The following is a 285,386-nucleotide window of genomic DNA, read 5'->3' on the forward strand; positions in this document are numbered from 1 at the left end:
CGGGCGCTAGGAAACTTTTGGGGTGCCCGGTTCAGAAAGTTTATCGAAACTCAACGTGTCGCGATTTGTTGCAACTTGGATAAAATTTTATCCACGTCTAGGCGCTTGGAACCCTTCCAGGCGCCCTGATCAGGACTATAAATACAATCCTGATCTCAGAAATTAAATACAACACTTGTAAACGTCTATCTTTTGTTTAGCTTTGTATTCGAGTACTTTAACTGCTGTAAGAGGTTCTCTGCCTGAAGGAGATTTGATAGTGAACTTTACTCGCCTTGGATTAACAATCCTCTGATTGCAAACCAAGTAAACTATCTGCCTCTTCCTTCTTGTTTGTTATTTAGTTTCTTTTTATGCAAGTGTTTTTTAATAAAAGCTTATAAAGATCGAGAGAGGGTGTTCATTTTTTGTGCGGGCAATTCACCCTTTCTTGTCGGCCTCTAAGGGACCAACACTTAATCTTTTAATGAACTATCTACAATAATATCCACTCCATTTCTTGCTTTACTCATTTCAGTGCAGGGATGGCAATTTTCCCCACGGGTTTGGGGCCCCGCGGGGAAAACCCGAAATGGGGATGGGGATCCCCGATTTTTCGGGGATGGGGCGGGTTTTGGGGCGGGTATGGGAATACTATCCCCATCCCCGAACCTGCCCCGATTATTATTATTATTATTATTAATAAATAATAATATGATTTTTTAAAAAAATATTAATAATAGTGTTAATATTAATATTAAAATTTTTGAAAATATTATTAATAATAATATTATTGATATTGATATTAATATTAATATTATCATTAATAATTATTATTAAATAATAATAATAATAATAATATAAATTAAATTTAGAAATGGGGCGGGGATGGGGAATCCCCGAACCCGAAAAAATGAGAACGGGGCGGGGATGGGAATGGCAAACCCGCCCCCGCCCCGCCCCATTGCCATCCCTATTCCAGTGTACCATAACTTAAAACCCGAATTTTCTATCATTTTTGCTTTCTTGCCTACCCATTTTGTCTCTTGTATAGACAAAATACTAATTCTTCTTCTAATTATCGTATCTACCACCTTCATTGATTTAACAGTGAGGGTTCCTATGTTCTATGTTCCAAATTTTAGATTACTAATTTTTCTATCATATTTGTTCTTATCCAGCCTATGGTGTGAGAACTCTTGCCTATTTAACGCTACACTCAAGTTCTCATGGAGATGTAGCGGTTATTGCTGGCATGTTACAGTCAGACATTGTAACACGAACTCGCACATATTTAGCACTATACAAATTCTGGAGATGTAGCAATCCTTGCTAAGATGTTACAGTCTGCAACGTGTTCCTTCCGGAGAACAACGTAGCATTAGCGCAATATTTTAATGGATCTATTCATTGAATATTTTCCATAGTTTTAGTTGGCAACCTAATGTAATCCTCTGTAGGTCCAAAAGGGATTCAGATATCACCACAATGACAGGATATTGTCCACTTTAGACCTAAGCCCACATGGTTTTATTTTTGGGCTTTACTCAAAAGACCTCATACTAATGGAGATATCTTTCTCTTATAAATTTATGATCTTTTCCATGTGTTTTCAATGTGGAACTATGTTTGTAATCTTGTAATCCCAAAAATCCCTCCTCAAACAAAGGACCAAGGTCCTCCTCAAGAATCGTGTCACTATTGACCTGCTCAGGCCTCCCCTTGAGTATCGGGTCACTCTTGACATGCTCAAGGTCTCTCCTCAAGTATCAGGCCACTGACCTGCTCAGGGCCTCCCTTACTTCGTTTAAGGTTTTAACCACATGGTTCGATCTTGGATCATGGCTTTGGCTCGTGCTTCTTCCGACGGTTAGTCCGGTGAAAAGAGACCTCGTTCTGATACCAATTGTAGGTCTAAAAGGGATTCAAATATCTCCACAATGATATGATATTGTCCATTTTGGACCTAAGCCCTCGTGGTTTTATTTTTGGGCTCAACCCAAAAGGCCTCGTATCAATGGAAATATCTTTTTTTTATAAACTCATGATTTTTTTATGTGTTTTTAATGTGAAATTATGTTTGCAACCTTACAACTCCAACACCCTCTTCCTTTATCCAGACTTGGGATCGACCATGACCGGTCCGGACGGAGTTAACTTCATTTTAGGATAAATAGATAAATTTATCCTCTGGTAAATTTTAATAAATTTGTTTTTCAATGATTTCATTCTTTAGTTTTAGTAGAAGCATTCTTATACCTTGTTGTAGCGTATGCTTGTCAAAGCAAACTCATTAAATTGGTGCTCCATTGGCAGTTGAAACAATTATTTTCATTCCTTTTTCCGGAAGATACAGAGATTGGGCAGTTAGAGCACTGATCGAATTATATTAAGGATTATTTCATACTTCCCTTCAAAAATAGGTTTGCATCCAACCAATTGAAAAAGAACCTGAATTTGCACTTTGCAGAATTTTGCAAAAGAAGCCAATATACGATAGCACTTGGATATAAGAAATAGTTTGTGGAGGATATGTTAACCTTATACTGCGGCAATATTTTGTGATACTGGTGTAGATGTAATAGACTGTTATCTCTAGCATTAATGGGAGACTGCTCTGTCCCTGTTAATCTTTGAAAATTATCACATGATAAGAAAGGCTTGGGCCATATTTGAGAAAGTACTAGATAGTCGAATCTGGCAGCTTTCCTCCCTAATCATATCTATTGATAACTATTTTTGCTTGGTGTGCTAGAGTTGATTATGCAAAATGAAGTCTGCTGTTTTTCTGCTGTAGCTGAAGTTTCTTTTAAGTTGTAAGTGGACTGTTATGCATGTGATTCATTCACCAGGATATCTGTATGTTGTAACAAGTGTTATATCTGGCCCTTTTTTTTCATAGCACTTAAATTTATGAAACATTTTATTCTATTAATTTCCTCTCTTAACTGTGGTCAATTTTTGCATAATGTTTTGGTGAAGTTGGCATTCTGTTAAGCTGTATTTTACTTATTGTAGAGAATTTGCTGGTTACTAAAGACCTTGTGAAGATAGCAGATTTTGGCCTTGCTCGTGAAATCCTTTCTAAGCCACCATTCACAGGATATGTATCAACACGCTGGTGAGTATATTTCTGATTTGCATTTTACATCTGATCTTTTGATGCCTTTTTATTTGCTTATTCTGAATTGGATATGCCATGTTTCAGGTACCGAGCTCCAGAACTTTTGCTTCATTCTTCTGTTTATAATTCTGCAGTTGGTGAGTGAATTATTCCTGGAATTTAATAACCCTTGCAGTTAATATGAAATTGTTGATTGCTTCAAATTTCAGATATGTGGGCAATGGGAGCTATCATGGCTGAACTTTTCACCCTTCATCCGCTTTTTCCTGGCTCAAGGTACTTGTCAAAATCATAAGCATGTTCTTTGTGAAAAAAAATGGAATAACATCCATAAGTATTATTTTAGAAAATAGTGCTAAAATCCCTTTGTTGAACATAACAATTTGTGCATTGAAAAGTATGTTATTTTGGTTTTGACTAAAATTGTGTTACAGCATTTGCCACAAATCCTTTTATACTACTAAGCTTATTTGATTTACATTTTTCAGTGAGGCAGATCAGCTATGCAAGATTTGCAGTGCTATTGGATCTCCCAATAGTGACTCATGGTCTGAAGGGCTGCAATTTGCAGCAGCTATGAACTATCAGTTTCCGCAGGTGTGGTATATTGATTTGTGATATTTTTTTCTCTTCTCTGGATGCCTCTTTTTGATGATTTAGTTAACTAATTTTTCATCCTATGTTATTATCAAGGTTTAAAATCTCGACCTGTGCTAGGTTTTTGGTCCGAGACCAGAACGATACCATTTCGGTATCGTGCCGTGCCGATATGACTTCTGTATTTTTTTATTTATATATAGGTCTATGCTGCCGTGCTAACGGTGCGGTGCCGTGCTAACGGTGCAATCCACGTCAGCCGCGTGAAACAAAAAACGCCGTGTGAACCAAAAAATGCCACCTCGTGCTGCGAGCCCTAGCAGAACGGGAACACATCTCCTGCCGTGAGCCCTAGCAGAAGCGGCCACCTCCTGTCGCGAGTTGTCTCCTCTCCGGCGAGCCGTCGTCTCCTCCTTTCCGGCAAGCCGTCTCCTCTCCGGCGAGCCGTCGTCTCCTCCTCTCCGGCAAGCAGTCTCCTCTCCGGCGAGCCGTCATCTCCTCCTCTCCGGCAAGCCGTCTCCTTTCCGGCGAGCCGTCTCCTCCTCTCTAGCCGCAAGCTCTCCTTGCTGCGAACCGTCTCCTCTCCGTGAGCCGCAAGCTCTCCCTCTCTGAAACCTAGCTGTGAGCCGTCTCCTCTCCGCGAGCCACCTTCCTCTCCAGCCGTAAGCTCTCCCTCTCCGAAACCTGTCGCGAGCCATCTCCTCTCCGCGAGCCGCAAGCTCTCCCTCTCCGAAACTTGCTGCGAGCCATCTCTCTGCGAGCCGTCTCCTCTCCGCGAGTCGTCTCCAGCCGCAAGCTCTCCCTCTCCGCGAACCCTAGCAGAAGCGTCGGCGCCTCCCTCTCCGGATCCCAGAACCGAATCGCCTCTCTCGCCGAAGCTTAGACGCGAGATATCTCCGCCCACGCCACGATTAGCCGCCCACTCCAAACTGCACGGCTAGGTTTTTGCCTGGAAAATCCTTCTCCGGTAAAAGTTTCTATGTCGGTACTTTGTTTGCTCTATTCTGTGCTCATCGATATGAAAATTAAACTATATAGAACAGTGCTACATTTTTCTGTTCCAATATTGATAAATTCTTGTTTATATGAGAATGTGCTCTGGAAATTGAAATAATAAGAAATTTCTAAGTTGAAAGTCCTATAGAAACAATGTAAGGTGTATAACTTGAGATTCAAGTAATAGAAATCTGAACTACATTTAACTTATAGTTGTATTCTTGACATTCAATTCCATATTTAACTTAGCTGATGTTCTGTTAGGACAAGATATATGTGTGGCCAACATCAAAAAATAGCAATTGGTTTTCGCCTGGAAAATCCTTCTCCGGTAAAAGCTTGTGTGCCGGTACTTTGTTTGCTCTATTCCGTGTTCATCGATATGAAAATTAAACTATACATTATAATTTGACGAGTTACAAACACATTAATTGCTCCGGTAATTGGTGAGGATGGATGTATTATACGAGTCTTATAGGTCATGCTTAATGTATCTATATCATATCTATCACTTGATGCTATATCTATTTTATGGAGAGACATAGAAGAGGAGAATTGTCTCTGATAGTCTGATTGAATCAGATTCCTATTGAAACTTTCTATAAAAAAACACAATTTAACAATCAAACATACACTAGGAATTCAGATGACAACATTATATGCAGGACTTGTGGATACATTGATAATTTTGTGTTAATTCATTTACTTTCAGTATTCCTTCTATAGAATGTTGTATTTTTTTTAATCTAAGTAATGAAAATTTGATTATTAGGTTGTTATTTCATGACATCATCAAGTCATAGCAGCATCGACAATATGAGATTTCAAGCTGTAACAAACAATGGTTTGTGTTTCTAGATGAACCAAGAATTCTGGAAGACAGTATTACAAATGTGGGCAACATGGATGGCAAAAGTGGGTGACGCCCGATACTAGTTCATCTGACAATATTGAAAGTGAACACAATGCTTCTCATGGACATAATCCGGGAATAATCCATGTATCAAAATTTATTTGGATATCAATAACGGTGAACCTGATTCTCTTAGCTCTAATACTGATTGTGTTGTTAGTTCATCTGGTTAGTGTTAAGTAATGTTGGTTTTGTAATGTAATTGGTTAAATGTTTGTAATTATGGATGCAAATCATCAGTTTAAATTCCGTATTGTCGAAACTGGTATGGAAATCCAACAATTATATTGTTGTCTCTCTAATTAAGTTGCTTCAATTTTGTACTCGTGATCGACACTCAAAACCGGGGGTGGATCTTCTGGACCAGGAATTCCTGGTCCACCCCTGGACCACAAATGAGTACTAAAACTTATGGGGACTTTGATTGAATATCAACATTCATAGATAGTTATAATTTTAAATAAACTCAAACTCAATATTTTTTTATTTCATTATATTCTTGTAGGTAGTTGGACTCGGAATAGTTGGGACTCCAATCTTGTTATTGTCAATATGCCCTTTTCTTGATAGATTAAGAACAATCCATTGTGAGGATAAATTATGTAACTTGATAATTTATATGCCAGCTTTAAATCGGTCAGCTCAAAATAAAAAAATGATAAACGCAACTTGATAAGCCACTTCTGTAACTTTAAATTGGTCAACAAAACAAATCTTTATTTACATTTTGAGGCTAAATTTTGTAACTTGATAAGGATACAATCTTCAAAATTTTGCAAGTTGTTTGTCCAACCAATCAAGGCTTCTGGATCGATCCAGCGATCAATCTCCAGATCCTGGATCGATCACTGGATCCAGATGCGCTGGACTGATTCCCATTTTTCTTTGCTGATTTGTTTCAAATTAATTAATTATTGATTTTTTCTTTTGTTTTTCTGGGCAATCAAGGTCACGATATGATCATTATTCCAGAAATATAAAGCTCGTTCAGCAACTTGTCAGTCATGTTTGCTTTAGTTAGTTGATGTCTACTATAATGTGAGCATTGGGCACAATCTAGTCACTATAAGTGCTGATGCTAACAAGCAATTTTCAGAAGGGAATGTGCATATAACAGAGAAGCAAAAGCCAACAAACACACTGCTAGAAACTAAATTGGACAGCAACCTTGAATTTCATATTTACATCGTTTGCTGACATACAACACAATGGATACAAATTCCAACCATCCATCTGTAATAGGTCAATTGAGTCCAGAAACATATAAAATTTAAATCAGTATTTGGCATCAAAACACAATTCTTCGATTACAATATAATCAAAACTAAAAAAATTATTGGCTAATTCTAGTTGACTGAAAGCTTCTCTGATACTGGAGCAAAGGGAATACACCAAATCGAAACCAAAGCCAAGGCAAATCTTCTCTAACATTGGATTCACTGAAAGAAAACACATATCAAGTTAAATACAAACAACAAGAATAGAAATGTTTAACCTTAAACCGTAGGAAAAACATACCTTAGAAGGAGGGAGACCCTTTCCATTTCCATAACAAAAGCTTGTGTTTCTCTAATCACTGTTGATACATACAGCAAATGCACTAAACCAAATAACAAACACCTCAATACAAGAAATGCACTAAACCAATCAAACATACAAACAAAGGAAATAGATATACCAACCATAGATAATTACAACATCCTAGCGCATGTTATTAGAACCTGTAATAATAAAGATAATTTATTAATTTCATTTTCTCAATAAACAATAAATCACTATAATTTAACCAATTAAAACTTTGATAGTACCAGCTATAGATCCCAAATCCGGTTCATATGTGTCGTTAAGACTGATATGAGTATTATCTTCATTTGATCTGATAATTGACAAATTGTCATATATAAAAGATAATAAGATAAATTTGTAATTGCAAGAAAAAATATAATAAAAATAAAAAATTGAATCGACACATACCCTTGTTGCAAATTGGGACAGTTACGCTTATCATGTGACACACCTCGATGTCCACATCCACGACAAAACCTGGAATTTGATGTTGATTTTTTCTTTGATGATTTTAATCTCTTCTCACATCCCTTAATTCTTACTACAGAAGGATCAATAATACCAAAGGTCTCATCAATTGATTTCTTTTTTTTACTTCTATCATTGCACGTTGTACTGATGGACATCTCTTTCATTTTGTTGTACATACAATCGAATTGTTTATCCAAAAAGGTTGTCTTCTCATTACTCATAGATGCATCATCAACTAATACTGATGCTTTATAGGATAGCCTTGAGTGCCTCGACATCAAATACCTTTCTGAATCTGGATCATCAATGACATTTTGCTTCCTTAAAGCATATATTGCTCCAACTTTTGCATCTTGTGTCCATCGTTTTAGTATATACGTATCAGGCAAATGAAACACTTGGTTGATACGAAAAAAAGCTAACATATGTTTGCATGGAATGCCATCAAACTCAAATTTCATACAACTACACGATATGTAATCCCTTTGTTTGTCATGCGCGAGCACTCTTGATTTTGAGGAAGAAGAACTTTGAAATTTCATCACATGGTAAACTGCTGTGACAACTTCAGTAAATGTCTGTTGCACATAGTAACTATGACTCTCGGTCATTTCACTTTGAAACTCCAGCCATTTCTTTTTTGTGTACAGCTTAACCATTTGAGTTTCCATTGGCCAAGTTGTATTAATCTTGGGATGTTCATTCATATCAATATGATCCGCAACTAACTCATTGTGTCTTTGGTGTCTCAGTGCTCTATTAAAACGTGTGATAAAATCCATTAATGAGTTCTTATTTGAGATATATTTCTTGAAAAATGCATGTGAACCTTCAGATCTTTGGCTACTTGACATTCCTGCAGAAAATACATGACTAAAATATGCTGGGACCCATCTGTGTCGCAATTCATACATCAAGGACAACCAATCATTCTTCTCTAAGTTAGCATCCTTGATAGTCTCTTCCCATGTCTTCTCAAAATCATCAGGTGTTGTAGAATTTACAATGACGTTCTTTATGTTGTGATAATGGTTTAGAAAAGTCAAAGGGTCCAATTTATCTGGAAATTTGTTCAATATGTTCCACAAACAATATCAATGTACTGTTTGAGGGAAAACCTGTGCAATAGCTTTTGTCATAGTATGATCCTGATCAGTGATGATAATATTTGGTGCACCTTTAGGCATGACTTCTAAGAATTTTGTAAGCAACCAAACAAAAGACTCAGTTTTCTCATCACTAAGAAATCCGTAACCAAAAAGAATTATTTGATGATGATGATTAACTCCAACAAATGGTGCCAAAATCAAACCATATTTATTGGTGTTATATGTCGTATCAAATACAATTGCATCACCAAATACACTGTATGCCCTTCTTGATACATGATCAGCCCAAAAGTACCCTACTAAATTTGTTATCTGAATCAGTCTCGTAGGGAAAGAAAAATGCTGAATTCTTCTCTTGCTCAGATGTAAAAAATTCGATCAGTGTTTCAGCATCAATACCCTTTTGTTCATCCCTTAGATTTCTCTCAAAGTTTATAATATCAGTTTCTGTACAACCTACCCGTTCAGGGTCTCCATACTCTTATCTCTAATAAACGCATTTGTTGACAAGTTGGTATATTGGCCTCTGAAAACTGTTTTGTCAATGATTTTTTTGGCTGCCGAAACACTACGATGTGAGCGTAGCAAATGCACCTTTGATAGAGTCGAGAGCGGATGATTATGGGCTTCTATGAAGTTACAAACAACCCAATCCGGTCTCGTCTGTTTCTTGACAAATGCAATATTTGCCTTACAACCCGTTCTAACTGTGCCACGTGTTCTTTCCCTTGTCTGTTGATCAAGGTTTGGATGTTTATTGTGTCGCATTATATCTGTATGCCCTTCTTTAAAGTACACAATTTGTTTCTACGTCACTTCATTTGTTATTTTGTTTTTCCTGCTCGTGCTATTCCTTGAACTAAATCCGGCTTCCCATGCATATTGGTTATAGAACGAATATGCATCCTCTAGAGATGAGAATTCCATTCCAATTTTTGACTTTCGATCATCTGCAACTTGGGGAATGAATTCTTGATCATTAACTCTATTTTCTTCCATTTCTGGACGCCCTCGTATTATATTTGACAATAAATAAAAAAATAAAAGTTGTTACAATTAACAGAATAACAGTCTGAACAGAATAAAACAAAAGTGATTCTGATATAGATACATCATCAAGTCATAGACATAATATAGATACATTAGTAGATACCAATTGCTATTTTTTGATGTTGGGCACACATATATCTTGTCCTAACAGAACATCAGCTAAGTTAAATATGGAATTGAATGTCAAGAATACAACTATAAGTTAAATGTAGCATTGTTCAGGTTTCTATTATTTGAATCTCAAGTTATACACCTTGCATTGTTTCTATAGGACTTTCAACTTAGAATTTTCTTATTATTTCAATTCCAAAGTATATTCTCATATAAACAAGGTATATCAATATTGGAACAGAAAAATGTAGCGCTGTTCTGTATAGTTTAATTTTCATATCGATGAACACAAAATAGAGCAAACAAAGTACCGGCATAGAAACTTTTACCGGAGAAGGATTTTCCAGGTGAAAACCTAGCCGTGCAGTTTGGAGTGATCGACTGATCGTGGCGTGGGCAGAGATATCTCGCGTCTGAGCTTCGGCAAGAGAGGCGATTCGGTTCTGGGGTCCGGAGAGGGAGGCACCGTCGCTTCTGCTAGGGTTCACGGAGAGGGAGAGCTTGCGGTTGGAGACGGCTCGCGGAGAGGAAGGTGGCTCGCGGAGAGGAGACGGCTCACGGCGCGGCAGGGAGAGCTTGCGGCTGGAGAGGAAGGTGGCTCGCGAAGAGGAGACGGCTCACGGCTAGGTTTTAGAGAGGGAGAGCTTGCGGCTCACGGTAGGGGGAGCTTGCGGCTCGCCGGAGCGGAGGAGACGACGACTCGTTGGAGAGGAGGAGACGGCTCGCGGCAGGAGGTGGCCGCTTCTGCTAGGGCTCACGGCAGGAGATGTGTCCGCGTTCTGCTAAGGCTCGCGACAGGAGGTGGCGTTTTTTGGTTCGCACGACATTTTTTTTTCACACGGCTGACGAGGACTGCACTGCACCGTTAGCACCGCAGCATAGACCTTCTGTATTAGATAAATATATTTATTGTGTATAATTTAAAATAAGTTGTATATTGATTTTATATAAGTTCTCCATTATTGAACAACATAATATTATTAGAAAAAAATAATTAAACATAATTTTTTTTAAAAAAAAATTGATCTATTGATAACTCAAATTAAAATTGATATATCATAATATGTTACTTTACTAATACTAAATGAAGTGACGTGAGTCAAACTGAAGTATTGGTTCTCGTAACATTTTATTTAGATAAACTTTATAGTTTTCTAATATCCCGATTAAATAATCATAATTATATAAATAATTATATAAATTAATAAAAAGATGATATTTTATATATAATAATTATATAAATTAACTATTTATTCATTTAATTAATTGTTAATTTAAATAATATATATTTAAATAGAAAAAAAATTAGAATATCAAGTAAACATTAAAACAAAAAAAATAATACAAATAATAAAAAAATTATCAGAAAATAAATTTGATTTATTAGAATTTTTTAGAGTTTTCAAATAAAATTTAAAATAGTAAAAATAATTTCTGAATATCAATTAATAAAATTAATATATTTTTAAAAATTTTTAAATATTTTTTTATTTTTTTATTAGGATAATTTAATTAGGATTTATAAAAGTCTCTTTGAAATATTATACTTGAATTGAGAATTATTTGAATTAAATAATTCACAATTTTAATTTTGTAGAGTACGCTTCTAGCGACGCCAAAGGATGCCTTCGGCGGCCATCTTGCGATGCTTCAGGCACTACCGGAGGCGTCCTGCGACGCCTCTGATCCACTTCTGTTGCGCGATGTGCATGTGTAACACATGAATGACGCATGCGAAATTGGAGAGCATAATGTACTGGTTTTGCTCCCCATCAGAACGGTAAAAACTGTTCCTACCATCCAACATGGAATTATATTTCAATCAGTTATTATCAAGTTGCACATAGCAACATGACCTTACATACGAATTGCCTTTTATTTTGTTGCTTAAATGACCTTTTCGAAGAGTTGTCCCCCTCAAAGATGTTATACACGTGTCATAGAAAGCCTTGGCTTTCTCATATGCTTTAGGAGATTAAAGATGTTTTGACATTTCTTCTTCTCGTTGCCCCAGTTTGCTGGCGTCCCTGTTTCTGTCATTCATTCAGCTAGCAAGGAAGCGGTGGACCTTATCTCAGTACGTCAGGGAATGTGTTCATTTCCTTTTATTATTGTATGCTCAAGATATATGATCTTTTGATGCTCTGTTAGTTTTTAATTTTATTCACGTATATTTTGCAGACACTTTGTTCCTGGGACCCAAGAAAAAGACTCACAGCAGTAGAAGTTCTTCAGCATTCATTCTTCAAGGTAGTGAGTTGGATAGTGGCCTTGTGTTGTCCGATTTACTTCAAACACTATTAACTGACAGGATTTGTTATGCTCATCTTACTTGTCCATTTACAGCCTTGCTTTTGCATCCCGCCATCACCTCAGTTGAAATCAGAAGGGGTGCAGAAAACGCCTTCATCAGGTTCTCTCCCTCTCTCCCTCTCTTTACTTTTATAGTTTTTAATTCCACTGATTTGTAATTTTTTGTACTACTAAGCTGTAACGAAAAGCTCTTTGGTCTCAATAAGCGCTAGAGAGCATTCTGTTGGAGTTTTATCCAGTACTAGGTTCCCAAATAACTTGTCATCAGCTAATACAAATGGCTTTTCAAGGACAGGTGATTATTTGTCCAATTTGTTGTGTTGCTTGTTCTCGTTTTCTTTACTTTTATTCAATTCAAATGGCTGACCTAGTTTATCTTTTAAATGTATCAGACGCGCAAAGAAATCTGGAAACGAATCATCAGGTAATTAAATCTCTTTAATATGTCAATATTTGATTATATAGAAGTTCTGTTTTTCTTCTCCCTTTGTTATCGTATCCACATCGACAGGACTGGCAGAGAGAAAATATTTCTGATAGTGGTATTAAAACACATAAACATCAATCGAGTTTAAGAGACATCCAAGGTACCTCTATTATGATTAAGATGAAGTGATTTCTTCGATCCAGTTCTTACTCTTTATTTTGATACCAGGTTGATCCCGTCCGGAGGCTGAGTCGGACAGAGGCCGGTCGCGGTGGACTGGGCGTTGACAGCAAGTTGCGGGCGATGCAGGCTCCCCACGGGTGGCTGACGCCGCTACAGGACCCTGCGCACACTCAGACGATCTCCCTTTTCACGTTAGAGACCGAAACCCAGGGAAAAGTCCCCGGATCAGGCCCTCCGACGCTCAAGTCAGGTCCTTTTTCCCCAGAAAGAACAGAGAGAAACAGAAGGAAAAAAAAAAACAGTTGTGGAAAAAGGGTGACGAGAGAGTATGTGCGTGTACCTGCGTACGAGGGATTTCTCCCCTTTTATGCGTCCTCCTGCTGGAACCTGCCCCTCTGTCAGAAAACGTTAGACGCCCGGCTTTGTCCTCTAGTCCTGGACACCTGTCGCGCTGCTATTTGTTGTGAAAGCATCTTTCTGTTAGGAAACTCCGCCTTTGCACTCGGGTTTTGTCCTGTAATGAGGGACAGCTGGCAGGCTACTACTGGCTATGAGGGCATCTTTTCGTTTCAGGAACCTTCGCCTTCGCCCGCATCGTTGGTATGTAATGATTACCCCTGACGGACCGTTGAGATTCTCCGCTCCCGTATTACTTAGCTCCTCCGATCCATTGTGTCCCCGCACCAGCCTGCACCTGTGGTTCGTATTTCCAGGCCTCCAACTCGCAGACCTGCAGCCCTAACTATCTAGACATAGCTATGCTGATCTTCAACCTGCCTCCTGCGCTTTGTACTTCCTGACCCTCAACCGCAGGTCTGTAGCTCGGGCTACTTCTGATCAGCTCTGTCGCTTCCGACCCATTGGCCTATACTCCCAGTTCTTGGCCTCTGCTTAGCTCTGTCGATCCCGACTTGCATCCTGCGCTTTGTACTTCCTGGCCCTCAACCGCAGGTCTGTAGCTCGGGCTACTTCTGATCAGCTCTGTCGCTTCCGACCCATTAGCCTGTACTCCCAGTTCTTGGCCTCTTCTTAGCTCTACCGATCTCGACTTGCATCCTGCGCTTTGTACTTCCTAGTCCTCAACCGCAGGTTTGTAGCTCGGGCTGCTTCTGATCAGCTTTGCCTCTTCCGACCCATTGGCTATACTTCCAGTTCTTGGCCTCTGCTTGGCTCTGCCGATCCCGACTTGCATCCTGCGCTTTGTACTTCCTGGCCCTCAACCGTAGGTCTGTGGATCGAGCTGGCTCCACTCAGCTCTGCCGATCCTGACCGGCCTATGTGCTCTGTATTTCCGGGCCCTCTACTGCAGGTCCGTGGATCGAGCTGACTCCGCTCAGCTCTGCCGATCCTGACCCGCTTCTACCTATGCTGAGCCCTGACTGCCCTGTCAGCCTGCCTTTTTGACCGCCAAGTCGCCACGACTATTGACCGCCACCTCCTCGTGACCTTTGACCGCCACATAGCCTGGACTTTTCTAATCCTTTCCTCTTGGGCCCCTCCATCACTAACCGTATCACAAGCCTCCCCCACAAGTCTAGTCGAAGGAGGACGACAGTCTGACTGACTAGACCTCCGCACCTTTCTGTGACTTCGGCATATCTTTGTGATCTCAGCAGATCTCTGTGTATCTGCCTCAGCGTATCTCTATGATCTCAGCATATCTCTGCGCACCCTGCTTCCTGCGTCACGCATCAGCTTTTGTGTCGCGTTGCTTGGGATACCATGCTTTCTTCCTTACTTCACCAGTCGCTTGGGGTGTCGCGCCCATGCCTTTGCTTTGACTTGGCCATCCGCCTTCTTTATAAAGAGCCTCACGGTCACTTCTTCGCTCTATCCTTCTTCATTTCTGCTCCCCTACTATCTTTTGTTCACCCGCGCTTTAACTGCTTCTTTTCCCCCGAAATGCATTCCCCTTCCTTTGACGAAGTTGATCAATTACCTTCCCAAATGCGGATAGATCAGCTCACCTCACAACTTGCCGAAAAAGAACGCGAACTGGAGCGCCTGTCCAGGGACCGAGCTCGTCTGCTGGCTGCCTTGCATAACATGGACGCCCTGTATCGTCTTACAAAATCTCGCGTGCATGCAGAAAAGGCGATGAAAGACGAATACCAGTTTGATCTGCAACACCAAATTAGCCGCCAAGACCGTTTGCAACGAGAGCATGAGACAGAGTTATCTCTCCTTCGTGCGGCTCTTGAGGACAAACAAGACACGCTCGCCCGGCAACAAACAGTCATCGACTCCCTTCACGCGGAGCTGGCACGGGCCGTGAGCGCGCCTGAATCTCCCGACAGGTCTTCACGCGGGAGTGCTCGTTCCCCAGGACCAATTCCTTCCACGAGTCAAAGCTGGCCTGGGGAATAGTTGTCGCAGTGGCTCCTTTGTCAGGAGGCGTTTCTGCCTGTAGCCTTGGCTGTATCCCTCCCTTGCTGAACTGCGCTGCTACGCTTGTAGATCCGTCCCCTTTTGGCCCAGTTTCTCCTGCTCAATTTTCATCTAGCAAACACGTTTTTAGAAATAGGCCCTTGTGTAAGAGCCTAGAGTCGCTTCATGATTTCTTTTCATGCATGTATTTTGGATAATAAAGTCAATGTAGTGCTTAAAAATTGCAACTGTGATGAGCGTGTAAAACCTGATTTCGTAGTTAATATTGGCGCTGTAGGAGTAGGGTAGATGGTGCTCCGTATCCCTTGTCCTGCGTATTTGTTGCATATTTGAAATTCGCGCAAAGTAAAGTTAGATGTAGCTGACCTGATTATGGAAAATGCCCTGCTAAAGGTGAGGCACATCTCTCAGCAAGGTAGTTAGGCATGGGCACCGAGCTCGCTTATGATTTTCAAAGAGGGGCTGATTTTTGATTCCCGTATGGGGCCGACCTGAAAGGTCGTTGGTCGTGAGGACAGAGCTCACTTTTGATTCTCGCATGGGAGCCGACCTAAGAAGGTCGTTGGGCGTGAGGACAAGGCTCACTTATAACTCGCACTGGGGCGAGAGTCTGGGACTACCGACCTAAAAGGTCGTTGGGCGTGAGCACAGGGCTCACTTTTAATTCTCGCATGGGAGCCGACCTAAAAAGGTCGTTGGGCGTGAGGACAAGGCTCACTTATAACTCGCACTGGGGCGAGAGTCTGGGACTACCGACCTAAAAGGTCGTTGGGCGTGAGCACAGGGCTCACTTTTAATTCTCGCATGGGAGCCGACCTAAAAAGGTCGTTGGGCGTGAGAGCAGAGCTCACTTATAACTCGCACTGAGGCGAGAGTCTGGGACTACCGACCTAAAAGGTCGTTGGGCGTGAGCACAGGGCTCACTTTTAATTCTCGCATGGGAGCCGACCTAAAAGGTCGTTGGGCGTGAGAGCAGAGCTCACTTATAACTCGCACTCGGGCGAGAGTCTGGGACTACCGACCTAAAAGGTCGTTGGGCGTGAGCACAAGGCTCACTTTTAATTCTCGCATGGGAGCCGACCTAAAAGGTCGTTGGGCGTGAGAACAGAGCTCACTTATAACTCGCACTGAGGCGAGAGTCTGGGACTACCGACCTAAAAGGTCGTTGGGCGTGAGCACAGGGCTCACTTTTAATTCTCGCATGGGAGCCGACCTAAAAGGTCGTTGGGCGTGAGAGCAGAGCTCACTTATAACTCGCACTGAGGCGAGAGTCTGGGACTACCGACCTAAAAGGTCGTTGGGTGTGAGCACAGGGCTCACTTTTAATTCTCGCATGGGAGCCGACCTAAAAAGGTCGTTGGGCGTGAGAGCAGAGCTCACTTATAACTCGCACTGAGGCGAGAGTCTGGGTACTCCGGTCAGAGACCGGTGGCGATGGCGTTGGTCCGAGACCAGTAATGATATTCCGGTCCGAGACCGGTGGCGATGGCGCTGGTCCGAGACCAGTAATGATATTCCGGTCCGAGACCGGTGGCGATGGCGCTGGTCCGAGATATGCTGGACCTTCCTCGCCAGCAGCACAGATGTGATGCTCTCCTCGGCCTCCATCTGCCTCATCTAAATCGCCTTAATCACTTCTACCGGGCCGGGCGTTATTCGCCAGTTTTGCGCTCGTTCTGCCGCATCCCTCGTCTTCCTGCAAGCATATCATGCATAACATAGGATGTCGGCGGGAGAGAGGGAACATGAACCTTATTCGGCCCTGGGCGTGCAACGCTCTTCTAGCTTGTGGGAGCTTCGCGTGCCTTTGCATGCTGGTGTGGTTAACGAACCGGCTTGAGGGATGTCTCCACCGAGATGCTTGCCTAGCTATTCCGAGCAAGCAGCTCCCCTGGCTGCCAACCCCTGCCTTCCTAACTTCCGCTGATCAGCCCTGTTCCTTGCGCGACCCCTACTGAATTGCCTGGCCTTTGCAGCTCTGTAAAATCTCCCGCTTGACCTTATCGAGGGATGCCTCTTTTTTATAGCCACACCTTGTCATGATTACCCCGCCGCGTCTATCTTTAATAGGTTTATTCTTATGCTGACACTTGTCCGTTGCATTTATGGTCTACGCTTCCTGACGTCAGTTTCCATACCTTTTTTGCACGCCTCCGTGCTTACTTCCCTTTAGACGGCGCGGGGCGGGTTACCCAAAAAGATACTCGGCCCGATTCTCGATGCTTCTTAGGCGGCTTTATAAACCCTAAAGGTCATCTGCCGCTTTCTTTCCAACGCTTCGTTATCCTCCTCTCCTCCTTCGTGCTCATCCTTGTTAGTGCAACTTGCCCTCTTCCGGCCTGAGCCCGCGACCCTTCTGTCCTTCTGATTGTTCCTGGCCTGTGATCCTTCTCGCCTCCAACCTTCTTGCTTGCTTTTTCCTCGCGACGATGGATGGTAAGGATCTCCCCTGGTATTCATGCTATCTTTCGGATTTGGACCACCGTGACCTGTCGGTACTACAATCCCTTCTGCAATTGGATTCCTCATATGAGCTTCGACTCCCATCACCCAATGAATATCCTTCGTCTCCTCCTGAGGGCTGTATCACTGTCTTTAGAGATCAGATTATGGGCGGTCTTCGCTTTCCTTTGCACCCTTTTATCTCAGACTTGTGCCAATATTGCGGCATCGGCGTCTCCCAGTTTGCTCCCAATGTATTTCAAGCTATTTGTGGAACCGTCATCTTATGCCGTATCTATCGAATTTCCTTGACGCCTCACCTATTCCAGCACTTCTATTCTTTCCGGCGAGCCGAGGCGGGGATATTCAACGTTCAGGCCAAGCCGGGCTTTAAGTTCTTTGACGGCTTACCTTCTTCCAACAAGGGTTGGAGGTCCCGCTTTTTCTTTCTTAAATTGCCTTCCCCCTTAGCCGGGCCTTCTCAGTGGCGCCCCCTCCCGGCTTCGGCTTTTCCCCCACATGTTCATGAGTCTGCCTGCTTTGCAGCTGCGGACAAGTTGACCGGTGTTCTTGTTCGCTTGTCTGTGTTGATGCTGGAAGGCATCTTATACACCTTCGGTCTTAGTCCCGTCCCTGCAGAAATCGGAGCTCCCTTTGGTAAGTTGTCTATTCTTGCACGCCGCTCTTCGCTAACTGAGGTGCCTTTTCTTTTTTATTCTTGTAGCGGCCGCTATCCTCCGTTCCTTCGCTTGCCAAGAGACGCCCGCAGTTGCTGTTCTTGAAGCCCTGCATCAGGAGCTGACTCCAGGCCTACCTTCTGATCCAGCTGCTGCCCTCGGTCCTCAACTTCCAGCACCCCCGACTTCTGATGTTGTGATTGCCCCGCCGCTCTCAGTGCTACCTTCCTCCAGCGCTGCAGACCCAGCATTGTCCCACACCTCCGATCCACCTGTGACTGCTCCTTCGCTCACTGGACAGGCTCCTCCTCCCCGTTCCACTCTGCGGCTGCGGGTGACGTGCAGCAGCAAACGGACGGCCCCGATCACCGCCACTTCTCCTCCACCTTCACAGCGCCAACGCGTGGTGGTTCTTTCTTCCCCCTCCAAGTCTTCGGGCACAAGCTAGGCTCAGGAGCTAAGTTTGGGCCAGGAACAGGCCTATGACCTAGAGGTGGTAAGCCCGCCATCAGACCGACTTACTACGACGTCACCCCCGAGCGTGCTACCTGCCCCGCCTTCACCTTATGGTGGCCAACCCCCGGGTTCATTGACTCCTCCAGCCTCCTCCCCTCTGATGCCAACGAGCCCGGCCGTGCCTATTTCTGAACAACACTCCCCGGACTGGGCCTTTAGGGCCCTCTGGAGGCTTCCTTCGGCGACTGACCCGACGAACGTGCCGGCTGCCCCCTCATCCCCTTTTTTTGGCAGGGTCGACTTCCACGGGGCCTTAGCTAACTCCTGGCAATCGGCTCATCGGCAGTTCTGGTAAAGCGAATACCCTCTGGGAGAGCTCGATCAGGTTGCTTGTTCTCTGGTTGCGGTGAGTCCCTTCTTCCCCTCTTTCCTTTTTCCGCGCGTGCGTGTGTTTCCATAACCTCCTTTCCCCCTCCTATGGGCATTTGCAGACCTGCTCGGCGAGTCTGAGCGTAGTCCAACGAGCAGCCGAGCTAGAACGGGAGAATGCGGCACTCAAGGCACGTCTCCCGGAACTGGAACCCCCTTTATCTTCCACAGCTCCTTCCGAGCCCTCCCTGGAAGGCCTGGACTCCTGTCTGCATGCCGCCGGGGAATCAGCGGCCTCCGCCCGGGCCCTTTCTGACGTCGCGTTCAACAAACTGCAGGCATTGGAGGCGGCCTTAAAGGCGAGTGAGTCCTCCCTGGCCTCTGAAGTGGAACGCCGTCAAACGGCGACCTCGGAACTGAAAAACCGAGAGGCAGAGTTGCTTGCCCGGTCTAAGGAATTGGCTCTGCTGAAGCAAGGCCGGGATCTCCTACAAGCGGGGCTGGCTGAAGCCCAAACCGTGGCCAATGCTGCTGTGGGTCGGGAGACCACACTGCGAGCTCAGTGGGAAGCTTGCCAGACCCAGCTTCAATCCTTGCAGGCGGAGCTTTCGCGGGCCCAGGAGGCAGTGTCTCAGGGCCAAAATGACCTGGCTGCAGCTCACGCGGAGGCTACCCAGGACAAGGATGCCCTGGCAGAGTACCTGGCGGGAGAGCTCGGGCGGCTGAAGGCCTACCGCTTGGCCTATGTGCGTTCTTCCTTTTTCCTTCAGAAGTTGGGGCGGTGGATGGTCCTGCTGCTGAGTTACGGGGCTGCTGGCGGGGTGAGACAAGCTTTCGAGCAAGGTTATTTGCGCGCAGCGCCCCCCGCCACTTTCTTGGATACTGCTCGCCTGGCCCGGGAATTGCCGCAGGACACCTTCCCCTCCTTTGAGGCGGATGACGGGCTCTTCTTCCAGGCTGCTCCTCCTCCTGCTGCCGCTCCAACCCCCATAGAGGTGTCTCCCCAGGGTCTTCCTGCCGCCCTCCCCGAAGCTTCTGAAGCCCTTGCCACTCCTCCTGCTGAACCAGCCGACCCGGCTTCTCCTCGGTCGGCTCCTGATAACCTGTCTCCTCCTTCTCCGAATGTAGTGTAACTAGAACCATGTTATGTCGCTTGCCTTTTGATGCGTGGCTACCGACTCTTCTTTGGTGGTATTTGTGTAATCGTACTGACCTCGGTCTGCTTATCTCCTATTTCCCCTGCGATCCGACAACTGTGCCGCGTCCCCTCCGCGTGCTTGTAGCTTGTTTTCTGTGGCCAGTCGTTCGTTGATTTCGGCCGAGCTCCGATGATCAGCTTTCCCTTGTCTTCTTTCCTTCGCTACGTAGCTTCTCCCCCCATCGCTGCCCTTCTGCTGAGCCGACCTGGGCTAAAGGCTACCTCGCGTGTCCGTGCAGCTCGCTTATTTGACTTATCCGCCTTCTGGTGACCCCTCCGTACACTTTTGTCCTGTTTGGAACAACTTCCTAGGGAGGCGCTTCGTATATCGAGCCCTTGTCGTTCCCTTAATGCCCCCTGGTTATCTTCTCGAAGCTCATCACAGAGCGTTCCTCGTCTACTTCAAACCCTGCATCTACCGTCCGTTGCTGACTTACGAAAATGTCCTGCACCCACCATACCTATAAGTATCATCTGAGTCTTTCTTTCACCATCACAGTAGAGCACTCAAACGTCGCCGCCGCCGACTAATTTCCTCCGAGACCTTGCTGTGATCCGTCCCTTCTCCTTTGGCGTTCCCATGCGATTGTCCTCTCCACCTTCTAAGGTGTTATCCTCCTCTATGGCCTCTCCTTCCTGGGCCTCTCTGTTGGCGGAGCATTTCCCAGGCGTTTCGAACTTCGCCGAGTTAGATTGGGATGACCTACGGTACACTTATGAAATCCCTGTCAGCTTCCGCCCTATCATCCCCACTGTTGCAAACTTTTACTTTGATCCTCCGCCGGGTTCGTGTACTTTCTTCACTGAGCAATTTGTGTCTGGCCTTCGTCTACCTCCACATCCTTTCCTATCTGGAGTGTGCCGCTACTTCAACATCCCCTTAGGTCAGTTAACTCCCGACTCCATAAAGATTTTATGTGGCTTCGTGATACTCTGTGAGGTTTGCGAAGTTTCCTGGTCTGCTCCCCTCTTTCACTGCTTCTTCGCCCTCGCTCGACGTGCTGACGGTCTTTTTGACTTTCAAGCTCGCAGTCAAACTGCCTTTTTCTCCCGTCTTCCTCCTCCTCACGCCAACTGGAGGAAAAAATTCTTTTTTCTCCGGTTTCCCGAAGAGACAGGCTGGCCTATGCGTTGGCAACCTAAACTTCCTCCGCCCCCGGCGTTGGAAGAGTATCATATGGACCTCTCCTATGCTGTAGCGGCGACAAGAATGGAGCTTTGGAGCCTGGATCTGACGAGACTGCTATCTGAAGACATGCTTTCTTTTTTCCGTCTGAATCCTTCCTTCTCTGGGGCGCCGCGCTCATTAGGTAAATCCACGCTTGACTCTTCTCTCCTGCTTACGCTTGTTTTATCTGCAAAGATAACCTTCCATGTCGACGCCTACAGCGGAGGCCCTGTATCGTGCCTCAGAGGTTCTGCCCCTGCCCCTAGACGATCTGGAAATAATGCGACGTGGCCGAGTAATCTTGGAGAGGAGGCTACTCCCTTATCCCGGCCCCGTTTCCCCCGGGGCAGCAGTCCAACCCGTTTCCGACCCCACTGCGAATGAAGCTCCTCCTCCACAGGTCGCCCCGAGCGGGGATCGGGGTCACGCTCAGACTAGCCATCGAGCTAGGCGGGTCTTCCGAGGAGCCCCCCGGGCCTCTCGACGGGGTCGCGCAGCTCTTCGTCATGCGGGTCGAAACTTGTCTGGTCACGGCGTCGTGGGTGGCAATGCCACGACCTCCTCTCAGGGCTTACCGCGTTCTGACGACTCTGGCTCTGATGGTCAGCCCCAACTTCAAAGACGGCGCCGAAGACCAGGTCTGACCTTTCGCGGACTCGATGCTGTTCCCTTATCACTGCAGTGTCCCCTGCCATCATCCTGGCTGGTTATAATATCCTTTCCTCTTGTTATTGTTGTGTTATTTCCATGGCAGCCTCCCCCAACCCTTACAGGGGAAGACCCTCTGCATTTCGTTCTGCCCCGCTTCCTCAGGAGGAGGACAGCCCCGGTCAGCAACGTGGCACGGCACCAGGCGAACCCACTCCCGAGCCGCCTCCTGCTCCTCCCGGCTCGGACGCAGGCCCTTCTCAACCCGCCGGCCCTTCTCAACCTGCCTGCCATTGTTATAGGACCACTATCCCCTCTGAAGCAGCTCAGGCTCGACGACATGATGTCTCTACTAGCGTCTTAGCGATGAAAGGCTGCCTTGGCAGCTTGTGGGCAGAGAGCATGAATCAAATGGGTAGCTTGTCGCCCTTAGCTCAAATGGATAGGTTCTCGAAGTCTTGGGCTAAAGTAAGTACCTTGTTCCTTTTCCTGAATGCGAGTTTGTTTTAACTGAGGGTTGTTATTCGTGGTCCAGACTCACGCAGAGTCCCTGGTGTTGAACCAATCCTTCCACACCCTCCATCATGAAAGCAAAGACCTCCGGGACAAAGTCTCTGAACTAGAGCTACAACTGAATGATCCTGATCAAGCCAGCCACGCCTTGCGAGCTGAGATTCGAGCTCTAACCAGCCAGACTGAGCGGCAAAAAAGGTCTCTGACGCAGATCAGAGATGAGCTCCAAGCTGCGTGTGAAGAAAGAACTGCACAAGAGGCGGGACATCAGCAACAGCTTGCCCACCAGGTTGGGGAGATTCAATCCAGGGATACCCTGCTACGGGAGAAAGACAATAAGCTGGAGGTTCAGGCAGCTAAACTGACAGCCCAGGAAGCAGAGCTGCAGGCCTTGAGGGAGGAACTGTCTCAGTCTCGGGCGGCTCTGACGGGAGTGTCTACCGCCTTGTCAGCCTATCAAGAGGGAGAAGAAGCTCGTTGCCTGTGAAGCCGAATGTCATATCTGACTTCTCCCGAATTCCTATCCCAGGCTGGGGCACGCTTTGCTATGACCGTGCCATATACAACGGCTGGAGTTATCAGGCAACTGAACGCGCAGGGCTTCTTGAGCTCCATCCCCACAGCAGACTTCTTAAATCACAACCTACTCATTCAAGGCTTTCCGGATGAGATTTTTGCTCCTTTCAAATGATCTATACTAGCCACTTAAACTGGGAAATCGTTACATGTACATATGTCTTTTCGAGTTTTCACTTGACTATCCTACTGCCCCCACGCTTCTTGCCTGATCCGGCCTACGTTCACAGAGCCAGCCCCCTCAAACTCGATAGGGCCGTAGGTAGTTGGCACTCCAAGGTCGATCCAACTTCCTTCCTTGAGCGTCTTGTAAATAATAGGCTCCCGATGCCAATCTCTTGACAACCTTGTACGGTCCATCCCATTGAGGAGCCAGCTTCGTCACTTCCCCTAAGGGCTTTATCTGCTTCCAGACCAGGTCACCTTTTCCGAAGAACCGAGGGATCACCTTCCTATTATAGTTCTGCCTCATCCTCTGTCTGTAGGCTTCCAACCTGGCAGTTGTTTGCTCACGAATTTCGCTGATGAAATCTAGTTCAGCCAGCCGCCGCTCGGTGTTCTCCCCGTCGTACATCATCCTTCTTACAGAAGGTATCCTGACCTCCAAAGGAACCACTGCTTCATTACCATAGACCAAATGGAAGGGTGTCAGACCAGTGCTCTCTCGCGGCGTCGTACGGTAGACCCACAAAATGCCTGGGAGCTCGTCCACCCAGCTGCCTCCCACGTGATCCAGCTTGACTTTCAGCCCGCGTACTATCTCCCGATTGACTACCTCGGTCTGACCATTACTTTGAGGATGAGCCACTGAGGTGAAGGCCTGAGTTATGCCGAACCCCCTGCACCAATTCTGTATCCTGTGCCCCTGAAATTGTCTACCATTATCTGACACCAACTTATGGGGTAAGCCAAATCTGCAAAAGATATTCTTCCATAGGAACTGGATCACCGCGTCTTCAGTGATTCTGGCTAAGGCTTTTGCTTCTACCCATTTGGAGAAGTAGTCTACTGCTACTAAAAAGAAGCGCCTCTACCCGGTAGCCATCGGGAAAGGCCCCACGATATCCATACCCCATTGGTCAAAAGGGCAGGATACTGTAGAAGTTCTCAGCAGCTTTGTAGGTCTGTGCGTCAGGCTCTGGTACTTCTGGCATGATAGACAAGTATTCACCAACCTCTGTGCGTCTTTCTGCAAGGTAGGCCAGAAATAACCAGCCAACAATACCTTCCGAGCCAGCGTTCTTCCCCCAGCGTGATTTCCACAGCACCCTGAATGTATATCTCGCAAGGCCTGGTCCGCTTCCTCCATATTTAGGCACTTGAGTAGAGGTCGGGAGAAAGACCTTTTGTACAGCTGATCCCCAATCATTGCATAAGAGTGGGCCTGCCTCCTGATCATACGCGCTTCCTCAGGGCTAGTGGGCATGGCTCCCTGCTGGAGAAAGCTCATTACGGGCGCTCTCCAATCAATTACTTCTCCCGCGTTATTCTGTAAATCTATCTGGGCCACAAGGAAGGTCTGCGCTATAGATCGGTCGAGCATCCAAGTACTCAGGGAACTAGCCATTTTAGCCAACTCATCCGCTCTTTCATTTTCAGCTCTAGGAATCTTCGTGACCGTGACTTCCTTGAATTCTCCCTTCATCTTTTCATAAGCCTCCTTATAAACTTGCATCCTCTCGCTATTCACCCCAAATTGCCCAGTTGTCTGCTGAGTCACCAGCTGGGAATCGGAATATATGATGACTCGGCTTGCTCCCACATGCCGAGCTGCTTGCAGGCCTGTTAGCAGAGCTTCATATTCTGCCTCATTGTTGGTAGCTCTGAAATTTAACCGCACGACCAACTGCATGATATCTCCCTGTGGGGATATGAGTAGTGCTCCCACACCACTCCCCCGATGGGTAGCCGACCCGTCCACGTAGATCTTCCAGACCTCTTCTGAGTCCGCTGGGTATGCTTCTGTCAGGAAATCTGCCAGAGCCTGTGCTTTGATTGCGGTTCGAGGCTGATATTGTATGTTATATTCCCCTAGCTCAGTTGCCCACTTGATAAGCCGACCCGCCACTTCTACCTTGGTGAGAGCTCGGCCCATTGTACTGTTTGTCAAGACGGTGATGGGGTGCGCCAAGAAATACGGCCGGAGACGCCGAGCCATTAGAACAAGTCCATAGACCAACTTTTCCAGGGCCGTATATCGAGATTCAGCCCCCTTCAATAAATGACTGAAAAAATACACTGGCCGTTGTACATTGTCCTGCTCTTTAACCAGCACAGCCCCCACGGCCTCAGGGGTAGCTGACAAGTAGACCCAAAGAGGCTCTCCCACAACAGGCTTAAACAGTGATGGCAAAGACTCCAGGTACCGCTTCAGCTCTTCAAAGGCCTGTGTGCATTCTTCCGTCCACTGAAACTTGACCGCTTTCCTGAGCACTTTGAAGAAGGGCGCCGCTCTATCTGCAGATTTGGAGATAAATCGGGACAGGGCTGTTATCCTGCCGACCAGCTTCTGCGTCTCCTTCAGATTTTGAGGGATCTGCATGTTCCGAAGTGCTTGCACCTTCTCAGGGTTGGCCTCTATCCCTCGTTCAGTCACCAGATAGCCTAGAAACTTCCCTCCTTTGGCCCCGAATAGACATTTCAAGGGGTTCAGCTTCACCCCATATTGCCTCAGAGTCCCACAGGTTTCTTCTACATCTTTTATCAGACTGGACGCCAGAGGGGACTTGATCAGGATGTCATCAACATAAACCTCTACGTTCCGCCCGATCTGAGCCCGAAAGACTTTGTCCATCATCCTTTGGTAGGTAGCCCCAGCGTTCCTGAGTCCGAATGGCATGACGGTATAGCAGAAAGTACCGTCAGCCGTTATGAAACTGACCTTCTCCTGGTCTTCCTGGGCTAAGGGTATTTGATGATATCCCTGATAAGCGTCCATCATGCATATCCTTTCACAACCAGCCGTTGAGTCCACCACCTGATCAATACGTGGGAGAGGATAACAGTCCTTGGGAGTGGCTTTGTTGAGGTCACGAAAGTCTATGCACACCCTCCACTTGTTGTTTGGCTTCTTCACCAACACGACGTTAGAGAGCCAAGACGGGAATTGCACCTCTCGGACGTGTCCAGCCTTCAGGAGCTGCTCTACTTCAGCTCGGATAATTTTATTCTGCTCGGCAGGGAAGTTTCTCTTCTTCTGCTTGACTGGCTTAGCCTCGGGTATAACATGCAATTTGTGCTCGGCTACTTCTGGCCTGACCCCGGGCAACTCCTCTGGCGACCAAGCAAAGACGTCTCGGTTGCGACTCAGACACTGTATCAGCTCCGCTTTAAGCTCCGGAGGTAAGTCACTGGCGATGCGAGTGATGCTCTCCGATCTGTCTGGGTGTAGCTGGACCTCCTCCCAAGAAATCGGTTCTTCAGTAATAGGTAGTGGTTCCTCTTGGATAGCATGTACTCCCCCATCTTGCGTCCTCCGGCTTTTGCGCGCCTCTACTCGGACCATGTCTATGTAGCAGCTACGAGCCGCTTTCTGCTCCCCCTTGACCTCCCCGACCTGCTCGCCGACCGGGAACTTGATCTTCTGGTGAAAGGTGGAAACGGCAGCCCGGAACTCATGCAGGGCTGGCCTTCCCAGGATAACGTTGTAGGAGGAAAGCGAATCCACCACAATGAAAGTGCTCCTCCGCGTGCGCACCAATGGCTCAGTGCCCATGGAAATGGCCAGCTTGATCTGACCCATGAGTTTGACTTCATTACCTGTAAATCCGTACAAGGAAGTGGTTACAGGCTGGAGCTCAGCGGCGTCGATCTGCATCTCCTCAAACGCAGCCCTGAATAAAATGTTGACCGAGCTCCCGGTATCCACAAAGACCCGAGCCACTCGGTTATTAGCAATAACTGCCTTGATTATTAGGGCGTCATCGTGGGGCAACTCTAAACCCTCCAAGTCTTGGGGCCCGAAGCTGAGGACAGGGCCGGATGCCTGCTCGTAGCTGCATCCCACGGCCCCCACATATAGTCGCCGCCTATGTGCTTTACGAGCCCGGCCTGAGTCCTCGTCAGTGGGCCATCCTGAGATCATACCAATCTCTCGTACAGCCGCGTTGCCCCGATTATCAAGTTCTCCGGCATCTCTTTGGTCTTCGCTGGGACCAGCTTGGCTAGATGGGCCAGCTAGGTCGGGCCGGGCCTGCCGAGCACGTCCAGCTGCAGCTCGTTCTTCCTCCATTCTCTGTATTTGGGGCGCCAGCGCCGGGGGAGGCAAGCCTTGCTCCGCAGCTCGCTTGGAATCCCGGGCGAATTGGAAGCAATTGCTGAGATCGTGCGTCCTGGACCGATGATATGTACAATATGGTGCTCCCTTGGGTCCAGGCCTGGGCGCTTGTATGGCGGCGACTCGCGGAGCTGGTCTGGCTCCCTGAGCGGGCTGGGGGGCAGGCCTGGGTTGAATGCGCTGGAAGGGCTGGGGTGGCTGGGGTGCTCTTCTTTCAGGTCGGTTGCCTGGTGCCATCGTCTTCTCGGCTTTCCGCCTGGCGGCCTGCGCTTCTTCCACTTTGATGTAGCACGAAGCTTTCTCCACCATATCGTCAAAACTCCGAGCGGGGTTTTTGATGAGATCTCTGAAGAATTCCCCTTCTCGCAATCCGTGGGAGAAGGCGCTCATCAGTATCTCAGAGGTGGCAGAGGGGACGTCGTTGGCTACCTGACTGAATCGATTGATGTAGCTTCGCAGGGGCTCAGTTGACTCCTGCTTGAGAGCAAAAAGACAGTGGTCGGTTTTCTGGTACTTACGACTGCTGGCGAAACGGCGCAGGAAGGCCGTTTTGAAGTCCCTGAAGCGGCTGATGGATTCTGGGGGCAATCCATCGAACCACTTTTGCGCCGATCCAGACAGAGTGTGCAGGAAGACTCGACATTTGACGGCATCGCTATATTGATACAATATAGCCGCGTTCTTGAACTTTCTCAGATGCTCTTCTGGATCCTTGCTCACATCATATTCTCCAATGTTTGGGGCTCGGTAATCCCTCGGCAGGCTTTCTTTCAAGATCTGGGCAGAGAAAGGTACCTTATCGTCAGGATCTTCGAGCAGATCTTCAACCAGGAGCACGGCCTTCCCCTTTCCTGAATCCCGGGGCGGGTGTAGAGAGCTTTCCGCCACTGAGGCTGGCGGCTCCTCCTTTTTTGGACTACGCCCGCGAGGTCCGGCCCGATGATAATCGCGACGGGGCTCTCGGAATGAAGCACGTGGAAGTTCTTCCGGCTGCTTCCTCTTTGAGCTCCTGTCGGAAGCGGGAGCTAGTTCTTTGGATGCCTCAGGGGCTAGGCGGGGTCGTGAAACTGTGCCTTGTCTTTCGGTGGCGGCTTGCTTCCTAACCTCCTTGAAAAGCTCGTACTCTCCCGCAGTCATAGTCACGTTGATCTTCCGACTAGAGCTTCGACCGGAGTCCTCCATCTTCACGCTCCGGAACAGGCTGTTCTGTTCCCACAGACGGCGCCAAATTTGATCCCGTCCGGAGGCTGAGTCGGACAGAGGCCGGTCGCGGTGGACTGGGCGTTGACAGCAAGTTGCGGGCGATGCAGGCTCCCCACGGGTGGCTGACGCCGCTACAGGACCCTGCGCACACTCAGACGATCTCCCTTTTCACGTTAGAGACCAAAACCCAGGGAAAAAGTCCCCGGATCAGGTCCTCCGACGCTCAAGTCAGGTCCTTTTTCCCCAGAAAGAACAGAGAGAAACAGAAGGAAAAAAAAAACAGTTGTGGAAAAAGGGTGACGAGAGAGTATGTGCGCGTACCTGCGTACGAGGAATTTCTCCCCTTTTATGCGTCCTCCTGCTGGAACCTGCCCCTCTGTCAGAAAACGTTAGACGCCCGGCTTTGTCCTCTAGTCCTGGACACCTGTCGTGCTGCTATTTGTTGTGAAAGCATCTTTCTGTTAGGAAACTCCGCCTTCGCACTCGGGTTTTGTCCTGTAATGAGGGACAGCTGGCAGACTACTACTGGCTATGAGGGCATCTTTTCGTTTCAGGAACCTTCGCCTTCGCCCGCATCGTTGGTATGTAATGATTACCCCTGACGGACCGTTGAGATTCTCCGCTCCCGTATTACTTAGCTCCTCCGATCCATTGTGTCCCCGCACCAGCCTGCACCTGTGGTTCGTATTTCCAGGCCTCCAACTCGCAGACCTGCAGCCCTAACTGTCTAGACATAGCTATGCTGATCTTCAACCTGCCTCCTGCGCTTTGTACTTCCTGACCCTCAACCGCAGGTCTGTAGCTCGGGCTACTTCTGATCAGCTCTGTCGCTTCCGACCCATTGGCCTATACTCCCAGTTCTTGGCCTCTGCTTAGCTCTGCCGATCCCGACTTGCATCCTGCGCTTTGTACTTCCTGGCCCTCAACCGCAGGTCTGTAGCTCGGGCTACTTCTGATCAGCTCTGTCGCTTCCGACCCATTAGCCTGTACTCCCAGTTCTTGGCCTCTTCTTAGCTCTGCCGATCTCGACTTGCATCCTGCGCTTTGTACTTCCTAGTCCTCAACCGCAGGTTTGTAGCTCGGGCTGCTTCTGATCAGCTTTGCCTCTTCCGACCCATTGGCCTATACTTCCAGTTCTTGGCCTCTGCTTGGCTCTGCCGATCCCGACTTGCATCCTGCGCTTTGTACTTCCTGGCCCTCAACCGCAGGTCTGTGGATCGAGCTGGCTCCACTCAGCTCTGCCGATCCTGACCGGCCTATGTGCTCTGTATTTCCGGGCCCTCTACTGCAGGTCCGTGGATCGAGCTGACTCCGCTCAGCTCTGTCGATCCTGACCCGCTTCTACCTATGCTGAGCCCTGACTGCCCTGTCAGCCTGCCTTTTTGACCGCCAAGTCGCCACGACTATTGACCGCCACCTCCTCGTGACCTTTGACCGCCACATAGCCTGGACTTTTCTAATCCTTTCCTCTTGGGCCCCTCCATCACTAACCGTATCACAGGTGTTGCCGATAGAGATGCCAAAAGGACTTCAAGTGTAGTAGAGAAATTGGCTGACTTGAAATTGAACTGGAACGATGGCAAGCAGCCACACCTGAAACCCTGTCCGGTGAGGCAGTCGCTGCGGAAGGATGCAGTCTGGCACAGGCATGCTGGTGTTTTAGGCCAACCGAAGGAGATTCCTCTCGCACCAACTTACTATGTTAGAAAAATTGCTGGCTGAAGCCTGTATATCAATATTTATTTATCTTCCAGGCATCAGATGCTTGTCAATCATACCAAGTGTTGTATTTGCTTATGTTTCGCAATAGATTGGAAATACAAGAGGCTAGCCGTCTGCTGGCCGACGATATAATACAGTTACTTGAGGATGAGCAGATGGCCTACTAAAAATTATGATTTTCATCCCTTATGTTTGGGATGGTAACACATTTTTGCCTTGTGCATTTGTTGTTTTTGGTGCTTTTGGTCCTTTTCATAGGTAGCAACTAGTGTGTAGTGGCCAAAATCAATCCATGTGAACACCATGTATACAAGAGTAGGTCGAAATGTTTAATTTAATTGAAATAATCTTGATTTATTAGCCATAATTATGAATTTTTGAAAAAAAAAAATCTCTTATCTAAATTATTAAATAGAAGAAATTGTAGTTAGTTTTACGGATAAAAGGAAGAATTAATAATTAATATAACTGTCCTGTAGGATAACTCTAGTTTAAGGATTTAGTCCAGATTTAGAATAACTCTAGTTTAAGGATTTAGTCCAGATTTAGAATAACTCTAGTTTAAGGATTTAGTCAAGATTTAGAAATTTATATGTATTAAAATTGACAAATTTAAATTTTAATATATATATATATATATAGATTTAGAATAACTCTAGTTTAAGGATTTAGTCAAGATTTAGAAATTTATATGTATTAAAATTGACAAATTTAAATTTTAATATATATATATATATATATATATATATATATATATATATATATATATATATATATAATTTATATGACTACTAGACATAAATTTGTATAACGTTTATTACATATAAAATTTTTTGCTAGAGATTTAATTAAGATATACCCATGATAGTCATATAGGGAGTTTTGGGAAGAAAAAATATTAAAGATCCTCTTAACTCTCTTAAATCGCTAGCCCTAGAACTTTTACCCTCACCAATTCCCGCTAGTCATTAAGCTCCAAACAAAGGAGAGGAGGGAGGGGTTTGGTAGCAAAGGTTTAAGGAATGTTTTATACTTTGTTATGTTTTAATTTGTTTCCTTAAATTCATGGATGTTTAGATACCCTTGAAGTTTGGTTTTAATGGTGTTAGGAGGCCTTGAAATTTTCATATTTTGATAGTTCATATCATGTGATTCATGCATGTTCTCTACCTTATACATACATTAGATAGATCTGGTAACTTGGTGGAATGCAGTTCATATGGAAGTTATTATCCTCACTGTGGTTAGGGGTTGTTAAACATATTCTTGCTCTACAATCATAATCATGTTTTTTTTTCTACTTAAAAGTTAGTAAATTTCTTATGTTCAAAATAGTTTGTAAAATTTGTAGATTTCGGATTATATAGGAATTATTTTCCTCACTGTTTTTAGAGGTTAATAATTATATTTTTACTTTACAATCATGCTTAGGTTCTTCCACTTGTTTCCAATTAAAAGTTAGTAATTATGTATTGATATCGTTACAATACAAATTAGTTTCGGGCTAGGGTTAGGTGGCTATGAAACCAACCGTGTTTTGATTCCTTGGCAGGTTAAATTAGTCACTGATGTTTTTAGGAGTAAAATACTATGACATCAACCTCATTTTTAGATACTTTTGCATGATAAAATAGCTACTGATTTTTTAGAAATTTAATGTTATGACATCAACCTCATTTTTAGATACTTTTGCATGATAAAATAGCTACTGATTTTTTAGAAATTTAATGTTATGACATCAACCTCATTTTTAGATACTTTTGCATGATAAAATAGCTACTGATTTTTTAGAAATTTAATGCTATGACATCAACAATGTGGGGGGTAGTTGTAAATATCCCGTGGTAGTTTTGATGTGATCAACCAAGTCAAAGTTAGGTCATGTTGTCTTTTGATACCTTGTGTCTAAGTGTGCAGGAATCTAGAAGCATAGGAAGTCGAGCAAAAGACGCAGCTAGCGAAAAGGACGGCACGGGAGAGAGTCGAAGGGCTCAGTACATCTGAGAGACGAAGTGCTGCGAAAGAGTATGAAGCGCGGTGTTTCTATATGACGAGAAGCCGGAACGGAAGATTGCTCGAGAAAGCTGAAAAATGGATTCGGATGAGCCCTATTTCGGATGGCCGAAATTACCCAAGCGACCGGAGCTGGAGCGAAAGACTCGGACGAAAAGTTAACCAGAAGTTGACTGTGGTCCAGGCGCTCGGAGATATTTCAAGCACCCGGAGCTATTCCGATTGTGATATCTGACATTGATACTGAAGTTGGAACACCTACAATGGAGAACAAAAAGTTGAAAGATATAAAGCCAATCATTTTTCTAATTACATCTCAACCGACTATCCTTGGAGTTAGAGGCGGGTTAGGAACCAGCCAAGAACTAATCAACTTAGATGATATTGTAGAGACTTTGAAGCATAAAGTTATTAGTGTGAGAGATCGTTTGCAGGAGTCTTCAGTGCTTCAAAGTTATTAGTGTGAGAGATCGTTTGCGGGAGTCCTTCAGTGATCAAGGTATTGAGCATCCTGATATGAACATATGTATGAATGTGATTAGAGAGAATGCGAACAATCATTTGAATTGTATTGAAGATGGGACAACTACTAGCTTTAGACAGTTGTTTGAGTTTTTTGATATATCTGTTCTTGCATTGGGTGCCTCCGTTCAAGCTGGATATCAACAGAGTGTGTATGAGAAGTTTGGTCTTCCAATTCCAACCTTTTTAGGTGGCACACAATCATCTACAAACACTTCAAATCCACACAAGGATAATGTTGCTGGAAAGATCCCTAACAAAAAATAAAACAAAAGTCGATAAGGCTTAATTAGACTTTGATGTAAAACTCCTATTTTGGATGGATTCTTGTGTTTGACATTTTCTGTAGTTTCAATCCGTCTACTAATTTGATTTTGGGTTGAATGGTTTCTTTTTTGAAGAACTTGTAAGTGCATAAGTTTTTTATGTTTCTTACTAAGCGTTGTAGGTTTTGTGGGGGTGGTGAAAATGTTCATCCTGTTTGGAAACAACTTAAGTGAAGGAATTGAATTGAATTCCATTAGGAATTGAATTTTGGCAGGAATTGAATTCAATTCCTATGTTTGGAATGGATTAGTGAATAATAGAAGTGAATTTAATTCCTTAATTTGAAATCTATTTGAATTGAATTTTATTCTTATACATTTACCATTTTATCCTCATAACTAACCATTTAATAATCAAGTTAAGTATTAGAGAATAGGAAGAAGGTGGCCAACAACAGTATGAAGGTGGCGCACGGGAGAAACGGTGCAAGGAGAAGTTTTTGGCGCAAGGAGAAACGGCGCACGGGAGAAAGTCAGGAGAAAACAAGAGAGTCAGCAGATGGAAAAAAGGATTTTAAGTTAAAAGGGCAATTAAGTAATTTTAGTTGTTCATGGTAATTCCCTATCCAAATCTGACCATTTGAGGTCTGATTTACTGTTCACGTTTTGAATGGAATTGGAATTGAATTTCATATCAAATCCATCTCAAAAATTCATTCCAAATTATGGAATTGAATTCCAATTATCATAGAAATTCAATTTCATAGGATTCCAAACAGGATGTTAAAGTTTTGTGGAGTGCTGAAATTATTGTAGGTTGTGGAAGTGCTGAAATTATTCTTTTGATATTGAATTGAATTAAACAATGCTTGTTAATTTCAGTTTCATTCCAAATTGTGTCAAACACCAAATCGATTAGTAAGTTTTTGACAAAATGCCCAACACAAAAGGCCAACATTGGCTTCATTACATACAAATAAAAGAATATCTAAAGAGTAAGTGTTTGAGAAAATGGCCAACATTGGTTTCATTTTACACATATAAGTAAGAAATACAATGCCTCTCAAGTGTTTGAGAAAATGCCCAAGACAAAATGTCCAACATTGGCTTCATATTATATATATATATATATATATATATATATATATAATTGATAATTCCAGTTAATCTTATTGACTATCTCTAGGAGTGATCGGTCTGATCCCACAAAAAATTTTCACCGACTACTAAAATAAATCGGAAAGTGCACACGATGACCAATCCAGAAGGCAACATAATTTTGGTTACGCCCTCCCCCTCCAAATTTGGAAGAATGATTCTTACAAATACGTCGTAATTGGAGTTCAAACTATGAATATCTGAATGGCAATCTGAATGTCCTATCGCGACACCATAACCTCGAGGACTGACTTCATTACATATAAGATATAGAAGACTACGTAAAGAGTGCTAAATACCACTTCAAGTGTTTGACAATACATCATACCCAACACAAAATGTTACACATACGCAGATACTACTGCACTCCATCAAACTCGCATAGCTAAATCAACAATAACGACATAATCATCAACATTGGACGAGCATAGCTTCTTCAAGTTAGTAAATTTATTAAAACAATCAAAACTAACATCGCAATTATCCATCCCAATCGCCTTTGCTTGACTTTAAGCCTCTCGTTTTCTTTTTCCATTTCATTAATTCTTCGCAGTAATCCAAGAATGATGGTCTTCAACCTCTTACCCATTTCAGGGTCAAGCCAAGCAAAAAATTTGCATGTATCAAAGCCCCCTATACAAAAGGATTTCTTTGTTACAATTCAAATTTCTAAAAAAAGAATAAAAATTTAACAGTACCAAGATAATCACTCGCCGGACGTCTAGGGCATGATAAGAACATTCTTCCAAGTAATTTCTTTCCAACTAGTTTGCACCTTGGCTACACTTCTGCATTCGCACGTTGAGTTTAGCTTGACATATTTCGTTTATTACATGTAATTCTGATTCAGAAGTGGAGGAGCTCTCCGTTGCCTCTTTTAACTTTCGAAATATTATTTCAAAAAATATATTTTTTAAATTTTACAAAAATACCTCAACTTACCTGTCTACTGGTTGCTACCGAGTACCGATGAAAAGGACCAAAAGCACCAAAAATAACAAAGGCGCAGGTCAAAAGTGCCAAACGCGAAAGAAATAGGACCAAAATGTTACCACCCTAAATATAAGGGACCAAAATCACAATGTTTCCGATAATTGGAGGTTTGCTTGTATATGCGTACATATGTGGTCAGAGGAGCCTAAGCTCACCTCCAACGACAATTAAAACATGCACTACCCAAAGGACAAATCGGAAGTGCATACTGTTCCCCGCGCGTGGGAGGATGAGCTCTAGTTTATACGTTTGACAGTGACTCTCGACTCTTCCACAGGAATAGAGGCTAGCCGTCTGCTGGCCGACGACATTATTCAGTTCGTTGAGGATGAGTAGATGGCGGAGTGGAGCCATGTGCACAGCAGGGTGACAGGGCAGTTATTTCAGGTTGATCAGATACTCCAGATCTTGACAGGTTTGGTTGAGTGGTTGGTGCTCGAGTTTATATGTTTGATAATGATTTTTTTTTTTTTTTAGGGTGACACGTACACATACATCTACATATGCATATGGTCTCCGTATCTTAATTAGATAGCTACTAGGATCATGGCGATGCATAAGTTGCTCTCGGCTTGAGCCAACCTAACTGCTGTAGGGCAGCGGCAACGCCGCCTATCGCCAGTGAGTCTTTTTTTTTTGTGAGGGTGGCACATGATCTTCAGATAGCTACTAGGATCATGGCGATGCATAAGTTGCTCTCCGCTTGAGCCACCCTAACTGCTGTAGGGCAACGGCAACGCCGCCTATGGCCAGTGAGTCTTTTTTTTTTTTTGTGAGGGTGGCACATGATCTTCAGATAGCTACTAGGATCATGGCGATGCATAAGTTGCTCTCCGCTTGAGCCACCCTAACTGCTGTAGGGCAGCGGCAACGCCGCCTATCGCCAGTGAGTCTTTTTTTTTTTTTGTGAGGGTGGCACATGATCTTCAGATAGCTACTAGGATCATGGCGATGCATAAGTTGCTCTCCGCTTGAGCCACCCTAACTGCTGTAGGGCAGCGGCAACGCCGCCTATGGCCAGTGAGTCTTTTTTTTTTTGTGAGGGTGACACATGATCTTCAGATAGCTACTAGGATCATGGCGATGCATAAGTTGCTCTTCGCTTGAGCCACCCTAACTGCTGTAGGGCAGCGACAACGCCACCTATCGCCAGTGAGTCTTTTTTCGTGAGGGTGGCACATGATCATGGCAATGCGGAAGTTACTCTCGGCTTGAGCCAACTGAACCGCTGTAGGCCCATAGCAGTGCCGGCGAGAATCGGACTTGGAGTTGGAGGCGAATCTGATGATCCGAGACGAGACGGTGATGCAATTTCATAGCAATCTCCAAGCAACGAGCACAATAGAGCCGCTTCTTTTTTTTCCACCTCTCTCACTCACGTGCGCTCAATATCTCTCTCTTTTCTTACACCACTTGTGTATCCCCAAAGTTATGATACTACGGTAGGACATATTTGTAGAAAATTTTCCTTCAAATAGGGACGTAATCAAAAGATGTTGGACTTTTAAAGTGACCACCGATTAACCCTACCCTAGTGACTGATGGAAAACTTCTATAGAACCGGCCTAAAATGGCGAGCTCTACCTATTTGACTTCTACGTCCGCATCACCAGATAAAAGCAAAAGGGGGAGGGATCCCGACGACGAAGTCTACCTTGATAACTTCCACTCGCACAAACATTATCTTAGCAAGGTACAACCCTAAGATTTCTTCTTCTCTTTTCAATCAGTGTCTCGTTTTCAAGAATTTAGCTTCCGCCTCTCCCTATGTAGAAATTTTGGAGAAAAAGTACCTATCGAGTACGACTCGATCAATAGATCCGTGGACACCTAGATCCTCTAGACCACAACCTTGGATCGCTCTTGGACTTGCGGACCAGAGGATGGTTCGCTGTATGAGAACCCTTGATTTGGATAAACCCTACTTTTAAGTAGGTGAGGTCTATCGAAATCAAGGGCCTAAATAATGGACCATCCATGGAGGATCCGTGCTCGATTCTATGAATCAGCAGCACTTTGCTGGCTAGAGGATCCGTGCCTCAGTGCAGATGCGGACGCAGCCTCATTGTCCCACGGCGGCGTACGAGTTGTCATTCAGCAGCAAGCAAGAGAATGCAGAGTAGGAAGAGGACGAAGACCTACCTTTCGCGTGTGTAAAAGGTCTGGATCATGAGGCAGGTTATCAAAGCACAGACAATGGAGCAGAATTCATCGAGGATTACACAGCGTCAGAACTATTTACGGATTCCAAGCATGTTCAAAAGCACGATCAATTCCGAAACTAATTGCAGTAGATCCAACAAATGCATAAATCATTTGATTCGACAAATTCCAGAACATAAAATCAACTGATAGAGCGTGCAAAAATCCATATTCGATCACCGTCGAACGAGTTCAGCACAAGAACAAGGAACAAGATACTCTACTAAAGCAATGACGAGAATCGTCGATCAGGTGAGAAAGAAACCTAATGTTTCAGAAAGGCGACCGGAAAGATAGAGCGTCCTCAAAATCCTAACTTTGTGCGGCGCCAGTGCCTGCGCTTGGCGTTATACCTAGAAACGGGATTTCAAAAAAGAGAAGAAAATTGAGGAAACTGTCGATCAAAACAAAGAGAGAGGAGAAGGAAAGGCAGGAACCTGATGGTGTTGTCCGTCCTCAAGCGGATCCAGTGGGGGATGGGGCGATTCTGGCGCATCTTCTTCGCCAGCTTCTGTTTGATCTTGAACGTCTTGTGCGACGGCTGCAAGAAACGAAAATGAAGCGAGGATTAGAGACTGGAGGAAATGAAGGATGTCGCCGTGACCTAACAGAAGGCGAGAAGATTACCATCTTTCCACCACCGCAAGTCCCTGTGCTCGATGAATCCGGTGCCCCTGGAAACCCTAGGCAGGAACCGCGTTATACGTAGTAGATCGGGAATACCGGGCATTAACTAGACCGAAGCTTTATTGGGCTTTAACTGGGCCCATTACGCGTAAGATCACCTGTCTATAAAAGCTCTACATGCTTTCCCCATGAGCCTCGTCCGCCAAAACCCTGGGACGGAGCAGCGCCAGAGCCAGGAGGCCAGAGGGCAGAAGATATGGCCGTCGGGTTCGGCTCTCCGACCTCAAGTTCGCATTTTTTTTTCCATTTACGGTGATTTCATCTGCCTTATTTGCTTGCTTACTCTTTCACCGATCATGTCTGCAGGAAGAACAAACGCATTTCCAAAGGAAAGAAGGGAGGCAAGAAAAAAACGTATGTTTAGATCCGTAGCTTACCTGCTTGTTCAGTTTTGACGGATTTGGCTTCCGATTTTAGTGACACACGATGTGTGTTGTGGTTTAACTTTTGCAGGGTGGATCCCTTCACGAAGAAGGATTGGTACGACATCAAGGCCCCATCGGTCTTCTCCGTCAGAAATGTCGGGAAGACGCTTGTGTCAAGGACACAAGGAACTAAGGTCCGTTTGTTGCCTGGGTAGTTGTTTGAATAGTTCTTCCAATTGGACCAGCTTCTATCCTGGTTTCGCTCTTGTTGCCATCTAAATATTCATTGGCTTTTATCATTTTAATTATTTGGTACGCTGACCAAAATTTGGTGCTGAATTTCTTCTTCTTTACTCCAGAAAGAATGCCTCAAGTGTAAGGTTTTGTTCAAAGGTTAAACTTAGTAAATCATGTTGTAGAAAAAGAAAATTCTAGTGATATAGAAGGTCGTGTTTGCTTGTTCATTTCCTAGCTGAATATGAGGATTGAGTTTTAGCATCTATAGGACCATTGTGAGAATGGAGCAATTCTTTTAGTCATAGCCATATTAATAGATATGAAATGCCGAAAAGCTTAACCTTTTGTGGCCTAGATTATAGAAATTTAACATTCTAATGATAATGGTACTTATTTTACCCTGTAACAGAACCAATTCTGGAAGTGTTTGAAACATATAAAATATTCTTTTTTTTTGCTTGGTGTAGATCTCTGCTTTTTGTTCATTATTCCAAGCAAGAACTTGGATTGCATATCTCCAGACGTGGTAGTCAGCTCTGTTTTGTTTATCACTCCTGCTATTCACTCTTCTAGTTGATATCCAAACTATCCAAATTATATTATACAGCTAAGTGAACTAGAAGCATGGAAAGTTTGGTCAGCTTTGTTTTGTTTGCCTTTCCTGCTATTCTATCTTCTAGTTTCTAGCAAAAATAGCTGCATTGTATTATAGAGTGGAAAATGAACTAGAAAATATGGAGATGGATATTAGAGAGTCTAGAAATATAAGTAATTATGTAGATTTCCCAGCAAGTGATCTTGTAGATTGTCATGGAAATAACTGATATTGAGAAAGACAAGTTCTGCATGTACATCAAATTTAATTGAATTTTTGATTGACGGACACTGAATTTAGTGTTTATAAGTGCTTAATTTGGTTACCTAGGGATGGTAGGGGCTGTTACTATTTGAAATCTGGCGGTTGTACTCTTGAGCTAAAATTTGTATATGGACTTGTATGATCAACTCCGGAGTCGTAATATATCTACTTTGTGGCGAATAAATGCATGGCATTTGCATATGCACCATTCTTGACATGTCTTGTATGCAATGCATTTTACTATCCAAAGATTCTAGTTTTAGTAGCTAGCTTTAATAGTATTTTTCTTTGATGATTTAGATTGCATCAGAGGGACTCAAACACAGAGTATTTGAAGTTTCATTAGCTGACCTTCAAAATGATGAGGACCAAGCATACCGGAAGATCCGGCTTCGTGCTGAGGATGTTCAAGGCAAAAATGTTCTAACAAACTTTTGGGTACGTCTCATGTATCTTTGATTGACTGGATCCTATTTTCTTTGTGGTTACACGTTTTTCTTCTTTCAGGGCATGAATTTCACTACAGACAAGCTCAGATCCTTAGTAAGGAAGTGGCAAACTCTTATAGAGGCACATGTTGATGTGAAGACCACCGATAATTATACACTGCGTCTGTTTTGTATTGCCTTCACCAAGAGACGTCCGAACCAGGTCAAGCGCACTTGCTATGCGCAATCCAGCCAGATTAGACAGGTGATTTACTGAACGATGCCCCTCCTTGATGGCTGATTATAAGACAACGTAGGATTATCATTTGAAGTGTTTATGCAGATACGGCGCAAGATGACTGAAATTATGGTGAATCAGGCTTCATCGTGTGATCTGAAGGATCTAGTCCAAAAGTTCATACCTGAAGTGATTGGGAAGGAAATTGAGAAAGCGACAACGAGCATATTCCCATTGCAAAATGTGTTCATTCGCAAAGTGAAAATCTTAAAGGCCCCTAAGTTTGATTTGGGAAAGCTCATGGAGGTACATCTTTCTCTTTGGTTTACTTACTTTGGATGTCTTAAGTTAAAGGCTCGTCAGTCTTGCAGGTTCATGGAGACTACAAAGAGGATGTTGGAGTAAAGTTAGATCGACCCGCGGAGGATGTTCCGATGGAAGGAGAATCTGAAGCCATCGCCGCCTAAATAGTTGTTATTTTGACCTGTTCGATAGCCTACAAATATGATATTTTTTTGATCAGAAGTTTCGAACATTTCAAATATGCTGATCTGTTGTCTAGTAATTGTTTTGAACTATTTTGTTTGTTTATATGTTTATGCCCATTGTCTTGTTGGTCTTTATATTTCTTGTTTGTCTTCCAACATTTCTTGTCATCATTAGTGTTAACTAAAATGTGATGTAATTCATTATTATTATATGCTTGTGCTATTATTAATTAATATTATTATTATTATTATTATTATGTAATTTAGGTATTTCTATTTGAATTGATTAATTTTGAAGATGATTGATTGGGTATTACGGAAGTTTTCTATGGCTATCAAGATAAATCAGTAAATCAGAAAATGTTGATGGAGGATTGAAGAAGAATTAATTCGGGCAAATCATAATAGCCTGGTTGAGATGGGTTTGGATGAGTTTTTAACACTTAATTACATTTAAGGTTGAATGTTAAAATAAGGATATGTTATAAAAAGGTTAATAATATGAAGGTTCTATTTTAACTAAATTTGATTTTAAAAAGAGATGTGTTTTTCCATCCTAAGGCGGTCTCCCTCTGGGTCCCACTTACTTTTTTTTACTCTTATATCCCTTCCTATTCTCTTCCATCTTTTATTGTATTTTGTTTTACTTTATTGATTTTTATTTTTTTTATCAATGTTATTCTTTTCAATAATTTTTTATTATATATCTATAATTTTTTATTTGTAAATTTTCGCATCCTACACACTTCCTTGCCAGCCCCTTTATTATTTATCTTTATATCATTTTTCTTATTTCATTTTTTTTATTTTTTATATTAATTATTTTCTTGGCAAAAATATTATACTGTTTTTTATATTTGTAATATGAGATCAGATCCTCTATTCTTAATTTTTCATCCCCATGTCTTACTCGTCATCTCCAACTCATTATCGGTGGCTTTTGGTTGTCACTTCAACCATAACTATACCCTAGGGGAAAGGTGAACCCAAGGGATCACCATCGGCGTGATCGGCGTTGAAATTTGGCCGAATTTGAGAAGGGACTCAGATCGACGGTGAAGAAAAATTTATTCAAATCCGACCGAATTTCGACGTCGATTGTGTCGATGACGACTTCACTGCGTTCACCTTCCTCTATGATATAGTTTTAATCGAGACGACGATCGGAAGCCATCGGCAATGGGCTAGGGCGACGAATGGGATACGAGGACTGGGTAATTTTTTATTTTTTTAATAGTAGATTTTAGAGGTTATTATTTGTAAAAAATTTAAAAGTAAAATATGGATAAAAAAATTGATGAAAAAATAATAAATAAAATTTTTTTAAAAAAATAAAACTAAAGAAGTAAATAAAATTGAAAAAATAAAATAACTTGTTTATTGTTTAAAAAGAGGGTAAAAAGGTCATTTAAAGGAGATAGAGAGGGGGTGCGCTGTGAGAGGGTGGGAAAAGCCATTATCTTTTAAAAAATATGTAGTTGGTTTTGTGTTCTTTAAAATAATATATTTTATAGCTATTATAACCTGCTATCTGATTTATAGAAATCATAAAATTTATTTTGGCATTAAATAATTATTCTTTTGATTAAAATTATTTTGGCATCATTACACTTTAAACAAGATATTATTGATCGTTCAAATATAAATAACAATAATGATGTACAAGTAAAAGATCATAAATGATCATAAAACTCGAGGAAAAAAGTTCTTTGATGTATTGTAAAAATAAGAAATGTAACTTCAAATATTGTAGGCGAAAATTTACTTTCGTCTAAATTATTATTTCAATTTTTGTGATCAATACATTCTAGTTATATTCTCTTGCTATGCCTAAGGAATGAAGACTAAACCTTTACTCCATAAATATTAACATAAAGCTTTTGATTATAATATTGAAGAAGATTTGCAATACAAAGTACAACTTTATACCCACTAAAAAATTGATTTTCAAAATATTCAAGGATTCGAAACTTGATCCTCTTGGTCGATCGTATAAGTATTTTATGCATCATCCTTTTAAGTGTTTTTACATTAATATCATATTTTTAATAATAATAATAATAATATTAATATGCTTATCCCGGGCTTCTTATATGATCAGATCCCATAATTATTTGTGAAGAGATAAATCAGAAAATTAAATAGGACATCATATGAGAGAGTATGTCTCCCAATTTCGTCACAAATCGACTCTCACTTGATTTGATAAGTTTATCTCATGTGCTCTACTCAACCAAGCCCTAGGGTTAATAATGTAGGTACTCACTTGTAACAAAAGGCGATTACGTTCACCCTATGTGCTCGTCACAATCCGTCCTTAGGTTAGGTGAATGGTGGTAAATCATAGTGTTAACTTATAGCTGACCGCCAAGTGATTAAGGGGTGGATTGAGTTTTTCCCTGAGGGTATGTGCCCGTCGAGAATTGATCTCTATCCATTATAATAAATCTACTATCCTCTAATCAACTAGACACCCCATTAAGACAATAATGTAGGCACTCAAGCCTCTTAAATATGGTGTAATGATAAAATAGTTACGGGAATAAATAAGAGAATAAAGTTATGCTTCAAAATATTAGCCTGCACATTTGGAAGGGACTCTCAATTATCAAAAGTTAATCAGGGCACCTAGGAGGGGCTCCGGATGCCTAGATCTGTGACGGTTGTCTAGGAGTGTGCACCGAATGAGTGTGCAAGCTAACAAATCTCTCTCTCTATATATATATACACTGCGGACCTTCCGCTGTGAACTTGTCTGGATCTAAATCTGGATGTCTAGAATTGATCTAGGCGCCTCAAATGAAATACATAGTTCTTTTTGTTTTTTTTTTAGTTCTGGATTTAAGTTAATTAGATTTTACCTTTAAGGTTTAAGTGTTAGAGTTATAATTTGCAAGGTAAAAAAAAATTTAGGTGCTTATGAGGTATAATATATGTATTTAAGATTTAAGATTTAAGGAATTTTTTAGTTTTTTTTAAAAATGAATTGAGGTGTCTCGATCAATTCTAGGCATCTCAACTGAAAAAAATAAAAATAAATCAAGGTGTCAAGATCAATTCTAGGTGCCTCGATCAAGCTATCGTGGACCGTTCTACAACGAGCAGTCCGCAAGGTAACAATTTTTATTATTATTTTTCTACTATAACAATGACAAACGTTAGATCTGTATTATAGAACCGTAGATGCTATAATATGATCATGATTTGTTTAATCTCATTGTAGTAACTCCAAGTTTGTAGCTACTACGACATTAAGTCTATGGTGTAATAGTTACAGACTCGTAGCTGCTACAATATTATTATAATTTTGTTTAATCACGTTATAGCAGCTACAAATTCGTAGCTATTATAACATTAAATGTGTTGTAGCAACTACGAAACCATAGCTACTATAATATGGTCGTAATTTGTTCAATTATGATAGCTACTACGGTTGTAGAATTAATAACGTTAAGTCTATGTTGTAGAATTAACGTTGTAGCAACTACGAACTCGTAGTTACTACAATGTGATTGAACAAATCACAACCATATTATGGCAACTACGGTTTCTTAGTTGTTGCTACAGTACATATTTAACGTTCATCATTGATAAGTAGTTTTTTTAAAAAAATTGCTACAATTAAAATCACAAATAGTTGTGTCTGTGTGTATATATATATATATATATATATAAGAGAAGGTGAATTGCCTGTGAGGAGAAAACAAAACCTCCTCCCGTTCTTTTGACTTGTATTAGTAGTACAATTCTAATTAAGCAACAACAATAAACGAAATAATAATTTAAAAGGAAAATAAGTAAGAGACTACGATTTTTACTTGATTACAACCTTGGTGGTTGTTAATCTAAGGCAGTTATAAAGCTATACTAAAAATGTCTCATTTGATGAAGGCGGAGAAGCCTCTTACACTCTTTGAAAAGTTCAGAAAGTTGTTAGGAAGTTAATACAAAAAGTTATTATCGAATTCCTAACTCCAGAAATACCTTGTTATGTTTTTAGCCCCTGCACAAAATTAAACAAAAATACCTTCCTCAACTTATAATTTAAACAAACACTTGCATAAAAAAGAATAATGAAACCAAAAAGATAGAGGCACAAAAGTTTTTACTTGGTTACAACCGGAGAGGTTGTTAATCCAAGGAAGTGGAGCGCCCTAATATCTCCTTCAGATGGAGAAGCCTCTTTACAGCAGTGAAAGCACAGAAAATAAGAAGTTAAACAAAAACTGAGATGTGTACAAGTGTTGTCGCAAGAATGCTTGTTATGTTTAGCTTCTTGGACCAAGGTTGTATTTATAGCCTTAGTCGGGGCGTCTGGAAGGGTTCCAGGCGCCTAGAGGGGGATAAAATTTTATTCCCTTCACAACGGATCGCGGTCAAATGCCATCCGGATAAAACTCCGTTCTGGATGCCCGGACAAGAAAGCCAACCATGTTGGCGTTTTCCAATCTAGGCCTTCTACTTCAGTTCCGCTTACTTCGGTCCGGGTCTTCCACTCCGACTCCGCTCGCTTAGGTGATTTCAGCCATCCAGAATAGGGCTCACCCGAACCCAACTTCTGATCTTCTCCTTGAGCAAGCTTCCGCTTCGGCTTCTTGTCTCTCGGAAACGCCGCTCACCTCCTTCTCGTTCGCCCGTGTACTTTTCCGCAGCACCTCATCCCTCAGACACACCGAGCCCGTTGGCTCTCTTCCGTGCCGTCCTTCTCTCTAGCTGCATCTTTTGATCGACATCCTATGCTTCTAAGTTCCTGCACACTTAGACACAGGATTAAACACAACAGGACCTAACTTAACTTATATGATCACATCAAAACTACCTTGGGATACCAACAATCTCTCACTTTTTGATGTGAGCAACCCAAGTTAAGTTAGGGTAAACTAACATAAAGTAAAAATAATAAATTTGCAATTAAAGTGCAAAAATTTAAAAATATTAAACTACTAAACTACCTCCCCCTAGACTTAATCTTCCCTTCTCCCCCTTTGATCACATAAAAAATGGGGTACCAAAAAAATCTAAGGGTTAATTTTGTTTCTTAAAAAAAAATAGGAAAGTTTTTTGGTTAAAAAAATGGTTTTCAATATTTTGAGAAATTTATCAAGTATTTTGAAAATTTTGAAAATAATTTTGATAACACAAACAAAATGCAATAATTTTAGAAAAAATTCCAAGTAAAAAATATTTTTGATATTACCAAAAGAAATATTAATAATTTCCTAAGTTCCCAAAAACTAATTTTGTATAAATAATTTTGGTAAAGAAAAAAACTAAGTGTCTTTAAAAAAATTCTAAGTTAAAAAACATTGAGTAACTATTTAAAGCATTATTTGAATTATCATTAAATACTTTATCAGTTAGTCAATTAAATATTTTATTTCATTAATTGACTTCCAAGCTATGACAAGACACTAGGCCTTCTGGGTTATTGGAGCATTAACCACTTTCTAGACAATACTCTTAAAGAAATTCAAACGTTTAATTTTCTCGCTGAAAGCACTAAGTCTAATTAAAGTTCAAGTTAGACAATACTTTGGAACTCAATATAGGTTCCAGCTAACTGGATTAATTAAGATTGTTTTAGGAACATATTTCTTTAAAAATTTTCTAATTTGTCCCTTATGAAATCTAAGATGTCAGCTTAGTTTATTATAATTTTGAGTTCGAACATTCAAGCATGCATGATTTTTTAAGTTATTTTATTTTATTTTGTAAATTGTCATTTCTAATTTAATTTTATCAAATTTTCCTAATGGACAAGATTTTGCCAGAATTAATTTTAACTCTTTAATTTCTTTTTCTAGCTTGCTACAATTCTTTGATAAATATTTTATAAACTTAAACGACTTATCAAGAGGAAAAGATCGTATCTGACTTATCTTGTCGATCTCGTTATCCGTAGCTCCCCTTGAAATGCTGCTTTCTTCTGATGTCGCTCCCGCTTTATCGATGCTCTCGATACTCATTTCGGACGAGCTTGCATCGTTTTTGTCATCTTGATAGCTTGCCGTTAACGCGAGTTCGGAGAAAGCGTCAATCTCTGATTCGGACGACGTTTCGTCCCACGTCGTCTTCAGGTTTTTGTGTTTGTTCGTTTGGACAGGCTTTTTGTTCTTGCCTTTGTCCTTTAATTTAGGGCAGTTGTCTTTAACGTGCCTTTCTTCATTGTAGTGGTAGCATCTGATTTTTCTTCTCTTTCTACCCTACAAATGGTTAGTTTTTCTATAATTAAATAACTTTTAAAATTGATTTACCATTATCGCCATTTCCTCATCATCGAAAGAAAATTCTGACTCTTGTTCATCCATCTTCGCCTTGAGGGCAATATTGTGCTTTGACTCCTTCTTTAAATCTACACATCTTGATTCATAGACTTCAAACGTTGAAAATAACTCTTCTAAGGTAACAAATTCTAAGTCCTTAGAAATATAGTAGACATCTACTAATGATGCCCATTTCGTATCTCTAGGGAAAGCATTTAAAGCGTACCTTAGCAAATCTCGGTTGCTTACATTTTCTCCGAGATTCAAAAGTCCGGTGATGAGCTCCTTAATCCTCGAGTGGAGGTGTGCAATGGATTCGTCTTCTTCGAATCGAAGGTTGGTGAGCTGGTTGCGAAATAAGTCCCTTCTCGCAAGCTTGTCTTCGGACATCCCTTCGTGTAGCTCAAGAAACTTCTCCCAAAGCTCCTTTGTTGAGTTGTAGGCGCCGATCCGTTTGACTTCTTGTGGCGGCAGGACACTCAGCAGATAAAACTCTGCTTTGTCGTTTGCCACATAGTTGGTCTGCTCCTTCTTCGTCCACTAGTATTCTTGCTTATCTTCGAGTGCTACAAAATCGAACTTCATTATTAAAAGCAATTTAAAATCGATTTTAAAGAATGCATGCATTCTCTTTTTCTAACTCGCGAACTCCCCCTCGAACTTCGGTAAGTATATACTCGGTCCGACCATCGATTCAGTGCTTCGATCGGTGGTTAGTCCTCCTAAAACATCCTTGCTCTGATACCATCTGTTAGGACCCTTGGCGACCGACTAGAGGGGGTGAATAGCTCCTGCACAAAATCAAACAAAAATACCTTCCTCAACTTATAACTTAAACAAACACTTGCATAAAAAAGAATAATGAAACTAAAAAGACAGAGGTACAGAAGTTTTTACTTGGTTACAACTGGGGAGATTTTTAATCTAAGAAAGTGGAGTGCACTAATATATCCTTCAAGCGGAGAACCCTCTTTACAACAGTGAAAGCACAGAAAATAAGAAGCTAAACAAAAATTGTGATGTGTACAAGTGTTGTTGCAAGAATGCTTGTTATGTTTAACTTCTTGGACCAAGCCTGTATTTATAGCCTTGGTCGGGGTACCTAGAAGGGTTCCAGGCACCTGGAGGAGGATAAAATTTTTTCTCCTTCGCAACGGATCGCGGTCATATGCGATCCGGATAAAACTCCGTTCTAGGCGCCCGAACCAAAAAAGTCAACCATGTTGACTTTTTCTAGTCTGGGCCTTCTGCTCCAGTTTCGCTTGCTTCGGTCTGGGTCGTCCGCTCCGGCTCCGCTTGCTTGGGTGATTTCGGCCATCCGGAATAAGGCTCACCCGAACCAAACTTCCGGCTTTCTCCTCGAGCAAGCTTCTGCTCTGGCTTCTCATCCCTCGGAAACGCCGCGCGCCTCCTTCTCGTCCGCCCGCATACTCTTCCGCAACACCTTGTCCCTCAGACACACTGAGCCCGTCGGCTCTCTCCCGTGCCATCCTTCTCGCTAGCTGCGTCTTTTGCTCGATATCTTGTGCTCCTAAGTTTCTGCACACTTAGACACAAGATTAAACACAACAGGACCTAAGTTAACTTGTTTGATCACATCAAAACAACCTTAGAGTACCAACAAAAGGATCCTCCAGCAAGGCAAGCAAAGATAATATTTTATCTTTGCCAACGGTCGCTTTTGCCCAGTCTAAGGCGCCTTCAAGTAGTTGAAGGCGCCTTCTATAAAGGCTCGAAGGCTCCTTCAACTACTTGAAGGCGCATTCCTCCCAAAAGGCACGAGGGGCACCTTCAATACTATTGAAGGTGCCTTCAGCAGCTGCTACCGAGTTCCAAACTTCTCCTTTGGCTCTCCTGCTGCTCCACTCATTTGGGTGATTTTGACTATCCGGAATAGGGCTCATCCGAACCCATTTTCTGACCTTCTCCTCAAACAGGTTTCCTCCCTGGCTTCTCGTCCCTTGAATGTCGTGCACGTCATTCTCATCCACCGGTGTACTCTTCCGTAACACTTCGCCCCTCAAACGCACCGAGCCACACGGCTCTCTTCCGTACCGTCTTTCTCGCTAGCTACATCTTCTTCTCGACTTCGTGTTCCTAAGCTCCCGCACACATAGACACAAGGATAAAATACAATAGAACCTAACTAAACCTGATTGACCACATCAAAACTATCCCGGGGTTCTAACAATCTCCCTCTTATTTATGTATATCAATCTAAGTTCAAGTTAGGGTAAAAAAATGCAATAACATAAGTAAATTGAAAATAACATTTACAATATAATGAATTAAAGAATTTACTAAAAAAACTTATTTATACAAATATCCAAACTCCCCCTGAACATATACTAATTTCTTCCCCTTTGATCACATAAAAATAAAGTGAGAAAGGTAAAGTTAGATAGGGAATTTAAAACTTTTCTAAGGGTTAAGGAAAATTTTTCTTAAGGTTCAACATAATTTAAATTTTCCAAAAAATAAAGTTTCAAGATATTTCAGATTTAGAAATTAAGTTTTCAATAAATAATTGATAGAAAATTCATTATTTATCAAACATTTACAAAAATATATTTTTGAGTATTGAAAAAAAAATTCTGAAAATAGGAGTTGAATATATATAAGGTAAATATAAAATTTTACACAAATGAGCTAACTTAAGCAGAAAATAAAAAAACTTTAATTTAAAAACTATCTTTTTAATAAAAAAATTATAACAGTTAACTATTTAGCAGTTAGTCTATTAAACATTAATTTTAATAATTGACTTCGAGCCTGTGGCGAGGTAGTAGGTCTTCTTAGATATTGGAACAACAATCACTTCTAGACAAAGCCTTTTAAAGAAATTAAACATTTAATTTTCTTTCTGCAATTGTAACTTTAAAATAAAATAATTTATTCTAAGCAGAATTTGGGAACCCAATATAGGTTTCTTCCAACTAGATTGATTAAGTATCTTTCAGGAACATATTTTGGTGATAACTTTCTAATTTAACCCTTATGATATCTAAAATACCAATTTAGACTTTTATAATTTTTTCAGACATTTTGATTAAGACATGTAGAATTTTTAAATTTGGTTCTTTAATTTTTTTTATTTTCTTCCTTTAACTTATCATACATTTTTAAAGGGCAGATTTTTACTAAGATTATTTTTAATTCAACATTTTCTCTTTCTAATTTTACTAAATCCTTGAAAAGTATTTTAATAAATTGAAATGACCTTTTAGGAGTTAAGGCACATACCTTACTTACCTCGTGTTCTGATATTTTCTTTTCATTGCAGTTTCTTCTAATGATCCTCCCCCTTCATCGATGATTATCTCTGAGTTGCTTTCATCTTCTCCATGATGGTCGGCCAATAGGGCTAGTTCGGCGTAGGCCTCAATCTCAGATTCAGAGGATGACGATTCATCCCATGTTGCTTTTAAATTCTTGAGTTTCTCTCTTGTTGGTTTTTTGCCCTTGTCTTTTTCAGTTTATGGTAGTTGTCCTTGATGTGCCCTTCTTCTTGGCAATTGTAGCACCAAATCTTCCTTTTACTTCTTAAGTCCTTTTTCATCTACGACTTGAATTAGCTAGATCTAATAAATCTATTAAATTTCCTTACCAATAATGATGCTTCATCTGCGTCGATGGATGCTTTGGAGTCTGAGTCTGGTCCACTTTTCTAGGCTTGTAGTGTTAGATTCTGACTTGGTCCCTTTCTTTGTCCTGCACGTCGAGATTTGTGTAATTCGAAAGTGGAAAAGAGGCTTTCTAATGTACTTACCTCAAGCTCTTTAGAGATATAGTAGGAGTCTATTATAAATGTCCATTTTGGTGTTTTCGAGAACTCATTTAAAGCATACCTTTACGCGTCCCGATTAGTTACCGTTTCTCCGAGATTTGTTAATTTGGTGATTAGCTCTCGTCTTGTGAGTTTGGTTACGGAAGTACCTTCATGTAGTTCTAAGAACTTCTCCCAAAGTTCCTTTGCTGAATTATAGACACCGATTCTGTTAACTTCTTACAAAGGTAAGCACGCTCAGTATATGGAATTCGGCTCGTTCATTTGCCACAAAATCTGCTTGCTCCTTCTTAGTCCATTGATACTCCTCTTTATATTTCGGTGCTACAAATCTATATTTTAATATTAACAATAAATCAAAATCGATTTTAAAAAATACCTCCATTTTTCTTTTTCATATTGTGAATCTCCCTCAAACTTCGGCGGGTAGATGCTCAGTTCGACCATCATTTCGGTGCTTCAGTCGAGAGTTAGTCCTTCTGAGGCGTTCTAGCTCCGATACCACTTGTTGGCGCAGCGGGGCCGGTAAGAGGGGTGAATTGTCTATAAGAAGAAAACAAAACTCCTTTCCGTTTTTTTGACTTGTATTAGTAGCACAATTCTAATTAAGCAACAACAATAGACGAAATAACAACTTAAAAGGAAAAGAAGTAAGAAATTATATTTTTTATTTGGTTATAACCTAGGTGGTTGTTAATCCAAAGCGGTTGCAAAACTCTACTGAAAATATCTCCTTTGATGAAGGCGGAGAAGCCTCTTACACTCTTTGAAAAGCTCAGAAAGTTACTAGGAACTTAATACAAAAGTTATTATCTAATTCCTAGCTCCAGGAGTTTTTTTATAACCCCTAGAAAATCTTATCTGAAGCTAGAAGACGCCCCCAACAAGGTGGAAGGCACCTCCAACGAGGCAAGCGAAGATAATATTTTATCTTCACCAATGGTTGCTTTTGCCTAGTCTAAGGCGCTTTCAAGTAGTTGAAGGCGCCTTCCTCCCGAAAGGTGTCAGGGCGCCTTCAATACCATTAAAGGCACGTTTAGCAGCTACTACCGAGCTCTAAACTTCTCCTTTGGCTCTCTTGCTGCTCTGCTCGCTTAAGTGATTTCGATCATCCGGAATAGGGCTCACCTGAACCTATTTTCCGACATTCTCCTCGAGCAGACTTCCTCCCCTGGTTCTCCTTTCTCGAACGTCGTGCACGCCCGTCGGTGTACTCTTCCAGAGCACCTCGTCCCTCGGACGCACCGAGCCCGTCGGCTCTCTCCCGTGCCATCTTTCTCGCTAGCTGCGTCTTCCGCTCAGCTTCTTGTATATATATATACAATGCTGCTCTCCTATGGAACAGTTCATGCGGAATGCCGCGGAACGCTGATCTGGCGTCGCCACATCACATGCGGAAGAAGCAAAAAAAATAAAAAAAAAATTAAAGCACAGAACCCACGAATCTCTGCACTCTGCCCTCTCTCTCTCTCGACGCACAGATCACACCCCCAGCGAACTAGGGTTAGCAGTCGTTCCTCCCTCTCTCGCAACGCGCCCCTCTCATCGCAAGCCCTCCTCTCCTTCCTTCAAGCCCTCCTCTCCTCTTGCTGCGACGCGACGCGACCCTCTCCTCCCCGCAAGCCCTCCTCTCCTCTTGCCGCGACGCAGTGCTCTCCTCCCCCAAAAGCCCTCTCGCCGCGACGCGACGCGGGCCTCCTCTCCTCCCGCCGCGACGCCTTGGTCTCTTCTCCCGCGACGCCCTCCTCTCCTCCCCGCAAGCTCTCTCGCCGTGACGCGCTACATCCTGTCAGGTTAAACAAATTTTCTCCAGTGAAAACAAATTGCCCACATAACTGCTCATGTTTTCATTTTGCAAATTTGCATTTTTTTTTTGGAGTGCAATGTATCTTATTTTATATTGTTTGTGCTGTTAAAATTACTTATTTGTGTTTCAATTTTGTTTCTGTTTCTCCAATAAAATTTGCTTCTTTATTATTATTATTTTTTACGGGAAATATTTCATGTCCCTTAAAATTTGTGTTTCAAATTTGTTCGATGTTCTTGAATTGTGAGAGAACTAATATGTAGATTTGTTTGTAAATGTTTCTTGGGACCTAATTTGATCAAATTAGGTTGAATATCTCTGGCCTATATAACTTTATGATCACTGGAATAGGTTTTACACGATGGACAAGTAATGTTAAGTGTCACATTCTTGGATTGAATTGAGGCATTTTATGCACGTTTGTGGGTATTGTTAGTTTTTTTCGTCAAAAATTACATGCTTTAATCGATTTTATGTCTTTTTCTCATATTGCTGCTATTTAGGCATTGATTGCAAGAAAAATCATGGAAGTCGGCTCTTCATCATCATCATCGTTCACTCGACGACGTACGAACGACGAGCAATGTGGAGCTCCTCATATATTGTGTTATTATGGGTTACAAGCTATACTCCAAACATCATGGGCGGAATCTAATCCAGGAAGGCGATTTTTTTCATGTCCAAAATATAGAGTAAGTTTTCGTTATATTAATATGGTGTTGTAAGTTTTTAAATTATTGAGTTTTGATTAAGTTGATTTGAAATTCAGCAAAGGGGATGTGACTTTTTCTTATGGCACGACCCAGAATCGTCAAAGAGAAGTAAGACAATTATTAATGAGTTGAAGAGGAATAACAAGAAATTAATGTTGGATATTAGTGAATTGAAGAAATGTACTAGTTGCGAGGGTACAGCTGAATACAATGATGTTCTGGACGATGGGAACAACAATCATGTAATTATGCGGATGAGTGATGAAATACATTCATTGAATAGGAAATTTAGAGTTTCTATGGTTGTAGTTGTATGTTCTTGGATTGTGATGATAGCGATATGGTTGATGTAACTTATGTTTTGATGTAACTTGACATTGTAATGTAACTCTAAGTGGCGTAACTTGTTTTCTGATGTAGCTTGTTTTGTTGTGTGTTTACAACTTTAAGATGGCCCTATTACCGTCAAAATAGAGAGAAGAAATACCATGCTATATATGGTTATACATTTAGCAGTTTTTTTTAAAATATAAATATTTAATATTCTAGAAATTTTATACGAATGTCTCTGACATTATTATTATCTAACTGTTATATTCTTTGTTTTATAGGTTGCAGATTTAAATAGCCTTGTGAATGCATACGCTGTGATACATTTTATTTCTCCAACACTCCCTATCATTTCTCACTTGTGTCATAGATAATTTTATGCCTATTCTCAAGATGTATTGAAGGCACTAGTTGTTCATGCACTTTGTACACATCAAAATTCTATATGAACTCAGCTTTCAGAGGACTTAAATTACATCCTAAATACAGTAAGGTCTTCATGTACAGTTTTTCCCATTCATTAGTCATTCCAATAGCCACGATGATCAAACTCATCTACATCTACATGTATGAGAAGGAAATACTTGGTTCTAAAAATCCGATTGGAAGTGTTAGAATCATCTGGGCCCCGAGAGCTCAATAGCTTCGATGATGATAGAAGAGGCTTCATTAGCACCATCAGACCTTTTGGAGGAGCTGCAAGACCTACAGCAAGTTACTTCCCCATGAGTTTCTTCAGTTTGTTCTGCTGGCCCAGAAATAGATTCAAGTATTTTAACAACTTTGGACATCTTCAGCCGAAGGGCAGGATTCGAAGAAGTGCAGAGCAGAATAACCTCCACAGCAGTTTCAAGCTGAGCAGAATTAAAAGCATCATTGAGATCTTTGTCAACCAATTCAGGGTCTCTCTTCTCTTCATGTAAAGTCTTGATCTGCATTAGACATTGGTTCACGAATTAATAGATAAACATCACCAGACAGGTAGCAGAATAGCTACTAGGATAGCAAAATGAGATAATGTGAACAAATGAGGTAGGATAAAACAATTGTAAGAATACACTCACCCAGTCGTGAATCATTCTTTTCTGGGCATTACCATTTCCATTACCTTTTGGTCTATGATTAATTCCAATAGAAAGATGATCAATTTCTGTGAACAGTAGAAGTGCAATAAGTGAACAATGCAGGGCCCCCACATTCTTCGAACGGTGATATTAATACAATAAATCATACAAATTTCTGTAAACAATAGGAGAGAAATAAGTGAACAATGCAACTCAATAAATCATACAACACTGCAAAATCAATACAAAATGATATTAGTGATGATCCTGTGAGACCAACTTGAGCCACCTTAAGCTTTTATAAAATGATACTAATATATCACCACTGCATTCAAATTTTAATAGCCTACAACACTTAATTCTTATCAAGAACATCAGTATAATATTACTAAACATATACCACTCCATTCTAAATTTCACAAAAGGATAATAATATTGATCTTGTGAGACCAAAAAAATTCATATTAACTCCTGTTGTTTCTCCACTTGCACTGCTTGCAAGAATTTCATTTTCAACTTGCACTGCTATATCCAAGAACTTCATTTTCAGCTTGCAAGAAGCATCCTGACAATTCAAAATACAATATACAAGCATGTCATGAACCAATATCTCATAATTCAAAATATAATATGCAAGCATCCTGACATCGACAGGCTTGAACTTTAGAATTCAAAATCACAACCTGCTTCTTGTAGAGACAGTAGGGACATACACAGTATGCAAGCATCCTAACATCCTAGCGCATGTTGTCTGAACCTGCAACAATAAAGCCAATTTATTAATTTAATTTTCTCAATAAACCATTATAATTTAACAAATTATAACTTTGATAGTACCAGCTATAGATCCCAAATCTGGTTCATATGTGTCGTCAACACTGTTAAAATTATTATCTTCAGTTGATCTGCTAATTAATACATTGTCATATTTACAAAATATAATAAAATAAATTTGTGTTTGCAAGTAAACTTATAATGAAAATGTAGAATGACGCATACGTTTGTTGTAAATTTGGATAATTACGCTTGTCATGTGACACTCCTCGATGTCCGCATCCACGACAAAGCCTGAAATTTGAGGCTGATTTCTCTTTTGATGATTTCAATCTTTTTCCACATCCCATAGTTCTTACTGTAGAAGGATCGCTAATACCAAGGTCCTCATCAATGAATTTCTTTTTTTTACTTCTATCATTGCATGTTGTACTAATGGACATCTCTTTCATTTTGTTGTAGATACAATCGAATTGTTCTTCCAAGAAGGTTGCCCTCTCATTACTCATAGATGCATCATCAACTAATACTGAAGCTGTATAGGACAATCTTGAGTGCCTCGACATCAAATACCTTTCTGAATCTGGATCATCAATGACATTTTGCTCCCCTAATGCATATATTGCTCCAACTTTTGCATCTCGTGTCCATCGTTTGAGTATATACGTATCAGGCAAAAGAAACACTTGGTTAATACGAAAAAAAACTAACATATGTCTGCACGGAATGCCCTCAAACTCAAATTTTGTGCAGCTACACGATATGTAGTCCCTTTGTTTGTCATGCGTTAGCACTCTTGATTTTGAGGAAGAAGGACTTTGAAATGTCATCACATGGTAAACGACTGAGGCAACTCTTGTAAATGTCTGTTGCACATAATAACTATGACTCTCGGTCATTTCACTTTAAAACTCCAGCCATTTCTTTTTTGTGTACAGCTTAACCATTTGAGTTTCCATTGGCCAGGTTGTCTTAACTTTGGGATGCGCATTCATATCAACATGGTCCACAACTAACTCATTATATCTTTGGTGTCTCAGTGCTCTATTAAAACGGGTGATAAAATCCATTAATGAGTTTTTATTTGAGACATATTTCTTGAAAAATGCATGTGAACCTTCAGATTTTTGACTACTTGACATTCCTGCAGAAAATACATGACTAAAATATGTTGGCACCCATCTGTTTCGCAATTCATACATCAAGGACAACCAATCATTTGTCTCTAAGTTAGCACACTTGATAGTCTCTTCCCATGACTTCTCAAAATCATTAGGTGTTGTAGAATTTACAATGACACTCTTTATGCTGTGATAGTGGTTTCGAAAAGTCAAAGTGTCTAATTTATCTGGAAATTTGTTTAATATGTGTCATAAACAATATCGATATATTGTTTGAGGGAAAACTTGTGCAATGACTTTTGTCATAGCAGGATCCTGATCAGTGGTGATAATAATTAGTGCGCCTTTAGGCATGACTTCTAGGAACTTTGTAAGCAACCAAACAAAAGACTCAGTTTTCTCATCATTTAGAAACCCACAACCAAAAAGAATTGTCTGATGATGATGATTAACTCCTACAAATGGTGTAAAAATCAAGCCATATTTGTTGGTATTATATGTCGTATCAAATACAACTGCATCACCAAATACACTATATGCCCTTCTTGATACATGATCAGCCCAAAAACACCTACTAAATCTATTATCTGAATCAGTCTCATAATCAAAGAAAAAAGCAGAATTCTTCTCTTGCTCAGATATAAATAACTCAATCAATGTTTCGGCATCAATACCCTTTTGTTCATCCCTTAGATTCCTTTCAAAGTTTCTAATATCTTTTTCTGTACAACCAACCCCCTCAGAGCCTCCATACTTTATCTCCAATAATGGCATTTGTTGACAAGTTGGTACATTAGCCTCTAAAAATTGTTTTGCCAATGTTTTCTTTGCTGCCGAAACATTACGATGCGAGCGTAACAAATGCACCTTTGATGGAGTCGAGAGTGGATGATTATGAGTTTCTATGAAGTTACTGACAACCCAATTAGGTCCCATATGTTTCTTGACAAGCGCAATATTTGCCTTACAACCTGTTCTAACTGCACCACGTGCTCTTTCCCTTGTTAGTTGATCAGCGTTTACATGCTTATTGTTCCGCATTATATCTGTATGTCCTTCTTTAAAGCATACAATTTGTTTCCACGTCACTTCATTTGTCATCTTGTTTTTCCTGCTCGTGTTATTCCTTAAACTAAATCCCGTTTCTCGTGCATATTGGTTATAGAACGAATATGCATCCTCTAGTGATATGAATTCCATTCCAATTTTTGACTTTCTATCATCTGAAACTTGGGGAATGAATTCCTGATCATCAACTCTATTTTCCTCCATATCTGGCCACCCTCGCATTATATTTGACAATAGATAAATAAATAAACAAATAAATAAATACTACAATTTTCTAAAACAAAATAACAGTAACAATCAATCTTTCACATATACACAAACAATCAATGAGCAGGACACATTGCCCTCTAAAAAAAATGTAGATTTTGGAAATGAAAAACATCAATGAGCTAAGACTGATGTATCAAATATTTGTTAAAATTTACAAAGCTATAACAGATACTAAATAAATTTTATCAAGCTTATCGTCTAAAGGAGCAGTTATATTCCAACTTCTGGGAAATCTTCAGCCACTGTTGATTTTATGTTTGTATCTCCAATAATCGCATTTGTTGACAAGTTGGTACATTAACCTCTGAAAATTGTTTTGCCAATGTTTTCTTTGCTACTAAAACATTACGATGTGAGCGTAACAAATGCACCTTTGATGGAGTCGAGAGTGGATGATTATGAGTTTCTATGAAATTACTGACAACCCAATTATGTCCCATATGTTTCTTGACAAGCGCAATATTTGCCTTGCAACCCGTTCTAACTGCACCACGTGCTCTTTCCCTTGTTAGCTGATCAGCATTTACATGCTTATTGTTCCGCATTATATCTGTATGTCCTTCTTTGAAGCATACAATTTATTTCCACGTCACTTCATTTGTCATCTTGTTTTTCCTGCTCGTGTTATTCCTTGAATTAAATCCTGCTTTTCGTGCATATTGGTTATAGAACGAATATGCATCCTCTAGTGATACGAATTCCATTCCAATTTTTGGCTTTCTATCATCTGAAACTTGGGGAATAATTCCTGATCATCAACTCTATTTTCCTCCATTTCTGGGCACCCTCGCATTATATTTGATAATATATAAATAAATAAATAAATACTACAATTTTCTAAAACAAAATAACAGTAACAATCAATCTTTCACAGATACACAAACAATCAATGAGCAGGACACATTGCCCTCTAAAAAAAATACAGATTTCGGAAATGAAAAACATCAATGAGCTAAGACTGATGTATCAAATATTTGTTGAAATTTACAAAGCTATAGCAGATACTAAATAAATTTTATCAAGCTTACCGTCTAAAGGAGCAGTTATATTCCAACTTCTGGGAAATCTTCAGCCATTGTTGATTTTATGTTTGTAGCTATTGCAAAATAAAAAACATCAATAAGCAGTTTTGTGGGCAAGACATCACTAGAGAAAATTGTTTAACCTGACAGGATGTAGCGCGTCGTGGAGAGAGGGCTTGCGGGGAGGAGAGGAGGGCGTCACGGGAGAGGAGACCAGGGCGTCGCGACAGGAGGAGGAGAGGAGGGCCACGTCGTGTCGCGACGAGAAGGCTTGCGGGGAGGAGAGCACTACGTCGCGACGAGAGGAGAGGAGGGCTTGCGGGGAGGAGAGGGTCGCGTCGCGTCGCGACAAGAGGAGAGGAGGGCCGCGTCGCGTCGCGGCAAGTGGAGAGGAGGGCTTGCCGCGAGAGGGGCGCGTTGCGAGAGAGGGAGAAGCGGCTGCTAACCCTAGTTCGCTGGGTCGTGATCTGTGCGTCGAGAGAGAGGGGGGGCAGAATTTGTGGGTTATATGCTTTTTGTTTTATTATTTTTTTTGCTTCTTCGTGCGCTACGAGAGAGAGAGAGTGCAGAGATTTGTGGGTTCTGTGCTTTAATTTTTATTTTTTTTTTTGCTTCTTCCGCATGTGATGTGGCGATGCCAAATCAGCGTTCCGCAGCATTCCGCATGAACCGTTCCGCAGGAGAGCAGCATTGTGTATATATATTAAAATTTCTATTAAATTCATGAAAAATGCCTATAAATTAGCTTCCCATCTGGGCCACAGGAGTTATGATGAACGGCCCTCCCGTGTCTCGTATCCATCGATGGGATGGCGGAGATCTCGAAATCGACGGTGAGCTCTCTCCAAACCTCGCTTCGGTCTCTCCGCCATTTTCTTCTTAAGACGCTGCGCTCTCCCTCTTCGATCTTCGCTGCCAAATCCACACTCTCTCTCTCTCTTGGTCGATCCAACTTGCTGAAACGGTTCTGTCGATAGGGTTCTGCTCTTGCAAGCCGCATCTGATTGGTAGGGCAAGAGTAGCACTGATCGATGGCGTCCATCCCCGTCCCGTGCCCCAAGTGCAATGCGGTCACCTTGAATGGCGCTGGGACCTATCGCCCTCGGTCAAAGATGAACTTTTTGGATCTGAGATCTTCGTGGGTTCCTTCATCTCAGGTGATCTATTTATCTTTTTTTTTTCCCCCTTATATTCTGCCAGGTCACGAAGAAAGTCAGCATTCTGAAAAGTTCAGGATTTGAAGCTTTTTTGGTGCGAATTCCTGCTGTTGATGGAATAGACTGGTCAAAATTTAAAATTCCCAATCATTGTTTACTATCTTGATGAGTGAAGAATAACTACTGACTAATTTGGGAAATAGCATAGCTATCATAAGGTGGAATTTTGATTAGTCTCATTCAGACTGAGAATGGAAAACATAGAGCATTATGTCCTACGTGTGCAATCTAAAGGTAAGAATGCTTCATCAAGCCACAGTTCTATTCGGTACCAGATTTCATCTCATTCTGATTTGGAAATCCTGTGTCATTCTTATATATTTTTTGGAATTCAGTTGTGGTTTCAGAAGAACTCTTGGTTGGGCTTTGTTTGTTATGTTATGTAAATTTGTAAGCTGGCTTTTCAAAATTTTGAATTTTTATGCAGAACCTTGGTCGTAGACATTTTCCCATTCTACGTGCCCAATCTCCAGAGGTACCTGTTTGTATTCTAGTAGTTACCAAGTGAAAGTTGAAAAACAAAACCTTATTTTGTTTTATGAACATATTGTTTCCAAGGTTGCCTTGAAGGATCGATCAAATTCTTCCCCTTTCGTAGCAACAGAGTCAGAAACTTTACCAGTGAAGAATAAAGATGTTGATATAGTGGATAAATCAACTGAACAAGAACCCATACCAGAGTCAACTATATCTGCATTCATGAGTGAAGTTTCAAGTCTTATTGAGTAAGATTGTTCAACTTATTTTAAGTTTTATGTAAATTTGGTATGAATGTCAACAAGGCACATCATACCATGATGACTCTACTGCCGATGCTAACAAAAAAGGTTTCCCCCCCTCTTTTGTTTAGTGCTTAAATTTAATCGGTTGGATCCTCACTCAGCTTATATTGGTACCTGAATTTTAAACAAATAAAATCTAATGGAAGATTCACTTATCCAACAAGTTATTGTGAAGATAATTATCTTGTGATCGTGTTAGCATTATTCCAAAGTTTAAGCCATTATGAAAGTTAGTGCCCACCAGTATACTGTTGTATCCCATAACAGTCAGGCCAGCTCAAGTGTAAGCCGTGATCAAATATCACAAGGAAACAGCATAACAGGCTCAATAGATTAAAATATATACCGTAAATAAATAGCAGAATACGAGGATATGATTTGGTTGGGCTGCCATTACCCCAAAACTGAGCTGTCATGAAAGGAGTTGATTTAAATATTTATGATATCACAATCTATGACTATATTCTAATATCTCTTATTCCTGTACATTTTCAAATAAGGAAAGCTTTGTTGTCCTTGATATTTTTCACTTCTATTGCTTCGAATTATTTGCACATAGCTAGGATCACAACCAGAGACCTGTACTTCATAAAAAAAATTCTAGTTCTTAGGTCAATCCATTCTGCAAGAACTGTTTTTTTTTGTTTGTTTCTGACATTTTAAGATAGAGCATGTGAGAATCATATCATTATATTGACAGAGTTTATCCTTATTCCAAACAGGCTTGTGGATTCAAAAGACATAACAGAATTGCATCTAAAGAATGGAGATTGCGAGTTCACTATAAAGAAAAAAAGTGCCTTTCCCCAATCATCAGTGGCTGCTGCTCCTACTCTGATACCATATCCTCAAACTATGCTTCCACCTCAATTTGCTGTATCTCATGATCCTCCTGCTCCAGCAAATCCTGTTGTAGCAGCTCCTGCACCTGCACTGCCTCCTCCATCAACTGCTGGAAGCAAGTCATCAATTCCACCTCTTAAATGCCCAATGGCAGGGACATTTTATCGATGCCCAGCTCCAGGGGAGCCTCCATTTGTCAAGGTAAACTTTGTTATCCTGCGCTGTGATTTATGTTTCATTTAAATATTGAAAGCCTTTCATTTAGAGCCTGATTTTGCAATACCCATTTTTGATGTGGTCTTCTAGCCTGTTTTAATGACTGAATCTATCACACAGGTTGGCGACAAAGTTCAGAAAGGACAAGTTGTTTGCATCATTGAGGCTATGAAACTGATGAATGATATTGAGGTAACCCCTTTCCACAACTTCTATGATTAGCCTTTTTACTATTTTTTATGAATGATATTGTGTTCTCTTTTGTATTATTCTATTGTTTGCATATTGAATAATTGATTGAAATGGATGTTACAGGAACCTTAATCAGTTTTATGTTGCTAAACAAATAGATTCATGTGGGATCAGAGTTTGATGAAGTACCCTTCATCAAAGGAGTTATATCTTAATTGATATGCAGTATGCTACTGAGTACTGAATATGCTGATATGCAAATGCAATCCCTTTTACGAGATTATTTCTTTAATTATACTTAAAATACAACTAATATAGTTGTTAATTGAGTCATTTGGTCCTACCAAATATTTTAATATAACTGAAGTTTACCGCACATAAAAAAATAGACAAATCATATAGTGCCCTTGTATTTTTTATACTAAAACATTACTTAATGTTTTGTTTTATGCTTGTCATATTATTTACTCAAGGTATGTCTTCCTTTTTCAATAATTTGATGGTTTATGTTTGACTTAAATTAAACATAAGTTAGATCAATAATCTTCTTTTCATTTAGCCTACGTATACTAAGATATGATGTTTGGTTGAACTAATGAACTAGTTTCTTTTTGTCAAAATATAATGAACTAGATTAATCTTGATTGAAGCACTATAGTTTGAATGCATGTATTGGTACTTGTGTTGCCGTGACATATTGCACACGTATCACATTGCACCCTTTTATAGGAAAACATTGATCACTAAACATTATTATGACCTTTCTCTCCCATAAGGAAATTATGTGAAGATAATCCAGGGTAATTATTGAAGGAGAAGTAGGTTTGAAGTAATAGTTCTGCTGGATTTCTCAAATTAATAAAAAATTCTCTTATCTCTCCCTCTCTCTATCTCTCTCTCTCTTTTAAGTTTTATCGTGTAAAGGAAATTTTGTTGTCCCCTTGGGATGGTTTAGTGGCTAGCGCATAAGGTGTTGTCACCATGAGGTTTGGGGTTCGAATCTCGGCATAGTCAAGGTAAATGTCTCCCTTATGTGTTAGTCACTATTCTAAAGACTAGTAGTTGTCCGTGATTTACCTTCTCCGTGTTGGCCCTGGGACGAGTTGGCGGAAGCGTTGGAGGCGAACGTTTTCGTCTTTTGCCACTGTGTAAAGGAAATTTTGTTCAAGGATTTTTTTTTTTTGATCAAATGTTTCAAGGTTTTTGAGATTTCTTGTGGGGTAATACCAAGGTTTGAGGTATTGGGCTTCCAAGTTGCTATGTGCATCTTTGTTATTTACATCTTTGCATCTTAATCAAAGTGAGGTTAGGCCCTACTTTACATGTTGCAATACCAAGAATCTATTATTTAGTCAAAGAACGACTTTAGATGAGTCAAGTCATGGCTTTGGTCTTGTAATGTCAAAAGAGCGCCTTTGGCATGCCTAGTTAAACTTGAAAGTGGTATAATTTAAATGTATGGGTGGCAAAAGATTAAAGGAAGCATTTCGAGGTAATCACAAATTTGTTCTCATATTTTCCTAAACACCAAAGCAACATCTGTGTGTCCCAAAAACAGATTACTACATCTTTTTTAGTATTCCATTTTTTGACTTCCTTTAGCAGTTTAATAAGTCTTGAAAATTTCAAATATCAAGTAAACCAAACAAGAGAAACATCTAAAGTTTAGTTTACTTGATCAGTGTTTTTCAAATTGGTTCGAGCTAGTTTAACCACTTCAACTTGAGATCTATTCCATGGAAACATGGTGTATATACTTGACCAACATTTCTCACAGTTTTTGAACCCAATGCACGAAAAGCTAATAAATTGTTAAAAAATAGGAGTGAAAGCTTGAGGGCTGAGAGAGTAATTTATGCAGTGCTCACAGTTATGTAATCTACATCACCTTTTTCGCCATTGTGCAGGCTGATAAATCAGGTACTGTAGTGGAGATACTTGCTGAAGATGGCAAGCCCGTTAGCGTTGACATGGTAGTCCATCTTTTTAACTTATTTCCGAAACCTTAGTAACGTTTTTTACCCCTCTGACTAAAATTCTTATATTTTGTTTTTGTTTCTTCCTGCAGCCTTTACTAGTCATTCAACCCTGACAGGTCAGTTTCTAGATGCAGGGCAAGTTTCAATATTGGGTGATAATGAATCCATCAATCTGCTGATACTCATTCTTAGTGTTGTCTTCTTTAAAATAACCTATCATGTGGTTGCTGCGTTTTACAAGGTTTAAGAAAATAAAAAAGAAATCATTTTTGTTGAGGAAAAAAAAAGAGACGGGCTATGTTGCATGTACCATGATTGATGAACTTCTGTAAGCAAATCTGTGCGCCATTATCCATTGTGTTCTTTCTCCATGTAACTTGCATTATCAGTAAAGTAACAGAATGGTCCTATCTTTTTACAAGATCAATATATATACATCATCTTTCATCTTATTTCCAAAAAAAGAGAACCTTTAAAACTTGTGTGTGCTAGGGATCTATTTGTAAGGGTTCTGTGTAAATAAAGAACAAGGTCAACCTCATTAGAGGGTGATGCGGATGTGGTTTATGGCACAAGAGCGATTAGAGAAGGTGGGAAGGGCATTTTCGTCTTCTGGCAGGAGAAGGGTTTGAGTGCTTATAATGAACTGTTCATTGATCGAGAGAGGGAGGAGGTTGGGGGGTTCTGCCACCGCACACAGGAAGAAGTTTCCTTCCTCAACCTCTCCGGGGCCATCGTCGGCCGCCACCATTGCTCTTCTTCCTCTCCTCCTTCCTCGCCGGCAAGCCACCACGAACGGAGCGCCGCCCTCTCAACGACCAGTAGTCAAACCTCCTTATCTCCTCGTCCTCGCTCCATCACGGGCTTCTCGCCGGCGTTGATGCCGGCCGCCAGCCTCCGCCTCCTCTCCTCTCCCTCCGACCGCAAGCACCTCCTCTTCTCCCTGCTTGCGCACGCTGCCACGAGCTCTCTCGCCTTCGCCACTTCGTTCTTCGCCGGCCCTCGCCACGGCTCCTCTTCTCCTCCTCATGGTGCCACCACCGGACGGGCACGACGCCGTCTCCCGAGACTATCGCCTCCGCCTCCTGCGGCCTTCACCTCCTCCTGCGGTCGTCGCCGCCTCCTTTCCTAACCTCTGCCACCTTCTCCCGCAGCCGCTGCCTCCACCTTCGGCAGGCACTATTGCCTCCATCAGGAGCCAACCGCTGTTGCTGCCTCTAGCAGGTGCTGCCGCCCCCGGCGGCCATCACCGCTGCCTCACGCCGCCTCCGGCGGCTACGAATGCCACTGCCGACGCCCCTAGCGGGCATCGACACTTCTTCCAGCTGCCACCGGAGCTTCCCATCGCTGCCGCCGACGCCTACAGCGGGTGTCGCCTCCAGCGATAGCCGCTGCCATAGCTCCTTCCGGCACCCACCGCAGCCTATAGTGGTCGCGAGTGCCGCTGCCGACGCCTCCGGACAGCCTCCGCCGTCGCCATCCGGACAACCGTCGTTCGAGCGCTCATGTATCATACTATTTGTCTATTCTGGCCTGCGAGTCGATATGGTGTCCGGCCTTCGAGCCGATATGGTGTCCGGCCTTCGAGCCGCTATGGTATTTCGGCCTGTGAGCCAATAAAGTGTCCGACCTTCATGCCACTGTTGTATTCCGACCGCCGTCCGAGTGCTCAGTTGGATCGTGCGTCGTCTTGCGGATCCATATCGCGTTCGAGCTCGAGCTTCCAGCGCCAGCTACTCACCTGGTGGACCTTTATCTACTCATTAGAGCCACGACAACCCGATCAGCACCGCAATCAGTTCACCCATCCATCCGAGGGCGCCCCGACCGGGGCCAGGGTACGTCCCTGTATTCATATCTCATTTACGTCATTATTCTACTATTCGTTTATTCGACTGCTTATGCATTATTGGGATCCACCTCGAACACCGAGGTACCAGAGACCGGGGCAACTTGGTCGATGGCTGCAGGTACGGTTGGCCGGAGGATTTCTGACGACTCGGTCAACACGGGAGACAGCTCATCAGCGGGGTCATGGTGATGCAGTCAACCTTCCAGATACGTCATTTCGGCAGGTCCGTCTTCTCAGCTTCTCGACAGGATCAAATTGACGTCGTCTGTGGGAACACACCTGGTCGGGAACGTGGAGATGGACGACGCCGAAACTTTCTGTCATCCTCATGACCTCGGTAGATTCCGAAGAATATATATCATATTCTCCTCACTCCACGGGTATTCGGGAGTCGAGGAACTGCGTCAGATCCTCAGCTGGTCGGCAGGTCAGTTTTTCTATTATATTCTTTCAGATTATTTGATCTGCCAGAGTTCCTCGATCGAGGAACCCCGTGCCGATCGGCCGGGCGTATATTATCCGAGCCACGGGCTCAATTCCGAAGACCCCGTGACGATCGGCCGGGCGTATATTATTCGAGCCACGGGCTCGATGCCGAAGACCATGTGCCGATCGGCCGGGCGTATATTATCCGAGCCACGGGCTCGATGTCGAAGACCCCGTACCGATCGGTCGGGCACATATTTTCCGAGCCACGGGCTCGATGCCGAAGACCCCGTGCCGATCGGCCGGGCGTATATTATCCGAGTCACGGGCTCGATGCCGAAGACCCCGTGTCGATTGGCCGGGCACATATTTTCCGAGCCACGGGCTCGATGCCAAGACCCCGTGCCGATCGGCCGGGCGTATATTATCCGAGCTACGAGCTCGATGTCTAAGACCCCGTGCCGATCGGCCGGGTGTATATTATCCAAGCCACGGGCTCGATGCCGAAGACCCCGTGTTGATCGGCTGGGTACATATTTTCCGAGCCACAGACTCAATGCCGAAGACCCCGTGCCGATCGGCCGGGCACATATTTTCCGAGCCACGGGCTCGATGCCGAAGACCCCGTGCCGATCGGGCGGGCGTATATTATCCGAGCCACGGGCTTGATGCCGAAGACCCCGTGCCGATCGGCCGGGCGTATATTATCCGAGCCATGGGCTCGATGCCGAAGACCTCGTGTCGATCGGCCGGGCTTGACTTATGTTAGAAGGCGGTTGAGCGGCGACCTGAAACCCTCGCGTCATCGGCGGTCGAGCGGCGACCTTAAAACCTCGCGTCATCGGCGGTCGAGCGGTGACCTTAAACCCTCGCGTCATCGGCGGTCAAGCGGCGACCTTAAACCCTTGCGTCATCGGCGGTCGAGCGGCGACCTTAAACTCTCGCATCATCGGCGGTCGAGCGGCGACCTTAAAACCTCTAACCCTCGCGTCATCGGCAGTCGAGCGGCGACCTTAAACTCGCGTCTTCAACGACCGGCTTATCAGAGCATCGGATATTCTATCTCCCCCATCTGGGGTCAAGCAGTCTTCACAAGCATCTACCTCCCCCATCAGGGGTCGAGCAGTCTTCACGAGCATCTACCTCCCCCATCAGGGGTTGAGCAGTCATCACGAGCATCTACCTCCCCCATCAAAGGTCGAGCAGTCTTCACAAGCATCTATCTCCCACGTTCGGGGTCGAGTCATCGTCGGTGGTCACGAACAAGAGTATCTCCACCGGTTTCGAATCAGGATATCTCATAGGCCCTGCACTCGTTCGGCTCACGACTTCCGTTTTGGTTTCGCGTGCGATGCACCAGCGCGGCTCACGACTTTCGCTTCCACGCGCCCTTGACTCACGGATACACCTCAGTTCAGTTCACGTGCGATGCGCCCGTTCGGCTCACGACTTTCATCCCCGTTCGTACTCGATTTCACTGGCTATGTTCCCGTCCAATTTTCAGGCTCCACGCTCGCCCGGTGTTGCTTTGCCTCTCGCTCGGTCTCCCGATCACATTTTATGGCCCTCCGACCAATATTTTTTGGTCGCCCTGTTGGCGCTTGCCACTCATCCGTCATTTTTCCTGGCACTCATCGTTCGCGACTCGCTTACTCGTCGTCACGGTTGTGCGCTCGATATCCCATGTGGCGCTCGGTCGTCTATCATTTTACTGGTCATTCGGCGTTGCGTTCTGTCGCCCTCTCGGCATAGTGTCAGCTTTCGACTTGACATTATTTCTCGCAATTCGATCGACATCGTTACCATCTCTCGCGCGACGCTCTCTCGATTACTCAGTTCGCATCGGCATCTGCTTGATCCCGTGCTCGGCTTGATCATCCGTCTTTCTATCTGATCAGCATTATCTCCGTTCCTTGGATCGTATTATTTCCCATCGCTTGCTCGATGCTACTTGAGTCACTTAGGCGGCATCGCCACCACTACTCGCTTGGCGTGATAAGACGAGCCCAGTGATTTCGCGTTCGGTAGCGATTCTGTTTAGGCTTGGTCCAGTCAGTCGGACTTGCGCCTCTTTCGACTAGACTTGAAGGGGAGGCTTGTGATGTGGATGTGGTTTATGGCACAAGAGCGATTAGAGAAGATGGGAAGGGCATTTTCGTCTTCTGGCAGGAGAAGAGGAAGAAGTTTCCTTCCTCAGCCTCTCCGACGCCTCGCCGGGGCCAACGTCGGCCGCCACCATTGCTTTTCTTCCTCTCCTCCTTCCTCGTCGGCAGGCCACCACGAATGGAGCGCCGCCCTCTCGATGGCCAGCAGCCGAACCTCCTCATCTCCTCGTCCTCGTCTCCCTCACGGGCTTCTCGCCAACGCTGACGCCAGCCTCCGCCTCCTCTCCTCTCCCTTCGGCCGCAAGCACATCCTTTTCTCCCTGCTTGTGCGCGCTGCCTCGAGCTCTCTTGCCTTCGCCACTTCGGTCTTCGCCGGCCCTCGCCATGGCTCCTCTTCTCCTCCTCATGGTGCCACCACCGGACGGGCACAACGCCGTCTCCCGAGACTATCACCTCCGCCTCCTGCGGCCTTCATCTCCTCCTGCGGTCGTCGCCGCCTCCTTTCCTAGCCGCTGCCACCTTCTCCCGCAGCCGCTACCTCCACCTTCGGCAGACGCTATTGCCTTCATCAGGAGTCAGCTGCTGCCGCTACCTCCGGCGGGTGCTACCGCCCCCGGCGGCCATCACCGCTGCCTCACGCCGCCTCCGGCGACTACGAATGTCACTGCCGACGCCCCTAGCGGGCATAGACACTTCTTCCAGCTGCCACCGGAGCTTCCCATCGCTGCCGCCGACGCCTACAGCGGGTATCGCCTCCAGCGATAGCCGCTGCCATCGCTCCTTCCGGCACCCACCGCAGCCTATAGTGGCTGCGAGTGCCGCTGTCGACGCCTCCGGACAGCCTCCTCCGCCGCCCTCCGGACAACCGCCGTTCGAGCGCTCAGGTATCGTACTATTTGTCTATTCCGGCCTGCGAGCCGATATGGTGTCCGGCCTTCGAGCCGCTATGGTATTTCGGCCTGTGAGCCAATAAAGTGTCCGACCTTCATGCCACTGTTGTATTCCGACCGCCGTCCGAGTGCTCAGTTGGATCGTGCGTCGTCTTGCGGATCCATATCGCGTTCGAGCTCGAGCTTCCAGCGCCAGCTACTCACCTGGTGGACCTTTATCTACTCATCAGAGCCACGACAACCCGATCAGCACCGCAATCAGTTCACCCATCCATCCGAGGGCGCCCCGACCGGGGCCAGGGTACGTCCCTGTATTCATATCTCATTTACGTCATTATTCTACTATTCGTTTATTCGACTGCTTATGCATTATTGGGATCCACCTCGAACACCGAGGTACCAGAGACCGGGGCAACTTGGTCGATGGCTGTAGGTACGGTTGGCCGGAGGATTTCTGATGACTCGGTCAACACGGGTGACAGCTCATCAGTCGGGTCATGATGATACAGTCAACCTTCCAGATACGTTGTTTCGATAAATCCGTGTTCTTAGCTTCTCGACTGGGTTAGAGGGAATTCCAATTGCAGCAGTGTTCATCAGCCTCCACCTCAGCTCTCCAATGAACCCATCGGTCTCCACAGATATGTTGTAGTGGTAAAGCACTTGAGAGTAGTAGTAAGAGGATCAAATTTTTTTTTTTAATGGGGTGAATATTTTGAAATTTAATTTATTAGTGTGCATGAGTTATGAAACACTGTCTACTTTTAAGATTTATCGAATGAAGCTTGGACATGTGGATTATAAAAAATAAAAAAGAGAGTTATAGGCGAGTTTTCACCAAACTCTTCTTCAGCTTTTGAAAGCTTGTTTTGTAGTAATCGTACCAAACAAGTGTTGGTTCTATGTGGTGTTAAAAATACCTTTAGGATTTTTAATATTTATTATAATAGATGGCTCCTTTATAATTTTTTTTAATTTTTATTTTATCATTCAACTATTTACTTTTGATAAATGTATTTTTTCCTCAATATAATTTCTAGTACAAAAACAGAAACATTATTCAAATGTTCATTTTATTTTATTATTGAAACATATTTTTATTAATATCCAAATGATTCTGGTGACAGTAATATTAATATTAATAATTTTATTAAATAAAAATTTTAAAGGATACTTTTGAAAGAGCTGTTAAATGGAGAAAAAAAACAGTAATTCTTTTTCTCTCTAAAAAGTAACATTGGCACGTTCACCAACCCATGTCTGCCATTTCTTCCTCGTGCTTGGTGATTTCTCAGCTCTGGCTACTTCATGTCCCTGCTTTTTCACTCACAAGTGCCCTAGTCCCAGCAGCTTTGTTCTTCGTTTTGCTGTAAGTTCAATTCATTTGTTTGTTGTTGTAGTGTTGCTGCTTACTTTAACCTACTGTTCCTAAGTAGAAATGTGGAACGGTCCCGGTGAAGTCGATGACAATATCCTTTTATGTGATGGTCTGTTCGATTGCTTAATTTACTTTTCTTCAGTTGATTGTGAGGCTGGCCGTGTGGAGGGTGGGGGTCGTACGATCTTTTGTAAAAAAAAAAGAAAAAAAAAAGAAAAAAAGAAAGATTTAGATTGATGAGGCAATACATGTTTCTGGTTTAATTATTTTCATCATCTGAACAGCACAAATTCTGTAAATGTCAGAGTTCATTTATGAGCAAGAGACCTACACTCTTTTTTTGTGCCCAGACTCTGTATTAAAAGCATTCAAAGTTTCTCTGCTGTCTTCTCTCCTCAAGCCAACCTCCATTCATGGCCACTGCTTTGCTGCTGCTGCTGCTGCTCATGCTTGCTGTGCCCATGCTTGATGTTTCAGGTATGACTGCTAGGTTTGCTCTTGTAGTTCTTGCTCAATTTTCAGATTGCAGTTGTTACAGGCATGATGCATTAGCTTCTTGTTGATCAATTTGGGCAGATGCTGGATGGTGTGTTTGTCGGTCTGATGTGAGCTCAACTGCACTGCAAAAGACACTGGACTATGCTTGTGGAGCTGGGGCTGACTGCAACCCTGTTCTGAAAGTTGGGGCATGCTACAACCCTAACACAGTGCTTGCCCACTGCTCGTATGCTGCCAACAGCTACTACCAAAGAAATGGACAGGCACAAACAGCTTGTGACTTCTCAGGAACAGCCATGCTGACCTCCTCAGATCCAGGTAAGGAGCCCTTCTGCATATTATCAGATCAGTGAAGCCATAGAAGAACATGATAGATACTCATCTGTGGTTGTGTTATTGCAGGTTCCAATGGCTGTGTCTATCCTGCAACTCCTAGGTAACCATTTATTGTTAAAAATTTCTACAATGGTTAAAAATCATTTTGTCGTTGTGAATTCATCTTCCTTTGGATTGTTTTATATCTATAGCTAGTCACTGCAATCTATGATGTTCTTGAACACTGTCAAATTTTAACAAAGGTCAAAATTTTATTAGTTTCTTATGCACACTCAGAGACTATTTGAGATTCAAATTTGGATCCTCTTATTTGTTCCTTTACCAAAATATGAACTTAATGGATGGTGAAGAATGGAAGGAACATGTATTAAGTGTATAATAGATATTTTAATTTTAGACAATTCATTCTTTCGAGAAAATGATCTTACTAAGAGATGAATTATGTGGATGTTTTTCATAGTGATTTAATACAATGCTATTGTGCTTTAATCCTAATCTCATGGGCAATTTTAGTTGGATTTTCATTTACATTTTCATAATTTAAGTAACCATGTTCTTCTCTCTTTCATTTCTTGCACCAGTGCTGCAGGAACCTCAAGCACACCGAGAAGCAACTCTCCACCGAATTCGGCGACCCCTAGCACCTTCAGCCCGACAACAACCAACACAACAAATGGAGTTCTTGGGGGAATAGGCCCTACAGAAACAAACAGCGGAATCGATACTAGCCATGGGAGTTCTCTTCAAAAGGGAGGGAGATGGTCTCTCTTAACTCTTATTCCGATCATGGTTTCCCTGACGATATGATCGTGAAGCTACTACACTAATTGTACCATGTGATGCCATCTTTGGTTGGTGATCCTAAATGGAATATCACTCACTAGCAAAGTGCCTGTGAGAATTCCTTGCGTTTGGTAGGAAGGCTGTCTCTTTTGTTCATGGACCCTTTGTGTTTACTTCGCTTTGTTTCTGTTTGTCCATACATTTCTAGAGTTTAAGGCTGCCTTTTGTTTGTTTTCCCTGGTTTTTTTGTATCATTATTCTTTCAATTTGCGATCTCCTTGATCACTAACAATCTCTAAGTCATCTCGAGTGCATCCCTCTAACTCGCACACTTAATGTAACCAAATCAAATACACACCTAAGTCACATTGTTAAGCCATCAAAATAATATAGTTTAGCTCAACTAGAGGAAGTACATTGCCAACGTGTACTTCTCCAATTCTTTGCACAAAATCTTATTAAGTGTGTTGCCCTACGGAACCAAGACAACTACTAAAGCTTTCGTTATTCTTAGGATCGAGGTTAAGATTCATCTTAGGCAATCAAATAAGGTATTAAGCAAACTAAATAATGGCCTTAAGTTTGTATAGTAGCTGCATGATGTGTGAGTCGAGTGTCATAGAGTGGCTCCTACTGAATGACTATAGCTAGATCTGATCATGGTTCGGAATCGATGGTTCAACGGTTCTAAACAGGTTGACCTTTAACGTTAACCGCTCAAGACGGTTACGGTTCACGGTTCGGAATCGCCGGTTCACGATTCGCCACGGTTCAAGATTATTATGTTAAAAAATTATAAATTATAAATTAAACATTACAAATTACAAATTACAAATTAAAATTTATTGGAAAAAGGGCTTGCACTTATTTAAGTTGTCTACGTATCCCTTTAGGGGAATCAAAGCCCACGTAATTCTTTTACATTTTTATCCTTTTACATTTTCACTTACTTCCATTTCCTGTTCCTGTTGTATTTGTTCCTTCAGTATCAAAATCTTTAACTTCGTCATCTGAAAGTTGCATTCCTTGGATTCTTTTCTCCGCTTTGGTCCAATCGTCCAATAATGCTTGGGCTTCCAATGAGTCGGGAGATAAAGTTGATCGTCGTTCATCTAATATGTTGCCGCCGGCACTGAACGTCTGCTCCACAACAACAGTTGACATTGGACAAGCTAATATTTCTTTGGTGATCACGGAGAGAACAAGAAAGCTTTGAGCCTTCTGTGACCACCACTTTAAGATATCGAAATTTTCGTTATCTGCTTCATTAAAATCAAAAGAAGTCGTAAAATAATTCTCAAGTTCCTGTGTGGAACTTGAGGATCCTCATGGACGTTTTGTCCGTTCTTTTAATAAGAGTTGTACTTTTGTAAGTTTTAAATTACTACTAGTAGTTTGTTGTATTTCAGAAATATTAATTTGTGTTCCATATTTTGCATGATATTGATTATAAATATCATATAAATAAATTCTAACATTATATATAATATTAACTGGATCAGGAGAAGAAAAATCTTTAATTGGAATTAAAGCGTCATAATATAAAGTTAACATTTCTTGTAAAACTTCTAATTTAAATCTAGGATCTAAAGTGAATGCAATTAAATAAATTTCAGGAATTAAATAAAAATATTTTTCCCATTTAATTTTTATATCTAAGATGCAAGGAGATAAAGATTCATTTTCATTTAAAACTAATACTATATTAGAAAAAATTTCTAAAACTAATTGAGCAGTGGGGTAATAAACACCGAAAAGTTATTCGGTTGCTTCATTAAATACTTTTAAAATTTCACAAATACTACTATAAATATTCCATTGTTATGAAAATAAATATATATTAGTATTAGTATTTTGTGCAAAAAATGAACATAATAATTCTTTATATTGAAATGAATCTTGTAATTGTTGGATCGTGAGGAATCGATAGAGGTGAATATCGATAACAAAAAAATTATCGAGTAAAGTATGCAGCGGAAACGTAAAAACAATGCTAACACGGGTCTTTTTACTTGGTTCGGAGCCTGTGTTGACTCCTACTCCAAGGCCTGCACACAAGGGTGCTTTCGATAGGCAATTCACTAGCAGTTCGAAAGTTATTACAAACTAAGTACAAAGAAATGTCAATGAAAAATTAAAGCAATACCGACGAAGTAAGAGACCAAAAGAGAAATGGCGTGTTTGTCGGAGCTTCGTAGCGCCGCAGGAGCACAGGAGAGCGAATTCTTAGTTGTTATGGAGCTTCAGCCTTGACCTTCCTTATATAGGAGGTTCGAGGGCGCCTGGAACCTTCAGGGCGCCCCAGTATGACATAGTTGACCCAACCAGGAGCCTCCGTGTGGTGTTGACGCGAAAGGGATAAAATTTTACCTCCGAGCGTTCGGGTACCTCCCGGGCGCCCGGATACCTCTCGGGCGCTCGGACCCACGTTTTCCAAGAGACACCTTCCTGCAAGAAACACGTTAGTCCGAGGTAATTATACCTTGCAAAACATATTATTAGCACAATTCATTGTTTAACAGAAATGAGTATAACATAGATTCCGTCTTTCCGAGACCGGAATCTAGTCACGATCTCAACTTAGATTTCCAAAATGGATCTAAATTGGATCGACGCCTACGTTCCCTTCCCGGGAACGCGTCCTCACAACCACTCCCCTCCAGTGACTTACCTTTACTTACCTGTCAGACGTCCGATTAGCTCTTCGACCCGTCTAGACTTCTCACCAGCTATCCGGTCAACCCGTCGACCTAGCTGGACTTCGTGCCAAACGTCCTGCCAACCCGTCGACCCGTTTGGACTTCATGCCAGCTATCCGGTCGACCTGTTGACCTAGCTGGGCTTCGTGCCAGACATCCGGTCAGCCCATCGACCTATCTGGGCTTCTCCTGCACACTCGGTCAGAGTGTTAGATTAACAAAAAAACTAACTTAACCTGTTTTGTCATTCATCAAAACCTGGGTCAGACCGTTAGTGCTAACCGTACCAACAATCTCTCCCTTTTTGATGGAATGACAACTTGGTTAAGTTAGTGTAAAATGCAAGTTAAAACAAGCATTAACAGGTTTTTAAGTTAGTTTTCATTTTTAATTTGTTTTAGCTAACTTAACCACCTAACCCCCCACCCCCCTTTAACATTCATCAAATGTAAATATGGATCATATTGGGACCAAATATGTAGCTAGAGGGGGGGGGGGGGTGAATAGCTCGGCGCGATCTCGTGCTTGTCGTTGCTTGCTTCTTGCGATGATGTGCAGCGGAAAATACAAGAACACAAATACAACAACGCTAACTCAAGGATTTACTTGATATCCACCTCACAAAAGGTGACTAGTCCAAGGATCCACACACTCATGCACCCTCCACTAATAAAACACTCCTTTATGGTAACTACCGAAGGCGGAGAAGCCCTACAATACTCTCAATACAACAAGAAAGCAAGGGAAGACAAATACAAGAAATATCTTACAAGATATGCAATGAAAACCCTAACTCTAGCTTCTTCTTCTTGTTGTAGTCACGCCTCTTGACTTGGATGTCTCTCCAAGATCCTTCAAGAACTGGCGGTGAGAGTGGAAGAACGCTATGGACAATCTGCTGTGATCGCCTGTATGGTGGAATCGAAGAAGTACCGAAGGAATCGCACGCCAACGACTAAATCCTGCGCCAACGGTCGAATCTCAATCGATTGGATTACTCCCAATCGATCGGGGAGGCTTTGGATCGATCGACCGATCGATCCAGAGCGCCTCTATGCTCCTGGGAATCACCTGGATCAATCGGCTGATCGATCAAAGGCTTATCGCGTGAAAACGTACCTCCCAATCGATCGCCCGATCGATTGGGAGGCTTTCTGTTCACACGACACTTCTCCCCAATCGATCCACTGATCGATTGGGAGGAGGCTTGTCGCGGGGACTCACCCAATTGATCAGCCGATCGATTGGGCATGAGTCAATCGATCGGTTGATCGATCCAGCTCCTGTTTTTGCCCAAAAATAAGTCCAAAGTCCCCGACACCAACATCCGGTCAACCATGACCTGTTGGTACATCAAGCTTAGCATCCGGTCACCCTTGACCAGCTATGACTCTCTCACCAAGTGTTCGGTCAATCTCTTTGACCCACTTAGACTTTTCTCCTCGTGCCAAGTGTCTGGTCATCCTTGACCCACTTGGACTTATCTCCACCAGGTGTCTGATCAACCTTGATCCACCTGAATTTCTCATGCCAAGTATCCGGTCAATCCCTTTGACCTACTTGGGCTTCCCAACACCAGATGTCTGATCAAACTTGATCCATCTGGATTTCCTGTGCCTAGCTTCACTCACCAGGACTTCCCTTCTGCCTAGCTTCACTCACTAGGACTTTCACCTAGCTTCACTCACTAGGACTTTCACCTAGCTTCACTCACCAGGATTTCTCTTATGCCTAGCTTCACTCACTAGGTCTTTCACCTGGCTTCACTCACCAGGATTTTCTTCTGTCTAGCTTCACTCACTAGGTATTTCACCTGGTTTCACTCACCAGGATTTTCAGCTGCTCGACTTCACTCACCGGGACTTTTACCTAGCTTCACTCACTAGGATTTCCCATCTGCCTGGCTTCACTCACCAGGACTTTCCTTCTGCATAGCTTCACTCACTAGGACTTTCCAGTCAAGTATCCAATCAATCTTGACCTACTTGACTCTCCTTCACAATCTCCCCACATGAATCAATCGCACCTGCAATCTTCATGTGTTGTCTACATGTATTGTCAAACATCGAAACTCAAACATCAAGACTCGAGCTTGACCCAATTCAAGCTCAGTCAACCAGGTCAACTTTGACCTAGGGAATATTGCACCAATAATTTTCTCCTTTTTGATATTTGACAATACCTCTTTTAAGTTAGGCTAATCTCATAGCCTAAACCTCCTTCATGCCAATAAGAATGTAGGTTCCCTTCATTCTTCTCCTTTTCTAGAGGGCAGACTCCCTCTTAGGTAATGAAGGCCTAACTTAAATCCTACATTCTCCCTCTATTGGCACACATCAAAAACAGACTCTCCCCCTGAAGAGTTACCCAACATTGTTCATAACTTCACTCATTGTTCACAACACAATAACGAAGGTCTCATACCCTTCATTAATCTTAACGCTCATCCTTGAGCATATACCACTTGGTATATTCACACACGATTCAAATGAAGGTCACATACCCTTCATTGGTCATCAAATGTTCATTCATGAGCATACACCACTTGAATAATGAAGATATCCACTCTCCATTACATTCAAATGTCGAACCTTGAGCATTTTCGCGAAAGAAGGTTAACCTCCTTCCAATGTGTATGAAAAATATATTTTCATATCCTTAAAGAGTAACTCCCCCTAAAGACATGCACATAACTTCTGTCATTGCACCAACAATGACTTGGAATCCTTAAACCTTTAGGAAATCCAAATTTAGAAGTTTTGAGGTTCAAAAATTCAATAGTGAAACCAAACCTCAACCTAAATATCTACTTAGTCTCTCTTAACCAATCCGTCCTTGTTTTCATCATGAAAACTCCCCCGAAATGTATACAATTATATTTTGAGGGGTTAGGAATGGTTATCTAGACTAAAGGTGGTTCAAAATGCTGAAATCAGGCTTGCCCATCCAAAATCAGCATTTCCAATCGATTGGAGTTGGGTTCTAATCGATTCAACCATGTTGAATCGATCCACTGATCGATTCAGACTGCGTGGATCGATCGGCTAATCGATCCAGCGAGCTTCTGCTCGCGGGAAAACTTCTCTCAATCGATCGCCGGATCGATTGAGGCACTCCAATCGATCGGGTGATCGATTGGAGCTCTGAAAAATTGAAAATTTATTTCAGTGAATTTCAGAAACTCCCCTAAAATTCTACAAAAATCGAAAAATCATGAAAATTCATGTAGACATTCTTTAGGGTATATACTATCAAGGAAAAATAATTTTCTATGAAAATACTTTCCATTTTCCAAGATTGACACAAACTTGAAAACTTATAAAAACTTTAGTGTTTTCTTTCAAGTTTGTGCTCAATTATTCAATGATGATTACTATCAAAAGATAGTCTTCACCAAGGTTTTCCAAAAGTATTTTAAAGTCATTTTCAAAGACAATATCCAACCATATTCCTTGGACTCAATGCACATGACTTGTACATTAGCTTTCCCAATGATTGGAAAACACATAACTATGTGGTTGAATGAACCTAAAACTCATAAAAATGCACTAAATCAACATCTTAAGTTTTGTTTATCATCCTAACATCTCACTTGTATTTAATGTGTACGAAACCACATACAAGTTGTTAGAGTGTATACTGAAAGCCTAAGCTTTTGTAAACATTTATTTTGAATAAAGAATCACATTTGGTCAAATTATCTACATTTATTTGTAGTTGTTCAATTAATTTATATTGTAGATAACATAGTATATGGTGTCACATACAGAAGATGATGTTATCAGTACCTTATAAATTATAAACAGCAGCTCACGGCCAAAATGGAAAGGAACAAATCATTGGAAGGTCGTAGTGTAATTAGGAATTAGTTTATATTAACTATATAATTACACTAGTACACTTAGAGTGTATTGAGTAGGACCATTTGAGGTCGTTTCTCTTATACTTACTTTATAAAGAAACAAAGACCTCAGTTATTATGGAAGTGTGTGCTCTTAATCCTAATATAATAACAAGCACATATATTTGATATTTATTTCTTTAATTTATCAATGGGTGATATTTAGTTCGATAAATCAATAACCCCGATAAATTGGGAAACGATATCACTTATAGTGTGTGTTGTTGATTATAGAAGGAAACTGTGTCCTAGTAATTTAGGTTGATAATGTCCCCAAGATGAGCTCATAAGGATTGTCATGTTAAACCCTGCAGGTGGACTTAGTCCGACATGACAATAAGGTTGAGTGGTACTATTCTTGGAATAAGATATTAATTAAATGAGTTGTCAGTAACTCACTTAATTAGTGGACATTCGACATCTTAAACACAGGGAGACTAACACACTCATAATAAGAAGGAGCCCAAAAATGTAATTTGGGATTGGTGCGATAGTTCAATAATAGTTCTCTAGTGGAATGAATTATTATTGATAAAATTAAGTTGTGTGTTCGGGGCGAACACGGGATGCTTAATTTTATCGGGAGACCAAAACCAATTCCTCCTCTCGGTCCCTATCGTAGCCTCTTATTTATAGAGTACTATACCCACCTATACCCACCTTCATACCCATGATAAGGGGGCCGGCCAAGCTAGCTTGTGGATCAAGCTAGGGCCGGCCAAGCCTTGATTCATGGGTGGCCGGCCCTAGCTTGAACCCAAGCTTAGGTGGCCGGGCCCCATTAAATTAAAAGGAATTTTAATTTTAAATATTTCTTATGTGAAAGATATAATTTATTGGAGAGATTAAAAATTAAAATATCTCTTTTAAAATGATCTACAAAAGATTAAAGAAAGAGATTAGATCTCTTTCCTTATTTGTAGATTGGAAAAATATTTTATTTTTCTTCTTTATAAATTATTCACATGTAGAATAATTAAAATTATAGAAATTTATTTTTATCAACCATGAAGGGATTTTAGAAGGAAATTTTATTTTTTAAAAAATTTCCGAAGACAAATAAGGAATTTTAATTGTTGATTGAAATTGCTTTGTTTGGTCTTGTTGATGTGGTCGGCCAAGACATGGAGTTTTAAGAAATTTTGTTTAATTTTTCTTAATTAATTCATGTCAAGGAAAGTTAAGGAAATTTTATTGTAATTAAATTTCCTTATTTACCAAAGCTAAGGAATATAAAAGAGGGGGTTGGGGTGTCTTCATGAGACACAACTTCTATTATTCTCTCCCTCTTTTCCTTGGTGTTGTGGCCGGCCATCCTCTCTCCTTCTCTTCCTCTTTGTGGTGGCCGAAACTCTTCCATTGCTTGGAGCTTTTGTGGTGGCCGGATACTACTTGGAGAAGAAGAAGAAGAAGAAGGAGAGAAAGCTTGCATCCCTAGGAGCTTGGTTGGTGGAAAAAGTTTTTCATCCTTGGATTTTTGGTGCTTGGCCGAAACTTGAAGGAAGAAGAAGAAGGTGCTAGGTGGTTCTCATCTTGGAAGATCGTTGTCCACACAACGTCCGAGGTTAGAAGAGGAATACGGTAGAAGATCAAGAGGTCTTTCTAAAAGGTATAACTAGTATTTTTCCTTTCCGCATCATACTAGTTATTTTTGGAAATAATACCAAATACAAGAGGCATACGATTCTAGTATTTCGAATTTGTTTTCGATGTTGTGTTCTTTTGTTTTTTTTCTTTTCCTTGTGATTTGATTGTTCTTTTCGGTTGACCTAAAGTTATTTAAGGAAATTAAATATTAACTTTCCTTAAAAGGCTTTGTCTAGTCAGTGGTGGTTGTTCCCATATCCAAGAAGGTCATGTGCCTCACCACGTCAGTACTGGGAGCCAATTTTGAAAACTAATATTTAATGAAATTAATAACCTAGGTGATTTGGATCGAACGTGTTAAGTTCCGCAGGAGATCCGAGTCTAAACCTAAAAGAACAAATAGATTAAACTTTGGATCAAACGTGTTAAGTTCCGCAGGCGATCCAAGTTTAATTTAAAAGAACATATGGTAGCTAGGTAAAGGTTCAGACTTTTGTACAAAATTTTTGTACAGTGGAACCATTAGGTTTACCGAGTAGCAACCAACACAAGTCACCTTGTAGTTCTTAGTGAGATGCAAACTTTGGTTTTGCTCTAATCTAGGGATCATGCATATCTATCTAGGCATTTTGAGGTTAGGAACATCCACCAAGGATGTTACTTGTTAATGAATGTCATTTGTCCTTAGTTTGCAAAGAAATAAAAACAATGCATGATGTGTTATGACATACATCAAAAATAAATAATTTTCAAAAGAAAATTTCCTATGAGTACATGATGTATGTATGACATGATATGGTATTTTTGTGTTTTTCATAATAAAACATGAATGCAAAATATGATATCATGGCATATGATGGGAAAACAATGCATGGTAAATTAGCATAAATGAAATACCTAGATTATCTATCTAAGTATCCTTAATCCTTAGCTAAATTAAAATTTAAAAACCTAGATTGTCCATTGCTTCCCAAGAAAATGCCAAAACTCAAATTTGACATTTCTTTTGCTCTTATAAATTTTGTGTCAATTTAAATTATATCCAAATACTCAAATTATAGCACATTTTACTCTTTTCAAGAGTAAACATATAATCTTTTTCATTTTCAAAGGTTAATAATAACCTCGAAAATGCTCTTAGAGTGTCAACTTCATTAATATTGGGCTAACTACCCTTTCAATTAGAGTTGACACTCTCTAACCCATCTAAGGGGTAGAGAAAATGCTCCTAGGAACACAACACCTATTGGTGCTCCTTGGATGCTCTAGGTATTCACTAGGAATAGCCTCCCTAGATACCTTCCTAGTGACCTTGTTAGGCTTCTTAGAAGCCTTGGTCACCTTTTCTAGGTCAACTCTAGGAATTGCCTCCCTTGTGACCCTCTTAGTGACTTTCTTGGACTTCTTAGAAGTCTTAGTCACGTTTGTTGCAAAAATACTCTTAGGGATAACCTCCCTAGTATTTTTTTACTTGACCATTTGGCCTAGGGTTGGTTCCATAATTATATGGGACCATATGGTAAGAAGGCACATCCTTTTTGGTTTTAGGTTTGTATCCCAAACCCCTATGGCCCTTGGATGACCCTTGTTGTGTTAAACCTAGGTTTTGCTCATTTTGCCCTTTTAGGATATTTTCCATCCTTTTTAGGGTATTTTCTTATTTATCAAGTCTTGACCTCAAAACTTGATTTTCCATCATTAAGTCCTTAGTTTTTGGGTTTTCATTAAATCCATGAGCATTTTTATTTTTAGACCTATAAATAAAACTCTTAGTTTTCTTGCCTAGATTTTCATCTACCTTCCTAACCCTAGGTGTGATAGTTTTAGCATGTAGAGCCATATGTTTTTCTTTAATGCTATCATGCTCCCTATTCTTATGGTAAATAACATTAAAATGGTATAAATTAGAACTAGCATGCTTTCTACCATTATTTAAAGAGTTAGATTCAATAAATGATACCTTTCGTTTTACCTTAGAGGCTCTCCCTTGACTCATGCTTCCTCCTTGAGCCTTGACCGCTTTCTTCCCCTTAGGACATTGACTTCTATAATGTCCTTTTTGGTTGCACAAGAAGCACACAATGTGCTCCTTGTTTTTCCTTGTTGTGGGAGCGGTCTCCTTAGGCTTCTCCTTACCCTTAGGTGCCACTTGGCCCTTCTTCTTGGCCAATTTAGGGCATTTGCGCTTGTAATGCCCATGTTCCGTACACTCAAAACATATAATATGATTTTCAATTTTAATTGAAACATTTATTTATGTGTAGGGATGACATCTTCTCCTTTTGATCCGGAGGTAGAAGCTACCTCTTCCTCTTCTTCTCTTGACCCGGATGTGGAGACTTCTCCTTCTTCTTGATCCGGTGTCAAAAAAGATCGCTCCCCCTCAATCCTAGAGGTGGAGGCTTTATCATCTTCATCTTGTACATGGAACAAAGAGTATTCTCCCTCTTTGCCCTTTTCATTGCATTCCTTTGAAGATGAGGCTTCTTGGACTTCTTCTTCTTCGGAAGTTGAGCACCTCTCAACTTCGGAATTCTCCTCCTCTTGGTCTTGCTCCATTGAGTCGCCCTCTTTGGATTTTTCTTGGATTGGTACAGTGGAGGGTTCTTCATGAAGCTTGGTCAACTTGCTCCATAACTCTTTGGCATCCTCAAATTCTCCAATTTGAGCCAATATATTACTTGGCAACAAATTGACCAAAAGCTTGGTCACTTTATCATTTGTCTCGCTCCTTTGAACTTGCTCTTGACTCCATTTTCTCTTCTTGAGGATCTTGCCCTTTGAACTTGTTGGAGCTTTGAAGCCTTCCATTAGAGCAAACCATTGCTCTATCTCCACAATCAAGAAATTTTCGATCCTTGATCTCCAAAGATCGAAGCTCATCATTGTAAATGGTGGAGGCACCCTCGTGTCGAATCCGAGTCCATCTCGGAATTCCATCTTGAAGTTGAGCTTCTTGAATTTTTTGACTTTGATGAATTTGCTTCAACTTCTTCACCCTCTAGCTTTGTTGTCCCTTCCGGTGATGATTCCGGTGAAGAGCGGCCTCGCTCTGATACCACTTATTGGGACCAAATATGTAGCTAGAGGGGGGTGAATAGCTCAACACGATCTCGTGCTCGTCGTTGCTTGCTTCTTGCGATGATGTGCAGCGGAAAATACAAGAACACAAATACAACAACGCTAACTCGAGGATTTACTTGGTATCCACCTCACAAGAGGTGACTAGTCCAAGGATCCACACACTCACGCACCCTCCACTAATAAAACACTCCTTTATGGTAACTACCGAAGGCGGAGAAGCCCTACAATACTCTCAATACAACAAGAAAGCAAGGGAAGACAAATACAAGAAATATCTTACAAGATATGCAATGAAAACCCTAACCCTAGCTTCTTCTTCTTGTTGTAGTCACGCCTCTTGACTTGGATGTCTCTCCAAGATCCTTCAAGAACTGGCAGTGAGAGTGGAAGAACGCTATGGACAATCTGCTGTGATCGCCTGTATGGTGGAATCGAAGAAGTACCGAAGGAATCGCACGCCAACGGCTAAATCCTGCGCCAACGGTCGAATCTCAATCGATTGGATTGCTCCCAATCTATCGAGGAGGCTTTGGATCGATCGACCGATCGATCCAGAGCGCCTCTGTGCTCCTGGGAATCACCTGGATCAATCGGCTGATGGATACAAGGCTTATCGCGTGAAAACGCACCTCCCAATCGATCGCCCGATCGATTGGAGGCTCTCAATCGATCACCCAATCGATCAGCCGATCAATTGGGCATGAGCCAATCGATTGGCTGATCGATCCAGCTCCTGTTTTTGCCCAAAAACAAGTCCAAAGTCCCTGACACCAACATCCGATCAACCATGACCTATTGGTACATCAAGCCTAGCATCTGGTCACCCTTGACCAGCTATGACTCTCTAACCAAGTGTCCGGTCAATCCCTTTGACCCACTTAGACTTTTCTCCTCATGCCAAGTGTCTGGTCATCCTTGACCCACTTGGACTTATCTCCACCAGGTGTCTGATCAACCTTGATCCACCTGAATTTCCCATGTCAAGTATCCAGTCAATCCCTTTGACCTACTTGGGCTTCCCAACACCAGATGTCTGATCAAACTTGATCCATCTGGATTTCATGTGCCTGGCTTCACTCACCAGGACTTCCCTTCTGCCTAGCTTCACTCACTAGGACTTTCACCTGGCTTCACTCACCAGGATTTCCCTTCTGCCTAGTTTCACTCACTAGGTCTTTCACCTGGCTTCACTCACCATGATTTTCTTCTGCCTAGCTTCACTCACTAGGTCTTTCACCTGGTTTCACTCACCAGGATTTTTAGCTGCCCGACTTCACTCACATGGACTTTTACCTAGCTTCACTCACTAGGATTTCCCATCTGCCTGGTTTCACTCATCAGGACTTTCCTTTTGCCTAGCTTCACTCACTAGAACTTTCCAGTCAAGTATCCAGTTAACCTTGACCTATTTGACTCTCCTTCACAATCTCCCCACATGAATCAATCGCACCTGCAATCTCCATGTGTTGTCTACATGTATTGTCAAATATCGAAACTCAAACATCAAGACTCGAGCTTGACCCAATTCAAGCTCAGTCAACCAGGTCAACTTTGACCTAGGGAATATTGCACCAACAGATCAAATAAACATAAATGTAAAAATTTTACAAAAAGGATGCAAACACAAATCAGATTAACTCAGAGGAGTTTAATTAAATATTTTATTCTAAAAGTATCTCTTAACCTTTTCAAAAATAGCTAAGTTAAAAAAATGTTAAAAATGGTTAAGTTAAAAAGATAATTTAGTAAATTTAATTTTCAACGCAAAATTTAACTAAGGTAGATTCAATTTTCAAGTTTAATTTTTAAAACCAAAAAAAACTTTTAAGATTAAAAGAAAACGAGCTATGTTTTGTAAAAGTTAGTTTTAAAAAATATTTTTAATTAATTTATCCCCCTGAACCTGATATACAAAATCTGTCTAACCAGTTAGTTACTTATTGACTATTCAGATGATAGCAGCTTTCACTTGGTTAGTCAAGTTAAGTCTAAGTATCAGTTAGTGTTTGACTATACTGAATGACTTAATTTGATTTATATATGTTTGGTATTTAACACTCAGACTTATGTCGATGCACTGAAATAAGCATCTTAAGTCCAGGCAATTAGCCTATGCATCTCACCCCTTTCTATGTTTGTCAAGCACAAGCAAGGTAGACCTAGGGTGTTGGTGAGATGCTCAAATGCTAGCCTTAGGGGAACATGATTTCTAGGAAATTTTTCTAGTCTAAGGCTAAAACTATTTTTGAAATTCTAAAAATAGGAAATTTTGAAAATATACACGTATTTTATCTTAGAATTTGAAAGTAAACCTTTTTTGAAAACAATTTTAAAATTCCTAATCTATTAGACACATCCCTAATTTTCTACGTAGATTGCTAAATTCACTTTCAGGGAGGGGTTTAGTAAATATGTCAGTTAAATTAGAATTTGACTCAATGTACTTGAGTTCAATGTCTCCTTTAGTGACATGATCCCTGATAAAGTGATGCCTAATTTCAATGTGTTTGGTTCTTGAATGATGCACTAGATTTTTTGTTAAATTAATTGAACTAATATTGTCAATTAATACTTTTACATTTGTAAGGTTTAAGTTAAAATCTTTTAAAGTGTGCATCATCCATAATAATTGTGCAACACATTCTCCTATGGCTATATATTCAGACTCAGTTGTAGATAGCGCAACACAGTGTTGCTTTCTACTAAACCAGCTAACAAGTGATGGACCTAGAAGTTGACAACCACCACTTAGGCTCTTACGGTCTAATTTGCACCCAGCATAATCTGAGTCAGAATACCCTATTAATTCAAAATTATTAGTTCTAGGATACCAAATACCTACATTTATTGTTCCTTTAAGGTATCTAAAGATTCTTATAACTTGAGTTAAATGTGATTCCTTAGCGCAGGTTTGGTATCTAGGACACATACTGACTGCAAATAAAATATCGGGTCGACTTGCAGTCAAGTACAATAGGCTACCTATGACACTCCTATAATATTTTAGGTCAACCGATTTTCCATTTGGGTCATTATCTAGTATTGTATTCACAGCCATAGGCGTTTTTATTTCTTTAGTGTTTTCCATTCCGAATTTTTTAAGTAATTCTTTAGTGTATTTTTGTTGATAAATATAGTTTCCTTCATTTGTTTGTTTGATTTGTAATCCTAAGAAATAAGTTAGTTTTCCTACTAAACTCATTTCAAATTCTTGTTCCATTAGACTTGTGAATTCATCTAAAAATTCTGAGTTTGTTGATCCAAAGATAATATCATCTACATAGATTTGAGCTATAAAAATATCCTTATGTATTAACTTAACGAATAGGGTTGGGTCAATTTGACCTTGGTTGAAACCTTTAGAAATTAGGTAAGAAGTTAGTCTTTCATACCATGCCCTAGGGGCTTGCTTAAGTCCATATAGAGCCTTCTTTAATTTAAAGACATAATCAAGGTGTTCTAGATTTTCAAACCCAGGTGGTTGTCCTACATAAACTACTTCTTTTATTAGTCCATTTAAGAAGACTGACTTAACGTCCATTTGGTACAGTCTAATGGGTTGCATAACTAAGTAGCATTCTAATGGACTCTAGTCTAGCCACTGGGGCATACGTTTCATCATAATCTAATCCTTCTACTTGACTGAACCCTTTGGCAACCAGTCTGACTTTATTTCTTGTAATTTCCCCAGTTTCACTTAATTTATTTCTAAATACTCATTTTGTTTCTATTATCTTTTTATTTTCGGGTGGTGGTACTAAATCTCAAACTTCATTTCTTTCAAATTGAGCTAGTTCTTCTTGCATAGCAATTACCAGTCTGGGTCAAGTAACGATTCAGCCACTGTTTTAGGTTCAATTTTAGAGATTAATGAAATTTGACTTAGGTTTCTGAAGGATGACCTAGTCTGAACCCTTAGGTCTGGGTCACCAATTATTTGGCTAGTTGGATGATTTGGGTTGACTCTAATAGTTCTAGGAGGTTGACTCTCTTGAGGTTCTTCTTCCTCTTCGTGATTTAGAGATTGATTGGTTCCTTCAGGATTGGTATTTTCTTGAACAAATTCAATTGGTTGAAGTTAGGTTTGTTCTTGGTTTTGTTTGGATTCTTCAAATTTTACATTAGTAGTTTCTTCAATTCTTAAGGTAACCTTATTATAAACTCTATAGCCTCTAATGTTTAGGGAGTATCCTACAAAAATTCCATTTTCTACTTTAGATGTGAATTTTCCTAAGTGTTCTCTTGTATTTAAAATGAAGGCTGGGCACCTAAATACTTTAAAGTACTTTATATTGGGTTGTTTATTATAGTAGATTTCAAAGCAAGTTGTATTATGTGTTTTGTTTAATGTTGTTCTATTTTGTACGTAGCAGGCTGTACTGACAGCTTCTGCCCAAAAGTACTTAGGTAGGTTGTATTCGTTCAGCATTGTTCTAGATGCTTCAAGCATAGTTCTATTTTTCCTTTCTACAATTCCATTTTGTTGGGAAGTTTTGGGGCACGAGAACTCGTGATGATAGCCGTTTTTTAGACAAAATTTATTAAAGTTATGATTTTTAAATTCTCCCCCATTATCACTTCTAATTCTTTTGATTTTAAGATCTTTTTCATTTTCAACTTGTTTACAAAAGTTTGTAAATATTTCAAAAGTTTCATCTTTATTTTTTAAGAATTTGACCCAAGTGAACCTAGAGTATTCATCTATTATGACTAGACAGTATAGACCTCCATTTATTGATTTGACTCCATGGGAGTCAAATAGATCTAGGCGTAGAAGTTCTAATATTGAGTTGATTTGTGATTGATTAGTTGATTTGTGAGTAGATTTTGTCTGTTTACTTTGTTAACAAGCATTACATATGGTTGAGTCTAAGTTAGGTAACTTTGGTAAGCCTCTAACTAATCCATTTAATTTTCTTATATTTCTAAAATTTGTGTGTGACATTCTTCTATGTCATAACCAAGTTTCTTCTTTTTGTGTTAAATAACACTTAACTGAAGAAGTGGTTAAGTTAATTGCATAGATGTTGTCTTTTTTAAAGCCTTTTAGACTTATAGTAGGATTATCTAAATGTTTGATTAAGCATTCTGTAGATAAGAATTTAACCTTATACCTAGTGTCACATAATTGGCTTATACTTAGGAGATTATATTTAAAATTTTCAATAAGTAAGACATTTGTAATAATAAAATCTATTTTTAATTCAATATTACCTATACCAATTACATTGAGTTTGCCATTGTTTCCAAAGGCAACTGTTCCTAGACTCTTGTAAGTAAGTTGGGTGAACTTGGTGTGATCTTCAGTCATATGCTTGGAGCAACCACTATCCAAAATCCACCTGATTTCCTACAATGAGTAGGAATTAATGTTAGTCTACTTGTATTCTTTTAAGATTATTTTCAAGGTTGGTCACTTTATGTGAAAATTTGAGTTAATTTTCAAACAAACAGAATTAAAGTTTAATTTTAAGATAAATTTTTAAGTTAAAAGTTTTTAAGTTTAATTTTAAAATTTTTAAGTTAAAATAAGTTTAAAAAAATTAGATTTAATTTTAAAATAAATTTTTAAGAAAAAAATTTTAAGTTTAATTTTTAAAATAACTTTTTAATTTAAAAAAATTTAAGTTTAATTTTTGAAATAAATTTTTAAGTTAGGTTTAATTTTAAAATGAATTAAAAATTAAATGAATTTTTAAGTTTAATTTTTAATTTGTTTAATTTTTAAAATTAAGTTTAATTTTTAAAATACATTTTTAAGTTGAATTTTTAAAATATATTTTTTAAGTTGAATTTTTAAAATTAAGTTTAATTTTTAAAATAAATTTTTAAGTTTAATTTTTAAAATATTTTTTTTTTTAATTTTTAAAATTAAGTTTAATTTTTTAAATATATTTTTAAGTTTAATTTTTAAAATATATATATTTTTTTTAAGTTTAATTTTTAAAATACATTTTTAAGTTTAATTTTTAAAATATTGTTTTTAAGTTTAATTTTTAAAATATATTTTTTTTAGTTTAATTTTTAAAATTAAGTTTAATTTTTAAAATACATTTTTAAGTTTAATTTTTAAAATATATTTTTTTTGTTTAATTTTTAAAATATTTTTTAAACAAATTTAATTTTAATTTTAATTTAATTTTAATTTTAATTTAATTTTAATTTTAATTTAATTTTAATTTTAATTTTAATTTAATTTAAATTTTAATTTAATTTTAATTCCTTAGTCATCTCACCCGATCTATGTTTTCAATCAGAGAATCCTATAATTTTGTGAGATGAATTAGGTTTAATTTTAGGGTTTGGTTTTAACTCGATACTCATTGTTTAACAAAATGAGTATAACTTAGATTCCGTCTTTCCGAGACCGGAATCTAGTCACGATCTCAACTTAGATTTCCGAAATGGATCTAAGTTGGATCGACACTTAAGTTCTCTTCCTGGGAACGCGTCCTCACAGCCACTCCCCTCCAATGACTTACCTTTACTTACCTACCAGACGTCCGGTCAGCCCTTCGACCCGTCTAGACTTCTCGCCATCTATCCGGTCAACCCGTCGACTTAGCTGGACTCATGTCAAACGTCCGGTCAGCCCGTCGACCCGTTTGGACTTCTTGTCAGCTATTCGGTCGACCCGTTGACCTAGCTGAGCTTCGTGCTAGACATCCGGTCAACCCATCGACCTGTCTGGGCTTCTCCTGCACACTCGGTCAAAGTGTTAGATTAACAACAAAACTAACTTAACATGTTTTGTCATTCATCAAAACCTAGGTTAGACAGTTAGTGCTAACCGCACCAACAGTAATAATTGGTATGTTGAATTCCAACGTGTTGGTACATCACGTGGAAATTTTTTAGGTCTCATTCCATTAATTTTACAAAACCTGCCTCATTGTTTTATTATAGATGGATGAGACCATAAATAAGAAATTCTAATTCTAATTTGTTTAATATAACTTTCTAAAATTTTTAAACCATTTTTACCACATAAATTTAAAACATGACATACATAACGAATATGAAAAAATAAACCTCCAATAATAGGTTGACAAACAAATTTTAGATCATCTATACAAGCCGTATTGGAACTAGCATTATCTAATGATATTGAAAATATTTTATGAGTTAAGCCATATTCTTCTAAAATTAAACATAATAATTGTGTGATGTTATGAGCATTATGTGATTCATCAAAAACTCTATAAGCTAACAATCTTTTTTGGAGGTTCCAAGAGTTATTGAACCAATGACAAGTCACACCCATATACGAATGTGTTTGCCAATGATCACTCCAAATATCAGAACATAAAGAAACTTTATTATCTAATTTATTAAATTCATCAATTAAATTCTTTTTTCCTTGTTTTATTAATTTTTTAATTGTACGAGTAAGTGTAATTCTAGGAACACGTATAGCACATGGACTAAGAGATTCTTTACAAAAATCTTCAAATGTGTATTGAGATCCAAAACTAAAAGAAAGATGTTCTACGGAAACAAATTTAACTAATGATTCTCTTAATTTATTATCCGAATATAAAAATAAATCGAAATCGATACTACCGCTAGTTAATGAAAATCTTGATAATTGTGTTTGAGAACGGTCGAGTCCATATTCCGTCGGGTGCTTCGTTTCTACATGTCGTTTCAACGACCCATAGCCACCGCCGGCTTGGAATTTGTAGGAATCATTACAGTGCTTACATTTTGCACGCATTTCTCCCGACAGAAGAGTGACCTTCTCAAAATGTTTAGTAAAAATAGAAGACTTTAGATCAGGAAGTTCCCGAACCTTAGAAGTAATTGCATCGGTACTTCCTTGTGTTTCGGGTGTCGGATTCGGAAGATGCTCGATCTCATCATCGATGGATTGAATGTTGGGGTCCTCCTCCCGCGGATTCATTATTTGCTTTCCCTTTCGAGCTCGAGATGATGCACCTCCGCGGCCTCCTTCCAATGTAATTGAAAATTGGAAACGAAAGCGTGTAGAGAATACAAAATTGAGATTAAGAGTAAGAGTAGAGAAGATGTGTGTGAAAATGATGAAATGAGCTCTCTATTTATAGAGTTTTGATAGTAACGGAAACTAAATCATAGCCATTGATCAAAAAACGATCAAATGATCCTAACCATTGAAAAAAATAACCCAAAAAACACCCCCAACGGCTATAAACCGTCGGTTAACGGGCGGTTCAAGCTGTTACAAAAAAAAATGTTGCGGCTGAACCACCGGTTAACCGTCGATTCGTCGATTTTGCAGCAACTGAACCGGAACCTGCCCGGCAAGTTGCCGGGCTGGTTCTGGTTCGACCCGGCGAACCGGGTCAACCAACCTATTGACCCGGTTACGGGCTCGGGCCGGGTATGGGCCAGACCCAGCCCGGGGTCGGGTCTAAGTAGAGAGGATGTGTGTGAAAATGATGAAATGAGCTCTCTATTTATAGAGTTTTGATAGTAACGGACAATAAATCATAGTCATTGATCAAAAAACGGTCAAATGATCTTAACCGTTGAAAAAAATAATCCAAAAAAATACCCCCAACGGCTAGGAACCGCCGGCTATGAACCGCCGGTTAACCGGCAGTTCAAGCCGTTACAAAAAAAAAATGTTGCAGTTGAACCGGCGGGTTGAACCGCCTGTAAACCGGCGGTTCGCCGGTATTGCAGCAACTGAACTGGAACCAGCCCGGCAAGTTGCCGGGCCGGTTCCGGTTCGACCCGGCGAACCGGGTCAACGGGCAACTGGCCCGTTGACCCGGTTACGGGCCCGGGCTGGGTCCGGGCAAGACCCGGCCCGGAGTCGGGTCTAACTATAGCCCATGTGCGAGATAGTTGAACCTTTATAGATTGATGTACGTTAGAGGATTCGTTGGGAGTTATCAGGCAAAACCCTCCGATGCTTAAATTAAACACGGGAGGTAAGTAGATCAAATCACATAGAATAACATACCTATGTAATTATCTTATATAGGGAAAGTAGTTTGTGCATCTCTTTCCTTTCACCAAAGGACATACCCCTTTACAACTAATGTTACTATAACCGCTGCATCAAATTGACCTTCGTGACCCTCACATACTCAAGCTCGAACTCAAGCCTTTGGCTTGGAGGTGCTTGGTAGTTCGACAATTCAGCACTTGAATGTTTGGGTAGTCGACACTCGAGCTTGACAGCTTGGGCTTCTAGGTGCTTGGGAGTTCGGCATTCGAGTGTTTGGGCAGTTGACACTTGAGCTCGACAGCTCGGGCTTAAAGTGACGCCGCATGATGATGATGTGAGCTACTCAGGATTAGGCCATATATAAGTGCATCCTGCTCACCTGGGACCGATTGGATACCGACACTATCAGAAACCATACGATATGCTCATGCTCCAATGTTCGGGATGACAATGGCTCAATAGCCCCTCAAGCTAAGGTCATTGACGGTGTCTGATCCTATTTGAATGTGATGGAGATGACGCGCTGAGCAGGTAACTCTGCTATTGATCGGAAGATAACTTTGCTAGGGAGAAATAATGATGCTTGACACTCCTTTCGGCTCCTTTCTGTGCACATTCGAAAGAACAAATAAAACATTAGGGTAAAAATCAGGAAGGAGGTCCTTGGCATAGGCCCTCCGTCGCTTAAGTTAGTCCGATGGCTGAGCGAAAAGTGAAGAAAATGAATAGTAGATGCGAGTGATTAAGTGTAGTAAAGCGTAATATAGCGTATTCGAGCGCATCTCAGAGAACCCCTTCTTATATCACCTCTCATAACATCCGCAATAATGAGACGACAAGGAATATTCGGTGCCAGAAGATGTCAGATAATGGAAGATGTACAGTTTTCCTCTGAGGAATCTTTCATTATACGTGTATGAACAATCTTTTGTAACCTTTGCAATAATGATAGAAACTAAGTAGTCACTCTCATAAGAAGGTTCTGTTCCATGTATGTGTCAGATATCATAATATTCCCTGATGAATAGTTGTTATTCTCTGATGAGTTATTGTGATTCTCTGATAATATTATCTCTTGGAGATAATCCGACCGGACCCATATCCAGCTATATGTAATAGGAGACTAATAAGAATGGGGAACTAAGTCCCTCCAGTCCAACCAGTTATTAGGTCGACTGAGCTATATGCTGAGTTGTATTGAAGTAGTGAGAAATGAGTTGTCCTCTAAGTCCAAATGACACTGAGTCCGACAGGCTGTATACTGAGAGTGTTTTTGCTGGAAAGTGGGGAACTCGACCCTAGGTTCGTCTGACAGTTTAGACCAAGCAGCTATATGTAACAAGACTTGCCCCGAACCATTATGTTGGGATCTAGAAGTCTGACCAGATCTCATCCTAGCCGACTGTATGCTAGGAAATTATATTTGTTGTGTGTTGAGAAGATACTTTTGGAGGATGGGGAGCTAAGCCTTGTGTGCCCGGCCGACATTAGTGTAGGTCGCTTGGCGGCCGGCTAGAAGAGGGTAAATAGCCTTGCAAAAATAACACGAACCTTTTTCGAATGTTATAACTTAATTAAACTAATACTTGTATAAATTAAATAAGAAACTAGAAAGAAGAGGCACAACAAAGTTTATTTGATTACAACTGGGGAGGTTGTTAATCCAAGGAAGTTGAAGCTCACTATCAAAGTGTTGGTACCCCGTGATAGTTTTGATATGATCAACCAAGTTAAGTTAGGTCATGTGTATTTGATCCTTGTGCCTAAGTATGCAGGAGCTTAGGAACATAAGAAGTTGAGCGGAAGACGCAGCTAGCGAGAAGGATAGCACGGGAAGAGAGTCGACGAGCTCGGTGCATCCGAGGGATAAGGTGCTGCGGAAGAGTACACCGGTAGATGAAAAGGACGCGCGCGACGGTCCGATAGACGAGAAGTCAGGGAGGAAGACTGCTCGAGGAGAAAACCGGAAAATAGGTTCGGGTGAGCCCTATTTCAGTTGGCTAAAATCATCCCAGCAAGCGGAGAACGGAAGAGCCAAAGGAGAAGACTTGGAGCTCAGTAGTAGCTGCTGAAGGTGCCTTTAAGTGGATTGAAGGCACCCTCGAGCCTTTTTGGTAGAAGGCGCCTTCAATAGCTATTGAAGACGCCTTCAACACTTCATAGAAAGCACCTTCAATCACTTGAAGACGCCTTCAACTGTGCAAAAATTGTCATTGGCGAAGGATAAAGTTTTATCCTTTCTTGCCTTGCTGGATGCGCCTTCCAGCTTGTTGGAGGCACATTCCAGCCCCGGATAAGATTTTCAGGGGCTATAAAAAGACCCCTGGACGTAGGAATTAAGCATCAACTCTTGTATTCATTTCTTAGCAACTGTCTGAGTATTCAACGAGTGTAAAAGACTTCTCCGCCTTCATCGAAGGAGACTTTTAAGAGCTTTTCATTTGTCTTAGATTAACAACCACCTAGGTTATAACCAAGTAAATCTTATGTCTCTTCTCTCATTTTGTAGTTGTTTAATTTAATTTTTATAATTATACTGTTGCTACTAATCTGAGTTGAAAGAACGAGAAAGATATTTTGTTTTACATGCAATTCATCTCCTATTGTCGGCCCCGCTGAGCCAATACAAAGTCTCCTTTAGGTGGAGAAGCCTCTTACAGCTGTTAAAATACTCAAAATACAAAGCTAGACAAAGAAAATTATTTACAAGTGTTCTATCTAAGCTTTTGGTACCAAGGCTGTATTCATAGCTCTGGTCAGGGTGCCTGGAGGGGGATAAAATTTTATCCTCGTCACAACGGATCACGTTTGACGTGATCTAGATAATTTTCATAGTCCGAGCGCCCGTACCAAAGTTAACCTTATGTTAACTTGTTTGGTCTGAGTTATTGCTCCGGGTCCGCTTACTTGGGTCCGGGTCTTCCGCTCCAACTTCGGCTCTGCTTGCTTGGGTGATTTCGGTCATCCGGAATAGGGCTCACCCGAGCCTATTTTCCTGCCTTTGAGCAGTCTTCCGCTCTGGCTTCTCGTTCCTCGAAAAATGTCGCGCGCCTCCTTCTCGTCCGCCAGCGTACTCTTCTGCAGCATCTCGTCCCTCGGATGCACCGAACCCGTCGACTCTCTCTCATGTCGTCCTTCTCACTAGCTGCGTCTTTCGCTCGACTTCCTATGCTCCTAAGTTCCTGCACACTTAGACACAGGTGTTAAAAATCAACATGACCTAACTTGACTTAGTTGATCACATCAAAACTACCATTGGGTACTAACAATCTCTCCCATTTTGATGTGAACAACCAAGTTAAGTTAGGGTAAACAAACATAAATAAATAATATCAAGGTAAAAAATTTGTAACTCAATAATGTGCAAAAAATCAAATTTACTCTCCTCCTAGACTTAATCTTTCCTTCTTCCCTTTTGATCACATTAAATATGGTACTTTTAAAATGACTTTGAAAAATCTAAACTTAAGTCTAAGGAAAAAATCAGAAAAATTTTCATAAAAAGTTGAATTTTAAATAGATTTTTAAAAGTTTTGTATTTCGATAACTAATTTATAGAAAATTTTCTAATAGATGATTTAGATTAAGTCTAAAAAAATAAATTTGCTAAAATAACTCTAACAAATATGATTTCTGTTAAATAAATTTTAACGATCAGAATTTTTTAATAAAAATTTTGATAAACTATTTAAAGCATAAGTTAAATTGATTAAATGCTTCACAGTTAGTTAATTAAATATTTTATTTTAGTAATTGGCTTCTAGGTTGTGGTTGGTACTAGGTCTTCTTGTATATTGAAATACCAACCACTTTCTAGACAAAGCCTTTTAAAAAAATTAAATATTTAACTTTCTCTTGAAAGCACAAAAAAAATTAACTTAAGCATTTTTTGGAACCCAATATAAGTTCCTTCCTACTGTGTTAATTAGAAATTTTCGAGAAATATATTTTCTAGATAATTTTCTAATTTTCCTCTTGTAATATCTAAATTGTCAATTTAATCCTTTATAGTTCCTGAAAGTTGAAGCAAACAAATTTAAACATGCAGAATTTTTTAAGTTTTCTATTTGATCTTTTAAATTTGCATTCTCAATTTTCACATGTAGAATTTTTTAAGTTTTATCTTTGATCCTTTAAATTTGCATTCTCAATTTTAATTTTTCATTTCCTGTTTTAATCTTGTCGAGATCTTCTAATCGACAAGATATAGCTAGGGTTGATTTTAACTCTTCATTTTTTTTCTAATTTACAGTAATTTTTTATAATAGTTTTATAAACTGAAATGATTTGTCAAAAGGAAGAGATCATACCTGACTTACCTTGTCGATCCCATAATCTGAAGCTCCCCCTGAAGTGTCACTTTCTTCTGATGTCGCTCCCCCTTCATCGATGCTCTCGATGCTCATTTTGGACAAACTTGCTTCGTCTTCGTCTTCTTGGTGACTTGCCACTAGTGCAAGTCTGACGATCGCTTCGTTCTTTGATTTGGACGATGTTTCGTCCCATGTCGCCTTTAGAGTTTTATACTTATTCTGAGTTGCCTTCTTGTTCTTTTCCTTGTCCTTGTCATTGTTCTTCAATTTTGGGCAGTTATCTTTCACATGCTCTTCTTCATTGTAGTGGTAGCACTTTCCATTTCTTTTCCTTTTTGTAACCCGCACTTGATTAAATTTATTAGATTTAAATAATTTTTTATATCTACTTACCATGAATGTCATTTCATCGTCCTCGAGAGAAGATTTAGAATCTCGTTCGTCCATCTTTGCCTTTAAGGCAATATTGTGCTTTGACTCCTTCAAATTTGCACATCTCGTTTCATGAAATTCAAAAGTTGAAAATATTTCTTCTAAAGTACTTGATTCTGGATCCTTAGATATATAATAAGCATCTACTAATGATGCTCATTTAGTAGTTCTAGGAAATGTGTTAAGCTCATACCTTAGCGAATTTTGATTGCTTACCTTTTCTCCGAGATTCGTGAGTCCAGTGATGAGTTCCTTGATTCTTGAGTGGAGGTGTGGGACGTAGGAATGGCAATGGAGCGGGGCGGGGGCAGGTTTGCCATTTGCATCCCCGCCCCGTTCTCATTTTTTCGGGTTCGGGGATTCCCCAAACCCGAACCCACGGGGATCAAATCCCCATTCCCGCCCCCATCTCCGCTTCATTCCCAAATTTAATTTATATTATTATTATTATTTAATAATTATTATTAATGATAATATTAATATTAATATCAATATTAATCATATTATTATTAATAATATTTTCAAAAAATTTAATATTAATATATACACTATTATTAATACTTTTTTAAAAAAATCATATTATTATTTATTAATATTAATAATAATAATATTCAGGACGGGTTCGGGGATGGGGATAGTATTCCCATCCCCGAAAAATCGGAGATCCCCATCCCCATTTCGAGTTTTCCCCACGGGGTCCCAAACCCGCGGGGAAAATTGTCATCCCTAGTGGGACGGCTTCACCTTCTTCTAATCGGAGGTTGCTAATCTGGTTCTGGAGCAAGTCCCGTCTCGCTAGTTTTGCCTCTGAAGTCCCTTCATGTAGTTCCAGAAATTTCTCCCAAAGCTCCTTGGTTGACTCGTAGGCTCCGATACGGTTGACTTCTTGAGGTGGTAAAACACTAAGCAGATGAAACTCTACTTTGCTGTTTGCCACGAAGTCGGCTTGCTCCTTCTTCGTCCACTAATATTCTTCTTTGTCTTTCGGGTCTACAAAATCATAATTCATAATTATTAATAATTCAAAATCTGTTTTAAAAAATATCTCCGTCTTTTTCTTCCAGCTCACGAATTCCCCCTCGAACTTTGGTCGTCCAGTCATCTCGTGTGCTTCGTTCAGTGGTTAGTTCTCTTGAAGCGAACCTGCTCTGATACCAATTGTACGACCCTTGGCAGCCGACTAGAGGAGGGTGAATAACCCTGCAAAAATAACACGAACCTTTCTCGAACGTTATAGCTTAATTAAACTAACATTTGCATAAATTAAATAAGAAACTAGAAAGAAGAGGCACAACGAGGTTTACTTGGTTACAACCGGGGAGGTTCTTAATCCAAGGAAGTTGAAGCTTACTATCAAAATCTCTTTTAGGCGGAGAAACCTCTTACAACAGTTAAGTACTCAAAATGCAAACCTATATAAAGGAAATTATTTACAAGTGTTCTATCTAAACTTCTGGGACCAGCGCTATATTTATAGCCCTGGTCGGGGCGCCTGGAAGGGTTCCAAGTACCTGGAGGGAGATAAAAGTTTATCCCCATCGCAACGAATTACGTTTGACGCGATCTAGATAATTTTCATGGTCCGAGCGCCTGGACTTAGTTCAGGTGACCGGACCAAAGTTAACCTTATGTTAACTTGTTTGGTCCGGGTTCTTGCTCCAGCTCTGCTCATTTGGGTTCGGGTCTTCCGCTCCGGCTCCGGCTCCGCTTGCTTGGATGATTTCGACCATCCGGAATAAGGCTCACCCGAGTCCATTTTTCGGCCTTCGAGTAGTCTTCCGCTCCGCCTTCTTGTTCCTTGAAAAACACCGTGCACCTCCTACTCGTCGGCCAGCGTACTCTTCTGCAACATCTCGTCCCTCGGACGTACCGAGCCCGTCGGCTCTCTCCCGTGTCGTCATTCTCGCTTGTTGCGTCTTTCGCTTGACTTCCTGTGCTCCTAAGTTCTGCACACTTTGACATAGAAGTTAAATACCAATAGGACTTAACCTGACTTGGTTGATCATATCAAAACTATCTTGGGATACTAATAATTAGGTCGTTTAGATTTATCTTGTATATTTTAACATCAAGTGGAACGATAAATCCTCTCTGTCCATTTGAGCTTTTGGGCCAATCGATCGTATATAGAAAGACTTGTATCCAAAGAACGGAAAAGTGACTCCTTAAATCCGATCAATTACTAGGCCGTGCGATTTTATTCTGAAAGTCATGATGCTGAGTAGGGAGTTGAAGAATATCTCATTCAAAAAAAATATATATATATATATATATATATATATATATATATATATATATATATATATATATATATATATTTTGATATTATTTCACAATCATCTCACTTTAACTTTTGAGTAACGTGGGATCCACTTGTAACATACGTATCAGTGTCTATTGCTAAAACTAACAACGAGGAGTTCTTCACATTTGTTGCATGGTCAATGCGATACGATGTCTTCGTTTATAACTGAACAATGACAAAGTTAGCCACGACTAAGTCAACCAATTCCATCTAATTGTTGCACATATTTTTTTGTTCTTCCATTTCATTCTTTTTCTTGTTTTTTACCTCATAATTTCCTCCGATCTAGCAAAATGGACGGATGATCAAAAATAGAAGACCTCTAGAAATGCTATGAGAAGTTGAAGCCGTTGGTGGTGGGAGACCAAGCAACGAGCTATCACCTCCATTCCCCCCACCCAACGCCCCCATTTGCCTCTGCACAGCTCCGGCGACCAAAAACAGGAGGTCCTCTTCCTCCTCCTCTTCACCTTCTTCTTTTGATCTTCAAAATCTGATGATTTGGAATTGAATTATAGCAAATTATATAGCAAGGTTGATGGAGATGGTTTTGATTTCTTCTTCTTCTTCTTGTTTCAATGTTGTTTGTTGTGGATTGATGTGCAGGCTGCAGTCGCCGTCGACCGGCTGTCGCAGGGAGGGAGCGCCAAGGTCGCCGCAGTTGAAACAACTTGCGAAATGGCTTCGTCCCTTGCGACTGCTCCGGCCGAAGAAGATGATAACAGCGGCAGCGACGACTCTTCTCCTTCCTTCGATGCGCCGGCGCCGGCGTTGTTGTCGTTGGATCCACCGGAAGCTTCGCCGTCACCTGAAGGATCCTCGCCTCCCGAGGATGGGGATGGGGATGCGGACGCCGATGACACCCCGAATAGTGCTCCGCCGCCTAAAGCAAATAGCTCCAAGAGCAAGCCGTCGCCGTCCTCCAAGACGCCGACGGCGACGGGGGGATCTTCCTCGGGGAAATCGTCCCCCGAGTCCAAAGGCGGCGGCAGCGGCGGCGGCGGCGGCGGATTCTCTCCCCCGTCCGTCCCTTCTGCGTCCGGCAACCGGACGTCCCGGGACGGGGGAAGCCAATCTAAGTCGCTGCCGTCTCCGTCCGGTGACTCGGAAGCGTCGCCGTCGAGCGGCAGCTCCGACGTCCATCTTCCCCTCGTGCTCGGGGTCGCCGGCGGCGTCGTGCTGTTCCTGGTCCTGATGATCGTGTCGCTCGTGCTCTGCTCCAGGAAGAAGAAGAAACCCGTGCAGTACTACGATAAAGGTGCATGCTTTAATCAATCGCACGAATCTTTGTCAATTCCTTTAAAATCTAGAAATCTATCGATCCAATTGCGGCGCGCAGGCGGGTACTACAACGCCGGTTCGCTGCCGCGGTGGCAAAACGGAGGCGAGTACGGCGGTAGCAACAGGCCGCCGCAGCCAGGAGCCGGTTGGCGATCACCTCAGCCGGCGGGGACCATGCCGATCAGCGAGGACATAAGCGGGCCCTACTCGGGCGGCTTCCACGGCCCGCCTCTGCCGCCGCCGTCGCCCGGGATGATGCCGATGGTCTTCAACCAGAGCAGCTTCACCTACGACGAGCTCGCGGCGGCCACCAACGGCTTCTCCCGGGACAACCTCCTCGGTCAGGGCGGCTTCGGCTACGTCTACAAGGGCGTGCTCCCCAACCGGAAGGAGGTGGCGGTGAAGCAGCTCAAGGCCGGCAGCGGCCAGGGCGAGCGCGAGTTCCAGGCGGAGGTCGAGATCATCAGCCGCGTCCACCACCGCCACTTGGTCTCTCTCGTCGGCTACTGCATCGCCGGCCCCCAGCGCCTTCTGGTCTACGAGTTCGTCGCCAACAACACCCTCGAGCACCATCTCCACGGTACTAACTAACTAACTAACCCAAACTCATGAACAATGATCTTAAATACTCCGTTAATATATGGCACGCAGGCAAAGGTCTTCCGACGATGGAGTGGCAGAACAGGCTGAAGATCGCCATTGGATCCGCCAAGGGCCTCGCCTATCTACACGAAGACTGTAAACTCCAACTCTCACCTCTTCTAATTGGATTAGTAAAAAATTAAATATTATTATGGCACAGGCCATCCTCGAATCATCCATCGCGACATCAAGACCGCCAACATCCTCCTCGACAATAAGTTCGAAGCCATGGTAAACTCCCCGGGGCGGCGGCCAGCTGTCGCTGTGTACTTTCTCCTCCCAAATCTCCGGCGAGATTAATAACGAAAAACGCATGCATGATTTTGATTTCCAGGTGGCCGATTTTGGATTGGCGAAGCTGTCGTCGGACACCAACACCCATGTTTCGACTCGAGTGATGGGGACTTTCGGGTGAAGATCATCGATCAATTAGCTCGATCGATCAGTTTAATTTGCGTGTAATTGATTGAATGATCGGTTTGTTTGTGATGCAGTTACTTAGCGCCGGAGTACGCGTCGAGTGGGAAGCTGACGGAAAAGTCCGACGTGTTCTCCTTCGGCGTCATGCTCCTCGAGCTGGTCACGGGCCGAAGGCCGGTGGACAACTTCTCCGACATGGACGAGAGCCTCGTGGATTGGGTCCGTATTTTTTGTTTCTGATAAATTAATATGCAAAATAAATTATTTTTGGTTTTAATCTTTTAGCTTTTTGACAAGTATAGTAATAGTAAATAATTAGAGATGTTTTTGTAAATTACCCTGAACAGGCAAGGCCGGTTCTTGGGCGAGCGCTGGCCGACGGCAACTTCGACGAGCTCGCGGACCCCAGACTGGAGGACAAGTACAACGCCAACGAGATGGCGCGCATGGCCGCCTGCGCCGCCGCCAGCGTTCGACACTCTGCCAGAAGGCGTCCAAAAATGAGCCAAGTACGTTCAATTATAAATATCGCAGACTATTCAATTAACCATTCGTTCATTATATTCATCCATGAATTGCAACAGATTGTGCGAGCATTGGAGGGAGACGTATCGCTGGACGACTTGAACGAGGGGGTGAAGCCCGGGCAAAGCTCCATGTTCAGTGGGTCGGGTTCGGACATGGACTCCAATTCGTACTCGACCAACATAAGGCGGTTCAGGGAGATCGCGCTCGGGGGCAATGACGGCTACAGTAATGACTACAACAGTACGGGCATGACGAGCGAGTACGGCGCGAACCTCTCGGAGTCGAGCAGCTCGGGAGAAATGGCTTACGGCGAAGGCCGGAGAAAGAAGCCTTCTCCGTACGGAGTGTGAGAAATAGATGGAATCGTAATGAAGTGTCGGATTGAAAACAAAAAAACTAAAAAAAAAAAACTTTTGACTTAATTTGTTTTTCAATGTGATCGATCGGTTCTATTATTTTTTTTTTAATTAAGTGGAATAAATAATTTGCTAATGCAACTACAAATTATATTCTAGGATTAATTTAGACACATTGGATGAAAAAAAAAAACAGAGGCAAAAATAACAAAAGGCTCTGATTTTTACAAATGCTCCCCACTTTTCTTTTTAAGAGTTGGATCCTCTGTTCTGTAATTATGGATTTGTTGTAATTATAGATTGAATCTATATTATAATAAGTATCTATAAATGTACACAATTAAACGGCGGAAAAGATTCCTTTGATATGGATCAAATCACATTACCTTTGTTAGTAGCAACATCGCCGCACCATACGCCAAAAAGAGGAATCGCATCCTGTACGGCGCAGGGGAATCGCCGGCGCCGGTGGGATAGCATTCCTCCGCGGTCTGCTGCGCCGTCTCCGCCGACGTGCACGACCCCTCTGGTTGCACCAGCCCTATCGACGATGACGATGCGCTCCCCTGCTACCGCCAAGTGTCAATCGATCGATTCAGCTGCTTTGTTCGTAAAATTAAGCTGCTCAACGGGCATACTCACCGGCGATGAGGTGGCGGTGGAGCCTGACTTTGCTAGTCCGGCGTCGTAGTTGCTGGTCCCGTCGGCGCGGTAGAGCCCGAACGACCGCTCCGACGTCGGCCCGCCCTTGAGGTTCTCGTCGTAGAGGGCGAAGATGTAGGTCTCCACCGGCCGCCCGGGCATCCGCGGCGTCCCCGCCATGGACCTCAGGTGCGCCACCAGGTTGCCGTTAAAGGCCATGGCGTTCTCCACCGTCGTCCCTGCCTCCTCCGGGTCGCCCTTGTACGGCCACCCGGTCTCCGCCACCACGATCTCCACCTCCGGGAAGCCCAGCCCATCCAACGCCGCCCGGACCGCGTCCACCTGCGCGTCGAACATGTTGCTGTACGTCATCCCGGAGGCCGGGTCGACCCTGCCGGCGTTAGGCTGGAAAAGGCAGAAGGCCAGCGTTTCCGGCCGCGGGTCGCTCCGGTACGCGAAGAACGGGTAGGGGTTCACCATGAAGGGCGACCCGGCTTCCCGGAGAAATCCGACCATCCCGGCGAGCTCGCCGGCCAGGTCGGCGTGGAAGGCCCCGGCGGACGGGGGGTCCGACTGCGCCATCACGGCCATGGAGTGCACGGTAGTGACCTTGATACCGGCGGCGGCGGGGGCCGCGGCGAGGGCGGCACGGAGGTTCTGCATGGCGGGAAGGATGTTTCCTGCAAGCGAGGGGTCGCCGGAGTTAAGAGCCTCGTTGCCGACGGAGACGGCGGAGATGGAAGAAGCGGGAACGAAGGGGAGCACGTTGGAAGCGGCCCAGGAGGCGGCGGCGGCGGGGTCGGACGCGAGGGAGGGGACGTCGGAATTGGGGACCCCGAGGACAAGGGAGATGCCGGTGCCGGCGAGGGACTGGATGATAGCATGGTCGGCGCCGTAGAGGCGCAGCTTGGAGATGGTGGTCGACTGCAGGAGGCTCGCCGTCGTCGACGCCGGAGGGAGGTTGTCGGCCACCTCACCGTAGTTCACCCCGACGAATGATTGAGACTCTACAAATCAAATCAAACTCACTCAGAGAAGACAAATTAAACGAAGGAAGAAAAAACAGGAAATTTCAAGTTTAAGGATCGACTCGAAGGGCAGATGAAAGCTTGGAAGAGGACAAGAATGGAGATCAATTGAGACTTCTCCATGGGCAACAAGCTAAGGGAGTTTCAGAAGGTAAGGTAGAAGAGAAGGTTTATACATTTATATACATTGATTCCTCTTTTCCTAGCCTTTCCTTCTGCTATCCATCCTCCCAAGTAAACAAACTCTTAGGCAGCAATGGGAGCTAAGGGAATCAAGTTTGTATCCCGTTGGTGTATGGTTCTGTAGCCGAAAAGTCCAGGGGGCGATCCTTGGGATGTCACTGTCTGGGATTAACGTCTCCGTCATGCCCTTTACACCTGTATACCTATATTTATCTTCCTCCATATCCGTGGGACCAGCTCAAGAGGGACCGTTGATGCGGTTCCATATATTTTTTTTTTAATCTCGTTGGTTAGGCTTTGCAATAACACGGTTCCTTGGTCTGGTCATAAACGAACTAGATTTGCAAAGGGATTCCGGTCGCAAGAGGAAGTGAAGATTGCCCTCTCCAATTAGTTACAAAGGAGTTTCGGCGCAATGACAAAGCGAATTCGGGACCTCACTCGAACCCAATGGTTAGCGACTCAATGGCTCGGCCGGACGAGTTAATTGAGTTCACTCGAGGATTCAATTTCATTGGTGTGAATGGTGTGAAGGTCATCAGTTTCATTTTCCAGCCAATTAATTTGAAAGGGATGGTAGGAGGAGACGGGAAATAATTGCACAGGAAAATTATTCACGCATTAATTGAAAGATCAGCTAGCTTGAAGAAGGCAGAATCACAAACAGAAGAGTGGACGTGTGAGACACTGAGTGAATGAATGATTGCATTTGGCAAAGTGTCCTACAAGAACTGGCCAACTAGAGACTCGTATCATTAAGCAACGTGATGAAAAGTGGATGTCTCAACCATTACAACTAAAAAAAATTGAAATGCCGAAATGAGAGGGAAAATAAGAAATCTCTAATAAGAGTAGAATTTGATTGGATAATAATAATAATAATAATAATAATAATAATAATAATTGATCCGGTCCGAGAATCGAGTCGACCGACACTGGGGAGATGGCGCTCACGTTGATTGCATGTAGACTGAAGATGACGTGGGCCTCCGACGAGCTACGCCTGCAACCACAAGTCGTTAGTACCGAGCCGGAGAGGGGTTCCCTAGCGATGGCCCTCCAACGCTCAACTCAGTCACCAGTGGCAAGCGAAAGTAGAGAAGAGAAAAGAGCAGCAACGTAACCTCGCTACAGTAGTTAACCTACCTTCGATGAAGCTCTGGGCTCCTTATATAGGCCCCCGGGAGCGCGCGTGCACACTTGTCGAGGCATGCACGCTTCTCAAAGCTTACCGTGAAAGGACGTGTCAGTAAAGCATCTCTGACACCATACTTTAACAACCTGAGCATATCTCTGACGGGACAGCGGAAACTTCTACCGTACGATCCTCCGCCTGACCATGCCACCGAGTGTGTCATCTGCCAGTAGCGCGAGTTCCCAGAAGGATATCACCAGCTGCTCCTTTTATACGTTACTAGGCCGAGCGGGGGAGCCGCTCGACCAGTCTGTCGTCCGGCTGATATCACGACCGGGCCGAGCGGGATGTAATTTGATCCTGTCCGAGAGTCGAGTCAACGGACGCTGGGGAGATGGCGCTCGCGTTGACTAGATGTAGACTGAAAATGACGTGGGTGTCCGATGAGCTACGCCTACAACCACAAGTCGTTAGTGTCGAGCCGGGGAGGGGTTCCTCGGCGATGGCCCTCCGACGCTCAAATCAGTCAATGGCGGCAAGCGCTAGTAGAGAAGAGAAAAGAGCAGCAGCGTAACTGTGGCTACAATAGTGAACCTACCTCCGATGAAGTTCTGGGGCTCCTTATATAGGACCCCTCGGGAGCGCGCGTGCACACTTATCGAGGCACACACGCTTCTCAAAGCTTACCGTGAAAGGACGTGTCAGTAAAGCATCCCTGACACCATAACTTAACAGCCCAAGCATATCTCTGACAAGACAGCGGAAGCTTCTACCGTACGATCCTTCACCTGACCATGCCACCGAGCGCGCCGTCTGCTAGTAGCGCGAGTTCCCAGAAGGATATCACCAGCTGCTCCTTTTGTCCGTTACTAGGCCGAGCGGGGGAGTCGCTCGGCCAGTCTGTCGTCCGGTTGATATCGCGATGGGCTGAGCGGGATGTCCGCTCGGCCAATGGTCTACTATCTTGGCTCCGTCCTGTTGAGCGAGGTAGACATGCCTACTTGGTCGGGGATGTGTCCGCTGTTCGGCTGAGCAGGACGGCCGCTCGGACTCCGTTCCTCCATGCTTGAGCCTTTTGAGCGTCGGAAACTCGGTATTTGGCCGAGCTGTCGTAGTGTCGGGGCGGGTATCCCCCGCACCGATCCGGCAGATGGGTCACCCAATGGGACGAACTCCTAGGGCGCTGACCACCTTGACCTTCTGTCGGGCTGGCCCCACCTTACCACCGGATCACGTGCCTCCTCCTCAAGTCTAGTCGAAGGAGACTGTAAGTCCGACTGACTGGACAAGTAGTCTGGTGACCGATTGTCCGATCGGCCCATGGGCTGGTTGCGTCTCGATCGGTCCACGTAGGGTTGATCTCCTAGGTCGTTCAACACTCTGAGAACTTGGGCAATTTCTCTTTCGACATCTTCGGGTGGGCGCGACCCGTGCGGTCCATGCTGACGTCACTCGAATCTCCTCAGAATTCGTACAAATCACCCCCATTAAGGCCGAGCACGTGCTCGCGCTAAATAATGGCGCCCATTAAATGTTGCCCTGGGAGGGCGCCACGTGTCGTTGTCGCAGCCGCCGCACGTCCGAGGTGACAGCTGCAGATGTGACGTTTGGCGATTTGAATTCAACGGCTGGATGTGCGCTCCGATTCCCGTGCCCTAGATCGGACGGCTCCGGTCGGCCAAGCCTAACCTTATAAGGTCGCGCTTCGACCTTCCCGCTGACCATGAGATCGTTCTAGCCTCATCGTCCGATTGGCCCCATAACACGCCGGCCGGCACTGTGTGTTTTTTCTGAGACCAATTTGTGGCCGGTCTTCAATTCCCCATACATCCCTTCATCACCGAAGTTTGCAACTATTTTCGAGTCCCCTTAGCACAGCTCGTCCCCAATTCCTTTCACCTCCTGTGCGGTGTAGTGGTCTTATTTAAGGTGCACAGTATCCCTTTAACTCCTCAAGCCTTCCACTTCTTCTATTATCCTAAGTAGTCCGAACTAGGCACCTACCTCTTCTAGTCTCGGATCGGCCTGGTCTTTTTTGACAAAATACCCACCTCAAACAAACACTGGAAAGATTATTTTTTCTGCATGCGATTCCCGAACGACGGAGCTTCCGGACCAATGGCAGGTCGGGCTCCCACCTCAACCAGATCTGAAGAAGTACAAGACCCGACCGGAATACCTCCATGCAGCTAACATGCTGACCGCCCTGAAGTTCAACATCCACAAATTGCTGCCGAAGGACGTTATGTACATGTTCGGGCTGAGTCCGACCCGAACGAAACTCCTGAGCAGCTTAGGTAAGAGATTTCTCGACCTTTTCCTCTTGAATCTAACTGATTCTTTCCTTCTTTTGCAGGCGACACCATGATGCGCTCCCTAGCAGCCGGTATCATAAAGGTCAAGCAAGCTGAGATCGAAGCAGTTGTAGCAAAGGAGATGGAAAGGCTCGGCTTGACCCCGGTCGACTCACAGGAAGGTACACTGGAGGAGACCCCAACTGTGGGCGAGGGGACCGCCGAACGAATGCCTAGTGTAGAAAGGGCGGCTGACCCGCGCCCGATCTCAGAAGTGCCACCTACCGTCCATACTGAGGGCTCGGGTTCTTCGGGTGATGAGGTGACGCTTAATCTTCGTAAGAGACGTCGAACGGGTACACCCTCCCGCTCCGCCACTTTGAACGTGCAAGCTTCCGAGCGAGGAGGCACTCCATCTCCAACCGCTCCCGAAACAGTTGAAGTCATTTCCTCCGACCGTACTCCTTCCTTGGACGATCTCCCGCCGGATCCCATTGTCGCCCAGGCGCTCACGACTTTACCTCAGCTCGGCAGCGCATCACGTGGTCCGCAGTTCTCCTCGTCCCGCCTGCACAAACCTCTGGCCCTGCGGCTTCTTCTTAATCGGCGCCGAGCGGGCGGCGGTCCATCACCGTCATTCTGCACTTGCCTACTGATGATTTGCTCGCGCCGAGCGACCAGCCTCATACCCTCGAGCATCAGGTCTACTTTCGCGGGCGACTCACCAAGGTTTGGGAGAAGGCCAGAGGGTGTGTCGCGACGATGCCTCCTAAGCTGCTCACCAACAGCCACATGTAAATGGCCACCAACTTAAGTTTTTTATCTATTCATGATTTACCTTCGTTCGGCACTAACACTGTTCCGTTCGGATGCAGTATTGGGTGGAGAGTGTGGCGGTGTGCAACCGCCTGCCTTGGTGGAGGAGGAGTTGAAGAAGCTCAAGATCTTTGGGGGAGCCTCTTCCTCCCAACGGTCATCCGCTGCCCAGTTGCAGGCCGATTTGGAGAAGACCACTAAGCTCTTGGAGGCTGAGCGGAAGAAATCGGCCGATCAGGCCATCATGCCGGGTCGGCTCGAGACTCAGGTGAAAACCTACGACCACAAGATCGAGCTGGCCACCAACAGGAAGAACCGAGCCATAGCTAACCAGGAGCTAAAGAACCAGGAGGCTCGGAATGTGGCCGAGAAGCTCAAGAAGGCGGAGGATTTTCTGGCCTTCGAGCGGGACAGTCGTTTGACTAGGGAGGTTGAGCTTCAAGGTTAGGTAAAGCGCCTTGAAGAGACTCTGGAGGTCTCCCGCGCAGCCCTGAAGACTTACCAAGACGCCGAGCTGAGCCGCTTCGCGGCCATGAAGCATGGATACCTCCGCTCGGACCAGTTCCTTGTGAAGGCATCCACATGGATCGTTTGAACTGACCATCGACGTAACGATCACCCAGCTGAAGGCAAATGGCCATCTCCCTGAAGCCTTGCCTACCAATGTTGTCAACCGCGTCCAGCTCCTCGACTCCATACCTGACGAAGCTTTTGACTATATTGAGTGAGCGACGAGTTTGTAGAGAGAAATTTTGCAAGTCTTGAATGTATCCCTGTCGCTCGGCGGTGCCCTTTTTGTTAATGCAATGCATGCTTGCTTGTAGTACTTCCTTTTGTCATGTTTGCCCCGTCTTCCCGCTCGGGGGTAGTCATTAGGTATGTAATCCTGAATGGACAATCCTTCCGTTAGTTTGAGCCTCCGTTCGCCTACGGGAACCTAGCAGGTTTTTACCTTCGGGGTTTAAGTCGCCGCTCGACCGTCGGTGGAGACCTGGGTTTAACATCGCCGCTCGACGATCTTCTAAGGTAGGAGTTAAGGTCGCCGCTCGACCGTTGGTGGAGACCTGGGTTTAACGTCGCCGCTCGACAGTCTTCAAGGCAGGAGATTAAGGTCACCGTTCGATCGTTGGTGGAGACCTGGGTTTAACATCGTCGCTCGACGATCTTCAAGGCAGGAGTTTAAGGTCGTCACTCGACCGTCAATGGAGACCTGAGTTTAACGTCGTTGCTCGACGATCTTCTAAGGTAGGAGTTTAAAGTCGTCACTCGATCGTCGGTGGAGACTTGGGTTTAACGTCGTCGCTCAATAGTCTTCTAAGGCAGGAGTTTAAGGTCGCCGCTTGACCGTCGATGGAGACCTTGGTTTAACGTCGCCGCTCAACAGTTTGATGAAGACTCGTCATTCAGCAATAATTTGGCAAACCTTTCACTTTTGATTTCAATCCTGCAGTCAAAGGGCACAGAAAAATGAAAAGTACATGACATTAACTACATCAGCGCACCTTTCATCCAACTTGGTACGGTTGGAGATGATTAGCGCTCCACGGACGTTCTAGTCGCCGTCCGTCCTCGTCCTCTAGGTAGTAGTCTCCTGAGCGGAGCTTTTCCACGACCTTGAAGGGTCCGGCCCAGGGAGCCTCCAGTTTGGTGACATCGCCGACCGGCTTCACCTTCTTCCATACGAGGTCCCCGACCTGGAACGACCTCGGGGGATCACCCTCCTATTGTAATTTTGCCACATTCGTTGCCTGTAGGCTATCAACCGAACAACTATTTTAGCACACGCCTCGTCCACTAGGTCCAGCTCCAATAGCCTCCGCTCGGCATTGTCTTCGCCGTAGTTCTGTATCCGGTCGGACTCGACTCCGATCTCGACGGGGACGACCGCTTCGCCTCCATACACCAAGTGGAATGGGATTACTCCCATACCTTCCTTAGGGATCGTGTGGACTGCCCATAGCACACCGGGAGCTCGTCCACCCAGCTTCCTCCGACGTGGTCGAGCCGAACCCGCAAGATCCGCAAGATCTCCCGATTGACAACTTCAGTCTGTCCGTTGCTCTGTGGGTATGCTACGGAGGTGAAGGCCTGCTGAATGTCATACCCCTCGCACCATTCTTTGAGTTTCTATCCGGCGAACTGCCTACCATTGTCTGAGACGAGTCGACGCGGAATCCCGAACCGGTAGATGATGTGCTGCCAAATAAACTTCTGGACCATTTGCTCGGTTATTCTCGCCAACGGCTCTGCTTCGACCCATTTGGAGAAATAATCCACTGCGACAAGCAAGAACTTCCGTTGACCTGTCACCATGGGGAAAGGCCCCACGATGTCCATACTCCATTAGTCGAACGGGCATGATACCGTGGAAGCCTTCATTTCTTCAGTAGGTCGGTGCGAAAGGTTATGGTACTTCTGCCAGGACAGGCAGGTGACCATTGTCCGAGCGGCGTTTGCCTGTAAGGTCGGCCAGAAATATCCACCCAACAAGACCTTCCTCGCCAGCGACCGACCGCCCAGATGTCCTCCACAGGAGTCTTAGTGTACTTCTTGCAGTATGTAGTCGGGGTCTTCCGATTCAACACACTTAAGCAGCGGCCTAGAAAAAACCTTCTTGTAGAGTTGGTCCCCGACCAATGTGAACCGACCGGCTCTTTTCTTGAGTAGTCGGGTCTCCTCCCGATCAGATGTGTAGCTCCCGATCGCAAAAACTCTATCAATGTCGTCCTTAATCGCCTGGGAATGTGAGTCCCTCTATCCGATCGATATGTGACACCAAAGACACCTGCTCGATCGGTTGTGTGATAACAATGGGTGACAGTGAGCTGGCTATTTTGGCCAGCTCGTCCGCCACCTGGTTCTCCGTTAGAGGAATCTTTTGTATGATGACCTCTCGGAAATTGGCCTTCAGCTTTTCGAAGGCCTCCGCGTAGAGCTTGAGCCAAGTGTTACTTATCTCGAATGTCCCGATAAGTTGCTGAGCGGCTAATTGGGAATCCGAGTGAATTAAAACAGTGACGGCTCTAACGTGCGGGGCGGCTTGCAGACTTGCTATGAGTGCTTCGTATTCGGCCTCGTTGTTGGTCGCCCGATAATCTAGCCGAACGGACAGATGCATCCGCGCTTCCAAGGGGGAGATCAGTAGTATACCAATCCCGCTTCCTTGCCGAGTGGGTGATCCGTCCACATATATCTTCCAAGTGGCTTCCGGCTCGGGATTCTGTACTTCAATGGCGAAGTCCGCCAAGGACTGCGCCTTAATGGTCGTTCGGGGCTGATACTGGATGTCAAATTCACTGAGCTCCGTTGTCCACTTGATCAGCCGGTCGGACGCCTATGGGTTAAGGAGGACTCTTCCTAGAGGACTATTAGTCATCACAATAATTGTGTGCGCCAGGAAGTATGGTCAGAGTCTCCAAGCGGCGAGTACTAATGTGAAAGCGAGCTTCTCAAGACTAGTGTAGAGGGATTCAGCATCCTTTAAAATATGACTCAGGAAATACACTGGTTGTTCTTCGTCGTTCTGCCGAACCAACGTCGGGCCGATAGCATGCTCGGTCGAGGACAGATAGATTCGGAGCGGCTTGCCGGCAATTGGCTTAGCCAGTACAGGCAGCGAGTTCAGATACGCCTTAAGTTCCCTGAAGGCCCGGTCACACTCTTCGTCCCATTAGAATTTGGTGGCTCGGCGTAATATCTTGAAGAAGGGTAGGCTCCGGTCAGATGGCTTGGAGATGAACCGAGATAATGTTGTTATCCGACCGGTGAGACGCTGAGCTTCCTTTAAATTTCTTGGAGGCGACATATCTTGCAGTGCCTTTACTTTGCTGGGGTTCGCCTCAATGCCCCGCTTGGTGACTATGTAGCCCAAGAAACGTCCGCTCCTTGCGCCGAACAGACACTTGTTCAGATTTAGCTTGATTCCGTACGTTCTAAGTGTCTGGCAGGTCTCCATGATATCTGCACAGAGGTCAGCCGCTCGGAGGGATTTGATCAATATGTCATCGACGTATACCTCCATATTGCGACCATTTGCCGCCGGAACACCTTGTTCATCAGCCTCTGGTAGGTGGCTCTGGTGTTCTTCAGTCTGAACGGCATCATGTTGTAACAGTAGGTTCCATCAACCATAATAAAACTAACCTTCTCCTGATCCCCCTTGGCGAGCGGCACTTGGTGGTACCCCTGATATGCGTCCAGCATGCATATCTGCTCGCATCCGGCAGTGGAATCTACTAACTGATCGATCCGGGGCAAGGGATAGAAGTCTTTCGGGCATGCTTTGTTCAAGTCCCGGAAGTCAATGCAGACTCACCATTTGTTGCTTGGCTTGGAGACGAGCACCATGTTCACGAGCCAGCTCGGGAACTGAACCTCCCGTATGTGGCTGGCCTCCAGGAGCTTCTCGACTTCCACCCGGATGATCAGATTCTGCTCAGCACTGAAGTCTCTTTTTCTCTGCTTTACCGGCCTAGCGTCCGGTCGGACGTGGAGTTCATGTTGCACGACGCTCAGAGAGATGTCGGGCAGCTCGTGCGTTGACCATGCAAAAACGTCATGGTTCTACTGGAGGCAGTTGATCAATTCGGCTTTTTGCTCGGCCCCCAGGTCAGACGCTATAATGGTCGTCGCCTCTGCTCGGCCAGGATGTATCTACACTTCTTCCTTTTTCCTCATAAACCAGACTAGGAGGGTTTTCGGTTATGGCGTATACCTCTAGCCAGGCCGTCTTCCTAGCAGACTTGGCTTCTGTCTTGACCATCTCCATGTAGCAGCGTCGAGCAGTCAGCTGATCCCCTTTGACTTCCCCGACCTGGTATTCGACTGAGAACTTGATCTTCTGGCAGTAGATTGACACTACCACTCAAAACACATTGAGGGTCGATCGACCCAGAATGACGTTGTAGGTGGAGGAAGCATCTACTACGATGAAGTTGGTAGTCCGCGTCCTCCGGAGTGGCTCCTCTCCAAGTGATATGGCCAACCTTATTTGGCCGATCGGCTAACCTCATTGCCGATGAACCCATACAAAGGGGTCGTCATCGGCAGCAACTCATCATGGTCAATCTGGAGCTGATCGAACATCTTCTTGAAAATGATGTTGATCAAGCTCCCTGTGTCAATGAATATGCGGTGAATAGTATAGTTGGCAATTACCGCTCAGATAATGAGGGCGTCTTCGTGTGACACTTTAATCCCCTCGAGATCCCTGGGGTCGAAGCTGATCTCGTGTCCGCTCGCCCTCTCTTGATTGCAGCCTACGGCGTGGATCTCTAGCTTCCGAGCTTATGATTTTCGGGCTCGATTGGAGTCTCCGCTGGTTGGTCCACCAGCTATGATGTTGATCTCCCCCCGGGCGGCATTGCTTCTGTTCTCTTCCTCCCGAGCGAATGGTCTGCCTCGTTTGTGTGAGGCTCGGAGATAATCATCACTCCTTAGCTGATGATGATGCTGACGCTCGGGTGATCGCCTGGTCTCCTCTCGTCGTTCGGTGCTTTGACGCCTATGTCGCCGGTCGAGGGAAGGCAATCGGTGGCGATGACTTCTAGGGGTCGTTTGAGCGACCGAGGGGAATCCGCAACAATCGCGGGTATTGTGGGTTACAGACTGATGGAAAGCACAGAACATAGGAGTTCATACCTTTCCCTTTGGCTTTGGCTGCTCGGAGGCCACATGCTGGACGGCGTGTGGCCTTGATTCCTGATGTGGTTGTGCTCCTTCGGCTCGGGGCCCTCTTGGCGGCTGGTGGCTGGTCGGCGGCCTTCGCTCAACCGGCGCCGATGGTTCTGATGGCGCTTCCTTCCTTCTGGCCGCCTGAGCTTCCTCCACTTTTATGTATTCGTTGGCCTTCTTCAACATATGATCGTAGTCTCGGGGTGGCTTCCTGACGAGTGATCAGAAGAAGTCCCCGTCCATGAGCCCTTGCTTGAACGCGTTCATCATGGTCTCGGACGAGACCGAGGGAATATCCATCGCTACCTGGTTGAAGCGCTGGATGTATGCTCGGAGAGTCTCTCTTGGCCCTTGCTTCATGGAGAACAGACTGACATTTGTCTTCTGATAGTGCCTGCTGCTAGCGAAATAGTGGAGAAAAATCGTTCGGAAGTCCTTAAAACTCTGGATCGACCCGTCCAGCAACCTCCGAAACCAGCGTTGTGCCGAGCCGGATAATGTAGTGAGGAAGAATCGACATTTGACTCCATCTGTGTATTGATGAAGAGCAGCGGCGTTGTCAAACTTACCAAGATGGTCGTCCGGGTCAGTTGATCCGTTGTACTCTCCGATCGCCAGAGGAGCGTAGTGCCTCGGTAGCGAATCTTGCAATATCGCCTCGGAGAATTGGTGGTTGACACGCTCGGGAGACAAATTAGCTTTCGGCGCTTTGCCTTTCCTCACGTCCCGAACAGGCGCGTCATCTGACGAAGAACCTCACTCTTGGTTGGCTTACACGATCTCGAAGGGCGTCTGGAACAAAGCCCGGTGGAATGGTATCAGGGCGGGCGAAGCCTCCCCTTGCGTGTCGATCGGCCCTTTATTCTGTCCCCAGATGGACAGCTCTTCCGACCGATCTTCCTGGGCCGCTCGGCCTCCCGAGGCTGATGTCGCTTGTTGCGCCAGCCGATCGGCCAACGCTCTTTGCTGCTGCTGCTCGACTATTTTTACCGCTCGTGCTTGTATGAGCGTGTCGAGCTCCTCTTGAGTGAGCATCACGGTGTGAAGTCATCCAGTTTCTTCCATCTTCTCGGCTCGGATGCAGGAGCGTTCCCACAGACGACGCCAAATTTGATCCTGTCCGAGAGTCGAGTCGCCGGACGCTGGGGAGATGACGCTTACGTTGACTGGATGTAGACTGAAGATGACATGGGCCTCCGACGAGCTACGCCTGCAACCACAAGTCGTTAGTGCCGAGTCAGGGAGGGGTTCCCCGGCGATGGCCCTCCGACATTCAAGTCAATCACCGGCGGCAAGCGAAAGTAGAGAAGAGAAAAGAGCAGCAGCATAATTGTGGTTACAGTAGTGAACCTACCTCCGATGAAGCTCTAGGACTCCTTATATAGGACCCCCGGGAGCGTGTGTGCACACTTATCGAGGCGTGCACGCTTCTCAAAGCTTATCGTAAAAGGACGTGTCAGTAAAGCGTCCCTAACACCATACCTTAACAGCCCGAGCATATCTCTGACAGGACAACGGAAGCTTCTACCGTACGATCCTCTGCCTGACCATACCGCCGAGCGCGCCGTCTACCAGTAGCGCGAGTTCCCAGAAGGATATCACCAACTGTTCCTTTTGTTCGTTACTAGGCCGAGCGGGGAGTCGCTCGGCCAGTCTGTCATCCGACTGATATCGCGACCGGGCCGAGCGAGATGTCCACTCGACCAATGGTCTGCTATCTTGGCTCCGTCCTGTTGAGCGAGGGGCCATGCCTACTTGGTCAGGGATGTGTCCGCAATTCGATCGAGCGGGACAGTCGCTCAAACTCCGTTCCTCCATACTTGAGTCTTTTGAGCGTCGAAAACTCAGTATCTGGCCGAACTGTCGTAGTGTCGGGTCGAATATCCCCCGCGCCGATCTGGCAAATGGGTCACCCGATAGGACAAACTCCTATGATGTTGACCATCTTGATCTTCTGTCGAACGAACCCTACCTTACCACTAGATCAATAATAATAATAATAATAATAACTAAGCCATATGAACATAGGACTAGTCATGCTAGGTCTCTCATTTTAATCTAGAAATGAAATCTCAATTTGATTATAAACCACAACAAATAACAATTAAGTCTTATCTCACCAAATAAAAATTATATGGTAAGTTTTATCTTATTCATCAAGACAATGCCTGAACCCAATCAGGCACTTTCATATGGGTAGGAATCGCCAACTTTACAATCACAAATAACATCTGACGATGTCTTTCATTTTAACTATTATACTCTTATTATATATAAGACATCTTTCAATTCTTCCCTACTTTGATACCTCCATCCTTTTATACTATATACATAACTTATTGTCCTCGTAATCATTAAAATTTTACATTTCATAAACAAATAAATTAAAAGTTACACCTTGAATGTATGGCCTACATATCCCTAAAGTCTGAGATAAATAAAATAATGAACTACTACACATTCCTACAATTGAAATCCAATTTCTTGTCAGATTGTGACCTGCACGGGGGAGTCAGGTTCCCCATCAACATAACATAACTCGAGAGCACCGGTGATCGGTGGTGGTGGCGGCGGCGCAAGCCATGCATATGCTGTGAATAATTGCTCGTGGATTTTCGGCATCCTCCCACACTGCTCATCGTCTCTATCCATGTCAATGAAGTCCTGCAATTGCCAGACTTATGAAAAATGATCAAGTAGAGGACTTGCTACTACTGAAGCTACTGAAACAAACCTGAGCAGAGAGATCTCTGAATATGGGATAGAAGTGTTTCTTGCAGTATTCACTGAAAAGAAGTGTGATGATCAGAAGTGGAATAGTGAACGCTGAAGCCATCTGGGATGCTTTTATTCCAAAAACTCCAAGTGCTATGATCTGTGTAAGCACCAAAGAGAACACTGTAGTGTTGTGCACAATGGGCCACATCCGCCCGCCGGAATCATAACTTGTGCTGTAAACGTTTAGAATCTGCATGTTTGAAGGTGAAGAAGCAGTGTGGTACATTACTAGATAGACGTAGGATTGTTTGGTATGCATAAAGCTAAGAACTTACCTGGTTGCGATACACCAGATAACCGAGAAAAAAGTAAACCAGTAAGAATGGTAATATAAGAGGTGCCAATATCGAACATGTGAAGCCGAGTAAACCGAACAAGAGGACTTTTGGAACTTCAGTGTGATATGGAAATGAGGGTACTAAACTTGGATCATCCTTGCATCTGAATATATACTTCCGGGTCAGATGATATAATAGTGAGTAACTTTGCAGTACTTCAGATGATAAACTTGTCCAACCTAATGCAAGGACATAAGTCATGAAGAAGGTTGCCTGGGAATGTGGAAGGATAAAACATCAGCCTTATTTTATCCTTTGATTTAATTCTTAAGATAAATAATTCAAATGTCATTTTATCCTTTGATTTAATTCATAAGATAAAAGCTGGATACAAGATCTACCTGCCTTGGCACATCTTTAGCAAGATGAGCTGGAATATCTTTCGGTCTAGTAATGAGACTCAGCTGGGTGATGAGAGATCCAGATAAAACATTCACAAAAAATATGTTCCATATAGTGAAGTACAATACTTTGCACAATGCACTTTTCTTTCTGACGCTGCGTGAAACAGGCCCTTCCAAGGTAGAAAACAGCATCATCGTTGGGGGTACAGTATATAGGAAAAGCTGCAAAATGACACTGGGGAGGTAACCTGACACGAACTGGATTACAAAGGCCCTGCATATTTGCAGCAAATTCCAGTTTCATTTTGAGGAAAACAAAAAAAAAACTAACTCGGATGATGCGTTCTAACTGTTAAGATTACACGAAAAGAAGATGCCTGAAGTTACACAATGAAGTGACACAGATTTTCAGAAACAAGGCTACTCAAGGAAGCACAGCAATCCATTAACTAAAAGAAAGTACTGCAAATTCTCTTGAAAAATCACATAAGACACAAATATCACGGCAATATTAAGAGGCAAAATTTAGGGTCATATATTGAGCGCATACTCATCCCATTTGGTCCTCTGTGATTCTATCCCATGTACAATAAATTACCAGGGAATGCATCTTTAGAAACTTTTGATGACTAAGTATGGAAAGACAACTCCAAAGTCATATCGATAGATAGGTAGGTAGGTAGATAGATATAAATTCATAGATATGAATGAGTTATGTTTATTGACAAAGTTAAGAATGCTGCTAAATTGGGAAAGCTATTGAATTGGTAAAAGAAAGCAACAATTTGTAGTTCTTTAACAGAAAAAATAAAAAATGAAAGTGAAATTATCAGAAAATTGACAATCTAACCTTCTCAATGAGAGAAATCAGTCGTCCAATGATTCCAAGGTATCTACTTACTATTCACTAAGATCAGGATCTGGACATGCATCCTTACTACATGCTTCAACACATGTGCAGAGTAGGCGAACAAGGGGTTTCTAGTAAAAAAAGGATGCCTACATGTATAAGGTGGCAAGATACCAAAAGAATGTTAAACAATAAACCTAAGTTTCTGACCATTTCTTCTGTATTTGCTTCAATACAAACGTTTTAAAAATCTTGACAGTGAACTAGTGCTAATGGAATTGACGAAGCATTAAGACTAGAAAAATGAACAATTAGATAGATTCCTAAATACAAACTTTAACGGCTGAATGTTTGGTCGATCTTATAGTGAATGCATCTTCTAGAAAATTTGGGAATTGTGAAAGATATCAACAAATAGAGTTTAAGTAATCACCTAGTTTGAAATAGGGTGGAAAAAGGAGTACTTACTTGTTAGGTATACCTTTTAGAAATGATAGCATGTGTCGCATCTGCTCTAGTTGAGTTAGACCTTGTACAAAAGTCACTGGGATAAGAAACAAAAACATGAAGACAATGCTAGCCAAAAGAGTTGCTATTCTTCGAACCCAAAGCTGCCGATATGGTATCCATAAGTTTCGCCAATAAACATCATTTGGTTCAGGAGCAAGGTCTGTTACCCATAACATGGGATTTGAAGTCTGCAGAACCTTTGAAGCAACAATTGCTGCATAACGAGTCTTGAAAAAGACAAACGCAGATGAGCATTCCTGATAAAAAACCAATAGTTAACCCAACTTCAGTATAGATAGCATGTTATTCTTCTAATATGTATTGGGATCACAATCAACCAAAATGATATAGATTGTCCTATTCGAGATGATTTGGCAGAGACTAAAGCCTAGTATCTCAAGAAGTGAAGTTAAATTTACATGGACATTGAGAGAAAATATTATTGGAGAATTACCTTTTGGTGGCTACTTATATCTATGCAGTGCAAGTCAGTCCTCCTTTCATAAAAATTATCAGGGTAAAAGCGAAACGAATTGGACACTCCTCCACAAAGACCACATCTACAGAGGCCAGATCTGCAAGTATTATCCAGAGCAGTGACTTCAAAGCAGAAAATCTTTTTGTAAACCATCTTCACATTAGACTGCAACAGAGATTTCATGGAATAAAAAAGTTTGCTTTAAACTCACTGCTTTAACTACTCATAATAAACAAGAGTTTCTATAGAAGAGAGAAAAAAAAAAAAGAAGGTTTGACTAGGTCCTTAACCAAGTGAAAATGGATTAAAAAGGAACATAGTAATACCAATCAAGAATTAAGTTAACTAAGATGATCAAGTCTGAGTTTAGCATGAATTCCTTTGCTGAAGCTTATTGAGATCTTCTATAGAGAATTTTGTACTTTATCTCATAGTTAAATTAGTGCAAACAAATATAGTGGAGTCTGGTTTATGTCAATCAATAATTGTTTTACGATAAATATTGTGAAAGATAGATCTTCTAGACAGAAATAGATTTTTCTTTCTTTTTTATCTATATAACCCTTATGTATATGTTCTATGTTAGAATGTTAGGAAACTATCAAACCAGGAAACCAATTCAATAAATAACATGGAGATCTTGGAATCAGTCAATTTCTGCTAGCAACAAAAAAATGAAATTATTAGATTTTAGGAATATTGGTCTTGGATATACAAGATGGAAGTCTAATATAAGTGCTCACGCTGAAATGTCAACAAAAAAAAGGAATGAATTTGTATTTATCATAAAATAGACCACCAAGTTGATGATATATATACCAGAGCCTGGTGGCAAACCCCTAACTAACAAGATGATAAATTGGAGCTGGCAAACATATGCTTCTTATTTCAGTTTTCTGGTACACTTTCAAACATATGCTTCTTACTTCAGTTTTCTGGTACATTTTCATATCATGATCACCCTCCAGTGTTCTGTATATGATTTAAATTTGGACTGACTGTGCATCTTCTAAAATAACAGTAATGGTTCGTGTTTAGGTGACTGCGCAGGACATAACTGTTTGTATGAGGTGATGATAATCAGCAACAGTCAGGAGAAGGTAAGTGGAAGAAGATAATCCAGAACCAAAAGATAATGTGAGAGCATGATTGCTGAGAAAACTAACCAAAACACTAATCTTAAACCATGTAAAAAATAAAAGTTTCCAATCCTCCCTAAATTCCTCTCTCAACGGTGATGGAGAAAATCAGCAAAACCTCAACTCAAGTACTCACAAAACACCAAAATCTCTACCCAAAAGGACAAACCTTACACTCTATAAGCTCTATGGTTGTAATGCATCACCCAAAGGCATCGTTAATGTTCTGCAATACTTCTTGAGGTGAAATCGGTTATCACAACTCGTACTAGATAAAACTCTAACTATAACCCAAAATAGAGTTAATGACATTTTGGTCCATGCTGGGTAACATGTAATGGACTTGCATTACTACAGACCTTCTATCATATTGGATCTGCCTCACATGAACTTCCCTCAAAACTGTTAGAAATTAGTCTTTGTAACCAACATAATTAAGTAGGGACAAGGATGATCTATATCACAAGTAAATTGTCACTAAACTGATTGCAATGAGAATTAATGTCTAATTATAATCTACAAAAGTGATGGAGGAAACCACAATTAAACTAAGGTTTTGGTCAGAATTGATTATAGTAGAACGAAGGCTCGTAACTTCAGCACCCGTGAACTTGCATTAGCGTGGGGGTTTTAGATTGGATGAGAAACTTCAGGTGCAAGAGGAACTTGTATTGATATCTATCAAGCATAACAAATCTTCGTTTATCTAATATCAGAATCATCTAATGTGAATATCCAAACAGTTAACATCTACTAATGGGTTTCTCCTTCGTCATTTTAATCTAAGAAATGTGAATATTCACCTACCGCAAAATCTACGGATAATCAAAACATGATGTGAAAGCATGCATTTATAATTACATGATATTTGTGGCCCAGTGATTGGCATAAAATTAAATATAACAGTTTGCCAAACTAACAGTCTAGCATTATCCCATTGATGATGAGAGTAAGCAAAAGCTGGCCCAGAAGAGTTATCATCTCATGCTAATGCTGAAACTAGACAAGCCAGTTGGAACCAAAATAGCATACCATGAAAAATGAGTATATTGAAAAGCATATTCTGACTAGTTAAACCCATCAGATTGGTGATGAAATATAACTGAGTGGATCTAGATAGTAGGGAATAAAAGTTCAAAAAAAAGGCAGAATGAAGCAAACCAAAAAAAAAAAAAGCTACTGTTTAGTACTGAGTGATGAAATGTAGCCATTCAGATTTAGCGATATCATAAATGCATAAAATAAATTTGAACAATACAAGAAGCCATTATTCTACACATTCCAGAGAGGAAAATGTTCCACATATCAGAATTATAGTCACATGCTCATCATTCCTGAGCTGAAAATGCTCAATAATGACCAAATAGGTAAATGAAAAACAAACTATAAATATTCCAAAATACTATATCATTGTACAAGGAATAAAGATTTTCAATACAATGGTACAGAAAAAAGAAAAAACAAAGCTACATAGTACATTCATTATGAATCCGTTACATTCAAGCCACATGCCAATGTACATGTAACCAAGTATAACATCTCAACTGAACATTAAAAACATCTGAAAAAAATAGTGAATAAAGAGTAAATATACTTACAAAAAAATTCTGCAGTTTTCCCCTTCGACAAATTATTTGATGTCCTAAGTAACTTGAACCATGATAGTGTAGGAAGAAGTTTCTAATAGTATCACCCAAAGGTTCCCCTATTGACTTTGGAATACCACGAACAAGGACTGTAAAATGACTAGGCTTTGGAGGTGATCCAATGATATAATCTAGTTTCATTTTTGAAATACTTTTATACTCCTAAAAATGACAACAAAAACTAAGTCAATAACTAGGTTACAATAACTTAATCTGAGAAAACAACACCCAAAAGATTCTTACGAAGTAAAGAAGACTACAAGCTGAACAGGTTATAACATATAAAGCGGCACAGTGGACCCAAAGCCTGCAAAATTTCAAGATGCAGAAACCTTGGTTAAAGTTGAACGGTCAATGATGTAAAAGCAGACAATTTTATCTCAAACTTTCAATTTCACCTAGTAAATTAATTCATTTTTGTGAATAGTCAGTTGAAATATACTTACAGACAAGTAAGAATTGACTAAAGAAGTAATAAGATAATATTCACAGATCACAAGCGACAACATTGACTGATAAATTTTGACTTCCACGTCCATTGATATACCATGGATAAATTTTGAAAGCATGTATTTTTTGTGCCAACATTGACTGATAAGGTTTTTTTCTCATCATTCAAAAGTTAATTATTTGTGTCCATAACCTCAGGATAAAGTATTGACAAATTGTAAGCAATGTAATTCATGTGAGAAAAACACTGTACAATTTATATTCTAGAGACGGTATTTAAGACCAATTTAAAAAAAAACAATGTTTTAGCATTCTTGAAAAAAGTAGTATGTGTTCAGTTATACCAAAGATCATTGGGCATGTCTAAAGGTCAATAAAAGACGTGTGAAGGGATAAAATACTGGCAGTGCTTACCAGCGGGATCCTTCTTTGACATTTGCAATTGTAAATACTTCTAATGATTCTGCAGATATTCGTGTGTGCTGCATTTCTTGGCCAAAATAATTAATGGGAAGCACTCCAAAGACACAAACAAAAGCAGCAATGGAGAAGATACGCAAGCTGTAGAGTAATATATAGAGAGAGAGAACAGGAAGTACAACTTCAGAATTTCAGTATAAAAATGACAAAAAGAATAAATTTCTGATTGAAGTGAAATGGAGATATGATACTCATCATGGCACAATACATGGATAGCATTATATGTTGGTGGTGGTATCATGATAAGAAAAATAAAATAAAATAAATCATTATCATGTTTGCAAGATAAACTTAGTGTTATTAAAAAACATCTAGTGAATTGAAGAAACTTTTTGAGTTTATTTACAGAAAGATCTATGAACTCTGAAATATTTAATCATTTTTTTTTTTTTGATGAAACTGAAATACTTATCTGATGAACTACTTGACAAAATTTTAAGTTATATGCATTTGTTTTCAAATTTGTATGTTTTTATCCAAAACAAAACAAAACAAGTGGCAAACGCTCTCACCTGATAAGAAAGCCGTGCTCAAGTAGTTGCCAAGTCATAAGAAAAAAGATGCTAGAGAGAAGAAGTAAAATGATTTGCTGGAGAGCATTAAACTAAAAGACCAACTGCAGTACCTCTTTATATCAGAAACCTGCACTTCTAGAAGTTATCTGTATTTCTTGTATCCATGAAGCTCAAGATTTTTTGATGTTTCAATTTTTCTTAAGACCAATTTGTGAAACTTATTACTGTTATTCTGATAATCGAACTGTTTTTTTTATATCTCACAAAGAGTTTAAAGTCCGAACCCATGTGTTTGATATGCTTCTTAAGTGTGCAAACTCAAATGCCTTCATGGATCTAGAGGACCAGAGATGGGTCGGGAGACCGAACTGACAAAAAGTCTAGATAGGTCAAAAGGACCGGATATCTGGCAAGAGGATTCAGTGGGTCAGTGTAGACCAGAAATCTAGTCAAGGAAAGACCTGGTGGATCACGGATCGGATGTTAAGCATGAATGTCTAACATATGATAAGTGGGGTAAGCTCCTGGAGTGAGTGCAGTGAGCTCGGGTTCAAGCAATGGCAAACCTTAGGTGTTGATCCAATTAAAGAAATCAAGAGATTTCTAAGTTGAGATCAAAACAGTCCTAACTGTTTTTTTCATGCATATATCTATTCTAACCTTGTTTTGAGGGTAAATGCTATATTTGTTCTGACCTTGTTTTGCAAGAAAAAATACTCTAACATTGTTTTACAGTTGTTCTGTTGACGGAAAGTAAGGTTCAGTTGACGGATCAATGTTTAGTCCACGGATCAAGCTCATCCAACGGATCATATCAAAGCATACAAGGAAGGCAAGGTTCAGTCGACAGATAAGGTGGTTCAATCGATGGAACATCTTGATTTACGGGATCTGATAGACTGAATCACAGCAAACAAGGAAGGGGAGAGGTTCCTTCGACGGATCAGGTGGATCAGTCAACGGAACAACTTGATTTCCGGGATCAAACGGATTGGATTGCAACACACAAGGAAAGATTAGAGATCCATCGATCGATAGATCGTTCCATCAACTGAAAGGATCAGTCGACGGAACAGCTTATCCGTCGACTGAACGAGGGCTATAAAAGAAGAGCTCAGGATTCGAGCTGGAAATGACTTTGTTGTTCAAGTAATTTTTAATAGTGCTTCATTCCATCGTTACACGTGCAAGCTCTGCTCCTATGACGCTGGAAATCTCACTGACAACCTACACCTCTTGTTACTCAATAGTTGTCGGTATAATTGTATTTAAATTTCATTATAGTTGTACTTGTACTTTCATTCATATAGTGAATTGACGAAAGCGATTGAGGATCACGAGCCTTGGAATAGGAGTCGCTACAGGCTCCAAACCAAGTAAAAAATTGACTTGTCTTTCGTCTGTTTTTCTTATTTATATCCGCTGCGTACTCTGTTTTTAACTAAAGAAAATAAAGATTTTAAAAGCGATGAGATTCGCTCCCCCTATCTCGTCCTCAACAATCCTTCAATTACACTTAATAAAAATTATGTATAAGAAGTTATCCTTCATTTTTCTTCAGAAAACTATTCTTTAAGTAAATTCTTAATTAACTTTAGACATCATATGAGGCACATATAATAAGAATTAATTCGACTTAAGTTCACCCAATGCCCCTATCATAGCTATAGGACTAAGGATTTAGAATTTATAGAATCTTAGTATTAGATCTATAATGACGAGGTGTCAAGATCATAGCCTCATGCACAACTAGGTTAAAATTGGGTTTTAGGGAAAACCTGAATGATTCAGGGTATTAAACAACCTGAAGGGAACTATATTGATAATTTATACCCACCCATCCACCCACCTACCCACCCCCCAAAAAAGTAAGTTTTGAGCTTCCATAAGTTAGTTACCAATACATTGTCCATGAGGGAGTTCATTTCTCATGGCACAAGCATTTTGGACCTTTCTGGTTCCACCTATGATAAAAATTTTGGCTTGGATCGTTCTCATAGGCAAACTTCACAACAAGTTCATGTTTTGCCAAATACCATCCATGACAAAAGCTAGCAAATTTTATGGATCATTCTCTAATCCATTCACATCTTCTTTTTGCAATAAAATATAATCTTGGTAATACAAGTGAACACTTCAAAATTAGGAACAATTTAGAAATTTCAATTTTATTTTAAAGTATATATTGAAATATAAGAGTTGCTAAAAGTTTTCTTATAATTTTAGAGATAGTTAGACCCTTTAAAAGTTAGTTAAAATTTTAGTGATAAAATGCATTTCTTAGGACACTACGATATGTTCATTTTGATAATATTATTATTCCTTCTTGTTTGAGTTGAGTTTTGAGCGGCACAATTTGTTAGGTCTGCATCAACATGACACTGGACTAAATATCAATGTTGAACGAGGAGGTTCTTTATGGTATATTTTCATGAGTTTTAGATAAGAATCATATTTGAATCAAGAAGGCACTCATCTTGGATCGACTTGGTCCCTAAGAAGCATATGATTGCTAACTCATTTTAGGAGAAAAGCAACCTAACATATATAAGATTTTTCATTCCACATGCAGGAAAAAAAATCCCAAAACGTACAGGATTATCTACTATGTAAAGCAATGTTCAAAATCTCATGTTATACTTGTTAGCACAAGAGAAACTTCTTGTTTTGTCCGCTAATTGGTACATGAGATCCTCAATACAACCAAGCAATGGCAACTCACAAGAAGCTTCTCCTTTGCATCACAATCATTTTGCATTGGCTCATCCTCTACGCTAGAAGTCGCAATGCAAGAATCTCCACACCTGACCCTCCTCCATGTTGAAACCCTAGTTTCCTCCTCTAGTATCTGCTTGTGTGTCATGACTCGTGTTTCCAAGAACTATGTTTCTCCACTACAAATAAGCTTTCTCATCTCCTATCCCTCCTCTTTCTCTTCATTCAACTAATGTTCTTCCTCCACTCCTTCCCCATCTTCTCATTAGGTACACCTCCGAAACCACCGACACTTGGAGCCAACAGCATGTGTTGAATCAACCAAGGACTGAAACCCATCTCAATATTTCAATCCTTGATGTAAAATAATAATTTGGTATAATCACCAAAAAAAAATTAGAAAGTGCAGTTAGAATCACCTGAAAACAAAAATTCTAAGGAATACCACAGCATCCAGGCCACCGACAGAGAGGATTTCTTCTTCTGTTAGTCCCCAAGCTTTCATTATCCAGCTAGGAGATGGCACAAATCTTTCCAAATTGAAAGCATCCAGATAATTATTATTTCGCTGTGTGAGCTGCCGGCCAAAGTACACATAGAGAAAACTAGGTTGTTTTCTCAAGATTGAATATAGTGACAGGTAAAGTGTACAAAGACCAATGTTTATGCCTGCAGATGTCAGGAGGGCAGAGAGATTCATCTCTGCCTTGTGATCATGACAGCATCAAAGAATTGCCCAACACCGTAGTAGCTTCTAGATAAACCTATATCATCCTGTAAAAAGACATTGATCCTGTCAACCAATTATCTTGTCAACATAATTTTGATGGAAAATAATTGTCAGCGAGCACAGGAATAAGACAATTCAACATCTTCCTTCAAACTAGAGTGGTTTCATGAGCTACGGATTTATCTAATGGGATAGGAGCTTAATCATGTAAGCATAAATATACGACACCAAATTGAAAATTGATTCATCTGGCTTATCCTATTAAATTTGAAAAGCATATAAAAGAAAAACGGTCCAACAACTCAAACTACACATTTGGCAGAACTAGATCACCAATCATAACAAACAAAATCATATTTTTTTAGCAAAAAAAAAATAATAAAATCAAAATTTTCAAAGTTTCAAGTAATAGATCTTTTTTCGAAAAAGAAAAGCAACGCCTGTTCTGGTTACTAACCAGCGCTAGAATTAGACGCTATCTTATCCGGCAAAGCCTCCATATCTACCGTGGAATTAGAACAAATGATGAGTAGATGAGCCCCCAAACAAGGACCGATCACACAATGCTCGCTCAGGACAAACCTTTTCTTCTCCAATGAGAGCGCGCTTAGGTCTCGATCGGCACCAGAACAACAACCCTAAACACACATCAAGGTGCGAGAAGCGAGAGAAACAGGCGCATCGACGCCGATTCGCGAGGCAGAGATGCGAAAGGCGAGAGAGGAAACGGGAAGAATGGAAGAAAGGGGGGCGACGCGAAGGGAAAACGAGCCGTGGGGCGAGAAGGGAACGAGAAGACGCCACTTGAGTTGGCGCTCTCTCTCGCGCATATGAAACGATGCAAAAATAACGAGTGGTCGTTTCGCTCTACCAATTTAATTACATTGGTGGCCCACATTAATCCCGCCCAATAATCCTTATGCCTAATTGTTTTAAATTTTGATCCTTTTAATTATTTTTTATTTTTATTATTAAAATATCTGTTTCAATTAAGTGCTTACTTCAATTTTTATACATTTAAAGGGGAGATCATTCATATAATTTCATATGTTATAAATAGGGTGGAGTTTTATTTTAATAATTAATAAAAATAAGGGTTAAAATTAAAGGGACATCCCAAATTAGGTAAATCAGATCCTTTAAAAAAAATAAATTAAAAGAACGTTTCATTTTTTTTTAATAGAATACTTTTCCTTTCAAAGTTACTGGAACTGATCATTTTCAAAAGTCGAAGAGATAGATAATGAAAACGTGTTGCACCTGTTGACCTTCGGTAGATTTCGTTTCTGTTTGCAACACAATTACACAAGTAGTGTCAATGTTAAGCCAGGGAAAGAGTCTCTGACGATGGATACTGGGAACATGGTACTCCTGTTAACCTTCGGTGGACTTCGCTCCCGCCTGTAACACAAGTAGCGTCAGTGCCGAGCCTAGAAAGGAGTCCCTGGCGATAGCCTTCCGACGCTCAAGTCAGTCTCCGGCGAATCAAAAAGAAGCAAGAAACGAGAATTGTAGCGCAATAGTAGAAATCGCGTGAAAAAAGCATATCTCCTTCGGTAGACTTCGCTCCCGCTTGCAACACAATTACACAAGCAGTGTCAATGCCAAGCCAGGGAAAGAGTCCCTGACGATGATGTTGGGGACATGGTACTCCTGTTAACCTTCGGTGGACTTCGCTCCCGCCTGCAACACAAGTAGCGTCAGTGCCGAGCCTGGGAAGGAGTCTCTGGCGATAGCCCTCCGACGCTCAAGTCAGTCTCCGGCGAATCAAAAAGAAGCAAGAAACGAGAATTGTAGCGCAATAGTAGAAATCGCGTGAAAAAAGCATATCTTCGTGGATGCTGCGACCCCCTTTATATAGAGCTCCGGAGCATGCGTGCACGCTTGCCAAGACGAGCACACATCTCAAAGCTTCCCTTGGAAAGACGTGTCAGTAAAGTCTCTCTGACACGGTACCTTAACTGGCAGAACATATCTCTAAAGTGACAGTGGAAGCTTCCGCCGTACGATCTTCTGTCTAACCATGCCGTCTGTCAGCGGCACTAGCTCCCAAAAGGATGTCAAAAGATATCATGCTATGTCTGCTGCTTGGCCGAGTGGAATGGTCGCTCGACCGAAATTCTGCTGTCCCTGTGCTGTCTATTGTCCCGCCGAGCGCGATAGCCACTCGGTTGAAAGTCTACTATCGCGCCGAGCAAGATAGTCGCTCGGTTGAAAGTCCGATATCCAAGTGTCATCCGTTGTCGCTCTGAGCGGGATAGTCGCTCGGCTGGAAACCCACTGTCCATATGCTCGATTGATGGGTCGAGCGGGATAGCCGCTTGGTGGGTAGGTCATCGTCTGCCTGCTCAGCTGGTGTTGAGTCTGCTACTAGTCCAAGCGGAGAAGCCACTCAGATCGGCTTCTACGCGCCCTTTGAGCGTCAGGTTGACTACTCCCTGTCCTAAAGATCGTGGATCAGTGCTTCATCCTCGATCGACATATGACTCGTCCAATCGACCTACATCATCCACCAATTGATTCTCTTGATATTGACTTCCATCGTGACAGTAGGATGAAGCCCTTCATCATCACCGTATTAGGAACAATTACAACTAACTGTTAGTATCTATAACAACAGATCAATTTAAAATGATGTTGGTGACATTTAAATAATTTTAATAAAGTTGGTAAAATATATTTTGATATAATAGTGTTTATGGTTTAGAAGAATTTAAGATTTAAGTGTTTAATCATTTCTATAATTGTTTCAAAGTGATTTTGATAATTTAAAATAATTTTGATTGTTTTAAATAATTTTGATAAGTTGATAGGGAGTATTCTAATATAATGATATTTAGGATTTAAAATTTTAAAATTAAGTGTTGATTATAACTTTATACTGTGTAATAGTTAATTAGTATTTTTTATAACTACTTTAAAATAATTTCAATCAATTTTAAAATTAAGTGTTAATTAGTCATTTTACATTTTATATCTATTAGAAGTACTCAAGAGTCAAGACCCATCCATGCAATTATCAATGGTCTTCGGTGCAGGACAAGAGAATGGACCATGATTGATCCATTTGGATGGAACTATCTGTAAGGATAGGAAAGGAAATATGATCGGTAATTTATCTAAAGATAGGGATGATAATGAGGTATGGCGGGATGATTTATTATTCTCATCTCTGTCCTTATCTTTAAATTTAATTATTATTATTATTATTAATATTTTCAAAATTTTCAATATTAATATTAGCATTATTATTAATATTTTTTTAAAAAATATTATTATTATTTATTAATATTAATAATAATATTCAGGGCGGGTTCAGGGATGGGGATAGTATTCCCATACCCGCCCCTAAACCCACCCCATCCTTGGAAAAATCAGGGATCCCCATCCCCTTTTCGGATTTTCCCCGTGGGGCCCCGAACTCATGGGAAAAATTGTCATCCCTATCCAAAGGCGTACTTAGGTTTTTGAATTTATCAAAAGGTGCATACTACTTTAGTATTTACCAAATGACGCACCTTTTTACAGTGGTCTTCCTATTCTACCCTCATGATAAATTTAACTGATTTTCTTTTTTTATTATTGCTCTCTTTTCTCTTTCATACTATCCATACAACATATCTTCTCTTTCCTGTCCTCTTTTTTATCTTTTTTGTTTCTTTATTTTTCAATTTTTTTCTCAAACCTATTATAGGAGATCAGACCCATGTTGGGCATGATATATCTCCATATCAGGCCCAATGTGGGCCTAATATGAGGAAATATCAGGCCTAATAACAGGAAAAAAAAAAGGAAAAAAAAGAGATATTTAAGTTTTTCAAAACATCTGGTCCACCACTAGAAATGTCGAAAATAACAATGGAGAGCATATTTAGACTTTTTGCAATTTTAGAAATCCATAGGAACTAAAATGGGCTAAATATCTCATTTTTTTTCTTATTGGCTTGATATCTCCCCATATCAGGTCCAATATGGGTATGATATCTCCCTATATCAGGTCTAATGTGAGTTTGATATGGGGAGATATCATGTCTAACAACAAAAAAAAAAAAGAGAAAGAGATATTTAGGTTTTTCAAAACATTTGGTCCACCGCTAGGAATGCTAAAAATAACAATGGAGAGGATATTTGGACTCCTTGCAATTTTAGAAATCCACAAGACTTAAAATGGTTGCAATCTGAGGTCTTTAAATCAATCAATGAGTTTCGGTCAAAATTCACTGATGGACCTAGAGAGCTCCAATTGCACCCATTTCAGTTCCTGTGAATTTCTGATATTTCAAGGAGTTCAAATATGTTATATATTATTTATTCCAACTTCTTAAAGATGTTAAAATATAATAAAAAAAAATTAGCAAAGTAATCCTCATACGTTTTAGGTTTTTTAAAATATCTGGTCCACCACTAGGAATGCTGAAAATAACAATGGAGAGTATATTTGGATTCCTTGCAATTTTAGAAATCCACAAGACCTGAAATGACTGCAATATGAGGTCTCTAAGTCGATCAATGGACTTTGATCAAAATTCACTGATGGATCTAGAGAGTTCGACTAGAGGTTTTGAAAAACCTAAATCCTCTTTTTTTCTTTTTTTTTTCTTTTTTTATTGGGCCTGATATGAGAGATATTAGGCCTAACAACATAAAAAAGAAAAAAAAAAGAGATTTAAGTTTTTCAAAACCCCCTGGTCTACCACTAGGAATGTCGAAAATAACAATGGAGAACATATTTAGACTCTTTACAATTTTAGAAATCCACATGACATGAAATGGTTGCAATCTGAGGTTTTTAGGTCAATCAGTGAGTTTCGATCAAAATCCACTGATGGATCGAGAAAGCTCCGATTACACCCATTTCAGTTCCTGTAGATTTATGATATTTCAAGCAGTTCAAATATGCTATCTATTATTTATTCCAATTTCTAAAAGATGTTAAAATATAATAAGAAAGAATCAACAAAATAATCCCCATACGTTTTAGATTTTTCAAAACCTCTGGTCCACCACTAGGAATGTCGAAAATAGTAATGGAGAGCATATTTGAACTTCTTGCAACATCAGAAATCTACAAGAACTGAAATGAGTGTAATTGGAGCTCTCTAGGTCCATTAGTGGGTTTTGACCGAAACCCATTGATGGACCTAGAGACCTCATATTGCAATAATTTCAGGTCCTATGGATTTCTAAAATTGTAAGGAGTCCAAATATGTTCTTCATTGTTATTTTCGGCATTCCTATAGGTATACCAGATGTTTTGAAAAACTTAAATATCTCTAAAAGAAAGAGAGATTTAAGTTTTTCAAAACCTTTTGTCCACCATTAGAAATACCAAAAATAACAATGGAGAGCATATTTGAACTCCTTACAAATTTAGAAATCCACAGGACCTGAAATGACTGCAATCTGAGGTATCTAGGTCGATTAGTGAGTTTCAGTCAAAATTCACTTATGGGCCTAGAGAACTCCGATTGCACCCATTTCAGTTCCTGTGGATTTCTGATGTTGCAAGGAGTTCAAATATGCTATCTATTATTTATTTTAACTTCTAAAAGATGTTAAACTATAATAAAAAAGAATCAGCAAAACAATCTCCGTACGTTGAGCCTGATATGATTCATATCAGGTTCACGCATGAGGATTTTTGTCAATTTATCATTATTACAATTTTACACCTCCGTGGAAGCTGAAATAAATAATGGATTAATTTCTGTTGATTTATGAGGTTGTAAAGAATTCAAATACGTCATCTATTTATTACTTCGACTTCTCCAAATGTATTATAATATTATCAAAAAAATTAACTAAACTCTAAACGTTGTGGACCTGATATGATTTATATATCAGGCCAATGTTATGCATGCACTCATGGAAAAAAAAAAGAAAGGAAAGAGAAGAATAGAGAGAAAAAATTAGATTAGTTGTATGCATAAGAGAAATTAATATATAAAAGAGTGAAAAACGACCGTGAAAAAAAAAATCAAATTTGTGAGAAAAATGAAACAGAAAATGTACTTAAAAAAATACATTCTTTAATAAATACTAAAATAATATACACTTTTAGTAAATTTAGATCTTACATCCGGTTGGTAAATTGTCAAAATATGATGATTTAGGTAATTGGAGATGCTTCATTATTGTAAAAAAAGCATTCTTTTAAAGATTTTAATAAATTAATAATATATCAACAACGGTTAATGAAGGGAATCGCGGCTCTCGATATTATTCATTTCGCACGAGGTTCGTATATATTTTATGCATCTCCAACATCACGAGCGCATATTTTAAGCTCTGCGAATTCCGTAGCCATTCGTTTATATTCTACAGCGCCCCTTTATATTCTGGAGCAAAAGCTGCAGAGGTTAACAAAGCGGCCACACTCGACCAAATGATGCCTTCGCTCCGATCGCCGTCTCTAAACCTAATTCATCTTCTCCGGCCATGTCTCCTCCTCTGCTCGCTTTCCTCTCTCTCTGCCTCCGTCGTCACCCACCTCCCTGGCTACGAGGGAACTCTTCCCTTTCATTTGGAGACGGGGTATGCGAACGCCTTCCAGGATTAAGCTTCATATACGCCTTTTGACTACTGCGTACGTTCTCCTAAAGCGACGATCTCTTTGCTTACGTAGCTATGTCTCAGTGGACGAACAAAGGGGAGCGGAGCTGTTCTACTATTTCGTAAGGTCGGAGGGAGAGCCGGAGGACGATCCCCTCCTTCTTTGGCTTTCAGGTGGCCCCGGATGCTCTTCCTTCTCTGCTTTAGCCTTTGAAGTAGGTAAGTCTCTAACTCCTTTTGTGACAAAGAGTTCATCTAGTTGACGGGATCATCATTTTTTTTTATATATCATTATTATGGTTTTTGGTATAGGCATTAAATCAACGATGGAAATAATTATCCTTCTCTGCCATTTTGAACGATCATGCATATCAGTACTAATGTTCTTAGAAAGTTGACTGCATCTCATCGCAAAGCCATGTAATAGAATCTGTATCTTGTTTGATGAAAATAATATGAACGAGGGCAATCTCATCCAACACAAAAATGGCAAACACACACCCCACATCTATTGAATTTCTATGATATAAGAGAAAAAGTATAAAGATACCTACTTAAGTTTAGAGACATTATGTATAACAAAGTCCTCTCTCCATTAACTCCTCGCTTAGCAGTGATTGAGAAATATCAGCAAAACATCTCCTAACTCTCCAGATTTCAAAGGCTTACTATGAGAAGAAATTACTCAATTTATTTTCGTCCACAATAGCCACTGCATATGTCTGTCAGTGTCATCCCAACTCTAGGACACAAACTGAGTTAAAGAATCATAACCTTGAAAAATCCGGTTGAAACACACTGTTTACTTCATTGTTAGAGTGGTTTTTGAGTTTGTGTGGATATAGATATGAATACTTTTGTCTCATTTTTACTCATCATGAGTTGGAACAAAAAAACATTGGTAATCAGCCTTTCCAAATCTTCTACATTTTCTGCATCTGCACATGAGAGCATCTACCCCTTTTGGTCATTGAGTTTTTTTCCCCCTTTTAAAGGGCAAATCTTCTTTTGTCCTAGTGATCAAATACTATAATGCAATGGGTGATTCAGAAAAGAATCAGTTGATTAACTGCATTAGAGGTCAATAAAAGTACATTTTTATATAACATTGGACCCAAGGTCTTAGTTATTTGGAAATTAATTCAATTAGTTCCTTCCTTCCTAGCTATGAACTCCTTTAATATTTAGTTGGTTGCCACTTGTTCAAAATCTTTGTTTTTTTTTCCTGAGAGAACAAAAGGCAACTTGCCCACTGAAGATATTAGATAGAATGAACATCTATTTCTTAGAAAACAAATTGATTAAAAACAATATGGCTTTGTCCAATCAGCCAATAGTGATGGCATCTTAGGTAATTATTGGATGACATTACAAGAATTCTTGTCTCCCATGTCAAATAATTGGGAATTTCATCAAAGCCAAATTTGGCACAAGTAAATACCCTTTGTAGCTCAAGACATTATTGTCTGTGCGCATGAACCAAGGAATTCTCCTATGAAAGAAAGGGAAGCTAGGGAGGGAGTTATTAGTTGCTAACCTACAAAGTCAAACATACAAATGTTTATTTGTCACTCTCAAAATATGTTGGATTGCAGAGTGTTTTCTCCAATGAAACTTCAATGACCCTGGAAGCCAACCTATTCCACACTATATGATCAAATATCAATAATGAGCTTTGGAAGAATGAAGGTTCCATTGGCTAAGCATATATTGTTGAACCCCCACAAATCATCTTCAAGAAGAAGTTGTACACTCAATACTACTTGCAAGCTTGCAGTGCAATCTCTGAAAAGTTGCACACCCAAAGATTTGGAAGCATGATCCAAGTCTTTCTTTCTTTTTTTTTGTTAATCAATTTCAATCTTTATATGTTTCTTCTGAGCAAAAAGGGAAAAAAGGGGAAACAGTGTTCTATGTACATATGCTTGGAACATTTACAACTAAGGAATATGATGGAAATCTACAGGTTATCTTTGTAGGTCCGGTAACATTTACAACTAAGGAATATGATGGAAATTTGCCTAAACTAGAACAACGTACATATGCTTGGACCAAAGTGAGATGTTGACCTCCCATCACTTTCCACATGATTTGTTCTTCCACACCTTATATCTCACTAAAACTTATTTGGTTGCAGATTGCAAATATCATTTTTGTAGATTCCCCTGTTGGGACTGGTTTTTCCTTCATCAAAAACCCTGTTGCTTATGATGTGGGGGAGAGGACTTCTATAGCATATCTCTATGATTTCCTTATAAAGGTAGGACATTCCTACGGAGATGAATAAGAAAATTTACACCTGTTTCTTAAGTTTTGATGCACTCTTTTATGTAGTGGTTGATCGACCACCCCCAATTTTTCTCTTGTCCTCTATACATTGTTGGAGAATCACATGCGGGGAAGATTGCTCCAGCTGTTGCTCAATTAATAGCCGAAGGTGAGTTTATTTCATTTCAAATGACACAAAAAAAATCCCATGAATTTTTTTTCATGCGCTAGCATTTATGTAATGACATTTTTTTCAATTGACTCTATGTTTGACCTTATTATGGAGTCACTAAGCCGTAAAACAGATTATACTTCACTATGAGACAAATCTATTTCCATATTGACAAATAACACTTTATTTTTCAATGTCACCTGGAAAAAAATCGTTGGTAGCACTGAGCCACCTCCAATATCCACCCTAAGAACATCACCATTAACTATTTTAGGAATTGCCTAAATGCCCCTTATTTTCTATTATAAGGTGATGAAAAAGATAGTAATTACTTCTTACCCAACCTTTGCTTCACATTTTGCTCATTCGATCTCCCTCCCTGTTGTCGTTGGTTATTATTGCTTTAAAAATTGATTGAACATGATACAAGTGATAGCAAGCACAAATTCTTGGTACGATGTAGGCAAAGGCTTTAACTGGATTGGGATGCTCATCGCTTAGGTTGACATGATGCTCCATCAGTTGTTCATTGAGTAACCTGGCCTTAAATAAGTCGTCTATGCCAAGCTTCAGACACGAATCATGCTCCACGAGTTGTGCTTGGCTCAACCTAAAATCATTCCATATTGGGCTCGCTAGATGATTTCATGCTTGACCAAAAGGCCATACTGTGCACTCTTGTGTGGGTGGTCAATTATGACCCACTAAGCTATATTTTCCCATACAATTTCATATGAAATTGTATATACCTTCTATACCTTAAATACTTTTAAGAAATTTTAGATATTACTAAATTACTTTTACCATGCTATAAATATTTGCTTTGACATTTTTTAGAATTTTGTATTTATTTAACATTTTTGTAAATATTTTTTATTATTAAATTCTCAACCGACAAGCTTGCCCTAGCACAACCATGCCCGAGTTCATACAAGTCTTGGGGTAGCATTCTTTGGGTTATGCCAGATAGGGCAATCCATTGAACAACCCATTGACATCTCTAGCAGTAAGGAGGGAAAGAAAAAAGACAAGTGGTGGAGAGGAGAAAGTAAAGGAGTATGTGGTGGGTAGGAGCAAGAAAGGAATACACAAAGAAAGGAGAGGGAATTCTCATGCGTTGATATGAAAATTGACCTTACCACATACGAGTATGCTTTGATTTTCACTTTAACTTACATATGGCCTTTTGCTTCATTTTTGCCCCCAAATACTGGATGCCACTCATGTTTTCAATCAACATGGGACATACATTTGCCTACGATGAGAGCAAATTGGCCAAAATATTGTGTGTATCTGAGTTATTTTCTCCTAAAGTAACTAAGAAAAAGAAACTTGTGATCGTGTGCCAAACAAATCATGGATGCACATGGTTTATTTCAGGTATATAATAAATTGAGGATCTTTTAATTGAATTGATGGGATAATTGAAAAAGAAAGAAAGAAAAGAAAACCCATCAAAGTCATGAGTCAAATTGGCTTTTTATGAATTTTAACAGTCAAACTGATAGCAAATGCAATTTGAAAGCATGCCCTTTAGCTATACAGTCATTACTTGAACTTTTACTTCTCTCTGTGAGATCTCCAAATTTATGATGTCAATATGCTACTTGTATTTAATTAGGTATTAGTTCTGGGAAACAACCACTTCTCAATCTCAAGGTATGTCAATAAGGAAGAAATCAAGTCTTTATCAAGAAGAAAAAACAAAGTAACAAGGTTCCTGATCAGGTGTTTCCTCATCATATATTAGCTATGAATTAGTACGTTTTGAGTTTCGTTGAATTTGTTTCCAAAATATAAATATTTTTCACTTACAACCATTTAATAGTTAGGTTTGTAGACATTTTTTAACATGCTTTAGATAGTCAACATGAAGAAACATCCAAAAAAAATTTAACAATGCATCTATCTACAAGATTGAGATTCTAATACAAAACAATATCAATTTTCCATGGGAAATGAAAAGGCAAATCTCATGATTGCCAAACTATAGCGTTGCCTTTTGAGAGTATAAACATAAATTCATAAATTGGTCCTTTTCCAGAATACTTAAACCGTTGTGATTATGGTAACCAAAGTAAATACTATCATAGTAGCCTAGATGTTGATCTTGCAATTAAAAGAATAAAATTGATATTGGGTCAGCATTTAGTCTTTTCTTTTCGTAGGGCTACCTTCTTGGCAATCCATTCACTGGGGAAAGTATTGACATAAATTCTCGTGTACCATTTGCTCATGGAATGGGGATCATATCTGATGAGTTCTACAAGGTATAGATTCTCAAGTTTAAAGTTCCAATGTCCAATGTAAATCTTATACATATATATAGTCTATACATGTAAATCTTCCTTGGATTCTTGCCAAGAAATAATCATAACTATATCTGTTACTTGCAGATGTTACAAAAAAATTGCCAAGGCCAAGACCACAGATATCCTACAACTGCGGGGTGTGCTACCAATATAAAAACTTTTGAAGAGGTTTATTTATCAGCTTATTTGTTATGACCTGATCCACTCATAATTTGCAAACAAAGACCTGATGTATCTCTTTGGTCATAGATTTGCACTGAGATTAGTATGTTCTATATATCGGATCCTCTCTGTGGTGATGATTCCCCAACACAACTTTCAGTAGGCAAGAATACAAGATCATTGCTGGAGGAGCATATGGGTTTACTTAACCCACCATCTCCTCCTGATTTTATATGTAGAGTAAGAGATTCTCTCTCTAGTCTCTATTAATCCCTAATTCTGTAAAAGAAAATTGCTTATTGATCCATTAATCATTATGTTCAGAACCTTAAATACATTTGTTTATTCTTCTCAAGAAGTGATTATAGAATTAGCCATGTCTTCTATTCAGGGTTATGCTTATTATCTCTCATACTTTTGGGCGAACAACAATCTAACACAAGAGGCACTACATGTCAAGAAGGTAACACTCCTATTTCCATAACTTATCACTTTCTTTTTTTGTTGGCTGCAAACTAATTATAATCAAGGAAATGTTCTCTCTGTTGCAGGGAACCGTGGCAGAATGGTTCAGGTGCAACCATTATCTCAGATATAACTTGTTCAAATATGACCTCCCAAGTAGCTTGCAGTATCACCTTAATCTTACTCGTGCAGGTTATCGAGCTTTGGTTTTCAGGTGAATCTGCAACTTATTATCATTTTTAGCGTCTACCATTGATCACCACTATAATCTATCATGGATCTGTAACTTTCCATTTTCTAACTACTTTAACAGTGGGGATCATGACATGTATGTGCCATTTCTTGGCACTTATGCATGGATAAAATCTCTCAGTTATCCTGTTGTGGAAGAATGGAGATCATGGCATGTTGGAGGACAAGTTGTTGGGTGAGCTTTCTCTATTACTTTCACATTGATATATAATATGTTTATCTTAATTATTTTTTTCTCTCCACAGGTACACAAAATCATATTCCAACAATTTGACATTTGCAACTATTAAGGTATTATTTAATCCACCCACATGAATAGAATAGGAAAAACATGCAAGAATATGATCAATGTTGTGGAGTTTATTGTTTTTGGCAGGGTGCTGGGCATGAAGCTTGCTCATACAAGCCTAAGGAGTGTTTTGCCATGTTCCAGAGGTGGATTTCTGACCAGTCTCTATGACGATGAGGAAGAGGTAGCTTATATTGTCAATTTGAATATTGATGTGTAAAATTAATTTCATGAAAATAAAATGTTGAGATATATTGGTATTTAAAAGATATTGTAGGGAAAGATATTTTAAGTCAATTTGTAATTTTATAATTGAGTCTCCTATTGTTGTATATGGTGGAAAAGATGCTTACAATATATTCTATGACATTAATAAAAGGAAATCAAATAACTTCGATTTGCAGCAATATAAGTCAATTTATTTGGACCTTGGGTTCACTTCATTTTGTATAGTACTATTCTCAAACACCACTTATCTATGGTGCAAAGATAAGAGGTAGATAAGTGGTGGGACAAACTCTCTAAGACAATGAGTGTTAAAATCTCACTTATGGCACATTACATATTGAAAACTTGTGACGTTGGATTATCCGTCAGGATCTATTTGTGCTTTTTGATTTATCCTAGAGGCTGGTGGAAAATTTTAGTGGCGCTAGATTGGGCTGGACTAGGCCGGTCACTTTTAGGATTAGTCGGATCATACAAGCGGGATACTTGGATTACTAAAAAAAATTGTATTGTAAGATTTTGGGTATTAAATCGTGCCACCTGACATGACCAATAGATTTCATTGTGATGGAACACCAACACAAACGAGTTGTCAACACACTTACTATCACGGCTTGAAGGCTTCTATCATATATAGGGATAGTCTCCTTGCTCATAACTACACTGGCCACTGCATTATAACCACAGAATGACACTGATACGGATATATCCCAAGAGTATAGTAGTAATTAGGAGGGGGAGGAAGGATATTTTGGTCTTCTCACTGGTTAGGGCTTTAAGGGGGGAAATGAGGCATTGCAGCATGGGGGGTTGGTTGGGGTTTTGAGGCCGCTGCCAACAGGAAGGAAGAGGAGGTCTTTCTTCCTCCCTCGCACGCTCCTCGCCAGCGCCGACGCTTGCCGTCGGCCATCACCTCTTCTCCTCTACCTCCTTTCTCCGTTCTTCTTCGGGCCGACGCCGCCAAGGAGCACCGTCGCCAACTCCTGCAAACCGACGTCACCTCTCGCGCCGACGTCGCCTTCGCCACCAGATCAGCACGTTGCCGCCTCCGGCGTCCCCTACAGTGATAGCCTCTTCACTCACGGACGGGGACGTTGCTGCCGCCTTCCTCCTTCGTGCCGCAGTCACGCACTCCCTCGGCCACGAGTGACCGTGGCCGGATCGGGCCGTCGCTGTCCTCCATTCCTCGTTGCACACTCACTACCTCCTATGGGCTTGGCAGCAACCACTAGGGCCACTCTGCGGCTTTCGGCGAGCTGACCCTGGTCGTCGCCGAGGCTGCCGGTATACTCGGCACAAATCCGACACAGTCACTCACGCCGCCTCGCTTCTCTCTCCCCTGTGAAGGTCGTCACTGTAGGGACCCGCATCACCTCACTGCCCCACGCCAGTTGTCGCAAACCCCACGGTCAGATCTGATCACTCTATATTCTCGCCTTCCAATCTGTCAGTCTGATTTTTTGGCTCGCGATCCGCCTAGCAGTCTACCTTCGATGTTGACTGGGCCCATGAGCCCTCACAGTCATTGTGTTCTGACTTGACTTGTGTAATGTTTTATGTCCCGGCCTTTGTGTCGTTTTGTATTCCGGCCTACGTGTCGAGGTTATATCCCAGCTTGCGTGCTGATGCCATAGCCTGGCCTGCGTACCGATGGCGTATCCTGGCCTGTGTGCCGATGTCGTTCCCGGCTTGAGTGCCGATGTCATAGCCCGGTCTACGTACCGAGGTCGCATCCGGCTCCGTGCCGCGTCCGGCTCCGCGTCGTCAGATCCAACTCTCCATACTGATCGGAGTCGTCCACTCTTTCATGTCCCGACAACTCGAGCGTCCCAGCTCCGCGTCCCATTCGAGAGCGTCCTGGGCCAGAGTACGTTTTCCGTACTCGCCCCTCATTTATTTCATTATTATATTATTAGTCTATTATTTATATATTTGTTGGATCTGCCTCGAGCCTCGGGGTACCAGGGACCAGGGCAACCCGACCGCTGGCTGCAAGTAGCGTTGACCAGAGGACTTTTGAAGACTTGGTCAACCTAGAAGCCATCTCAGCACGCTCCCCTCCAGGACATCGCGACTCGGTCAACATTCCATCCACCTCATCCGGCGGTCCATCTGACTCAGATTCCGGATTATCAGACACCATTAAGGGTGCATAAGGCTATAATAATTATAAATGTTGAATAAGTTATTAGATAAATGTTGACTCATGATGATGGCATAATTAGACTTATGCTGAATGACTTGGATTCCTACTAACAAATGAGAAAACTACAATCAATCAGTCAAGATATTAACATGATCTTAGGAGTATTCAAGTTGTACAAATCTGTAGCTTTTAGGAAAGTTAGTTAATTATAATTAGCTCTTTCCTTTTTTAATTCCTTTGTATATCTTTAAATACTAGGCATGTAAACAGATTTGAAACAAAATAAAAAGATACAAAATCTTTTTGGTATTAGAGCTACTTCTCGTTTGTTTTAAAACCCTAGTAGTTGATTTCTTTTCTTTCTTTCACCATGTCTGAAGTTCTCGATTTCTCTCCTATTGTGACTTCTAAAACCACTGAAACGAAGAATTCTCATGTTGAGTTTCATCATGTTCAAATACACAATCTAACTCAATGAAGGTAATTTTTTGAGGTGGTCTCAATTAGTTAGGATGTACACCTGAGGGAGGGGAACGATCGGATATCTCACTGGTGAAACCAAAGCACTGTAAAAACAGGTCTAGCTTTTGCAACGTGGGATGCAGAGAATTCCATGATAATGACTTGGTTGATCAATTCTATGGAGGAAGACATTAGTGCCAAGTACACGTGTTACCCCACTACCAAATAGCTTTGGGATAATATTTGTTAGATATATTCTTATCAAGGCAACCAATCACAAATTTATGAGTTGCAGTTGCGCCTTGGAGAGATTTAGCAAGGGGGAGATAGTATAATAAGATAATTCAATACCCTAAAAGGCCTATGGCAGTACTTAGATCTGTTTATTGATGTGAATGGAAAAGTACTGAAGAGTACATTCATCATTGAAAGATGGTGGAGAATAGCAAGGTTTATAAATTTTTGTCTGGATTGAATGTTGAATTTGAAGAAGGGGTAGAATAATTGGCAAACCCCTTCTATACATTGGAGAGGTATTTTCTGAAGTATGAGGAAAGTCGTCGGAATGTCATGCTGGGCAAAAAGGGGATTGGTGGATCCCTTGGAACACGACATTAACTGTTGCTGATGCTAACGCTCCTCGGTCAACCTCGAGTTTGGTGTAATTATTGTAATAAACCACGCCATACTCGAGATACTTGCGGGAAATTTCATAGGAAATTAGCAAATTTGAAGGACAACAAACCTAGTGACAAAAACAACTCTGGGATTCCATTAGCAAATGAAACTGAGGTCAATTTCTTCACCAAAGAGCAGATGGATCAACTCTTCAAGCTGCTTAAATCTAATCTGACATCTGATATTCCTAGTGGTTCTCTTGCACAATCAGGTAATACTTCCAATGTCTTATCTAGCACCTTCAATTCCACACCTTGGATCATTGACTCAGGTGCATCAGATCATATGACAAATTTGTCTTATTTATTTGAATCTTATTTTCCTTGCTCTCGCTATAGAAAAGTTAGAATTGCATATAGGAGTTTTTCACCTATTGTAGGGACCGGTTTAGTCAAATTTCAGAAAAAATTGAATTGAATTTCATCCTTCATGTTCCTAAACTTTCTTGCAATATTTTATTTGTTAGTAAGTTATCGAAAGATTCTAATTGTCGTGTCGTATTCTTTAACTCCCACCTTCTGGGATGATGATGGGTAGTGCTAGGATGTTAGGAGGCCTCTACTATTTCGATGACAACTCTTCTTGCAATAAACAAAAAAAATGTGGAACCGCCACATCAGCGACCTTCTAGAAAAACTAAGGTAAGATAAATTTTTTATAGTGACTGGCTCATCGCTGAGCGGCCCTATACCCCAGAAATCCCCGAAGGGACTTTTTTGGGGAGACACAGTTCCACTTTGCTGCTAAGAGGACTCGAACACGGTACCTCAAATATTGCATTTTTATTTGTTGCTAAGAGGGCTCGAACTCGACATCTCAAGCAACACGGTATCAACGTGTTAGCCAGTAGCCACTAGGACAAAGCAACATCAATATAAAAATTGTTCGGGTAAACTTTTTATAGTGACCGGCCCCACCACCTTAATGGCTCCATATTAGAAAACCCCTTAAGGGATTTTTTGGAGGCACAGTACCACTGTGTTAATAAGAGGTCCCACTGTCGAGACAATACCTCAGTCAACAGACCCCTCCAAGGGGGATTTATTTGTTGCTAAGGGAACTCGAACCCGGAACCCCAAGCAACACATGCCTCCATGCTTACCACTTGGGATAAGTCACTTCGACAGATGTTTCATGGTTCAAGTAGTAGTTCTAATTTTACCTCTGTGAAAAAATTATGCTTTGACATCATAGACTAGGACATCCTAGTTTTCTGTATTTAAAATATTTGTTTCCTAATTTATTTAAGAAGTTGGATTGCAATTCCTTTAATTGTGATGTTTGTCATTTATCAAAAAGTCATCGAGTTTCATATAAGTCAAGGCCTCATCGTGCATCAAAACCATTTTTGTTTGATTCACAATGATGTTTAGGGTCCCTCAAAAATTGCTACTTTAACTAGAAAAAAAATGGTTTGTCACTTTTATTGACGATCATACTCGACTTTGTTGAATTTATTTGATGAGTGAAAAATCCGAAGTTGCAAAATTATTCAAAGATTTCAACACTATAGTTGAAAATCAGTTTCAAACTAAAATAAACATTCTTCAAATTGATAATGGTACTGAATACTTTAGCGAATGCTTGGGGACCTTTTAAAAGGGAAAGACATTGAACACCAATCCACTTATCGTATTACTCCTCAACAAAATGAATTAGCTAAAAGAAACAACCGACATTTACTTGAAGTTGCTTGAGCAATGATGTTTTCTATGCATGTTCCAAAGTATTTATGGGGGGATGCAGGTCTAACAGCAAGTTATCTGATTAATAGGATGCCAACACGTATCTTAAATTATATAACACCAAAAATATTTTTCCTGAAAATAGAATCATTTATGATTTTCCATTAAAGGTATTTGGTTGTTCTGTTTTTGTACATATACCAAATCACTTGCGTTCAAAGCTTGATCCTAGGGCTGAAAAGTGCATTTTTCTTAGCTATGCTCCTAATAAAAAAAGATACAAATGTTTGAATCCAAAGTCAAAAAAAAGTTTTAGTTATTATGGATCTTATTTTTTTTTGGGGAAAAAGAATCCTTCTTTAAACAAAATGATCTTCCGGGGAGATAGAAAAAAGTGTAGATCAATTCTGACACACATTTGTATCTATGCGGAATGTATTCTTTCTAGAATTCAACCAAAATTCTGAAATAAACCAAGAGACGAGTTTTAACTAATGAAAATAAAGAAAACCTTAATTTATTGGTGCCAAGTGTTGATGATTTACAGACGAGGAGAAATACTACCAAAGATTCTTAATCCTTTGCTTGAATTTTGTGTTTTTAGACGGAAACGTTTTTGTCAAAATGGTGAGGATTATACAACTATTCCTATGCAAGTTCAATCTTCACCTCCGGAGTTGGGTCAATTGGACACTCAATTTTATAGGTAATTCTCCTGTTCCAGCAACCTTCTTGGTGACAATAATATGTCTATTGCCATTAGGAAAGGTGTTTAAACTTGTACTAATCATCTTATTGCCAAATATTTGTCGTATCATAAGCTTTCCAACAATTATAGGGCCTTTGTCTCAAATATTACTCACATGTTTGTGCTAAGAAACATCCAAGAAGCTTTAGATCACCCAGATTGGAAGTTAGTAGTTCTAGAAGAGATGAATGCCCTTTAGAGAAATGACACTTGGGAGGTTGTTGACTTACCGGTTGGAAAGAAAATAGTGGGCTACCAATGCGTGCTTACAATTAAGTGCAAAGCTCATGGTAGTGTAGAAAGGTACAAAGCTAGACTCGTAGCTAATGGATTTACACAGACACATGGAATCGACTATCAGAAAACTTTTACACCAGTTGCAAAAATAAATTCAATCTGTGTTCTTATCTTTCTGGCAGTACATTTTGATTGGCCTTTACACCAATTAGATGTGAAGAATGCCTTCCTAAATGGAGACTTAGAAGAAGTGTTCATGGAGCTGCCATCGGGATTCAAGGAAAAATATGGCAGAAATAAAGTATGTTGCTTAAAGCAATCTCTTTATGGACTTAAACAGTCACCAAGAACTTGGTTTGAGCGATTTAGGAAGACTCTTAAAAAAGTCAGGGATACTATATAAGTGAAGCGGGTCACATCATGTTTTTCATACGCTCTAAAGGATTATCATCTTGATTGTCTACGTGGATGGCATAATCTTAATTGGAGATGATCATGTTGAACTTATAAAAGTTGAAAGAAGTGTTTGCTAATGAATTCGAGATCAAGGAACTAGGAGTATTAAAATACTTCCTTGGTATGGAGTTCGCACAATCCAAAGAGGGTATATTTGTTACACAAAGGAAATATGTTCTAGACCTTTTCAAGGAAACAGGTCTACTCGGTTGCAGGGCAACTAAGACACCCCTGGAGTCTAATATGAAGCTCCAACCAGCCAAACCTGCACAAGTTTGTAGAAGAGATGAATACCAACGGCTAGTTAGGAGGCTTTTCTACCTTTCACATACTCACCCTGATATAGCTTTTGCAGTTACCATTGTAAGTTTATACACTCTCCAGGTCCAACACACTTTGATGCAACTTACAAAATCTTGAGGTATTTGAGGGGAACTACATGAAAAGGTTTATTGTTTAGAAAACATAGATATCTTCAAGTCAAAGCTTACATCGATGCAGATTGGGCTGGAAGTGTCAGTGATAGAAGATCAACTTTTGGCTATTGTACATTTGTTGGGGGTAGTTTGGTTACATGACGTAGCAAGAAGCAACTTGTGGTCGCTAGAAGTAGTGTCGAGGCTAAGTTTTGAGCTCTTGCTATTGGTGTTTGTTAGACAAATGGATCAAGTGATTATTGGAAGAATTGAGTGTCTCATATTCATTGCCTATGATGAACTTGTAGGAGGGGAAAAAGACAAATCCATCGCGCGGGATGGCGAATTTCTCGTCTCCAAAGTGGTCGACTTTGGCGATGTGCCTCGTGGGCAGTGGAATAGCTCCGTGTAGCCCGCGAGTCTGACATGAACAGAGGCGTTGAGGGTGGAAATTAGAGATGAGCGGATGGATGTGGCGGAAGAAGAGGCCACGAGGCCCCTTGTTGTAGTAGGCAGCGCCGAGGAAGGCCACGTCGTAGCCGAAGAGGTTGATCGGGGTGATTGTGCCACAGATGATGGACTAGGAGAAGGCCATGAGGAGCTGGTCCTTGATGACTCCGACAACGTTCATGGTGAGCGCAGTGGTCTTCACGACTAACAAGAAGACGATGAGGTTGAAGGTGAAAGTGCAGACGGAGTTGGTGCCGGAGATGAGAAAATTGAGGTGGAAGTCAGTCTGACCACGGAGGAGGGGCAACTCAATCAAAGACCAAGGAAGGAGGATGAAGGCAAAACAGTAAGGGTTCACAACGTGAAAAGATTGTATAAAGCAAGTATACTATGACAATAAAGCAGCTGTCTCCATTGCCCACAATCTAGTTCTTCATGACAGAACGGAGTATGTTGAGATTGATAAGCACTTCATCAAGAAAAAACTGGATAATGATATGTTTTGTATGCCCTACATTCCAACTACTGAACAGGTTGCATATATACTCACTAAAGGATTGCCATCAAAACAGTTCGAGTATTTGAATAGCAATCTGAGTGCGGAAGATATCTTCAAACTAGGTTGAGAGAGAGTGTTGGGAAGTGTTGAAAATAAAATCAATTAGTCAAGATATTTACATGATCTTAGGAATATTCAAGTTGTACAAATCTATAGCTTTTAGGAAAGTTAATTAATTGTAATTAGCTATTTACTTTTTTAGTTCCTTTGTATATCTTTAAATACAGGGCATGTAAACTGATTTAAAACAGAATAAAAAGATACAACAATCTTTTAAAATGCATAAAAGCAACAATCAGCACAATAGGGTAAAATAAAATGAATGTTCACTAACAAAATTATTTCTAATATTGCCACTATCTCTGAGGATCTTGTAAACCTCGAAGATCAACTTGGGTCTGGTGATCTAGAGGTCAAAGGAAAGGAGAGAGTGAGCGCAGAAGTGTTGTCAAATAAGAAAAAATATGCATGATATCATATCATAAAAGCAATATTTTTTTTGGCATCGTGACATCATTATTCATCCCTCATTATTCTTCTTGATTCCCTTTTTTTAAATAATTTCATCACTCCTATATTTCTTCTTTTCACAATATAAAAATCAACACAATTTATAAACAGGATGAACGATCCATAATTCATCTATTAAAAGATGTGTCATATATAAAGGTGAACAACCCGCAGCCCACCTAATACAAGAAAGCATCATATACAAATATAAAATAGAGAAAAAAAACTCACAATCCATCCATTGATACACAATCCACTCACAACAAAGTACATGACATGTGGGGAAAATAACAGAGAAAGAGAAAGCATTTGAGGATATTCTCCCTTGCTCGAATATTGCATGTGAGGAAAGGGATTGGCCGAAGTTGCTAGCTATAGGTGACTGACAGATGATTAAAGTTATAGATTAGGTTTATTTGAGTTCTTGATACCATCAGCTGCATTCGATGTAGTATGCAGGGGTCAGGTATTGGAGGTTGTAGCGAAGTGAAGTAGCATACAGACCAATCGGATAAGAAATACTAGCTAGGTGCTAGCCATCATCAGGGAGGAAAGAAATCAATCAGAGGGAAGTAGCTGTTAATGGAGTTGTGATCATCTTTGCTTTCATTGCTAATCTTGGAGAAGAGTGATATTGCAATTAGTCACGCTTGGGAGGCCAATGAGGAAGTGAGGCGACCTCAATTATGTTGGTTGTGGCAGGTCTTGATGGGGACAAAGTGAATCCCCATCCTAGGGATCTCTAAGTGGCCAATGCATGTGTCTCCCAAAAAGCATGTGGAAGAAATAAAGAAATGTCAAAATATGGAGAAGAAGCTATTTTCTTGTGGCGAACATATACTATTGCATGTTGAAACAGCTGTGGAGAGGCATGATACTTCTATCATGCATAACACTTCCTCCTTTGTTTTTGAATCATCTCCTTATATATTAATTCCCTAATATCTAACCACACAAAATATTTGTCAATCAAACATTCAAAGCCCAAGTTAAAAGGAGAATTGAATAATACCTTTGGCATGATTTGAGCTGCGCCAATGTCTCATTAAAATTTAGCAAAGTGATGAAATAAGATTTGACCGAAGAAATGATGATAAAAAAAACACAACCAAAGAGAGCAAAACACTACAATAGCACAGTATGGTTTAGTCTACAGTTTAACCAACTTAACCACCACAAGAGTGGCATGATTAGAGTTACGGCAATGTCTTGTAAAATTAGTAGGGAATTAGCAACTAATGACTTTAGCCTAACAGTTTCAACACTAAAACTAGCAGGGTTGACCATTCTGCCTTCTCTATTTCCTCCCAGATATTGAGACATCAGCTTCTTGCTCCATCACCTTTGGCACTGCTCGGAAGATACTAACCTTGAACACTAAGTTCACATTATCAATGAGCTCAAAATGACACACATCATCCACTTCTAACTCATTGCCCTCTGCAAATTTCTTCCATCCTCCTCCAAACCTGACTGAATTGGTATGCCAGAGATAGTTTAACTTCCAGATATCATCATTCTCTGCCAGCAACACTACATTTCTATCACATTGAGGGAGATTTTCAGCCGCAAATTTAATTGGAAGCAGCTGAATGTTTTCATGAAGGTTAACTGTTAGTAGGAGAAACAAAGAACGATTAAGTTATTCATGAGTTGAAGATATCAATATCAACTCACCAGAAAGAAGTTTTTGTAAACATTTGTGTGCCTCATCACTGCTATGAAAGCTGGATTTGTTGGTTTGAGACGCTTGGCCAAACTTAGAGCTTTTTCTTTCTCTTTAGCAGTTGCTGGCCTCCGGTTTGAATAATCAGACATTGAATATGGTCTTTTCTTGCTTAGCCCTGCAACACAGATTTTCTGCTGCTCAAGATTCATAGGCTCTGCTGCTGCTTCTTCTGCATCATCACTTCTGTACTTGACTAGGTGGAGGAAACAAAGCAGGTGAAAAATGTAGCAAGTATAACAAACCGTTATTTTTCCTGTAAAACTTACTTGAACTTTCCATCTGATGATTTGTTGGAGCAGTTCTCCTGTTTCTCTCAAGCATTTTCTTGATGGATGTTGCAAGCATTGGTTTATGGCTCGAGGAATTTGGAACATCTCTAATGTAATGTGTTCTAGAGGAGCTGCCTTCAGTATCTTCATTAGAGATTAGTTCTACCTCTGCAGATTCATCCTTTCTGCCTCTTTGAGTTCTTGGAGAATAGTTGTGTCTAATAAAGTAAGCACTATCCTTCTCACAGCCACTCTCATCAAAAATCAACACTCTGAATGTTGCCTCACCAGTGAAATGGAAGACTAGACAATCACCATTTTCTAGTGAATGGTCATTTACGAATTTGTTCCAGCCATCTGTGAGAAATGCATCAAGATTATTTCTCATCAATTTGACGTTCCATGTATGATCACTTGGTGCTACTAGTTTGATCACTTGTTCCTTGTCCTTCAATTGTTTGAAGTGCACCACAAACTTCCTCGGAATCTTCTGAAAAGTTCAAGTGTAGTGTTATAAGTTTATAGAACTAAAGAATATCAAAACTGAGAATGAATACTCGTATGTCCTAAATACTGTAACTCGTGACTCATTTTAACAGCAGGGTAGCAACTTGTTAAACAGTACATGCAATTGAATTAGCATTTACGAGACTACACCAATGAATATAATCAGTGTGATATTATAGATTACTTTTAAATAAAATTAAATTAGTAATATGTTTTAAATTCTTGTACTTCATTTGCTGTTTTCACATATTATGCATAATTAAATACTGTTTTAGTTATCTCTTTTTATAATCAATTATTCTTGCATCATTATGATACCGCGTGCTCTTGTACAGATACACCATGAGCATTGTTTAGCATCTTAATAGCAGTCCTTGAACCGACAAGAGAGCTGTGCTTATGAAATTATTGCATCATCCGAGCGAACATTGTTAGTCATGGGAAGACAATTCATTTGGCGCATGGAAATTCGAAGGTAAGAAAATAAGTCAAAAGTTACTTATAATTTAAACTTCTACACAAGTTCTTTCAGTCTAATTAATCACAATAAATTAATTTCCCAAAGATCATCTTCCATATTTTGCTTATGAGAAGTAGGAAAAGTTAATTCAATTTTTCTTTAATGATTGCATCTATCAAGAGTTAGGCTGTGTAATGCATGAATCAGTCTTTCTGGCTTGCAACTCAGTATTTTTTTTTCCGTATATAGAAGAAATTCTCTTTGGGGCTCATCTCTGTAATCAGCTTATTGTTTCCTATTTGTCTACTTTAATTGATCTAAATGCTAAAGAAAACAGTTTGGATTAGAATATGAAGTATATTTGGAAGAGTGCAGAAATTGTTTTCATGCTTTTTTTTCTTTCTTCCAACAAAATGTCAAACTGCATGAGTCGAATAAAAATCCATAAAGTCAGGCTGTTTGATTCTTATAAAACTAATCAGTCGCCTTCATGGTAGCTCCAATGGAAAACTTATCTAATATTGATTCAGTGATGTGCAGGTTAAAAGATCTGTGTGTTCTTGATCTGATCTAGCTAGAAAATGTAAATATATGAACCTTTTCTTTTTCTTCTTGAACTAGAACATGAACATGAACATCTACAGTGAGAAATGAAACATGAATGCTATGTACTATAATAAAACAGTAAAATCACTGAACATTGAGAGGGTAAGGGGGAAAAACAGTTTTACAATTACTCACAAGGCTGTTTGAGAAATCATCACGCAGAATCTGTAAAAAACTTTTTCTCGTGTCCTCCAGGCATTCCCAGTAGAGGTACTCCTCTAACATTCTACAGTTTTGACATCCTGTCGCCATGTTTCTCCAGGAATCAAGATGAGGGCTGCAACTGCAACTATCTTCACCTCACGACTTTCTTCACCAGGTACGAAGAAAATGCAGTGAGCAATGTTGTTCACCTCACTTCTTCACATTTCTTATTTCTTGTTTCTCTAAAAAACTGGGCAGTTGATGCTTTGACAGGAAACAGTGATCGGAAATAGCCATGGTCCTGGATGTCATTATCTGGTTTCGCTATCTCAGGAAAGGGATTTCAAATTCTCACCAACTCTGCTGCATAAAGCTATTTATTCAACGTCACGTTGCAGAAAATCAGAAACGGAGCTGAGTTATCAGCCTGCATGTTCTGCTCCTACCAAACCTCCTTCCTTCCTGTGAAATAAAGGAATCCCCCTTTTATGATTCGCTGACAACACGGTGAGATTTGGTTAATTATCTATAATCTATTAATTGCTTTGGTTTATAGCAATAATTAATCTTCAAATTTTAACTCAAAGTGTATTGGTTGATAGCTCTAATTTGCAATAGCTGTGAAAACCATGCAAGAAAGTGTGTTATCCCATGCAACATCTGAGAAGATCGTACGGTTATCATGTGAATTTTAAGGCCTTCATTTATCTCATTTAAAATTTAAAAAGATTATACAAATAATATAATAATAAAATATTTGAATGCCTATACTTGATTAATCTTATTTTTATTCATTTAATAGTAAAACATATAAATTAGATAAAAAATATTAGTATTTATTAAATTTATTAGGCCGCAAAGTAAACACACTCAGCAATCTCCAAGATGATCTGGCTCAGCTCCTCCGGCGACGACAGCATCGGCATGTGGTCAGCCTCCATCACCTTCACCTCCTCCACCGGGAAATTCTAGATCATCCACCGCTGGGAGAATTCCGGCAGCGCCTCGTCCTTCCCGCACACACGACGAACACCTTCGCCAACGAGCCGTAGCCCTGACTCGGAGAGCGGCGACGTCGACGACAAATCCTTCACGAACAGGGAAGAAGGCCTCGCCAGAGCCACGGCCAGAGTCGAGTCCTCCATCAAAATCTGATCTTGTTAGGAATATTTATGCATTCACGCTAACGATTTAGAATCTCTAAGCAAGCAGAGACTGACCTCCGGCGAACAACGGCTGTAAAGGACGGACATGAACTTGGGGCCGAATAGCAGCGACAGAGGACCCTTTTCCTCGTCCCCAGATCGCGTGTCCAACCAGAATGGCATGGTTGGATCATCCAGTTTAAGCTTCACAGGATCAGAGCAGAATTTAATCGACCGTATGGAGTAAAGCAGAGTGCGATGTGCGCGTAAAGGTGTCACCTTGCAGTAGACGTAAGAGGGGGGATGAAGAGTGTCCGGCAGAAGGGCTGTGACGAAGACGCCGGCGGCGACCTTGTCGGGGAATTTGTCCGTGGTGAGGGCGACGTTGAGGCCCCCGAGGCTGTGGTCGACGAGGAGGACGCGCGTAGGGAACGAGGCGAGGACGTCGACCAGCGGCTGGTTGTAGTCGGCGAAGCGGCGCTCGTCGACTCCGGAGGCGGCGAGGTCCAGCGCGGTAACGCGGTGTCCGGCAGAGCGGAGGCGGGTGGTGACCCTGTGCCACGACCAGGCGCCGTGGCAAGTTCCGTGAACCAGGACGATGTGGCGGCTGCTGTGGTCGGAGGCTGCGTCGGCCATGTCTGCGGCTTGAATTGCTTTCGGTCGCCATGGCTCCGCTGCTGATGGTTGATTTATAGAAAAATAATTATTAAATGACATTAATAATAATGCCTTTGGAGAAAAAACGATAATTTACCAATACGTGGAATATAAAAATTATCTAACATACTCATGTATTTAACAAAAAACATAGTAAAATGATATAGAATTTTCATTTTACTCCTCTTCCTCTTCCGACTCATCATTTTATAAGCATCCAAATTATCATTCCGAATCATTTTGATTTAAAAATAATACTGATAGTTCGAATGATGACGGAGTCAACATTTTTCTCCCCCTCTCTCAGTTTGTGCATGTCTCACCGCTCTTCGTAACTCTCTAATTACAGTTCTATTTTAGTGGTGAAATCGTCCCCCCATTGAAACCCATGTAAGTGTCTTCGTGGGTCTCTCAAGCGGCATCAAGCATTTTCGATGAAAATCCACATTGGTTACGACTTTATACTGAAGGATTTTAGGGTTTCCGACAATAATCTTCTTTTATAATGGCACAAGGAAGTGTGTCAAGTGTATCATCCTCTACTATTCAATTTTCTGCAAAGGTAATATCTTAGAAACTCTCTAATTTTGAAAAGCTCTAGTATGGTTAGTAATTTTAAATTTTTTAAAATATATGGTTCAGTTGATGTTGGGCAGAAACTGTATTGAAACAGTATCTTAGGTCACATTAAAAGTTCTTTTCAAGCATCCACAAAAAATGGAATTCATCAATGATCTATTATTTTACATGATCGACACATAGCGATTATCAAATAGTCACACTTTAGTATTTTCTTGAACATACAAGATATGCAATATGTCCGTGGTATATTGGCCAATATATTTCAAAATTGAGATTCAACTTCTCAAACCTTTAGATTCTCAAGTACAACTTATAATTATGAATTTTAATCACGAAGTAGTTGTATAGTAAAATAAAATCTTTGAAAAGGTTAATATTTTAATCAGTTAATGGCCCTAGTAGTGGGGGTATCATGACAAACGAGGGTCTGATATGATTTCATATTAGGCCCAACATGAACCTAATACGATCTCATATCAGGCCTAACGTGGGCTGATATAATCCCATATTATGTCTAACGTGGGCCTGATATGTGATCATATCAGGCCCAACGTAGGTCTAATACTTATTTATCTATTTGTAAAAGTCAACTAATCCTTCAAGTTTTCAGGTGTACTGGTTGTCTTCATAAGAAGAGAGGTTTCTTTGTTAATTGGTATTGTAGACCAAATGTGCTTCGGTTCCAATCAATTCAATTAAAGCATCGAGTGACCTCTTTCTAACTTACTTCTGAAATAAAAAAGAAGTTACTAGATCAAGAATTGAGGAGTTGCTTAAATTTTATATTAATCATATTGAAGAAGATGATATTTTATTATTTTACAAATTCTACATTACATATATATTTGTTTGTCTTATTTTCTTCTAGTACATATAAGGTCCATTTATGTCTTATAGATATAATAGATGATTTTGCGAATCTTGTTATATTCAATTAGGTTGAAGTCATCCATGAATTTATAGCTCCACAATTACTAAAGATTGGGGATATATTTTTATCAACTCAGACAATACATTCCAACACCAACCTCCCTTACCTAAAGGGCTTTGTTAGGTTTTTAGTAATGAGTTTATTTTTTATGTTAAATTTGACAATATTTTGCAGGCATGTATGAATATCTAGCACTTTTGATGATGAATCAGGTATGATTTTTAAAGCATGTTTCAATCTAAAAATCATACAAAATTGAAGCAGCACTAATAAATAAGTGGAGGAATATGTTGGTGCGGGAAGCATCTGATGATCGAATTTGGGGTTTGATTACGTCAAAGGGTCCAAAGTTAAGTTGTCTTGTTATCTGATAAGTTTGAATGAGATTGCAGGAAAAGTCCTAAGTGTGCTTAGGCAAAAGTCCTAGTTGCGGTTAAACAAGTGGAAAACCCTAGGGGGCGATAACCCTAGGTCCTAGGGGGTGGTAACCCTAGGCGGAAAGTCTTAGAGGGTCGAAGGCTTCGGGCAAAAATCCTAAAGTTGGAGACTCTAGGTTGAAATTCTGGTGTCGTGAACCAGATGGAAGTCTGGACGGGTCGTGGAGCGGACGTCCAGCATGAAGACTGGAAGACTCGGACGCTGAGCAAAAGTCAAATCGGTCTAGAGGACCGATCTGGCAAAAGGTAAACTCTCCTGAGTGGAGTAGGTGAGGATGCGTTCCCCGAAGAGGGAACAGTAGACATCGGTTCGACCTAGGGTTTCCGTAGGAAATCTAAAGTTAGAACCGGACAGTCCGGTGACTGTCAAATACTTGTATTTATCTTATTTTATTGTGCTAACTTTGTTTTATAGAGTATACTTTGTTTGTGGACTAATATGCCTTGCAGGAAGGGAGTTACACAAAAAAAGCCTCGGATGAACAGTACCCAAGGCGCCCTCTATGGAGCTTGGAGGCGCCTCGGGTGTCTTGGATAAAAGCCTCGCAGCAAGGAGCGAAGGCGCCTTCCAAAGAGATGGGAGACACCTCAAACGCTAGATGGAGAGCGCCCTCTGTTGAGATCTATACTATAAGCCCAGCTTTTGTATGAACATCTGTTTTGAAATATTTTGAAATGAGAATTATTTTGGTCAAATGTTTACATTTTATATTTATATATATGTCAATGTAGTTGTCCATTTAATTTATATTGTAGATAACATGATGTGTGATGTCACACAGAAGATCATGTTATCGGTTCCTTATAAATTATAAATAGTAGCTCACAACCAAGATGGATTGGGACAAACTATTGGAACAGTTGTAGTGTAATTTGGTATTAGTCTGTCTTGACTATAAAATTATAATAGTACACTATGTGTGTATTGAGCAGGACCATTTGAGGTTGTTCGATTTGTACTGACTACATAAAAGAACAGAACCCCTGTTATTATGGATGTGTACTCTCTTAATCCCTATATAATAACAAGCATGTATACTTAGTATTTATTTCTTTAACTTATCAATGGGTGAGATTTATTCGTTAAATCAATACGCCCGATGAGTTGGGAAATACTACTATTTATAAAAGACTCTAAGTCTATGATGTTAGGATCCTTTGGATGGCTAGAGAGGGGGGTGTGAATAGCCGACCCCAAATTGCTCGCGTTTCTTCCTACGATTAGGGTTAGCGCAGCGGAAATAAGCAATAGAAACGACAACGGAGAATAGCAAACCTCAAACTCGTCGATGTAACGAGGTTCGGAGATGAAACTCCTACTCCTCGGCGTGTCCGTAAGGTGGACGAAGCCTATCAATCCGTCGGTGGATGAGTCCCCGGAAAACCGGCTAATGTAACACTCCTTCTGGGTGGAGAAACCTCGCCACAATGTTTTGTAAAAGCAATACAAGAGTAGAAAGCAGCAAGAAGCAAAATACAATACAAATGTATAAAACACTTTCGCTTACTTGCCTTCTCTTCGACTGGATGAAGCAGCAGCTTCACAAGACGCCTACAACAGCAGGAACCAGCCGATGAAGCTCACACGAAGCTTCAAGCAGAAGCGAGCTCAGCAAAGCTCAAATCACAGCAGTGAAGAAGAAGAAGCAGAAGCTTCGGACAAGAAGAAGAGCAATCGAGAGAGTCCACTGTAGAAGCCCTCAACCCTTTTATATAGCCTGAACTTGCAACTGCACCTGCAAAGCAGACAGCGAAGAAGACGGAGATACCCGTTGAATCTCAACGGATATATCTGGACCGATCAGGCTCCACCCTGATCGGTCCGAGGCCTCCCTGATCGGTCTTGGGGACCGATCAGGACCTATGCTGATCGGTCCCAGACCGATCAGCACTCTTCTCCCAACTCTCTGATCGTCTCCTGATCGGTCTGTGGACCGATCAGGGTGCATGTGGATCGATCTGTGAGACCGATCAGGGTGCATGTGGATCGGTCCACAGACCGATCCCCTCCTTTTCTCTTTGCCTTCTGTTCGCTTTCTGATCGGTAACATACAGTAGCATACTGTTTGGTTACTGATCGGTCACCAGACCGATCAGATAACCCAGTGTATCACTGGATCGATCCACTGATCGATCCAGCTCTTGGTTTTTGCCCAAACCAAGTCCCACGCCTTCCAAATCAATATCCGGTCAACCTTGACCTATTGGTATCTCATGCTTAGCATCTGGTCACTCCCTTGACCTGCTAAGACTCCCTACCAAGTGTCCGGTCAATCCCTTTGACCCACTTGGACTTTTCTCTTCGTGTCAAGTATCCGGTCACTCCCTTGACCTACTTGACCTTCTCAACACCAGATGTCCGATCACCCTTGATCCATCTGGATTTTCCCTTGCCCGGCTTCACTCACCAGGACTTTCACCTAGCTTCACTCACTAGGGTTTTCACCTGGCTTCACTCACCAGGATTTCCAATATGCCCGGCTTCACTCACCAGGACTTTCCAACTGCCTGGCTTCACTCACCAGGACTTTCACCTAGCTTCACTCACTAGGGTTTTCACAACTGTCTGTCTTCACTCACCAGGACTTTCCCACTGCCTGGCTTCACTCACCAGGACTTCCAACATCCGATCCAGAGAACGAGCTACCGAGCCCTCTCTGACCACAGTTCGGAGAACGAGCTACCGAGCCCTCTCCGACTTCCATCCGATCAAGAGAACGAGCTCCCGAGCCCTCTCTGACCACAGTCCGGAGAACGAGCTACCGAGCCCTCTCCGACTTCCCATGTGCCAAGCTTCCATACTTGGACTTCTCCGTGCCAAGCTCCCTGCTTGGACTTTTCACCATGCCAAACTCCCTGCTTGGACTTTTCCCATGCCAAGCTCCCTGCTTGGACTTTTCCCGTGCCAAGCTCTCTGCTTGGACTTTTCCGAGTCAGGTCAACTCACCTCGGGTCAACCAGGTCAACCTTGACCACGGGTTGCACCCACAATCTCCTAAGCTTGTATCCTTGTAAAACATCAAGATACAACTTTTCTGTTCACGTCAAACATTGTCAAACATAACTCGTCAAACATCAAAACACAACTCGAGTCAAGTCAACTCGAGTCTGGTCAACCAGGTCAACCTTGACCTAAGGTTGCACCAACAATCTCCCCCTTTTTGATGTTTGACAAAACCCATAATCAAACCCATAATCAAGTTAGGTTAACTCGATAACCTAACTTAGGTTTTCCAATGTTCTTCCCTGAACATTCTCTATTCTCCTCAAACCTACACTCTCCCCCTTTTTGACACACATCAAAAAGAGTGAATCAAGGTCAAGAGTTTCTTTCTAATGAAGGTCCCATACTTTTCATTGAAACCCTTAATTTCCCCCTTGATACTAAGGTCAACAATTAACTTAGTGATAATCCCATATCACTCAAGTCTTTAGGAGTAAAAACTCCCCCTAAAAGTCAACTCCCCCTTGACTAATAGGTAAAATTCCCCCTAAAGGTCAACTCCCCCTTGACCATTGCACCAACAATGTCTTGGAGAGTTTCAAACCTTCAAAATACCAACTCCCGAGCTGAAATTTCAGACAACCAGTCGAAATTCAGCAGGTTGGCACGCCCTGATCGGTCACCAGACCGATCAGGCTCCCTCTGGATCGGTCCAGTGACCGATCCACACAGACCTGGACCGATCAGGGAACCTCCTGATCGGTCCACGACCTCTGATTTCCGATTTCTGATTTCTTCTCCCGAAATTCAGAAACCTTTAGAAAATCACAGAAAATTTTAAAAATTATAAAATTTTGAGGATACACTCCTCATAACATATACTATCATGGAAAAATAGTTTTCTATGAAAATAAGTTCCATTTTCAAATCTTGATACAAAGTTCAAAAATCTTTGAAATAGCTCAAAGTTAACTCATCTTTATATCACTTTGCTCAATGATGAATGCTATCACTAGAAAAGTTTCATCAAGGTTTTTCAAATCAATTTTGAAATGATTTTAAACCATTTAATTTAGGACCACAATCTTTGGGCTAAATGTACATGACTTGTACATAAGCTTTCCCTATGATCCACAATTTTGAATTAGGCTCATTTAGGTACAAGAACTATGCACCTTGTTCCTAACTCATCATCCTAATATCTCACACACATCTAAGGTGTATCAAACACATCCAAGTCAATTTTAATGTGAGATATGAGTTTAGGTTATCTTAGGCTAAGGTCTCATGCATTTTCTAAACATCAATTTGATCTCCATATCAAATTGTGTTTCTAACCTTAAATCAATTTCATTGATTATAAATGCAAGAAATGATGACATGGTATAAAATGATATCATACATAATAACATGTGTCAATGTCATGATGTCATGGCATAAAGTATGAAACTTAAATAAAGCATGCCATATAAATAACCTAAGCATTATCATGACATTTCAAATGATCATAGATTAAATATGATGTCATGACATGACATATGGCAAACAATATATGGCAAATAACATGTCAAGGTATAGAAAATACCTAATTCTAGCCTTAGTTGCCATTTTTGATAATTTTGATCATTTTACCATAAATTCTATATTCCTAAGTGTAATAGACCTAAAATCATATCCTCAAGACTTTTAGATCACTATGTGCCAACTAGATTGACTCTAGAAAATTCCTCAAATGTGGTTGGCACATCCTAATCACCTTAAGAATAATTTTTAATTTCATTTTCAAGGCTTGATTACACCTTGAAAATTCCTAAAGTGCCACCTTTTGCCATGATTAGGTTAACTACCTATTCAAGTAAGGTTGGCACACCCTAACTCATCTAGCGTGATGAAATCACGCTCCTAGGAACCCAATACCTATTGGAGCTCATTGGGTTCACTAAATATTCACTAGGGATGACTTCCCTAGCAACCCTCCTAATGACCCTCCTAGGCTTTAAAGCCTTGGTCATTTGGGACTCATCAAGATCAACTCTAGGGGTGACTCCCCTTGTGACCTTGGTGATGGTTTTTCTAGCCCTAGGTTTTGTTCCATAATCGAATGGAACATCATGGTAAGTGGGCTTGACCACTTGGGACTTAGGTTTGTGACCCAAACCTTTCTTGTCCTTGGACTTGGGTTTTTGACCCTTAGACCCTAGAGTTGACTTCTCTAAATTTTTAAGGGTGCTTTCTAAAGTGTCAAGTCTTGACCTCAAGACTTGATTCTCCTTTTCTAATACCTCAAGTTTTAATTTGTCATTGTTCTTTGAGGTACTCCTAGGCATATGTCTAGTAGTTTTGGAATTCCTATCTAGGTTTCCCTTAACCTTAGATGAGTTAATCCTAGGGTTGACATTTCTAGAGTTGTCCTTATTCAAGCTAACATGTTTAGCACCTAAGCACATATATTGATTCCTATAATTAACATGCTTATCATTATTAGCAATTGCAATAAAACTACTAGCATGTGTCTTATTAGAATTGCAATAATGAGCCTTAAAGGTTACCTTAGGGTTTGCCTTAGCTCCCCCTATCGATGTGCTTGGTTTCTTGTCCTTGTGAGGTTGCCTCCCCCTCGGACATTGGCTCCTATAGTGTCCCCTTCGCTTGCATTGGAAGCACACCACGTGCTCCTTGCCCTTGCGTGTTGGGACTTCGGCTTCCTTGACCTTTGGCGCCGGTAGAGTCTTTATAACCCTCTTTGGACATTTACTCTTGTAATGTCCAAATTCCCTACACTCAAAGCACATTATGTGTAATTTACTAGAAACTAAATGGCTTGAGTTACTTAGAGTTGAGGATGGATGAACGCTCTCTCCTTCATCCCTTCCGGAGGTAGAAGCTTCTTCTTCTTGCTCCGAACTTGAAGAAGAACTCTCCTCCTCTTCTTCTTTAGATGTTGAGTGTCCCTCAACTTCTAAATCCATTCCTCCATGAAGTGAGCTACTTGGCTCACTTGACTCCTCTTCATGACTTGAAGTGGAGTTCTCCTCATAGAACTTTGCCAAGTTGTTCCACAACTCCTTGGCATCGTTATATCCACCTATCCTACACAAAATATCATTAGGTAAAGAAAATTCAAAAATTTTCAATACCTCATCGTTGACTAGGGATTGGTGGACTTGTTCCTTGGTCCACTCCTTCTTCTCTAGGGTTTCTCCTTTCTTGTCCATCGGAGGCTTGAAACCTAATTGAACACAACTCCAATTTTCAATGTTAATCATAAGAAAGTACTTCATTCTTACCTTCCAAAACGCAAAGTCGTCGCGATCGTAGAAAGGTGGAATTGTGACGTCTTCTCCAAATAACTCCATTCTCTAGCTCGTGCTCCCCTGGGTGTTGATCCAACGAAGAGCGACCTCGCTCTGATACCACTTGTTAGGATCCTTTGGATGGCTAGAGAGGGGGGAATGTGAATAGCCGACCCCAAATTGCTCGCGTTTCTTCCTACGATTAGGGTTAGCGCAGCGAAAATAAACAATAGAAACTACAACGGAGAATAGCAAACCTCAAACTCGTCGATGTAACGAGGTTCGGAGATGAAACTCCTACTCCTCGGCGTGTCCGTAAGGTGGACGAAGCCTATCAATCCGTCGGTGGATGAGTCACCAGAAAACCGGCTAATGTAACACTCCTTCTGGGTGGAGAAACCTCGCCACAATGTTTTGCAAAATCAATACAGGAGTAGAAAGCAGCAAGAAGCAAAATACAATACAAATGTATAAAACACTTTCGCTTACTTGCCTTCTCTTCGACTGGATGAAGCAGCAGCTTCACAAGACGCCTACAACAGCAGGAACCAGCCGATGAAGCTCACACGAAGCTTCAAGCAGAAGCGAGCTCAACAAAGCTCAAATCACAGCAGTGAAGAAGAAGAAGCAGAAGCTTCGGACAAGAAGAAGAGCAATCGAGAGAGTCCACTGTAGAAGCCCTCAGCCCTTTTATATAGCCTGAACCTGCAACTGCACCTGCAAAGCAAACAGCGAAGAAGACGGAGATACCCGTTGAATCTCAACGGATATATCTGGACCGATCAGGCTCCACCCTGATCGGTCCGAGGCCTCCCTGATCGGTCTTGGGGACCGATCAGGACCTATGCTGATCGGTCCCAGACCGATCAGCACTCTTCTCCCAACTCTCTGATCGTCTCCTGATCGGTCTGTGGACCGATCAGGGTGCATGTGGATCGGTCTGTGAGACCGATCAGGGTGCATGTGGATCGGTCCACAGACCGATCCCCTCCTTTTCTCTTTGCCTTCTGTTCGCTTTCTGATCGGTAACATACAGTAGCATACTGTTTGGTTACTGATCGGTCACCAGACCGATCAGATAACCCAGTGTATCACTGGATCGATCCACTGATCGATCCAGCTCTTGGTTTTTGCCCAAACTAAGTCCCACGCCTTCCAAATCAATATCCGGTCAACCTTGACCTATTGGTATCTCATGCTTAGCATCTGGTCACTCCCTTGACCTGCTAAGACTCCCTACCAAGTGTCCGGTCAATCCCTTTGACCCACTTGGACTTTTCTCTTCGTGTCAAGTATCCGGTCACTCCCTTGACCTACTTGACCTTCTCAACACCAGATGTCCGATCACCCTTGATCCATCTGGATTTTCCCTTGCCCGGCTTCACTCACCAGGACTTTCACCTAGCTTCACTCACTAGGGTTTTCACCTGGCTTCACTCACTAAGATTTCCAATATGCCCGGCTTCACTCACCAGGACTTTCCAACTGCCTGGCTTCACTCACCAGGACTTTCACCTAGCTTCACTCACTAGGGTTTTCACAACTGCCTGGCTTCACTCACCAGGACTTTCCCACTGCCTGACTTCACTCACCAGAACTTCCAACATCCGATCCAGAGAACGAGCTACCGAGCCATCTCCAACTTTCATCCGGTCAAGAGAACGAGCTCCCGAGCCCTCTCTGACCACAGTCCGGAGAACGAGCTACCAAGCCCTCTCCGACTTCCCATGTGCCAAGCTTCCATACTTGGACTTCTCCGTGCCAAGCTCCCTGCTTGGACTTTTCACCATGCCAAACTCCCTGCTTGGACTTTTCCTATGCCAAGCTCCCTGCTTGGACTTTTCCCGTGCCAAGCTCCCTGCTTGGACTTTTCCGAGTCAGGTCAACTCACCTCGGGTCAACCAGGTCAACCTTGACCACGGGTTGCACCCACAATCTCCCAAGCTTGTATCCTTGTAAAACATCAAGATACAACTTTTCTGTTCACGTCAAACATTGTCAAACATAACTCGTCAAACATCAAAACACAACTCGAGTCAAGTCAACTCGAGTCTGGTCAACCAGGTCAACCTTGACCTAAGGTTGCACCAACATATGAGTGGGTATGTCTTCGCTCTAGTAGGTGCAGCTATTTCCTGGAAATCTTCTAAGCAAACTGTAATAACCAGATCCTCGATGGAATCTGAGTTTGTAGCTCTTGATAAATGTGGTGAAGAGGCTAAATGCTACGACAATTCTTAGAAGATATTCCACGATGGTCGAAACCTGTGCCGACAATTTGTATACATTGCGATAGTCAATCAGCAATCGGTCGAGCACAGAGTCATCTGTATAATGGTAAGTCTAGACATATACGTCGTAGACATAATACCATTAGACAACTGCTCTCAACTGGAGTTATCACTGTTGACTATGTGAAGTCAAAAGATAACCTAGCGAATCCGCTAACCAAGGGGTTAAATCGAGAGTTAGTTGCAAGCTCATCATGAGGAATGAGTTTAATGTCGTTGTCAGCGATCAGTGCAGAGGACACCCAACCTATGCTGACTGGAGATCCCAAGAACTATGTTCAGAGGGACAACTAATCTGTACTGACTAAACACACTGTGGGGAATAACCCAATAAAATAGTGATTACACCAGGGTAAGCCGATGGGCTTTTAATGATCAAGAAGAGTAAATGACAACTCTTGAGGGATCACCTATGTGAGAAAGATGTGAGGCCGTTTCGAAGAGAATTGGAGGTACAATTCTTAGAGCTTCTCACAGAACCAGGCGTGTTCATGGCCAAGAACGAACATACTCATGAGAACTGAGTTGTATCAGGGAGAGTCTTGGATGAGATTTGTCACTGCTTACACAGACGGCAGTATAGTTCAAGGACATCGTGTCTACTATTAGCCAGTAAGCAACCAAATCTTCACAAAGGTTCAAAGGGTAAAACCTACTTATCTTATATTTGACTCAACAGTTGAATGCTATCACTTACCCAATCTCCATTCATGTGGGGGATTGTTGAATAAGTGAATGGAGAATAAATAGAAGAGGAAAGAGACTCCATTGTGAATGAGATTTTAGTTCCACATTAAAAGTTTCAAGGTATTTTTGTTGATTTATATTAATTCACATACATTGAGGATGTGAACAAATACATGGGGAGATGCTCTCTCTCATACGTGGGTGCGCAGGGGGATGCAAATTCAGGGCCCGGATTGCACTGAACCAAGTTGACTCGTGTGCGAGCGCGACCTGCGCACACGAATGCCGGACCGGTCGATACAAAATTTGCCCAAGTGGAACAACCAACATTTTGCCACGTAGATCTTTTGCTGCTGAGAAACGGATGCATTAAATTCGAAATTAATGCAGAATAAAATCGATCAAGTAATAATGAGTAAAACGGTGGTCGTTTCACTGCTCGGCTAATAATGACCATTAAGATCATTAACTCTGGCCATTGATCCGAACTCCTATATAAGGAGGCTCTGATCATAGGCAGAGAACACACAGCAAGCAAAGCAAAAACTCTCCATTTTTCTTCCTCCTCCTCTGTCGTGCATCTTCTGCTCGGCGAAGTGCTCGTGGTAGCATTCGGGTACCACTCAGCTAGCCGTGACCACCAGTGCTTGGTCGGATTCACGGTCGACCGTTGTATCTTGGGAAATAGACGACCCTTGTAAGCCTCGAAGCACAACCGGAGGTGGGTGAATTTGTTTCAAGAAAACTGTGACTCACAGACCTCTGTCAGCTCGTCCGATCGGTCTTTTTGTCAGACTAGCAGACTTCTTTGCCCGCTCGGGATCTTCACCCGACTTATCAGCTCGCTCGGTCAGCCAGTCTCTTTGACAGCCCAACCTGTCTGCTTCACTCGATCTGTCTGCTCGACCCGACCAACCTCTCTGACAGCCCGACCTGTCTGCTTCGATTGGCCTGTCTGTCGACCGATCTGTTTGCTCGACCCGACCGACCTCTCTGACAGCCCGACCTGTCTGCTTCGGCCGGTCTATCTGCTCGACCTGACCGACCTCTCTGACAGCCCGACCTATTTGCCGCCCGATCTGTCTACTCGACTCGAACGGCCTCTCTTGCTCGGCCTGTCTACCTCATCCAATCGACCTCTTTTGTTAGGCCTGTCTACCTCGTTCGACCGGCCTCTTTGCTTGGACGCTCTACTCACTCAATCATTATGAGGTTGACACTTGGATAAAAATCAACCCCTGCTAACAACCTAAGATCATCTGCTCAGACCAGCTCAACTGTAAGTTGAATTTAAATTCTGTATAATTTTAAATTCAATTAAATCTCTTAAAAATCTTCGATAATAAATTATTTGTATTCCAACAATAGGTAAGTGGCCAAGATGCAGCACATGCTATTAAACCAGAAATCAGTACAAATACAATCAAATGCAGAAGCCATTGACAAATCAACTAGGAAATTGGAAACTTGGGCTCCACACTCGTAACGGATAGGCAAAGGAGTTGAATAAAATTTAGGAGCACATAATTCAGAAAAGGAAGTATACCAAGATGGTAAAATGAGTCCAGGCAGACGATTTTTTCAAACCGCCGTAGGTCAACCCTTCTTATGTATACATCAATCAGCCTGATCTACGTTGGTTGATGAAGAAGCACGAGAGAAGTTTCTTAATCCCAATCTTAACTTTTCAAGGTTGATACCATTCTCCACATGAATGCTTGTTACTCCCATTTTTGAGACCTGGAAAAATGGGAAGATAAATCAAGGCAAATAATATACCTGTTTCACTTGAGCTTAAGTTTAGAATCTACTTGGCGATAAATCAAGGCAAATAATATCATCAAAAAACTAGCAAAAAAAAAAAAAAAAAGGGGTGATGCATGCAGAAACAGAATAATGAAACGGAATAGTGAAATGCAACATAAATCGTGCATAAGAGTAGGTATACTTTAAACTAAACTTAAGCTAAGTTATATATCATATTTTTTATCTAACAACTTTGAGAGCAAGCGGATCGCAGGAAACATCAACAAACGAAATAGCATTAAACAACTTTGAGAGTAACAGGAAGCTGCAAGGTGAAAACAAAATTTGTTATACATAGACAGATAGTAAGTCAATCAAACTTAACATGATTTCAACAGAGCGAATATTCGAAAACAAAATTGTTAATATTTAGAGCGAATATTACCCATATATTTTATGTTCTTAATATTATACAAATATATGGATAATATTCTTATTATTATCCAAATACCTTTGGACTTCAATACAAATATTTAATTTAATAAATGATTGCAAAATTATAAATATTCAGGCCAAATATTATTCAAATAAAATATTATTAATATCAAACTATCCGGGTAATTAATATTATCTAAATATTTTAATATTTGATTCCGAATTAATGATATTTTCTCTGTCAGTTTACATGTTGAGTTTGTACTTAAATCCTGTCAAGCTTTTGAATACATTAATAAATCAAGTTTAATTATTAATACAATCGTGCGGTACACTTATTTTCTCAACAAAATATTTTTTTAATCATTCCAATTTTCTTCCCTCCATTTTCTCTCCAAGTAAAACTTCCATTAGGGTCCAAGTTTTCTCGAATACAAATGAATGGCATACATTATCTTGCAACTGAACTTAATAAAATATTATTAGAGGTTATGAACATCACAAGAATACAAGTAATGCTATACTTAAAATTGGGGATAATTTTGCGGATGCTTCGTCTTAGCTAGGTTAGATATCCAAAATATTTTTGCTGGAAATCAAGCCTACATGGAATATATCAGATGAAACTAGTAAACTACATGAGTTGATAAAAAAATTATCTTGTATAGTTATATAGATTTTCTGACACCCTCACTATTTCTTATTAGAACTTCACATGCAAAACAGGAGAAAAGTCAAATGAAATTACCGCTTCAATATTTCTGTACTCGTCATCAAAGAAAAGCATTGATTTCAATGATATTCCAGTTCTTCTTTGAATCCTCTGAAAATGCTCAGTCTTGTGAGTCCAGCTAGAGAATATTTCCTGAAACAGAAATAGATACATTCTGGTCTGTTAGCATAAAATTTCTACTATTAAATAGTCTTCTTACTATCCTAAAGTTCATTGTTCCTTTATTATTGAATATAATTATACTAACTTGCTGACATAAATTTGAAGAAAGATTAATCTTCCTTTACAAATCTGAATAGTTAGCATTTGAATCCAGTGAATACCCAGGTATCAAAGCTTTAAAAGTCACATGCATATATATAACCAAAGAACACAACTTGATCATGATGATGATATCAATATAGGCTATTTGATGCATAGAGCATATGCATACATGGGGTTGACAATTGACATGTAGCTGGCGGATAACCTTTCTCAAACAGTGTTAGGCAGTTTTAAAAAACTCAGTATCTTCCACCTAAAACCCAAATGAGCTAACAAATCAAGGCAAAATACAACAACAATTGGATGTATGGTGAGAATTGCTACATGAATCACACATGCTATGCATTTCCCTCACTTCAAATATATTATAACTGGTGGAATTCCAACACAATGATAGAAAAAACAAATAACAAATGAATTGACTAAAATATTAATGTCACTAGTGGCAATCTATCTACTAATATAATGTTTTCTGCAACCACGAGATCAACTCGGACAAATAAAAAAGTATACACTTAAAATTGAACTCATATGAGCTAGATCATTGTCTATTTATACTTATGTACAAAATATAGTTTTGACATGTAGATCATGAATTAATTTTTGATGGCTAACCTGAGCAACAAACATGGATTGGATGCCCAACTTTTGGAGGAATGTTTTAGCTATATCAGTAGTCGGAGATCGAGAAGCAATTGCCACATCAATGCCTTTATCCTTGAGTGCATATAAGATACCCTTAGCATGTGGATAAAGAGATGGCATTTCATTTTTGGAGCGGCATTCACTGGAAATTAATCAAAAAATGAACATGAGATTGATTTCATTTGAATCCCAATCACAGTAGATAGAACATATAAAATGCTGTTGATCTTATTCAGACCAGTCCAACCTCAATTTTGGATTGCCTATTTGCTAAATCCACTAACAGTGTTGCAAGCACACTTTCCCTTAAAGGCATTTGGTTTGAGCAAAGATTATTATGTAGAAAAATACTAGTCAGAAGAAATTCCAAGTGATTAAATGGATATGCAGACTGGCTTATCATACATGATTAACATATTACTAGGTCATCTGTTTGACAAATTTTGTATAATATCTTTTCTTTGGGCTTCTTTCCATTATCTGGAGTATTTCTCATTAAAGCCAGGTAACCAACACAGTGTTGCATTATCAAAGAAGAGTCCCTAATGATGACAGATTTTAGATAACACAGACACTAACATACAGTAAAGACTGGATGCATCACAGCTTAGGAAATCTCTATATGCACGGTAGAGAAGGGAATATTATAACAAAGACTGGATGAAGTTATATGGTTAACTGAAGTGTCACAATTCTTGTCCCTTAAGTCTTAACAAAAAGCATCATTTCTAGACACCATTCAGAACATTGCTTGATGCAAACAACATAACATACAAATTTAATAATTTCCCGAAAAGGAAATTATAAGATTTTCTGTAAGAAATAAATTTGAAGGTTTTCTTATCATAAGAGATAGCATGGACCTAACCAAATGAATTGGATACAGAAGAATCCACATGCTTGAGCATGCTCTAAAGTGCTAGCATTAGACTAAATAAACAAGGAGGGATAATGTTCTCCTAGTTTGGTCCATGCCAGGCAAGAGATGGAATGAAGCCAAGATTCCATGGATGACCTCAACCCAACACATGCACAGTCCTAGTGCCTAAGACAGCCCTAATGGGCCAGAAAAATACTATAAAATTAAAATATAAGCTTAGAAAAAAATTTAAAAAGTAATTAATCTAAAAAAAGTTACATGATTTAAAAATAAAAAAGTAAAAAAATTACATATGAACATGAACACAAAGATTGGCAAATGGTGCTTCAATCTTCATGCTTGAGCACTGTCAAGAAAAGATGTTACTGCTATGGAACCCCATCATATATAATTTGATGTCGTGGGGAATGACTAATATCCAATTTAATAGAAATAGATAATGCAATAAAAGGCTTAGTGCTGCCTAGTGAACACTTGATAGTCGCTAAAAGGGCATGTCAACAAACTCTGGTCAACAAACTCGGTCAACAACATATACTACCCTCATAGAGTCACTATCTAGATAGCATAATAGACCATATCAATGCAACTCCAAGGGAAGAGGTAAGAAAGCATGTCTTTGATCAAGGACTTGGTTCGATTGTACAATGAATGTTGATATTTGAGGATCACGAAACCATGGTGTAAAACATAACTTGCAATATAACCTTAGCTTTAGGCTCCACCTACCATGATCCTTCATTGTCATGGCATTGTAGGCAACATACTCATGCCCTCGCCATTGATGTTGACTTAACTTAGATCTCCAACAATATGGTAAAATATGAGAGAATAAGGAAACAATAATTGACATTAAAGATGTAGAATATATAGATTAGAGAATGAGAAAAACACTCTAGAATTGAGATATGAACAATGAGGAATGATAAATCAAATATAAATTTGGTCAAATAATGGGGAGGAAAAGGAACTATTTGTATGAAAATTTTAATTATTTTTCAATGTTCTCTTTTTCCTTTTTCTTTTTTGAATTATTCTAATTATTTTATTGATAAAAAGACTAAGATACTGCCATGATTTTATTAAAAAGTAGGGACATTATAAGATATTTGAGGCAAAAGAGCACTTTAGGAATGGGCTTGGGTCATTCTGAGCACACAGGTTGAACTCGTCCCGAGCCAAGGTATGTGCCTGACCCGATCCAAAATTGAGCCAAGTTGAGCCCGCGTGTCAAGCTGGCCCATGTCCTTGACCTTGTCAGGCCTAACCTGGCTCGGCATCGAGCAATGCCAAGCCTAACACATTGACTGGCGAGCTACCACCCATCAGTTGAACCCGCTTCTGTCTGCAAGTTGTCAACCTCTGAACAAATCTCATCTCCATCAGAATTTCCTGACGAACCCTAAGGAACTTCTAGATCACTCTCTTTGCCGCACGCCCAATATAGCAAAGTGTCTGCTCAAACTTGCCAGGAACTCACAAACCGCCTCTCTAACTTCATCAAAGATCAGGCCGCTGCAGCGTCAAATCGCCACAAAAACGACTCTTCACTCTCTCAAAAACAACTTCTAAAATTTACACATTATTTTGAGAAATCAAAGATAATTACGAACGATAGCATAAAGAACCAGGAGATGAACAACCAACGATTGCAATCGCGCATGTGGAAGAAACAGATTAAACGGACCAGAAGCACATCAAGAAGGTCGGGATTGCGGAAACAACCAATCGGGTAGGGATGCAGACTCACTTACCAATAGAAAGGCCAGAGGGTGTAATCGAGATCGAAGACGACCAGTTTGGGGAACGCTTGGAAGAGGCCGAGGGTTCGAAGAGCCTCCTCCTTCGCCCGCTGTTCTCCCATGGTTTCTTCTGCTCGACTTCCAAAGAGAGAGAATGAGAGATGCTCCCCAATTCAATTTATTGGTCGCTGGTGGCCAGGAGATCAAACCATCTTTTTCCTTCTTTTTAATCAGGCAAAACTTATTAAATGCCATTTTAAAAATATTTTGTTTTGACCAGAGCACAATTTATAAAGGGGTGTATTCAATTCAGACTTTTAATAATTTTTATTGAGGGTATTTTTTTAATGATAAATTTTTGTAAAGTTAAATTTTTATTAATTTTTATAATATTGTACGGAGTTATAAAAGGAATTATTTGGAATTCAATAACTTGTTTTTACAAGGCTTTTATAGATATTTATAAAAAATTTATAGATTTTATAATTTAATAATATCTTATAAATTATTATCGAACACTTTCATTAAATATGGAAATTCGAATCGTCCCTATATCTCATTGTCTATCGGACGGGTCAGATTACGTCTTAAGGATGTTTTACACATCACGAAGATACCGCACATATAAAGCAATCTATAAAATTTCATTATACACATCTTAAAAGCAATCACTATCATGAACCTATTCTAACAAGAATGATAAAATTTCATTATTTGATTCAACTAGAAATTCATTAGAACGACACTACTTCCGAATAAAAGATAGAGGAATCAAAAGAAAGTAGGAAACAAGATGGACTAATTGCACAAAAACGAAGCAAGATTGAACTTTTCCTCCACATACTTTCTGTTTTTCCTTTTCACTCTCCATTGCTTGTAACTTGAAAGTAAGAAAATATCACCGAGATAACACCACACGATGTGAAGAAAAACCGGGTATCTCATATCACACACCAAAAATTTATCCAATTTACGAAAAAGGAAAACACTAAAAAAGATCAATTTTTACCATTATACATACAAAATACGCCCATAAACAAAAGACGCACATACAAATCGACGATCACACAATAATCAAGGTAGTTGATGCTCAGACGAGAGTAGATGCTTCCAGCAGCAGATTCAAAAAAATACAAATCATCACAATTTCTACCTAATGAACCAAAACAATAAAGTCAAATGATGTAATCCCAATAAATGTTCACTTGTCTGCGAGAAAGATTGAAGAAGAGCCGAGGAAACGAAAAGAGAACACTTGATTAGCAGATGGAACTTGGATTCAATGGCGGAGGAGGTCGATCTATGAGCAAAAAAGAGATAGAACCGCGGAGGAAGGGAAAAGAGAGGCGACGACAGTTGAAAAGAGAGAGACATGTTGGATTAAAAGCCCATAGAACTCTCAAGGATAAATAGATAACTTTTTCTTTTCTTTTTTAAAGTTTACTAAGGATTTAAAGTTTGTACCTAAAGAATTTTAAAAGAATCCATGAAAATCCATAAAAATTTGGATATCAAAATATTTTTAAAAGTCAAGTTTAAGTACCGTACCATATGACTTTTAAAAATTTTATAAAAATCTAATTTGGATACCATTAAATTTTTATGAAGCTTATAAAAGTATAGATTCACCTATACTTTTAAAATTCACCCTCAAGTTATTGTGAAAAACTCTCTCATGCTGATCTGGGCGTGATGTAAATCCTTACACCTTAAGAACTCATCCTCCATCTACTTACTACTTTAGTTACCGTGAAATATCTCGCTCACGCTGATCTTGGGATGAACTGATGGGAGGGCGAGTAAATCACCCTTTTACCACTTAAATTGATTCAATCATGGGATCTAATCTTCACCCGAAATGACTTAAATGCCATGGAGGATCTATGGTGTAGAAACAATGCTCTTAACAAGACAAAACAAACCTTCAGGACAGATTCATCTGCATCCAAAGCTCTTATTTTTTTAATTTTTTGACAATCTAAAAATAGAACTCTTCAAACCGACTAAGTCAAAGTGACCGATTTAGTCCTGAGAAAATTTCTCACTGACCACTAAGACAAATCCATAAGCACAAATGACTCATCGCTCCACAAACAATATTCTAAGATTGTCTTCCGACTAAAGAAAATTAATCCACAGTACATCCAAGTACTTAAAGATAGACCCGTTACTTTAATGACCCCTTAGTACCAACCTCACGAATATAAAAAAAAAAGATATACATATAGATATACAAATGTTAGATGTATGATGAAATAAACCCCAAATCGTCGTTCGTGAGAATCAATCACATGCATCCAAGCACTCAAGACTGCCTTTCTAACTGTTTATTTGGATTCAATTCCCCTACTTTCGGCTTCTAGTTAGAAAGCTAATGATTCTCTACACTTGAGAGATTGCATCTAACATAATTATCAGAACATCTCAACAACAACAACAAATTCTCACACTTGCAAGATCATTCTTCACACAGATCAGTACCACCATGACCATGCCTTACAAAAGCCTTAGAAAATATGGCATTTCGCCCTCAAATCATACAGCACAAGCGATTCAACTTTTCCTCATTTCTAGAACTTCTACCACTCTTGATACACAAAGAATACAGACATAAAAGAGGGGGGAAAAAGGAATCTCAATCAAGCAACATCAATCAACAATGTTGAAACATCAGCTGGACTCTTCATTAAGGGGGGGCCTGGTTTCCTGGCATGCACTACATCCACAGCAACAGTTTAGTGCCTTTCTGACGACATCAATATATGAACGCTGCTTTTTTCACTTTGACAAGTGTAAACTTCTACGGGAAGGTAAATTGATCACGCAGCAACCACTGGATCCTGCAGTTGAAACGGAAAGGAAGGCGACAGTGAAGATAATGGTAGCAAAACAATAAAATTAAATCAGCAGAGTATAGTTTTCTTGTGCAACTGCATTTTTGTGTTATTAAAGAAAGGCACGAAATACTAGTCTTAGGATTCGTAAGGGTCGACACTACTAAAAGAAAATGATGGATCAAATCAGGCATGCATTTTCTCATGCCTGATCGAACAGACGATATCCTTAAGATGTTTGATCAAACCTGTGAGAACCATAGTAACCTTATCCTTTTATTTCTATGAGTAAAAGACATTGCAATGAAAATACTGAATCAAAGAGGCAAATTTACAGGTTAATCCAGATAATTTGCTACAAAGTTACTTCCGATATAAATTTCAGCTATCAATTAACGAACCAACAGTGTGTTGATGTCTAATAACGAATCCAACAAGTTTGTTAGGTAGTTAACCTCCTTCAAGGTTATTTATGGCTAGAGGACACAAGAAACCAGCAGTTTTTGATAGATTGGGCAAAAGTGATTCTAGAGTAACATCAGGAAACCATTAGAGTAGAATTATTAAAAGGCTTCAAAATTGATACCACAAGGTGCTAGAGACATCGGTTTGAAGTAATGAGGACATATTGGGAAACAATAATTCTCATCTCCCCTAATGAAATCACCTAACAAATAATAAGGTTCCTCTCTAAACCAATGTAATGAAATTATATTTAGAAATAGTTTAAAGTAGCCCACCCGACAACAACGTCTTCTATTAACAATTTTAACTATCAGCATATCAGCTATAGCAAGACTATGTGAGTGATTTCAGGTTTTGATGTTCAAAAGTAGTTCAAATTAATAGTTATAAAGTTTAAACTTTCAATATGAAACAAGTAGGATCCACAACCTTTGCTGTTAAATTTGAAACTGCCAATTGAAACTTTTCCTTGGTTCTAGCGCCTGCAATATGACCAGCCTTTGCTACCTTTCCAAAAGCACCATTTAACCAAGACGTTCCAGCAGATACGTATCTGGACTCTCAAGCAAAATACATCAGCAATTGAATGAAAGTTTAAGACCCACTTGCTACTATATCCATGAGAATTAAGAACACTTAAACAATACTAAAAAATAGAAGCAATGCACATGGCATTCAACATAAAGTTATGCCTAATTTCAAAAATTTGAATGGAACTATCTTCTGAAGATGGTTCTCTACCCTATATAATATACTAAAAACATCACCAAAATAAGACTTGAATTAGTATTGCTAGTACCAGACAAGATGCTCAACACTAAAGTATGGATTAAATTTGCCAACATTTTGGATATTGAATAACAGGATTGAAACATTAGTCAATGTTATTATTAGAAGATGATTAGGGAGACCAGAATTCGTGTAATAACAAATGATTTATTTAATTTTCACACTACTGATGTTATAGCATTGGAGTGCCAAATAGTTGGGACTGACACGGTTTGATGATGAATACCAGAAAATAGTAACAAACTGGATAATGAAACAGCTAAGGTAAATGAAGAATGGAAAGTAATCAAGGTTCTAAAAGCAAAGTATGTAAATAGCATGCAAATAATCACCTAATGCATATATACATTAGATAGGCAACAGGCCTAAGCATAGATGCAAATGGAAATAGTTATATTAAAGAAATATATAATTTAAATAGTTGTCAAGCACGCAATCAATAAAAAGAATCATCCGAAGAAGTTTTAGATAATAGAACATTAATAAGTTTTAAGCTTCTAGCAATTGCCAACAATTTGTTAATGACTATGAAAAAAAATTATAGAATTCAAGAGCAATTGAAAATAAAATATTGTGTGATTGTGGACAATGTAAATTTCCAAACCCATGAAAAAAACCATTAAAGTTATCTGTTCAATCTAGTTTGCACTGAATTTTTCATGTTCTCACTCATATATGCAATAGAACTGACTGATTCTGAAAGAAAGGATTCAAAAAGTTTAGAAAGGAAAGACCAATTAAATGAAAAGGTCACAAAAAATTATGTTATTTTGCAAGGATAATTCAACTAAACCCTTTCTCCAATCGTAAAGAAGTAGCATGATGCTATAATTGCAGGAGAACAAATAGGAATATGCCTTCTACCAGAAAGTAGAAAATATAATCACTTGTTCCACTAGACCATAAATATCTCTCAATAATTCTTTTAAAAAAATTTTTGTCAAAGAAGAATCTATTTTCTCTTCCTTTTGTTGTAATCTTTAGTTTATAAGAAAGTGCAGCAAAAACTGATGCTGCAAATAACACAACTACCTGTTGGTCTTCACTGCAGTGCCAGTGTCATTCAGCTTGCGCTCTGCTGCAATTATTGCAGACATTGTCTTATCAGACACATGTAGCTTTTGATCCACAGATTTTACTTTCTCATTGACAATAGATATTCCAACATTAAATTTCTCTGAAAGGCCAACACGCCTATCAAAAGAAATAACCCTTTCAGATGCAGTAGCTGATAATCTATGCTTCTCGTCAAATGCCTTAGCTTTGCTGAAAGCATCTTGTTTGAGGGCTGAACCCTTTGCTAGAACAGTGGATACAACAACATGAGCTTTATTTACATAGTCTTGTCCAGAACTTGGACTACTTCTACCACCCTACATGGATACAACCAGGTTACTCATTGCAATAATATCATATAATTAAAGCTTTGCGTAAAACATTGTATTGTTGTTTACAGACACCTCAATATTTGTCATGGAGTCAGGGATTGCAATTTCTGCCTCATTTAATGCAACTTGCTGCAGCATAAAAGGAAATTAACAAGTGAAACAGCCACAAAATAACTATGTACCTATAAAGTCTTCAAAAGAAATAAACATTAAACAATACCTCCTCAATTGTAGGAACATAATTTTCAACAGAAGCTATGTTGACAACTCGGTCAACGATAGTGGCACCCTACAGACAAACAACAAGCATAACAGACCAATGACCATTAATTTGATGAAGAATCAACATTTAACAGCTGTAAATGATTAAATGAATAGCATTTGCAATCAAAGCAATAGCACTCAAAATTCCATGTGCTAAATTAATTCAGATCGAGGAAACTCAAAAGTCAATCTTTAAATATGTTGTCACACGTGAGACACATCAAAACACCTTTCAACTGGATAATCAAGAAGTGTTTATTGCATTGTTTCTTTTTCCAATTCTAATTCGCAGAATTTTTTTCAGGCACCAGAAAAATTTTACATGCTAAAATACACAATTTTCCTATTTAATTTAGAATAGGTGCAAAGTTGTCAAAGTATCATGAATCGCTTTAAATAAATTTTGAACCATGAACCTTATTAAACCATAAGGTTAAGATAAAATTAAAAATGTTTTTTCAAAAAAAAAAATCTATCTCACTTGGAATTATTTTTACATCTTAAAATATATAAAATAATATAATATGCTACTTCGTATCATAGTATTATCAGTAAAGCAAACTAAAACTGATTCATACAATGATGTATAGGTTCGAATCTATAATTACAATATACAGATTAATATTTATCTTATTTCTTTATAAAATAAATGAGCAATATGACATTTCACATTCGATACTTCTTAGCATTAGAAAATCATTCTTGACTCCACCCTTGTGGCCAACTTCAAGTTTGTATGAGATTGATATGGTGGAAGAGAGAAAGAGGAATGCAATAACCATGCCATGTAAAGAGAGGATGACTTTGATGCCACAAAACTTCTGAGTTGGCAATGGTTCCACCCTCATTGATGTGTTGTTGTCTTAATGTACAACAACTTCTTCCCGATCACCATTGGGTACTGACTCATCAACACTTCAACCCTCACCATTGTTCTCATGCCTTAGTGTGGCATAGCTTCTACTCTATCACTATTGGGTGTCAGCTTCCTCTTGGCAATCGCTCACTCCATGCTTCCATGTGAAAAAAAATTTCTTCTATCTCTAACCTCTCCACTTTATCTATCACATAACAATTTTTTTCTTCTTCTTTAGGATATATATTGATTTTAATACAATGCCTAATGGGTTATGTTTACTTCAAAGAGTTGAACTTGATATTAGATGATGCAATTGAAAGGGACAAGATATTGTAAGTACCTCATGGTAGTTTTGACGTGATCAATCAAGTCAAGTTAGGTCATGTTGTCTTTTGATGCCTTGTGTCTAAGTGTGCAAAAACTTAGGAGCACAGAAAATCGAGCGAAAGATGCAGTTAGCGAGAAGGACGGTATGTAAGAGAGTCGACGGGTTCAGTGCGTCCGAGGGATTCGGCGCTATGGAAAAGTACGCTGGTGGATGAGAAGGAAGCCCGCGGCATTTCCGAGGAACGAGAAGCCGGAGCGGAAGGTTGCTCAAGAAGGTCAGAAAGGTTCGGGTGAGCCCTATTCCGGATGGCCAAAATAACTCAAGCAAGCGGAGCCGGAGCGGAAGACCCGGACAGAAAGTCAACGTGGAGTTGACTAGAGTACAAGCGCCCAGAGCTACTCCGGACACCCGGACCTCTTTTGTCTAGATAGGGGCACCTTGGCGAGGCGCCCCTGGTCGAAGGCGGCTACTCGGAGCTGTTCCAGGCGCTCGGACCAAATAAAATATATCTTCGCTTGTTTCGCGTAGCCGTTACGATGTGGATAAAGTTTTATCCACACCCAGGTGCCCGGAGCCCTTCCAGGCGCCCAGACCGCTCGACCAGTGGGTTATAAATAGAGTCATGGTCTTCTCCTTCAAAAAAACACAGTCAGTACTTCAATTCTAGTTCTCTCTTTAGTTTACGAGCTTAATTTATGTGTACGAGACTTCTCCACCTTCGACATTTTGTTCAAGAAGGAGATTTGTCTACTGAGCCGACTTTCCTTGGAGTAGCAATCCTCTGATTGTCAACCAAGTAAAAAACTCATTTGTCTCGTACTTGTTTCATTTCATTCTTTATTCTTTAAAGTGTGTAATTGTGCTAAAGCCTGATTGGTTGAGAAAGGTATTTTTGGCTTGTCTTATTGTGCAGGGTAACTCACCTCCTTCTGGTCGGCCACAAGGGACAAACAAGTGGTATCAGAGCCCCAACCACGTCAAAAGGACTAACCGCCGACCGAAGCATAAAAGACGATTGTCGGACCAAGCATCTACCTGCTTAAGTCTGAGGGGGAGTTCGCGACTTGGAGAAAGGAAATGGAGGTCTTTTTCAAAACGAATTTTGAATTATTAATAATTATGAAGTATGATTTTGTAACACCGAAGGATTAGCAAGGAAACGACAAAGAAGAACATCAATAGACGAAAAAGGAGCAAGCCGACTTCATGACACACAGCAAAACATAATTTCATCTGCTAAGCGTTTTATCGCAACAAGAAGTTAACCGAATCGGAGCTTACAAGTCAACCAAGGAGCTATGGGAAAATTTTTTGGAACTACATGAAGGGACCTCGGAGGCAAAACTCACAAGAAGGGATCTGCTCCGGAACCATATCAGCAACCTCCGGTTAAAAGAAGGCGAAACCATCACACACGTCCACTCGAGGATTAAAGAACTCATCACCGGACTCACGAATCTCGAAAAAAAGTAACCAACCGAGATTCACTATGCGCTTAACGCTTTCCCTAGAACATCTGAATGGTTAACCCTGGTAGATGCATATTACATCTCTAGGGACCTAGAGGTAAGTACTTTAGAAGAATTATTTTTTACATTTGAAGTACATAAAACTAGATGTGCAAATCTAAAGGAGCTCAAACAAAATGTTGCCTTAAAGGCAAAAAACGATTAACCAGAGTCCAAAAGTTCTCTCGACAATGATGAAACGACATTTATGATAAGGAAGTTTAAAAAATTCTTTAAAGCTAATAAATTCAATCAAGTACAGGCCAAAAGAAGAAAAAGAAGAGTGAGGTGCTATCATTGCAATGACAAAGGGCATGTCAAAGACAACTACCCAAAACTGAAGAACAAGGATAAAGACAAGGAACCAATCTAGAAGAAGCACAAAAATCTATAGGCGACATGGGATAAAACGTCGTCATCAGATTCAAAAGTCGTAGCCTATGCCGGACTTGCACTGATGGCAAGTCACCAAGAAGACGATCAAGCAAACACATCTGAGATGAGCATCAAGAGTATCAATGAAGGGGAAGCAATGTCAAAAGAAAGCAGCACTACAAGGGGAACTTCAAATAATGAGATCGGCAAGATAAGTCAGGTACGGTCTCTATCTCCTGACCAATTATTTAAATTTATTAAAATTTTATCAAAAAATTCCTGTCAATTAGAAAATGATAATAAAAAATTATTAAAAAAAATAATGAGTTAAAAGGAACCTTACCAATATCTTATGGATTAGAAGATTTCAACAAACTCAAAATTGAAATGAAAAATTGAAAGTAAAAATAGAAAATTTAAAGAATTCTGCATGTTCAAATTTTAAAAAAGACTAAACTGGCACTTTAGATATCATAAGGGTCAAATCAGAAGAATATCACAAAAATATATTTCGAGAAAATTTTTGATTAATCAAGTAGGAAGAAACCTATATTGGGTTCAAAAATCATGCTTAGATTAAATGTTTATGCATGTCTTACTTTTAAATTTTGATGCATTTTTTTTTTAAATTGATTAACATTCTAAATAAATTGTTTCATTTAATTTCTGTTCAAAATTAATTAGATATTAATTTTTCCGAGAAAGATGATTTAATTACTTATTTGTAAAAAAAAATCATAATTTTCTGTTCATAACATTATTTCTTAATTTTCCAATAGAAATCATATTTTCCAATTTAAAATTTTTCCATAGAGTTATTTTTGAAAATTTTATTTTTTTTGTGAAAACTCATCATATTATCTGTTAGGGGTGTCAATTCGGGTGGGTCGGGTCGGGTTGGGTCGGGTTGAGTTTTTGTTTTTTTTTTTAACCCGACCCGAACCCGAGTTCAACCCAAAACACCTTAACCCGAACCCGAACCCGACCAACCCAATCAACCCGAACACAACCCATATAACCCGAAAATCCGATTCAAAACGACTTTTTTGGGTTATTTTCCCTATAATTCTTCACTTTTATCTCAATACTCCATCATTATCATACAAACATGATATTAATATACATAAAAACATCTAAATTTTTAAAATAAAAGTTGATTTAACCCCAAAAAAAAACCCACAAAACCCTATATTTAAGTCAACCCGGGTCAACCTAGGTCAACCTGACCCGACCCAACCCGAAACTTTTTTACTCTCCAACCCTCCAACCCGAACCCGAAAATGCCCAACCCAAACCCGATTTTTTTCGAGTCGACTCGAGTTGGGTCGTCGGATTGGGTTCATTTTTGACACCCCTATTCTCTGTCAAAGAAAATATTTTTGAAATTTTTTTACCTTTATTGAATTTTCTATCAAAATACTGATTTTTAATATTAAAAATTCTTGAACGTGCAGTTTTTGAAAATTTATTTTTTCTGACAAAACAATTGCTCTATTTTTAGAAATTTTTTCAAGATTTGTTGAACTTAAAAACTATTTTTAACGCAATTTTTAAAGGAAATATGTCTTTATGTAGAAAAGAATTTATTACTACTTAAATTAATTACAATTTTTCGTAAAAAAATTATCTCTGCTTTGGATATATATGTTTAACTGTTATAAAAATTTTCAGAATTTTCCCACGAATAAAAATATTTTTTCAAATTATTTTGTTTTAAATGGTTTATAAATTATAAAAATCCAGATTTTCGAAATTTAAAGTTCATGATTTTTCTAGATTTATCTCTTAGGCTCTGTTTTGAATTTATTTCAAGTTATACCCCTATTTTTAATGTGATCAAAGGATGAGAATTAGAGGTTAAGTCTAGGGGGAGGATACATCTTGATTTTTACACATTTTTTTAATTGCAAAAATTATACTAATTATCTTACTGTTATTTGTTTTAGTTTACCCTAACTTAAGTTGGTTTGCTCACATCAAAAAGGTGAGATTGTAAATACTCCGTGGTAGTTTTGATGTGATCAATCAAGTTAAGTTAGGTCATGTTGTCTTTTAATGTCTTGTGTCTAAGTGTGCAGAAACTTAGGAGCACAGGAAGTACAGCGAAAGACGCAGCTAGCGAGAAGGATAGCACGGAAGAGAGTCGACGGGCTCAGTGTGTCCAAGGGGCAAGGTGCCGCGAAAGAGTACGCTAGCGGACAAGAAGTGCGCAACATTTCAAAGGGACGAGAAGTCGGAGCGGAAGGTTGCTCGAGAAGGCCGAAAAATGAGTTCAGGTGAGCCCTATTCTGGATCGCCAAAATCACCCAAGAGAGCAAAATCAAAACAGAAGACCCGGACAAAAAGTCAATGTGGAGTTGACTGGAGTTCGGGCGTCCGGAGCCATTCCGGGCACCCAAACCTCTTTTGTCCAGCCGGGGCGCCTTAGTGAGGCGCCCCTGATCGAAGGCGGTCCGAGCGCCCGAAGCTATTAGGGGACCTGGACCAGATAAAATATAACTTCTCCCATTTCACGTAGTTGTTGCGATGTGGATTAAGTTTTATCTACACCCAGGCGACCGGACCGCTCGACCAGTGGACTATAAATAGAACTCTGGTCTTCTCCTTTAGAATAACACACTCAGTACTTCAATTCTAGTTCTGCCTTTAGTTTACGAGCTTAATTTCCATTACGAGGTTTCTCCGCCTCTGATGTTTTGTTCGAGAAGGAGATTCGTCTACTGAACCGACTTTCCTTGGAGTAGCAATCCTCTGATTGACAACCAAGTAAAAACTCGTTTGTCTCGTACAATACATCACCTGAAAGCATTGTTTAGTAAGAAAAATTGAATCACAAATTAAGATCACTAACATCACAACCATCTCTACAATACATCACAACAACTAAAGTCTTCATAAATCCAGCAAAAAAGCTGAGAATGCCAATAGCAATACTAGATGTGTAACACTCATCATCTTCATCTACCAATTAATCATTATTCACTCTCGAGGGAATTGTTTTGCTGGAAGCATTTACATCTTAACTAGCTTTTCCACTTGATATCATTTTGTTGCTTTACGCCTTTCCTCCTCAACTCCATTCCATTAACACTACAGAAGATACCTCATGAAAGCAACATCACCTACTAAGTGAAATGAAAGTTTTGTACATTGTGAGTGCTTCAATTTCAATATGCCTAAGTAAATCACCTAGATTATGCAAATGAAGGAAGTTTCGAATAAACATAACGTGCAAGTAAATGAAAGTGTTCAAAAATAATGCAATCTTACCTAAGTAATGATTCCGAGCCTTTATAATCAAACCATAGTTTAGGCTATAGCGTCAGATACTCCTACCTATTAAACCATTTTTACACACCTTTTCCAATTTAGTCGGCACACATTTAGTCGAATGAAGGCACTATACTATTAGTAATCTTTCCCAGATAAGAAGATACTTTATGGAACTAAACTCAGTCTTCAGAATAAGAAGCAAAATTATGAGTCTTCGCCTCCAATGAGCCCACGATGCAAAACAGAGAGAAAAATTATAAATGATAACCACATAACTAGCTAAGATCACCAATGATTCCCCTCCTCAAGCAATTTTTGGAGTCATAAGAACAAAAAATTGAAGTAATTTAAGTCATCGGCCAGAAAATGTATAACTCTTACAGGTTTTTTTTCTATTAAAAAAAATCTCCAGTAAAAAATAGTGAGTTGCGCAATTACATGGTAGGAAAAATGGGGAAGGCGAAGGTACCGATAGTAACAATGCGATCTCTAGTGCTCTTGGTTCTTTGAATGTTACAAACGCGACCCGCTCACTGCCAGTGTCCCTGCCGCTGCCGTAACAAAAATAGGCATTTTTCACGACAAAACGAATACACAAAAAATTCAAGAAAGAGAGTTCCGAATAGTGCTTCAATCGATAAGAGATTAAAATCAACCCAGCGAAAGGAAAATCAACAAAGATAGCGTTAACAAAACAAGAAACGCTTACCCACGGATCTCGATTTGTTCGATATCTCCTGAAAAAGAGAAAAAATCCCGGATCTCCCTTTCTCCAGCTAGATCCGAGATATTCCGAACTCGAACCGTTCTCGTCTAGAAGAAAAATGCCGGACCGCAGACGCAACATAATCGAGTCATTCATCAGAAAACAATCCAAAATAATAATAATAGCCAAAAATAACCAAAATAGAACATTTTTTTGCTCTAATCTCTGGCCATTACCTCCATCTCCTGGTCAGAAATAGGGAGAGAAAAAGTACTTTTTCAGTGATCGCTGCGTCGTCTCCCCGGAATCTTTCCAACTTGGGGCGTTGGAGGAAGAAAAAAACCGATGTAATATCAATACCCTTCCATGTTTAAAAAATATCGAGAAGACCACTAAGCCAATTAACAGATAAGTATCTGAAAGGGCATGATCGTTGATAAGGACTAACACTAGGGGTAACGTTGGGATCAGATTACCAGTTGCATTTCGGCTGGCGGCGCCCCACTGGCTATTGCTTGTTGAACTAGAAGACATATGATCCGTCGGATGGAGATCTGACGGTAGATATTGTGAACCAGCGGTGCGAGATTTGATTTTCATGGGGGACGTTTAAATTCTTTATAATTTCCTAATTCCGTTGACAGCTCAATCACCTTCGCAGCCATTCGCTTCGCTTTAACGCTGGGTCTACGCTGATAGGGACGGGCCCGCAAGAAGTCTAGGTGGCCCACGCTAATATTTGAACGATAAGACGTATTAATTTGTTACCCCAGATTAAATTAAATATTTTAATTTAATATCATTCTGAATAAACTTATTTATTAATTTAATTAAGAATATAGTCACTTTAATAATTAATTTTAATGAAACCTAAAATTATATTATATTGATTTTTTTTTTCCTTTTTTACATTAAATAATTTTAATACTTATTAATAATTTCCTTTAATTTTTTTATATAAAATTATAAATTCTCTTTAATCTCAAATTGACAAAATTTTTTATAAATCTTACTATTTTATTAAAAATCTCTCCCCTTTACTAACTAATTTTGGTGAAACCTAAAATGAATTTACGTTAATATCTTTTTTTTCTATTCACACTAAAAATAATTCCAAAGTTTATTAGTAATTTCACAAGCAAAACAATCAGTGATCTAGAGTTCGAGACTCAGCTGCGACATATTATTATGAATTTTTCTTATCATTAATTTTCTCTGGTTATTTTATATAAAAAAAAATAGGGGTGGCAAATTTTGACTCGACACGAAAACTCGACCCGAACCGAACACGAAAAAATCAGGTTAGGGTTGGGTAGTTTCGGGTTCGGGTCGAAATCGGGTCGACCCAATTGACCCAATTAATAAACAGGTCGGGTTCGGGTCAATCTGAAATGACCCAATTATAACCTACGAACCCGTTTATAATTATAAATTTAAACTAAAATTACAAATTTTAAAAAGTTAAAAATCCTAAACATAGAGATGTGCTATTGATAGCAATATTGCTATGATTTATCATTTATGATATGGATTTTCAATTTACGTAGATAAATGTTATTTTTAATTTTTAATTTAATATACAAAATTTCTTTATTGAATTCAGGTCATGTTCGGGTCAAACGGGTCAAATGGGTCAAACGGGTTAAATGGGTCAAACGGGTTAAACGGGTCAACGGGTTAAACGGGTTAAACGGGTCAAACGGGTCGAATTCGGGTCAAGTGAAAATAAACAGATCAGGTTCAGGTTGAATAGTTTGACCCGAATTCATAATCAGGTCGGGTTCAGGTTGTCATTTTCTAACCCGCCAACCTGCCAACCCGAACCCGTCAACCCGAACCCGAACCGAATTACCACCCTTAAAAAAAAATATAGTTCTCTTTAGTCCCACATATTAGAATTGACAACACTATGATCAAATAAGCTTCTATAAATATTTTAGGCCGATAATGTTAAAAAATATATATTTTTTAGTTTTTTTACTAAAATAAGTATAATATTAAATTAAATTAATTTTTTTCATAAGGAAGCCGTAAGGTGACACTCGAAAATCCAAACAATTCAGATTTTCAAAGACCCAAATAATTTAGATTTTCAAAAGTCAGGTACTTTACCCTAATGAATCTACTAATAACTCTACTTTAGTATTTTAATACTAAAATACTTTAATTAATATAATTTCATTATAAAGGGTCAATATGATTTCAATGTATTATATTACACACGCGATGCGTGTGTACGATTACTAGTATAAATTAAAAATCATATCCTTCTTTACCTGTTGACTAAAATCAAGTATAGTACTTATTATTATTAATTTAATATATGATATAAAAAATTAAATTAATTTTTAATGAAAAAGAGTATGTTATGATAGCTTAACCTGATGCATTTTTACTATATCCAATTTATAGATTTAAATACTAATTTACATATATTCAGGTATATTACACATACAACAAAATATACTCTACAAATGATTGGTTTTTATTATTAATTTATTTAAAATTGACAACTTTATTATCCAAAAGATTTTTTAAACCAAGTTACCCCTATATAATCACAAATATTTTTTAAATTTAATTTAGCATTTGATAGGTTAATTAAAAATTTGTAAGATTAAATTAATGATATTATTAATTGTAAAAATATTTTAGGTTAATTAAAATTTTTTAAAAATAAATTAAATTAATAACAATATTAATTGTAATAATATTCACGTATTTGTAACATAAGATGGTGTCAATTCCAACTATCCTATTCCACTCCTAAACTTAGAGCATCTCCCATACAAGTTTTTTAAAAGGTTTGTAAAATTAAAAGAAAAATAACAAAATAGTTCTAATGAGTATGGCGATAAATTTTAAGATTTTTAGTTAAAGACTAGGTTTGAAAAATTAAATCTACTTTTTCTTTTGAAGATTGAGCCATTAATCATTGAAAACAATAACTTTTTAAAACCATTAAATATTTTATTTAATAGTTAAATTATATACCTTTCTTTTAAAAATAAATATATTTGATAAGTTTAAAAATATAAATGATTATAATTAAATTAAATATTAAATAAAAATTATAAATTAAATTAAAAATCATAAGTTCATTAATTTATTAATTAAAAATTATAAATAAATTAAATTAAAGATGAAAAATAATTAAAATATTAAGTAAAAATAATATAGAGATATTAAATGAAAAAAATAATAAATAAAGATATGTGATTTGTAATGTAAGACCACGAAAAAGTTGTATGGAGGTTTTTTTTTGTTGTGAGAATAGTAAGTTTTTTCAATTTTGATGTGGCATATTAGAAATTAAAAAAAAAATTATGGAGAGATTTAACTATTGGAGATGTCCTTAAGGCATTTCTACCGTCGGCAGATACTTGCTTTTTTGTTTTGGATTTTGGACTTAGTCTGATACCAATTTATTTGGTATCAAAGCAGGTTTGCGATACTTGTTCCGGATTTTTGAGTTTATTTGATACCAATTTATTTGGTATCAGAGCAGGTTACAATACTTGCTAGGCATTCTGGATTTTCGAGATTTTATCTGATACCAATTTATTTGGTATCAGAGCAGGTTTGCGATACCTGTTTCGGATTTTTGAGTTTATCTGATACCAATTTTTTTGGTATCAGAGCTAGGCTCCGATTTCATATTTTTGTGTTCTGGAGTTTGTGAGCGTATCTGGATATTTCGGATTGTACAGATTTCCGTCGATTTTCTCATTTCGGAATTCCGAGGTATATTTTGACGAGGTTCTATTTGGGGGGCTAAGCAGCGATTGGACATCTCCAGACGACAATAGGTAATAGGTAATTTTATAGTTTTCATACCTGTAGTGATATCTGGGTAATTTTTTTTATTTTCAGATCTGACACATACGTATATTCCGGTACCGAAACGTGGTAGACCACGTAAGAGGGCTATGGATTCTTTGGAGACGGAGTCTCCAGAGAGATCTGCTAGGATCGAGCTTGTCCATTAGGGACAGACTCGTCAGGATATTATAGGCACGTCGGATTATAAGATCCCGACGGTTCCGACTTCAAAGGTACATACCTCGACTGTACCACTAGTGGTATCACCTTCAATATACCCGGCACCCTCTCCAGTCGTGCCTACTACTGCGTACTTGAGGTACGAGATGAGACAGAGATCTGGTGGGACACTCAATGCTCGATTATAGGCGAGCAGCATATTACTTGGGCGAGATTTAGGGAGGCATTCGAGAGTCAGTATTTTTCCCCGTGCGTATCAGATGACACATCGGCAAGATTTTTTGAGTCTTCTGCAGAATAACCCCTCAGTGATGGAGTATAATACTGAATTTAATCGGTTTGCCAGATTTTGTCCTGAGTTAGTTGCCGAGGATAGATCTCGTATGCTTTAGTTTGTCTAGGGACTAGACGACGTCTTTAGGTGAAGATTGTCGGTTTTGGTAGTTCATCGTACACAAAGGCACTGGATAGAACTCTTATGATTAAGTCTGCTCATCAGAGAGTGAATGAGACAAGAAGAGGAAGTAGACTGATTAGACTTCCAGACAGATCCAGCAGCCACAGACTACAGGACAACAGCAAAGCAATCGCACTCAGACAGGTCAAGGTACTTCTGGGTCATCGAGACGACCCCAGAAGTCAGGACGATCTTCATCAGGACGTTCTCGGTCTTCTCAGCAAAACCAGAAACTGTCCACCGGTGACTCACTGCACCTGATGTGGATCCCGAGATCACATCACCTCTGCATGCACCTGGGACAGTCAGTTTGCTATTATTGTAAACTGCCTGGGCACATGAACCGAGATTGTTCGCTGAAGGCTCAGCATGTAGCTTTTGAAGTTTCTGTTTCGGGAGGATCATTTGGTCAGTCTGGGACTCAGCGAGGAGGGCTGAAAGCCCAATCTTTGCATCGTCAGCAGAGGACAGATCCCCCTGTAGCAGCTGCATATGGCATGCACGGGCAGGAGCATTCCGGTGTCCTTGTGGAGAACCCCACGGTATTCCTCCCTAGTGTTCTCCTGTACTATTCGTCAAGAAGAAGGATGGTACTCTGAGGTTGTGCATCGATTATAGGCAGCTGAATGCAGTGACGGTCAGTAATAAGTACCCCTTTGTTAGAGTGTATACTAAAAGCCTAGCTTTTGGTATAAACATTTATCTAGAAATAAGAATCACATTGGTCAAATGTCTACATTTGTGATAAATGTAGTTGTTCAATTAATTTATATTGTAGATAATATGGTGTGTGGTATCACACACAGAAGATCATGTTATCAGTACCTTATAAATTATAAACAGTAGCTCACGACCATGATGGAAAGGAACAAATCATTGGAAGGTCGTAGTGTAATTAGGTGTTAGTTTATCTTAACTATATAATTACACTAGTACACTAAGAGTGTATTGAGTAGGACCATTAGAGGTCGTTTCTTTTATACTGACTTTATAAAGGGACAAAGACCTCAGTTATTATGGAAGTGTGTGCTCTTAATCCTAATATAATAACAAGCACATATATTTGATATTTATTTCTTTAATTTATCAATGGGTGAGATTTAGTTCGATGAATCAATAAGCCCGATAAGTTGGGAAATGATATCACTTATAGTGTGTGTTGTTGATTATAGAAGGAAACTGTGTCCTAGTAATCTAGGTTGAGAATGTCCCCAAGAGGAGCTCATAAGGATTGTCATGTTAAACCCTACAGGTGGACTTAGTCCGACATGACGATGAAGTTGAGTGGTACTACTCTTGGAGCTAGATATTAATTAAGTGAGTTGTCAGTAACTTACTTAATTAGTGGACATTGTTATCTTAAACACAGGGAGACTAACACACTCATAATAAGAAGGAGCCCAAAATGTAATTTGGGATTGATGCGGTAGTTCAATAATAGTTCTTTAGTGGAATGAATTATTATTGATGAAATTAAGTTGTGTGTTCGGGGCGAACACGGGATGCTTAATTTCATCGGGAGACCAAAACCAATTCCTCCTCTCGGTTCCTATCGTAGCCTTTAGTATATAGAGATTTATACCCAAGCTAGGGCCGACCAAGATCAAGTGGATGAGTCATGTAGGTGGCCGGCCAAAGCTTGGGTCCCAAGCTTAGGTGGCCGGCCACTAGAATATTAAAAAGGATTTTTATTAAAATTATTTCTTATGTGGATATCATGATTTTAAAAGAGAGTTTAAAAATTAAAAATTTCCTTTTATAGCTTTCTACAAAAGATTAAGAGAAGAGATTAATCTCTTTCCTTATTTGTAGTTTAAAAGGATGATTTTAATTTTTGGTAAAAACTTTCCTTATTTGTAAATCATCTACATGTTTAACATGCTTAAAAGAGAGTTTAAAATTTGAAATCTTTCCTTATTTGTTGATTAAAGGAGGATTTTAAATTTTAAGAAAACTTTCCTTTTTAATCATGTTCATGATTTAAAAGAGAGTTTAAAATTAAATATTCTCTTTTATAAGTTTCTACAAAAGATTAAGAAAAGATTTGATATCTTTCCTTATTTGTAGATTAAAAGAGATTTTAATTTATAGAGATAACTTTCTTTTTATCCACATGTTTAAAAGAAAGATTTTAATTTATTAAATTTCTTTTTTATAAACCAATCATGAAGGGATAAAAATTATTGAGAAATTTTTATAAATTTCCGGAAGCAAATAAGGAAGTTTTAATTGGTGTTTAAAATTTTATTTGCTTGGAGATTTCTTGGTGTGGCCGGCCATTACAAATTGAAAAGAAAAATTGTTTTTAATTAAATAAATTTTCCTTTTCAATGGCAAAAGAATTAAGGAAGTTTTTATTAAATTTTCCTTATTTGCCAAGACCAAGGATTATAAAAGAGGGGTAGAGGAGGCTTCAAGGCTAAGGACTCTATTCTATTTTTCTCCCTCTTTTCCTTGGTAGTGTGGCCGGCCCTTTTTTCTTCTCTTCTTCTTCTCTTTGTGGACGAACCTCTTCATGCTCATGGAGTTTTAATTGGTGGCCGAATTTAGCTTGAGGAAGAAGGAGAGAAAGCTTACATCCCTTGGAGCTTGGTTGGTGGAAAAGATCTTCATCTTTTGGAAGCTTTGTGCTTGGCCGAAATTTGAAGAAAGGAAAAGAAGGTGCTTTGGTGGTTTCTCATCTCGGAAGATCGTTGCCCACACAACGTCCGAGGTTAGAAGAGGAATACGGTAGAAGATCAAGAGGTCTTTCTAAAAGGTATAACTAGTAATTTTTCTTTCCGCATCATACTAGTTATTTTTGGAAATAATACCAAATACAAGAGGCATGCGATTCTGGTATTTCGAATATGTTTTTCGATGTTGTGTTCTTTTGTTTTTTTTTCTTGTGATTTGATTGTTCTTTTCGGTTAACCTAAAGTTATTTTAGGAAATTAAATATTAGCTTTCCATAAAAGGTTTTGTCTAATCAGTGGTGGTTGCTCCCATATCTAAGAAGGTCATGTGCCTCACCACGTCAGTACTAGAAACCAATTATGGAAATTAATATTTAATGGAATTAATAACTTAAGGTGATTTGGGTCGAACGTGTTAAGTTCCGCAGGAGACCTAAGTCAAAACCTAAAAGAACGAATAGATTAAGTTTTGGATCAAACGTGTTAAGTTCCGCAGGTGATCCAAAATTTAATTTAAAAGAACACATGGTAGCTAGGAAAAGGTTCAGACCTTTGTACAAAATTTTTGTACAGTGGAACCTCTAGGTTTTCCGAGTAGCAACCAACAATTGGTATCAGAGTTAGGGTTTTGCCTCTGTGTATTTGGTATTAGTTTAATTATGCACATGTCATACATAATTTAGGCAGGATAATAGTAGGATGTGCTAACTTTGTGGATGCAGGATCCAACTATTATGACTTATAGTTATTATGTGTGTGATTGGACCCTTGGACATGTCAAGGGCATTTTATTGTGTGTGCATGATTGTATTATAAAATACAGCAGGAGCTGTATTTAGTTTTATTAGGATTTTATTTTTGATCTAGTTACATGTACATTCCTTTTATGGAATATAGGATCGATGGATGTAAATTTTATTTTATGTTCGATCTAGTTTACATGTACATTCCTTCGAGGAATATAGGATCAAAATGTAAAATTCTATTTATGTCGCGGATCGAATCTTGCAAAGCGTGGAACCTTCTAAGGACCAGAGGCGCAGCGGAACTAGGAGCAAGATGGATGCGACAGCTAGACCCGGTGGCGGTGGCCAAATATGGCAGCAGCTTGGGATGACAACACACGGAGGACAACTAGAGATAAAAGCCATAATAGTTGAAAATTAGATTTTCTATTTATTGCTTTTATATTGTGCTGTGTGTGCATGTTAGTTTACATATTTAGTAGGCTAGCATAGTTAAAATTCCTCATTTATAAATAACTAAGTGGGAGAGGGATTTTTAAGTAAATCTCATGGTCTCCATTACTGGTTTGTAAGTGATGCAAACAAGCTTGCGCGTTGGCTCTGAGTGCCTTCCTCCATAACGGATGAGCTTGTTTGTGGATCACTAGAACATACTTCCATTTTTGGATGACTATAGGAAGTTAATTAAGAGCGTGTGATCTTCCCCAACGGAAGGGGCATAATCTTATTAATGGACTTAGTGTCAAATAATGGTATACACTTAGACACATCTAATAGTATCCTCCCCATCGGAGTCACTGCTATTATTTGTGTGACCAAATGATACCAACTATTAATTTTATTTGTCAAAAAGTTAGGTTGACAAGATAATAAAATTAATGGGTTAAAACCCTCCTTTTACAAATGTTGAATTTGTATACGTCCACACTAACGTGGCATGCAAAATTCACGGTGTTTGAGGTGTTGGTGAATTTAAATAATATTGTTTGAGGAATCAATATTTTTTAAAATTCAAAAGTTTTTGACCAAATATTTGATCAAAGATAGATCAACTATTAATTTTATTCGTCATAAAGTAAAGTTGACGAGATAATAAAATTAATGAATAAAATCTCCTCTTTGATTTTGTATACGTCAACACTATCGTGGCATACAAAATTCATGGGGATTTTTTAAGGAGTTGATCTTGACCAAGTATTTTTTTGTGATTCTTAGGTTTTAAAATGTTTGTCAATCCCCTAGTAGTCATACTATAAGAAAGACTTAGTAATCTCAATTGTAATGATTGGAAATAGGACTTGGACATTAAGGTAGAGTGTCTTCTTAGAACTAAGAACAATATAGGTGTATTTAATTCATTAGTTGAAACATGTTTAGTGGTGTTATCTACCAGAACCTGGAGTGTAGATACAGATGCCATTAATCATGTCCGCAATTCATTGCAGGGTTCCAGGAAACCCGACAACTAAATGAAAATTAAAACACTGTCTACATGGGCACTACTGTAAAAATGGTAGCTGTTGCAGTGGGAGATGTTTATCTTTTGATAAGAATAAAACATGGATTTTTGAGTAATTGTCTTTACGCACCAAGTTTAGAAAGAACTAGTTTTCAGTTTCTAAACTATTCAAAGAACTTGATATTCTGCCTCTTTTAATAACAAAGTTGTTATTAAGAAAAAGAGGGAAGTTATCTGTTCTGGTACGTTGGTTGGCAATTTATAAATCCAATAACTCTCACGATGCAACAAATGGAAATTAGTAACACATCTTCTAACTTTAAGAGAAAGTAACTTTCGAAAATGAACCAATTATATCTTTGGCTTCTAAGGCTAAGTTATATTAACTTGAGTAGGATTCATTGGTAGCTGATGAACTTTTGGGTTCATTAGTAGTGGAAATCTTTCCAACCTACGAGTCTTACTTGGAAGGAAAAATAACCAAGAAGCTTTTAAGTCTAAGGGGTATGGAGTCAAAGATATATTGGAATTGATTCATTCTGATTTGTGTGATCCTATGAGCATCCAGGCAAGAGGTTGTTTCAAATATTTCATCTATTTTATAGATAACTATTTGAGATACAGATATATTTACTTGATGTGCCGCAAGTCTAAGTGCTTTGATTAGTTCAAAGAGAACGAGGCTGATGTGGAGAAACGACAAAGTAAAAGTATCAAGACACTACGGTAAGATCGTAGTGGCAAGTACCTCTTGGGAGAATTTAGGAGTCATTTATCAGAAGTAGGGATTCAATCCCAACTAACTGCACCTGGTACACCCCAACAGAATGGTGTAGGAAAAGGAAGGTATAGGACTCTTATGGAAATAAGTAGATTGATGAGTTATTAAGAATATTATCAAAATCATTTTAAGGATATACTCTGGAAACGGGAGTGAATATAGTACCTTCTAAAGTCAGAACTCTCTACTCATATAGAATTGCTGAATAGGCGTAAGCCTATTTAGAAGCATATTCGGATTCGGGTAGTCCAACACATATGCAGAAGAGAGACAATGATAAGTTGGACAGGAATTCACTTGTTTGTGGGTTATCCTAGTGAAATGAAAGTAGGTTTATAGTCTTAAAAATCAGAAGGTCATTGTTAGCATCAATGACCGATTTTTAGAAAAGGACTATGTAATAAACCATGTGCCCATAAGAAAATTTGTTCTTAAGGAAATAATAAAAGACATGTCTAATCTAGTACCAATTGTACAAGATGAGATACCACAAGGAAACTGCAACACGTATCACAAATGATACACAATTGCAGAAAGTGTCTTGTCGTAGTGGGAGGGTTGTTAGGCAACCTTAAAAGATTCATGTTTTGGGAGAGTTTTTGGACTCGATCCCTGGAGGACATGAACCTGATCTCCGGACATATGACGAAACACTCCAAGATAAAGATGCAACATCTTGGCATAGAGTAATGAATAACAGAATTAGAATATATGTATTCTAATAAAATCTGGAAGCTTGTAGAACCACCAAATGGTGTAAAAGCCTTTGGGTGTAAAAAGGTCTATAATAGGAAAAGAGGGATAGAAAGGAAGGTAGTAACTTTCAAAGCAATGCTTGATGAAAAAGGAAACTTTTTCACTGGTAGCCATGCTTAAGTCTATCCGGATTCTTTTATCTATTTGGCAGGTGGATGTCAAGACAGCATTCCTTAATGGAAGTCTTGATGAAAGCATCCATATAAAGCAACCAGAAGGATTTATTGCAAAGGGCTAAGAGCATCTTGTGTGCAAGCTCAATCAATCTATGGACTGAGGCAAAGCTTCAAGGTCTTGGAACATCCGGTTTATCAAAGTAATCCAGACCTATGGATTTATTGAGTAAACGGATAAGTCTTGTGTATACAAAAGGTGTGATGGAAACGTGGTGGTATTTCTTGTACTATACGTAGATAAGATTTTTGGTAGTTGGAAACAATATCAAAATGTTGTCAGAAGTAAGGGTATGGTTGTCCAAATAATTCGATATAAAGGACTTGGGAGAATGTATATATTTTTGAGATCAAAATAAAAAGAGATCGAAAGAAAAAATATATTTTACTTATCCCAAGCTTGATACATCGGAAAATCCTTGCTCGTTTTAAGCATGCAAAACTCCTCGAAAGGTTTCTTACCTTTTAAGCATGGAGTGTCTTTATCTAAAGAGATGTCTCCGATGACATCAAAGGAGATTGAGGACATGTAGGCAGTTCTTTATGCTTCGGCAGTTAGACAACCTAATGTATGCTATGCACGAGATCAGAAATCTGTTTTGCCAAGGGCATAGTTAGCAGATATCAAAGTAACCCTAGACAAGGACATTGGACTGCAGTAAAGCATATATTAAAGTACCTTAGAGGCGCTAGAGATTATATGCTAGCTTACAAGGCAGTTAATTTGGTCCCTGTGGGTTACACGGATTTTGACTTTCAATCGGATAGGGACAATAATAAGTCGACCTCGGGGTTTTGTGTTTACTTTAGGAGGAAAAGTCATAACTATGGAAGAGTGATAAGCATAGGTGTTTTTCTAGACTCCACCAGAGAAGCAAGCCTCTGAGGTAGCCATAAAAGCTGAATGACTTAATTACCTCAAGATAGACTTAGATATGATTTCTAGTTTGTCCAAAGATTATTACAATTTATTGTAATAATAATGGTGCAGTAACAAACTCGAAGAAACCATGAGTCTATAAGGCAAGTAAACACAATAGAGCGCAAGTACTACCCAATACGAGAAATTGTATAACGAGGAGAAGTTGTTGCCGCCTAGATTGCATCAGATGATAACCTAAGGTCCTTAAGGCAAGAGCTTTTTGAAAGGCATGGGAATCAGATGTATGGCAGCAGATATGGCAGCTTAGTCTTTTAGTATAAGTGAGAGATTGTTAGAGTGTATACTAAAAGCCTAGCTTTTGGTATAAACATTTATCTAGAAATAAGAATCACATTGGTCAAATGTCTACATTTGTGATAAATGTAGTTGTTCAATTAATTTATATTGTAGATAATATGGTGTATGGTGTCACACACAGAAGATCATGTTATCAGTACCTTATAAATTATAAACAGTAGCTCATGACCATGATGGAAAGGAACAAACCATTGGAAGGTGTAGGACCGTGATCGTTCGATAGAGGGGGGGGGGTGAATATCGATTCGAAAACTCGGGTGTAAAAGTATGCAGCGGAAAAGTAAATGAACACAATTGATTTTACTTCGTTCGGAGCCTGTGACGACTCCTACTCGAAGGCCCGTGGTCCTTGACCACTTTCGTTGGGCAATCACTAGCAATTCGAATATGATTACAGAAAAGAGTACAAGAAATGCTAATGAAACAAAACACAAAGCTATACCGACAGAAAGGAAAACTTAAAGAGCAAGGGCGCGTTGTCGGAGCTTTGTCAGCGTCGCTGGAGCACAGAGTAGCAAAGTAATCTGGGAATTCTGAGATGATGATTGAGAAGCTCCACCCCTGGGGCTTCTTTTATATGCTGCTCTTCCGGGCGCCCTGGTGCGACGTGGCAAGTCCAGTCAGGATGTTCCACGTGGCGAGGCGACGCAGAGGATAAAACTTGCCTCCGGGCGCCCGGACCTCCGGGCGCCCGTACCACCTTTTTCCAGAGATTCCTTCTCCTGTAAAACAAGGTTAGTCCGAGGCAAAATATATCCTGCAACACAGATTGTTAGCACAATTTATAAGGTATGAATTAACAGAAAAAGTATGACTTAGATTCCGTCTTTCCGAGATCGGAATCTAGTCACGATCTCGACTTAGATATCCGAAATGGATCTAAGACGGATCGACGCCTAATGTTCCCTTCCCGGGAACGCGTCCTCGCAATCATTCCCCTCCAGTGACTTACCTTACTTACCTGCCAGACGTCCGGTCAGCCCTTCGACCCGTCTGGACTTCTCGCCAGCTATCTGGTCAGCCCGTCGACCTAACTGGACTTCTTGCCAAGCGTCTGGTCAGCCCGTCGACCCGCTTGGACTTCTCGCCAGCTATCCGGTCAGCCCGTCGACCTAGCTGGACTTCGTGCCAGATATCCGGTCAGCCCGTCGACCTGTCTGGACTTCTCCTGCACACTCGATCAAAGTGTCAGACAACAACAAAACTAACTTAACCTATTTGTCATTCATCAAAAACTAGGTTAGACTGTTAGTGCTACCCGCACCAACAATCTCCCCCTTTTTGATGGAATGACAACCTGGTTAAGTTAGTGAAAAGACGCAAAAATAAATAAATAAAACAGGTACATGGGTACATGGTTTCTAAAGTTAGTTTTAGTGTTTTCAATTAGGTTTAGCTAACTTAACCACCTAACCCTCCCCCTTTGGCATTCAGCAAAAATATGCAAGGGTAAACAAGAATAGTGTAGAGTTACTGTAAAAGTTTATTAATTTAAGAAACAACTAATTTTGGAAAATTTCTAAGTTTGATTCAAAATTCAAAGATACTGAAAAAAGTACAATTTTAAAACCAATTTAAAAGGATATTCAAGTTGACTTGGGGGAGCCAAGTTGAATTTTGAAAAGTATAAGTTTAAAGTTAATCAAGTTTAACTTTTTAAACGTGTAAAATTTTCAAATCCGGGTTTTCAAATTTAGATTTTTCAAAGCAAGATTTTTCAAAAAAAACAAGTAAAATTTTAGGCAAAATAAATTGTTAAGGCTAAAAAGCTAAGTTTGGAAAGTTTAATTTTCAAGTATATATTACAAAACTGAATAAATTTAACAAAAACATACAAGATTTTAATTCATTTCTTCCCCTGAACTTGACACTTAAAATTAAATAGCTGTCTAACCAATTAGGTACTAACTAACTATCAGAAGGTAGTAGCTTTCACTTGGTTAGTCAGATTAAGTTGATTATAAGCAGTCAGTGTTTGACTTGACTGATGAACTTAATCTGATTACTGTCTGATTTGTATTTAACGTCCAGACTTATGATGATGCACTGAAATAAGCATCTTAAGTCCAGACAGTTGGCCTATGCATCTCACCCCTTTCTATGTTTGTCAAACACAAGCAAGGTAAACCTAAGGTGTTGATGAGATGCTCAAAACTAGTCCTATGGGTACATGCTTTCTAAGGATTCAAAACTAGTCTAAGGCCAAAACTGTTTTTGAAAATCTAAAAATGGAAAGTTTTGAAAACAAACAGGTTTAACTTATAATTTGAAAACAATTATTTTTGAAAACGATTTTGAAAAATCCTAGTCTATTAAGCACACCCCTAATTTTCGACGTAAGTTGCTAAATTCACTTTCAGGGAGTGGTTTTGTGAAAATGTCAGCTAAATTTGATTTGGACTCAATGTATTTGAGTTCAATATCACCTTTAGTAACATGATCCCTGATAAAGTGGTGCCTAATTTCAATATGTTTGGTTCTTGAATGATGCACAGGGTTCTTGGTTAAGTTAATTGAACTTATATTGTCGATTAGTACTTTTACATTTGTGATATTTAAGTTGAAATCTTTTAGAGTATGCATCATCCATAATAATTGTGCAACACATTCGCCTATAGCTATGTATTCTGATTCAGTTGTAGATAGAGCAACACAATGTTGCTTTCTACTAAACCAGCTGACAAGTGATGAACCTAATAATTGGCATCCACCACTTGTGCTTTTGCGGTCTAATTTACATCCAGCATAATCTGAGTCAGAATACCCTATTAGTTCAAAATTATTGGTCCTAGGATACCAAATTCCTACATTTGTTGTTCCCTTAAGATATCTAAAAATTCTTTTAACTTGTGTCAAATGGGATTCCTTAGCACACGTTTGGTATCTAGCACACATACTAACTGCAAATAAAATATCAGGTCGGCTTGCAGTTAAGTACAGTAGGCTACCTATTGCACTCCTTTAATGTTTTAAATCAACTAGTTTTCCATTTGGGTCATTATCTAAGATTGTGTTTACTGTCATAGGTGTTTTTATTTCTTTTGTATTTTCCATTCCGAATTTTTTAAGTAATTCTTTAGTGTATTTGTGTTGATAAATATAATTTCCTTCATTTGTTTGTTTGATTTGTAATCCTAAGAAATAAGTTAATTTTCCTACTAAGCTCATTTCAAATTCGTTTTCCATTAGATTAATAAATTCTTCTAAAAATTCTGAATTTGTTGAACCAAATATTATATCATCTACATATATTTGTGCAATAAATATGTTTGTATTTAATGATTTAACAAACAAGGTTGGGTCAATTTGACCTTAGTTGAATCCTTTAGATGTTAAGTAAGATGTTAGCCTTTCATACCATGCCCTGGGTGCTTGTTTAAGTCCATATAATGCTTTCTTTAACTTAAAAACATAATCAGGGTGTTCTAGACTTTCAAACCCAGGAGGCTGACCTACATAAACTTCTTCTTTAATTAGTCCATTAAGAAAGGCAGACTTAACATCCATTTGGTATAGTTTGAATCCCTTGTGGGCTGCATAACTTAGTAATATTCTAATGGATTCTAATCTTGCTACTGGGGCATAGGTCTCATCATAGTCAAGTCCTTCAACCCGACTAAACCCTTTGGCAACTAGCCTAGCCTTATTTCTAGTAATTTCCCCAGTTTCACTTAATTTGTTTCTGAATACCCATTTTGTTTCTATTATTTTCTTATTCTTAGGTGATGGTACTAGGTCCCAAACTTCATTACGCTCAAATTGGGCTAGTTCTTCTTGCATAGCTATAATCCAGTCTAGGTCTAGTAGGGATTCATCCACAGTTTTGGGTTCAATTTTTGAAATTAGAGAAATTTGACTTAGGTTTCTAAAGGATGATCTGGTTTGAACTCTCAAGTCTGGGTCACCAATTATTTGATCAGTTGGGTGATTTGGGTTAACCCTTATTGTTCTAGGGGGTTGACTTTCTTGATATTGTTCCTCTTCTTCATGACTTAGAGTTTGGTTGGTTTCTGGAACAAATTCAAGTGGTTGTGTAAGTTCTAAGGTTTGTTTAGTTTCTTCAAATTTTACATTAGTAGTTTCTTCAATTTTTAATGTAACCTTATTATAAATTCTATAGCCTCTACTATTTATGGAATATCCTACAAAAATTCCATTTTCAATTATAGAGGAAAATTTTCCTAAGTGTTCTCTTGTATTTAAGATGAAAACTGGGCACCCAAATACTTTAAAATATTTTAAATTGGGTTGTTTATTACAAAACATTTCGAAGAAGGTTTTGTTATGAGTTTTATTTATTGTTGTTCTGTTTTGTACATAGCAGGCTGTACTAACAGCTTCTGCCCAAAAATATTTAGGTAGGTTATATTCATTTAACATTGTTCTAGAAGCTTCAAGTAAGGTTCTATTTTTTCTTTCTACAATCCCATTTTGTTGGGGGGTTTTAGGGCATGAAAATTCATGATGGTAACCATTTTCAAGACAAAATCTGTTAAAGTTGTGATTTTTAAATTCTCCCCCGTTGTCACTCCTAATTCTTTTAATTTTAATATCTTTTTCATTTTCAATTTGTTTGCAGAAATTTATAAAGATTTCAAAAGTTTCATCTTTATGTTTTAAGAATTTTACCCAAGTAAACCTAGAATAATCATCTATAATTACTAAACAATATAAGTTTCCATTTATCGATTTAACTCCATGGGAGTCAAAAAGGTCTAAATGTAGAAGTTCTAATATTGAGTTAGTTTGTGGCTGATTTGTTTGTTTGTGAGTGGATTTAGTTTGTTTACCTTGTTGACAAGCATTACATATGGTTGAATCTAAGTTAGGTAATTTTGGTAAGCCTCTCACAAGTCCATTTAATTTGCTTATATTTCTAAAGTTGGTGTGAGACATTCTTCTATGCCATAACCATGTTTCTTCTTTTTGTGTTAAATAACACTTAATGGAAGAAGTGATTAAGTTGATGGCATAGATGTTGTCTTTTCTAAAACCTTTTAGGCTTATGGTAGGATTATCTAGATGTTTGATTAAACATTCTGTGGATAGAAATTTGACCTTATACCTAGTATCACATAATGGACTTATACTCAGAAGATTATATTTAAAATTTTCAACAAGTAAAACATTTGTAATTATAAAGTCTATTTTTAATTCAATATTACCTATACCAATTACCTTGAGTTTGCCGTTGTTTCCAAAGGCAACTGTTCCTAAGCTTTTGTAAGTGAGTTGAGTGAACTTGGTGTGATCTCCAGTCATATGTTTGGAACAACCACTGTCCAAAATCCACTTGGTTTCCTACAGTAAGTAGGATTTAAAGTTAGTCTTTTTATTTTTGAGCAGACATTATTTAAGTTAAGTTTTAAAATTAAAGTGAGTTTTAAGTTTGAAATTGAAATTTTGAAATTAACTTTTAAGTTTAAAATTAAAATTTTGAAATTAATTTTTAAGTTTAAAATTAAAATTTTGAAATTAATCTTTAAGTTTAAAATTAAAATTTTGAAATTAATTTTTAAGTTTAAAATTAAAATTTTTAAATTAATTTTTGAGTTAAAAATTAAAATTTTGAAATTAATTGTTAAGTTTAAAATTAAAATTTTGAAATTAATTTTTAAGTTTAAAATTAAAATTTTGAAATTAATCTTTGAGTTTAAAATTAAAATTTTGAAATTCATTTTTGAGTTTAAAATTAAAATTTTGAAATTCATTTTTGAGTTTAAAATTAAAATTTTGAAAACCATTTTTAAGTTTAAAATTAAAATTTTGAAATTAATTTTTAAGTTAAAAATTAAAATTTTGAAATTAATCTTTGAGTTTAAAATTAAAATTTTGAAATTAATCTTTAATTTTAAAATTAAAATTTTGAAATTCATTTTTGAGTTTAAAATTAAAATTTTTAAATTAATTTTTGAGTTAAAAATTAAAATTTTTAAATTTATTTTTAAGTTTAAAATTAAAATTTTGAAATTAATTTTTAAGTTTAAAATTAAAATTTTGAAATTAATTTTTAAGTTTAAAATTAAAATTTTGAAATTAATTTTTAAGTTTAAAATTAAAATTTTTGAAATTAATTTTTAAGTTTAAAATTAAAATTTTGAAATTAATTTTTAAGTTTAAAATTAAAATTTTGAAATTAATTTTGAGTTTAAAATTAAAATTTTGAAATTAATTTTAAGTTTAAAATTAAAATTTTGAAATTAATTTTAAGTTTAAAATTAAAATTTTGAAATTAATTTTAAGTGTAAAATTAAAATTTTGAAATTAACTTTTAAGTTTAAAATTAAAATTTTGAAATTAATTTTTAAGTTTAAAATTAAAATTTTGAAATTAATTTTTAAGTTTAAAATTAAAATTTTGAAATTAATTTTGAGTTTAAAATTAAAATTTTGAAATTAATTTTGAGTTTAAAATTAAAATTTTGAAATTAATTTTAAGTTTAAAATTAAAATTTTGAAATTAATTTTTAAGTTTAAAATTAAAATTTTGAAATTAATTTTTAAGTTTAAAATTAAAATTTTGAAATTAATTTTTAAGTTTAAAATTAAAATTTTTGAAATTAATTTTTGAGTTTAAAATTAAAATTAATTTAAATTTTGAAATTAATTTTTAAGTTTGAAATTAAAATTTTGAAATTAATTTTTAAGTTTGAAATTAAAATTTTGAAATTAATTTTTAAGTTTAAAATTAAAATTTTGAAATTAATTTTTATGTTTAAAATTAAAAATTTTGAAATTAATTTTTAAGTTTAAAATTAAAATTTTTGAAATTAATTTTTAAGTTTAAAATTAAAATTTTGAAATTAATTTTTAAGTTTAAAATTAAAATTTTTGAAATTAATTTTTGAGTTAAAAATTAAAATTTTGAAATTAATTTTTAAGTTTAAAATTAAAATTTTGAAATTAATTTTTAAGTTTAAAATTAAAATTTTCAAATTAATTTTTAAGTTTAAAATTAAAATTTTGAAATTAATTTTTATGTTTAAAATTAAAATTTTTGAAACTAATTTTTGAGTTAAAAATTAAAATTTTGAAATTTATTTTAAAGTTTAAGATTAAAATTTTGAAATTAATTTTTAAGTTTAAACTTAAAATTTTGAAATTAATTTTTATGTTTAAAATTAAAAATTTTGAAATTAATCTTTAAGTTTAAAATTTAAATTTTGAAATTAATTTTTTTTTTTAAAGTAAATTTAAGCCTTATTCATCTCACGCGATCTATATTATCAATCAGGGAATCCTATGATTTTGTGAGATGAAATTGGATTTTTAATTATGGAGTTTTGGTTTAACTTGTGTTAGATTCAGATTTAGCTTTGGTCTCCACAAATAGGCAATCTTCGGATAAACTTCTAAGCTTGGTGAGTCACATGGACGTCATTAGAAGTAACCAACCTTTCGAGGTTTTCCGAATAGTCCTATCCACGGAGCTTAGTACTAAATCTTGGTCTAACTGGTTAGGATTCATTTAAGGGTAGCTTCGGTCAGTTCCACTTGGCCAAATGCACCAGATCGAAACCATATCTTTCTAGACATGCGATGCCTAAGTTTCCCTAACGTACTATCATCTAAAAACTTCACCAGTACCATGATTCAAGTTAAACTTGGTCTCTTTTTAACTAATCCTAATTACCCTGCCGGGTTAGTTTGTTTTAGGTTACCCTGTCGGGTAAGTTAGTTTTGGAGGTGCCAGCTATTCTGGAGCCTCCCCCTGAATTATTGGCCATTTATTTAAATTTTGGTTTTAGGTTTGTGTCGATTCCTTTTATAGTTATAATTAACTTGGTGATAGTTTATATTTTATTGAGTTTTAAATTTTGAATTTTTCTATTTAGGTTTGTATTTTGGTTTTTTATTTCGTTTAATCGAGTTTATATAATATACTTTTTCTTTAGGTATATAATATTGATTAAGTCCTACTTGCGTGGTCAGACACGCTTTTGGAACCCAAGCTTGATTAGTTGATTTGTATTGAGTCATTAATGACTTAAAAGTTTTATTTGAGTTCGACTTGTATCCGAGTCCGGTTTTATTATAACATGCTTTTTGATTGCTTAGGATTAAGTCAAGATTTTTTGATCTTGTTGTGAATTTTTCTAGCATTTCTTTTAAATTGTTAATCTCATTTTTTAATGATAAATTCTCCTCCTCAAGTGTTAGATCTTGAGTTGGATTTGAATTTTTGATCTGTTCCTTGAGGTTTTGATTTTCCTCAAGAAGTGATTTGTTTTCATTTTCTATTTTGATTAATTTACTATTTAAACAGGAAATAATTCTAAAATTTTTTTTGTTTAAATTAAAATATACCTCATTCGGGCCTTCGGAAACGAGTACGGACTCGTGGCTTGTTTGAGTTCGAGACCGTCTTCATCTTCCGACTGTCTTACATTTGACCGGGCCATCGGTCGAGGTGGCTCGATGTTTCGCTCTTCTTCCTCCGATTCGTCGAGGAGTCATCCCACGTTGCTTTGAGGGCCTTCTTTTTGGTTGGCTTTGTCGAACTTCGATTTTGGGCATTCGTTCTTGTAGTGTCCATTTTTATACATCCAAGCAAGTCACATTCTTTTGTTCGAGGAGAACCGATCTTTTGAAGGTCCTTTTCGCTGAAGCTCCTTTTCTCCTGGTGAACATTTTCTTACCAAGTTCACGGTGTTCTCTTCGAGTCTTGGTCGGAATCTTCCTCATATTCAAGCTTGCTCTTCTTTTCTTTGGAGGAACCTGCAAATAAAGTTATACCTTTCTCGGCTCCAGCATTAGTTTGTTCATGTAATTCTAATTCACAGTAAAGCTCGTCTAATTTTAACTTAGAAAGATTTTTTTGAAATTTTGTAGGCATCTACGATTGATGCCCACAAACTATTATGTGGAAAAGCATTTAATGCGTACCTTATTAAGTCTCTATTTTCCATCTGGTGGCCTATCGCATGAAGCCCGTTGAGGATATCCTTGATCCTCGCATGGATCTGATTCGCCGTTTCACCTTCCTGCATTTTTATATTAAGAATTTTATTTAAAAGCAGGTCTCGTTTTGTTACCTTGGCGTCGCTCGTTCCCTCGTGCAGCTCGATCAATTTGTCCCACAGCTCTTTAGCGTTTTTGTGTGGACCGACTCTGTTCAGTTCTTCTCTTGTTAATCCGCACTGTAGAGTGTTGATCGCTTTATTTTCTGTTGACGCCTTTTTCTTCAAATCTGCTGTCCAGTCTTCAGGATCCAGTATATTCCCGGAGTTGTCTGCTGGAATTTTATAGGGTCTCGTAACGCTCATCCATTGGTCGAAGTCTATTTTGAGGTAAACCTCCATGTGCTTCTTCCAGTATGGAAAATCATCCCCGTTGAAGAGTGGAGTCGTTCTGTGTTGAATCCTTCTGTCTGAGACATTTTAGTCCTGCGCACAGAAGAAAGAAAAGGAAAAAAAATCCCAAGACTTGGTCTTGGATTAGTAGTGCGGAAGAAAATAATAGAAGTATCTAAATTGGTGTTGCACCAATTTAGATTTAATTGTAACGTAAAACAGAAAACCGAAAGAAAAATAAAATAATTTTTCACTCCCTGTCTGATTGGTGGTTGCACCAAATCAGAGCGGTACCTGCTCTGATACCACTTGTAGGACCGTGATCGTTCGATAGAGGGGGAGGGGTGAATATCAATTCGAAAACTCGAGTGTAAAAGTACGCAACGGAAAAGTAAATGAACACAATTGATTTTACTTCGTTCGGAGCCTGTGACGACTCCTACTCGAAGGCCCGTGGTCCTTGACCACTTTCGTTGGGCAATCACTAGCAATTCGAATATGATTACAGAAAAGAGTACAAGAAATGCTAATGAAACAAAACACAAAGCTATACCGACAGAAAGGAAAACTTAAAGAGCAAGGGCGCGTTGTCGGAGCTTTGTCAGCGTCGCTGGAGCACAGAGCAGCAAAGCAATCTGGGAATTCTGAGATGATGATTGAGAAGCTCCACCCCTGGGGCTTCTTTTATATGCTGCTCCGGGCGCCTGGATCCCTTCCGGGCGCCCTGGTGCGACGTGGCAAGTTCAGTCAGGATGTTCCACGTGGCGAGGCGACGCAGAGGATAAAACTTGCCTCCGGGCGCCCGGACCACCTTTTTCCAGAGATTCCTTCTCCTGTAAAACAAGGTTAGTCCGAGGCAAAATATATCCTGCAACACAGATTGTTAGCACAATTTATAAGGTATGAATTAACAGAAAAAGTATGACTTAGATTCCGTCTTTCCGAGACAGGAATCTAGTCACGATCTCGACTTAGATATCCGAAATGGATCTAAGCCGGATCGATGCCTAATGTTCCCTTCCCGGGAACGCGTCCTTGCAATCATTCCCCTTCAGTGACTTACCTTACTTACCTGCCAGACGTCCGGTCAGCCCTTCGACCCGTCTGGACTTCTCGCCAGCTATCCGGTCAGCCCGTCGACCTAACTGGACTTCTTGCCAAGCGTCCGGTCAGCCCGTCGACCCGCTTGGACTTCTCGCCAGCTATCCGGTCAGCCCGTCAACCTAGCTGGACTTCGTGTCAGATATCCGGTCAGCCCGTCGACCTGTCTGGACTTCTCCTGCACACTCGATCAAAGTGTCAGACAACAACAAAACTAACTTAACCTATTTGTCATTCATCAAAACCTAAGTTAGACCGTTAGTGCTACCCGCACCAACAGAAGGTCGTAGTGTAATTAGGTTTTAGTTTATCTTAACTATATAATTACACTAGTATACTAAGAGTGTATTGAGTAGGACCATTAGAGGTCATTTCTTTTATACTGAGTTTATAAAGGGACAAAGACCTCAGTTATTATAGAAGTGTGTGCTCTTAATCCTAATATAATAACAAGCACATATATTTGATATTTATTTCTTTAATTTATCAATGGGTGAGATTTAGTTCGATGAATCAATAAGCCCGATAAGTTGGGAAATGATATCACTTATAGTGTGTGTTGTTGATTATAGAAGGAAACTGTGTCATAGTAATCTAGGTTGAGAATATCCCCAAGAGGAGCTCATAAGGATTGTCATGTTAAACCCTGCAGGTGGACTTAGTCCGACATGATGATGAAGTTGAGTGGTACTACTCTTGGAGCTAGATATTAATTAAGTGAGTTGTCAGTAACTTACTTAATTAGTGGACATTTGTTATCTTAAACACAGGGAGACTAACACACTCATAATAAGAAGGAGCCCAAAATGTAATTTGGGATTGATGCGGTAGTTCAATAATAGTTCTTTAGTGGAATGAATTATTATTGATGAAATTAAGTTGTGTGTTCGGGGCGAACACGGGATGCTTAATTTCATCGGGAGACCAAAACCAATTCCTCCTCTCGGTTCCTATCGTAGCCTTTAGTATATAGAGATTTATACCCAAGCTAGGGCCGACCAAGATCAAGTGGATGAGTCATGTAGGTGGCCGGCCAAAGCTTGGGTCCCAAGCTTAGGTGGCCGGCCACTAGAATATTAAAAAGGATTTTTATTAAAATTATTTCTTATGTGGATATCATGATTTTAAAAGAGAGTTTAAAAATTAAAAATTTCCTTTTATAGCTTTCTACAAAAGATTAAGAGAAGAGATTAATCTCTTTTCTTATTTGTAGTTTAAAAGGATGGTTTTAATTTTTGGTAAAAACTTTCCTTATTTGTAAATCATCTACATGTTTAAAAGAGAGTTTAAAATTTGAAATCTTTCCTTATTTGTTGATTAAAGGAGGATTTTAAATTTTAAGAAAACTTTCCTTTTTAATCATGTTCATGATTTAAAAGAGAGTTTAAAATTAAATATTCTCTTTTATAAGTTTCTACAAAAGATTAAGAAAAGATTTGATATCTTTCCTTATTTGTAGATTAAAAGAGATTTTAATTTATAGAGATAATTTTCTTTTTATCCACATGTTTAAAAGAAAGATTTTAATTTATTAAATTTCTTTTTTATAAACCAATCATGAAGGGATAAAAATTATTGAGAAATTTTTATAAATTTCCGGAAGCAAATAAGGAAGTTTTAATTGGTGTTTAAAATTTTATTTGCTTGGAGATTTTTTGGTGTGGCCGGCCATTACAAATTGAAAAGAAAAATTATTTTTAATTAAATAAATTTTCCTTTTCAATGGCAAAAGAATTAAGAAAATTTTTATTAAATTTTCCTTATTTGCCAAGACCAAGGATTATAAAAGAGGGGTAGAGGAGGCTTCAAGGCTAAGGACTCTATTCTATTTTTCTCCCTCTTTTCCTTTGTAGTGTGGTCGACCCTTTCTTCTTCTCTTCTTCTTCTCTTTGTGGCCGAACCTCTTCATGCTCATGGAGTTTTAATTGGTGGCCGGATCTAGCTTGAGGAAGAAGGAGAGAAAGCTTACATCCCTTGGAGCTTGGTTGGTGGAAAAGATCTTCATCTTTTGGAAGCTTTGTGCTTGGCCGAAATTTGAAGAAAGGAAAAGAAGGTGCTTTGGTGGTTTCTCATCTCGGAAGATCGTTGCCCACACAACGTCCGAGGTTAGAAGAGGAATACGGTAGAAGATCAAGAGGTCTTTCTAAAAGGTATAACTAGTAATTTTTCTTTCCGCATCATACTAGTTATTTTTGGAAATAATACCAAATACAAGAGGAATGCGATTCTAGTATTTCGAATATGTTTTTCGATGTTGTGTTCTTTTGTTTTTTTTTTCTTGTGATTTGATTGTTCTTTTCAGTTAACCTAAAGTTATTTTAGGAAATTAAATATTAGCTTTCCATAAAAGGTTTTGTCTAGTCGGTGGTGGTTGCTCCCATATCCAAGAAGGTCATGTGCCTCGCCACGTCAGTACTGGAAACCAATTATGGAAATTAATATTTAATGGAATTAATAACTTAAGGTGATTTGGGTCGAACGTGTTTAGTTCCGCAGGAGACCCAAGTCAAAACCTAAAAGAACGAATAGATTAAGTTTTGGATCAAACGTGTTAAGTTCCGCAGGCGATCCAAAATTTAATTTTAAAGAACACATGGTAGCTAGGAAAAGGTTCAGACCTTTGTACAAAATTTTTGTACAGTGGAACCTCTAGGTTTTCCGAGTAGCAACCAACACCCTTGCCACGAATTGAGGATTTATTTGATTAGCTCAGAGATACATCAGTGTATTCTAAGATTGATCTGCGGTCCGGATATCATCAGCTGAGAGTCAAAAATTCTGATATTCAGAAGGCAGCATTCCGCACCAGATACAGACATTTCGAGTTTTTGGTAATGTCATTTGGGCTTACCAATGCTCCTGCAGTATTTATGGATTTGATGAACCGTATCTTTCTGGAGTACCTAGATCAGTTTATTATTGTATTTATCGATGATATATGATCTATTCGTGTTCTGAAGAGGAGTACGCGTAGCATCTTCACATAGTCTTGGAGACTCTACGACGACAACATCTGTATGCGAAGTTCAGCAAGTGCGCATTTTGGCTATCTTCAGTTGGTTTTTTGGGACACGTGGTGTCAAGTCGAGGTATTTCAGTAGATCCTCAGAAGATCGAGGTTATCACTAGCTGGGAGCAGCTGAAGTCAGTTCAGGAGATCCGCAGTTTCTTATGACTGGCTGGATATTACAGGCAATTCGTTGAGGGTTTCTCCAGTATTGCTATGCCATTGACACGTCTGACCAGAAAAGGCATGAAGTTCACGTGGTCAGAGGCTTGTGAGACCAGCTTCCAGGAGCTGAAGCAGAGATTAGTATCAGCACCAGTTTTGGTTTTACCTTCTGGTGATGACGGATTCGTACTTTACACAGACGCATCTCTTCAGGGCTTGGGCGCTGTTTTGATGCAGCACAGTAGGGTAGTCTCCTATGTTTCTCGTCAGTTGAAGGAGCATGAGAAGAACTACCCAGTACATGATTTAGAGCTAGCCGTTATTATCTTTGCTTTGAAGATTTAGCGACATCATCTTTATGGTATTACTTTTGAGATTCTTACTGATCATAAGAGTCTCAAATATCTTTTTACACAGAAGGAACTCAATCTCCGACAGAGGAGATGGATGGAGTTCCTGAAGGATTATGATTGTACTATTAGCTACCATTCGGGTAAAGCTAATGTGGTTGCTGATGCACTTAGCAGGAAGTTCAGAGGGACTTTAGCTTGCCACCGAGTTTTAGTCACAGACTTGATTCAGGGATTCTCCGAGTTAGGCCTTGAGGAGCAGGGACAGATTGAGTAGGGTATTCTTGTTACCATGGTTGCTCAGTCGTTGATCAGGATGAGGATTCGAGAGGCCCAGGCTGGAGATTAGCATTTACAGTTCATTGACATCCAGATAGCTTCCGGATAGCAGACCGAGTTTGTACGAGATGATGAGGGTATTGTTTATTTCCAGGGCAGATTATGTGTGCCTCAGTCTCACCCGGTCATGGAGGAGTTACTTCAGGAGGCTCATCGTTCTAGATTTGCTATCCACCCAGGTGGAACTCGTATGTATCGCGATTTGAGGCGTTCCTATTGGTGGAACGGTATGAAGAAAGACATCACAGAGTTTGTAGCTAGATGTCTTGTCTGTCAGCAGGTGAAGGCTTAGCACCAGAGACCTGCTGGTTTACTTCAGAGGATCCCTATCCCAGAGTGGAAGTGGGAGCATATTGTTGGAACCCCAAGGTTGTATTTGGTGTGATCAATAAGTTAAGTTAGATCCTGTGTTGTTTTAACCTTGTGTCTAAGTGTGCAGTAGCTTAGGAGCACAAGTACTCAAGCGGAAGACGCAGCTAGCGAGAAGGACGGCACGCGGTGCGTTCGAGGGACGAGGTACTGCGGAAGAGTACCCCGGTGGACGAGAAGGAAGCGTGCGGTGGTTCCGAGGGATGAAAGTCGGAGCGGAATATTGCTCGGGGAGCAAGAGACGCAGCTAGTGAGAAGGTCGGCACGGGGTGCGACCGAGGGACGAAAACTGCGGATGAGTACGCTGGTGGACGAGAAGGAAACACGCGGCGATTCTGATGGATGAGAAGCCGGAGCGGAAGGCTGCTCGAGAAGACCGGAACTTGGGTTCGGGTGAGCCCTTTTTCGGATGGCAGAGATCACCCAAGCGAGCGGATCCGGAGGAGAAGAACCGGACCGAGGCGGGACTGAACCAGAGAAGAGGTCCCGGACGAAAAAGTCAACATCTATTGACTTTGGGCTCCGGGGCACCTGGAGCAGTCTGGGGCGCCCGGAGCCCTCCAGGGCGCCCAAAACCCTTCCGGGCGCCCGGACCAGACTTTTGACCAGGATCGAGATTTGACTTGATCTGATCGTTGGGGGATAAAGTTTATCCCCCCCCAGGGCGCCCGGAACCCCTTTGGGGCGCCCCGACCAAGGCTATAAATATAGTCTTGGTCCAGAAGCTTTTTAACGAACTCCTGTAATTCATTTCCAACGCTTGTGCACTTTAGTTTAGAGTTAAGCTTCTGTTTTCTATGCTTCATTGTTGTACGAGGCTTCTCCGCCTGAAGGAGTATTTAGTGCACTTAATCTTCCTTGGATTAACAACTACATCGGTTGTAACCAAGTAAATACTCGCGCCTCTTTCTTTATGCTTTTGATTTACTTCTTTGCTTTTATTATGCAAGTGTTAGCTTAAAGAGTTCGAGAAGGGTTGTTTGCTTTTGTGTTTACAGGACTATCCAACAACCCCCTCCTAGTCGGTCGCGGCGGTCCTACACATATTACTATGGATTTTGTGGTAGGATTACCTAGGACTCGACGAGGCCATGATGCGATTTGGGTAATCGTGGATCGATTAACCAAATCCGCACATTTTATAGCGATCCGGAAGACTGATTCTCTGGATCGATTAGCCGAGTTATACTGTCGAGAGATTATCAGATTGCATGGTGTTCCGTTGAGCATTATATCGGATAGAGACCCACAGTTTACATCCCGATTCTGGCAGAGTCTGCAGCAGGCCTTGGTCACAGCTTCGTTTCAGTACGGCATTCCATCCGCAGACTGATGGATAGTCAGAGCGGACCATTCAGACTTTGGAGGACTTGCTGAGATCTTGCATTATAGATTTCGGAGGTAGTTGGGAGGACCACTTGCCATTGGTGGAGTTCACCTACAACAATAGTTATCATTCGGCTATCCAGATGGCACAGTTTGAGGCATTGTATGGTAGGCCTTGTCGGACACTCACCCTCTGGGAAGAGGTTGGGGAGGCCCAGTTGGTAGGACCTCAGAGAGCTCAGCAAGAGGCAGAGTTGATTCGTACTATCAGACGGAGGATGTCAGAGGCTCAGGACCATCAGAAGAGTTATGCTGATCGGCGACGGAGACCCCTGGAGTTCTCTACTGGTGATCATGTGTTTTTGAGAGTTTCACCCACGAAAGGGTTGAAGAGATTTGGTCTTCGAGGTAAGTTAGCTCCACGATATATTGAGTCATTCCATATCTCGGAGAGGATTGGAGCAGTAGCTTACCGTCTGGCGCTACCACCATCTCTAGTTGGCATTCACGACGTATTCCATGTATCTATGCTGAGGAGATACGTATCCGACCCAGCACATATTCTGTCAGATATATCAGTTCCCATTCAGCCTGACGTTACTTACGAGGAGGTTCCGGTACGGATTCTGGACCATAGAGAGCGTCAGCTGCAGAATAAGACGGTCCGACTGGTTAAAGTCGGATGATAGCATCATTCTGACGAGGAGGCTACTTGGGAGCTGGAGGATACGATCCGAGCTCAATACCCTCATCTTTTTACTTGAGGTATGTGGGTTAGAGTTTCTTTCAGTATTTTTACTGTTTGGTTATATTCTAGTGTTTGCTGTTGGTTATAGCGAAATTTGGGGACCAAATTTTTATTAGTAGGGGAGAATGTGAGATATCAAAAAATTTAAATAAATAGGGTTATTTGAGAAATAGCCTTATAAATTTTTTTCAGAATTTTTAGAAATTTTCTGAGAATTTTTCGGAGCTCGTACGGAGGGTTTTGAGGGGATCAATTTAGGGTTCGGATAAAGCCTGTTTGGGATACCCGTTAAGTGAGAAAATGTATAATTATAAATTTCCTTTTCTTATTTCATTTTTCCCAAATACACCACCGAACTCCTCCTTCCTCGATCCCCTCTACTCACACTGCCTCTCGCTCGCAGACGAATCAGCGCCTACAAGAACGGAGCTTCGACCTCCGGCGATCTTCCTCTGCCGGCATCGACGCCTAGTAAGCCCAGATCCAGCCGAGGCCCTTCTCCTTCTAGCTCTGATCTCTTCTCCTCGCCACTGGTTCTCTCACGGGGACGAACCGACGCTACTAGATTGAGCCAGATCCACTCGATCGCCGACGTGGAGGAGGCAGTTAGGGCTCCGGTGGTAAGTAACCGAACCTTCTTCTTCTATTCCTCCAACTCGTGCCCTAGCACAGTCGCCCATTTCTTTCTTTTATCTTGTGATGTTGATCCTTCCTCTTTTCTATTCTCTAATTTGTGCCCTAGATCGAGTCTTTTTCCCGATTCTTGCTCGTTTCCTCTCTAATTGTTGGCGATCCCAGATTAGGTCTTGGATCCCTTCTCGTTATTACTGATTGAGGCCTCGGTCAAGTGGGGAAGGATTTTAGCAGGGAGGTCTTGCTGTGGTGTTGTGCAATCCAGCAACGTCTCCTTCCGGTAGCATCTATCCAGGTTGAGGTAAGGTGAGTAGAGTTAGTGTTGGATTCCAATCTTGATCAGCTTAATTAATTCTTGTTGATTCACGGATTAGTGCTCTGTTCTGGATTAGGAGGGAGATGTTGGATCCAATTGCTTGATGTGATCCCTAGATCAGTACTTGGACGTTCCATTTCTTTGTTGTGATTGAGGTCTTTGTTGAAGTGAGGAAGAATTTCAGGAGAGTTGCTGTGGTTTCTCTGATCCAGCAAGAAAATCTCCTCTCATTGTGATGTTGACAAGGTTTTGGATCAGTGAGGTAAGTTATATTCTCTGTGAGCTACTTGGTTGTGGATTTTGGTTAGATTTGATTAATTTAGATGGTGATACATATTGTAATTAGTTGTTGAATTGTGATTAGGTTTATTTGCTTAGATTTAACCTAATGGAATGATTAGGGTTAAGACAATTAACCCTAATCAACCGCTAGATTTCTAATCTAATTGGTGATTAGGGATTAGATAACTAACTCTAATCGACCATTAGATTTAGTTAGGTAAGTTGTGATTGTGGTGATTAGGGGTTTTGCCCTAATTTAGTTTTAGGAATTTTATTTAGCTATTTCATTTGGATTTAGCTAAATAAAATATATATATTGTTTGTCACATGACTCTGATTTGAGACAGGCGTCTCGACGTTGGATTTGGCGTGATTGTACCTTCTATTTGAGGCGGGTACCCTTTGACTTATCTTTTCGATATTGTCTTATAATATGTGTAGTTTACATATAACTAGTAGTAATTGGTAGACTAAGCACTTCCCTGGTTTTAGCTTAGATGATACTTGATACATGCTTCTCCTGACATTTGCTACACAATAGTCTGGTATACTTTTATTTCTTGCCATGCGTATCTGTGTTCATTAAGATAGATGTATTTATAGTGCTTCACTAAACTGGATTAGTTGCTTTACATGTTTGATACGTGCCCTTGGATTCCTGATACTTATAACATTGTTATATGTGATGTTCTTGGATTTATGTTGCTTATATCATGGTTATATATATGCGTTTACCTTTTTGGCACACACATATATGGAGGAGGCTATGTTCAGGTATGACATACTTAGCATCATGCACCATCCCGCATAATTGCATGCTGGGCGATTGACGACTCCATTATTGTTGAGCTCATCGGCCGGCTACACGGGCCTGCACACAACGTGACCACTGCATGGGTAGTGGCACAACACCCAGGGTGTGTATGGCAGTTGCTCTGTAGTGCTCCGTTGGTCCGCTCATGGGTAGTGTGACTGCAGCGTGGTAGTAGGCAAGGATCCCTCCCCGTCATCGCGTACCGGGAAATGAGAGCATTGCGCTCCTTCACTATGTTTGAGGTAGGAGGATAGGTGTACTCCGACAGCATCCCGTCCACTCGGTCACTCTTCAGGGGTAGTGACGGCACAATGCACGGTGTCACAACCCTACCCACTCGGTCTCACCATCGCGTGTGAGATGGCTGACTGGCGTCAGGGGTGACCATGTCATATTGCATCATATGCACAGATTGCATTTATTGTGATTGTTGCATATTGGATGATGCATTTTGGTGACTGCATATGATTGACATGCATATATGCTACATACTTATTTGCTCTGACTATTTTTATCTGTGTATGTTCACAGTCAGTTGCACAAGCCTCGCAGGTGAGTACAGTTTGTTTCAGTATTGCATTTCTTATTATTCTTGCAGTAGACTGTATTATATGTCTATTGTTGGTTACTCCAGTTTATTCAGTTATGCATACCTATTATACTGTTAGGAGACTGTACTATAAGTTGTACTGTTAGGATACTGTACCGTAGGATTGTTGCTGGTAGTTATTATTGGTCCCTTTGGAGGCCGGCAAGAGGGGAGGGGTGAATTACCCTACAAAAATTAAACCAAAAACCCTTCTCGGATATTCAACTAATTTAAAAGACACTTGTAATAATAAAACTAAGAGACTAAAAGAAAAGAGCAGACACAAGAGATTTACTTGATTTGTACTCAGGGGATTGCTAATCTAAGGAAAGTAAGCGCACTATCTGTTTATCTCCTTCGGGCGGAGTAGCCTCTTTACAGCGTTGACAGCACAAATAAAAGAAAAAGAAATGAAAGCACAGAGAAAACTGATTACAAGTGAGATGAATGATCTGTGCAAACCAGTGTTATATTTATAGCACTGGTCAGGGCGCCCTGGGGGATAAAACTTTATCCCCCAACGTTCAGATCGAGTTTGACTCGATTTGGTGAACATCTTCGGTCCGGGTGCCCCGGACCCCAAAAGTCAACTCTGGTTGACTTTTTCCATCCAGTCGCTCTGCTTCGGTTCAGCTCGTCTCGGTCCGGGTCTTCAACTCCGGCTTCGCTAGCTTGGGTGATCTCGGCCATCCGGAATAGGGCTCATTCGAACCCAAGTTCCGACCTTCTCCTCGAGCAGCCTTCCTTCCCGGTTTCTCGTCCCTCAAACGCCGCGCACGTTCTTCTCGTCCACCGGTGTACTCTTCCGCGGTCACCTCGTCCCTCGGACGCACCGAGCACGTCGGCTCTCTCCCGTGTCGTCCTTCTCGCTAGCCACGTCTTCCGTTCGACTTCCTATGTTCCTAAGCTCCTGCACACTTAGACACAAGAGTTAGACAACGCAGGACCTAACTTAGCTTGTTTGATCACATCAAAACACCTTGGGGTTCCAACAATCTCCCCCTTTTTGATGTGAGCAACCCAAGTTAAGTTAGGGAAAACATATGCAATAAAAACAATATATTTGCAATTAAGTCCAAAGATATTTCAATTTAAAAATTATATACCTCCTACTAGACTTAACATCTGTCTCTCCCTTTGATCACATAAAAAATAAAGGTTCTTAAACAAGTCTAAGTTAAAAAATTTTCTATGGCAAATCTTAAAAACAATTTCTAAAAGAAATTTTCTAATTTTTTTTAAAAAAATTACTAAGGCAATTTTCATAAAAAAATTTCGAAGGCAGTTATAAAAAAATTCTTAGTCAAAGAAAAAAAAATTTAAGGCAATTTTTTTTTTTAAAGAAAATCCTAAGGTAATAAAAAAAATTCTAAGTCAATTTAAAAAAAATTCAAAGGTAATTTTCATAAAAAATTTCTAAGGTAAAAATTTCTAAATCAATTTTAAATATTTTCTAACACAAATTGAATAACTCTTTTAAAGCATTAAGTAAATTAAATTAATACTTTTTCAGTTGGTCAATTAAACTTTTTGATCCGGCGATAAGAACAGGGACCCCCCCTCTGAGGGAAGTCAACGCCACGTGGAAGTCAAAGGGCCGAATGGCCGACCGGAGAAGAGGAGACCGATCGGCCAAACGGGGTCCCATCGGAGTCAAAGGCACCCGGCGAGGAGTCCGTGTTCCGACGCTCGTCGAACAGGATTGTACGGCCGAGCAGGTGGCCCACTCGGCCGAAGGTATAAGGTAGCAATACTGCGATCAATCTACATAGAGCACACTACCGGGAATATCCTAAGTGGACCAGCACGTATGGCCGGCCGGTCGCAAGAGGACTGCCGACCGGCCGGACACTCGGCATGTAGTAAGAAGAGAACATGTAACGCCCGAAAATTCTCAAATTATTTTTAGAAATATTCTATGATTTTTCTGGAATTATTAGATATTTTTTCGGAATTTTCCGAGTAGCGGAAGTAGCAAAAATTATTAGAAAAGTAAAATGGCTTAAGCGAGAATCGAACCCGGGACCTCTCGGGTCCGTTAAACCTTTAATTAGCCTTAGTAACCGGTGAACCCAGCAGGGCCGTGCTGAAAGGAAAGGGAATCAATTATATTTATAATTGGTTTGACCGAATTAATTACTTAGTATAAATAGGAAATTTAAGTTGGGGTTTGGGTTATTTTAGAACTTGGTTCGGCAAAAACCCTCTTCACCCAACCTCACCGACGCCACCTCTCCCTCTCCTCCCTCTCTCGGCGCCAACACCCAAGAAAGCCTAGGGTTTCATCCCTAGGGCCATAGGTGTGCCTTCCGGAGACATCTCGGACACAAGGACGTTCCCCTCCGCGAGTAGAGCACGTGGACGCCAGCGAATCGTCGAGAAGTCGTCTCCACCGGAATTTCTAGCGATTAGATTTGTAAGAAATCTAGCATACAAGGTAAGAAACCCCTCACCTGCGGTATAAGTAGCTCCGTTTGGTTTTATACGCACTAGTTTAGCTATATGCAGTTTTTATCGACGCATAGGGTGAATTTGACCCTCCTCGCAGATTTAGGGATTTAGTGAGTACTTCTAGATGAGCCGGACACGTATTCCCTCTTCAGTGGGGGGTTCCTAGACGTTGTCGGGTGCCTAGAAGTGGTCTCCCTAATAGAGGGGAGAGTTGGGGCACACTAGGTGTTCGATAAAATAGCTAGTTAAGTTAAAATGCAAATTAGGCATTTTAATAGCTCAGTTAAATGCATTAGAAGCATTTAAATCAGTAAATTAGTTTATTTTAGCTTATATGGGACTACGGTCCAATGGGTGGGCTCCCACAGTCGCCTCTAGGTTCAGACAACCTAGTTCTAGGTTTAGATAACCTAGATTCAGCAAAATAGTATTAGCTATTTCAGTATTTTATTTTCAGTGGCACTATACTGGATCAGATATCCATTGGGTTGGACTCCCACAGTCGTCCCTAGGTTTAGATAACCTAGTTAACCCTACTAAATTCGGGACTTGCAAACCCGGGTCTAGTTAAGTACAGTTGCCGGGCCCAAACAGCATGATTATGTATTTTCACTTATTATGAAATAGTTTTCAAAGCTCAAATTAGTTATGTTAGTTGAGTTGGAATTCAGTATCAGTTTAGCTACAGTTTAGCTTATTATATGTTCAGTTCAGTTATCTTTATTGATTCATATGATTAGTTGCCATGCCATGATTGTATGCTTATATGCCATGCCATGCCAGTACATGTTTTCAAATAGCATTCTTTAAAAGCATGTTTGCATCGTTGCATGTTTTAGTGAGGTAGTTGGTTTCTTACTAAGCTTTAAGCTTACAGATTCTATTTTCCTTATACTGCAGATAAAGGTAAGGGAAAAATGGACTAGCGGAGGAAGCTGGAGGGCAATGCAGAGATGGTGTGTGTGGCAGGAACTGGAATAAAAGATTCTTAGGAGACTTAGCAAGTTTAAACCGTAGAACTCTTTAGTGTTTTACTTTCATGCACATTTAGTTGTGTAATGCTATGAATCAGTGAACTATGTGTCATGTTAAGTTTAGAATACTAGTTTTATGTTATTAGAATGTTTTTCATGTAGTGTATAACTCATATGTGAGATTTTGGCATGAGTCTTTGAAATCGAGTTCGAGCGAAATCGAGTTTCGGGCGAAATCGAACTCGATCGGTCTGAGACCGATCGTGGAGTGGTGCCCTTTGGATCGGTCGGTGACCGATCCATGAACAAAGAGTTGGCCTCTGTTATGGATCGGTCGGCCGGCCGATCCATTGTCTTGACAATGGCGCTCGATGATCGGTCGGACCGATCGGTGAACTCTTGATCGGTCAAGCCGCCGATCGGTACTCTGGATCGGTCGATGAACCGATCAGCCGCATCTGACGAGGAGCATATGGATCGGTCTGCCGACCGATCCAAAGAATTATTCCGTGCCAGTAGCAAGCAGGATCGATCATGGGATCGATCCGACAGCCCAATCGATCTATGGATCGATTGAAGTGCTTGATTACAGCTAGCAGTCCATCCGGGAGGCATAGATTGTCTTCCCTAACATGTGTACAATTCCTAGGTACATCCAGAACACTAAGTTACACTTTACAGCATTTAGTTCAGTAAAATTTTAAATTAGCCAGTTTTCATTCCGCATTAATAGTCCAGCACAGCATAACTGTAGCGACCGGCCTCGCAGCCTAGTCAGTAGGAGGGCGGGGCGTTACAGAACAGGACAAGGAAACGTCCTCTGACAGCGGGCATGTTCGAGGAGCAGGCCATACGTAGGATCTTATGACAGGGTTTCCGCTGTCCCATCAAAGACGTGCTCAGACTGTAGCAGTAAGGGGCCAGGTAAGCTTTTCTGACAAGCCCATATTGAGGTATGGGCTGAGGACACGTATTCACCTCGATCTATGTGCGTGAGTCTCTTTCCAGCCCTATATAAAGGGCCTCACCCTTCACCGGAGGTACGCATTCTGGCATATTCGGAGCCACTTCTTTGTTGCCCACTTACCTGACTTGAGCGTTGGAGGATCGTCGCCGGGAACCCCTTCCCGGCCCGATTTCTTTGCAGGTTCGTCGAAGCACCGTGCGACCGGCCGGAGATCTACGTCAACAACTCGGAGAGCGCCACGTGCCCAGCGTCCGTTGATTCAGCTTTCGGACAGGATCAATTTGACACCGTCTGTGGGAACGCTCCTGCATCCGATCGGAAGCAATGGACGAAGCTGGACGATATCACTCAGTGATGCTCTCCATAGAGGAGCTCGACGCTCTGATCAAAACTAGAGCAGCCAAGCTAGTGGAACAACAAAGGCAGAAGTCGCAAGCCGAGCGGATGGAGCAACAAGCGACGTCCGCATCGGGAGGCCGAGCGACCGCTCTCCATAGAGGAGCTCGACGCTCTGATCAAAACTAGAGCAGCCAAGCTAGTGGAACAACAAAGGCAGAAGTCGCAAGCCGAGCGGATGGAGCAACAAGCGACGTCCGCATCGGGAGGCCGAGCGGAAGCACCCGCGGCCACAGTTCCATTTCATCGGGCCCTATTTCCCACTCCTCCGGAAGCCGCAACAGTTAATCGTGATCGAGGATCTTCATCAGATGAAGTACCAAGACGAGACAGCAGAAAAGGCAAGGCTCCCCGAGCGGATGCCTCGCCCGAGCGGATCAACCGTCAATTCTCAGAGGCCATCCTGCGGGACCCTCTGCCAAAGCACTATGTGCCTCCGGCGATCGGTAAATACAACGGAACCACCGACCCAAACGATCATTTGGGTAAGTTTGACAACACCGCTACCCTTCATCAGTACACGGATGGAGTGAAGTGTCGAGTTTTCCTTACCACCCTCTCGGGATCGGCTCAACGGTGGTTTCGGAGGCTTCCGGACGGATCCATCACAAGTTTTAAAGACTTCCGAACGGCCTTCCTCCACCATTTTGCGAGCAGTCGGCGCTACCAGAAGACTAGCGTGAGCTTATTCGCCATCAAGCAAGAGCCCAAAGAGTCGCTCAAAGCTTATATCCAGCGATTCAACCAGGTGGCCATGGACATTCCAACGGCCACCTCCGAGACTATGATGAATGCCTTCACACAAGGCCTCGTGGACGGGGATTTCTTCCGATCGCTCATTCGGAAGCCGCCCCGAGACTACGACCATATGCTACACCGGGCCAACGAATATATCAACGTGGAGGAAGCCCAAGCGGCCCGAAGAAAGGAAACTCCAACCGAGCGGGCTCCCCCTGCCGAGCGGAAGCCGCACACTGCTCATCAGCCGCCCAGAGGACCGAGGGCCGAAGCAATCCGCTCCCCCCATGCTAGGTCCCATGTACAAGAAGTGGCTGCCGAACGGCCCAAGCAAAAGAAGAGATGGACCCCAATGTTCTGCTCATTCCACCAGATGGACACGCATAACACCAGAGATTGCTGGAGTCTTCCTCTAATCGCCCACCCCGTTCCCCGGAGTGGCGGCCGTCGATCGCCATCATCCGACAGGCGACAAAGACCTCGTGAAGCCGAGTGGACGAGACTCGACAAACGACAAAGACAGACCCCCGAGCGGCGTCATACTCCGAGGCGCGAAGACAATCCCCGGAGATCTAGGGAGTTGCCAAGGCCATCCACTCGGGAAGAAGAAAATAGAAGCAACACTTCCCGAGGCGAAATCAACATTATTGCTGGGGGCCGACCGGGGGCGACTCCAACCGAGCAAGGAAAGCGAGCGTAAGACAGCTCCAGATCCATGCGGTCGGCTGCAGCCATGAACGGGCGAGCAGACCTGAAATCAGCTTCGGGCCCAAGGACTTGGAGGGAGTCGAAGTGCCGCATGACGATGCTCTCCTCATCAAAGCGGTAATAGCCAACTACACTATTCACCGCATTTTCATTGATACAGGAAGCTCAGTCAATATCATATTCAAAAAAGCCTTCGACCAACTACAAATTGATCGATCCGAGCTGCTGCCCATGACAACCCCCCTCTATGGGTTTAAGGGCAACGAAGTTCTGCCAGTCGGACAGATCCGGCTGGCGATTTCGCTGGGAGAGGAGCCGCTCAGAAGGACGCGGACAGCAAATTTCGTCGTGGTCGACTCTCCTTCAGCATACAACGTCATTTTGGGGCGACCGACGCTCAGCGAGTTCCGAGCGGCCGTCTCCACCTTCCACCAGAAAATCAAGTTCCCGGTCGAAGACAAAGTGGGAGAAGTACGAGGAGATCAACTGGCAGCTCGGCGATGCTACGTCGAGATGGTACGAGCTGAAGCTAACGCCGCCCGGAAGGTGCCACGGATCGAGGTGAACGCTATAACAGAAAAACCTCCCTCTTTTGTTTATGGAGAAAAAGAGGAACTGCAGATTCACCCAACCCGACCGGAGGCCACCACATTCATTGCGGCCGACCTGGAGGCAAGCCAGAAAGAGGAAGTGATCAGATGCCTCTAGAGAAACTGTGATGTCTTCGTCTGGTCGACGCACGAGCTGCCCAGAATTTCGCAGAGCATAGCACAGCACGAGCTACATGTCCGACCAGACGCTCGGCCGGTGAAGCAGAGAAAAAGGGATTTCAGCGCTGAACAGAATGTCATCATCCGAGCAGAGGTTGAGAAGCTCCTGGAGGCCGGCCATATACGCGAAGTTCAGTTCCCGAGCTGGCTGGCGAACGTAGTATTAGTCTCCAAGCCGGGCAACAAGTGGAGAGTGTGCATAGATTTTCGGGATCTCAACAAAGCTTGCCCGAAGGATTTTTATCCTCTGCCTCGGATCGATCAACTGGTGGACTCCACAGCTGGCTGTGAGTTGATATGTATGCTCGACGCTTATCAAGGCTATCATCAAGTGCCGCTCGCCCGAGAAGATTAGGAGAAAGTTAGCTTCGTTACAGCCGACGGTACTTATTGCTACAATGTGATGTCGTTCGGACTAAAGAACACTGGAGCAACTTACCAGCGCTTGATGAACAAAGTGTTCGAGGAGCAGATCGGACGCAATTTGGAAGTATACGTGGACGATGTTCTCATCAAATCCGTCCGATCGGCAGATCTCTTTAAAGACATGGAGGAGACTTTCCGAACGTTGAGGAGGTATAGAGTTAAGCTCAACCCTCAGAAATGTCTGTTTGGAGCAAAGGGCGGGCGTTTCTTGGGATACATAGTGACCGAGCGGGGCATCGAGGCGAATCCTAGCAAAGTGAAAGCATTACAAGATATGTCGTCCCCAAGAAATCTGAGGGAAGTGCAGCGCTTGACCGGTCGGATAACTGCTTTGTCCAGATTCATCTCCAAGACTGCCGACCGGAGCCTACCTTTTTTCAAAATCTTGCGCAAAGCCACTAAGTTTCACTAGGACTAAGAATGCAATCGGGCGTTCGAAGATCTGAAAACATACTTGAACTCTCTGCCTGTGCTTGCCAAGCCAGCTATGGGTGAGCCACTTTGTATCTATTTATCTTCAACTGAGCAAGCAGTCGGCTCGGCACTAGTAAGGGCGAGCGGAGAGGAACCTGTATATTTTCTAAGCCATATTTTAAAAGATGCTGAATCTCGCTACACTGGGCTCGAGAAGCTAGCTTTTGCTTTGGTCCTCACCGCTCGGCGCCTCCGTCCCTATTTTTTGGCTCATACTATCATCGTCCGGACGAATAGTCCATTGGGAAGAGTGCTGTTGAATCCAGAAGCGTCCGGACGGCTCATCAAATGGACCACGGAGTTGAGCAAATTCGACATTCAATATCAACCCTGCTCGGCGATAAAAGCACAGTCCTTGGTAGATTTTATCACAGAAGTACAAAGGCCAGAGCCCGAAGCTATGTGGAAATTATTTGTGGACAGATCGTCCACCCGGCTCGGTAGCGGGATTGGCGTGCTATTGCTCTCTCCACAAGAAGAAAAGATGCACTTATCCGTCCGGCTGGATTATAGAGCTACAAATAACGAAGCAGAGTATGAGGCCCTTATAGCTGGCTTACAAGCCGCCCGGCATGTGGGAGCCGGATGGGTGACGCTGCATTCAGACTCTCAGTTGGCCGCTCAGCAGCTCTCTGGTACTTTTGAGATAAACAACGCTCGGCTCAAACTCTACGCTGAGGCCTTTGAAAAGCTCAAGGCCAATTTCAGAGAAGTCATTATCCAGAAGATACCCCGAGCGGAAAACCAGGCTGCAGATGAGTTAGCCAAACTCGCAAGTTCAATAACGTCGGTCGTCATCCAGCAGCCAATTGAGCAAGTATCTTTGGTGGCGCACGCCGACCGGATAGAGGGCCTCGAGTTTCCGAGCGACTGGAGAACAACCATCATGGAGTTTCTTCGATCGGGGGCAACACCATCCGATCGGGAAGCAGCCCAGCAATTAAGGAGGAGAGCCGGTCGGTTCACACTCATTGGAGACCAACTCTACAAGAAGGCTTTCTCTCGCCCGCTGTTGAAATGCGTGAGCTCGGAAGACGCGGCGTACATCCTCCAAGAGGTGCACCAAGGATCATGCGGAGGGCATCCGGACGGACGATCGTTGGCTAAGAAGATCCTGCTGGCCGGATACTTTTGGCCAACCCTGCAAGCTGATGCCGCTCGGACCTTCGCGACGTGCCTTTCTTGCCAAAAGTACCATAACTTCTCCCACCGACCGGCGGAGGAAATGAAGGTAGCCACCGTGTCCTGTCCGTTCGACCAATGGGGAATGGATATTGTGGGTCCGTTTCCTATGGCGACCGGGCAGCAGAAATTTCTACTAGTGGCGGTCGATTATTTTTTTAAATTGGTGGAAGCAGAGCCGCTAGCCAAGATCACCGAGCAGATAGTCAAGAAGTTTATTTGGCAACATATCATCTGCCGGTTCGGCATCCCCCGTCGACTTGTTTCCCACAACGGGCGACAATTCGCGGGAAAGTTGCTTGAAGATTGGTGCAAAAGCTATGGCATCGAGCAACACTTCACGTCCGTGGCATATCCCCAAAGCAATGGTCAAGCCGAAGTAGCCAACCGGGAAATTCTTCGCATTCTGCGTGCTCGGCTCGACCATCTGGGAGGAAGCTGGGTGGATGAAGTGTCGGGCGTCCTATGGGCCATCTGAACGACCCCGAAGGAGGGCACGGGCGTAACACCATTCCACTTGGTGTATGGCGGTGAAGCGGTTATTCCGGTCGAAGTCGGCGTCGAGTCCGTCCGGATCCAGAATTATGATAATGATAACGCCGAGCGGAGGAACATGGAGCTGGATTTGGTCGATGAAGAGCGAGCCAAGGCGTCCGTCTGGTTGATGGCGTACCGGTAAAGAATGAAACAAAACTACAACCGGCGCGTAATCCCCAGGGCTTTCCAGGTTGGCGACCTTGTCTGGAAGAAAGTAAAGTCGGTCGGCGACGTCGGCAAGCTGGAGGCTCCTTGGGCGGGCCCCTTCAAAGTCATCGAAAAGCTCCGCTCGGGTGCTTATTATTTGGAGGATGAAGACGGACGGTGACTAGATCGACCATGGAGCGCGAATCATCTCCAGCCGTACCGAGCTGGGTGAGAGGTGCGCTGATGTAATTTTATATATGTTTTGGTCGCCTTTGTCCTTGTAATGCAGGAAGCAGAAATGATAAAAGGATGGTAAATAGCTTATCCGAATGGCAATATCAAAATTAGCCTTAAAAGGTCGTCGAGCTCCGACGTTAAAAATCGAGAGACGAGCCGGCGTCTATAAACCCTCCGAGCTGAAGACCGTCGAGCTCCGACGTTAAAAATCGAGAGACGAGCCGGCGTCTATAAACCCTCCGAGCGGAAGACCGTCGAGCTCCGACGTTAAAAATCGAGAGACGAGCCGGCGTCTATAAACCCTCCGAGCGGAAGGCCATCGAGCTCCGACGTTAAAAATCGAGAGACGAGCCAACGTCTATAAACCCTCCGAGCAGAAGACCGTCGAGCTCCGATGTTAAAAATTAAGAGACGAGTCGACGTCTATAAACCCTCCGAGCGGAAGACCGTCGAGCTCCGACGTTAAAAATCGAGAGACGAGCCGGCGAGCTTCGACGTTAAAAATCGAGAGACGAGCAGGCGTCTATAAACCCTCCGAGCGGAAGACCGTCGAGCTCCGACGTTAAAAATCGAGAGACGAGCCGGCGTCTATAAACCCTCCGAGCGGAAGACCGTCGAGCTCCGACGTTAAAAATCGAGAGACGAGCCGGCGTCTATAAACCCTCCGAGCGGAAGACCATCGAGCTCCGACGTTAAAAATCGAGAGACGAGCCGGCGTCTATAAACCCTCTGAGCGGAAGACCGTCGAGCTCCGACGTTAAATATCAGGTCACGTTGACTAAGATAATAAAGTCGACTGAGGGATCGTTTTGCCGAGCGGCCAAGTAACCAAAGGTACTTGGCGGATAGCTTGCGAAAAATTCCATTTGCGAACAAGTATACATTCATCCGATCAGACTATCCACGCGAAATACTTCATAAAAACCCCTTTCGAATACAAGAAAGGTGAGATGAAAGGGAGAACTACGAGGAGAAGCAGGCGAATATAAACGGTAGTTAGCGAGCCGAGTGGACAACACGCATATGGATTAGCAAAGGGAAAAGCATAGCATTATAGAAACCAAGGCCGAGCGGCCAAATTACAAAAAAGGTGGTCTTCGCCCGAACGGCTGAATTACATCTAAATTTCTTATTCAAGATAATCGTACAGATCCTTCGGGATATTGTCAAGAAGAGTCACTTGATCTGCGGTCGGGATGGCGGCAGACTCGGGAAGCTGCCCCTTGGACTTCAAATATGTCATCGTCGCGGTCATAGCAAGGTCGAACGCAGTATACATCCGCTCGCAGACCTTCTCCGAAAATTTGGCCGAACGGATGTATTTCTGTTGCAGGGCAGCGACTCGGCTTGGTTCGGCCTCCTGGTATTCTTTAAAGGCCGCTCGGGAAGCATCGGCGGCTGCCTTGTGCTCTTGTAAAGCCGCCTCAAGCTTTTCCACCTCGTTCGTTCGGGAGATCTTTTCTTTGGCCAGTTGGTCCATGAGCTCCTTTACTTTCTGCTCTAGGCCCCGAGCCTCCACATTTTTTTTCTCCAGGTCGGAGATAGTCGTGTTCTTCCGCTCGGTCACCAAGCTTATCTTGTGATCCAGAGATTTTTTCACTCGCTTGAGCTCGGCCAGATTGTGAGTCTGGTCGGCTGTTTTCTTCTGCTCGGCCGCTAGTAAATCCTGAGCCTTTTTAAGCTCCTTCTTCAGCTCGGCATACGAAGGGCCTTGAGAGCCGGACGGACTGCTTGCAGCCTTCAGTTGTCTCAATTCTGCGTCCACCATCGCTAGATGACTGCAAACGACGATCTCCTCCACCCATCTCTGTCACGAGCAAGGTGTTAGAAGCCGATCGGAAATGATGCATAACGGACTAAATGAAATAAACTTACCCCCGTGGCCTGTTGCAAATGGCTGTTGGCCAGATTACTGAGGGGGATCAGGGCAACGCGCGCCCGAGCGTCGGCCCACATTTCTGCTAAGGGCCCTTTCATGGTAATCAGGTGCTCGGGCGTTGCTGGCTGATTGACTTCAGGCATTAATTCCTCAGTCGGGAGATGAAGGGAGACCCGGATGGTTCGGCGCCGACCGGGAGTCGTCTGAGCAGATGCCGGAGAAGGATCAGAGGTCGGTGCCGAGAATTGGGATAAAATGGTTGAACGTTGGACTTGACGGGGAGCGGGCGGAAGAATGCTGACAGGGACGGCCTCAAGAGGGTCCGCCGGCACGTCCAATTGAGATGGAGTCCGGTCGGATGAAATTGTTGGTGCAACCTTAGGTCAAGGTTGACCTGGTTGACCCGACTCGAGTTGACGTGACTCGAGTTGTATTTTGATGTTTGACCTGGGAAGATTGTCGGTGCAACCTTAGGTCAAGGTTGACCTAGTTGTGTTGCATGTTGATGTTTGACACTCGTGAGAGAGTTCTATTCTTGATGTGGGACAAGAATAGATGTTTGGGAGATTATTGGTGCAACCGTAGGTCAAGGTTGACCTGGTTGACCTGATTCGGGAAAAGTCCAAGTATGGAGACTTGGCACGGAAAAGTCCAAGCAGGGAGCTTGGCACTGGAAAAGTCCAAGTATGGAGACTTGGCACGGAAAAGTCCAAGCAGGGAGCTTGGCACTGGAAAAGTCCAAGTATGGAGACTTGGCACGGAAAAGTCCAAGCAGGGAGCTTGGCACGCGAAAAGTCAAGTATGAAGACTTGCTGGAAAAGTCAAGTATGGAGACTTGGCATGGGAAAGTCCTAGCTGGGATGTTAGGCGGTTGGAAAGTCCTGGTAAGTGAAGCAGGGTGGAAAGTCCTAGTGATGTGTTAGGCGGTGGAAAGTCCAGTGAGTGAAGCCAGTGGAGGAAAGTCCCGTGAGTGAAGCCGGCGAGAGAAAGTCCTAACTGGGATGTTAGGCGGTGTGGAAAGTCCGGTGAGTGAAGCCGGGCAAGGGAAAATCCGGATGGATCAAGGGTGATCGGACATCGGTGTTGAGAAGTCCAAGTGAGTGAAGCTTGGCATATGGAGTCGGAGAGGGCTCGGTAGCTCGTTCTCCGAACTAGGTTAGAGGGCACTCTAAACCTAGGAGTTGGATCGGATGGTGACCGATCCGGTGATATGCGTTGCCACGATCGGTGCGGTGATCGATCGGAATCGAATCGATGGCTCACGGTTGTAATCTGATCGATGCGGAGACCGATCGGGGCAACGCAACTTGCGAAAAGCCGTGGATCGGTCTGCGACCGATCCACCCATAACTTTGATCGATCGGCGGACCGATCGTGGCATAGATCGATCGTGAGGTAAGCTGATCGGTCTATGGACCGATCGGAGTTCCTGATCGGTCCACGGACCGATCGGGGCTTGATCGCGACACCTGATCGATGCAGGAGACCGATCGGGTGACAAGCGAAGCTTCGCGCGCCTAGGGTGATCGGTCTGCGGACCGATCGAGTTCTAACCGTTGACAGCGGCTAGTTTCATTGTCTTCTTGGCGGTATAAAGGGGTGAGGCTGCTGCACTACTACTTCTTCCTCTTCTCTTCTGAGCTGCAGTTCTGGTGCTTGAGTTTTGTTGAGCTCTTCTTCGTGTGAGCTTCCGGCTGGGTTCCTGCTGTTGCAGGCGTCGCTTGAAGTTGCTGCTTCATCCAGCCGACAAGAAGGCAAGCGAGTGCTATTGTATTCATATTGTATTGCTTTTCTTGCTGTTCTTGTACTCTTTGTTTGCTGATGCAAACGTTTGTGGCGAGGTTTCTCCACCCACAAGGAGTATATTGTATTAGCCGGTTCTCCGGGGACTCATCCACCGACGGATTGACTGGACTCGTCCACCTTACGGACACGCCGAGGAGTAGGAGCCCTAATCTCCGAACCTCGTTACATCCTCGTGTTAAGGAAGAAACGTGAAAGATTGGGGTCGGCTATTCACACCCCCCTCTCTAGCCGTACAAAGGATCCTAACAGAAATAGCCTCGACCTCTGGAGCCTTGCCGCGAGCGGTTGCAGTAACCCGCTCGGATGGGTGGACCGCGGACGTGGCCGATCGGAGTGGAGTCTCCACTCGGCGCCTCTTTTGGCCAGGTTGTTCCTCTTCCCGAGCGGAACCTTCCTCTTGGACAGTTGGTCCTCCACTGGGGGTGGCTCCGCTTGCCACGTTCTGCTGAGAGGCCTGAGCGGCCGACTCTTCATGAGTCCCGCTCTCCCCTTCATGCGAGCCGACCGATTGGATGTCGAGCATCTCCATTTCTTTGGCTGTCGCGGCTTCGAGCGCCGCCGCCTTCCTCTTCAGAATACCAGCCATGACCGACTCCATGACAATATTCGCTGCAAAGGAAAAAGAAGAAAATCAGTTAGCAATCAAGGCAAATGTTCCAAGTAAAATTCTTACCGAAGCCGCTCAGGAGGGGCGTTCTGATCGGACTCAGCCCGAATATGTACATGACCCCTTCTGGAAGGAATTTGGTGATGTCGACCCGCAGACCGGCAAGCATATTGGCAGCGTGTAGGTAATCCGGCCGGGTCTTGAATCTTTTGAGCTCTGGGGAGGTTGGTGGTCCGATCTGCCACTTCGTCAGGAAGGGGGCCCGCTCGGGCATGCGGAGGTAGAAATAAAATTCTTTCCAATGCTTATTGGAGCCTGGAACTATATGTGCCCAGCTCGGACTGTTTAGGGTAATAAAAATAATAGAAAACCTCCGGTCGGAGGGGGATATTGTGGATTTTGAACAGGACCACGACGCCGCATAAAAGGCGGAAGGTATTGAGGACTAGGCTTCTGAGCGGAATGCCGAAAAAGTTACAGACGTCAACGATGAAAGGATAGATGGGAAATCGCAGACCGGCTGTGAACTGGTCGCAGAAAACACAAAAGGCTCCGCGCGGCGGTTTATGAGGCCGAGCGGAGGGACCGGGTAAGATGACTTCGAAATCAAAAGGGATGTCAAAGTTTTCGATCAAAAGATCGGCGTCGCGCCGATCGAAGCGCGACTCCATGGTAGTGTACCATGGGCCGAGGGTTTGGTCTTCGGGTTGAGAAGATTGGGCCATTATCCGAGCGGACGAAATCAAAAAAGACGAAGGCAGAAGATAAAAGCAAGATGGCAACGGAACAGTATCCCGAAGATGGAAACTTGGGAAAGAAATGCAAAGAAAACGCCGGAAACAAGGAGGGAAAGAAAGAGAACCTTGCAACGAAGAGGAGGATCGAAGAAAGAGCACCTGAGATCGCCGAAACCGGAGGAATGAGATCGCTGGAGAGCTGGAACTCGAGAAGTTGGGAGGCACGCGAGAGCAAGAGTGCGACGAAGGGAGAAAACGAAGCTTTTTATAGGGTGGAGCCCGAGCGGCCTCCACCGTTGGATCCAGGTCACGAGAATCGGAGCACTCATCGCGTCGTTCATTTCGAACCGCCTCGATCCCATCAGAACACCACGCCGCCACCGTACGATGACGACAGCATTGCCACGTGGCATTCAACCACTGGAACGCATTTAATGTGCGTGTGCTAGTCCTTAATGATGGAGATTGGCGGAAAATTCGAAGAGATGCTGAGTAACGGTGGCGTTGACTGGCGTTTTGGGCTGCCCCCGGTTTCCGAGCGGATGGTAGTAGCAGCAAGCCGCTCGGCCCAACTGACGGTCCAGCCAGTCGGACTAATCGCCTCCTTCGACTAGACTTGAAGGGGAGGCAAGTGATCCGGCGATAAGAACAGGGACCCCCCCTCTGAGGGAAGTCAACGTCACGTGGAAATCAGAGGGTCGAACGGCCGACCAGAGAAGAGGAGACCGGTCGGCCAAACGGGGTCCCATCGGAGTCAAAGGCACCCGGCGAGGAGTCCGGGTTCCGACGCTCGTCGAACAGGATTGTACGGCCGAGCAGGTGGCCCACTCGGCCGAAGGCATAAGGTAGCAATACTGCAATCAGTCTACATAGAGCACACTACCGGGAATATCCTAAGTGGACCAGCACGTATGGCCGGCCGGTCGCAAGAGGACTGCCGACCGGCCGGACACTCGGCATGTAGTAAGAACAGAACAGGACAAGGAAACGTCCTCTATCAGCGGGCATGTTCGAGGAGCAGGCCATACGCAGGATCTTATGACAGGGGTTCCACTGTCCCATCAAAGACATGCTCGGACTGTAGCAGTAAGGGGTCAGGTAAGCTTTTCTGACAAGCCCATATTGAGGTATGGGCTGAGGACACGTATTCGCCTCGATCTATGTGCATGAGTCCCTTTCCAGCCCTATATAAAGGGCCTCACCCTTCACCGGAGGTACGCATTCTGGCATATTCGGAGTCACTTCTTTGTTGCCCACTTACCTGACTTGAGCGTCGGAGGATCATCGCGGGGAACCCCTTCCCGGCCCAATTTCTTTGCAGGTTCGTCGAAGCGCCGTGCGACCGGACGGAGATCTACGTCAGCAACTCGGAGAGCGCCACGTGCCCAGCGTCCGTTGATTCAGCTTTCGGACAGGATCACTTTTCATTTCGATACTTGGCTTCCAGGTCGTGGCGAGGTACTAGGTCTTCTTAGTTATTGTTGCAACAACCACTTCCTTAGACAAAGCCTCATAAAAAAATTAGTTGTTTAATTTCCTTACTGAAAATGCTAAGTCTAATTTTAATTTTAAATTAAACAGGTTTTTGGAACCTAGTAGAGGTTCCTATCTACAGGATTAACCAAGTATTTCCTTAATACATAGATTTTTGATATATTTCTAATTTGACTTTGATGAAATCTATAATATCAATTTAAACCTCTATAATTTCTAAAAGTAGAAATATTTGAATCATTAGATTTTTTCAATCTCTCTATTTCTTCTTTTAGTTTTTCATTTTCAATTTTTAATTTTTCAAAATCCTCTATAAGACATGATTTTGCCAAAATTCTTTTTGTTTCTAAAATTTCATTTTCTAATTTGGTATTTTTATTTTCTAATTTATACATGGATTTTGTCATTGCCTTAATACCAAAGTAAAGTTCATCAGGGGGTAAGAGGCATACCTCATTTACTATATCAGACTTGAAGCCTGAATCTCCCCCTGCTTCGCTCCTTCCATCTGAGGTCGCTCCCCCTTCATCGATGCTGGGTTCTGATGTACTTTGTCATTCGTAACTTGCCATCAGTGCTATCCTGGCATATTCTTGAATCTCAGACTCAGATGAAGAAGTGTCATCCCAAGTAGCTTTTAGGTTCTTGTGCTTCTTGGGAATCTTGCCTTTGTCCTTCTTTAGTTCTAGGCAATCTTCTTTTAGGTGTCCTTCCTTTTGACACTGGTAGCAACGCATTCTTCTTCTATTTCTTGGATTCTTTTTATTCTGCATTTCTTTAAATTTATTAGATCTAAAAACCTTTTTAAAGTTTCTTACCATGTATGCTTCCTGATCGTCTTCTGAATCTGACTCGGGTTCATCCTTCTTGGTTGCGTTTAGTGCAATCATCTGGCTTGCTTCCTTTGTTGTCCCGACACACCTGGTTTCATGCAATTCAAGAGTGGAGAATAATTCTTCTAAAGTACTTACCTCCAAGTCTTTCGAAATGTAGTAGGCGTCGACGATTGATGTCCAATCTGAAGTTCTGGGAAACGTGTTGAGTGCGTAGCGTATTGTTTCCTGATTTGTTACCGTTTCTCCGAGGTTCTCGAGACCAGTAATCAGTTCTTTTACCTTTGCGTGTTGACTGGTTACCTTCTCCCCTTTTTCCAGTCGGATGTTCATTAGCTTGTTCCGGAGGATGTCTCTTCTAGCGAGCTTCGCTTCGGACGTGCCTTCGTGGAGTTCCAGGAACTTCTCCCAGAGTTCTTTGGTAGATGAGTAGCTTTCGATGCGGTTGACCTCTTGAGGCGGCAGCACGCTCAGCAGGTGATATTCCGCACGGCTGTTTGCTACAGACTCATTCTGCTCCTTCTTTGTCCAATGGCTCTCTTCTTTTTCTTCTTCGTCTTGATTCATCGGAGCTACAAAACCATACTTCATAATAAACCGAATTTCAAAATCAGTTCTTAGGAATACCTCCATACGTTGCTTCCAGTCTGCGAAGTCCCCCTCGAATTTCGGTGGAATGATGCTTGGTCCGACCATCGTTTTGTTGCTTCAGACAGCGGTTAGTCCTTCTGAGGCGTCTCGGCTCTGATACCACTTATTGGTCCCTTTGGAGGCCGGCAAGAGGGGAGGGGTGAATTGCCCTACAAAAATTAAACCAAAAACCCTTCTCGGATATTCAACTAATTTAAAAGACACTTGTAATAATAAAACTAAGAGACTAAAAGAAAAGAGCAGACACAAGAGATTTACTTGGTTTGCAATTAGGGGATTGCTAATCCAAGGAAAGTAAGCGCACTATCTGTTTATCTCCTTCGGGCGGAGTAGCCTCTTTACAGCGTTGACAGCACAAATAAAAGAAACAGAAATAAAAGGACAGAGAAAACTGATTACAAGTGAGATGAATAATCTGTGCAAACTAGTGCTATATTTATAGCACTGGTCGGGACACCCTGAAGGGGTTCCGGGCGCCCTGGGGGGATAAAACTTTATCCCCCAACGTTCAGATCGAGTTTAACTCGATCTGGTCAACATCTTCGGTCCGGGCGCCCGGACCCCAAAAGTCAACTTTGGTTGACTTTTTCCATCCGGTCGCTCTGCTTCAGTTTAGCTTGTCTCGGTCCGGGTCTTCAACTCTGGCTCTGCTAGCTTGGGTAATCTTAGCCATCCGGAATAGGGCTCACCCGAACCCAAGTTCCGGCCTTCTCCTCGAGCAGCCTTCCTTCCCGATTTCTCGTCCCTCGAACGCCGTGCACGTTCTTCTCGTCCACCGGTGTACTCTTCCGCGATAACCTCGTCCCTCGGACGCACCGAGCCCGTCGGCTCTTTCCCGTGCCGTCCTTCTCGCTAGCCGCGTCTTCCGTTTACACTTGTGATGTGAGTTTTGTATTGTGGACTTTATGTTAAACTTTTCGGTTTGCTACTTTTGTTTTCCGCTGCGGATATTTTCATTACATCGTGGATTTCATTTTCTTCGTTGTAGTGGAGTAGGATGTTATACATATATCTGCGATGATTTCTATATCATCTTTTCTTTTGATATAAACTGCGTGGATTGTTCATATTAAACTGTGTGAAATGTTGATATAAACTGCGTCGTTTGATTATTATTTGTATAGTATTGTTCCGGCCGTGTGGGCCGATATAAGGATATATGTATTCTAGATTCATATTGTCACCCGTACAGGGGAGATGCTGTCGAAATTTCTTCTGGCAGGGACTACCTGGGGCCTCATTTCAATGGAGATCCACTTTGGGCCTAAGCTCTCATGGTTTCTCTTGGGCTCTACCCAAAAAGCCTCATTTTAATAGAGATATCTTTTCTCTTATAAACCCATAATCTTTCTCATATGTTTTAAATGTGGGACTATGTTTGTAATCTTTCAACCCCAACAACCCCCCTCCCACGTCCGATCCTCGACCCACCCCACTTTCTCGACGATTAAACCTTCTGGTAGTCTGGACTCTGATATCAATTGTAGGATCGAAAAGAATTTAGATATCTCCACAATGGTATGATATTGTCCACTTTGAGTCTAAACCCTCATTGATGTGAGCTCAGAAGAGGCACTGAAGGGAATTGGGGGACCCATGACGAGATCCAAGACTAAGAGAATGAAGCAAGCTTTGGAAGGCTTAATAATGGGGCTCAAGGAAAAGGAGGATCAATGCACAATGGAGGCAACAACTAAATGGATCACATTCCTTCAATTTGAAAGTGAAATTGGACCAACATAAGGATCATTTTCGTATGCATTTTTGGGGGGATTTTTCTAAAGTGACTTTTGATGTCCTTTGTGGATTTTTAATGCATTTTTGAGAGTTCCTAAGCTAGTATAATAAATATCATACATGCATACTTGCATTAAGCTAGTATTAGGGATTAGTGGTTGCATTAGTGGATAATAAATATCATGCATGTAAGCATGATATTTATTGTAAAATTAGTGCATAGTGGATCTTAAGGGATGTTAAATAGGAGAACTCTTGTATGGAAAATCAAGTAAATTTGAATGAAAATTTTAGTTTCTCTTTGGTGAGAGCTTTCTTCTAGTTCTTAGGCAAAGAACTAATTCCGATCTTATCAAGGCAACTTGTGGCGATCAAACCCCATGACTTATCACTCACCTTCTCATCTTGCTTGAGTGTGGCGTCAATACCCTTCTCCAAGCTGAATTTCAAGGCGATCCATTTACAAGGTTCCTTATCATTTGGTATCAGAGCCTTGGCTCCTTGATTTTCATGTTTGTGTCTTGTTTTCATCTTTGTTCTTGTCCATCTTTGTTGATCTCTCCATCCCTATCTATCATAAATTTCTATTCGCTATTTGGGTCCTCAACTCAAGAAAAAAAAGGAAGGAAAATTCGAAAAAAAAGAAAAGAATCATTAGAGTCATTGGTTTCTGATTGAAAAAAAAAAGAAAAATAAAAAAAAAGGAAGGAAAATTCAAAAAAAAAAAAAATCATTAGAGTCATTGGTTTCTGATTGGAAAAAAAAAGGGAAAAAAAGGAGGAGGATTTATGAATTGAAAGGACCCAATATTCTTTCTCTGTGAAATTGATCATTGCTGAATTTCTCATTTTATCCGTTTATTTCTCTTGTTCTATTCATATTTCTCTTATTGGTTTCTTATTCACTTGGTTGTCTACTTGTTGTCTTGAGAAAGATATTGATAAGGTTCTTTCCTTAAGAGCTTATTTCTACTTGCTGTCTAACATTTCTTTTGTAATTTTCCTTGTCATCTTCTTCTTCTTTTTTTTTTTTTTTTTTGCAAGCATGAGTGGGGAAAAATCACCCTATTCCCCTAGGCGAGATCTTAATAGGCTTCAAATGGAGGCACTTACTCAACAATTTGAGAGAATGCTTCAAAGATAACTTGAAGAAATACATGAAAGGATGGACCGACTTGAAGGAGAAAAAGTTTCCAACCGTGATGGCAATTCTAATCATGAAGAATCTCGTCAAAGTGACCCATTCTATGATTCACCAAGAGAAAGAAGGAGGCATGAAGGGGGAAGAAGACGTGAAAGAGGAGGTAGAGACCATAGACGAGAAGATGATCTAGGAGGTGTGAAAGTCCATATACCTTCCTTCCAAGGGAGGAATGACCCCGAAACATATCTTGAGTGGGAGATGAAAATAGAGCAAATCTTCTCATGCCACAATTACAATGATGCAAAGAAAGTAAAGGTGGTTGCCCTTGAGTTCACCGATTATGCCTTAATTTGGTGGGATCAATTGCAAAAGGAGAGAAGAAGGTATAGAGAGCATCCTATCAACACTTGGGACGAAATGAAGACTTTGATGAGAAGGAGATTTGTGCCTTCCCATTATCATAGGGAATTGCACAACAAATTGCAAAGACTCACCCAAGGGAGTAGGAGTGTGGATGATTATTACAAGGAGATGGAGGTGGCTTTGATTAGAGCCAATATTGTGGAGGATAGGGAAGCTACCATGGCTCGGTTTCTCCATGGCCTAAACCGAGATATTGGAGACATTGTGGAGTTACAACATTATGTGGAGCTTGACGACTTAGTGCATCAAGTAATGAAAGTAGAGCAACAATTAAAGAGAAAGGGCGTTATGAAGAAATCATCTTCTCCAAACTACTCTCTAAGTTGGAAGGACAAGCCAAAGAAGGAGGGTTCTTCTTCAAATTCTAAGGAGGTAGCAAGCACTAAGAAGCCTATTCCTACTACCTCTGTTGGTGCAATAATCCCTTAGGTCAAGGTTGACTGGTTTGACCAAGCTTGAGTCTTGGTCATAGTTTCGATGTTTGACAATACATGTAGACACATGGACAATGCAGGTGCAGTTGTTCATATCGTGAGATTCTGATCAGGGACTGATCAGTGTGAATGAAGAAAAGTCAAGTAGGTATACCTGACTGGAAGGAAACCCTGGTGAGTGAAGTCAGGTGAAAGTCCTAGTGAGTGAAGCTAGGCAGATGGAAATCCTGGTGAGTGAAGCCAGGTGAAAGTCCTAGTGAGTGAAGCTAGGCAGATTGAAAACCCTAGTGAGTGGAGCTAGGTGAAAGTCCAAGTAGGTCAAGAGAGTGACCGGATACTTGGCATGAAAGAAAAGTCCAAGTGGGTCAAAGGGATTGACCGGACACTTGGTGAGGGAGTCCTAGCAGGTCAAGGGAGTGACTAGATCCTAGGCATGACGAACCAACAGGTTAAGGTTGACCAGATGTTGGTTGGGAGGTTTGGAACTTGGCTTTGGGCAAAAACCAAGTGCTGGATTGATCCGTGGATCGATCCAGGATCTGGATCGATCAGTGGATCGATCCAGACCTTTCCCAGCGAACAGAAAGCCTCTGGATCGATCAGTGGATCGATCCATAGGTCCCAATCGATTAGTGGATCGATTGGGACGCTGCTGTTTCGCGCGATAAGCGCTGGATCGATCCGTGGATCGATCCAGGCGTTTCTCCAGAGCATAGAGGCGCTCTGGATCGATCCGTGGATCGATCCAAAATCTCCCCGATCGATTGGGAATAATTGAATCGATCGGGATCCGACCGTTGAGTCGTATTTGAGCCGCAGGCGAGCGTTGTCTTCGGCACTTCTTCACCGATTCATCTCAGATTTTCACCAGCTCCTCCACAGCTCTTCTCAAGCTCGAGATCGCCAGTTCTTGAAGGTTCTTGGAGGCTCTTCCAAGTCAAGAGGCGGATCAAAGCAAGAAGAAGAAACTAGGGTTAGGGTTTGTGCACTCTTTGTAAGCTTATTTTTCTTTACTACCCTTTCTTCTTCTTGTATTGAGTCTTGTAGGGCTTCTCCGCCCTTGGTAGTTACCATAAAGGAGAGTTTTATTTAGTGGAGGGTGTGTGTTTTGGTGTGGATCCTTGGACTAGTCACCTCTTGTGAGGTGGATACCAAGTAAACCAACCGTGTTAGCGTTGTGTGATTTGTTTCTGTATTTTCCGCTGCACATCTTCGAAGAAACAAGCAACGCCGAACAACGGGCACGCGACGAGCTATTCACCCCCCCTCTAGCTACTTTTGGTCCTAACAAGTGGTATCAGAGCAAGGCCGCTCTTCACCGGAATCATCACCGGAAGGGTCAAGCATAACAAGAAAAGCTAGAGGGCGAAGAAGTTGGAGCAAATTCATCAAAGTCAAAGAAATTAAAAGGCTCAACTTCAAGATGCAATTCCAAGATGGACTTGGATTTGACACAAGGGTGGCTCCACCATACACATCCACAAGCTTCGATTCTTGGAGATCAAGAATCGAAAATTTTTTGATGATGGAGATAGAGCAATGGTTTGCTCTCATGGAAGGTTTTGAAGCTCCAACAAACTCCAAGAGCAAGCCTCTCAAGAAAAGCAAATGGAGCCAAGAGCAAGTTCAAAGGAGCAAGGCAAACGATAAAGTGACCAAGCTTTTGGTCAACTTATTGCCAAGCAATATTTTGGCTCAAGTTGGAGAATTCAAGGATGCCAAGGAGCTTTGGAGCAAGTTGGCATTAATCCATGAGATCCCCTCCACTGTACCGAATCAAGAGGAATCCAAAGAGGGCGACTCAATGGATCAAGATCAAGAGGAGGACTCCGAAGTTGAGAGATGCTCAACTTTCGAAGAAGAAGTCCAAGAGGAAGCTTCATCCTCAAAGGAGTGTAATCAAAAGAGCAAGGAAGTAGTATATTCCTTGTTTCATGTACAAGAGGATGAAGAAGAAGGAGAAGCCTCCACCTCTAGGATTGAGGGGGAGCAATCTTCATTGACACCGGATCAAGAAGAAGGAGAATCCTCCACATCCGGGTCAAGAGAAGAAGAGGATGAAGAAGCGTCCACCTCCACAAGTCAAGCAAAATCAAATGGAGGAGTATCAAATTTGGATCAAGAGGAAGCTTCTACCTCCGGATCCAAAGGAAAAGATGTCACCCCTACAAGCAAAGGTATAAATATTTCAATTAATAATAAAAATCATATTATATGCTTTGAATGTAGGGAACATGGGCACTACAAAAGCAAGTGCCTTAAATTGGCCAAGAAGAAGGGTCAAGTGGCACCAAAGGGCAAGGAGAAGCCAAAGGAGACCATCCCCGGAACAAAGAAGAGTAAGGAGCACATTGTGTGTTTCTCTTGCAATCAAAAGGGGCATTACCGGAGTCAATGCCCTAAGGGGAAGAAGAAGATGGTCAAGGCTCAAGGAGGAAGCTTAAGTCAAGGGGGAGCCTCTAAGGTAAAAAGGAAGGTAACTTTTATTGAGCCTACCCCTTTACATTATGGTAAAAAACATGATAGTTCTAATTTTTATCATTTTAATGCAATTTACCATAAGAATAGAAAGCATGAGGGCTTTAAGGAAAAGCATGTGGCCCTACATGCCAAAACTACCCAACCTAAGGTTAGGAAGGTAGATAGACACTTGGGCGGGAACACTAAGGATAATAGATACATGCCCAAAAATAAAAATGCTCATGGACTAAAAACTAAGGACTTAGTGATAGAAAATCAAGTCTTGAGGTCAAGGCTTGATAAAATGGAAAAGACCCTAAAAAGGATGGAAAATATCCTAAAAGGGCAAAATGAGCATAGCCTAGGTCTAGGGGTACAAAAGCCATCCAATGGTCATAGGAGTTTGGGATACAAATCAAAGGCTAAGAAGGATGTGCCCTCTTACCATAGGGTTCCATATAGTTATGGAACAAACCCTAGGTCTAGTGGTCAAGCCAAGAATACTAGGGAAGTCATCCCTAAGAGTATTTTTGCGATAAATGTGACTAAGACTTCTAAGAAGTCTAAGAAAGTCACTAACAAGGTCACAAGGGAGGCTATCCCTAGAGTTGACCTAGAAAATGTGACCAAGGCTTCTAAGAAGCCCAACAAGGTCACTAGGAAGGTATCTAGGGAAGTTATCCCTAGTGAATACCTAGAGCATCCAAGGAGCACCAATAGGTTTTGGGTTCCTAGGAGCATTTTCTCTATCCCATAGATGGGTTAGAGAGTGTCAACTCCGATTAGAAGGGTAGTTAACCCAACTTTGAGGAAATTGACACTCAAGGAGCATTTTCAAGGTTTTTGTTAACCTTTGAAAATGAAATGGATTTATTAGTTACTCTTGGAAAGAGTAAAATGTGCTATAAAGGAAGAAATTTGAGATGACTTTAAATGGCACAAGAAATCAAGTGTTAAGAAATACCAAATTGGGACTTTGGTATTGTCTTAGGAATTTAAGGCAAATCTAAGCCTTAATTTAAGTGATTACTCTTATGGGAAAATGAAATATGCCAACATTTGAGAAATGTTTTAAATTCTTAATTGGCATAATTAATTCAAGAGATTAAAGAAATGTCAAGTTGGGTTTTGACATTTTCTTAAGGAAATTGGGCGATCTAGGGTACATGCTTTTTGATTTAGCTAAGTGGTTAAGGATACTTAGATAGGTAATTTAGGTATATTTTATTTATGCTAAACCTTGTCATGATTGTTTGCCCATCATATGCCATGACATCATGTCTATTTTTGCATTCATATTTTATTATGAAAAATCCAAAAATACCATGTCATGACATTCATACATCATGTAGTTATAGGATATTTTCTTTTGAAAAATTATTTCCTTTTGATGTATGTCATAACATAATCATGCATTAAGTTTAATTCCTTGTAATTAATGACAAATGGCTTTTAACAACACTTATTAACAAGTGACATCCTAGGTGGATGTCTAATATCTCTAAAATGCATAGATAGATATGCATGATCCCTAGAATAGGGCAAAACCAAAATCTCACATCTCACAAGGACTATAAGGTGACTTGTATGTGTTTTCGTGCACATTAAATACAAGTGAGATGTTAGGATGATGAACAAAACTCAAGATGTTGATATAGTGCATTCGTTTGAGTTTTTAAGCTCATCAAAACACATAGTTATGTGTTATCCCATCATTGGGAAAGCTAATGTACAAGTCATGTGCATTAAGCCCAAGGAATATGGTGGGATATTGGTTTGAAAATATTTTCAAAATGATTTTGGAAAACCTTGGTGAAGGCTATCTTTTGATAGTAATCACCATTGAATAGTTAGACACAAACTTGAAGAAAACACTAGAGTTTTTGCAAATTTTCAAGTTTGTGTAAATCTTTAAAAATATGAAGTATTTTCATAGAAAACTATTTTTCCTTGATAGTAAATGCCCTAAATAATGCCTACACGAAATTTCATGATTTTTAGATTTTTGTAGAATTTTCTAGGGATTTCTGAAGTTGGCTGATGTTGAAATTCAGCAACTATCAGAGCTCCGATCGATCCATGGATCGATTGGAGTGCCTGAATCGATCCGTGGATCGATTCAGAAGGCAAGTCTCCCGCGAGCAGAAGTTCGCTGGATCGATCAGCCGATCGATCCAGGAAGTCTGAATCGATCAGTGGATCGATTCAGAAAGGATCAATCGATTGGAACCCAACTCCAATCGATCCAAGTTGTTGATTTTGGCTGGGAAAGCTTGATTTCAGCATCTTTAAACCTATTTTAGTCTAGGTAACCTTTCCAAACCCCTAAAAATACATTTGTATACATTCAAAGGGTGTTTTCATGTGAAAACAAGGATGGATTGGTTAAGGAAGGCTAAGTTGAAGTTTAGTTTGAGGTTTGTTTCAAATTTTGAATATTTGAACCTCAAAACTTCTACAATAGGGTTTCCTAAAGTTTTAAGGATCCCAAGTCATTGTTGGTGCAATGACAGAAGTTACCACCATGTCTTTAGGGGGAGGGACTCTTTAAAGGCATGAAAATTATTTTTCATAAACCTTGGAAGGTGGTTAACCTTCCGTTAGGTGAATAATGCTCAAGGATGGGCATTTGCCTACATTGAGGAAGAATGTAGGGTTAAGGTTAAGTGAAGGGTATGGGACCTTCATTATCGTGTTGGTCACAACGAGTGACGTTGTGAACAACGATGCGCAACTCTTCAGGGGGAGAGTTTTCAACAATGGGGCATTTGTTGAAGTGTGTCCAAAATTGAGGCACAAGTTTATGTGTGCTCAGAGATGGGTTGATGTGTGCCAATAGGGGGGGAATGCGTGGTTTAAGTTAGGCCTTCATTATCTATGGGGGAGGTCATAGGGGGAGAATGAAGGGAACCAACATTCATACTTTGGCATGAATGGAGTTAAGGCTATGGGATTAGCTTAACTCAGAATGATCCAAACTTAAAGGTATTGTCAAACATCAAAAAGGGGGAGATTGTTGGTGCAATAATCCCTTAGGTCAAGGTTGACTGGTTTGACCAAGCTTGAGTCTTGGTCATAGTTTCGATGTTTGACAATACATGTAGACACATGGACAATGCAGGTGCAGTTATTCATATGGGGAGATTCTGATCAGGGACTGATCAGTGTGAATGAAGAAAAGTCAAGTAGGTATACCTGACTGGAAGGAAACCCTGGTGAGTGAAGTCAGGTGAAAGTCCTAGTGAGTGAAGCTAGGCAGATGGAAATCCTGGTGAGTGAAGCCAGGTGAAAGTCCTAGTGAGTGAAGCTAGGCAGATTGAAAACCCTAGTGAGTGAAGCTAGGTGAAAGTCCAAGTAGGTCAAGAGAGTGACCGGATACTTGGCATGAAAGAAAAGTCCAAGTGGGTCAAAGGGATTGACCGGACACTTGGTGAGGGAGTCCTAGCAGGTCAAGGGAGTGACTAGATGCTAGGCATGACGAACCAACAGGTTAAGGTTGACCAGATGTTGGTTTGGGAGGTTTGGGACTTGGCTTTGGGCAAAAACCAAGTGCTGGATCGATCCAGGATCTGGATCGATCCGTGGATCGATCCAGGATCTGGATCGATCAGTGGATCGATCCAGACCTTTCCCAGCGAACAGAAAGCCTCTGGATCGATCAGTGGATCGATCTAGAGGTCCCAATCGATCAGTGGATCGATTGGGACGCTGCTGTTTCGCGCGATAAGCGCTGGATCGATCCGTGGATCGATCCAGGCGTTTCTCCAGAGCATAGAGGCGCTCTGGATCGATCCGTGGATCGATCCAAAATCTCCCCGATCGATTGGGAATAATCGAATCGATCGGGATCCGACCGTTGAGTCGTATTTGAGCCGCAGGCGAGCATTGTCTTCGGCACTTCTTCACCGATTCATCTCAGATTTTCACCAGCTCCTCCACAGCTCTTCTCAAGCTCGAGATCGCCAGTTCTTGAAGGTTCTTGGAGGCTCTTCCAAGTCAAGAGGCGGATCAAAGCAAGAAGAAGAAACTAGGGTTAGGGTTTGTGCACTCTTTGTAAGCTTGTTTTTCTTTACTACCCTTTCTTCTTCTTGTATTGAGTCTTGTAGGGCTTCTCCGCCCTTGGTAGTTACCATAAAGGAGAGTTTTATTTAGTGGAGGGTGTGTGTGTTGGTGTGGATCCTTGGACTAGTCACCTCTTGTGAGGTGGATACCAAGTAAACCAACTGTGTTAGCGTTGTGTGATTTGTTTCTGTATTTTCCGCTGCACATCTTCGAAGAAACAAGCAACGCCGAACAACGGGCACGCGATGAGCTATTCACCCCCTCTAGCTACTTTTGGTCCTAACAACCTCTTCTTCCACTTTTAAGAGTAGGGATATCAAGTGTTTTAGGTGTTTGGGAAAAGGTCATATTGCATCCGAATGGCCGAATAAGAAGACTATGGTGGTGAGAGATAATGAGAGTATCTCTAGTGAAGAAATTACTTCTCATTCCTCTTCCTCAAGCGATGAGGAAAATGATGGAGCAGCCTATGCGCAAGATGGAGATCTCTTGGTGGTTAGGAGATTATTGGGAAGCCAAGCCAAGGAGCATGAGGAGGACCAAAGAGAAAATATTTTTCATACCCGCTGTCTTATTCAAGATAAGACATGCTCTATGATCATTGATGGTGGAAGTTGTACCAGTGTGGCTTGCACTAAGTTGGTCACCAAACTCAACCTCAAGACTACACCACATGCAAGACCATATAAACTTCAATGGCTAAGTAATAGTGGTGAATTGGTAGTGAACCAGCAAGTGTTGATTAATTTCTCCATTGGCAAATATGAAGATCAAGTTCTATGTGATATTGTACCTATGGAGGCAAGCCACATTCTTCTTGGAAGACCTTGGCGGTTTGATAGGCGAGCTCACCATGATGGATTCTCTAACAAGTTCTCTTTTGTCCACAATTCTCGCAAAGTCACACTTGTACCATTATCACCTAGAGAGGTTTGTGAGGATCAAATAAAAATGAGAGAGAAAAGAGAAAAAGAGGAGCGAGAGCTTAAGAAAAAGAAAGAGTGTGTGAAAAAGAAAATACTTGATTTTGAGGACAAAATTCAAAAGAAAAGAGAGAATGAGGAAAAGAAAGAGAGAAAAATAGAAAATTTGTTTACAAGAGGAAGTGAGGCGAAGAAAGCTTATTTGACAAGACAGCTTATATTTCTTCTTTTGTGTAAGGAAACTTGCATGAAATCTAATACTAACTCCTTGCCTAGTGATGTTGTTGTTATTTTGCAGGATTTTGAGGATGTGTTTCCCAAGGAAGTACCTCAAGGTTTGCCTCCAATGAGGGGGATTGAACACCAAATATACCTTATTCCTGGCGCTTCTTTGCCCAATAGGCCAGCTTATAGGAGCAGCCCTCAAGAAACAAAGGAGATACAAAATCAAGTGGAGGAATTATTACAAAAAGGATGGGTTAGAGAAAGTTTAAGTCCTTGTGCTGTACCCATAATTTTGGTGCCTAAAAAAGATGGATCATGGAGGATGTGCACTGACTGTAGAGCCATTAACAACATCACAATTCGGTATAGACATCCTATCCCTAGACTTAATGATGCTTGATGAATTGCATGGTGCTTGCTTCTTTTCTAAAATTGATTTGAAAAGTGGGTACCATCAAAATTAGGATAAGGGAAGGGGATGAATGGAAAACAGCTTTCAAAACCAAATATGGATTGTATGAATGGTTGGTAATGCCTTTTGGGTTAACTAATGCACCAAGTACTTTTATGAGGCTTATGAGCCATGTCTTACGAGAATTTCTTGGAAAATTTGTGGTAGTATACTTTGATGATATTTTGGTATATTCCAAGAGTTTTGTTGAGTATATTGCACATCTCCAATCTGTCTTGCATGTCCTTAGAAAGGAAAAACTATATGCTAACTTGGAAAAGTGTTCTTTTTGCATTAATCATGTGGTTTTTCTTGGTTTTGTCATAAGTTCTAAAGGAGTGCAGGTTGATGAAAGGAAAGTTAAGGCCATTAGAGATTAGCCAACTCCTAAAACTGTGAATGAGGTTAGGAGCTTCCATGGGTTGGCAAGTTTCTATAGGAGGTTTGTGAAGGACTTCAGCACATTGGCAGCACCCCTAAATGAAATTGTTAAGAAAAATATGGGTTTTAGATGGGGAGAGAATCAAGAAAAGACATTTCAAACACTTAAGGATAAACTCACACATGCACTCATTCTTGCTTTACCTGATTTTTCCAAATCATTTGAAATTGAATGTGATGCATCTCATGTGGGTATTGGGGTTGTTTTACTTCAAGATGGTCATCCCATTGCATATTTTAGTGAGAAACTAAGTGGCGCCACTCTCAACTATTCAACTTATGATATAGAATTGTATGCACTTGTTAGAGCATTGCAAACATAGCAGCATTATCTTTTGCCTAAAGAATTTGTCATTCATAGTGATCATGAATCTTTGAAGTATTTGAAAGGGCAAGGAAAGCTCAACAAAAGGCATGCCAAATGAGTGGTCGAATTTCTTGAACAATTTCCTTATGTGATTAAGCATAAGCAAGGAAAGGTAAATGTTGTAGCAGATGCACTTTCAAGAAGGTATAACTTGTTAGTTACACTTGAAACTAAATTGCTTGCCTTTGAACATATTAAGGAATTGTATGTACATGATAATGAGTTTTCCCAATTATATGCTGCGTGTGAAAAGAAATCACAAAATGGGTTTGTTAGACATGACAACTACTTGTTTAAGAATAACAGACTTTGTGTGCCTAAAGGATCCATGCGTAAATTGCTAGTTAGGGAAGCACATGAGGGGGGTTTAATGGGACACTTTGGGGTTCAAAAGACCTTAGAAATGCTGCTTGAGCATTTTCATTGCCCACACATGAAACACGATGTACAGAAATTTTGTGCACGGTGCATTGTGTGTAGAAAAGCAAAATCTAAGACATTACCTCATGGACTTTACACGTCTTTGCCTATTCCTAATTTTCCTTGGACTGACTTGTCTATGGATTTTGTTTTAGGGCTACTACCCAAAAAAGGTAAGGACTCCATTTTTGTGGTAGTTGATAAATTCTCTAAGATGACACACTTCATACCTTGCCACAAAGTGGATGATGCAACTCATGTGGCATATTTATTTTTCAAAGAGGTGGTAAGACTTCATGGCATGCCTAGGAGCATTATTTCAAATCGTGACACCAAATTTTTAAGCCATTTTTGGAGGACCTTATGGAACAAGCTGGGAACAAAGCTTCTTTTCTCCACCACATGCCACCCATAAACTGACGGCCAAACTGAGGTGGTAAATAGGACACTTTCTACTCTTCTTAGAGCAATTATTAAGAAGAACATTAAATCTTGGGAAGAATGTTTACCTTATGTTGAATTTACTTATAATAGGGCGGCCCATTCTACTACTCAATTTTCTCCTTTTGAGATTGTTTATGGGTTCAATCCACTAACACCTCTTGATTTGCTTCCTTTACCTAACACTTCTTCTTTAGTTCACAAGGATGACAAAACAAAGGCAGAATATGTGAAGAAGCTTCATGAGCAAGTTAAAGCTCAAATTGAGAAGAAAATGGAACAATATGCAAATCGAGCCAACAAAGGGAGAAAATGAGTTGTCCTTGAACCCGGTGATTGGGTGTGGGTTCATATGAGGAAGGAACGGTTTCCTACCCAAAGGAAATCAAAGCTTCAACCAAGAGGAGATGGATCATTCCAAGTGTTGGAAAGAATTAATGACAATGCTTACAAAATTGATTTGCCCGGTGAGTATGGTGTTAGTGCAACATTTAATGTGGCTTATTTGAGTCCTTTTGATGTAGGTGATGAAGACCTAAATTCGAGGACGAATTCACCTAAAGAAGGAGGGAATGATGTAAGCCCAGAAGAGGCACTGAAGGGAATTGGGGGACCCATGATGAGATCCAAGACTAAGAGAATGAAGCAAGCTTTGGAAGGCTTAATAATGGGGCTCAAGGAAAAGGAGGATCAATGCACAATGGAGGCAACAACTAAATGGATCACATTCCTTCAATTTGAAAGTGAAATTGGACCAACATGAGGACCATTTTCGTATGCATTTTTAGGGAAATTTTTCTAAAGTGACTTTTGATGTCCTTTGTGGGTTTTTAATACATTTTTTAGAGTTCCTAAGTTAGTATAATAAATATCATGCATGCATGGTTGCATTAAGCTAGTATTAGGGATTAGTGGTTGCATTAGTGGATAATAAATACCATGCATGCAAGCATGATATTTATTGCATAATTAGTGCATAGTGGATCTTAAGGGATGTTAAATAGGAGAACTCTTGTATGAAAAATCAAGTAAGTTTGAATGAAAATTTTAGTTTCTCTTTGGTGAGAGCTTCCTTCTAGCTCTTAGGCAAAGAACTAATTTTGATCTTATCACTCACCTTCTCATCTTGCTTGAGTGTGATGTCAATACCCTTCCCCAAGCTGAATTTCAAGGCGATCCATTTACAAGGTTCCTTATCACTCATGGTTTTACTCTTAGACTCTACCCAAAATGTCTCATTCTAATGGAGATGTCTTTTATCTTATAAACTCATGATATTTCTCATGTGTTTTCAATGTGAGACTATGTTTGCAATATTACAACCCCAACAACATCAATATTATGAAAGCTTATTCAAATATCTTCAATAGTTAAAGCTTTAAAATGAGCTTTTTTATGATCCCATTCATAGTATAAATTGCATGGCTTCATGCATATTGCATCAAATTCATGACAAAAAAGTATGTTTGCATTTTTACTACTGTTCTTAAACTATAAACCTCAAACCTAACATCTACAATAATTTAAGACTTTTTATTCAGGTTTTTGGATTTTACAAACCTCTCATAAACCTTGTATTGGAGATGCCCTCTTTGGATTTTACAAACCTCTCATAAACCTTACATTGGAGATGCCCTCAAAGTGCTTCACATCCAACTATGCGAATCACAATTTTACAAATTTAACACATCTATTTGATCCTGTCCGAACCAGGAGTCAACGGAAGCTGGGGGTGTGGCGCTTCTTGCTGGATCCTCGAGTGCTCCAGTGAACCTGCAACAAAACCGAGGGGTGTCCCAGCGACGGCCCTCCGACGCTCAAGTTAGGCGAGGAAATAGAGGAAGAAGGTGGCTGCAGAATGAAGACTTTTTTTACCTCCGGTGAAGAAATGGAGACCTTATATAGACCTCTCGAAGGAGCCTGGGCGCGCCAATCAAAGCAATCAACTGATTTCGACCATGCCCAGGTATGGGTCTGTCAGAAGGACCATGCCCAGGTATGGGTCTGTCAGAAAGACGTCCATAGGGCCATACCGCTACTATGTCAACCTCTCCATGATGTGACGGCGAGATCCTCCCTCGTGCAAACTTGTGTACGGCCTAATCATCAGACACGCCTCCCATATCTCGAGCCGAACGAATAGGCCGCTCGGCTAATCTTTGCATCCTCGCCCTTATCCTGGACGAGCGGACCACCCGCTCGGCCCTTGGTCCCAGCCGGGCGGACACCCGCTCGGCCATTCAGTCTTCCCGCCTTGGCGTCGGAAACCCAAGCCCATGGCTGGGTTATCTTTGGTTCCGCTCGGCGCGGCCATTAACCGCTTAGTCAGCCCTCCATCTGTCCTCAAGCTAAGACCCTTCAGGAAGTGGATCCCCCATTCTTACCGCCGGATCACTTGCCTTCCCTTCAAGTCTAGTCGAAGGAGGCAGTGAGTCCGACTGACTGGACTATGTGTCCGAGCGGGCGGTCGTCGCCTTACCGTCGCTTATAATATCCCTTGAGCCGTTCGGCCCTTATGCCAAATTCAGCCGCTCGGCTCTTCGTTTTGGTTGTCTTGTCGCTCAACGTGGATGTTTGCTTGTCTAAATCTTCTCGAAAATCACGCAAATCCTCTTCATTAAGCCGAAGCATGCGCGGTATGGGCGCATTAATTGCGCCTGGTGACAGAGCGCCACGTGGCTCTTCTTGCGTGGCGGTGATGATCCGTACGATGGGACGCCGATTACTTTGAAATGGACGGTTAGATGATGACCTCGTCTCTCGTGACCTGCATCTGACGGCGGAGGCCGACCGGCCTCGGCCGTATAAAGCCTCTGTCTCCTTCCTTCGCCGCATGTTTGCTTGCGCGTTGTCCTTCTGCCTCTTCTTCTGCTGCGGCCCTCGACGATCCAGTTCCTGTTTTTCGGCGGCTACCATCCCACCGGTGATCCTTTCCGCCCGTTTCCTTCTCAGTGAGTCTTCTCCCTTCGTTTACAAGGTCTTCCCAACTCGTTTTGCCTCTTTCGTTCCCATTCCTTCGGTTTCTTGCTATCTTTTTGCTTCTCCGAGATGGCAAGCTCCTCCGAACCCGCTGTTGATGTTCATGGCCCTTGGTATCTGACCATGGAGAGTCTATTTGATGAAGAGGGCGCTCGGCGCCTTGTTCGGACGTACGGGATTGCTGATGACCATGAAATAGTTATAGCCGACCCGACCGACCGGTCAATCGCTGCACTTCCCTTGTATTTCTGGGAGGCGGCATGTCTTGTAGAGCTTTCACCTTGCTGGGATTTGCCTCGATTCCCCGCTCGGTCACTATGTACCCCAAGAAACGCCCTCCTTTTGCTCCGAACAGGCACTTCTGGGGATTTAGCTTGACTCCATATTTGCGTAGCGTTCGGAAGGTTTCTTCCATGTCCTTGAAGAGATCGGCCGCTCGGACGGATTTGATAAGAATGTCGTCCACATAGACTTCCAGATTCCGCCCGATCTGCTCCCTGAACACCTTGTTCATCAAGCGTTGATAGGTGGCCCCGACATTCTTCAATCCGAACGGCATCACATTATAGCAATATGTGCCGTCGGCAGTCACGAAGCTTTGATCTTCACGGCGAGCGGCACTTGATGATAGCCTTGGTAGGCGTCGAGCATACATATTAACTCGCAGCCGGCCGTAGAATACACCAGGGCAGGGGATAAAAATCTTTGGGGCATGCTTTGTTTAAGTCCCTAAAGTCGATGCAGACTCTCCACTTGCCGCCCGGCTTGGAGACTAATACTACGTTAGCCAGCCAGCTCGGGAACTGCACCTCGCGTATGTGGCCGGCCTCCAGAAGTTTCTCTACTTCCGCCCGGATGATGGCATTCTGCTCGGCACTGAAATCTCTTTTTCTCTGCTTTATCGGCCGAGCGTCCGATCGGACATGCAACTCATGCTGCGCTATGCTCGGCGAGATTCCGGGCAATTCATGTGTCGACCAGACGAAGACATCATGATTTCGTTGGAGGCATTGGATCAGCTCTGCCTTCTGCTCCTCCTCCAGATCAGAGGCGATAAAAGTCGTGGCCTCCGATCGGGTTGGATGGATCTGAACCTCCTCCTTTTCATCATAAATTAAAGCAGGAGGTTTCTCGGTTATGGCGTGTACCTCGATCCGGGGCGCCTTCCGAGCGGAACAGGCTTCTGCTCGGATCATCTCTATATAGCACCGCCGAGCTGCTAGCTGATCTCCCCGTACTTCTCCCACTTTGTCCTCCACGGGGAACTTGATCTTCTGATGGAAGGTTGAGACGACTGCTCGGAATTCGCTGAGCGCCGGTCGTCCCAAAATGACGTTGTAGGACGAAGGAGAGTCGACCACCACGAAGTTTATTGTCCTAGTCCTCCTGAGCGGCTCTTCTCCCAGCGAGGTAGCCAGTCGGATCTGTCCGACCGGCTGCACTTCGTTACCCGTAAACCCGTAGAGCGGCGTTGTCATGGGCAACAGCTCGGCTCGATCAATTTGCAGCTGATCGAACGCCTTCTTGAATATAATGTTGACCGAGCTCCCTGTGTCAACAAATATGCGGTGAATAGTGTAATTTGCTATTACCGCTTTAACGAGCAGAGTGTCGTCGTGGGGCACTTCAACTCCTTCTAAGTCCCCAAGCCCGAAAGTGATTTCCGGTCCACTTGCCCGCTCTTGGCTGCAACCGACTGCGTGGATCTGGAGCTGCCGGACACCCGCTTTTCTAGCTCGGTTGGAGTCTCCGCCGGTCGGCCCACCAGCAATAACGTTGATCTCGCCCCGAGAAGTATTGCTCCTATTTTTCTCTTCCCGAGTGGACGGTCGGGACCGTTCTCTGGACGCTCGACGACTCTCCTGTCTTGGAGAGCGGTGCCGATCGGGCGTCTGTTGATGTCGTCTCTCGGTGCGGGTCCGGTCGGCTTCATGGGTCCTTTGTCTCCTGTCGATGGAAGGAGACCGTCGTTCGGCATTCCTGGGAACGGGATTAGCCACGAAGGGAAGACTTCGACAATCCCTCGTGTTGTGCGTATCCGTCCGGTGGAAGGAGCAGAACATAGGGGTCCATTTCTTCTTGGGCTTGCTCCGAGTGACAGCTACTTCTTGCACTTGGGACCTCATACGAGGGGAGCGGATTGCTTCAGCCCTTGGTCCTTTCGGCGGTTGATGAGCGGCGAAGGGTCTCCGCTCGGCAGGAGGAGCCCGTTCGGTTGGTATTTCTTTTTTCCTGGCCGCTTGCGCTTCCTCCACGTTGATGTATTCATTGGCTCCGTATAGCATATGATCATAATCTCGGGGCGGTTTCCGAATGAGTGATCGGAAAAAATTCCCATCCACTAGACCTTGTGTGAAGGCATTCATCATGGTCTCCGAGGTGCTGTTGGAATGTCCATGACCACAGTGTTGAATCGCTGAATGTAGGCTCGGAGAGATTCGCGGGCTTCATGTTTGATGGCGAACAAGCTGACACTTGTCTTCTGATAACGCCGACTGCTGGCGAAGTGGTGGAGGAATGCCGTTCGGAAGTCCTTGAAGCTTGTGATGTATCCGTCCGGCAGCCTCCGAAACCACCGTTGAGCCGATCCAGAAAGAGTGGTAAGAAAGACTCGGCACTTTACGCCATCTGTATATTGATGGAGCGTAGTTGTGTTATCAAACTTACCCAGATGATCATCCGGGTCCGTTGTTCCGTTGTACTCGCCGATCGTCAGAGGCACGTAGTTCTTGGGTAGAGGGTCTTGTAGAATAGCCTCCGAGAATTGGCGATTGATCCGCTCGGGAGATGAGTCCGCCCGGGGAGCTTTCCCTTTTCTGTCATCTCGCCTTGGCATTTCGTCTGAAGAAGATCCTCTATCTCTTCGAGCTGGTACGGCTTCAGGGGTGCGAAATAAGGCCCGATGGAATGCAACGGTGGCTTGAGGTGCTTCTGCTTGGCCACCCGACGCAGATGTTGCTTGTTGCTCCGGCCGCTCGGCGGCTGCTTTCTGTTTTTGCTCCACAAGTTTGGCGGCCCTTATCTCGACCAGAGCTTCGAGTTCTTCCGTCGAAAGCGCCACCGTGTGTTGTCGTCCAATCTCATCCATTGTTTCCAGTCGGATGCAGGAGCGTTCCCACAGACGGCGCCAAATTGATCCTGTCCGAACCAGGAGTCAACGGAAGCTGGGGGTGTGGCGCTTCTTGCTGGATCCTCGAGTGCTCCGGTGAACCTGCAACAAAACCGAGCCGGGGGGGTGTCCCAGCGACGGCCCTCCGACGCTCAAGTTAGGCGAGGAAATAGAGGAAGAAGGTGGCTGCAGAATGAAGACTTTTTTACCTCCGGTGAAGAAATTGAGACCTTATATAGACCTCTCGAAGGAGCCTGGGCGCGCCAATCAAAGCAATCAACTGCTTTCGACCATGCCCAGGTATGGGTCTGTCAGAAGGACCATGCCCAGGTATGGGTCTGTCAGAAAGACGTCCATAGGGTCATACCGCTACTATGTCAACCTCTCCATGATGTGACGGCGAGATCCTCCCTCGTGCAAACTTGTGTACGGCCTAATCATCAGACACGCCTCCCATATCCCGAGCCGAACGAATAGGCCGCTCGGCTAATCTTTGCATCCTCGCCCTTATCCTAGACGAGCGGACCACCCGCTCGGCCCTCGGTCCCAGCCGGGCGGACACCCGCTCGGCCATTCAGTCTTCCCGCCTTGGCGTCGGAAACCCAAGCCCATGGCTGTGTTATCTTTGGTTCCGCTCGGACCTACTCAGCTGCTCGGCGCAGCCATTAACCGCTTAGTCAGCCCTCCATCTGTCCTCAAGCTGAGACCCTTCAGGAAGTGGATCCCCCATTCTTACCGCCGGATCACTATTATTTTTACATAAATTACACACACATCTATTATTTTTACATAAATTACACCGTCTATCCGTGGTTTTTGTCTATACCTATTTATTTTTATATAAATTACACCGTCTATATGTGGTTACACCCTATACCTATTTACATAAATATTGCAACCCACGGTTGCCACAATTATTTTTTTTTCATAAAAAGAACATCACAAGTAAGGTCGTAAACGAGTCGAATCAAACTGAATTTTGGGATGTTCAAACTTATTTGATTACCCAATCAAACTGAATTTTGGGATGTTCAAACTTATTTGATAGGGTAATAATAACCTTCAAAGTTGACTTATTTAGATATTTTTGAATTTTCAATTAAAAATTTATTTATTTTATTTTATTAAAAAATTTATTAATAAATATAATTCATAAACATTTTCACATTTATTGTTCAAATAAGTTAATTTAACAAATTGTTCAGATTTATAACTAAACTAATATAAATAAACTTATTCACACGAATATGAATCAATTTATTCACAAATAGTTAATTCATTTATTTACACCCCTAAAAGATAGTTCCGCAACACAAATTCTAGTGCGGTACTTGCGCATGAACGCTTGGACAAAGCTTAGACTTATATTTTAATGGGGGCCGCGCAGGCGCGTACCCCCTCATTAACAAATTATGACGTCCACTCTCCCGCTTGGGGAGATGGTAAACCAACGCACATCCGGAGTGCAATGGAAGCCGTTGATTTAGGCCACAGACCTTGTTGATCGACCGTCGACCCCGTCCAGGTAAGTATGATTTAACGCCGTACACGGTCTCCTTCTTAAAGACTTCGGCCTGCTCAGTCTCCTGACTATTTTTCGATGTGGGACTAAGAGGCTGAATGCGATCTCCAACCGTCCACCAAGCGGATCGCTATCTCAAATGCTAACGAAAAGTCGAAAACCCTCCCTTCCTCCTCCTTCCTGTCGGAGAAACCGAAGCCCAGCGACATGGATCGATCTTTTTCCTCTCGGGTTCCTATTCCCCGACCTTGTGCAAGAAGGCGGCTCTACGTTGTAGCTTCGCCTTCGGTCTTTCAAGCTCGCTTTTGATCTGAAATAACATCCGTTACGTATTCATAGCGGCCGTTACAATGTCCTGACATGGCGCGGCGATTTCTTCTTTGTCTATATCTGCCATCCCCGTGGTTCTTATTTGCCAGAAGAAGAACGCCACAAGCAATTGCATATATCGCGCACCGGCGTCAGATCGTTCTTTCCCATCCACAAGAATCTCGGCGTCTCGAATCGTCTTCGACAACGTCTTCCCGTCGCTTCAGATTCAAGCACACTGTCTCAAGCATCGCCACCCTGTTCGTCAGCGACATAATTCCAATCTGATGGCTCCAGAGGTGCGCAATCTTCTCCAAAACCGGAAACCCTAAAAATGAAATCGCCTGGATATCCTTGTTTCCTTGCATTTTGTGATCCTAAGAGTTAGCTACTTTTGCAAATTTTTGTGGTTGTTTGTGGCTACTGGCTAGGCTTGGCTGATTGCTGAAAGCGATGAGGACCAGAGGCTTCCTCACCACAGGAATCCCAAAGAGTTTGTCCCCATGAGCAAGCTGCAAGGTACCAAATTCGAGTAGGTCTTTACATAGAACAGTAGGGTTCGCTTGTTTCTCTTACCAGTTTTGCAAGCTTAGTTTTCTATGCGGCCATCAACTATCTTGCTGATGGCGTTTGAGCATTTCGATAGCCTTTTTGGATTCTTGCAGTTTATTTCGAATTGAATTATATCGATGATATCTGGGGAAGTTTGCATCTTAATTCTCGTTCTACACATACTTATTAAGAATTGAGCAGTTTATCGATTGAATTGAATGGAGACCCGAGGGTTTTATCTAAGAGCATCCTTGAGCTCCCACTGTGACGGAGATGCTCTGAAGGCACCGGGAGCGAGCTCCTTTGCGTTATCGACGGAGCCGCTTCTTCAATTTTGTTTTTTTATTAAAATGATTTTATTTTTTTAATATTTGTAAGAAAAAAAAATACAAGGTAAGCCATTGCACAGTGGCTAACAAATTAGCCGTTTTTCATAATAAAATTTTGTTTTTTTATTTTAAAAAATTATAAATACATCTTTAAACCCTCATTTCTTTCATTCATCCCATCATCAGGGGCGGATGCACACTAGGACCCGAGGGGGCCACGGTCCCCCGGCTCCGTCCATGTCTGTCCCGATCCATGTTCGTCCATATCTGTGAGCATATGCACTAATGATTAGTAATAATCTATTATTTACTTCTTCCGTGTTGACCTAAAGATAGGTTGACGAGTGCACTAGGGCGAACGAATTACCTTTTTTATCACATAATTTGTTTTTTTACATAACTTTTTACTTATCATATGATATTTTTTCAACTACATGTATCTGCTGACATTATATTACACATTAGGAACTGGATTAAAGTTATACTATATTATATTAATGATTACTGTCATAAATTATTTTTAGCATATGAAGTTAGAAAATAATTAAAAGATACTATAGGAGAACTTATGATAGTTTCCTTAAAAGAGAATACAAATCCTTATAAGAATTTTAAGAGCGTAAATTATGAGAATAATTTTGTTGAAATAATTTATCTAAAATTGAATAATACAAGAAAGAGTTTCGACATAATACTGGTAAGAAATATGCAACTTCTTAAGTAAATTAATGAAGAAACGAGAGTCACTTTTATTTCATAGAACTTTGGTTCTAGAGAAAATTCTTTATATTAGATGAGTAATCAAAATAAGTTTATATAAATTCATAGTATTTGCTTCGTGCATAAAGAAGACTTTTGAAGGTTTTTGTGTGTTCATATATTTCGGCCAAATTGAGATGATTTTTCCTCATTAGGTGGATCGTGGGTCGTTCATTGGTCGTTCACTTTATTTTTATGTGAATTCTACTCCTTTGGCACTTGGTCGTGTCCATCGAGTTCTACTCCTTTGACAGTCGAAACTTCCCCAAGACCCGAACTCTGTCATCGGCTCAGTCTGTTTGCTTGTAGGCACCTTCTGCCTCCTCTCCGGTAGTCTTAACCACGCGGCATTCGAATACAACGTATAATAATTATTTTTGTCACTTAGTATGTGGTCTCCCCAAACCTAAAATCCTGGATCCGCCCCTGCCCATCATTCTCTTCACTCTCTACTTCTTCTTTATTCCTTTCATTCTCTATTTCGAAATGGATGAAAATTTCAATACTTCTTTTATAATTCAATTGAATTATTCAAATGCAGAAGAAAATACATCTTCTCAAAATACTTATATTCCTCTAAATGTCTAATATTTTCAGATTTTTTTCTCTCACACACAATAGCTTTCAAAATTTTAAAATATTTCATATGTTCCATAATATCTTCCAAAATTTTCAAATTCCCAAAGTTCTCAAAATTTTTCAATGAATCCAAATAACATCGTCCTAGCTCAATTTGGTATGTATCCATCTTAAGATTGGGTCAGTCATGGGCAGTCAATTTCGAATACCTTCTCTGCCTTATGTATTTTCTCCTCCGCAACCATCAATCATGCTTTCTCATGAATTCAAGAAGGGCATATATCAACGACAAAGAATATCTAACGTCATTATCTGTTCTAGCATCTCAGTGGCCACCACACTCACCACAAGAAGAGTGTGAGGTTAAACTAGAGAAATATGATTTGAAACGAATATTTTGGTCTTTCGATGAAGACGTAGTTCTTGCAAAATCATGAGCAACTATCAGTATTGATGCAGTCATTACCAGAAGGATCAAGCTTTTTGGAAACGTATAGCTGATTACTATAACAAACATCGACCCATTGGAACTTTGACGAGAAGCTATCAATGACTAAAATCACAACGCACTAAATATGTAGAAAGCCAACAACAATAACAATGATTTCAAGTATATGCATGTGTAGAGGGTTATATTAGTTGCTCATTACTCTAGCAAGAAGGCAATGACATCCAATTCGGGGGAATACTTCAACATCAAATCCAGATACGAGTGTTGATGTGGATGACTCTGAAGTCCGCATTCATTCGATAGGGCAAAAGACAACGGAGATGAAGGACATATCCAAAATTAGAGAGGGTGACACAATGGAACAAAACATCGATAATGGCAAGATATTAAAGAATATCAAACACAAAAAATGGTTTTACGGAAAGCTGAGATCTTTCATAAGGATTATGAAATTCTTATGAAGGATACTAATGATAGTGATGTGCAAAAAAAATCGAGAAACCGAAATTTGGACCGGAACCAGTAGTTTATCGGTTTCGATTTACCAGTTAATCGATTTTTAGTGATTTATTGGATCGGTTCCCAGTTTGAAATTTTTTTTTATTTGTTTAACTGATAAATCAGTAAACTGATTAACCGGTCTAAATATTATTTATAAAATTAATTAAAAAAATCAGTATAAGAACTAAGAAGGATGAAATGTTACAAACTTCAGGGTAAGAGGACAGCAAGAAAAATATACCCAATACAGAGCCATATCAAGGTCCACTGTCAACCAAATTGAGAACCTCACCAAGACAATAATAGTACTGATGAGCAAATTCCCATTGCAGTAAGTTCAACCAATGTAGATGTTGCAGGTTCAAGAGTTTGTGGATATAAAGGCCCTGTTCATGAGAGATTTAGGGGTGTCTGCCTTATTGTTAGTGAAGCCACATGAAGAGAAAATACAAGGTGTCTGCCTTAGCTTCTGCACGCTCTGACGGAGTTGGTGACGATGACCGACAGTGACGTGGGGGCCTCTGATTTAATGCAATTGGAGCTTCCTGTTTCTTCTGCTTGGAAGAAGGTCGAATCATCGTCAACGACATCGGCAACATAACAGCACCGATCAAGAAGTAACACCGAATGGCAGGTGGCAATAATTGCTCTTGGACGACATCGGTGACTCGACGCCGCCACGGTTAGGGCAAAAATTGGGATTTGGGAATTTGGGAGGGATCGTCAAGTCAAGGAGAGAGAGAGACACGAGGCCGGGGGAAGTTTTTTATTTGCTTTAGTTAATTAGTTTGTAAAAAAAAAACCTAATAACCACTTAACCAGCCCACTTATCCAACCAACGCATCAGTTCTTGGTTGGAATCAGTTAACCGACCGGAACCGATTTAACCAGAACTGGTATAACCAGTAATAATGTCGATCGGTTAACCAATTCTAAATAAAATATGACTTACAGAAATCGAAATCTTTCATAAGGATCATGAAATTTTTATGAAGCATACTAGTGAGATGACACTAGGACAACTTCATATCTATGAGAAAATGATTGAAAAAATTAAAGAGAGACGTGATTTAGTATAGATGTGTTTACATTTGTTTTTATATATTATTATAATTTATGTCATTTTATAATAATTTTTATGTGCCGTAATATTTATGTAATTTTTTTAATTATTAATGTTATTTCATGCTAGTAATATATGAATTTAAATTTTATAAAAATTTAATTATATATAAGGTAAAATATTAATGAGAGATAAGAAATATATATAATGAATAAATGTGGGACACATGAAGTAGTTATTGAGGATTTTTTTTTACTTTTGACATAGCACGGATATAGCAACGAAGGAACTCTCTAAGAGTATCCATGACTATGGATGCCCTAAATGGTCCATGAGTTAATGTACTATTGCATCACTTTAGATTTTTAACATATTCCCTGGTTGCAAAATATGACCCTCAACAAATTGCAGATCCGACTATAAATAAGTTTAATTAATCATTATTGGTATTTCATCTACTCATTTCTTTTTATCTCCAATTGTTTGTCTAATGCACGTCCACTCAATCTTCTTTTAGTTTTTTTTTTAAAACTATAAGTTAAACTCATGTTTTTTTTATTACTTTGGTGTTAATAAAAAATATTAAAATGTAATGAATGCTATGAAAATCATTTAGCGATTTCATAATAAATTAATAATTTTTTATATTATTAAATTTATCTTATTATCTCATCCTTATACGTCATATACTTCTAATTATAAAAATTAGGATTTTAGCTAAGGGCATCTGCATTAGTGGATATTACACATACATATTATATTAACACATTCATTCTATCACATTTATTTTAACATTAACCTTCATTATTGTGAGTCCATATGCTACATACATATTATATTAACATATTCATTCTCTTATATTCATTTTAACATTAACATTCATTATTTGTAGATCCCCTATCCACTCATTCATCTTTATTCTTATTTTATATTAAATAAATATAATTTTAATTTTATTTACATAGTTTAAATGATTATTATTTAAAATAAATAATAATGATAATTTTAAATATATTTATTATGTAAAATAATTTTTTCTTATTTTATGAGTGTCATTTATTTAAAATAAAAATATTATTATAAATTTAAAATGAAGGAATACAATATATGAAAAAAAAAATTACACTTGCATAAAATTAAAAAACAACATATAAATTAAACGTAAAGAGAAACTATAAAATACTAATTCAAGGACTATTGTATTGTGGCCAAATATGTTCAACTAAGTTGGCACAAAGTTGGTGATGCACACGATTGTTACATATTCGAAATTTGTCCGAAGATAATCATGAAATCCTCGGTTTGAGCCTTGGACGGGTTGTGCGGGATCACCACCTTCATTGTTATACCAATTTGTCACGTGACCCCCTCATATTTAACAATCATGTTGTGCAAAATAATGCATGCTAACATAATATGTTTTAACTTTTTTTTGTACCAATAATGAACTAGACCTCTAACAATTACCCATCAAGCTTGGAGCACCCCAAATGCTTGTTCAACATCTTTTCTTGCATCCTCTTGTCTTTCCTTAAATAATATCCTCTTGGAATCTTCCAAGCAAGGAAAAGCCTTCACGAAAGTAGCTCATTCCAGATATATTCTATCTATTAGATAATACTCCTTATATTGAGTCTCGTTGATCGTGAAATTAATCTCCGGGGCATTTCCTTGCAAGACGTTATTGAATATGGGAGATTCGTACAACACATTAATATCATTACGTAAATCTGTGACATCAAAGAATGCATGTCATATCCACAAGTCTTGAGACACGACCGCTTCAAGCACGATTGTTGGTGATCCATGACCTCTTGTATACTGACATTTCCAAGCAACTGGACAATTTTTCCATTCCCAATGCATTCAATTAAGGCTGCCCAACACTCTAGGGAAGTTGCGCCTCTCATCATGCATTTGAAGAAGATGTTGAACATCATCAGCATTCAACCTTCTCAAGTATCGATCACCATATATTTCAACCATATACCTGCAAAACTTTAAAAGACACCTGATGGTGGTTGATTCACCCATATGTAAGTACTCGTCAAGATGGTCGACTAGGACTCCATAAGCCAATTAGCGAATCACAACCGTACATTTTTGTAGTGGTGATTGTTGTGCAATTTGCACTAACAGTTTAACTCAAATTTTGATGAATGACAAGTGAGTTAAGTTAGGTGTTGTTGTGATCTAATACATTTACCGAGTGTGCAAGGTTGACTAACTTAGTAGAAAGTCCAGTCGGGATGTTTGATTCTCTATTGATAGTCAAGATGTTCGATTTTCGATTAGCAGTTGGGATGTTTGATTGCCGATTGGCTAAAGTTTGAATGTGTGATTCCGGAAGGAAGACCGGGATGTTTGGTCCCCGAAGTCCGGATGTGTGATTCTGGAAGGAAGACCGGGATGTTCGATTCCCGAAGTCCGGATGTGTAATTCCGAAAGGAAGATCGGGATGTTCGATTCCCGACGAGTTCACTCGACACTGAGTAAATGAAGGTAAGTCACTGGAGAAGAGTGACTAAGTAACGACGTGTCCCAGTTGAGGGGATAGTAGGCGTCGGTCCAATTTAGGTCTATCTTAGAAACCTAGATTGAGACCCTGACTAGATCCTGGTCTGAAGGACAGGTTCTAAGTCATAAATTAATCATATTATTGTCTTGCTAATTTTGCTTTACAAGTTAGATTATTGTTGTGTTGGACTAACCTAACTTGCAGGGCAAAATGAGCAAAAAGGCCTCGGGTGAACAGTACTCGAGGCACCTTCAAACATTGGAAGGCGCCTTTGTACTGTTCACGGAAGGCGCCTTCGGTGCTATGGAAGGCGCCTTCAAATGGATAAATTTCAGACTTCGTCACAGATAAGAAGTAAGCTGTTCGGGATTAGATTTATCACATTAGAGGCGCCTTCAAGGCTATGGAAGGTGCCTTCCATACTCTTTATAAGGGTCTCTCACCCAAGGCTTTGTACATAACTTCCATATGAACTTCTACGCATCCGATCAACTTCCGATGCTCTGGCTTGCTACTGCTGCCTTGTTACAACTTTGCTACGCCCGACTGCCATCGAGAAGCCGCTCAAATACCGAGCTTGAGCTGACTGACTACAAATAGTGTTTGGTAAAAAGTTAATTACTGTATTTAATTTCTACAAACGGGAAGTGTAGCGTATTACACTTCTCCAACCCTTTTTATACTCGATTCCCTCTTCCGATGGTTTCAGAAAAGTTTTTTTTTGTGAATTACCCGTTGATAGGTCTGTGGGACTTGGGTCTTGGATTAGGAGTTGCCGAAGGCTCCGAACAAAGTAAAATTGACCTTTTATTTTTTGCTTGCTTTTATATTTCGCTTTATTACTTAATTTTTCGCGGCACGCTTGATTTTATAAAATCGAAAAGAATAAGTTTTTGAAAACCACGTGATTCACCCCCCTCACGTGTGTCTTGATCCAACAGTGACAAGCCTTTTCTTCTCCCAATATTGCCCCTCTGCTAAAAATATAGGAAACGACTCTCAAGTGCATTCACTATGCGACAAAATAAATCTCTTCACATGCAAAATCGTCGTCAAAATATTTGATCTGCATACACCAGGTTTGTGGATAAATAATAATTGAAGAGCCTCGCATACCGGCTTCAGGATTTCTTTGGATAAACCTTCTTCTTCGCCGCATCTCGTTATTACTCTGATATGCTTCAACTATTTGTCGGTTTTGTTGAAGTATCAATGACATTAGCTTATTCCCTAAATCATAACTTTCGTCAACAACTTCAACTTGAACTTTATTTTCACTTGTCAAGTCAGAGTTGGTGCTACTTGAATATTGAAATATTTTGCTGGAAACAAATTCAAGTTTGTGTTTGTCAAATGATATGTTCTTAGAATGAAGTATTGTAGGTGTCTATTTATTTTTTTTTATTGTCAATGGTTATATTACAACGGCTATATTACAACAACTATATTCCAATGGGTATTTTGCAATGGTTATATTAATTGACTAGGAATTGTACATTAATTGAAAAGTACAATAATAAAAAATTACATTAATTGAAAAGTACAATAATTGAAAATTATAATAAATGAAAATTACATATTTCATCTCCCCTAATCTCTTAACATAGATATTTATGGATGATAAGTTGCTCCTCTGTCATTTACGAAGTGTCCTTTAAAAAGATTATGTATTCCTTTAGTTAAACTTTGGCTAAGGCAGCTTTTGCTTTCATCTCCTCAACTTTGAGTTCATTTCAACTTCAGTCATTTTTATGCTTGTATACTCAGTAAACTTTGTAAACTTATTGTCCAAATTTGTTGTCATACCTTCATTGTCCTATTTCATTTTGCCTTTTCCGTTTCTTTTTGCTGTCTTTTGACCCATTGGACAAGTTTCTTCTTCGTTTTGGTTTACATGTAGACTTGCATTTTGGTTAGATGAGGGTTGCTTGCCCCCCGACTCTGAGGTCCTTGCCTTCTTCGTGTCAACAAGGTGATCAATGGATTGTGGAGTAAACATGGGATATTTTTTTACGGTTCTCCATATATGCTCGAGATTAAATGCAATGTCGTTATTTTCCTCGCGGTATTTTTCATATGCAAGCCGACTACTATAATACGCACTATAAATATTATTGTAATTTGCGTTGAAGCGGTATACCTTTTTTGAATGGTATTGTGCCAGTGCGATCGTATGACACTTGCAATTCTGCTGGGTGCACCTAGAGGACGATTCTCGTTGAAGTAGCTTGCAACACGTTCCCAGAAAGCATCCACCTTCTGATCATTGTCGATGATTGGATCATCGCTGATAGTGACAAACAATCTCGCTAAACCTCGTCTTCAACCTTACTTTATGTTGATTGCTTTCTTCTATCTGCATCGCTAGAATCTACCTTATCTAAATTTGTGAGTTCAACTGGGGATTCATGGCCGTCTACAGTTGAGCCTCCGGAACAATTAAATGTTTCAGTTTTCATCGGAGATGTAAAAGATATACCGGTTGTATGTGGATTAAATGGATAATTTTATGGATATGAATTATATGGATAGTTTGGTGGATATGGACTATATGGATTATTTAGTAGGTATGGATTGTATAGATAATATGACGGATATGAAAAATATGGATAATTTGATGGAATTTATGAATTTGGGGAAGAAGTTTTTTTAAAAAATTCTCGATTATTTTTATCCATTTCAGAGAAAAATAGTAAAGAGAAGTTTTTTAGAGGGATTTAAGGGTATTTGTATGGTTAAAATAGGTTACGTGAAATGATGAATATTTATGAATGAAAATTTATTTATTTTATTAAAATAGTTGTTAATTAGCCGTTGAAGTTATGTGGGTTTACTGTTTATTTTTTTTTATTTTAACCTTATCAAAATATACCACCAATTCTATTTTATTAGTTGGGTTTTAATTTTAAAATTTAAACATTTTAATTTTTTTTAATAAAAATGAGGCCCTCCCATATTTCTCTCACCTGATGCTTGCATCCATGCATGCACCATGTGAGAAACTTTTTTTATAAAAGAAAACCTTTGAACGTGTTCAACTGTTTAAACGTGTTCATGATACATTGGATTTAACACCATCTCATATTGGTTTTAACACCAATTGAGTATTACATCACCCAGTAACTTCCACAAATGTGGAAGCCCTTAGACTAGATGTAAGGTTATATCATGCGATGAAATTGTAGATTTATTTTTTGGTCTATATAGAGCATAATCTCTTCTCTTGAGATAAAAGTCAGTGGCACAATTTTATAATTGAATTGTCCAGGAATTGAAAAAGGAATACTTATTCTAGTTAAATTTTGTGCTTTTGTATTTCTATATTTATTTAAAAAAATATTTTATATACTTATGCTTATTTTGCAACTGCCAAATCATCACCTACTTATGTTGATAATATATGTTGATTGAGGAAAGTGGTCAATAAATAAATGTATTCCTCTAATTCATATTTGTTTAATTTGTTATTCTCGCTATCTTTTCATGAATCAACCATGCAGAAATTGGGGTGATCTACTGGTACTTGGATCCCAAAAACTATGAGAGCAATGAAGAACTGAAGAAAATCCGGGAAGACAGAGGATACAGCTACATGGTTTGCACTTTTCTATCTTATTACACTGGCACGGGAATCCAAGTCACTCTATTCTAGTTCTTTCACATGTCCTTATGCTGGGGCATGCGATATGAAATCAAGAATGCATTTTTTCTTTAACTGTACTCATCTAGTGATTCTAGTCTATGCATTTTGTTTGATCCAACTTCTTGGCATTGCAGGACCTTCTTGAGTTATCTCCTGGGAAAGTTGAGAACTATGAAGAGAAACTAAAGAATTTTTACAGAGAACACATCCATGCAGATGAAGAGATCCGTTACTGTTTGGAAGGCAGTGGCTATTTTGATGTTCGTGACAAAGACGATATGTGGATACGAATTTGGATCAAAGAGGGCGACATGATCGTCTTACCTGCTGGCATCTATCATCGCTTCACCCTGGACACATCAAACTATGTTGAGGTACCTAAAACATGCATAGTTCAGCAATATTTATTGAAATTGGTTCATCTTCTTCCCCCATTAACCATTATAAGCCCGCATTGGTTTTATTTTACCAAATACAATACATTCTACGGCATCAAGAAATCGCGTTGCGTTTGTTTTAGAAGACAGTTGTTGTAGATACTAATAGGAAGCCATTGATTTTATGCTGGATTGCTACATGCTTGCAGCTGATGAGGTTGTTCATTGGAGAACCTGTTTGGACTGCTTACAATCGCCCGCAAGAGGAACATCCTGCAAGACAAGGCTACGTCGAGTCTCTGATGAAAAAAGGTTCAGGAGTTGCTGTGGCAGCCCACTGAAACACAGGTTACCATACCAAACACATTACATATGGATCTTTAAGTATCTACTATTGTGGAGTGTTCCCATAAACTCAGTTTCTTCTGATACTTACTCTTGCTATAAACGCATGTACTGAAGAAAGTATTGACATTGAATAGCATACTATTCCGACAAGACAATCTGGCAGATTCGAGATTCAATTGTGTTGAGTTAGCAGCTTATAATGCATAACTGTTCTGTTTAGCGTATTGTTAACATAATACGTCGAAAAATATGGCAACAAAGTGAAGATTCATATTTCAGTGTTAATTGAGAAGCAAAACCAAATATACAGAGGAGAAGCAACCAAAGACTCTCTAAAAGGAAACAAGAACAGCATCTGAAATGACTGAGCTATAAGATTTAAATGAGACACACTAAGTGAAGCTGTAGAGCCGTTTCGCAGAGTCAAGGGTGTTTGCAAGAAGCATGGCAACCGTCACCGGTCCTACACCGCCAGGAACCGGTGTTATTGCCGAGGCCAACTGCAATGCTTCCTCATAGCACACATCACCTTGAAGGTAGTAACCCTGCTCCGAATTAGGATCCTGAAAGTTAAAAGGGTTTAGTTTCTACACTGGAATTGAACTGGTTCAGTATGTTACTAAAGCTTGCTTCATCTCTTACAGTCCAAGAGTAGGTTTTGCAACATCTCAGACTAGAACTTACCTCAACTGGATTCGTCCCCACATCGATGACGACCGACCCTCTCTTCAACCAATTGCCACGCACAAGGTTGGGAACTCCTGCAGCCGATATCACAATATCAGCTTCGCGAGTCACGTCCTGTGGATTGTTTGTGAAAGCATGAAGAACACTGACTGTGGCATGGTGTCTCTGTAATGAGAATCCCCTGGGTGGTTTATTCAACTGGCCAAGACACTGGAAATATCTAGGACACTCAGATGTTATACCTGCAACAGCAAGGAAGTAGGCAATCCTACTACATTACTTCTTCCAATCACTGCCACATGTTTGCTCTTCAGATCGACGCCGAGCCGGAGCAGCAACTCGACACAAGCTTTCGCGGCACAGGGGATGAACAGAGGCTCCCTGCCACTTAAAGCGAGGTTCCCCATGTTCAGTGGATGGAAGCCATCCACATCCTTTTCCAGACTTACAGCGCCCAAAATTCTTTCTTCGTCCAAGTGCTGCAACCAATTCGAAGGCAACTAAATTTCTAAGCACTAAAGTATTGAACTTGTCTATCGGAATTACCTTTGGCAAAGGTAGCTGCACGAGGACGCCGTGGACCGATGGATCTCGATTGAAGTCGGATACGACGTTGAGTACATCTTCCTCCCCACAATCTTCAGGAAACTCTGCCATCAAAGATCTCATTCCGACCTCCTCGCAAGCCTTCGTTTTATTGCGAACGTAGGCTTGGGAATCCCTTCTTTGACCCACAAGCACCACTGCTAATCCGGGAACTTTGTTGATCATCGCCTTCATTCGGAGCACTTCTTGGGAAAGGCCTAGCCTGATTTCTTCCGCAATGGACTTTCCATCGATGATCACTGGTGTCGGCTCTTCATCAACTATCAAAGTTTTGATCACAAAGAGACACAAAAGAAGATTGCAATCAGAAATAGCGGCCGTGATTTTTCCCAAAATCCGATGACGACAAGCTGTTCGCGATTATTCCTCAGCGAATCTAGACGGGATGTAAGTTTACCGCAACTGGATTGAGGTTCCGGTGGAGGGAGGAGGGGAGAGGCGGCGCTGGGAGTGGCCCAGATTTCCGGGAGGTCGCGGCCGAGGATGGAGCTGCCAGGCCTCTGCTCGGCCGGATCACTGCTTTGGCAGTGGTGGAGGTGGAAGTCGAGGCATTTGGACGCTACGCAAGGTCGGAGAGCGGTTTCCGCCGCCGAGAATGCTTTCTTCAGCGTCGCCGCCAGCGCTGCTCTCATCTCTTGTCCCCGTCCGCTCCGCGCCGCATGAACTGCCGAGTCGTGCGCTTGGCAGCGGGGGAAAGGGAGGGCCAGATGGGAGACGACTTTGAGGCCCGATTGATTGGGTTAATAACCAAAGGATGGGCCGGGCATTTCTTGAACCACATTCCTCATTCCTGTGCTCAAAATAAATAGGCCAACCATTAAAAAAAAAAAAAACGATGCTTCTGTTTTTTGTTTTTTTTGAATCATCAGCGCTTCCAATTTAATTTGTTTTTTTTTTAAATTTATCAAAAAGTGGTCCTCCTGCCTTTCACTATATCTTATTATCTTACTATTTTATTAAAAATCTTCCCCCTTTACTAACTAATTTTGATGAAGCCTAAAATACATTTACGTTAATGTCCTTTTTTCTATTTACACTAAAAATAATTTCAAGATTTATTAGTAATTCCACAAATGAAATAATCAATGATCTAAAGTTCGAGACTCAGCTACAGCGTATTATTATGAATTTTCCTCATCATTAATTTTTTCTGGTTGTTTTATATAAAAAAAAATATAGTTCTCTTTAGTCCCATATCTTAGAATTGACAACACTATGATTAAAAAAGCTTCTATAAATATTTTAGACCGACAATATTAAAAAATATATTTTTCTTAATTTTTTTACTAAGACAAGTATAATATTAAATTAAAATAATTTTTTACATAAGAAAGCCCGTTATAATAATAATTATTTTATACTTGTTACAACAGTTATGATTTTATAACTGTAATACAATTATAACATAGGTTTAGTAAATGTTATAATCCACCCAATCAATTCAGGATTTTTCAATAGAAGATATAGTAATATGAAGTTATGTCATTTTATAAGACATCCTTTTGAATAAAAAAAATTAAAATGGGCTGTTATTTTAAAAGAAGATTTAGAAAAATGGAAACGCTCTTGACTTTTGTCCAAACAAATACTTATAAACTCAAATTATATCACTTCTAGACTTCTAGTTGATTGACCATTCGACATCTAATTTGGACAGAAACAAATTTAACAAAAACGGATCGAACAGAAATATTGAGGATTTAATTCACTTGCCGGTCCAAATAACTCTGGGCCAACTCATTCTCCGTTTCAAACTTTGAATTCACACATTCATAATTCAATACTAAATTAATCTGCGTTTAAGGCAATCACGAGCAGCTCTGTTCATTATACGGTACCAAATCACCCTTAATAGATAGCAAATTAAACTTAACATCACACAACCAAACATCAGAGATTATTAATTATCACTCCATCTCTAATTAAGCCAAAAAAACCATCTGCCCATTCGACTCGTTTCCTCGCTCCGACGCCACGGTCTTCTTCAAAACCTCACTGCTCTGCTGCTCCTTCTCCACAGTCTGCAATGGCAGAAGCTGCTTCTCCAGGCACGCTTCGATGGCAGAGTCAAACATGTCCTCCACACTGTACTTGAACTCGAACCCGAGCCCCGTCAGCTTCTTGGACGAGAAGTGCACCCTCCCGATCTTCTCGTCGATCCCTTCGAACCTACACAAAAATTAAATCCATCGAAATGTTACGTTAGTTTATTCTATCTATGTGCCATGGGCTGGGGCTGTTTATTTACTCTTGGGGGATGATGTACTGCGGGTATCTGTCCCTGAACATCTTCGCCAGGTCGTAGATCGTGCGATCGTCCGAGGAGCAAATGAACCGCCCCTCTGCGCCGGGGTGCTCGTACAGGAAGATGTGGGCGTCGCAGAGGTCGTCCAGGTGCACCAGCTGCACTTGCTTGAGGATCGTGTAGTGAGCTTCATTGCCTGTCCATGCACACAATTGTCCAATTACAAGAGTAGTCGATAGATAGATTATTTATATAAATAGATAGATATGCCTGTGATTAGAGAGAGGGCAGTGATCATGCTGGGAGGCATGGTGGTGGTGATGAAAGGCCCGACGACGAGGGTGGGGATGATGCTGATGAAGTGAATGCCATGCTCCTGTGAGAACTCCATAGCAGCCTTCTCGGCGAGGGTTTTGGACACAAAGTACATCTGCGTTGATTCGGTAAACATGGATTATTTAGTTTGTGTTAAAAGTATATTAAGAAGCTTTATGCATGTTTAAGTTAGTTTAGCCTTCATATAAATTAAAAGGAATTGATCAAAATTATCTTTAATTATTTTTTTTATAATTTAGGATTTAGCCCGATTAATCCTAAAAGTAGATGATTTTAATTTCCCTTTGAAACAGAGTTTATGCAGGCCTATTTTGAGATTCAAATCTTTTATTTATTCACCCAAGTGTTCTATTAGATACTTTTGAATTGTGTTTTGTCCATAGATACATACCCATCCGGTCATCTTGACGCGGCGGCAAAACTCCATGTCGCTCCACGACTGCTCGTCGTACTCCGCCATCTGTTGCTCTTGCACGTTGACGGTGCCGGCGGAGGAGGTGAACACCACCCGCCTCACCGTCCCTGCCTCCTTGCACGACCTCATGATGCTCAACATCCCGCTCACCGTAGGCTTGATGATCTCATTCTACATTTGCATCCACCAATTGCTCAATTCATCAATTAACCAAATCCAAATTCATCAAAGAACTACATCTCCAACACCAATCCACACTACAAATACGAATACGAATACAAATACAATACGCACCTCGGGATCTTTGGACTCGAAATCCATGGGAGTTGCGACATGAAACACCCCCTCGCATCCCTTCACCACCTCATCGAAGCTGCCTTCCTTGTCCAGGTCTGCCTTCCATATCGACAGCCGTTCGTCCGATCCCGGCAGATCCAACAGCGGCCTAATCTTCCTCTCGTTTGCTGCGTGCGTTCATTCAATAAAACATTAAAAATAATATTCATGATCTATCTATGTATCAATCCATCAATCCAAAGCACAGTAACTAACAGGGGTCTCTGACGGTGGCTCTAACGGTGTAGCCCTCTCGGAGAAGCTTCATGACCAGCCACGAGCCGACGTAGCCGGAGGCTCCGGTCACAGCCACGACACCTTTCATTGCTGAATTGCGGTCTGTGGTTATGTATATTAACTGCGAAGGACCTAACTAGATCTGAAGCCTCTGTTTCTTTGGGTAAGTAGATACTGCACTTGTCGGATGAATATGTACATATATATAAGGCATGGTGGGCTTTGGTTTCCATTAGGCAATGAGAGAAGAAGAAGAAGAAGAGCGATGAGTAGAGTTTGAGGTAGTTGAGCAAAGAAATAGCCCTATCTAACGTTCTGGTTTAACACAACACAAGAAGTGGTAGATGGACACGTGAGGCAGCAGCTAACTTTTTTATCTGGGCTGGGACTTGCCAGAGAACAAACAAGTGGTCGGCGGCGCACAGTAAAGGACTGTGAAGTGACGTTGGACTTGTGTTTCAGAGAGAGGATGGGTAGGCAGAAGAAGGCGAGGAATGCCTAGCGTTCCTTCCTCCTTCAACTTCGTCGTTTTCGGCGAGAATTTTATATGGCACGGAGATCGCCTTTGACCGCCTCTCTCTGCTGCAGATTTAATGTCGTACGATCTGATGGTAAGGTGGGACCCGTCTGACTGGGAGTCAAGGTGATCAGCATCCCGGAAGTTCGTCCGATCATGTGATTCATCTGTCAGATCGGTGCGGGGATATCTGACCCGATACTGCGATAGCTCAGTCAGAAACCGAGCTTCCGACACTCAAAAGGCCCAAGTATGCTCGGCCGAACAGTGGACAAATCACCGACCAAGTAGGCATGGCTCCTTCGCTCGACAGGACGGAGCCAAGATAGCAGACCATTGGCTGAGCAGACATCCCGCTCGGCCCAGTCATGATATCAGCCGGACGACAGACTGGCCGAGCGACTCCCCCGCTCTGCCCAGTAACAGACAAGAGGAGCAACTGGCGATATCCTTCTGGAAACCCGTGCTACTGGCAAATGGCGTGGTCGGCGACATAGTTAGGCGGAGGATCGTACGATAGAAGTTTCCGCTGTCTTGTCAGAGACAAACGTACACGCGCATTCCCGGGGGTCTTATATAAGAAGCCCCAAAGCTTCATTGGAGGTATGTTTACTACTGTAGTTACAGTTACGTTGCTGCTCTTTTCTCTTCTCTACTTCATTCGCTTGCCACCGATGGCTGACTTGAGCGTCAGAGGGCCATCGCCGGAGAACCCCTCCTTGGCTCGGCACTAACGACTTGTGGTTGCAGGCTCAGCTCGTTGGAGGTCCACGTCATCTTCAGTCTACATCCAGTCAACGTGAGCGTCATCTCCCTAGCATCCGTCGACTCGATTCTCGGACAGGATTAAATTTAGCGCTGTCTGTGGGAACACACCTGCGTCTGAGCCTAGAAGATGGAAGAAGTTGGACGTCTCTACACCGTGACGCTCACTCAAGAGGAGCTCGACGTGCTTATACAAGTACGAGCGGCAAAAATAATCGACCAGCAGCAACAAAAGGCGCTAGCCGATCGACTAGCGCAACAAGCGACATCGACCTCGGGAGGCCGAGCGGCACAAGAAGACTAGCCGGAGCAACTCTCCATATGGGGGCAGAATAAGCTACCGACCAACACTCCTGGAAAAGCTCCTCCTGCACCTATTCCGTTTCACCGGGCATTGTTTCAAACGCCCTCCGAAATAGCGCAAGCAAATCAAGAACAAGGATCCTCATCAGATGAAGCTCCCGTTCGGGATGTGCGAAAGGGCAAAGCACCCCGAGTTGGTCTTTCTCCCGAACGAATCAATCGACAATTCTTCGAGGCAATCCTACAAGATCCACTGCCAAGGCATTACACTCCCTTGACGATCAGAGAATATAACGAGTCGACCGACGCGGACAACCATCTCGGTAAGTTCGATAACGCCGCTACTCTTCATCAGTACACAGATGGAGTCAAGTGTCAAGTTTTCCTCACTACGCTCTTCGGCTCGGCCCAACGGTGGTTCAGAAGGCTGTCGGACGGGTCTATCCGAAGCTTCAAAGACTTCCGCACGGTTTTCCTTCACCACTTCGCGAGCAGCAGGCGTTATCAGAAGACAAGTGTCAGCATGTTCTCCATGAAGCAAGGCCCCAAGGAGTCCCTCCGAGCTTACATCTAGCGCTTCAATCAGGTAGCGATGGATATTCCTTCGGTCTCGTCAGAGACCATGATGAACGCGTTCACACATGGGCTCGTGGACGGAGACTTCTTCCGATCGCTCGTTAGGAAACAGTCCCACGACTACGACCATATGTTGAAGAAGGCCAATGAATATATAAACGTGGAGGAAGTCCAGGCGGCCAGCAGGAAGGAAGGAAGCGCCATCTAAACCATCACCAGATCGAACGGAGGCTGCTGCCCAGCCATCAGCCGCCAAGAGGACCATGAGCCGAAGGAATACGTCCACACTAGGAAATAAGGTCACACGTCGTCATGTGGCCTCCGAGCAGGCAAAACTAAGGGGAAGGTATGGATCCCTATGTTCTATACATTCTATCAGTCCGCAACCCACAACACCCGCGATTGCCACGGATTCAATTTGGTCACCCAACCAGCGCCCCGAAACTATCGTCGTCGGTCCCCCTCTCCTGAACGGTGACACAGGCATCAACACCCAAAACAGCGAGAGGAAGCAAGGTGATCACCACGGCAGCCTCATCGGAGAAGCGCAGAGCCTACAAGAGCCGGGCGCGAGCGAAACAGATCGTCCACTCGGGAGGAGGAGAACAGAAGCAACGCTGCTCGAGGGGAGATCAACATCATAGATGGTGGGTCGACCGTCGGGGATTCCAATCGAGTTCGGAAGTCACACGCTCGGCGGTTGAAAATCTATGCGGTAGGCTGCAGTCGGGAACAGGCCAGTGGACCCGAGATCAGCTTCGGCCCCCAGGATCTCAAAGGAGTTGAAGTGCTGCATGATGACACACTCATTATTCGAGCGGTAATTGCTAATTACACTATTCACTGTATATTCGTTGACACAGGCAACTCGGTCAATATCATTTTCAAGAAGGCGTTCGACCAGCTCCAAATCGACCGAGGTGAGCTGTTGTCGACAACAACCCCCTGTACGAGTTCACCGACAATGAAGTCTTGCCGATTGGCCAAATCAAGATGGTCATCTCGCTCGGGGAGGAACCACTCCGGAGGACAAGGGCCACTAACTTCATCGTGGTAGATGCCCCCTCAGCTTACAATGTCATTTTGGGCCGACCGATCCTCAATGAATTCCGAGCAATCGTCTCAACTTTCTGCCAGAAGATTAAGTTCCCAGTAGAAGATCGAGTTGGAGAAGTGAAGTGAGATCAGCTGGCCGCTCGGCGATGCTTATATCGAGATGGTCAAGACCGAGGCAAAGTCCGCTCGGAAAGCACTCCGGATGGAGGTAAGCGCCATAACCGAGAAGTCCCCTACTTTGGTTTATGAGGAGAAGGAAGAGGTGCAGATACATCCGGACCGGGCGGAGGTGACAACCTTCATAGCGTCTGACTTGGAGGCCGAGCAGAAGGCCGAACTGATCAGTTGTCTCCAGTAGAATCACGACATGTTTGCATGGTCTATCCATGAGCTACTCGACATCTCCCCGAGCGTTGCACAGCATGAACTCCATGCCCGACTGGACGCTCGACCCGTGAAACAGAGGAAAAGGGACTTCAGCGCTGAGCAAAATCTCATCATCCGTGCGAAAATCGAAAAGCTCCTGGAGGCTGGGTACATACGGGAGGTACAATTCCCAAGCTGGCTCGCAAACATAATACTGGTTTCCAAGCCGGGGAACAAATGGAGGGTCTGCATCGATTTTCGAGATCTCAACAAGGCGTGCCCAAAGGACTTCTATCCCCTGCCGAGGATCGATCAGATAGTAGACTCTACTGTCGGATGCGAGCTGATATGCATGTTGGACGCGTATCAGGGGTATCACCAAGTGCCGCTCGCCAAGGAGGATTAGAAGAAGGTTAGCTTTATTGCGGCTGATGGGACCTACTGTTACAACGTGATGCCGTTCGGATTGAAGAATGCTGGAGTCACCTACCAGAGGCTAATGAACAAAGTGTTTCAGCGACAGATCGGCCATAATATGGAGGTATATGTCGATGACATACTAATCAAATCCCTTCGAGTGGCTGAACTCTGTGCAGATATCATGGAGACCTGCCAAACACTTAGGACGTATGGAATTAAGCTAAACCTCCATAAGTGTTTGTTTGGCACGAAGAGTGGCCGATTCCTGGGCTACATAGTTACCGAACGGGGCATAGAAGCGAATCCGAGCAAGGTAAAAACACTGCAAGACATACCGACCCCCAGAAACATGAAGGAAGCCCAGCGTCTCACTGGTCGAATAACGGCATTGTCTCGGTTCATCTCCAAGTCATCCGACCGGAGCCTACTCTTCTTCAAGATATTATGCCGAGCCACCAAATTCCAGTGGGACGAAGAGTGCGATCGGACCTTCAAGGAACTCAAGGCGTATCTGAACTCGCTGCCAGTACTGGCTAAGCTAACCGCCGATGAGCCTCTCCAAATCTATCTGTCCTCAACCGAGCATACTGTCGGCTTGGCGTTGGTTCGGCAGAACAACGAAGAACAACCAGTGTATTTCCTGAGTCATATTTTAAAAGATGTTGAATCCCGCTACACTGGTCTCGAGAAGCTTACTTTGGCGTTGGTTCTGGCCGCTCGGAGGCTTCATCCGTATTTCCTCGCTCACACAATCATTATGATGACCAACAGTCCTTTGGGAAGAGTCTTTCTTAACCCAGAGACGTCTGACCGACTGATCAAATGGACAACGGAGCTCAACAAGTTTGATATCTAATATCATCCCCGAACGTCCATCAAGGTGCAGTCCTTGGCAGATTTCGTCACGGAGGTACAAAACCCCGAACCTGACTCAGTCTGGAAAATATATGTTGATGGATCGTCCACCCGGCAGGGAAGTGGGATCAGGATACTACTGATCTCCTCCCCAAGAGAAACGAATGTAGCTGTCCGTTCAGCTAGACTACCGGGCGAACAACAACGAGGCCGAATACGAGACACTCATAGCTGGCCTGCAGGCCGCTCGGCACGTAGGAGCCATCCGAGTCCAAATTCACTCGGATTCGCAGTTGGCCGCTTAGCAGCTAACCAGGGCGTTCGAGATAAGCAACATGTGTCTTAGACTCTACGCAGAAGCCTTTGAGAAGCTCAGGGCTAATTTTTGAGAAGTCAGCATACAGAAGATCCCCCGATCGGAGAACCAAGCGGTTGACGAATTAGCTAAACTGGCTAGCTCATTATCGCCGGTCGTCATACCCCAGCCGATCGAGCAAGTGTCTCTGGTAGTGCATATAGACAGGATGGAAGGGCTTACCTTCACAAATGATTGGAGAACAGTGATAGTCGAGTTTTTGAGATCGGGAGCTACACCATTCGATCAGGAGAAAGCCCGACTGCTCAGGAAAAGAGCTAGTTGATTCACCTTGATCGGGAACCAGCTCTACAAGAAAGTTTTCTCCCGACCTTTGCTCAAGTGTTTTGGGTCAGAGAACACCGACTACATACTGCAAGAAGTACATCAAGGCTCATGTGAAGGACATCCAGGTGGCTGATCACTGGCGAGGAAGATCTTGCTGGCTGGATATTTCTGGCTGACCTTATAAGTAAATGCCGCTCAGACAATTGCCACCTGCCTGTCCTATCAGAAGTACCACAACCTCTCGCATCGACCGATTGAAGAAATGAAGGCTTCCACGGTAGCGTGCCTGTTCGACCAATGGGGCATGGACATCATGGGTCCCTTCCCTATGACGACCGGTCAGCGAAAGTTCTTGCTTGTTGCTGTGGACTACTTCTCCAAGTGGGTTGTGTAGGTGCAGCGGAGGCCGGCAAGAGGGGGGTGAATTGCTTCTGAAAAATTAAAACTACCCTCCTCAGATCATTCAACTAAAAAATAACGCAACTATAATAAAATTAAGAGCAGAAATAAAAGAGACAGAAATTTAACCTGGTTACAACTAAGAGGGTTGTTAATCCAGGGCAGTAAGAAAAGCGCAGTAGAAGATCTCCTTTGCTGAAGGCGGAGAAGCCTTTTACACACTTAAAACGCTCACTAGTTGCTAGAAAAGACTACATAATTGATTGCTTGAGTTGTTGTTCTTTCCTAGCTCCAGGGGCCTTTATATAGCTCCTGGAAAGTCTATCCCGAGGGTCCAAGGCACCTCCAACGAGAGAGGGGATAAAACTTTATCCAAATAGCTCAACGTTCATTTCTGCCGGGTTCGAGGCGCCTTCAACAGGGGTTGAAGGCGCCCTCAAGCTGGAGGCGCCTCCAAGCCTGATGGAGCTGCCTCCAAGCTGGCTGGTAGCATTTTCCAGCTTGAATGCTTCTTCGCTTCGTCTTCCGAAGTCTCGTTCTTTTGGGTGATTCCGGCCAACCGAAATAGGGCTCACCCGAACCCAATTTCCGGCCTTCTCCTCGAGCAGACTTCCGTTCTCGTCCCTCGAATGCCGCGCACGTTCTTCTCGTCCACCGGAGTACTCTTCCGCAGCTCTCTCGTCCTTTGGACGCACCGAGCCCGTCGGCTCCCTTCCCGTGCCATCCTTCTTGCTAGCTGCGTCTTCTGCTCGACTTCCTGCGCTCCTAAGCTCCTGCACACTCAGACACAGAGATCAAACAAAGCAGGACCTAACCAACTTGGTTGATCACATCAAAACACCTACGGGGACCAACAATCTCCCCTTTTTTGATGTGCATCAACCCAAGTTCAAGTTAGGGTTAAAATAGGTAGAAAAGTAATTTTTTAAAGAAAATTACTAAACTAACATGTTAAGTATCAGTTTGCAATAAATAAAATTGCAACTACTAAATTAAGAGTTAACCAAATTTTTTAAAAATATTTTTAATTTTAAAAAATTCTCTCCCCCTAAACTTGTACTTCTCTCTCCCCCTTTGATTACAACAAAAACGGGGTAACAGAAAAAAAACTTTAGCAAAAATTTTTAAGTTAGAAAAATTTCTAATTTAAGATGAAAAAATGTCTAAGTAAACTGGATTTATAGAATTTTCAAAAATAAAAAAACTTCTAAGTAAAATTTCTAAATGACAAAAAAATTCTAAGTAAAACTTTCAAGAGACATTTTTCTAGATAATTAAAAAAAATGAATTTCTAAGGAAATGTTTAAAAACTTTTTCAAAGCATTATTTAATTCTAATTTTAATGTTTTTATCAGAAAGTTAATTAAACATTTTTATTTTTATATTTCGGCTTCCAGGTCATGGCGAGGCACTATGCCTTCTTGGTTATTAGAGCAACAACCACTTCCTTAAACAAAGCTTCCATAAAGAAACTTAAAGTTTAATTTTCTTACTGTAAGCTTTTAATAGCACAGATTTCGGAACCCAATAGAGGTTTCTTCCTACAGGGTTATTTAAAAATTTCGGGGGTACATAGTTCTTAGGCACTCTTCTAAGTTGCCCCTGATGATTTCTAATGTACCAATTCAATTTTCCATAAATTCTAACTTTTGATTTTGGAAATCTATTTAAGCATGCATCAGTTTTTAAATTCTTAATTTCTAATTTTAGATTATCATTTTCTGATTTTAGATTATCGTACATCTCAAGTGGACATGCTTTTGCTAATTTCAATTTCAATTCAGCATTTTCTTTTTCTAATTTGAATAGGTCTTTAGAAAGAGACTTAATAAAGCGAAAAGACTGAATCGGGGTTAGATTGCGTACCTGATTTACCTGACTCGGTGACGCTCCCCCTTCATCGTCGCCTTTTGCTGATGATGTTCCTCCCCCTTCGTCTATGTTCATCTCTGAGCTTGACTCTTCTTCTATCTGATGGTTTGCCATTAGCCCTAACCCCGAGAAGGCTTCGATGTTTGATTCAGAAGACAACGAATCTGACCAAGTGACCTTCAGGTTCTTGTGCTTGGAGGATTCTGGCTTCTTGTTCTTGTGCGGAGGCCGGCAAGAGGGGGGTGAATTGCTTCTGAAAAATTAAAACTACCCTCCTCGGATCTTTCAACTCAAAAATAACGCAACTATAATAAAATTAAGAGCAGAAATAAAAGGAGACAGAAATTTAACCTGGTTACAACCAAGAGAGTTGTTAATCCAGGGCAGTAAGAAAAGCGCAGTAGAAGATCTCCTTTGCTGAAGGCGGAGAAGCCTTTTACACACTTAAAACGCTCACTAGTTGCTAGAAAAGATTACAGAATTGATTGCTTGAGTTGTTGTTTCTTTCCTAGCTCCAGGGGCCTTTATATAGCTCCTGGAAAGTCTATCCCGAGGGTCCAAGGTGCCTCCAACAAGGTCCAAGGCGCCTCCAACGAGAGAGGGGATAAAACTTTATCCAAATAGCTCAACATTCATTTTTGTCAGGTCCGAGGCGCCTTCAACAGGGGTTGAAGGCACCCTCAAGCTGGAGGCGCCTCCAAGCTTGATGGAGGCGCCTCCAAGCTGGTTGGCAGCATTTTCCAGCTTGAATGCTTCTTCTCTTCGTCTTCCGAAGTCTCGTTCTTTTGGGTGATTCCAACCAATCGAAATAGGGCTCACCTGAACCTAATTTCCGGCCTTCTCCTCGAGCAGGCTTCCGATCTTGCATATATTGCGGGCTCGACTCCACCATGTCGGAGGAAGTTGGGTTGATGAACTCCCCAGCGTGCTGTGGGTGATCTGCACAACTCCAAAGGAAGGGATCGGAGCAACCCCATTTCACCTGGTTTACGACGGTGAAGCAGTCATCCGGTCGAGGTCGGAGTTGAATCCGATCGGATACGACACTATAACGAAGACAACGTCGAGCAGAGACTTCTAGAGCTAGACTTTGTGGATGAGGCGCGCGATAAAGCAGTCGTTCGACTGATGGCCTACCGACAGAGGATGAGGCAGAACTACAACCGAAGGGCGATCCCGAGATCATTCCAGGTCGGCGACCTCGTGTGGAAGAAGGTGAAGCCGGTCAGTGAGGTCATCAAACTGGAGGCTCCCTGGGCCGGACCCTTCAAAGTCATGGAAAAGCTCCGCTCAGATGCTTACTACCTAGAAGACGAGGACGGACGATGACTAGAACGTCCGTGGAGCGAGAACCATCTCCAGCCGTGCCGATCTGGATAAAAGGTGCGCTGATGTAGTTGATGTCATGTATTTTCCATTTTTTGCACCCTTTGACTGCAGGATTGAAATCAAAAGTGAAAGGTTTACAAAATTATCGTCGAACAGCGAGTTTTCATCAAATCGTCGAGCGGCGACGTTAAACCCAGGTCTCTACCGACGGTCGAGCTGCGACCTTAAACCCGAGTCTTCATCAAACCGTCAAGCGACGACATTAAACCCAAGTCTCTACCGACGGTCGAGCAACGACCTTAAACCCGAGTCTTCATCAAACCATCGAGCATCGACGTTAAACCCAGGTCTCCACCGACGGTCAAGCGGCAACCTTAAACCCGAATCTTCATCAAACCGTCGAGCGGCGACATTAAACTCAGGTCTCCACCGACGGTCGAGCGACGACCTTAAACCCGAGTCTTCATCAAACCGTCGAGTGGCGACGTTAAACCCATGTCTCTACCGACGGTCAAGCGGCGACTTTAAATCCGAGTCTTCATCAAACCGTCGAGCGGCGACGTTAAACCCAGATCTCCACTGACGGTCGAGCGGCGACCTTAAACCCGAGTCTTCATCAAATCATTGAGCGGCGATGTTAAATCCAGGTCTCCATCGATGGTCGAGCGACGACCTTAAACACCTTACTTCATCAAACTGTCGAGCGGCGACGTTAAACCCAGGTCTCCACCGACGATCGAACAATGACCTTAAACTCCTGCCTTGGAAAATCGTCGAGAGGCGACGTTAAACCCAGGTCTCCACCGACGGTCGAGCGGCGACCTTAAACCCCAAAGGTTAGAAACCTGATAGATTCCCGAGCGCGAACGGAGACTCAAATCGACGAAGGGGTCGTCCGTTCGGATTACATACCTAATGACTATGCCCGGGCGGGAAGATGACGCAAATATATATATATATATATATATATAAAGAAGAAGAGGGAAGTAGTACTACAACAAGCAAACATGCATTGCATTAACAAAAGGGCACCGCCGAGCAGCGGGAATACATTCAAGGCTTCCAAAAATATTCTCCACAAACTCCTTGCTCACTCAATATAGTCAAAGGCTTCGTCAGGAATGGAGTCGAGGAGTTGGACGCGGTTAACGTCGCTGTCGGACAGGGCTTCGGAGATGTGATCGTTCGCCTTCAGTTGGTTGAGCGTCGCATCGATGGCCAACTCAAACGATCGAACAATCCGATTGGTCGCTTTTTCAAGGAATTGGTCCGAGCGGAGGTATTGTTGCCTCAGAACCGCGAAGCGGCCCAGTTCAGCCTCCTGGTAGGCCGTCATTGCAGTACGGGAGGTCTCCAGAGCCTCTTCAAGGCGCTTCACCTGATCTTGAAGCTCAGCCTCCCTAGCCGAACGATTGTCCCGCTCGATGGTTAGAAAATCCTCTGTCTTTTTGAGCTTCTTAGCCAACTGTCGAGCCTCCTGGTTCTTCAGTTCCAGGTCGACGATGGCCCGCTGTTTCCTTGTGGAAGCCAGCTCGAGTTTCCGGTCGTAAGTCTTCAATTGCGCCTCGATCTGGCCCAACCTACTATTGGTGCAAACTGCACCAGAATCAAACCTGAGTTTTGATATTGTTAAAGGTTCAAGTTAAGTCTTGTTATGATCTAACAAGTTGATTGAGTGTGCAGGATGGTTACTCAACCGAGAAAGTCCTAGCTGGAGGCTAGGCAGAAAAGTCTTAGCAGATCGTGGAACCTAGGTGCAAGCCCAAGCAGGTCAAGGGGACCCAATGCTTGGCGGTATGATCGAGAAGTCTGGATGACTGAAGATCAAAAGAAAAGTCCTAGGGAGCCGATCAAGGCTGAGTGAAAAGTCCAAACTGGATCTGGAGGATCAAAGTTTGGTAGGTAGGTTGAGGTAAGCAAACTGGAGGAGCGACAGTGAGGTCGGGTTCCCAGAGGGAACAACCTTAGGTCGCTGATCCAACTGAAGAAACCGGGAAGGTTTCCAAGTTGAGATCAAGACAGCTCTACTGTCTATATTACTCATGCACTATATTACTGTGCTAACACTTGTTTTGCAGGAATATTGTTTAAACTTTGTTTTGCAGATTCGGCCTGATCGGTCGACCGAACAGGAGGTTTGGTCGACCGAACCAGCTTGACTCAGACCAGAGATCAGTTCAGATCAGGCAAAGCAGAGTTCAGTCCGGTCAAAAGCTTGATCGGTCGACCGAACCAGAAGATCAGTCGACCGAACCATAGTGACTCAGCAAGCCAGTTCATCAGCACCGAATCAGCAAGTAAAGGAAAGAAGGGTTGATCGGTCGATCGAACAAGAGGATCGGTCGACCGATCCAATCACCATTAATCAGCATTAAAGGGTGATCTCGGCAGATTTCAACAAACAAGGAAAAACCTTGTTCGGTCGACCGATATAAGGGTTCGGTCGACCGAACCATTGAAGGCCAGTTAATGTAGAATTTACGAGCCAGCGTCAGACTCCAGCTGTGGGTGATCGGAGTTGGTTCGGTCGACCGAACAGAGGGATCGGTCGACCGAACCTCAGTCCACCTATAAATTTAGACTCGAAGACGGAGGCCAATCAAGAATTTTTCTGATCACAATTTACTACTCTGCAAGCGACTCATCTTCAGTGCAAAGCTACGTCATTTGGAAGAACCGACCTACGCTACATCTTCAATTCATTTGTCGGTATACTTGTTTTTTGTTTTATACTTAATTGCTAATAAGATAGTAGATTTGTTACTATCTTATTCTATTGTACTTGTACGATCTGCTTCTCTCCGAGGAGTTTGGAGAGAAGGGTTTAAGTGCTTTGCCCATCGGTGCGGTCAAGGACCGCGGGCCTTCGAGTAGGAGTCGAGCTAGGCTCCGAACGAAGTAAACGATTGTGTCTCCTTTCTTATTTTCCGCTGCACAATTCTGACTTAAAAAGAAAAGAATAGTTTTAAAAAGAAGCGATATTCACCCCCCCCCCCTCTATCGCGCTACTCGATCCTATCAATTGGTATCAGAGCCAGGTTAGCTCTGAAATTTCTTAACCGATTTTCTAAGCATCTTTAAAATCTTTTCTTTTCTTAAAATTTCTTTAATATTTTTCATTATCTCTATTTTTTCAAGCACTACTAATCCCAAGACAAAAGTCTTGGAAATATTTCTTTTTATCTGTGCTTTGCAAGGATGTCGAATTCATATCAAGAAGGCTATAGCACGGTCCGACCTCCACTATTCAAAGGAGAAAACTTTAGCTACTGGAAGAATAGGATGGAGTGTTTCCTGAAGTCCGACATCGAGCTCTGGTTCACAATCTTGAAAGGTTATACTCCTCCAACGAAGGACGGAACAACTCTAGAACCGGAAGAATGGACTCCACAAATGGTCAAAAAGGCACAACTAAATTACAAGGTGATCAACACCATTCAGTGTGGACTCACAATGGAGGAATTGAACCGAGTTGGTCCCTACGACAACGCCAAAGACTTGTGGGACTCACTAATCAAATTACACGAAGGAACCGACGACTCAAAGGTAAACAAACGAGATCTTCTTTTAAATAATTTACTTAATATAAAAATGTTTCCTGGAGAGACGGCCTCACAACTACACGCCCGACTGAAAGACATCCTCAACGGTCTTCACCTGATCGGACACGAACTCGAAAATCGCAACACGATAAGGTACGCTCTGAACGCCTTTCCGAGGAATGCTTTGTGGGCATCAATTGTAAATGCATACAAAGTTTCCAAAGATCTTTCAATTCTTAAGTTAGACGAATTGTTTTGCGAGTTGGAATTACACGAGCAATCTAACATGAGCCATGTCGAGAAAGGAGTTGCTTTGTATGCAGGTTCAAACAAAGAGACAAAATAAAAAACGAAGATCGAGGCTGAAAGCGAGTCAGACTTAGATTCAACAAACGAAGAAGAACTAGTCAACATGGTCCGAAGATTATTGACTAAGAAAAAGTTCAGAAGAAATACCAAAAAGATTCCACCGAACCAGATCCAAAACAAATCAGAAATGATTTGTTATGGATGCAACAAAAAGGGGCATTTCAAAAACAAATGCCCAAATCGGAAAGAAGAACGACCCAAATCGACAAGACGGAAGAAGGCACTTCAAGCGACTTGGGACGAAACCTCTTCCGACGAATCCGACACGGAACAAACGAAGCACTTGAGTCACCTTGCATTTATGGCAAGGAACGCAGATTCTGAGTCTGAGTCCGACGAAGAATACGAGTCCGAGATCGACCTCGATTCTGAGAGAAGCCCCAGATCGAAAGATCCGAATATGGTAACGATTTATTCAAAGTCAAATTTACTTAAAGTAGTTAAATGTTTGTTTAAAAAATTAGCAAATTCG

At 41.3% G+C, this 285,386-nt stretch overlaps 16 protein-coding genes, 2 long non-coding RNA genes and 1 other non-coding gene across 28 annotated transcripts in view; 9 read left to right on the top strand and 10 right to left on the bottom strand.

The window, feature by feature from the left end:
* The window catches only part of LOC122040928 (cyclin-dependent kinase F-4-like), a 19,237-nt gene extending 6,642 nt beyond the window's left edge, over window positions 1-12,595 (top strand). Inside the window, exons 6-13 of the mRNA XM_042600420.1 lie at window positions 2,998-3,100; window positions 3,188-3,240; window positions 3,313-3,379; window positions 3,592-3,700; window positions 11,931-11,993; window positions 12,098-12,166; window positions 12,263-12,329; window positions 12,405-12,595. Of these exons, the coding sequence (XP_042456354.1) occupies window positions 2,998-3,100; window positions 3,188-3,240; window positions 3,313-3,379; window positions 3,592-3,700; window positions 11,931-11,993; window positions 12,098-12,166; window positions 12,263-12,329; window positions 12,405-12,595 (722 nt within the window). The remainder of the gene's footprint in view (window positions 1-2,997; window positions 3,101-3,187; window positions 3,241-3,312; window positions 3,380-3,591; window positions 3,701-11,930; window positions 11,994-12,097; window positions 12,167-12,262; window positions 12,330-12,404) is intronic.
* A 25,123-nt stretch (window positions 12,596-37,718) lies between these two features.
* On the bottom strand, window positions 37,719-38,380 carry LOC121971511 (60S ribosomal protein L39-like). Its single transcript, XM_042522823.1, has 3 exons — window positions 38,257-38,380; window positions 38,067-38,170; window positions 37,719-37,982 (listed from the first exon to the last, which is right to left on the bottom strand). The coding sequence occupies exons 1-3, from the start codon at window positions 38,257-38,259 to the stop codon at window positions 37,934-37,936; spliced, it is 156 nt and encodes a 51-aa protein (XP_042378757.1). The 5' UTR covers window positions 38,260-38,380; the 3' UTR covers window positions 37,719-37,933.
* Window positions 38,365-41,141, top strand: LOC121971499 (40S ribosomal protein S3a-like). Of its 2 annotated transcripts, none has more exons than XM_042522802.1 (7): window positions 38,365-38,523; window positions 38,623-38,670; window positions 38,770-38,875; window positions 40,078-40,215; window positions 40,285-40,470; window positions 40,549-40,749; window positions 40,815-41,141. In XM_042522802.1, the coding sequence occupies exons 1-7, from the start codon at window positions 38,513-38,515 to the stop codon at window positions 40,908-40,910; spliced, it is 786 nt and encodes a 261-aa protein (XP_042378736.1). In that variant the 5' UTR covers window positions 38,365-38,512; the 3' UTR covers window positions 40,911-41,141. The 2 variants fall into 2 exon arrangements, with proteins under 2 accessions (XP_042378736.1, XP_042378746.1); XM_042522812.1 differs by having other exon boundaries at window positions 38,455-38,543.
* Window positions 41,142-59,958: 18,817 nt separating this feature from the next.
* Window positions 59,959-64,800, top strand: LOC121971519 (biotin carboxyl carrier protein of acetyl-CoA carboxylase, chloroplastic-like). The gene is made up of 7 exons (XM_042522835.1): window positions 59,959-60,307; window positions 60,795-60,842; window positions 60,926-61,092; window positions 61,872-62,193; window positions 62,329-62,400; window positions 64,308-64,373; window positions 64,469-64,800. Exons 1-7 carry the CDS (start codon window positions 60,182-60,184, stop codon window positions 64,490-64,492), a joined length of 825 nt encoding a protein of 274 aa, XP_042378769.1. The 5' UTR covers window positions 59,959-60,181; the 3' UTR covers window positions 64,493-64,800.
* A 6,114-nt stretch (window positions 64,801-70,914) lies between these two features.
* LOC121986390 (PLASMODESMATA CALLOSE-BINDING PROTEIN 3-like) lies at window positions 70,915-72,882 on the top strand. 2 transcript variants are annotated; one of them, XM_042540427.1, is made up of 5 exons: window positions 70,915-71,021; window positions 71,381-71,507; window positions 71,607-71,846; window positions 71,931-71,964; window positions 72,446-72,882. In XM_042540427.1, exons 2-5 carry the CDS (start codon window positions 71,444-71,446, stop codon window positions 72,669-72,671), a joined length of 564 nt encoding a protein of 187 aa, XP_042396361.1. In that variant the 5' UTR covers window positions 70,915-71,021; window positions 71,381-71,443; the 3' UTR covers window positions 72,672-72,882. The 2 variants fall into 2 exon arrangements, with proteins under 2 accessions (XP_042396361.1, XP_042396285.1); XM_042540351.1 differs by lacking the exon at window positions 70,915-71,021 and having other exon boundaries at window positions 71,279-71,507.
* Window positions 72,883-92,130: 19,248 nt separating this feature from the next.
* LOC122040940 (proline-rich receptor-like protein kinase PERK4) lies at window positions 92,131-103,140 on the top strand. Its single transcript, XM_042600431.1, has 10 exons — window positions 92,131-92,280; window positions 92,534-92,611; window positions 100,513-101,164; window positions 101,246-101,767; window positions 101,839-101,925; window positions 101,990-102,060; window positions 102,164-102,240; window positions 102,324-102,468; window positions 102,597-102,758; window positions 102,834-103,140. Exons 1-10 carry the CDS (start codon window positions 92,131-92,133, stop codon window positions 103,125-103,127), a joined length of 2,238 nt encoding a protein of 745 aa, XP_042456365.1. The 3' UTR covers window positions 103,128-103,140.
* Window positions 103,141-103,305: 165 nt separating this feature from the next.
* On the bottom strand, window positions 103,306-104,939 carry LOC121971529 (glucan endo-1,3-beta-glucosidase 7-like). Of its 2 annotated transcripts, none has more exons than XM_042522846.1 (3): window positions 104,866-104,939; window positions 103,776-104,782; window positions 103,306-103,702 (listed from the first exon to the last, which is right to left on the bottom strand). In XM_042522846.1, exons 1-3 carry the CDS (start codon window positions 104,924-104,926, stop codon window positions 103,511-103,513), a joined length of 1,260 nt encoding a protein of 419 aa, XP_042378780.1. In that variant the 5' UTR covers window positions 104,927-104,939; the 3' UTR covers window positions 103,306-103,510. The 2 variants fall into 2 exon arrangements, with proteins under 2 accessions (XP_042378780.1, XP_042378789.1); XM_042522855.1 differs by having other exon boundaries at window positions 103,314-103,699.
* A 12,254-nt stretch (window positions 104,940-117,193) lies between these two features.
* On the bottom strand, window positions 117,194-128,721 carry LOC121971539 (CSC1-like protein RXW8). Of its 2 annotated transcripts, none has more exons than XM_042522868.1 (11): window positions 128,460-128,721; window positions 127,567-127,921; window positions 123,852-123,998; window positions 123,231-123,294; window positions 122,940-123,149; window positions 120,179-120,367; window positions 119,683-119,981; window positions 118,362-118,638; window positions 117,958-118,233; window positions 117,639-117,872; window positions 117,194-117,568 (listed from the first exon to the last, which is right to left on the bottom strand). In XM_042522868.1, exons 2-11 carry the CDS (start codon window positions 127,845-127,847, stop codon window positions 117,392-117,394), a joined length of 2,154 nt encoding a protein of 717 aa, XP_042378802.1. In that variant the 5' UTR covers window positions 127,848-127,921; window positions 128,460-128,721; the 3' UTR covers window positions 117,194-117,391. The 2 variants fall into 2 exon arrangements, with proteins under 2 accessions (XP_042378802.1, XP_042378808.1); XM_042522874.1 differs by having other exon boundaries at window positions 128,335-128,721.
* Window positions 128,722-134,188: 5,467 nt separating this feature from the next.
* LOC121971554 (serine carboxypeptidase-like 13) lies at window positions 134,189-140,766 on the top strand. 2 transcript variants are annotated; one of them, XM_042522887.1, is made up of 14 exons: window positions 134,189-134,411; window positions 134,503-134,648; window positions 136,409-136,485; window positions 136,567-136,689; window positions 136,764-136,866; window positions 138,491-138,528; window positions 139,038-139,139; window positions 139,266-139,349; window positions 139,431-139,583; window positions 139,735-139,806; window positions 139,895-140,022; window positions 140,122-140,235; window positions 140,306-140,351; window positions 140,437-140,766. In XM_042522887.1, exons 1-14 carry the CDS (start codon window positions 134,263-134,265, stop codon window positions 140,518-140,520), a joined length of 1,419 nt encoding a protein of 472 aa, XP_042378821.1. In that variant the 5' UTR covers window positions 134,189-134,262; the 3' UTR covers window positions 140,521-140,766. The 2 variants fall into 2 exon arrangements, with proteins under 2 accessions (XP_042378821.1, XP_042378813.1); XM_042522879.1 differs by having other exon boundaries at window positions 134,503-134,644; window positions 136,396-136,485.
* Window positions 140,767-141,108: 342 nt separating this feature from the next.
* Window positions 141,109-142,784, top strand: LOC121971570. Its single transcript, XR_006109173.1, has 2 exons — window positions 141,109-142,444; window positions 142,529-142,784. It is a non-coding gene; the product is annotated as an uncharacterized LOC121971570 (long non-coding RNA).
* A 7,130-nt stretch (window positions 142,785-149,914) lies between these two features.
* On the bottom strand, window positions 149,915-152,759 carry LOC121986520 (B3 domain-containing protein REM16-like). Its single transcript, XM_042540515.1, has 4 exons — window positions 152,631-152,759; window positions 150,920-151,412; window positions 150,602-150,846; window positions 149,915-150,512 (listed from the first exon to the last, which is right to left on the bottom strand). Exons 1-4 carry the CDS (start codon window positions 152,745-152,747, stop codon window positions 150,222-150,224), a joined length of 1,146 nt encoding a protein of 381 aa, XP_042396449.1. The 5' UTR covers window positions 152,748-152,759; the 3' UTR covers window positions 149,915-150,221.
* Window positions 151,441-153,143, top strand: LOC121986607. Of its 2 annotated transcripts, none has more exons than XR_006113425.1 (3): window positions 151,441-151,904; window positions 152,691-152,814; window positions 152,898-153,143. It is a non-coding gene; the product is annotated as an uncharacterized LOC121986607 (long non-coding RNA). The 2 variants fall into 2 exon arrangements; XR_006113424.1 differs by having other exon boundaries at window positions 152,913-153,143.
* A 199-nt stretch (window positions 153,144-153,342) lies between these two features.
* On the bottom strand, window positions 153,343-154,456 carry LOC121986692 (putative inactive methylesterase 20). 2 transcript variants are annotated; one of them, XM_042540729.1, is made up of 3 exons: window positions 154,064-154,456; window positions 153,860-153,988; window positions 153,343-153,778 (listed from the first exon to the last, which is right to left on the bottom strand). In XM_042540729.1, exons 1-3 carry the CDS (start codon window positions 154,418-154,420, stop codon window positions 153,608-153,610), a joined length of 657 nt encoding a protein of 218 aa, XP_042396663.1. In that variant the 5' UTR covers window positions 154,421-154,456; the 3' UTR covers window positions 153,343-153,607. The 2 variants fall into 2 exon arrangements, with proteins under 2 accessions (XP_042396663.1, XP_042396603.1); XM_042540669.1 differs by having other exon boundaries at window positions 153,343-153,790.
* Window positions 154,457-166,975: 12,519 nt separating this feature from the next.
* Window positions 166,976-172,221, bottom strand: LOC121971578 (magnesium-dependent phosphatase 1-like). The gene is made up of 4 exons (XM_042522903.1): window positions 172,064-172,221; window positions 169,400-169,571; window positions 168,536-168,652; window positions 166,976-167,346 (listed from the first exon to the last, which is right to left on the bottom strand). The coding sequence occupies exons 1-4, from the start codon at window positions 172,171-172,173 to the stop codon at window positions 167,224-167,226; spliced, it is 522 nt and encodes a 173-aa protein (XP_042378837.1). The 5' UTR covers window positions 172,174-172,221; the 3' UTR covers window positions 166,976-167,223.
* Window positions 172,222-174,447: 2,226 nt separating this feature from the next.
* LOC121971587 (binding partner of ACD11 1-like) lies at window positions 174,448-185,208 on the bottom strand. Its single transcript, XM_042522916.1, has 8 exons — window positions 185,077-185,208; window positions 184,844-184,947; window positions 184,604-184,685; window positions 177,748-177,816; window positions 177,600-177,656; window positions 177,172-177,512; window positions 175,780-175,903; window positions 174,448-174,891 (listed from the first exon to the last, which is right to left on the bottom strand). The coding sequence occupies exons 1-8, from the start codon at window positions 185,080-185,082 to the stop codon at window positions 174,871-174,873; spliced, it is 804 nt and encodes a 267-aa protein (XP_042378850.1). The 5' UTR covers window positions 185,083-185,208; the 3' UTR covers window positions 174,448-174,870.
* A 70,253-nt stretch (window positions 185,209-255,461) lies between these two features.
* LOC121993211 lies at window positions 255,462-255,622 on the bottom strand. Its single transcript, XR_006115116.1, has one exon. It is a non-coding gene; the product is annotated as a U1 spliceosomal RNA (small nuclear RNA).
* A 135-nt stretch (window positions 255,623-255,757) lies between these two features.
* LOC121971608 (1,2-dihydroxy-3-keto-5-methylthiopentene dioxygenase 1-like) lies at window positions 255,758-267,216 on the top strand. Of its 2 annotated transcripts, XM_042522956.1 has the most exons (6): window positions 255,758-256,219; window positions 256,352-256,439; window positions 266,173-266,267; window positions 266,450-266,689; window positions 266,902-267,040; window positions 267,155-267,216. In XM_042522956.1, exons 1-5 carry the CDS (start codon window positions 256,208-256,210, stop codon window positions 267,031-267,033), a joined length of 567 nt encoding a protein of 188 aa, XP_042378890.1. In that variant the 5' UTR covers window positions 255,758-256,207; the 3' UTR covers window positions 267,034-267,040; window positions 267,155-267,216. The 2 variants fall into 2 exon arrangements, with proteins under 2 accessions (XP_042378890.1, XP_042378881.1); XM_042522947.1 differs by having other exon boundaries at window positions 255,770-256,219; window positions 266,902-267,216.
* A 72-nt stretch (window positions 267,217-267,288) lies between these two features.
* Window positions 267,289-269,177, bottom strand: LOC121971592 (bifunctional protein FolD 1, mitochondrial-like). Of its 2 annotated transcripts, none has more exons than XM_042522937.1 (5): window positions 268,731-269,177; window positions 268,274-268,593; window positions 267,970-268,206; window positions 267,725-267,841; window positions 267,289-267,603 (listed from the first exon to the last, which is right to left on the bottom strand). In XM_042522937.1, exons 1-5 carry the CDS (start codon window positions 268,963-268,965, stop codon window positions 267,433-267,435), a joined length of 1,080 nt encoding a protein of 359 aa, XP_042378871.1. In that variant the 5' UTR covers window positions 268,966-269,177; the 3' UTR covers window positions 267,289-267,432. The 2 variants fall into 2 exon arrangements, with proteins under 2 accessions (XP_042378871.1, XP_042378864.1); XM_042522930.1 differs by having other exon boundaries at window positions 267,725-267,892; window positions 268,731-269,092.
* A 954-nt stretch (window positions 269,178-270,131) lies between these two features.
* LOC121971619 (dihydroflavonol 4-reductase-like) lies at window positions 270,132-272,104 on the bottom strand. Its single transcript, XM_042522965.1, has 6 exons — window positions 271,882-272,104; window positions 271,624-271,793; window positions 271,306-271,500; window positions 270,849-271,008; window positions 270,582-270,774; window positions 270,132-270,502 (listed from the first exon to the last, which is right to left on the bottom strand). The coding sequence occupies exons 1-6, from the start codon at window positions 271,988-271,990 to the stop codon at window positions 270,256-270,258; spliced, it is 1,074 nt and encodes a 357-aa protein (XP_042378899.1). The 5' UTR covers window positions 271,991-272,104; the 3' UTR covers window positions 270,132-270,255.
* Between the last annotated feature and the right edge of the window lie 13,282 nt (window positions 272,105-285,386).

Source organism: Zingiber officinale, chromosome 1B (genome assembly GCF_018446385.1).
Source record: "Zingiber officinale cultivar Zhangliang chromosome 1B, Zo_v1.1, whole genome shotgun sequence".
NCBI lineage: Eukaryota > Viridiplantae > Streptophyta > Magnoliopsida > Zingiberales > Zingiberaceae > Zingiber > Zingiber officinale.

Excerpts from the sequence above, each read along its gene's own strand:
- LOC121971511 (XM_042522823.1), bottom strand. Across the intron at positions 37,983-38,066 it reads AGGACGGACAACACCATCAG|GTATAACGCCAAGCGCAGGC; the intron begins GTTCCTGCCTTT and ends TCCCGTTTCTAG.
- LOC121971592 (XM_042522930.1), bottom strand. The coding sequence starts at position 268,965 with ATGAGAGCAGCGCTGGCGGCGACGCTGAAGAAAGCATTCTCGGCGGCG. Across the intron at positions 268,594-268,730 it reads GGAACCTCAATCCAGTTGCG|TTGATGAAGAGCCGACACCA; the intron begins GTAAACTTACAT and ends AAACTTTGATAG. Across the intron at positions 267,893-267,969 it reads CTACTTCCTTGCTGTTGCAG|AGACACCATGCCACAGTCAG; the intron begins GTATAACATCTG and ends TTCTCATTACAG.
- LOC121971587 (XM_042522916.1), bottom strand. Across the intron at positions 184,686-184,843 it reads GAACAAATCGAGATCCGTGG|CGGCAGGGACACTGGCAGTG; the intron begins GTAAGCGTTTCT and ends TTGTTACGGCAG. Across the intron at positions 175,904-177,171 it reads ACTGCAGTGAAGACCAACAG|ATACGTATCTGCTGGAACGT; the intron begins GTAGTTGTGTTA and ends TTGAGAGTCCAG.
- LOC121971539 (XM_042522868.1), bottom strand. The coding sequence starts at position 127,847 with ATGAATCTCTCTGCCCTCCTGACATCTGCAGGCATAAACATTGGTCTT. Across the intron at positions 123,150-123,230 it reads CTTGTAGTCTTCTTTACTTC|GAGTATAAAAGTATTTCAAA; the intron begins GTAAGAATCTTT and ends TGTCATTTTTAG. Across the intron at positions 118,234-118,361 it reads CTAAAGATGTGCCAAGGCAG|GCAACCTTCTTCATGACTTA; the intron begins GTAGATCTTGTA and ends CCACATTCCCAG.
- LOC121971499 (XM_042522802.1), top strand. Across the intron at positions 40,471-40,548 it reads AATCCAGCCAGATTAGACAG|ATACGGCGCAAGATGACTGA; the intron begins GTGATTTACTGA and ends GTGTTTATGCAG. Across the intron at positions 40,750-40,814 it reads ATTTGGGAAAGCTCATGGAG|GTTCATGGAGACTACAAAGA; the intron begins GTACATCTTTCT and ends TCAGTCTTGCAG.
- LOC121971529 (XM_042522846.1), bottom strand. The coding sequence starts at position 104,926 with ATGGAGAAGTCTCAATTGATCTCCATTCTTGTCCTCTTCCAAGCTTTC. Across the intron at positions 104,783-104,865 it reads AGCTTTCATCTGCCCTTCGA|AGTCTCAATCATTCGTCGGG; the intron begins GTCGATCCTTAA and ends TTTGATTTGTAG. Across the intron at positions 103,703-103,775 it reads CCACCGCCACCTCATCGCCG|CAGGGGAGCGCATCGTCATC; the intron begins GTGAGTATGCCC and ends ACTTGGCGGTAG.
- LOC121986520 (XM_042540515.1), bottom strand. The coding sequence starts at position 152,747 with ATGGCGACAGGATGTCAAAACTGTAGAATGTTAGAGGAGTACCTCTAC. Across the intron at positions 151,413-152,630 it reads ATGATTTCTCAAACAGCCTT|AAGATTCCGAGGAAGTTTGT; the intron begins GTGAGTAATTGT and ends TGAACTTTTCAG. Across the intron at positions 150,847-150,919 it reads TCATCAGATGGAAAGTTCAA|TCAAGTACAGAAGTGATGAT; the intron begins GTAAGTTTTACA and ends TCCTCCACCTAG.
- LOC121971608 (XM_042522956.1), top strand. Across the intron at positions 256,440-266,172 it reads CCCCATGAGCAAGCTGCAAG|AAATTGGGGTGATCTACTGG; the intron begins GTACCAAATTCG and ends TCAACCATGCAG. Across the intron at positions 266,268-266,449 it reads ACAGAGGATACAGCTACATG|GACCTTCTTGAGTTATCTCC; the intron begins GTTTGCACTTTT and ends TTGGCATTGCAG.
- LOC121971578 (XM_042522903.1), bottom strand. The coding sequence starts at position 172,173 with ATGGGAGAACAGCGGGCGAAGGAGGAGGCTCTTCGAACCCTCGGCCTC. Across the intron at positions 169,572-172,063 it reads ACCCTCTGGCCTTTCTATTG|TGAATGCCGCTCCAAAAATG; the intron begins GTAAGTGAGTCT and ends ATTAATTTCCAG. Across the intron at positions 168,653-169,399 it reads AATCCATGTTTGTTGCTCAG|GAAATATTCTCTAGCTGGAC; the intron begins GTTAGCCATCAA and ends TTTCTGTTTCAG.
- LOC122040940 (XM_042600431.1), top strand. The coding sequence starts at position 92,131 with ATGTTGCGGCTGAACCACCGGTTAACCGTCGATTCGTCGATTTTGCAG. Across the intron at positions 102,241-102,323 it reads CGAGTGATGGGGACTTTCGG|TTACTTAGCGCCGGAGTACG; the intron begins GTGAAGATCATC and ends TTTGTGATGCAG. Across the intron at positions 102,759-102,833 it reads GGCGTCCAAAAATGAGCCAA|ATTGTGCGAGCATTGGAGGG; the intron begins GTACGTTCAATT and ends GAATTGCAACAG.
- LOC121986390 (XM_042540427.1), top strand. The coding sequence starts at position 71,444 with ATGGCCACTGCTTTGCTGCTGCTGCTGCTGCTCATGCTTGCTGTGCCC. Across the intron at positions 71,508-71,606 it reads GCCCATGCTTGATGTTTCAG|ATGCTGGATGGTGTGTTTGT; the intron begins GTATGACTGCTA and ends CAATTTGGGCAG. Across the intron at positions 71,847-71,930 it reads GCTGACCTCCTCAGATCCAG|GTTCCAATGGCTGTGTCTAT; the intron begins GTAAGGAGCCCT and ends GTGTTATTGCAG.
- LOC121986692 (XM_042540669.1), bottom strand. The coding sequence starts at position 154,420 with ATGGCCGACGCAGCCTCCGACCACAGCAGCCGCCACATCGTCCTGGTT. Across the intron at positions 153,989-154,063 it reads CCTCTTACGTCTACTGCAAG|CTTAAACTGGATGATCCAAC; the intron begins GTGACACCTTTA and ends GATCCTGTGAAG. Across the intron at positions 153,791-153,859 it reads ACAGCCGTTGTTCGCCGGAG|ATTTTGATGGAGGACTCGAC; the intron begins GTCAGTCTCTGC and ends TAACAAGATCAG.
- LOC121971519 (XM_042522835.1), top strand. The coding sequence starts at position 60,182 with ATGGCGTCCATCCCCGTCCCGTGCCCCAAGTGCAATGCGGTCACCTTG. Across the intron at positions 60,843-60,925 it reads TACGTGCCCAATCTCCAGAG|GTTGCCTTGAAGGATCGATC; the intron begins GTACCTGTTTGT and ends ATTGTTTCCAAG. Across the intron at positions 62,401-64,307 it reads AACTGATGAATGATATTGAG|GCTGATAAATCAGGTACTGT; the intron begins GTAACCCCTTTC and ends GCCATTGTGCAG.
- LOC121971619 (XM_042522965.1), bottom strand. The coding sequence starts at position 271,990 with ATGAAAGGTGTCGTGGCTGTGACCGGAGCCTCCGGCTACGTCGGCTCG. Across the intron at positions 271,009-271,305 it reads GCGTCAAGATGACCGGATGG|ATGTACTTTGTGTCCAAAAC; the intron begins GTATGTATCTAT and ends GAATCAACGCAG. Across the intron at positions 270,503-270,581 it reads CAGTACATCATCCCCCAAGA|GTTCGAAGGGATCGACGAGA; the intron begins GTAAATAAACAG and ends ATTTTTGTGTAG.
- LOC121971554 (XM_042522879.1), top strand. The coding sequence starts at position 134,263 with ATGATGCCTTCGCTCCGATCGCCGTCTCTAAACCTAATTCATCTTCTC. Across the intron at positions 136,690-136,763 it reads TCTATGATTTCCTTATAAAG|TGGTTGATCGACCACCCCCA; the intron begins GTAGGACATTCC and ends TCTTTTATGTAG. Across the intron at positions 139,807-139,894 it reads AGGCACTACATGTCAAGAAG|GGAACCGTGGCAGAATGGTT; the intron begins GTAACACTCCTA and ends TCTCTGTTGCAG.